The 237,570-nt window shown below is 44.1% G+C and overlaps 5 protein-coding genes and 2 long non-coding RNA genes across 18 annotated transcripts; 3 read left to right on the top strand and 4 right to left on the bottom strand.

Moving 5' to 3' along the window:
• The first annotated feature begins 4,249 nt into the window (after window positions 1-4,249).
• WIPI1 (WD repeat domain, phosphoinositide interacting 1) lies at window positions 4,250-50,672 on the top strand. Of its 3 annotated transcripts, none has more exons than XR_014153314.1 (13): window positions 4,250-4,526; window positions 14,609-14,691; window positions 18,725-18,894; window positions 22,923-23,019; window positions 34,926-35,023; window positions 36,772-36,864; window positions 38,038-38,108; window positions 38,906-39,013; window positions 41,005-41,169; window positions 42,033-42,140; window positions 44,637-44,758; window positions 45,851-47,215; window positions 50,130-50,672. XR_014153314.1 is itself a non-coding variant. In XM_081849821.1 (13 exons), exons 1-13 carry the CDS (start codon window positions 4,459-4,461, stop codon window positions 50,169-50,171), a joined length of 1,326 nt encoding a protein of 441 aa, XP_081705947.1. In that variant the 5' UTR covers window positions 4,250-4,458; the 3' UTR covers window positions 50,172-50,672. The 3 variants fall into 3 exon arrangements, 2 of the variants coding, with proteins under 2 accessions (XP_081705947.1, XP_081705948.1); XM_081849821.1 differs by having other exon boundaries at window positions 45,851-45,951; XM_081849822.1 differs by lacking the exon at window positions 14,609-14,691 and having other exon boundaries at window positions 45,851-45,951.
• ARSG (arylsulfatase G) lies at window positions 45,232-170,729 on the bottom strand. Of its 8 annotated transcripts, XR_014153303.1 has the most exons (16): window positions 170,191-170,722; window positions 138,173-138,328; window positions 131,110-131,218; window positions 129,462-129,826; window positions 126,818-127,005; window positions 124,872-124,919; window positions 123,630-123,741; window positions 120,683-120,820; window positions 101,274-101,470; window positions 95,699-95,779; window positions 86,184-86,292; window positions 74,106-74,226; window positions 57,984-58,074; window positions 52,834-53,166; window positions 50,638-50,895; window positions 45,232-46,760 (listed from the first exon to the last, which is right to left on the bottom strand). XR_014153303.1 is itself a non-coding variant. In XM_081849744.1 (15 exons), the coding sequence occupies exons 4-14, from the start codon at window positions 129,689-129,691 to the stop codon at window positions 52,868-52,870; spliced, it is 1,614 nt and encodes a 537-aa protein (XP_081705870.1). In that variant the 5' UTR covers window positions 129,692-129,826; window positions 131,110-131,218; window positions 138,173-138,328; window positions 170,191-170,726; the 3' UTR covers window positions 45,232-46,760; window positions 52,834-52,867. The 8 variants fall into 8 exon arrangements, 7 of the variants coding, with proteins under 7 accessions (XP_081705870.1, XP_081705866.1, XP_081705867.1 ...); XM_081849744.1 differs by lacking the exon at window positions 50,638-50,895 and having other exon boundaries at window positions 170,191-170,726; XM_081849740.1 differs by lacking the exon at window positions 45,232-46,760 and having other exon boundaries at window positions 48,401-50,895.
• SLC16A6 (solute carrier family 16 member 6) lies at window positions 150,589-164,728 on the top strand. The gene is made up of 6 exons (XM_081849760.1): window positions 150,589-151,061; window positions 154,340-154,581; window positions 155,975-156,118; window positions 156,847-156,975; window positions 158,472-159,299; window positions 161,094-164,728. Exons 2-6 carry the CDS (start codon window positions 154,347-154,349, stop codon window positions 161,330-161,332), a joined length of 1,575 nt encoding a protein of 524 aa, XP_081705886.1. The 5' UTR covers window positions 150,589-151,061; window positions 154,340-154,346; the 3' UTR covers window positions 161,333-164,728.
• A 2,184-nt stretch (window positions 170,730-172,913) lies between the features above and the next one.
• AMZ2 (archaelysin family metallopeptidase 2) lies at window positions 172,914-197,025 on the bottom strand. Of its 3 annotated transcripts, none has more exons than XM_081849878.1 (7): window positions 196,587-197,025; window positions 191,418-191,700; window positions 184,438-184,611; window positions 180,620-180,748; window positions 175,213-175,376; window positions 173,840-174,016; window positions 172,914-173,068 (listed from the first exon to the last, which is right to left on the bottom strand). In XM_081849878.1, the coding sequence occupies exons 2-7, from the start codon at window positions 191,698-191,700 to the stop codon at window positions 172,922-172,924; spliced, it is 1,074 nt and encodes a 357-aa protein (XP_081706004.1). In that variant the 5' UTR covers window positions 196,587-197,025; the 3' UTR covers window positions 172,914-172,921. The 3 variants fall into 3 exon arrangements, with proteins under 3 accessions (XP_081706004.1, XP_081706003.1, XP_081706005.1); XM_081849877.1 differs by lacking the exon at window positions 196,587-197,025 and adding an exon at window positions 195,932-196,100; XM_081849879.1 differs by lacking the exons at window positions 180,620-180,748; window positions 196,587-197,025 and adding an exon at window positions 195,932-196,102.
• Window positions 197,026-202,097: 5,072 nt separating this feature from the next.
• GNA13 (G protein subunit alpha 13) lies at window positions 202,098-233,404 on the bottom strand. The gene is made up of 4 exons (XM_081849988.1): window positions 233,056-233,404; window positions 226,673-226,899; window positions 208,609-208,659; window positions 202,098-206,406 (listed from the first exon to the last, which is right to left on the bottom strand). Exons 1-4 carry the CDS (start codon window positions 233,336-233,338, stop codon window positions 205,831-205,833), a joined length of 1,137 nt encoding a protein of 378 aa, XP_081706114.1. The 5' UTR covers window positions 233,339-233,404; the 3' UTR covers window positions 202,098-205,830.
• On the top strand, window positions 207,155-208,572 carry LOC309335164. The gene is made up of 2 exons (XR_014153413.1): window positions 207,155-207,707; window positions 208,344-208,572. It is a non-coding gene; the product is annotated as an uncharacterized lncRNA (long non-coding RNA).
• LOC309335159 lies at window positions 221,564-224,843 on the bottom strand. Its single transcript, XR_014153408.1, has 3 exons — window positions 224,036-224,843; window positions 223,197-223,870; window positions 221,564-222,766 (listed from the first exon to the last, which is right to left on the bottom strand). It is a non-coding gene; the product is annotated as an uncharacterized lncRNA (long non-coding RNA).
• Window positions 233,405-237,570: the final 4,166 nt, after the last annotated feature.

Below are 237,570 nucleotides of genomic sequence, written 5' to 3'. Positions count from 1 at the left end.
AATGGGGCCTCCCGCTGCCGCCGCCGCACGATTTCTGTTCTCATCCTGAAGTAAAGTTCTTAACCCAAGGTACTACTTTCGGGTTAGCGGAGTCTGTACCCCAAGGTGTTTGTACCCCATAGTGTTTGTAACCCGAAGTGTTTGTAACCCGAAGTACCACTGTATATGGGGAGGAAAGCCACAATTGCCCATGGGGTGAGCACAAGACGATCTCCTCTATGTCACTGCTTGCCAGCTCAGAGATGGCAAATGAACAATTTTCAACCGCAAGGTGGAGGAGCAGAGCCCAGAGCCCAGTGCGGGGTAAGCAGGTTGGCCTTAGCAGGTACCCAAGGATGCTATGCACTGGCACTGACCTTGAAACTGCACATCACATGTAGCATGGCCCCAGAGGTTGGCACAAACTACACTACTGTGTAGAAGATGGGATTTCTGCAGGTTCAGTTTGCATGGCTCCTTTGCAACCCTTTGCCTCCTGAATCTAACACCAAGTTATCACAGGCAGCAGAGAAGTGATGAAACCTGTCGTTTGTGCCACTCTAGTCTACAAATGAGGACATAGGAAGTTGCCTTATATGGAGCCAGGTACCGGTTCATTGAGTTATAGGATATGAAAAAAAGATTCCTACACACATTGAAAATTAGCACGTCGGGAAGAAGGCTGGGCAACAACCCTTCTCCTCGATACTAGTTTTCTGTGTGCAGGGATATTTTTTTTTAATGGAATAACATATGAATAGCTGCTTGTCGCCTGAGATGGTAAAGTCCAGGCACAAATTTACCATCTCATCGGCTGCTTTTCAGAACTTGGCCCCCATCTACCCTTGGTCTTTGCCAAGTTTATGGCCAAAGAACAATTAGGAAATGGATTTCAAATTTTCCTTCCTCTTCTGCTTCCCCAAACCTTCACTCTGCAGATTTTTGTAGTTAAGGCATAGTAAACACATTAAATATTATGCCGGTTTGCAGAATTTATTCAGAATTATTTAAACAGCAGAGTTTGGTAGTTCACATTTCTTTGTCTTTACATGCTTCTACCTCTGATGTGGCCTGATTATGATAGCTAGATAGCTAGATGGATCTGTAGTCCTCCAGTTGTTGTTGAAGTCCATCTTCCTTCAGCCCCAGACAGGATTCACTGTGAATCACTTAACTCATAAACATAAATCATGGGGGGTGGGAAATCCCTGTTGCCAAAGCCAGCCTTTCAACTTCTGCTTTAATTCTCATTTACTATGTTTAGGTAGTGTGCAGTCTAAATTGATGCATGCTGGCTTAGAAGTAAGTTCCGCCAAGTTCAGTTGCTCCTAGATAAAAAGGTAAAGGTACCCCTGCCCATACGGGCCAGTCATGTCCGACTCTAGGGTTGTGCGCTCATCTCACTTAAGAGGCCGGGGGCCAGCGCTTCACTTCCGGGTCATGTGGCCAGCGTGACGAAGCTGCTCTGGCGAGCCAGCACCAGTGCAGCACACGGAAATGCCGTTTACCTTCCCGCTATAAAGCGGTACCTATTTATCTACTTGCACTTAGGGGTGCTTTCTAACTGCTAGGTGGGCAGGAGCTGGGGCCGAAAGACGGGAGCTCACCCCGCCGCAGGGATTTGAACCGCCGACCATACGATCGGCAAGTCCTAGGTGTTGGTTTGCAAGCCCCCTCCATAGAGGCTGGCCCCTCTCACTGTCCTCGGAGCTTGCTTACCGGTAACCTCCTCTGGCTGATATCTCGGACAGACCAGGGAGATTTTGATAGGCGACATTTTCCCAAGCGTGGGTAAAATGCACAACCCCCTCCCTCCTGCTTCCGCAGGGGAAAGAAAATAAGTCAGAAATCTATTTACATGATGTTTATTTCTGACATTACAGCACTAGAGAAAAACACGTCCTTTCAGTTCAGTGCTTCCAGCAAGTCTAACAAACTTCCTGAGCATGCGCACACAGAAGGTTTCAAGTTACACTCTTCACAAAGACTTATCCAGCCTGTGAACGTCCTGGGAAATTCTTCTTTCCCACAGATGGGCGCATCATGTGATGTCAACAAACTGGCTGTCTGCAGCGGTGATGTTTCCATATACTGACATCAGGCACTGAGGTTTTACCCACAGCGCCACCCACATCCCGTTACTCCTAGATAAATGCACACAAATTTGCAGCTGCAACCCTGTTCACATTACCTGGAAGTAATCCCATCCTATGCACATTTGCCCTATGACTGCTCATTGACTCACTTTTTGTGAAGGTTAACAATGCTGTTCCGTGTGTGTGTACTTGGAATCCATGTTCATTCCATGAGTGGGCCAGTCCACTTGAATCTCTGGTCACTGTTACTAAATAGCCGCTCTGAGCCCGGCTTCGGCTGGGGAGGGCGGGATATAAATAAAATTTTATTATTATTATTAAATTCATCAATGTGTGCTGTGAAGCAGTGTTCCCACCTATTTTGGCACCTGCTGAACAATGACTGTTGTTTCTGTAGACAGTAAAATGAATGCCCTTTTTCGTATTGCTACATAGTACATAACCTTACCCCCAGATCAAGGCTGCAGTCTTAACAATAGCTGTGCCAGTGCAGTGCAATCACTCCAGCTGGAGTAGCAAATGTGCAGGAAGGCTTGGAGGAGTCACTATATGTAAGTCTGACGTGGGTGGCATTGTGGTCTAAACCACTGAGCCTCTTAGGCTTGCTGATCAGAAGGCCAGCAGTTCGAATCCAGAGTCGAGATTCAGGAAGATTACAATTTGTGCATCTTCATATCAATGAAAGCTTATGCCGCTTTTGATGTATCTAAGGAGCCACAGGACTCTTTGCTTCACCATAACAGACCATTAATGCTAGCACCATTCTGTAATTTATCTATAGTGGTTTTATTTATGCCCACAACAGTGGTATAAGTAAGTAAAGGTAAAAGGTAAATGACCCCTGGACAGTTAAGTCCAGTCAAAGGAGACTATGAAGTGTGGCGCTCATCTTGCTTTTCAGGCCAAGGGAGCCTGCATTTGTCCACAGAAAGCCTTCCGGGTCATGTGGCCAGCATGACTAAACCGCTTCTGGCGCAACGGAACACTGTGACGAGTGCCAGAGCATACAGAAACGCCATTTACCTTTCAGTTGCAGCGGTACACCGTGCACTGGTATGCTTTTGAACTGCTAGGTTGGCAGAAGCTGGGACAAAGCAACTGGAGCTCACCCTGTCATGCAGATTCAAACTGCCAACCTTCGGATCAGCAAAAGCCCAAGAGGCTCAGGGGGTTAGACCACAGCACTACTCTATTGTAAGGAACACTGAGTTGAACTGGATGCACTCCTAGGTAAGGATGTACTGGATTATAGCCTTTAGTTGCAATGAATTGTTTTTAATTGGTTTATTGACGACAACAACAAAAGCTTTAAAAGTTCGTTGTCTCACTGTGTTTGACTTGGAATCCGCCCAGAGCGACCGGATTAACCCAGTTAGAGGGTTGGCATATAAATAATAAATTATTTTTATTAATCATAAATGTGCAAACGAAACGGAGAGGGAGGAGAAACATAGAAAACAAAACGAAGAGAGAGAAAAAAGTAGAGAACTAAAGCATAAAGCGTCGTTAGGTTGTAATGGTTAACTGGTTTATTCTACAGTACCAGTTACAGATAGGTAGCCGTGTTGGTCTGCCATAGTCAAAACAAAACAAATTCCTTCCAGTAGCACCTTAAAGACCAACTAAGTCAGTTCTTGGTATGAGCTTTCGTGTGCATGCACACTTCTTCGGATACCACTGAAGAAGTGTGCATGCACACGAAAGCTCATACCAAGAACTGACTTAGTTGGTCTTTAAGGTGCTACTGGAAGGAATTTGTTTTGTTTTTATTCTACAGTAGTCATTCCGCCCAAATTAAGGAGGTAACGGACTGCCCGTTTACAAAAACCCAGAGCCGTAATTAGAAATAATCCGTTTAAAGCAGAAACAAAAGAACGCAGCGTGGAAAGCTGAAGCGGGCCCCGGGAAAAGGGCGGCGCCCCGGGGAGCCTGCAGCTGCAGCTGCCGCCAGCTCATCGCTCGGCGGCTCACCTGCCGCCCACTTCTGACACCCTTCCAGGCTGATGCAACCACCACAACACAACCACGTGGCTACCGTCAGCTGTTTCCACCTCGCCGGCCAATCGCTGCCGGCCCTGTTGGCGTCATGGGCGGGGCCTGAGAGCTCCTGAGCCCCGGCTTGCGACCCGTCCGACGCGGGGGGGCGGAGGTAAAGGCGGCCCTTCCGAACCTTCGCCGCCCAATAGGAAAGCTCGACCGGGAAGATGGCGCCGCCCTCAGGCCGGCGGTCACTGCGAGGCTTGTTGTTGCTGCTGTCGCTTCTGCCGTGGAGCTGTGACTGCGGAGTGGGGGGCGGGAAGACTTAAGTCCGGCGGGGGAGATAGACGCCGAACCCCGGCGAGGGGCAGAAATCGAGGCCGGGGCTTCGGCGCGACCTCCGTCCATGGAGGCCGCCGGCGGAGAAGGGGAGCCGGAGGCGCTCAGCTGCTTCTCCTACAACCAGGACTGCACGTACGTGAGGGGGGAGAGGGCAGAGCGGGTCAGGCTCCCCTTCCCTGCCCGTTCCCTCGCTTCCACCCCGGGGAAAGAGGGAGCCCAGCCAAGGGAGCGAAGCCATCCTCTCCTCCAGGCTGCCTAAGGCAGGGAAGGGACGGCGGCCTTTGGGGAATGCGGGGACGCGGATAATAATAATAACAACAACAACAGCAACAGAAGAAAGGAAGGGAAGAAGGGGCGGGGTCGTGGAAACGGTGCCTACAGAATTAATGGATACCCGGTTTAGTTTGGAGATCTTGTTAACAGCATCTTTGGATTATTCCCGTGCGCTAAAATTAGGGTATCGTGGGCAAAAAGTTAAGTCTGGTGTGTGATGGATAAGCTTTTCCCTATCGCCACACTTCCCCACGAGCTGTGTGGATCCCGACCGTTTCTAAAAGTCCCAACAAGTCGAAATTTACTGCGCATAGTGACCAGTTGATTTATTACTGCGTAAATTTTGGACTTTAGGTCTTCAGCACCCATCATACATGTATGAAAATGATGGGTGCTGAAGACCTAAAGTCCAACCATGACTTGAGGCATCAAGCAAATATTAATGTGGAATTTGTGTGTGAGAGAGATACACAGACACACACATACACACATAATACATACATATATATATGTGTGTGTGTGTGTGTATTTAAAAATATATACATATATATATATATATATGTATATATATCCCACATTATCTATTATTTACAAAGTTATTAAGGTTGTTTTTTTTTAAATGGAAATGTAAGAACACCAATCATCTGATTGCAGGATATTGCTTCATAAGCTATTGCAAATTATTCTAAGAACATAGGGTTACACAAGCAGTGTTTAGATATAATCAACTGTGAATTGCTTGAATCGTTTTGTTCATGTTATAGTATATCAATATAGAGTATCAGTGGGATGGCTGAGCTTGCAGGTCATTGTGGAGTTTGATGGCTGTCAAATATGGTCTCAGGTCACTATTGATCTGATACTGCGGTATTTCATCTTCATAGGCAATATTGCTGAAAAGCCTGTCTCGCAAAATTATGTACCATCAAATGACATCAGCACTTGTATTGCTTCACCAGCAAGCTCAGGATACTTGGTAATAACAGAGTATTTTTGGTAGCATGAATCCAAAAATCCTCACTTCCACATATTTTTCTTTTGAGGTTCCTATTGCATGATCATTCAATGACGACTTTGTGATATCAGCTGCAAATGGGTTCCACACCCACTCAAATTTTTGTGTTTCTTCAGCAGAAAAGTAGTGGAAAAAGTTTAATTAAGCAAACTTAGTTATCCTTGGCTAAAAGATTAAGTCTCATGACGGATTCAGTGACAGCTCTCCACAAGTGCCTGTGCATCAGAACTGAGCTGTAACACTCAGAATAACTCCCTATATAAGCATCTCTTGGCAAACTGTCACTGAATTTGCTACCAGAGAGTGGTTGCCAAGTTCTAAAATGTATGGATTGAGCCTTTCTGACATTCGGTTACAAATGTAAACACAGCATTATAATACGCCAACAAAAGAAAAAGTTGTAATAGGTATCATCATACCAGTTTACAGGATTAAAAGCAATAATTATATTGAGTTTAGGTTTAAATCCACTTGCACAAGCTTTGTGACCCGCTTGCAGATCACAGTCTACAGGTTAGGAAACACTGCTCTGGGGTATGAAGTTGAATATGGTTAGACTTTGGGTTGCTCAGCCTTATGCTTTTATATGTTATTTTCTCTTTTAAGGTTTTATTTCCATAATGCCTAATAAAGGTTTGATAAAGTAAGCTCAGCCTTATGATTCTATATAAGCGAGCTTTCCACCAGCTCAAGAATAGGTTAGAAATTCCAAAAGAACTGAAGCCAAGCCCCAAAGCCTGGCTTTCCCCTTTTATCACTCTCCAGCTCTTTGTGCAGTGGCTGTGATGATGCCTTTTCATTTTCTCCTCTTCTGTCCTGTACTTGCCTTTTGTAGCTTATCCCGTGAACCAAATGAAAAGGAAAGGCAATCTTGTTTAGCAGGAAGGGCAACAGGAAATGCCACAATGGTGTGTTCACAGTTTAAATCCCAAGGATGGTTTCAGTTGTCCCACTTCTTAAAAATCTAACTGAAACGATGTGCACTGATGACAGACAGTAATGGACTCCTCCTTGATGAAGGATGCTTTAAACTGGAGATGGGGAAGCTGTGGCCCTCCTATAACTTCCTGAACTGCAGCTACCATTGTACTTGACCATTGATGATACCGGCTGGGGCTGTTCGGCCCAATCGCCATCTAAATCCAGCCCACCTTAGGTCCGGGAATCAGCGTGTTTTTACATGAGTAGGATGTGCCCTTTTATTTAAAACTCATCTCTGGGTTATTTGTGGGGCACAGGAATTCGTTCATCCCCCCCCAAAAAAATATAGTCTGGCCCCCCACAAGGTCTGAGGGACAGTGGACTGGCCCCCAGCTGAAAAAGTTTGCTGACCCCTGATATAGAGAGCCGCAGGTCCCCTCCCCCCGGTTTTAAAGGAAAACTATTACAGTGGTACCTCGGGTTAAGTACTTAACAGGTCCGTACTTAACCTGAAACTGTTCTTAACCTGAAGCACCACTTCAGCTAATGGGGCCTCCTGCTGCTGCCGCGCCGCCGGAGCACTATTTCTGTTCTCATCCTGAAGCAAAGTTCTTAACCTGAAGCACTATTTCTGGGTTAGCGGAGTCTGAAACCTGAAGCGTATGTAACCTGAGGTACCACTGTATCCTTTTGGCAGGGCTTAAACTCTTGTGCCTGTTTCTATTGGGGTATATAATCCTGTAGGACCACATATTGCAATGCATTAAACGTTTAGCATATCTTTCTTTTTACTCTAGAATGTGTGAGGCACTTGTCCATCTTTTTACTGCTTGTATGCTTTGGAAACAAGATGTAGGGAGCCATGGTTGGCCCAGATTTCTGAAGTGTGAATGCAGTGTAAAAGAAATGTAGCTACATTTGTACGTTTTCAGGATAGAAAGTGATACACGCCGAAGTACTAAGATATGCTTGCATCTACTGTAATATATGAAGCAGTTCTTGGTGTTGTTGAAACGGGAATTGGCACAGATTGGTGTTTGTTTTTATACATTCCTCTGATGCAGGGTGGCATGGTACTTGCAGTAGCATAGCTAGCTACTCGGGCACCCAGGGCTATGTGCCCGGGACAGCTGCCCATGGGGGTGGGGCAAGCCACCCATTGGGCGAGGCGAGCTGAGGCAGGTGCCAGCCACCTCGCATCTGCTGGAGGGTGGCTGCGGCCGGGAGAGAGGTGGCAACTGGAGCGCCCCTGCAAGCCGTGCACCACACATATCTCATTCCGCTGGAGGATGCCCCGCAGCCCTAGTGCTGCCCATGGACCTCCTCCGCTACTGGGTATTCCCCTTGTGGCCCCCACAACCCCTGTGGTTCTATGAAAACAAGTTTCTTGTTTTCCTCATGTTTGCAGAGAGAAGTTTGATTCTTGGATGTCAAATAGTGCTCAAGAATGCAAACGAATGAGAACAAAACATCCTCTTTCTCATTCCCCCACCCAATCCCATCCATCCATCTATCTTATCTTTATATTAAAAAAATTTCTCTCTCTCCAGGGTCTTTCAAGGGTTGTAGCAGTTTCCAACTATGGAAGTTGTTGAACAGGCTCCAGCAACTGCCGTCTTGCATTAAACAAGTTACAATGTGATTTTTCCAGTCACATTAATCATGTGCAATTAAGGTGCAGGATGAGTCTCCTGTCTTCACTGTGCTTCCATTGTGGTTGTTAGTGCGGTGCAATAAATCCTGAGGAACTGGTCATTGCCTTAAACAGGATGTGGAGAAAGGTGAACTTGAGGTCTGACATGTTATCATTTTATAATTGGGGGGGGGGGGAGCAACCTCTGAGCCAGAAATATATTACTGTGAACAGGAAATATCTTTGCTCTGAGCCAAAATGCAAGAAACAAAGGACATTGAAGGAAGTCATCAGGGAGCATGTTTCAAACAAACAAAAGGCAGAAGGCTTTCATACTGGTTGCTGCCTAATTGGTCTATGAAACACTTTGCCATAGGGCACAGGGAATGAAAGTCAAATTAGTTTAACACATGATGTGACACATTCTAGGTTCAGATGTTAGGTGGATTGGGGGTGTTTCCTGCTGTTTTGGGGATCTGCAAGTGAACACCAGTGGAGGGATCGTTCCATACAATGCTAGAGATGGATTGACTATTAGTGTGAGCTGCTGTTGCAGTAATTTTGTTTTGATATTAAAACCATACTGAAAAGAATATAAACTGTGGGCAAATTAAAGGGAGCACAGATGGATTAGATTCTTAAGATGAGGAAGGAAACTCTAAGAAAAGGCATTGCCTTGTTGGATCAGATTAAAGGTCCGTTAATTCAGCAGTCTGTCTCCAATACTGTCTAGATCAGTGTCTCTGGAAGTTCAAACTATGTCATAGAAAAGCTAGCTAACCCCTGTTTGTCTCCAAGCATTTGGTAATTAGAAGTTTATTTCCTGTGGTCACGGAGGGTCAGAAAAGCCAGTCATGTGACATGGTATGTAAACCCTTTCTACAAACAAATCGTAGGTTAAATAATTTTCGGGCAAAATGTGTAAAATCTTAGTGGAAGCACTGTCTTCTGAATGGGAAAGACTCCTTCTCTTTGGCATAGGGGCACCACAAATTAAAAGTCTCTTGTATTTGCCCATCTGGCTTCCAGATGCGCCTGCTTCAGGACAAATTAAGGTTTCCAAGGTGAATTAGAGCCCAATAAACTAGGCTGGGCTTCTGCATGAGTACGCTCATCATTGGAATATCCCTGTGCGACATCTGCCACATTCGGACATCATGCTAAGCTTTCAGTCCTTCATGAGTTGGAATATGTGCAAGTGGCTTTCACCTGCATGCAGCCCCTTTTTGCCACTTTACTCTTCCCCTTTGTGCGAGTAGCAAAAATACCCCCACCGGGATTCCGAACATAATAATAGGTTATTGTTCAGTCTAAACCTGGAACTTATGATTAATAGCTTCCAAATGAGCCAATTTCAAAGCCCTAGTTTAAATCTTGCTTTTAATCCTGGCTTGTAGGGAAGCGCTCAACCATAGCTCCCAGTCTGGACAAATCAACTAACTATGGGTAAGAGTCGAATCCTGACATGTTTTGCAAAGCAGCAAGAGAGGGGCTGCATGCAGGTTTACACTGTGCATATCCTGAGCTATGATTGAAAGCTTAGTGTGATATCCAGGCATGACCAACCTTTATCTTCCTTTTGATTCAGTTTTCTGGGCTCACTATTAGAAGAGACAGCCTTAGTCCTTCATCATAGATGTGGGAATTTGTGTGCATGTGTGTAGTATAAATCCCATCTTGATTTCCATAGTGCTTGCTGTCTCAGCAGTAATATAACCTGGTTCACTTTCATTCCCATTTTACAGATGAAGAACTGACTCTGACTTGACCAAAACCACCCAGTAAAGCCATAGCAAATGGGAGACTTAGAACCTAGACATAACACACTCCAAAGCTATGCCACAGCATCAATGTTACTACTGCTATTTCACTCTTACTTTGCATCTGCTGAGTGCTAGGTGCTGTATAGTAGTCGTCATCGTCTTCTTTGGCGATTGCTCCTAGCCGAGTAAGATTATCTTCCATAAACACGGTTTTAACAGTGAGTCCGTAAGTGATTGTGGAGACCAATTCTGGATCCACACGCCCTTCCACAAAGGGGACATAGGTTTCCGGGCGGGAGTTGATCATAGCGAGGGTTTGCCAAATGTGCCTTCCTCTTAGCACGTTTCTCCCTTTCGTCCTGGGTTCGAGTGTCTTCAAAGCCCATGGCACTTTTGGTAAAGTCTGTTCTCCAATTGGAGCACTCGCAGGCCAGTGTTTCCCAGTTGTCGGTGTTTATACTACATTTTTTAAGATTTGCCTTGAGAGAGTCTTTAAACCGCTTTTGTTGACCACCGGCATAACGCTTTTCATTTTTAAGTTCAGAATAGAATACAGTGGTACCCCAGGCTACATACGCTTCAGGTTACAGACGCTTCAGGTTAAAGACTCTGCTAGCCCAGAAATAGTGCTTCAGGTTAAGAACTTTGCTTCAGGATGAGAACAGAAATCGGGCTCCAGCGGCGCGGCAGCAGCAGGAGGCCCCATTAGCTAAAGTGGTGCTTCAGGTTAAGAACGGTTTCAGGTTAAGTACGGACCTCCAGAACAAATTAAGTACTTAACCTGAGGTACCACTGTAGTTGCTTTGGAAGACGATAATCAGGCATCCGTATAGTATTGGGGCAGGGGAGCAACACAACCAACCCCTAACCAAAAGCTTTAGAGTCTACATTGGATGGAGAAGATAAAAGTATAGGAAGAAGAGGTCAGGACAGTTTACATTTTAGATGTGGGTGGGAAAGGAGAATCTGGTAACTGAAAAAGTGCATGTGAGGTAAGCCTAGAAGCAAGTCAAAAAAAGGCTTTGCTGAAGAAATGGATTGTGAGGAGGAAGTTAAAAGAAAAGAAGCAAGTGCTTCAAAAAATGTGAAGAAATTGTTCCAGGCATGAAATACCAGGGCAGAAGGTAAGAAGTTGGCAAATGAGACAGGGAGTGTCATCAGCAGCAGATGAATTTTGCTCTTGTCTAAACGTTGATGGTCCTGCTCCCATATTTGGAGTGTCAGTAAATGAACGTGAGACATTTCCTTTTTAAAGCTAAGGATCCTTCTGTTACTGATTGCATTCTGTGCAGTACCTAAGATCTACAGCTTCTAATAATAGAAGTAAAGCTACCTCTGCAGCCCTTCATGTGAGCCGACGTTTCAGAGGAAATTTGCATGAGATAGGAATAAGCATCCTGGGCTGTGCCATTTTAGACTGCAAGACAAAGGCTGTATGTTTGAATGGTCCCTAACATAAAATTTCCTGCACTTAAGGGCAGTAGTATTTTGAGGGGGTAGTTTTGGGGTCAGAAGGTTTTCCCCTGGCAGCTGGGTTTCCATGTGTAGCTTTTCTTGGATATTGGGGAAACAAACAGAAAAACAGCCCTCTCTACCTGCATGGTGGAATGGTTGTATGAAATTAGGTTTTTAATAGGTTGGGTCTAATCTTAGTACTCTTTGCCCTAACAAATGCTAAATAACAGAATGGGGCTGATAAAGACCTGAACTCAGAATATGCTCTGCCTTTCTGGGAAACAGAATGGTGGAGCAACACCCCTTCCCTTCCTGCTCAGATAATTCTGAGTGACAGCTTTCACAATATACCCAATGTCATCAGAATCTGGCAGCCTCCCTTGTTTATGCCATTCTAGAACTGTGTTTCTCTAGAACTACTTAAAAGGCCATTGCAGCGTTTTAATTCTCTCTTGTGTCACATTTCCTGCTTTACAGGTTTGCTTCTCTTATTTATATCTGATTCATGCCTGCCAGATTGCAAATTGCTATATAATGATGCCATTCAGATCCCAATGGAATTGTTTGTCCGAGGTTTGGGTTGCTGGTGTGCTAAAGATCCAGTGCACATTTATTCTGAGAAGCGAAGTTGCATTTATTTTTGTGCCTACCTTTCACCCTATTGTGAGTGTAAAAAGGCTGAGGACTAGCATAGGTCAGTGGCAAGTCTCTATGGCCAAGTGGGGAAATGAGGATTATGGAAAAGATCAGCAGTACCTGCGTGTCACTTTATATGCACACACACAAAATCTCTGTGTTTAGAAATGTAAAGCCTGGTAGATGAAGAAGTATCAGATAAATTATATTGGAAGTTAAATGTGGATTATTTGGAAAGAGACAGGAAGATGTCTCTTAACTAATATATAAATGTAATGCCTGTGTCTTATAGTTTGGGGTAGGGGAAGTAACAAGGAAGCGAGCTGCCTAACATTAGAGGACAGCATTTTGCCTATTTTGCTTTCATTACTTACCTGGTTGGGTTGACTCTGAAGCCCAAATGTCGCCTTATTCCAGTAAGTATCTCTATCAGTTAAGGGAGCAATCTGACTCACACTGGCTAGCCAGCTGAAGGGCCTCAGGAAGCTAAGTCCTGCTCTGCCAGCAGAGATGGAAGTAGGCTAGCAGGTCAACATCCCACTAGATGTCCTCTGGCCCACATGTGGAAAGCTCTGCTGGAATAGGAGTTCCCATTGGTGGAGCAGGGAGAAACAGTATGCATCTGTGGTGGGAAAAGAGATGTCACATCCTAAGCCTCCTTGTTCCCTTGATATACCTCTGGAACTAAGGTGCTAGGGTAGTTAATTCCCTGCCCACAGTGAGGTGGCTGGGAGAGGATGTGGCTGTTACTCTGCCAGCAGATCTTCTCCTTTCACCTTAGTCGATGTAAGGTAGGATTTCTCTGTTCATTGGATCCCATTGCTATCACTACTGTGTATGACATCTTCAGCCCAGGGATGGGGAAAATCTTGTTCGGATTGTAACCATGTCTACTTTAAAGTAGGTCCTACTGAGTTCAGTGGGGCTTACTCCTAGTTAGGCGTGCTTAGGATTGCAGTCATAAACTCTCTGTTGACAGATTAACAGTTTAGTTGGAAGTAAATCCGACTGTATTCATTTGGGTTTAGGATTGCACCTTCTTATGCATTTTATTATACCTTTCTTCTTCAGTCTCCTAATTGCCTACTCATTCACAACTTCAACTACTAGTCAGGAAAGGTAGAAAGATTAGCTTGCGTATGTCAATATGTCTGACAGGTGTGGGAGGCAAAGTAGAAAGCGTGTTAGTTAGCAAGTATGTGTATATGTGTGAAAATTTGCTTGTTGAGCATTTGAACAAAGAGCGTTGGAAGAAAACTGATAGGGACGCTTGTATGTTATATGCAAATGTGTCGTCTTCATTTTAGGATATTTTAAGGTAATCACAAATGAAACATTGACAGGTACAACTGCTTAGATCAAGCAAGTCAGCATGACAGCAGTTAAATGTAATGCTTTGTACCTGCTGTGTGTACATTTGGCAGGGCAAGCCAACTGTTGCAGAACTGTCATCTGATAGTTTCACTGGTCACGTAAATACATAACATGCAGGCACAGGGTTATTATGGTCTGATAGCACACAATTCTGCAAATTTTCTGCCACTGCCTTTTCAATTTCTGGATGGGATGCTGCCTATGAACTTAATATACTTGAGAGCTCTGTGTACACTGCCTTGAGCTCTGTGGAAGAAAGGTAGGATATAAATGTAATAAATACGTATATGTTGAGCAAACTAGCCTTCTTTTCTCGGTGTAGAACGGGCACAGGGGCTCACCACCTGTGGTCCTCCAGTTGATGCTGCACTACATTACTGATGATTGGCCATGCTGTCTGGAACTTACGGGACCTATAACCCTACAGGTGCCACAGCTGTGCTTCAGGTTTTCAATCTACAGCTGAAGCAAAGTCTTAAGTACCGTTTGCTGCATCTGGTTACATTCAGTCTCGTTATCATTGTCTCTTCCAGCTACCCACCTGCAGTTTTAATTTAGATTGTATGCTCCTTGGAGCAGGGACTTGTCACTCCACTCTTTTACTGCTCTTTAAATTATGTATAAATGACTTACAAATCTATACAAATAATAATGGCTGTGATGTGTGTAATATTTGCACATCTGCTTGCTACCCTGTATCATCTTAAGTACAAATGTGCTGCTGCTTCCTCTCCCTAATACAAGGCCTTATTATCCCAGGTAAACTTCTAAAGTTTCTTAATTTTCACCCTTCCAGTTGGTTCTGCATGCTCATGGGTTAGTCTCTCATCATAGTACCCCCCCTCCCTGTTCTCAGTACTTCCACATCTGCGTCCCTGTTGGCTTCTTAGGGCTTGGGCAGTGTTGTTCCTTTCTCTAAGTCCTCTTTGGTTTTTGTGAGTAGCTTGTAACTTTTTAGCTGAGAGGTAAGATTTTTAGACTTGTAACCGTAGGCACCTTTCTGAATGAGTTCCTTAACTCATAGGTCTCTTCCCTAATCTTGCCGTCAAACCCATCAGATCCAATTTTCCTATTGCCAAACAATCCTTCTGGTTCAGAATGTGCCAAGCTTTGACGTAATCAGTGCTTATATTATCTTTTGCAGTTCCCTGGCTATTGGAACCAGAACTGGGTACAGGCTTTTTTCCTTGAGTTCTGTGGAGCAGCTGGATCAGGTCCATGAAAGCAGTAAGTCCATTCTGTTTTGATACAACAAAATATTGGCTGATGACAGGCATTATCCTGCATTACGGCACTTTAATCTGCCTCAATGGATCAATTCCATTTTATCATTCCTGCTAGAAAACAGATGGCATATCTTGGCTGCAGCCTTGCTTATGTTCAAACTGCACTAGATGCAGCTGCGTTAAAGGGACAGTTGCCCACAAAGACAGCATAAAACAGTGGTGGAGATTCTTCCTTGTTTTGGACACCAATATGAATCTAAAGCAGTCTTGAGCCTATTTGCATTAGTAGTTCAGTCCCAATCATTCCGCTGTGAGTTGGAGCAAATTAAATGCACAGCTGTGCAATCTTCACTGACTTGTGGGGATCGAGCCAACGTTTTCAAATATCCAGAGCTGTATCTCCAAAGTAAATAGGCGTGATCACTACTGGGAAAACGCAGTTGTGCGTTGCAGTAGAGAGTCTGAGAATTTAGGGGGGGAGCTTCGATGTGAAACAATGACCTTTTTATTCGTAAAGGCAGCCCAGCTGGCCTGCAGTAACCTATGTGAAGTCCGGATAGCTAAGTTGGTTAGACCATGGTGCTGATAATGCCAAGGTTGTGAGTTTGGTCACCATATGGGACAGCTGCATATTCTTGCTATTGCAGGGGGTTAGAACAGATGACCCCCAGGGTCCCTTCCAACTCTACAATTCTATTATTCTATGTTACATGCAGATCCAGAATGTGATCTTAGTGGGTCCCTTGAAATGCTTCCATAGCCATGTGGGAGCTCTTCCATAAGTGATGCTGTTGAGCTGCTTTTTTAAAAATGTGTGATTTGAACTAATATTTCAATGACCCGATCAAAAAGCACAGGGATCAATCACTGGGATATCCCACATGGAATCTCCCCTGCTGCCACCCTCCAAGTAGAGTGCCATTGTCAGGATATTCAGGATTGACCTGCCCCTTCACCCGTTTGGCTCATCATAGGCGACAGCAGAGAACTGGCTGCAAAACATGCCATTGAAGCTCAAGACCAGCCTTTTGTCAAGCATCCTCTTCTTGAAAGCCTTCAAATAAGAGACTCTTGTTGTCACCTCAACTCTGCCTCCTCCCACCCAATGTTGAGTGATATAGATGGGACAGTTTCCTTCTTTTTAACCCAAGCGTATCATTCTGTAGTTCAGACCCATTGCCTTTTCTGCTTTCCTTTGGTGTATTGCTGGTTCCCCTATTGCTGATGGTAGGCATGATCAAGTGGCTTTATCACTTTAATATTAATGGAAATTATTATATAAGTGCTGAAATGAATGACTTAAAAATGTTTACCCTTGGCTGGGTCAGGTGTTTTCCTCCATATATTTCAAAATTGCCCACACATTTTTGCTTAATCTCGCTGCCACACCCCCCCGCCCCCCCCCCCGCAACCTTCAAGCCTCCTTTGCTCATGGTTCAGTATTTCCATGAGGTCATCGTAGAAAGCTGTGTTTTCAGGCACTTGGAATATTATGTTTCCCTTAACAGCCTAAAGTGGCCTTTGCTTTGTATGCCACAGAACCACATTCTTTTTGAAGAGCTCGTAGTCACGGGCACGGTTCGGGTTGCAAACGCGGTGGGGAAATGATTTTATAAAGCGTACTTAGAAGTGCTTAAACAAGATTGGAAATTCGAAACAAAGGGACAAAGATCAGCTTTCCATTTAAATGAAATACACATCCTGCGCTGTGGTTGCTGTCATTAGCGTTTCACTTTAAATACCTCTTTTAAAAAAGGCTTCCATTTGGCTGCATGATCTAATGCAACTTAGCAACACAAAGATATACATTTGTCAGCCAAGGTCTGCCCAGTTATTACAGGTCAGTTTAAAACTATGCTGAACTGTGTCCTTGGGTAGCGCTCTGTGACCAGATTGTGACAATGTACTTCAGGGCAACCTGACCTGCTAGTTTTTTGTGTGTTTTTTTGAGCCACAAGTAAATCATTCAGCTGCTCCTTCTACAACACTGCTGAAATCCCACCTCTCCTGTCCTTTCCTGCAGTCACAAATACGGTTGATGGTAATTTTTCTCTTCAGCTGTTTTTTTAAAAAAACTTTGCATATAGGAAGATCCATATTTCTACCACTTTCAGTTATAGCCTGACCCTTTGCATACTTAAAGGTAAAGGGACCCCTGACCATTAGGTCCAGTCGTGGACGACTCTGGGGTTGCGGCGCTCATCTCGCTCTATAGGCCGAGGGAGCTGGTGTTTGTCCGCAGACAGCTTCCGGGTCATGTCGCCAGCATGACTAAGTTGCTTCTGGCGAATTAGAGCAGCGCACGGAAACGCCGTTTATCTTCCCGCCAGAGCGGTACCTATTTATCTACTTGCACTTTGACGTGCTTTCGAACTGCTTGGTGGGCAGGAGCTGGGACCGAATAACAGGAGCTCACTCTGTCACGGGGATTTGAACCGCCGACCTTCTGATTGGCAAGGCCTAGACTCTGTGGTTTAACCCACAGCGCCACCCGCACCCTTATGCATACTTACACAGATGTAAATCTCACTGTGTTCAGTGGATCCTACTCTCAATTACATTATTTAGATAATTAAATGGGTATAGATTGCATGCATATATTATATGTCTCCATAATAGCTGCCATTGGATGCCAAAGTAAACCATGGTTTAATGTTTTGAGAAAAAGCCTGTGTGACTCTTGGGCTCATGTACAAACACCCTCCCCTTCTCTGTTGTGACTGTAAAGAGGAGATGGGAAACTCCCATTTTAGATTTACTTCAGTGAAATGTGTTGTCTGTGATTAGACTGGTTAAACTTAATTACTGCTAGCGGAATCAAGCCAGCTTCATAAACTATGGTTTGAAGTTGACTTGTTTCCATTAATAATAGTTAAGGTTAATGTGTTCATGTGTAGGTTTGGACCACGTAGCAAGCTGCAGTTAATCTAAAACGGAAGCAAAAGGGTTGTGGCCTTGGTGGAGAAGGAGAAGGAAGCGCATGCACCTGAGGCTCACTGCAATTCATTTTTGTAATGCTAAACCATGGTTTAGCACTATGTCCAAAGCAGCCTATTGTTATTCCAGTTGAAGGGTAGGCAGGGAGATCTACAGAAATATCTAAATCTCCTTTTAAGGCCACCCAGGCCTTAATACAATACAAAAAAATAAAGTAAAAAGAAGATTGTAAAAGGACAACATAAATTCCACACAAATAGAGCAGCAGCAATAAAAATCCAATTCAGAGTACCTCCCCCTTCCCCCAAAGCCTGAACAAAGAGGCTACAAGTTGTGTGAAGATGTACTTTTTGCATTCTGAAATTCTTTTATGGTGTCCCGCAACATTTCTGTTGCATTAGCTGGGAAGCAGACATTTGAACACACAGTCTGTGTAAGATTGTAAAAAAAACCCCTGCTTGTTTGGCTCATGCGACTAAGCAGCTGTTAGCAAAGATAGCTTGGGTGCAGGTTGACTTTGGGACTGGGGCCAGGAAGAGAACTTTATAATCTAATACTGTGTCCACTGGCCTAGAAATTTCCCCCTTTTCTCTAGTTTCAGCCTTCAGGAAGGACGGGTCATCCCTTCCAACTGTGGCTGTCAAATAAGTAAGGGATGAGATTATGTACATCTTGTCCCTTCCACCTGGAAACCCATTTTGTTTCCTCCCACTCGACAGAGCCTTCTATCTCCAGGGAGGTTGTCTTATTTTATCAGCTTGCCTTGGGCAATTCACCTTTCCCCTTTTTGTTGGGGTGCATGTCCCCTAAGCTAGGAGGAAGGAAAAAAAAGTATTATAAGAGCTTATTATACCACACACCCCTCTCATAGTAGGAGAACTGGCTTCTCAAGTTAGCATACTGTAAAAGAAGCTGATTGTAAATTCCTTCTGGAGATGAGCCATTTGCCTCTGACTCCCCTATTCCCTATGCGAAGTTCCGAGAGCGAAGGCTAATCTTTGGAAAACAGTTGATGGCTCAGCATTTTGCCCTTTTGCATATATGATTCTCCTCCCCTTAGCAAGAGCTTTTCCATCTCTTTTCATTTCACCCCACAGATGAAATCCCGGATGTTTACATCGTAGAGCGCCTCTTCTCTAGCAGCCTGGTGGTGGTGGTGAGTCGCACAAAGCCTCGGCAGATGAACGTCTACCATTTCAAGAAAGGGACCGAAATCTGTAACTACAGTTACTCTAGCAATATCCTCTCTGTCCGGCTCAATCGGCAGGTAAGAGGGCAGGGACTTTGCTCACTCTCAAGTCATAAAGATGTGTGATCTGAATTTTCTTCTTCATACTGTTTGTGGCTTAGTCTTGCTACAACCATTTCAGAAGAACTACAGTGGTGCCTCGCAAGACGAAAAGAATCCGTTCCGCGAGTCTCTTCGTCTAGCGGTTTTTTCGTCTTGCGAAGCAAGCCCATTGACAGCTTAGCGGATTAGCGGTTTAGCGGCTTTTAGCGGCTTATCAGTTTAGCGGCTTAGCGGCTTAGAAAAAGGGGGGGAAAGGGGAAAAAACCCACAGGAACTCGCAAGACATTTTCGTCTTGCGAAGCAAGCCCATAGGAAATTCGTTTTGCGAAGCACCTCCAAAACGGAAAACTCTTTCGTCTAGCGAGTTTTCCGTCTTGCAAGGCAGTCGTCTTGTGGAGCACCACTGTATTCCCCTTGGATTGCAAGTAGTTATCCATCTCTGCCCCCGCCCCCAAGTACTCCTTTTAGCTCAGGGTCGGGGAACATTGCTGGACTCCAAGCCTCACCATCCCTTGCCATTTGTAGTCTACCCATCTTCTGTACATTGCAGCATCATTTCATGATTTAGGAAGCAGGAACTGCCTTAGCCCAGCCTGGCTCTGGTTCTTACTTTACAAAAACCTTCATAAGAGCAAAGTTTGTTTCTCTGTGCGTGTGCTGTTATTTTTCTTGATTGGACTCCTTAGTGGAAAACCTTAGTTTTGAAAATGGAAGAATCGTTTTCAATGGAGCTGCTGGGTTCCAGCACAGTTATTAGTTGCACATGTTGGCAAAACTATGCTTTGGTTTCCAAGTGGTGAGAGGTTTCAACTGGTGGGAAGAACTAACCACTCCCCACCCCTGAAATGTGAATATATCAGATTCCTTTGGAGCAGAGGTTCTGCTACTAATCCTTGTTGGGTTTCATCTTGGCCACTGGTTGTCAGCAGTGTAGCTCCTGGCTTTTGACAAAGTGTCTCTGAGGCTTCTCTATTGCCCTGGCTAGAAGTGCAGAGTGATTCAGCTTATACCCGTATGTGCTGACATTGCATTCAGTGGTGGTTGTGCTGTAGAACATCAAGGAACTGTCTTGCTGTTAGGGACTGAAGGCCTACTTAAAACCAGTGTTTCAAACAGTGGATAACCAGAAGCCTCTAGGAAGTTCGCAAGCAGGGCATAAAGATGGTGGTCTTTCACTGTTTGTCCTGAACATCTGGTAACCTCAGGTATACTTTGAACATGGAAGTTCCATTTATCAATCATGCTATTGATGGATCCAGCTTCAATGAGCTTTATCCTTTCCAAATCTAGCTTGTAGCCATCACCAAATCGGTTAATAATATGTTGCATGTACTTCCTTCTGTCTGAATCTCCTGCCAAAGATGCGCACTCTGTGACTGTAAGAGGAAAATGTCTTTATTCACTCCCTCCATGCTACATTGAATTTTATGAATATTATGCCTTGCTCCCTTGGTTGTCTTCTTACCCACCCTGTCGGCCCTAAATTGAAAAGCCTCAAATTTATTAGCATTCCCTAACGGGAAAGGTACTCCACTCCGTTGATTCCTATTGTCCAAAACAAACATCCTTACTTAAACATGCATATGTATGTGCAGGTCACAGTTCTGAAGTAATGGCTGGTTTCTTGTGAATTTGAATCAGAGCCTTTCTTGAACCTGTTAATTAGCTTGCAGGTGTAAGAGCACCGGGGATCAGGGCCTCCTTCCACATCAGTGGTGTTGTGTCACCAGTAAAATAGATCCTGGGCTGGGTGTCAACACAGGAGATTTGTTTTGAACTCTTTGTGCTGTTCACAGCCCTCCGGTGGTCACTGCACACTCTGTGCTATGTACACTTGTGTGTACATATTTGCTCAGCCCCCGCCCCCTTTAAAGATAGGTACACTGCAATTGCAACAGGTGTGTGAAGGGTTCGTGGCGGAGACAAAAAGAAAGGTTAAAGTGCTCATCCTGAAGAGGAAATGAATGTAAGATAAAGATTTGTTTTTAGGAGTTAACAGCAGGCTTTAAAAGACAAAACGGGTAGTTGAGGACTTTGCTTTTATAGGCAGTTGTGAAAGCTATGTAATTATAATTCTAAGTTAGAAAATTCAAAGCTGGCAGCTATCATTAAAGATGTCACGTTGGACTGCAGAAGAGGAAACTTTCCAAAAATGAAGGAGTTGGTGCAGAGGAAGCTGAAAGGGAAAGCCAGGAGTCAAATTTCTTCAAAACACTTAGGAGTGGTTTAAAAACTCAGTGCTAGAAGCTCGGCTACCATGTATGCCACAGTTCATGAAAGTCGCCACCAGGTTTTCAGTTTCCATGGTCAGTAACAGAATGCGCCTCTAAATAGCAGTTGTGCTCAGCTTCCGTTTGCGAGCTTTCCATGAGTATTTGGTTGGTCACTGTGAGAACAGAGTGCTGGACCAGATGGGCTTGAGCCTGCAGGGCTCATCTTACGGTTGCCAGGGAATATCTTCAACTATAGGCATGATGCAAACTTTTCGGTTTTCCTAGCATTAAGTATGAGGTGCATGGAAATGCCAGGGATTTCCTTTCTGGAAGGCATTACCAAAATGACTCAGTGTGACCACTTGGCAATGCTACGCTTGGGATTCTGTAGCTAGAAAGAGCAGAGCAGATTCTATATTCTCAAAAATCAGAGAAGCCTTGGCTTCAAGTAGCAAAGGCTATTCCTCAAGTTAAAAAAAGAAAGAAATCAAGTTAAGTTTTTAATTCTAAAATCCTAGTTTCAGATAAATGATCAGGACCTGTGATTAAGTTCTTATTAGAAAGATCACTCTTTCAGGGCCTGAGGCCTCGGAGCTTCTGGTCATACACTGGCATTATTTTGGGTGCTCAATTTCCCTGTTTTTAAAATACCTGCTACATAAATAACCCCTTCAGAGCACAGGCACAGTTTTCATTGGCAAAAGCTGATTGGCCAACAACAGTCTAGACTCCATCTTTAAACTTGGTTGATGCCAGATACAGGAGCAACTTGTCAGAGATGAGGTCTTGCTGCTGTTTCCAAGGTCCAAGGCTGTTTCCTCAAAGAAACAAGACCTTTTTGTTTGCACTTTGGGAATATGTTATCATTGGCTTCTTCTCTCCTGTTCAGTGGCTGTGCGCTGCAATCTTATGCATGGCCCATCAGATGTAGCTGCCATTGAATCCCCAAGTAAGTGTAGGATTTCAAACTTAGTGTTGGTGGTCACCGCTGCAAGAGGTGTGGATGGGAGCATAACTTTCCAGCCAGTCAGATGCAGTCAGATGGGAGCATAACTTTCCAGCCAGTTAATGCTGTGCACATTGTCTTGACACCTGGAAGAGTATGACAGTTAAAGCACTTTGTGTCTCTACAGAAGAAAGCCCCATTGACTTACTCTCCGGTAAGTGAGCATAGGATTGCAGCCTGAATCATCATCATCATCATGGATAAATGCTAGGTGCTGGATCTGGGTTATCTCAAGCTCATGTTTTGAAATACCAAATGCTATCTTTCAGCTTGTAGGACACACACTAACAATGTAACGTTTAAATAAACTCTGGTACCCTTACTGAAGTTTTTTCTAATTCCACCTTTTTGAGTGGATATGCTTTTAGGGGAATGGTATTTATTCCAGGTAGAGGGCTATTCAGGCAGATGTAATAGAGAGTTGTACCTTAACTTCTGGAATACGCTACTGTTTTAGTGCTGGAAGATTTGAAAAAAAGAGGTGAAATGTAATCTGTTTTAAGCTGACAGATCTCCCTCTACCACTTCACTTCTATATCTTCCTATAGTGCAAACAGTAGTTTATCTTAGTGATTAAGATAATTTTTCTTGACCAAACCAAGTTCAGCAGAGATCATATCTCTTTCTGTTTGTTGTGAACACCTGATGCCTTTTCTCCCAAGTAGATAGTCTGAGCCAGTCTGTGAACCTTCCCAGTGCAACTGGCATGTGCTGATGGAATGTTTTGAGGCCTATCTTATTCCTAAGCAACAACTTGTGCTTTTTTTTTTTTTTTGTATTTGCAGAGACTAATTGTTTGCTTGGAGGAATCTATTTATATCCATAACATTAAGGACATGAAGCTTCTGAAAACGATCTTGGACACCCCTCCAAACACAACAGGTAAGGGAGTAAGCCTGGCTTTCTGTGTAAGAAATGGGGGTGGACTTAGCGCAGAGAGCCTGGAAGCTCATTGCGAGTATCCCTATGCCACTGCTATGCTGTGTCAAAAAGCCCCATGGGGTGCATTCATTCATTGGAAAGGCTTTCTCTCACCTTTCTAACACCCTGAGGAAAGTGCTTTTGTGGCTCTCTGCTTCTTGGGGGTAGCTTTGTTGCTTCATTCAGCAGTAGTAACTGATAACCAGTTTAAATTGGGGCAAAAGGACCTGTGGTTTTCCTTGTGCTGTGATGGTTGCAGGGTTAATAAAAAAACCAAGTACACATTTCTGGGCAATCGTGAAATTATCCTTCCAAATGAATATGCCCTTCTTCAAGCAGCCAAATGGAGAGTGGCACTTCCTTCACTCCTCAGGGATTATGTCGGAAGGTTGTAAGTGAATGCTCAGTTGGACTAAAACAGCCCTGGGTCCAGACTGGTGCCTGCCAGTTGATTTAGACTGCAGTTCCCGTCGGTGCTGGAGTAGTAGTCCAGACCTGGGCTGTGATTTTGTTGCAGCATCTGAAGGAGACTCTTGTTTACAGAGTTGCTGTGCATCAGGCAGCTTGGTTGACCTTGGGAAAGGAATATCTTGACAGTGTTCGGTTCTCAGTTGGAGGCATTAGTTAGATTTACATTGATCTAAAAACATCAGGAAAGGGAGCTGGAATGGGTTTAAGCAAACAAAATGTTTAGTTTGGTTTAGTCCACGCAATGGTAAGAAGAGTGAAGTATCTCTGGTGGATGAGGTTAATGGGATTTTTCCTACCCATCTACTTGGGCGTCTTGTTATAGAGGCATGTGACTGTTAAAAAGAAGTGGCAGAGGTTGTACATACACTGTGCCAAAAAATAAAATCCAATCCCCCCCCCCATATGTTAATTTTCTGTGAAGAAAATCCAGCTACTGCAATTGGAATAAATGAAAAACAATTTGCATGGCATGCCTTTGCTTACCTTGGAGTATCTTGTTCCACTTTCAATATGAAACTTTTCAAAGAACTTGAATTGTGTGTTTAGCAAGGGGGGAGCTATGGAGAAGACCTGCGAAAACAGAGGACTGTTGGAGCAAGGGAAAAGTAACCAGAGGTAGAGAAGAAATTGCCTGATACCAGGTCAGGCTAATTGTCCCACAAGATCAGTATTGTCTACTCTGACTGGCAGCCCTGTGGTCTCGGGCAGATGTCTTTCCCATCATCTGATAAGTGTGGAAGCAAAGAGCTCTTGGGGACATTGAAACTAACTTCTAACCAGTGGAAGTCTTGCTGTTGGTTCCTCTTAATGCCACCAATTCCTGTGTAGTTGCTGAGATTTCATTATGCATTCCTTACTCGGCGTGTTTCCCCATACCCTTTCCTCACTCTCTTTGCACTGGGTAACAGAGCAAGAAACTTTGAATACTTAATTTGGAGGACATAATGCTGGTTCACACACTTGCCTAGCCATAGACTATGTGAGACTCCATTCAGAAAAGCCCCCTCCCCTGAGGCAATGTGTAATGCCTGCACAGTGCATATACAGTGGTACCTCAGGTTAAGAACTTAGTTTGTTCTTGAGGTCCGTTCTTAACCTGAAGCTGTTCTTAACCTGAGGTACCACTTTAGCTAATGAGGCCTCCCGCTGCTGCTGCACTGCTGGAGCACGATTTCTGTTCTCATCCTGAAGCAAAGTTCTTAACCTGAAGCACTTTTTCTGGTTTAGCGGAGTCTGTAACCTGAAGCATCTGTAACCTGAAGCGTCTGTAACCCGAGGTACCACTGTACAGCCATATGGTACATTCCTAATTTGTGCTGTTTCACTTCACCGTTTGTGAAATCCTGTATGAATTGGACACTGTGTGTAGTGCCACACTGCGTATTGTCTCACACCTATGGTGGTTGGGTGGGTGATGTTTACCTGCTTTTCCAGCATGTACACTGTATTTTCAGCTACCTGGCTGTGTGTGTGAACCAGACCACGGGAAGCTGAGTTTTGCAGGAGATCGCGGCAGTATAACTGACGGCTATCACAATCACTGCTGGCCATTCTGTATTCTGTTGCGATGGTTGTAGTCATCAACAAGCTCCTGGGCCTTCCAAGGCTTTGCAGCCCTCAAATTGCTGCAAAGCCTTAGAGTTAGGAAATCTGCCCTTTTGCTTCATCGCTTTAAGCAGCAGCCTTAGCCGGAACATTTCTGGAGAGGACTGACCACAATTTGAGCTGCAGCTGACTTTGACAAAAAGTCGCAAGGGAGAGGAAATGGCAACAGCACCGTCTCCTCCCCTCGACCTGCCACTGTGCCTTTTTGTTCCTGCTCATCTGCTTTGCTTTTGGCAGGAAGCATCTCTCGGGCAAGTTTGGCACTTGATCCCAGCGAATGACAATCTGTTTGACACCTTCCATGTACACAGCACACTTAAAGAACAAAAGAAGACTCTCATGGGAACTAGAATAGAAGATGGGTTATGCCCCTGCATCAAGTGCCAGTAAACTATTTTTTTTGTATCTTTCCTCTCCCCGCCCCAAAGAAATTCCATGGAGAATAGGTGGTTCTCTTCTGCCCCCCTCAGAATGAAGTTAAAAAGTAAGAACAGCCCTGCTAGATCAAACCAAACCCGGAGACCCCTTTCCTAGGCTGTCCCTGCCAACTCTTACCCCATCAGTGTGCAGGTGAGGTTGGGATTTTGTATCCCAGAATAGATCCATTTGCATTTGCTTCCTATGAACCCCATCTTCCATTTTAATGTCCATTTCCCCAGCTTGGAGGAATCCTTTTTGAGCTCTTTGCTGTTCCTTTTTTTGTTTGTTTGTTTTGTTTTTGCTCCCCTAAATGTGTCATCAGCAAAGTTGACCAACTCACTGCTCACCCCTAAACTCCACATCATTTATGAACAAGTTATAAAGCACTAAAGTTGATTAGGCTGAGGTATAGAGATGGGTCCAAGGTCACTCAGGGGAACATCATGGCTGAAAGGGGATTTGAAGTCCTACTGAAGAAAAACGTGAGGAGGGAGTGTGCTTCCCCATTGGGCAACATTAGTAGAGGAAGATCACGTTCTGGGTAACCCAGCATGAAGATGGTGTGTTTTTTAGGGCCCTGCAAGGACAGCCAGACAAGGTCATTTTGTTGGGCATCTGAGACGAGCTAGATAAAGTGGTGCCTTCCCCAATGCTTCCAGCCTTGACTCAGTGGGTTTCCCCACTATTTTAGGGTGGGATTCAGTTGCAAACTGGCAAATTCAGGTTGCATAATGAATTTTGATTTGGTGCTCTTGCACAGCAAGCCTGTGTCTCCAGACAGATTGGACTTCTGGAGATGATGGGGAATTGTGGGATAACAGTTTCTTGATGGAGTGTCGTATAACTTCCCTGCAATCAAAGGGGAATGAATGTTCAGGGAATAACTGATGTTGCTGTGAACAGGTCCTTAGGAAGCAACCAATGATGCAGTTCCAATGTAGCCAATAAATGCCTGGTTGGTTCCTTGGGAAGTCACTCTTGGACTCCAGATTGACCTCATTCTGGCTCTTAACAGATGGCCTCTCATGGAGATTAAACCCATTGAAAGCTTTGGATGTGATTATATTTTTAAAATCCTCCGCTACAGCTCCCAAAGGCATAAACATCCACTGGCCTGGGGCTTTGAAACAAGACAGCAGTTCATTTAAGGTTCAAAATTATTGAAAGAAGTTAATTATGCTTTGCCAAAGAGGCTCCAGCATGATCATGTTTGTTTTCATTGCTTTTTTTTTTTACTGAAGTCTCTAACTAAAATCTATAGGCCTTACTCCCAAATGCCTCTGTATTAGTTGCTGCTGAAAGGCTCTGCAGACAGGGAGACAACTCTATTCCTTTTATCACTGATAGCGTTGTGACATTAAACCCATGGGCTGGCATTGTGGTGGGTTTTTTTTAAGCGTTATATAGATATGGAAGAGTGGTGAAGTTAATTCACATGGGTGGAATAATCGAAAGAGCAAAAGCGTGGGCTCCCAGAGACGAGATCATGGCTGCTTTGCTACACCCTGGTGTTCTGTTGCTGCACTAACCTAAGCTGTGGTTTGCTTTAGGATCTCTTCCAAACCTAGCCTTGTGGTTAAATAATTTTAACAATAATTTAATAATAATTTTATTATTTATATATTTTATTACTTGACTCCCTCTAGGCAAATCACAAGCTGTAAACCGTAGGACAAACCTTGGTTCTAGTTTATGGTTTGTTTGGAGAAAGCTAAACCACAAGCCTGGGTTTTGATTACACACTAAGCATAACCGCACTTTTGCTCAGCATAGCACAGCATCAAAAGGATTGGGGCATAAATAGCAAAGTGGCTGCGGTTTCTCCAGGAGCCCACACGTTGGCTTGTTCATGCCAGTCCTTGGTTTGACTTTGTGTTTCTTGCAAACCAGACCTCTATATGAGTTTTAGAAACACAATGAGGAAATTTGTTTACAGGACCTCTAACTTGTTTTTTTGAGAGCCAAACTGGAGGTTTTGAGATATGTGGAGGTTCACATTTGTTGTCTTTGCTCTGGAGCAAAAAAAATGATAAATTCTAAGTTTTCCATCTCTTCCTGTGAGTAACTTTAATGGTGGTAAAGTTGAGTGTTTGATTCTGTTCTGCTTGTGCCCTGTTGACACACTAGCAAGCCAACTCTGCTCTTGCAAAGAAGGCTCTTCCAGTGGGTCTGTTTTTTGGAGTACGGATGACCTGCTTAATGAGCATTCAGCCTGATTTGTTTGCAGAGAGATTAGCCAAGGTTGCGTCAAGCAAGTGTTACCCCAGTCTTATCAGTGCATTTTCTCATCACTTCCCTTTTCAGAAAAAGTCCGATATTTTGGGGGAAGCGTGTTTGTTTTTGCCAGAGCTCTAAATCAGCTTACATGGTGCAGCCTGAATCTGTGGAGATGTGATTGAATTCCACCCCTAAATAATGACCACCTGGAAGAATCGCCATGCCTTGTTGTTAGGACTTCTTTAGTTTCCTCTAACTGCGCACCTTATAAGAGCACCCTCTGGTGGTGTAGCTACTCTTTCTTGTTCTGTACAAGGCTCCGTATGACAAATAATTTGCTTTCAAGCCTCCCACTAATGCCCTTTTCCAGTTTGCTGCTCCTAGGCCAACTGGGTTCAGTCCTGAAGCCTGTATCTCCCAGACTTTGGGGGCAGAATTGCAATCAGTATCTTCTGATATCCTGCTTACATGTTTGGCTGCTGCTTATAGAGGGGAGAACATTCTGTATTTGTCCAAGTACATCCTTACCACTCACACATGGGGACAGGACCACTGTGACATTTATAAACATTGGCGAGGGTAGGTTTGCCAATAGACCTGAAGCTCTGTTCCAGGAAGGTAAAGAATTGTGTTCTCTTTTTTTTTAGTGGAGAAATTGTGCGGTGCTGGACTAAACAGATCCATTTGGAAAGCCCCCCAGAGTAGTTTTAAGACAGTGTCTTTAGTGAGGAAGGACCATGGTTCAGCGGTAGTATATCTGCTTTGCATGCAGGAAGTTCCGGGTTCAATCCTCAGCATCTCCAGATAGGACTGGGGAAAAGTTCCTGTCTGAAACCCCGGAAAGCTTCTGCCAGTCCGTATAGACAATACTGTGTGACATGGTACAAGGCAGTTTCCTATGTTCCTGTGTTCTATTAATCCCCCTGCTTTTGTCTACACAAAGTACAGCCCCTCCTCTGAGATCTCATGTACAGCAGGTCCTTTGTCTTAAACTGGGCTTGTTTTGCCTGGTGCAAAATCCCGCCACCCCCCATTAGCGGCTAGTGTGCAGAGATGACACCAGAATAGGCAGAGGGAGGCAACTGACTATGACCCTCAAACTTTCAAGTTAATTTAGGTTAGGGATGCACAAATACAGAATTCATGTTTGGGGTTTGTTGGCCTTTCAGGTGCTCATGGCCTGGCCAGGTGGAGGAGATGGGCAGGTTGGGGGGGCATTCTTTCTTTAGCGTTTGGGGTGCAAGCTCATGGCCTCTTTAGGGCTGCACATGCAGTTGATGCTCCCTCTCTAGAACAGAACATCTGGCTTAGCCCTGGTTTGGGAGAAGGATGCTCAAATGAACTCGTCTCTCCTGTACTTATTCTGCACCTTTGAAATATTTTGCAAGGAAAGTCTGAAGTATTTTGTTTGTGCCTCTTGTGGAAACTAGTTCTTAGGACATCCTAGGAATAATAAAGAGGGCAGCCATTCAGCTTTCTTTTTTGCAGCCTTAGTGCCTTCACGAAGTCAGCTCTGTAGACCTAAGCACTTTCCCAGGCCCTTCACAGCTTGTTTTCCTGCTCGGCTGTCCCGAACAAAACCTCTAGCTGGGCCTGCTGACTCACAGTGCTGCTGACTGAGTTTGTTTAACTTCGGAATTCTCTCGATCCTCAGTCATCTCCAAAGGGCTTCAGGAAATAGGCTCTGCTGAATGTTCTTTCTACAGACCACAAGCCCAGAGACTTCCTTTTCAAGATTTTTCCTGGCAGTTGTCTGGCTTGCATGCTACATAAGCCAGCTTCTTTGTGATGTGGCGCATCCAGCTCCCTTTAAATGCAGGCCTTGCAAATGTGGCACTTATCTCAGATGTTCCTTGTTTGGTGTTGGAATTGTTCTTCGTGATCTTAGTCATATATCCCGATCGATGCATCCATGACTCCTTAAGCTGCTGCAGTAGTATAGCTGGAGAGGGATAGCGTACCTAGTGTTATCTACTCCCTGGAAACCTCTGGATTGGATTACTGCAGTGTGTTATATGTGGGGCTGCCCTTGAAAACTTGTTTGGAAAATGCAACCCATGCAGAATTCCCACACTACACTGTTGCATACAGCACCAATTTCGGCACAGCTGCACTGGCTACCAGTTAGTTTCTGGGATACAGTCATACCTCATGTTACGTTTGCTTCATGTTACGTTTTTTCAGGTTGCTTCCCGCGGCGACCCGGAAGTACCGGAAAGGGTTACTTCTGGGTTTCGCTTCTTGCGCATGCGCAGTAGCGCTAAATTGCACTTCGCGCATGCGCAGTAACACCAAATCACGCAGCACACGTGCGCAGATATGGTGCTTCAGGTTGCGGGCTTTTCAGGTTGCGAACGGGCCTCCAGAATGGATCCCGTTCGCAACCAGAGGTACCACTGTAAATTTAAAGTGCTGGTTTGGAACCTAGGAAGCCTATCATGGCTCAGGACCCCAATACCTGTCTCTTTCTACGTGAACCAACCCAGACCCTGCATTTGTCATTGGAGGCTCTTCTCCATGTGCCCCTGCAAGGGAGGAGTGGAGGGTGGCGGTTTGAGACCAGGCCTTTTGCATGGTGGCTGCCCACTTGCAAAACACTGTCCCCCAGGAGACACACCTGGCATTGTCTGCTTTTAAGTGCCAGACAAAAACTTCTTTGGGAGAGTAATTAGGTGAGTTTTGAGCTTTTTCGTGTGTGCTCCCCGTTTTAGTGTGTGGGGGGGGTGGATTTGTATTTTTTCATCCATATTTATGGACAAGTGTTTCAGGTTCTTCTTTTACAGTGGTATCTCGGGTTACAGACGCTTCAGGTTACAGACTCTTCAGGTTACAGACTCCGCTAACCCAGAAATAGTATGTCGGGTTAAGAACTTTGCTTCAGGATGAGAACAGAAATCATGCTCCGGTGGTGTGGCAGCAGCGGGAGGCTCCATTAGCTAAAGTGGTACCTCGGGTTAAGAACAGTTTCAGGTTAAGAACGGACCTCCGGAACGAATTAAGTACTTAACCCGAGGTACCACTGTACTCTTGTTCCTCTGTTTGGTTTTAATGTTTCTCATTTCTCTTCTTGCATTTAATGCTGCATGGAGATAACTTGGTGTAAAACGCTGCAGGTAAACAGGGTGAAATTCAGCGTTGTGTTCTTCCAGTTGTTTAATCCGCACACGTATTCTAGCTTACCAGACGTAAGGAGAATGCCTCTCCTTCTCTGTGTACTGTTCTGGGGCTTCGTCTGAGCCAGTTTCAGCGGGAAGAGATTGGGGGTGGGGGTGAGAGAAAGCTCCATTATACAAGTGGAAGTCCTCGCGCAGGCCTCCCTCTGACAGGGCTGGTTAGATGAATCCCACCCATAATAAATCATAAATATATGTCTGATTCAGCTGTTACCCTTCTGCTAGCTATTTCTCTGGGGAAAACATGGCAACTCTGAGTCATTATAAACATCAGGTAGCAGCTCGGCTGCTCAATGATGTCTCCATTCCCCACTCCGACGAAACTCAAAATCAGGGCGGGTTAACCTTTGGCCGTCCAGATGTTTTCGGACCACAGCTTCCATCATGCCTGATCATTGGCCATGCAGCCTGGGACATGATGGGAGTTGGAATCTGAAAGGCCCCGGGTTCCCAGTCCCTCTTCAAGACAGTTGGAATTTGTGATTTCCTCCTTCGCCATTTCTTTTCTGCCTTGCATTCTTTTTCTTTCTATTTTTGCAGCAGAAGAGAATCAGGTGGCTGGTGGATGATAAGGGCCAGATAAATATCGCTGTTAGGAGATGCTGCCAGAGCTGTCGGTCATGATGTCAGACAATAGCTGTGCCGAGCAGAGGCTTTGCTGCTCTTGGGGTCTTGCCAAGGAAGCATAGCCTGGCACCAGTGTTTGTCTGAAAAACACACATGGTCCTATTTCCTGGCCAAGAGTTGTACACACCATCTCTTTGGGATGCCTTCAGCCTTTTTAATAACTCTGAAAAGGCCATCAAAGGAGATTCCTGGCCTTTCTTGTATGTACCTGTTTACAGATCGTCTCTTCTTGTTGCTGTGATATGTCAACAGTGGCTGCAGCAGGCTTAATAAGGGGCTTCTTGGACCCAGTGATTCTCAGGGTTTTCGTTACCACATAGAATCCTATTTTGGCATTGAGCTGTTTTGAATTAATAGACTTCACATAAAATTCATTTTAAAAAAGGAGTATTGTTCTTTGAAATGAAGAGCTGGTGGTAAGCGTACTCATGTCTCCTGATCTTTCCTTTGTTATTCCCAAAGTTTTTAGAGCACTTCGAAATCTCTGTGATGGAACAAGCAGTACATAATGTCATTTGGGCCTTGTTCTCACTGAGGTGTTAAATTGCACGTGGCCTGTACCATTGACTGCAAGATGAACTGTTTAATAACAATAATAATGACAACAACCATTTTATTTATAGGCCACCCATCTGACTGGGTTGCCCCAGCCACTCTGGGAGGCTCTCAGCAAAATATTAAAAACACAAGAAAGCATCAACCTTTAGAAACTTCCCTGAACAGGGCTGCTTTCAGATGTCTTCTGAAAGTCAAATGGTTGTTTATCCGCTCTCTGTGGGGAGGAAAAGAGACTCCTAAGAATAGCCAGCCTGAAGCACTACTCCCAGACACCCCAGTTGGTTAGATCTGTCTGCTGGGAAATTATTTTCTGTGATAGATCTTTCTATCCTGTGACACACACACACACACACACACACACACACACATAATACAGTTTGAAGTGGGACATTCATTCCAGATGTGGGCTTATTCACTTGAATGAGAGCCCGGCCTTTTGTCACTTGCCCTTTCCGAGGGGCTGCCCTTTCCGAATATCGTGACATGGTGCCTGCCAAGGGGAGGAAGCGGGCTGTGCCACAAGAAAGAAGGCCAGTATTCCAAGGGGTCGCTTTCCTGACTTCCAGCTTTACATGTTGAGTTCACTCGAAGACTCCGGGAAGCAGTGTCTGTGGGCTTTTTCTCTCATCATTGTAGAGGAAATGCTTTATGCTGCGTATGCTTCTTTCTGCCCTTCTCTGAACCCATGCTTTCCCAAAGTGGAATCCCTGGCACCGCCATGGTGTGTGTGTGTGTGTGTGTGTGTGTGTGTGTCTGGTTTGGGATCCCTTCCCATTCCTTACAGGCATTTAAGACTGCAACTGTGCTGTTGGTTTTCCTCTACCAGCATAAAGTGGTTTGGATGAAAGAAAATCAGGGTCGCCAGTGCACATGCATGTGTCTGCAGAGGATGCATTTCCTGGTACCCACAGTCACCTCCCCCTACTAAAAGAAGCATTCTATTGCAATCTGTTGAATAGGTGTGCGTGTGTGATGGCCGCAACAGTTGATCAACCAATTTATGAAGGCACATTTGTCAGCCACTGAAGTATAATGTCTCCAGCTGGCCATTAGTAGTCAGTTTGTCTCCCCCTCTGGTTTTTCAGGGAGGGAAACCCCCGGGGGAACTTTGGAAAAGGGAGTTGCATTGTGTCATCCCTAATCTGAACCCATTTTGGGCAGAAGAGAGCCAGTTTGTTTGTTTGTTTGCAACCTTTTCCAAAAATAAAAATGACTAGGCAGATTAAAAAATGTAGTGAAGATGCAATGATGATAGGGAAAGACATTTTCTCTTCTTCTTTACAAGAAAATGGCAGCCCCTTGGAAAAGCTTGCTGTGGTACCTCGGGTTAAGAACTTAATTCATTCTGGAGGTCCGTTCTTAATCTGAAACTGTTCTTAACCTGAAGCACTACTTTAGCTAATGGGGCATCCCACTGCCGCCACACCACCGGCGCACGATTTCTGTTCTCATCCTGAAGCAAAGTTCTTAACCTGAGGTACTATTTCTGGGTTAGTGGAGTCTGTAACCTGAAGCATCTGTAACCTGAAGCGTCTGTAACCCGAGGTACCACTGTATAGAGAAGTGTCTGCCTGTCATCTCTAATGATGGGGGAGGTTTAGCATTGCTAGCCTCCATTCAGAAATCTGTGGAGGCAGGGGCAATAATGGCAAGGCTGTTCTCACTGTGTTAGTGGCAAGTTCTCCATGTCATTCCAGGTGCATGCAAGATGCTTAGAAGCGGCTGCCTTAGGGGTCTTGGTTATCTGTTTCCACCTGCAACAGTCAAAGGAAAACCACTTGCGTCTTCCCTGCACAGCAACAAATGCCCTCCCTGTCCTCCACATCCAAAGGAACTCATCGTTTTCCCATTTTGCACACCACACCATGAAAATCGCCCTTGCCAACAGCTTTCTGAAGGATCCCAAGGCTATCTCTCTGGTGATCTCCAAAACAGAAAGGCTGCGCCGTTTTTAAGGGCATAATATGAAGCAAGGGGCTGGTTTGTGTAAAAAAAAAAAAAAAAGAGACAGGGAGCGATTGAGAATGGGGTGTTTTATTGACAAAATAGTCTTTTTGTATTGTGCATGGAGCTGTGCCCTCCCTTGCCTGTAGGTGTCGCCAGAGTCAGAGAGATTTCCTGTTGCAGGTGAGGAGTCACCTCAGCCTGCATCTAGAACAGGGCTCAGCAACCTTTTTCAGCAGGGGGCCGGTCCACTGCCCCTCAGACCTTGTGGGGGGCCAGACTATATATTGAAAAAAAATATATGAACGAATTCCTATGCCCCACAAATAACCCAGAGATGCATTTTAAATAAAAGCACACATTTTACTCATCTAAAAACACGCTGATTCCCAGACCGTTTGCGGGCCAGATCCGGCCCTCGGGCCTTAGTTTGCCTACCCATGTTCTAGGCCATGGGTAGGCAAACTAAGGCCCGGGGGCCGGATGTGGCCCAATTGCCTTCTCAATCCGGCCTACGGACGGTCCGGTAATCAGCATGTTTTTACATGAGTAGAATGTGTCCTTTTATTTAAAATGCATCTCTGGGTTATTTGTGGGGCATAGGAATTTGTTCATTTTTTTCTTCTTCAAAATATAATCCCCCCCCCCCCCGCCAAGGTCTGAGGGACAGTAGACAGGCCCCCTGCTGAAAAAGTTTGCTGACCCCTGATCTAGAAGTGCCAGCAATGGGACCAGTTGCATTTTTCCCAGCAGGAAGCTCTCTCCTTCTGCCGCTGTCCATAAAACACCCTGCCCATACCGTGAGCTCAGCATCTCTGCCTGACAATGCAATTTGTTTCCCTCCACCTCTAGGTTTGTGTGCACTTTCTATTAACCATTCCAATTCCTACTTGGCATACCCCGGCAGCACGACCGTCGGCGAGATTGTGCTGTATGACGGAAATAATTTGGTAGGTAGAAAGGAATCATGCAATCTGAGCTCTGGGGGCCCATGTTCTCTGGAACTGTTTCACTTCAACAGGCCCTAAATATTCTTTTAAATCAGGCTCCTGGAGCATGGGAAACCTACCAGACCAAGGGTTTGTGTAGCTCAGGCTTGTCTGCAATAGCTGGCAGTGTCTTCCCTTTTTTTGCCATTTTTTCCCCTTTTCAGTTTAAATTAAATCAAATTAATTCAGATTTAAAAGTTGACTTCCTGTCCCACCCATATTTGCCGCTCAATGTTACAAGTATTTCCAAATTGCATTTTAAAAAACCGTATGTTTTTATTTTGAAATTCATTTGTAATTTTCACTTTTGCAAGTTTTTCAAATTCACCAAAAAAACTGCATTAATCATTGACTTCCCCTCCCCCTTTTCATGGTTTGTTCTAGTTATCCTCTGCTGCTGCGTATTCTAGTTACTCTGTATTATTTCTTTCCCATTTTATCTCAGCTTAATTTATACTGCTAGATTTACTCTAATCCTGCTAAAGTTTTAATTTGTTTACAGTGATTCTTCAAATATTCTACAAACAATTTCCAGTCTTCCTTAAATTCCCTTTCCTCCTGATCTCTTCTTCTGCTGGTTAGGCTTGCCGTTTCTACATATTCCATCAATTTTGTGTGCCATTCCTTCTTCTTTGGTATCCTTCCCTCCCTCCATTTCAAAAATCTAACATATTGTAGCATTTACCCCCTCCTCTTCATTTCCCCATGGCTGCTCTTTTTCACTTCCTGCTAGACCTTTACTTAACTACAGCATACTCCCAAATACCAAGAAGAGTTACTCTTCACTTTGCCAGCCCTCATAAATCTTTAGTTATCAATCAATAATTGCCCACTGTTTTTCATGTACAAACGTCTGACTGGTTCCAAGGCAGTGCCTTCGTAGCATTTCAGATGGGGCCCTTGGCCAGCTTTTCTTGGTGATTCTAGTGGTCAAACAATGCCCATGGTTGAACCTGCAACCTTCTGCATGCAGAGTAGATGTTCTGGTACTGAGCTCATCAGAGCTGCATGTATGTGCATAATTGAAGTAGAAATAAAACAAGGGAGACTGACGTCTCGGAGGGCGCTGCCAGACTGATGCTATTCTCAGGTGGGGTTGAGTCTCATCCCAGCAAATCCAGGTCACACAGCTGTAGTCGACTGGGAGTTCTTGCGCAACGAACCCACTTCCGCCAAAGTCTGGACTTTTTGCAGTAAGGGAAGTGATGGGGAGATAGGGGTGACGCTTGCTTTGATGCAACGCCATCGGACCTCCATGCAAACACATACGGATGAAAGCTCAACAAGCAGCTTGTCAGGGAGCACCCTGATTCTCTGTGCCTTGACTATTCAAGTGCTATCATTGGGGGCATTCTGCGCCCTTAGCCGATGAAGCCTTAATTTTGCCATAGCTAAGGAAGGAGCATGGAGCTGATGCTCATTGGGTAACCTTCCGTCAATCACCGGCTCTTAGGCTAGCCTACCTCACAGGGCTGTTGTAGGGATGAATTGAGGAGGGGGAGAACCAAATATGCAACACTGAGCTCCTTGGGAGGGAAGATGGGGATATAAATGCAATAAATTATGCAATTAATGCAGTTAATAAAATACTTTTGCTTACAACAATCTGTCTACACATTTTTGAAGAAAAACTGGGAATCCTACCCTTCTCCCAGGCCTTTTTTTTTTTTTTTGGCTCACACTTAAACTGTTTACCTTCCCATTAACAGAGAGACGTCTGTTCAATTTCTGCCCACGATGGGCCCCTCGCTGCTCTGGCCTTCAACTCCACAGGGTCAAAACTAGCAAGTGCTTCTGAAAAGGTAAGTGAGCAAAATGTCTACCACTGGAGTGAATTACAATTGGCACTTGTGTTTTCCCTGAGGAGCAAAAACGAGTGTTGTGTTTACCATTTGAATCCTTTGGCAAATTAGTTACTCACCCTAGGCAAAAGTTTCTGGTATTTCACTTAGGGCTTTTTTTCCTCTTCCATTTTAAGCTCATGCCCGCTTGCCTTGTCGTCAGCACAGAGAAATGTATTCAAAAGTTTGCATGTTTTATAAGTCTGTTTTGAGGAGGAGCCATTGGTGTTAACATACTAATTTAAAGAGAAAGCTGGCAAAGGAGTAACCATCTTGCATGTGGCTACATGTACCAGAAGAACTGGCATTGAGTACTGTTCGTAGAAACTGCTGCAGACTAAGCCTGCTGGCTTTCAAGTAAGCTCCACTGAAATCAGTGGGGCTTGCTTCTAGGTCATAATTGAGGTGTAAGCCCCCAAATTTAAGCAAACTTGTAAATTAATCCAAAGTATGTTTACTCAGATGTAAATCCTGCTGAGGTCAGTGGCGCTTGCTGCCAAGTCATTTGTGCTTAGAACTTCAGCCTTAGTTGTAAGTTCCAATGAAAGCAGTGGCTTCTATGTAGTCTTTCTTAGGATCATAGTACCTATCCTAATACTGTTTGGGAGTGCTAGGTAAAGGTAAAGGGACCCCTGACCATAAGGTCCAGTCGTGACCGACTCTGGGGTTGCGGCGCTCATCTCGCTTTATTGGCCGAGGGAGCCGGCGTACAGCTTCCGGGTCATGTGGCCAGCATGACTAAGCCGCTTCTGGCAAACCAGAGCAGTGCACGGAAATGCCGTTTACCTTCCCGCCAGAGCGGTACCTATTTATCTACTTGCACTTTGACGTGCTTTCGAACTGCTAGGTTGGCAGGAGCAGGGACCGAGCAACAGGAGCTCACCCCGTTGTGGGGATTCAAACCGCCGATCTTCTGATCGGCAAGCCCTAGGCTCTGTAGTTTAACCCACAGCGCCACCCGCGTCCCTCGTTTGTGAGTGCCTGGAAATACTTAATTGATTCTCGTGTGTTTGTGTGTGTGTACATGTACTGAATGTCCATGCCGGAATAATTGTAGCATCTCTTCTGTGAAGGCAGCTGGTCCTTGCAACCTGATGGCTTTGTGACTTTCATGCCTTACCTGTTTTCCTTCAGGGGACCGTCATTCGGGTGTTTTCCATCCCTGAGGGGCAAAAGGTCTATGAATTCAGAAGAGGAATGAAGAGGTCAGTGCTACACTCATCAGTGGCTCTTTTTCTACTTCTTTTTTGACCCCATATGAAATGCACGCCCTGCTACCTAGGAGGGTCCTTACCTAGGAAATGTTTCGGGATCACTCTCCAAAACACATGGGAGGGCCTGCTGCCTTTCCTTGCTTTCACAGCCATTGAACGTAACACATTTGAGAAACAGTATGATTGGTGTGGGAGTTTCTGGTATCACGCCTGGCTGGTCCAGTACCATTGAGGTTTTCACTGGTACAACTGGTACACAGTGAGTGCCTTCATTGGGCGTAACTGTGGGAAAATCGCTGCTTAGGGACGCAAGTCCAGGAGAGGTATAAAATAGGGTGAAGTACTTTAGGGATCTTTTTTCCCCACTGTGCTTTTTAAAACACCGGTCCATTCTTGCAAGGTGTGCCGATGGTCAGAGGCTATTTGAAAACCTAGTACGGGAGCCAGAATAATATGCAGTATTATCCCCATGTAACAGGTTTGCAGGGGCTGAGGCATTGTGGCTTACAGTAAATGAATTAATGGCTGAGCTGAGATTTTGAAATGAGGGCTACAGCCCATTCTCTTTTCCAGTGCTACACCACATTCACTCATTGTTGGATCCCTACCTGTAGGACACATAGACCAGCAGCAGGATATGATTTGATCATATCACGTTCATTTCCACCACTGCCTCCACCCTGCAGATCTCTCAGATCTGCTTATTTTGGCCACGGCCTAGCACGGCCTGACCTCCTTTTTGTTTTTGTGTCAGCTGCAGCAATCCTCTTTCCTTCCCTTGGGCTTAGGTACGTGAACATCAGCTCCCTGGTGTTCAGTATGGACTCGCAATTCTTGTGTGCGTCAAGCAACACCGAGACCGTTCACATCTTTAAGCTGGAACATCTCACAGACAGGTGGGTATCCAAACAGTGCCGCGTGGGCTGTGGGGAGTCTTAGCTGCAGTGAGATTCAGCCCTGGTCCAGCAAAGCTATGGGAAGAATGGGAAAATGTGGCTCATGCATATCTAAGCCATCACTATCAGTTGGCCCCAGGGTATGCGATTTCAGCACATACTTGTCATTTCCATCAAGTTACTGGTTGTTGTCTTTCTTTTTTTAAATGGGCCCATGTTGTTTAGACAAAGTTGTGATGCCACACAGTGGGATGAACCTGCGGCTGAGAAATGGGATTGTTAGGACAGGAGACAGGAATCAAGAGCATGCCTTGATTGTTGTGGCAGCACTCCAGGAGCCAGGAAGAGCAGAACTGAAGGAGCTTGGGACCAGAATTGAGGGTGAAGGTGGATCTGGGGTGTGCTAGACCCAGGAAACTGCTCAAGCATCCAGCCCAAGGTCCAGCTTCCAGGCCACAATATTTATTCCAGATATTTGTTGGAGAGAGGCAATGCCGTTGCAGCTCTGTGACCAGCACAAGTCTGCAAAGAGTTTGCGCCTGTTTCTGCCTCCAGTTGTTTCTGGGCAAAGTGTCTGTTTGCAAAACCAGTAACTTCAGTTCAAGAATTGCTGTTTGTAGCAGGGGCAGCTATCTTTGGCTGTACAGTGGTGCCCCGCAAGACGAACGCCTCGCAAGACGGAAAACCCGCTAGATGAAAGGGTTTTCCGTTTTGGAGGCGCTTCGCTAAACGAATTTCTCTATGGGGTTGCTTCACAAGACGAAAAAATCTTGCGAGTTCCTGCGGGGTTTTTTCACTTTTTTCGCCCTTTTTCTAAGCCTCTTATCAGCTGATCGCTAAAAGCCGCTAGACCGCTAATAGCGCTAATCCGCTAAGCTGTCAATGGGCTTGCCTCGCAAGATGAAAAAACCGCTATACGAAGAGAATCGCGGAACGGATTCTTTTCGTCTTGCGAGGCACCACTGTATATGGACATTGTGCATCACCCAATGGTAGCCTGGGTGCAGTTTTGGTATCTGTGAAAAAGATAGCTGCCATCTTTGTCTCTGGATAACTTCAAGTCTGTTTTGAAGCAATGACTATTAGAGTAGCCATCCACAGCGCTGGTGTCCTCCACACATTTTGAACTACAGCTCCCATAATTCCTGACCATTGGCCATGCTGACTGAGGCTGATGGGAATGGAGTGCAAGGTCATCAGAGGGCGCTAGGTTGGGGGAGGCTAGGCCAAAGATTACTAGGGAGGAAAACTGGAATTGGCTTGGGTGGAACTGAGCCTCTAACATAATGAACATTATCCAGGATAAATGTTGAAAATAGATAATGTATGCAGAAGCCCTGAGAAATGATCGGCTGTCACTGATAACTGCTTCCCGTGGTAGATTTAAAGTTGGAACACAACCCTTTGCTTAGTACAGACTTGTTTTTAGCTATTCATTAGTGTTTGGGTAAGAAGGTACATTCATAATGGCTTTCTGTGAAATGGGGTTTAATTGTACAGGCTGTATCTTAACAGATCACTGCATTCACTTCCCAGCATAGGAGTGTTTTGCCCAGTTATCATTGGGATACAGTGGCTTATAGCATTGTTGCCTAAATATACTCATTCTTGTTGGAGCAGACAAGTTAGCTCAAGCAAGCACAGCTGTGCCGGCATTATATATGGCGAAACTTCACACAAAGTTGGACAGCTAATACAATTTTAACTTGCATGTAGATTTCAGGTTTGACTTTATTGGCAATTATATCGTGCCACGTTGCACTTTAATAAGTTGTAGATTTGTGTATGCCCCGAGGTTCTTATACTCTTAAAATGCTGACACTGAGGGAAACTCCCAAGGGGGAAAAGAAGAATTAGCAAAGGATGAATAGGAGCCAGGGAAGTTGCATGTATGTAGCCTTGAGGGGTTTAGGACCACACTATTGCATTGATGCTGCCTGGTCTAGATACTAGACTAAGAATCTCAGTGCCTGCTGCTTTGTTTCTCTTAGCCGGCCGGAAGAACCCCCGTCCTGGAGCGGCTACATGGGCAAGATGTTCATGGCCGCCACCAACTACCTCCCTTCTCAAGTGTCAGGCATGATGAGCCAGGACCGGGCCTTTGCCACCGTGCGCTTGAACTTCTCTGGACAAAGAAACATCTGTGTGCTCTCCACGTACGTAAGCTGTGGCTATAGCAACCGAGCAGCAGCTCCTTCTGTGTATATATACATAGGCATCTCTCAGAGCAGCATATATATATGCGCGCGCGCACACACACACACACACCCTGAGTTGAGGCAAGCTGGAAGTTTGTTAGAAATGTATTGACTGCGTGGCAAGATGTGACATGTGGAAATGTTCTGTATCTTGCTTCTTCTGCACTGGACCACTGCCATCTGCATCTGCTCCAGGGAAGCTGCTGGGTGCACAATACAGGCAGTTCAGAATTTTAATCTGTTTTGTGCCCCAGGTCTGAAAGGGAGTAGATTGCAATGGTCTCTTTAGGGGCTTTCTGCCTACCAGAAGATAGGCTGAGGATGTCTTTGGCCCAGGAGTAGTAAATGTGATGTTCTATGGACTACAACTCCCATTAGTCCTGACTGTTGGCCATGCTGGCTGGGGCTGATTGGACTTGTAGAGCATCACTACCTCTGCTTGGCAGGAATCGGGTTGATGGAAGGAATTATTATTTTTTGCCCTTTTCCAAGTTGTGAAGGCTCACAGTAGTGGTGGTGGTGGTGCTCATAGTGACTGAATTTGGGAAGGTCTTGTGTAGGAGAAGGTATCTCCACTGATGTGTTAAGCAGAACAATGCATCTATACATTTGTACCATCAAGGTGTGGTGTATGTATCCATTTTTCCTCTGCTTAATGAGAAAATAGAGTAATTGCACAAGAGGAGAACTTACTCATCCAGGAACAGGTAAAATTCACAGCTAAATACCACCTGATGTCCTGGCCAGCCTAGGGCAGGCAAATGGATGGAGAGACCTTTTGTGAGTTCCTTTCAACTCTCCTCTTGCACATTTCTTGTTAGAATCCAGAAGTTGCCTCGGCTCTTGGTTACGACGTCTGACGGACACCTTTACCTCTACAACCTGGACCCTCAAGATGGAGGAGAGTGTGTTCTAATCAAGAAACACAGGTAAATGATACAGCTGAGCTGTTTGAGCACTGCAAGGGGAAATGTCTGGAGGTGGTTTAGCGTATACAAAGGGAAGCCACAGGCTATAATAAAATCATGCCCTGTAGTGCTTTAATTTGTTGGTGGTTAAAATTATATGCATGACTTCCTGAACTATGTGAGGTATTCCAAAGCTGCCCCACCTTCTAGCAGAAATCACAAGTGTCTCCTGATTGATGAATCAGGGCAGGCACCCGCACTCTGGCTGTATATACTAGTTTTCTGTAGGTAGGCGTCTTCTCCCCCCACCCCCGCCACCAAGGGGAGCATCTCACAAAATTACACCAGATGGACAAGGACCTCTTGGGTGAAAACCATCAGACGGTTTGGCCTGAAGCACAAAATCTGAAGGCCATTTTATCTCAGAAAGACAGAATTGTCTGCACACAAAAGCCCCAACCAGATTGTGGAACTCAACAAGGATGCACGTCACATGTGGAATTGATGTAGCAAAACAGATATGTGAGAAGAACTAAGCTCCCTTGTTGGAAGGGAAGAGTCCTAATGCAACACTTCAAAGGTTCTTGGAGGCAAGCAGACACATAACTGGAGGGAGGTTTGCTCTGTGGCAAAGAGATGGAAGTCCTTATGGCAGTGGTAGCCAACCTGGTGCCCTCCGGATGCTGTTGGACTTCAGCTCCCATCAGCCCCACCAGCCTGCTTGGATAATGGGAGTTGTAGTCCAACAGCATTTGAGGATGAACGCATTGGCTGCCTCTGCCATATGGTTTTCCCAAAAGGATGAGGTGATGCATGAGCAGCCTCTGATTGCTTTTTAGAGAACTGTTTCAGGTGTTGTGGGTTGTTTTTGTACATTACTGTGGTACTTGATGTTATGCAGTTTATAGATATTCCAGAAAGATAAGATTTGGAGGGCAAATAACACAGCCCGAGTCACTGAGCCACAAGGGAAACATGTAGGTTTTATTCCTAGTTTGAGGTGCTTATATTTGCACTGGAAATAGCTAAAGATGGCAGTGAAGGTGTTTCCCTCGTCAGGGTGTAGATAATGCCAGGCCTTTGTAGTTGGATCTAAACACCCACCTAGGTATTAATTTGGCTGTCAGCTTTTGAAGTGCTATTCAGCTCACACACCAGCATGCTTCAGATGCAGAGGCTGTGACTAAAAGGCCCGCTACCCTGGGCCGCCCATCTCATTCAGGCATCGCCAGCACTCTTGTGTCTTGGCTTGGAGCCTGTGTGTGTTCTGGTCACCCATAAAACTTAGGTCACCTCAAGTGAGGGTTTTTTTCTTTGGTGTTGCCTGTGGCTCAGAATCATGGCTGTGTCCTCCTCCTCATCTGGACAGCTGCAGTGGAATTTCTCTAGCCCGTCCTTGCTGTCTAGCATAACAAGCAGAATAACTGCCCGTCTCTTTGCAAAGAGAGAAGTGAGCACTTGTATGTAGCCTGGTGGAGTGTAACGTCTGTGCGTGCTACTGCCCAGCCCTTTGGGCTGGCAAGGGCAAGAGGACTGGGTGGCACCAGGGACTTGCAGGAGGTGCCCACAAGCAGCTGGTGGTGGGGTGGGGGGCTTGCTTGCATCTGGTCTATTCTGTGAATGAAAATCTGCAATGAGCGGGTGAACCCAGTAGCAGAGGGCCGCCATGAACGTCTGTGGTGAAGTACGATTACTGCCATAAGGGATACGCTTTAATATGATAGTTGTTGTTGTTTAAATAGGGGTATCGCTTAATGTCTAAAGAACTGTCAGAGATACTATACTTCTGAATGCCAGTTGCTGGAAATTGCGCTCAGATCCTGCTTGTTGGCCACTGTGAGAGCAGGCTACTGGACTAGGTGGGCTGCTTATGTTAAATGAGAGCCCTGCCATCTTCTCTGTAAGGAAGAAGTGTGGGACGACACTGTGGTTGCTCGGTGGTGATGGAAAGGCAACTGGGCTTGCTTTGAGGTCCTGCATAACATTGTGTTGCATGCATATGGGTATGCATATGTATGTCTACAAATTTGGATAAGTAGCTTGAGCAAAGAAGGGGAAAAGGAGACCGATAGTTGAAAGGGCGGTGGTGCAAGATTAGAATAACAGTGCACGGGAGACTATTTCCCTTACCTGCTGCGCTACTGAAGAAAAGGGGTCTGAAGGATCTGCTGTGGTCCGAGGTCCCTTTCCCCACCTCCACAGCAACATTACACCTGCGTCCCAGCACTCTCCTCCCTTTCTTCCAAATGCCAACGTAGTCCTTTTTGGAGAGGTTGTGCTGTCTACATCTGCATAGAGAGGTTTTGCCGTTGTGCATTTGTGTTGGGAAACCAATGCAACATATGGGTCAGAGATGGATGAGACCACGGCACAAGACCCACATGCACCAGCCGTCCAGCTTATACTTTGCTACCCATCACAGTGAAATATGGACATGCATTGTTGATGTTACTGGGTAGCTTGGGACGTAGTAACTAATTTTATTCTCTTTTTTTCCCTACCTCAACATACAATCAGCTTGCTTGACCTGGGAAAGGCAGAAGAGAACAAAGAAAACGATCTCCGCCCCCCAGTACCTCAGACTTATGCTGCAACGGTAGCCCGGCAGAGTTCGGTGCCTTCACCTTCGATGGTGCCAGGTGAGTGTCAGGTTGTCATTCAAGATCTTCAGGCTCTTGGTTTAGCCAGACCAGAACTGTTCATGGCTAAGTATCCCCAGATAATGACGTATCTATACATCCCCCTTGATGTTCTTATGGAAACAAGGTTCTTTTTCTTATCTGTCACCTCTTCAGATGCCCTGTACCTGGGAGAAGGGGTCTGGCCATAGGCAGAAGGCCAGGTGTTTCCTCACGCTTTTAATTTCACATTGCCTCAGAACCAAACAAAAGAAACTGAAGCAGCTCAGCACCCTTTGCTCTTTGTCACAACATAAATCTACATGGCCAGCGTTGCCAGGCCAAGCCACACGTGTTGTATGATATAAAACCATCAAGGCTGGGTGCATTATGTAGAAGTTTAGAATAAGAATAAAGTCTGATAATGCGCACAGAATTCAACTTCCCAAGAATCTCAGCAACCATAAAGCAAAAAAAAGAATAGATCACCCTGATGCAAATCTTTACCTCTTTATTTTTGTAATGCAGAGAAACAGCAACAAATGTCTTCTGGACATCTTGTTTTGCTCTGTGTTGCTTATAACTGCAAAGTAAATGTAATTATAGGAAACATACCCATTGTGCTGTCTAATAGACAACGCAGACTCCCTTGCTTGCATGTTGGTGATGCACTTTGCTCATGTCATCCCAAGCAAAGCCACTAGAAATCTGAACCGACTCACTTGACTACTATCCTCTCCCCTAAGTAAGACTCTTTCCTCTATCCTGTCTGTGCAAACAAGTTAGAATGTGTTTCTGTCCGTCCTTTATGAAAAGCCTTGGGCGCCACTAATGCTTATTGAAGATCCCACATGAATCAAAGCTCTGCATGTCTGATTCACAGTGGAAAGCCTGAGGCTTTCATTAGAATGGAAACTTCTCCCCACCACAGTCTGGCAATTGCAGTATTGGTGCAGCTCTCACAAGTTCCTTCACTTCTCTGTGTTTTGCCAAACCTTGCAGAAGGAGGGGGGAAAGCACTCAGTAAAAAGTCACCAAATGCCACCCCTGTCTGCCCAGCCTTTGGGCTTTTCAGCTGTACTTATTTCCAGTATTTTGTTCCTTCTTAAATAGGTTACTCAGAAGATGGAGGAGCCCTTCGAGGAGAGGTTATACCGGAGCACGAATTCGCCACTGGGCCAGTGTGTCTGGATGATGAAAATGAGTTTCCACCTGTGAGCATTAGGAGTACTTAAGAGAGCACTATGGGCCTCATGCTGCGAAGAAAGCGTTTAACCTCTACTTCCAGAAGGGCTGTCCCTTCCTCTCCTTTCTGTAGCCCGCGGCAACTAAATCAGTTATGCTCTTATAAATGGGTAGATAAACTCCCACTGTGCTGGGAGAGGGGCTTGGGAACAAAAATCTTATTTATAATCCTGATATCCTACTGTTGCATTGGTGTCCCAGGCCCAGGGAACTGACTGAGCAGGTCCATTCCTGTGGAGGTTCAGCAGTGCTACAGCTGCAGATGCTTCCAGACCATTTAATTGATTCCCAAGAGGAGGGCACACTCAGAGTTCAAGTCTGGATTTCTGCAGAAAGCATCTGAGATGGAAATGGTGGGAGGAATCCTTCAAATGTCAGAAAGAGGCATGTTTAAGGGCACCTGTTTGGTCCTTTGAATGTGTGTTTGGATTAAGTGACCAAAACAATGATAAAACTGACTGGTGGCTCGTTGGCTTTGGCTTTTTGTGGGTTTTGGGCAATTACAGCCCATGCCCCCATTCCTTCCCAACCCAATCCTATTGCTGGTAGCTTTACCATACCAGCAAGATGCTCAGCCCACCAGCTTTGCTATTTGCATGTGGGGCTGGGGGGAGGAAAAGACCTGCAGGGCAGGCATCAGTATAAAATGGTGGTGCAGGTAGAAGCATTACCTAAGGGGAAATGGGCAGGTGCAGTAAGCAAGTGCTGGCTGGGCAGCAGTCGTGCTAGTAGTGATGGAGCTGCTCTTCCATCGCTGGGCTCTCGAGGTAGGACCAGCCTGTGGCGGGAGAGAAAAAAGAGAGAGCGATCAGCAGCCCAAGCCTACTTACTGCTGCATACACAGACCAAACCTGTCTTTAGCAAGGAAGGTTGGAAACTGGAAAACTTAAGGACATTTATTTGTGTTCCCACTATCTTTCTCCCCTCTCTCTAATAGAAGTCTGCTACCTCCCAGTGTCTCTTTAATCAATGCTATTTATTTTCTAAGAAGTAACAAGCGATGTATTATGTTCCTTCCCAAGGGTCCCATCCCTCTTGCATGGTCTTGTATTGAAGTCATGGGGAAGTGACTTCCATGCTGTGTCTTAACAGCATCAAGTGATCCAAGCATTATTGCAGAGCTAAGCATCTACCTGCCCAACCGCTTGTCTGCCTTGCTCCTGTTGCTGCTTCTCACGCCTTCTGCTTCCCCTTACCTGCCACTGCCAAAACTCTTGCCCCGGGCTGTTAAAGGTGAGAGGAACCGTCCCAGATAGCCTTAGGCTGTTGTTTAGAAGCTGGAAGAGGACTAACGTGGTCTAGGGCTAGGGAAGCCTTCCAGATGTTGTGGAACTACAACTCCCACAATCCCCAACTTCTGACCATGTTGCCTGGGGCGATGGGAGTCCAGCAACACTGGAAGAGTCACACATCAGCCACCTGTTATGTATGGCACCTGCAAGCTCGCTCTCCCCTAACCTTCAAGGCTGCCTCATCTTCTCTTGGTGTCTGAGGGGGGAGGAATGCCATGGTGGGTGTGAGAGACAGGATGGAGCTGGGGGTATTACTTGCCATAGACAGCCAGGCAAGTGGCACATTGCACCTCTGATGTAACGGGCTTAGTTTTGGCATTTGCTACTAGTTGTGTGGGCTGGTGAAAAAGCCAAGGCTGAGCAATCACAATGTTCCCTGCTTGCTAGGCCACCGTAGGAGCTTTTGGGTTTGTTTGTTTTTGCGATAATTAAACTGTTCCCTCCGCATATGGCCATGAACACTTAGGCAGTATCCAACCCACAAAGACTAGTGTTCCATTTTAAAAGTGTAAAATGTTGGCAATTTGGATTAATGGTTGTGTTAGTCGTGCATGCATATGTACGATTATTGACCTTCTGGGGTTTGGTCACAACTCCGCTGTGCTCAGCATCCTGTTTGAGAAGCTACTGCACTTAAGAGTTGTTTCTTTTTACCTTTGGCTGCCTTAATAGAGGAGGGTGGATGGCGATCTCTTCGTATTTCGTCATCTCTCTAGGACCAGAAACTTGGGATTATTTTTCTCTCCTTTGTATCAACCTCCCAGGTTGTTATGGGGGTTTCCACTTGCCATATTACTTTAGGAATCCTCCTCAGTGCTCTGTGAAACTCTTGGTGTGATGATGTGCCTTATTCATAGGGAAATTGCCTCTCCATGGATATTGTAGCAAGCATTTGGTTTCTTAACAGTGCAGGCGGGGATGGGGGCAGTTTGACTGCTGGGCTCAAACTGGCAGGGCAGAATGTTATTTTTCCAGGGGGTCTGTGTGTAATGGACATACATATCCATCTGTTTTATCACCCCATTAGAAACAATGGATGGGGAGGTAGAGATTTAGTGATCTCTGTTTCAGGAGCTTGACTGAATAATTCTCTAGTATGGGGGATGTCCAAGCCACTTCCCAGCATGCCCTTCTGACAGTACTTTTAAGGTCAGTTGGACCGGCCCTTTTTGGAGCTAGCAGAGGTGGGAAGGGAAGCTCCAACACTGGACCTCTTTCTGATTTTGAAGCTCTATGTCTGACATAGAGGGTAGGTCCATTCTAGTCCATGGCTTGTAAGGGTGGCCCTCCTTGGCAAGGACGGTACCTTGAATTGCTAATATACTGGCATAAAAAGAGGTTTTTCAAAGGGTATGTCTACACTGTCTTCTGCACAGGAGGAAGTATCTACACACATCAGAAACTGCTAAATTAGCCCCGTTCCAATTTGGACAAAGTGGACTAGCCACACCAGACCCAAGTGCTTGAAGTTTTTTCCGATGTCTGGGTCGTATTGCAACCTTCACATCGCTAAACTGGGCATTCCACTACCATTCCTCCATATTACTTGCAGGAGGTAGAGGGGAGAGTTAGGAGGGGAGAGCTAGGATATCTAATTTACAGCACCAAGACTACAAGCTCTCTTGTCCAGGCAAGCGTAAAAATGTAACTGCCCCAATGTGAAATGAGCGTTCTGCATGCGTTGCAGGTGACGATGGTGTGCATACTTTCTCCTACTTTAAGATGCTCTTCATGTGGAAAGCATCATTGTATGTGAAGCTGTGGATGGGTATGCCTGTGGAATCCAAGCAGCTTGGGATCAAGTGCCACTAAAAACATGATTGCCGTGCGCCAGTGCATCACTTATGCTCTTGGAAGAGCAATTTCCATACAGGAGCACAAGGAACTCCAGCTATTGTTAGGGTTGGGCGATACATTGCAGTGTTGAAAACCAGGTATCAGCAGCTAAATATCAGCATATGCTGATATATCACAATGGCTGAAATGTATATCAGCTGCTGCTTTCTCCCCTAAGTGGGGAGGAAGAAGCAGTAGAGATACATCGCCCAACCGCATACTGCTGTGGCTTCTGCAAGCAAGAGCAGTAGGAGGGTTTGATCAGCTATGGGGTGGGCGGCTTCCCACCCACCCCGCAGCCGATCAAACCCTTCCCTTCCAGCTCACATGAGCAAGCTCAAAGGCGCCAGCCTGCTTTGCCCGAGTGGGCAAGCTGCGTCTTTCTTCTTGGGGTGGTTGGTCGCTCTGGGATGAAAGACACAGCCCACCTTCCTGGGCGAAGGCAGGCAGGCAGCAACCAAGCATACAGAGCCTGAGAAGCATGTTCAGGTTCTGTGAATCTGTCTGCCTTTGCTTTCATCCAGTAGGGCAGCCTGACTCTTTCCTCCTGGAGCGACCAAGGACCCCACGAGGAAAGACGCAGCCCGCCCAGACGCCTTTGCCTTTTGCAGACAATTTGAGCTGCTGATTCACTGTGGCTCCCTGGTTGCCGCTTGCACAGGGGAGACAGGAGATGCGCTGTGCTGGTGGTGGCTGGGGAACCACGATGTATCAGGTGACCCAGCACATGCTGTGTTTACAACCAAGACAAGGGTTTGTTGTTTAAAGCAGAAAACACAATTCTCAGTCTTCAGTTCCTCCTAAGATGGGCATTGGGGTTGCCCAGGTGATCCTTTTGAATTAAGGACACGCAAAAAAACTAAGTGACCCACAGATTTTGCGGAAAAGCAAAACAGCTGCATGGCAAGCTGCCTCCCTGCTGCTTCCTCTGCATGTTCGCAAAGTCCGGCTACAGCACACTCCCTGTTCAATGGCACGCTGCTGGGAAAAGTAAGGCCCTTCTGTTTTGATTTTGGTAGATAAACTTGTGCCGTGGAAGCCAGACGAACAAGAGGTCATGAGGAGTGGCAAACAGCAGAGCACGGAGCGACGGATGGGAGGTAGTTTGGAGAAACAAAAAATGGGAAAGTGGAAGATCCCACAAGTGAGGGGGGAAGCCAGAGGTGCTCCAGTGCTTTTAACACAGTATGTTTCTTCTTAGCCCAACCCTTTCTGGCCCTTTGTGTGTATTCTCTTAAAAGTGCTGCGTGGGTTTGGTATCAATGTACTGTATATGCACATTGCTCTATACTCGAGTGTAAATGTAACCCCCCCACAAAAGAACCTGAATTTTATACACATGCCTGCCCTTTTCTAATTTATGTTGTGTATAAATGTACTTAACAGAAGTCTATTGATCTATGTCCTTTGTACAGTATATATACATAATATTTTACCCAGGCAGAATATTTTTGCAGTGACCTATTAGGGAGACAGGAAAAAAAAAAGAGAACTCCAACTTACTGTGTTGGCACTCTGTTTAAATACCTGTTAATAAAGTCACCATCGTGTCAGCAGCAGCAGCTGTCGCCTTGCGTTCTGTCTTGTTGTTTTGAACGGAGCCCTAAAGATGTCAGCCTTGATTAAGTTTTACCAGTGGAACTGCTGCATCTGCTTGCAAATAGAATCCCTTTTTCTTTCTACTGTACACCATGCCTCAGTTGCTATTTTCAGAGAATCGTGTCAGAAGATCCACAATGAGAATTGCCTCCCTTATTTTCCTTCGTATGTTGTGGACCATCCTGCCTGCAAAGAAAGAGATACTGTATTTTTCTGTGTATAAGACAATATTTTCCCCCAAATTTTTAAAGTTTAAAATTGAGGGTAGTCTTATACACAGAATGTTGGAATTATTTAATTTTGGGCTCAAAAAATAGAGGTTGACTTATACATGGGGGCGTCCTACACACACAAAAATACGGTAATTATGTCTATAGCATAGTAAGGACCCGAGTCACTATTATTATTTAAATAATAATTCTTTAAATTTTCAGATCCTTGTAATTGGCTCTACCCGATCTTGCAGTGACTCCATATGCCTAAGACCTACTTTAAAGACCCCCTCAAATGTCTTGGGCCATGGCGCCTACTTAAAATAAAAATGGCAACCGTCTGTCTGGTTCTCGTGTCCCTGTTTGTAACACCTTACGCAATTAACTCGTCTCATCCTGATGTCAAGATGCAGCAAGCCCTGCCAGTCCGTGATGCAGAGATGGAGACAGGGAAATGCATAATCAGGTCACAGGTAAGTGATGCCAGACATGATGGAGGGGGGCAAACCAGACATGTTGCCATTTTGGGTGGCCGTCACTCGTGTGACTGCTTCCAGCACTGGACTGAGGTGACTTTTGCAGAGAGCAATAATTGCTTAAGGAGTTAAATGCCACCGATGCTGAGATGAAATGTCCCCATTTACAAAAAAAAAGAAAAAAAGCGGTAAGTCTACAGTCTTATAGGTGGAACAGGATAGCATGTGCATCCTCAGAGGAGCTCCAAGTACACCTGCAGAAAGCTTTTTTTTTGCAGGGAGAGACGCATGTTGGGCTGGGCCTTGGATCCAGAAGCCCCTTTTTTCTCCAAAGCACTAAGAACTACACCAGTCTTTAGGGTGGCATATAGTTCATTTTCCCTCAAGTAGTAAAGGTAAAGGGACCCCTGACCATTAGGTCCAGTTGTGGCCGACTCTGGGGTTGCGGCGCTCATCTCGCTTTATTGGCCGAGGGAGCCGGCGTACATGTGGTCATGTGGCCAGCATGACTAAGCCGCTTCTGGCAAACCAGAGCAGTGCATTGAAATGCCATTTACCTTCCTGCCGGAGCGCTACCTATTTTATCTACTTGCACTTTGACGTGTTTTCAAACTGCTAGGTTGGCAGGAGCTGGGACCGAGCAACAGACGCTCACCCCGTTGCAGGGATTTGAACCGCCAACCTTCTGATCAGCAAGCCCTAGTCTCTGGTTCAACCCACAGCGCCACCCGCGTCCCTCAAGTATTATGCATTAAATCAGCAGGGCTGAGGATGTGGCAATAGTTCTCTACCATGAATGCTTCTGTGTCCCACCTACTCCACCAACAATAGGAGTGCTCTGGTTTAAACAAAATACAGTTATTTACTTGATCGTTTCCTTACAATAATAAGAACAAATTCTCACAGTCAAAGTCGAAAGTAAAAAAACAAGAACAACATACATACATACATACAAACGTGCAACAGAACAAAGCAAAAGTATAAACAAGGGCTAACAATACAGTGGGTGCTCGGGTTGCGAACGTGATCCGTGTGGCACGTTCGCAACCCGCAGCATTCGCAACCCACAGCGCTGCATCTGAGCATACACAGGTTGCAATTTGGCGCTTCTGCGCAAAGCATGATTTAGTGCTTCTGCACATGTGCGAGCACCAAAACCTGGAAGTAACCCATTCGGGTAACGCGCAACCCGAAGTGTCTGTAACCCGAGGTATGACTGTAGTGCCAAAGTTGTAAAAAGCAGATCCAAAATTAGGGAGCCTGGCTTGTGTGCATAAAGACTTAGAGCCATGTTAGAAATCTAGTCTGATTATAAAAGAAACAGCAGATGGAAGCTGCCCCAAATGGCACTGATTCAAAATCTTTACATACCACCTTTCAACCCAAAATTATCAGAATGGTTTAGGATGTAACAAAGTTCCCCCTGCTATTCTAACCTTGAGTCTTGTAGGCTTCGCTTTCCGTATCAGCTCAGCATCTCTGGGATGAGTTGGAATAAGCCAGCTGGCACCGGCAGACCAAATGCTGTGGGTTGCAGCAGGGTGTCACAGCTGGGTCATGAGAGTAGTCCGCTGTAGAGACATTGTCTGTTGCAATATTCCACAGAATGTCCAGGAGAGCCTTGTTAGCCACTGGCAGGACAGCACGGTACTCTGCAGTCTCAATGTCCAGTGGTGCTGCCTCCTGGATGTCATGCTGTAAGTTAAAAATGAGAGGTGGCTGATGGCGCCGTTCCTTCCCAATGCTCCCATCACAGGCCTTGGCACCACCTGGAAACAAGGAGGCATGCAAGATGTTAGGGCTGCTATCTTTTAACAGGTATTCCTGTTGCAGAAGTCATGCAGTTAAAAGGAAAAACACCCAGAGCTCATTAGTGTAGCTTAAGCATGATACAATCTAGCCAACGGTAAACACTTTTACCCATTGATTTTGTGGAGGGGAACTAAGCACAGGCCCATTACAAGAATGGACTGGTTGCAGGAGCAATGGGTGGTCCAATGTCTGAAATAGGTATCTGTAAAATGTTTGCAGTTGGTTGCTTCTCTGTTTATTGTTTAAATACAAAACTTGGAAGTATGGAAGACATTCCTTGGAAATAATGCAAGATAGGTTCAAGAGGACCTGATAACAGCATCGCATGACGGCGACATTGGTTTCCCACTTTAAAAGTTTGTGAAATGCCATGAGAAAAATGGAATTCTGCTGTTGCACAAAATACTACAGCCATCAATGAAAAACAGGAGCATCAAACAGAGGAATAGCCAAGGCGGGCAAGAGTGGGCTCCTATGTTTAACCCTTTGACAAGGACTTGTTTACTTCACTGGCTGTCTCACAACCAACAGATCACACAAGGAAAGCCTTGCTGGACCAAAGAAAATGCCCATCTATTCCACATCATCTATCTCACAGTGGCCAGCTGGATGCGTACAGGAATTCCACACGCAGAACCTGAGAGCCACTGCAGACTCCTTGCAACTGGTATTTTAAAGGGATAAAGGTCTCTTAACAATGGAGGTAGAACACCATCATTGTGGTAATCCTACATCTGTGCTGTACCACTTGTTCTCCAGCTCCCTGCTCTGCCTAGCACTGGAGGCAATGCCTGTTATTTATATATTTGGGTGTCACCAGTGCCAGATCCTCGAGCCCCCAAAATCAAAAGACAATTTAAAAATACCTAGGTACAAGGACACCTCATCTGAAACGTCCTCATTAACCACAGCTATACAGACCAAAACTTCCCCATACAAAAATGCAGATGGCAACACCAATAAAGCCATCGAGGAGGAGGAGATGGTTGGCGCAACCCTTAAGAAGGTGCCCCTGTTGAAAACAATTAACTCCTTGGCTGCTTTCGCTTCACCGTGTGAGGGGTTGGGCTCCTGCCCACACCACAGAGGAAGCAAACCTTCAGGTACACGGACTGTCCTTATTAACAGGAGGCAAACCTGACCTTGCTACCCAGGAGGAGCAGGAGCACAAAATGTTCTGCCCACACAAGCATGCACTTCTATTTGCCTGGTAATAATTAGCCCTGGCGACAGAGCAAAAGCATCCTCCTAATGATCCAGCAAACTAATTTAACAGTTGTTTACATCCCTTAAGGACAGGTTCCCTGCACCACGATTCTGCACTCTGCTGTTTTGCACTTGGCACTCAAGGCCAAGTATAGCCTGGACTTGGACCAGATCACAACCCTTTTCCTTTGCTCCCTCAAACTGCCCCGTCCATCCTATGGCGGGAAACTTGTAGCATCATATACCTCCGATGGTTCAGCATGCCCGCCTATTGTTTCAGGAACCCCTTCCTCCTCCAAAGGGACGCGGGTGGCGCTGTGGTCTAAACCACTGAGCCTTGGGCTTGCCAGTTAGAAAGTTGGCTGTTCAAATCCCCACGACAGGGTGAGCTCCCATTGCTCGGTCCCAGCTCCTGCCCACCTAGCAGTTTGAAAGCACGTCAAAGTGCAAGTAGATAAATAGGTACCGATCTCGTGGGAAGGTAAACGATGTTTCTGTGCACTGCTCTGGTTTCGCGGCTTAGTCATGCTGGCCACATAACCCGGAAAAAACTGTCTGCGGAGAAACGTCGGCTCCCTCGGCCAGTAAAGCCGCAAGAGTTGTTTGCGACTGAACTTAACTGCCAGGGATCCTTTACTTTTACCTTTCCTCCTCTAGCCTCAGCCTCAACATCCCTCACCTTTCGTTCTGAGGTAACCTCTTCCCTCAGGAAACCCACTTTTGGGAGTGTGTTCAAGATCTGTTACTTGGAAAGGACGTTGTGAGTGCAACCTAGTAGTGACTAGCTCAGTGAGGCAGCATGTGCCTTGAGGATGGCTCTAGCTCAGGGGAAGAGCACACACTTTGCATGCACACTTCCAGGTGACTTGAGGTAGGGCAAGATGTGAGGTGGAGAGATCAGCAGTACTGAGCTAGGTGGACACGTTGGTCTGACCAAGTATAAAAGCAGCTTCCTAAGTGATTCAAACCATGCATTATAGATCTTGATTACATTGTTTTAATGGAGGGTAGGGCTGGGCGATAATCTGGTTTTCAACATCACGATAAATCAACAGCTAAACTTCATGATATACCGATATATCACGATGTCTGAAATAAGGATGGCGCTATGTAGAGGCATTGGCTGGCTTCAGTTTTCCCCGCCTCATGATTTTTGCATAGCGCACCCCCAAATATCATGACATGCAATATATTGCTAGGTCACAAAATTATGAAATCGGTATCACGACATGAACTTCAAATGTGTTTTGGAGAATATATCGCCCAGCCCTAACACACATCACAATTTGCGATATAATTGCCAGGTCAAAAAGAATGAAATGATGTAACAATATATTGCTCAGCCCTATTTGGGGGATGAGGATAAAATGTACCCAGATTTTAACTGGAAGGCAGGGTGGAGAAAGAAGGGAATAACTAACTACTGATCTGATAAAAGGGCTCTTCCAGTTCTTCACAGCTGCAAGTGCTGTATATGAGCAGTCGCATCAGTGGAAGCTAAGATTGTGTGTGTGTATAAAAACTTGCAGGAGGACTAAATCAGGCAAGGAATCTCTGGGGAGAACGACAACGGAGGAAGGGAAGAGAGGGACACACATTACGTGCAGTGACAGCCCATGCTGCTTAGCAGAAAGCAGCCCTTTGGTAATTATAGCTCAAGAAGCCTGAGTCGCAGCTGCCTCTGCAGGTTTCTGTAGGTCTGGCCCATGCTTGACCCCATTCCAGAATGCCGGCTTGAAGGCCCAGGATGGGTGAGCAAGCCATCACCTGTGTCTATTTTCATTTTGCTAGAAAAAGAACGCGCAGATATAAAAATAGCTGCAAGGTCGCACGGTGTGGCATGAAAGCTGAAAAGGTAGATCTTGAAGAGGAATGCTAACAGGTGCCAGCATCTTGAGGGCAGTGCTCCCCTCTTTCTGCTGCTGACAGGCACACTTTTCTAATTAGGAAAGGGAGAAAGAAGTGCCTTAACGCTGGGCCTTTCTCTCCACTACTTGTAGGGAGAAAGAATGGAAGTGAGAAGGCTTTTGAAAGCAGCAAGAATGGTCTGTAAACTACTAAAGTCAAGGCTGGGGAGGGGGGGGGGAAGAAGTGTGGGGAATGGGTACCCCACAAAACTGCCCAGTGGCTTCATCCACACTGCAGACAGAAGTGCATTCTGGTACAGTGGTACCTCAGGTTAAGAACTTAATTTGTTCTGGAGGTCTGTTCTTAACCTGAAACTGTTCTTAACCTGAGGTACCACTTTAGCAAATGGGGCCTCCCAGTGCCCTCCCACGCGATTTCTGTTCTTATCCTGAAGCAAAGTTCTTAACCCGAGGTACTACTTCTGGGTTAGCAGAGTCTGTGACCTGAAGCGTCTGTAACCCGAGGTACCACTGTATAGCAGAATGCAGGTGGGCTAAGATTTGGTCTCTAGCTGTGTTTCCTTTCCTTTTTTAAAAAAAGTTCTCCCTCTTAGCCATATCTGCGCAAATGTATTTTGGCAAAGTGGGAAACTGAGGCAACTGCCTCAGGCGGTGGATGCAAGATGGTGGCCTCCCCTGTGCCTACTGCTTCCTTCCACTGGTCCTGCTGCTACTACCACAATCTGCTCTCTGCCTCCTCCTTTTCCTTCCTCCCTAATTTCACATCCTTCGAAGGGCCGAGAAATGATGGGCAGGGTGTGTGGCTGCTGCCGCTAAATAATTTTTAAGTTTGGGCAGCATTTTTAGTCGCTGCCGCAAACTACAGGCATGTGCCCAGCACACCCAAAAAGCTTTGCTCTGCTAGTCAGATGCAAAGAAGCACCAGCCTGGAAAAATAAACAGAGTCTGGGGACTCAGCCAACTGCAGGGGTTCTTAACCCCCTTCAAAATCTGCTTGGATCTCCTGGTGTTCCTCTAAACAAACCTAGGGGATACAACAGCCACTCAAGAAGATCTGAGTGGATTTTGGGTGGGTGGCTGTTCTGTTCTCCCAGCCAGATTCTATTCAAGTGTCACGCAGTACCACAGCAGACCACGAAACACACATCTGCCAAGACATCTCTGCTCATTTGGCAGAGGATTGTTCCACCTGCGGGCCTAAATTCTCATTCTCTGTGGGGGTGTCTGTCTTACAAAACTAGAGCTGCCATATGTCTGGATTTTCCCAGACATGCCCAGGAATCGGGCAGCATTCTGGCGTCCAGGCGGATTTTCCCCAAATCAGCAAAATGTCCAGGAAAACCTAGACGTATGGCACGGGGGGTAATTTTATTTTTTTAAATCCCCCTCAAAATGAAGAAAAAGCCCCATAACTGATTTTTGGGGGGGATATCTTCCTCCCAAAAGCTGAACAGACTTTCAGATTTGGGAACCCTAACAAAACAGAATGATTAAAAATTAAAAACAATATTCTGCTTGGGGTGGGTTTTGTTTTTGGTGAAGGGGGATGGATAACTGTCTTAGAGATACAGCTAAATACTGGATTTGGTTCTGGGGGAAGATGACTGGTTTTATTCAGAAATGTGTCAGAAGGGGAGAGGGAACATCCCACAGGGTTGTTTTTTTTAAAAGCACCTAACAAGTCCAAGTAAGCAACATACCTGTGAGATAAAAGGCCTTGTACTGGTCCACCCGAAGAGCTTGTATCTCTCCATATTCTCCAGCTGCCCCACTGTTGGGATGGAACAACGTCTAGGGGAAAGAAAGCGCCAGAAGCTTAGAAAGTCAGCCCTTTTTAATGGAATACTGAATGGTTTGGTTTACAGTGGTACCTCGGGTTACATATGCTTCAGGTTACAGACTCCGCTAACCCAGAAATAGTACCTCAGGTTAAGAACTTTGCTTCAGGATGAGAAGAGAAATTGGGCGGCGGCAGCAGCACAGCGGCGGCGGCGGCAGCAGGAGGCCCCAGTAGCTAAAGTGGTATCTCAGGTTAAGAACAGTTTCAGGTTAAGAACAGACCTCCGGAACGAATTAAGTACGTAACCAGAGTTACCACTGTATATAAAATATGCAGGGATTTATGCTATGCAAAATGAACCATGGAAAGAGAAGAGGGGAAGTCATTGATATTTTAAGGTTGCATAAATGAGCATTCTAACTTGTAAAACAGAAAATTTAATAAAAATTATAAAAAAGGAGAAAAGAAAAAGAAAGTCAGCCCTTTTCACTTGGTAAAGCTTAGGGAGGAAATGCATGAATTCAAGAGCATGAAAAATAGACGCATTTGTTGCTCAAAATAGCAGCTATGCATAGAGCACCCTTCTGTATCCCCTCATAACGAAACTAGATGTGCTGTTTAAATGCGTATTTGCATTTAACTTTTTTTAAAAGTGTGAATAGCATCTGCTGAGCAGGTGGGCATAACTGAAAAGGTGCTTTGAAAGAGGGATAGTTGCTTTTCATCTACACTCTGGTAATCAGGTTTCGTAGGCAAGTGCATTGTGTTTAAATAAAACCTGCCAAACCTTGTTTCGCCAGAGCAGTAGTGAGACGATGGGAAGCCATGCATCTGTCAAATATATCCAGCTCTCTTAAGTTGTTTTCCTGTACTCGTCTATCAGAGAAGGTGCACGCACCACACAGGAATTAGTTCTGGGTGGCTGTGTCTAAGGATCATGCTGTTAAGTATTACTGTTGGTCTCAGTGTCAGCAAACCTTGAAGTGCCACTTACAGAAATCAGGCAGATTTACTCCTCCGGTTCTTAGCATCTATCTTATTTGAGCGACAGCTTTGTAATGCCCACATGCATGTGTCAATGCAAGACAGCCATGAATCTCTCTCTGCAGAATACAAATCCTTGATGCTCAATGACCTAATGAACAACAACAGCAAAAAGGGTCTCCTTTTCCCTTTCGCAGAGGGGTGACCCAAGTCATTCATACATTTCTCCTCCCATGCGAAAACCGGTTTGGTGACTACGCTTAACGCAAATTTCTCTTTTAACTTTTAATCCCTCCTGGGCACTTAATCCCTCTGGGTCTCAATTTCCCACATGTACAATGACCGTAACAGCATTCCTAGTGCTCCACAAGTCTTTAGTATGGAAAATAAATACATTCACATGGCCGTTTCATACACGAATGAATGGGAGCCATGTGCTACATTCAAAGCGCGGGGGGGGGGGGGGATCTTGGGCAATAAGTAAGAACTGTAGGAACAAATTGATATGGTTCTCCTTACCCAACACAGGTTGGGAATAAGTTTGCAATTATGTATTATTATTTTTTGTCATGTTGTAAGCCACCTTTAGCATGGTTTGAACAATGGAAAGACAGCATACATTAAAAGTATGTATGTATGTATGTATTGTTACATGACACCCCTGTCTCCAGGCGGCGTGAGATTCCCAAGGCATGCTTTGTAACCTTGTGTTTCACTTTGGACAATTCGGCATGGCAGAGACTGTGGTGTTTTTATGATCTATGGTTTCCACATCCTGAAGCCTCCTATGGAGGAAGTTCAGCACATCAATATTCCAAGCTGCTTGCAGTAAGAGACATCAGCATCTCTCTCTAGCACAGTTGTTTTGTCCCAGCCAGCCTACTTCCCATGGTCATCCTAAAACTCTGGACTGCAGCCCACATTGCTCCTTAACACCTAAGTGCTATTCTAAACTCTGCCCTCAAAGCATTGGCATTGCCAGACGAAGGAGGGAGGAAACCCACCCCTTTGCAAATGAGAGTTGCCCTTTTCATCCCTTTGTTGTTGCCTAAATGGCTCATCCTAATGCCTCTCAAGGAAATTATTTGATTCATCAGCTTTTACACTTGTCTTAATTAGAGGATAAACAAAGTCTGGCAGAGGCTTAAACAAACACTGACACTGGCTTGAATACACATGTGAGTCTAGCTCAGGGCGTTTCAACACACAGCCTGGGGGTCACAGGTGCTTGAAGCCCCCCACAACAGCCCTTGCGAGCTAGGCAAGTGAGGTGATGGGCTTTGGGAAAGGGGCGTGAGGGCTGGGAGCCATCAAATTGTAGCCTCAAGCTCTCTGCCCCCCATGCAACAGGGCAGTGTGTGGCCCACGGGTTCTGTGTTGAAGTACCCTTGTGGCACAGTTATGATAAGTTGGACCACCCTGATTTCCCGGTTCCAACACCCAAGCCTTATTTAAATTCTGGCACTAACTTGATCCAGAATTTAGGGTTTCTTGCACCCCCAGATTCATAACACTATATACATAGATATACAATATGTATATTGTCACAGAAAACACAGAGGTTGGAGGGGGGGTTGTTGGGGGAAGGTGCCTTCAAAATAATAATAATACCCTGTTGTTTCTTTCTCCTGGATTTTGTTTGTCTTCTCATTTCATAAGGCTGGGAGAGCTGCATATATTTATATGGAGACTAAACCCAAACACGACAGAGGAAAACTGCAAACCAGGAAGACAGGTGTAATACCCCTGAAATTCATTTACAGTTGTACCTCGGGTTACAGACGCTTCAGGTTACAGACTCCACTAACCCAGAAATATTACATCAGATTAAGAACTTTGCTTCAGGATGAGAACAGAAATCGTGCTCTGGCAGTGTGGCAGCAGTAGGAAGCCCCATTAGCTAAAGTGGTGCTTCAGGTTAAGAACGGACCTCCAGAACGAATTAAGTTCTTAACCCAAGGTACCACTGTACAGCGAGTCTTATACACTCAGCCTCACACCATTGATATATCACTAAGGATGCAATCGTGTGTCTCCTGAGTGTTATCGCAGCAAACACAGGATAGAGCAGAGCTCCAAATCAGAAAGGAAGATCTGATGTCAGATGCCCCATTCCTCACCCCACCACAGCAATTTCTGCAGCCCTGGCCCAACCAGTGTCAAAATCCAGAAAGGGGGTGCAGGAGCCAGGGGGGCTGGGAAACTGTTGTAAACAAAATATAACAGAAACAACTTGGATCTGAAGCATCCCAAACCATCCTGGTGCCCCAACATGCCTCTAAATCAGGGACAGATTTATGCTGGCATGCTGGATAGCTCAGTTGGTTGGAGTGTGGTGCTGACAAGGCCAAGGTCGCCAGTTTGATCCCTGTATGGGACAGCTACATTGCAAGGGGTTGGACTAGATGATCCTCAGGGTCCCTTTCAACTCTACAATTCCATGATTCTATGATCCTGCATCTTTCCCTCCCAAGGTTTCAGATGGGAGGGAAACAGTTTAAAAAATAGTAAAATGGCCAGAGGAGGGCAAGATTGGTGTTCCAACCTCAGCCTTAGGATTGTACCCTAAATGATATGTGACTATAATCCAACAGCATGAATGCACAGGGCTTTTTTTTCCAGTTGGAACTCACCGGAACTCATTTCCGGCCCCTCTCAGGTGGTCGCCATGGCCATTATGAAAGAACAAGAGAGGCACTTACCCCCCAGAAAAGCAGCACTGCTGATGCATATGATGTAGAAGCTCTGCTCACATCTGTGAACAGGGGGAACAGGGGGAAGAGTGCCATTTTAAATGAGGGATGTGGTTAACGCTTTACACTGCACTCCCTAATTTGTCCCGTCTGTGTCCTGCGGTACCACAAGGATGACAACAAGACAAGCTGTCCCCTCCTGCCGCAACGCCGCTCTGTCTAGAGGCGCCAACATCAGAGAGCCTAGGCTGGGTCAGCTGCCGAAGCAGAGGGGCTTGCACAATGGCTGTGCCTGTGAAGCATAAACTGGCTTTCTGCTCTGTTTCCCGGAACAGCAGCGCAGCTCTCCTCTGCTGACTCAGTGTGGCACATTCAGCTTCCTCTCTGGAGCTGGGATTCCCATATTCCCAAATTACAGCAACAAGGGATGGGAGAGCAGAGAGTCGGCAGCTCAAGTAGTAAGAAGTCCAAGCTTCTCAGTTTCCTGGCTACACACAAGAGATGCTTCTCTCCAGGTAAAAAGAAAATATAAAGGCTCATTGTCACGTACAGTGGTACCTCGGGTTATAGGCGCTTCAGGTTACAGACACTTCAGGTTACAGATTCCGCTAACCCAGAAATAGTACCTCGGGTTAAAAACTCTGCTTCAGGATGAGAACAGAAATTGCATGGCGGCGGCAGCGGGAGGCCCCATTAGCTAAAGTGGTACCTCAGGTTAAGAACAGTTTCAGGTTAAGAACGGACCTCCAGAACAATTAAGTTCTTAACAAGAGGTACCACTGTATCCATTTGGAACAGCAATCTCACCACAGGGGTAAGGTAAAAAGGAAATTTACCGTGAGTTCTGGTTATCCAGGCTTCTCAGAAGGTACTGTGATTTATTCATCTCTGAGATGCATCAGAGCACTGCCGCCTCCTGGCATGGGTGTCCAAATGGGTGCCCAACATCCTCAAGCCCCCCCCCCGATACCTACCTTGTGCTACTTTTGCGCCAGGACTGTCCGGTGTGCTGGGGCAGCGTTGTGGAGCCACTCTCCTGGCCCTGCCTACCAAGGGAGGGGTGGGGCAGGGTAGGAGCAAGCTTGGGGTGCGTGGGCAGCCACAGCCCAAGTGTGCCCGCACAGCCCCACCCTCACCACTGCCCTATCCTCGTAAGTGGCAGTGATGTCAGAGTCCTAGGAGAGCAGCAAAGCCCCACCATGTCAGCTGCTTCTGCCAGACGCAGCACCTGAGGAGGAGCGCCTGTCAGCCGAACAATCCCTGGTGCACAAATGTGGCAGAAACCTGTGTGGTTTGAGCTCAGCAAACCACTTCCGAAAGAGACTGGCTCCACAGTGCTGCTGAAACACCGGGGGGCGGCACAGAAGTCACGCCAGGTGTAGCAAGGCTGCTCCTGCCAGCTGATCAGCAATATGACAACTTTGCAGGTATCCCAGCAGCCACTGACAGCCGAACAAGAAGTAGCTGGTCATACCTTTAACCTCCAAAAGGCTGTTGTCTGTTTAAAGTGGTGCCAAGGTATTTTCTACCAACTGATTCTCCAGTTCTCCATAAAGAGTAATGTGGAAACTTTGGAAATACCAGTTCAAACAGGAAGCAGAGGCATAGGGTGGGGGTGCGGTGGAACAGATGACCCCTCTCCCCCTTCTCAGGTGCACTGATGGGAGGAATTCAACACATTGCAGATCACACCACCTTTGCAAGCACCTCTGCTTCCTGATGGAACAGGCCGCTCTCCCCTGTGCTATTCCAGGTGTTTTGCTGACCTTACCCCTCAGAGTCAATTGTGGGGGGAGGCATGCCCCATTGCAACGGCAGAAGTCCTTGTACAGGCTTCCGCAGGCAGCGCTCTATTAGGTGTAAAGGTAAAGGGACCCCTGACCATTAGGTCCAGTCGTGGCCGACTCTGGGGTTGTGGTGCTCAGCTCGCTTTATTGGCCGAGGGAGCCGGCGTACAGCTTCCAGGTCATGTGGCCAGCATGACTAAGCAGCTTCTGGCGAACCAGAGCAGCGCACGGAAACGCTGTTTACCTTCCCGCCAGAGCGGTACCTATTTATCTACTTGCACTTTGACGTGCTTTCGAACTGCTAGGTTGGCAGGAGCAGGGACCGAGCAACGGGAGCTCACCTCGTCGTGGGGATTCGAACCGCCAACTTTCTGATTGGCAAGTCCTAGGCTCTGTGGTTTAACCCACAGCGCCACCCGCGTCCCTTCTATTAGGTGAGTCCCACCCAATTTCTCTACTTTTTGTGAAATATAAATATAAGCATAATGAAGGTGTTGAAAACACACAACACACACTCCTGCTTAAATCTGCATCCAGTAGGCTCTCAGCACTGGTCTGCGAAGCGGTGTGTACATGTTGGCCACAATCCATACTTTTCCTATCCTGATGTTTCTTACAAAATACCATGTTTTCTCCCAAACCAACTATTCTCCAAATAGAGAAAAGGGATGACTGAGCTGTGTTTCAATTCGGCAATGTGTACACAGCCTTACTGGAACTGCTGTGTGTTGTGCTGTATTTCCTTTGTTTCATCATGCCTGCTACCCGCTCAGAGCAGCTTTTCACAATGTAAATGAGTTTGTTGCCCAACAGCTGTCATTATTCATTCCTTACCCAGCTTTAATTGGCCACGGAACTGGAGGCAGGAAATTGTTACCAAGGTATGTTGGTTTAGGGTTTAGAGAAATGAGCTGGGACTTCTGGCTTTCCCTTTTTGTGCTCATCCAGCATCAGACATGCTTAGGGCTAAAGACACAGTGGCTTAGCTAGTGTTGCAGCACCAAGTCAGAAGCAGCCTAGAAGTTTGGGGATAGGCTCCACCTCGGATTCTTTGAAATGGCCTCTGATCCAAACAGGTAAGCAAGTCTCGCACGCTGCTCGGGGCCGTCAACCAAGCTGAGCGATAAAGAAAGGCAGCCGCCTACATCACGGCACATTTTGCTATTCTAAAATGTTATTTATCATAGAGAAGAAGTACACTTAACAAGAGTTCTTTCTAAGAACATTGTTTTGCATGCATGCTTTTAAGAAGCCTGCCTTGGCTGCTGGCAACTGACTTTCCCCGAAAGGGTTCTGTGCCTGGATAAGCAAATAGACAGGCTGAACTTAAGAACACTCCTTCCCCCAAGCTGGTCTTTCTTTGGGGCATCCAGAGTTCTGCAATTCTCTGTGGGTAGCAGTTTTGAAGGAAGCACCCTTCCGACATGACAGGAGGCTCTTAGGCTATATTTAACACCTGAAACATGTCAAGGAAAAGGGCAACAAGAAACAAAACTAGATTTGGTTTTGTGAAATACTGGTCTGCATCTAATACAGTGGTACCTTGGGTTACAGATGCTTCAGGTTACAGACTCCGCTAACCCAGAAATAGTACCTTGGGTTAAGAACTTTGCTTCGGGATGAGAACAGAAATCGCGTGGCAGTGGCACAGCAGCCCCATTAGCTAAAGTGGTACCTCAGGTTAAGAACAGTTTCAGGTTAAGAACGGACCTCCAGAACAAATTAAGTTCTTACCCAGAGGTACCATTGTACTGTACGGAAGGGGGGGAATCACAATTATTTTCCTCCCGCCCAGCCATGTAGAGGTACAGCTAAACTCAAATCATCCATCAGTGGGAGACTCCCTTGCGAGAAACTGTCAGCTCTCCTAAATTGTTCCGGAATTAACCAATATTTTATTGGTCTTTGGTTTTGAAGGTTTGGTGTTTCATAGCAGTCCTCAACAGCTTCAGAGAACTGCTTGTTTTCAGGTCTGCTGTGAAACTGCTGCTCCAAATCCCCAGTTGGCACATGTAGCTAAAAAACAAATGCCTCCTTGTAACTGTGGGAAGTTAGGGAAAGTGCCCTGGAATTTGGAGACACCAAAGCCAACAAGCAGGTTTTTCTGCCCAGCACAGAATCTAAGTGGAAAGCTTCCTTCGTTTCATCAGGTCATCCATTGGCTTCTCTCTTCTTAGCCAGAGACCTGATGGGTACAAGATGCTGAATATTTCTTACTGGGTGTGGGGACTGCACATCTGTTACTCTCAATGATCATCAAGGGATATCGAACATCATGACCATCTTCAACAACAATGCAAACAGCTGTCTTTCTGTAGTCTCCTCGCATAGCAACAAAAAGCTACTGAAGCACTAGATAGGAAGAGGAACGGATATTCGACCCCTGCCTGAGCAGCCCCAGGGCAACAGCATAAAAGGAAGATGAAGAATACCATCTTCCCCCAGTTGCTCAAAAGGCTTCATATTCATGTTGTTAAGGAGGATACATACTGTCCTTTTCCGTGTATAAGACTAGGTTTCTTATTAGAAAATAATGTTTAAAATTGGGGGTCATCTTATACACAGTTATAGCCTCCCCCCATTTTCTTAACTTGGAGTCCCCCAAAATAGGGGGCGTCTTATACACAGGGGCATCTTATACACGGGAAAATACGGTACGTGCAACAACAAAAGAGAAGTCATTGTGAGTTTTTCCCAGAGGTCCAGTTCAGATGTAGCAGGAAACCACTGAGTTTGATATACCACTATAATAATGGATGGTTGCATCATTTTTGCCATTGAAGTGTTCACTCTTGAACCTCTGCCATCTCATTCTATCCCTGGGTAGCTACTGGAGGCAGGAATATCTGAATTGTTGGGTTAAAAGAAAAGCAGACCAATGCTTTCAGGTTCTGGTCTCTCAAGTGGTCACTGACTGCCCAAATGTGAAACTATTGTAATGAATAATGTCCCCAAACTGGACATATTGCACTTGGGATAATTATCCAGAATTTATGCCTAGCTGAAAATATCCTTGGGGGGCAAACAATGATATTATAATCCAAGTGAAAGTACTGTATTTTTTGCCCTATAGGACGCACTTTTTCCCCTCCAAAAATGAAGGGGAAATGTGTGTGTGCGTCCTATGGGGCGAATGCAGGTTTCAGGCAGCTCTGCGCAACCCTTGGGAGACCAGTGCGAAGCCGCGCCGGGCTCCCGAAGGTTGCGCAGAGCTGCCTGCATTCCGAAGCCTGGTGTGCGCTGAAGAGCGTGCCCGGGCTTCACGCAGCTCTCCGCAAGCCTGGGGAGACCGGCACGGCTCCCTAGGCTTGCGGATAGCAGGCTGTTCTGGGGGCTGGGGTCGGGGGAAGCTCGGGCTTCCCCCGTGCCTGGGGGGGGAAATATTTTTTTCCCTTTATTTCCTCTCCCCGCCCCCCAAAAATTAGGTGCGTCCTATGGGGCGGAAAATACGGTAAATCTGAAAAGCTCCAATGAACAGCTTAGTATGATCATGACAATGCAGTGAAGGGATGGTCTGCCATTTTGATGTAAGGCAATAACAATAATAATCTGAAAATAAAAGCAAGCATTTCCTCTCAGATATTCATATTGTCCAAGCAGCCTCAAGATCCAGTGTTTACATGGCCTATTTACTTCCTTCTCCTGCTCTGGCTGATGCCATTGTGGTCTCCAGCCTGGGAAGGAACCCTCCAGAAATCTTTTCAAGTAGAAATACTTGGAACAAATTCTGACAGATGCTTACATTCATAGGGGCCTGGAACCGGGCTCCCTCCACTTGTGCTAATCACCCCCTGGGAATGTTGTTGCCAAGAGCATTTTAGGATTCAGATCTTGGAATGCAAATTTGTCCTGGGCCTTTTAACAGGCCACAACTTGTCTGGAAAATAAGAGTTCTGGGGAAGGGAAGGGATAGGAGGGCAAAGGTGGAATTTAAAATAAAATCAATGCAGCTTTTAACAGTGTCTGGCTTTAAAAAAATATATATGTATATTTTATCCTGCAATGAAAAAGTAATGAATAATCTAATTTCCAAAAAAGGCTCCAAGTCAGATGCTGTTCCTCAAGGAAAGGAGGTTCACTGAAATAAACATCTTGTTTTCCATCTAAGTTGTCTTGTTTTCCTAAAAACCTGTAATCCTCTTCTGTACTCCCACCACCTCTGCCGCTGTGGGGAGGTACGGCAGGACCCTCTGCCACCGCAGGGAGGCCTGACAAGGCCCTCTGTCACTGTATATATATATATAGTGATATATCGTGATATTTAGCTGGTGATAATATTGAAAAAATCTGATATCGCCCAGCCGTAGTGGCAACAAGTCTCTGTGTTCTGTGGGGCTTGTTCCCTAGCAAATGTGTTCAGGAAAGCAGCCTTAGAAGAGGAGAATCACTTGTGTTTCACACAGTATCCTGCATCATCAGGTGGAGAGTTGCCATCGCCAGCTCTCAAATGCAATACAGAAAGGGAGCGCCAGGCCCACTTCACTAAGTGACCAGCCTGATGGAACACCATAGCATGCCACCATCTCTACGGAACGGGTGCATCAAGAGAGCGCTACCGAAAAGAACGAGACGGATTGGAACAGAATACATTGGTGGTAAGAGGTGTAGCTCCAAATCTGGAATGCACTGCGCTGCTGCTGCTGCACATTATGCCACCTCCATGTGCAACAATCTGCTGGCACTAGTGCAACACGAGTCTCCATCCTGCCCATTCTCTCACTTGTTTAGTTAAGACAGGCTTCCTCAACCTCAGCCCTCCAGATGTTTTGAGACTACAATTCCCATCATCCCTGACCACTGGTCCTGCTAGCTAGGGATCATGGGAGTTGCAGGCCAAAAACATCTGGAGGGCCAAGGTGGAGGAAGCCTGAGTTAAAATAACAGATGTTTTGCTTGTGTTGGGGGACTGGATTATAGAGGACCTTCAACTCTAATCATTGCATGGAATGGCAGCTTCAGTTGCATATGGAGGAATTCAGTGTTGCGCTCTTCCAATTGTTCCGTCAGCTTGCCCGAGGGAATGCACCTCTTTCTGTGCAAGGTTCTGGGGGGTTCACCAGACCTCCCAGAGCCGATTTGGTGGGGGATTTGGGGGCATGAGAAAGCGGGGGCGTGCCATTGGAAATCTCAATGGGACTTAATAAATCACTTACTTTTGAGGACCCATGCAGAGGAATGTACTACAATAGGACTGGTTTCAATAAACAGGTCACATTTTCAAATAATCATAGCATCTATGGTGAACAAAAGAGATCACTGATCGTGCAACGGACCAGGTAAAGGTAAAAGTAAAGGGACCCCTGACCATTAGGTTCAGTCGCAGACGACTCTGGGGTTGCGGTGCTCATCTCGCTTTAGTGGCCGTGGGAGCCGGCATACAGCTTCCGGGTCATGAGGCCAGCATGACTAAGCCGCTTCTGGCGAACCAGAGCAGCGCACGGAAACGCCGTTTACCTTCCTGCTGGACCTATTTATCTACTTGCACTTCGTGCTTTCGAACTGCTACGTTGGCAGGAGCAGGGACCAAGCAACGGGAACTCACCCCGTCTTGGGGATTCGAACCGCCAACCTTCTGATTGGCAAGTCCTAAGCTCTGTGGGGTTTAACCCACAGTGCCACCTGTTAGGGCAACCAAAATGTTCTACCCGCTGCGTTAAAACTAGAAAAACAATCGTTTCTACTGCAAATGAACAAGAAGGTTTTCCCTGTCTTATCTGTGACAGATATGGAAAGGAGAAACTGACAAAGGCACTGACGTTAAGCATCAAGAGAAAATGAAATTTCAACAGTGGAGACTGTCGACTTAGCAAAAATGGCACCCTTCAGATGTTCTTGGACTCTTTCCCCAGCCAATATGGCCAATGCTGAGGGATGATGGGAGTTGTAGTTAGGCAATATGTGGAAGATACACCTTTGGTTACCCCTGGAGTAGAGGGACACAAAAGTTCACATTAAACTGTAATCACAAGTGAATTACAGCACAATCCTATGTATGTTTTCTCAGAAGTAAGTCCCATTGAATTCAACTCTAATTGCCACTATCATTTGCACCAATATACACAGTGTGGCCATTGGAGGTGTGGCTGGCATTGGGCATCAGGTTATGCTAATAAAAGGTTATAATTGCTAAATATGTTTTTAAAAATGCTTTTAAAAAATTACTCAAGCATAATGTTATAATGGTTATGCTGTTAGTCTGCTCTAGTTTTATTAAACTGGTCCAAACCTGATTATTTTTTTACAATGTGATTGTATTTCATATTGATACAATTGGTTTAGTCGTGCCCACTGGTATCCATAGGGATGAGGGGTGGTTTAAAATTATTTCAGTTAATAAAATGCAAATAATGATCCCAAATGCCTTAAAAATTCCTGCTGTAATGCTGACTCCAAACTAAGCCTACTTTCAAAAAGAAAAAGGAAAATAAAGAAACACAGTGATAGTTCATTAGGTGGTGTTGCCTTTGTTCAATTTGTGCCATATTTACAGAACCTAAATAGGGGAAAGATTACAATAATGCACCTGTTTTCAAGTTGGCTCGCCTTGGCAAAATCTGTGCAGCTGACTGCGTCAGGGTCACAATGAGCAATCAAACTCTATGCATCTCAAAGGGAAACTAGCTGTGGCCATTCCTCACCTCAAGGCCTAATCTCAAGGACAGCGTGTGCTCTCGATGTTCAAAAACAACACTGCGCAAGTCTTCAAGAAAGATTGTTAACAGAACTTTGGCACTGATGCACTTCATCTTGTTGACGCTGCTACAATAATGAGTCATGACATGCTGTTTATGAAGAATTATATTTCTAAGTGAATTAAACTACAACCCGCCCTATGAACCGATGCTTGTTCCATATTCCCCTTTCAGCCACTGGACGTACAATTTTGCAAAAAAACCCAACACCATGTGCCATAAGAACATGATGTCCCTTGCCATTCAACACGGAGCGTTTCATAACTTATTTTATGCAACAGCTTGAATAACAGAAAAAGCACAGAGACACATAGCAACCAAAGGATGTTCATCATAGCAGAGGTGGAAAGACACTAGTGGCAATAAAGCTAACCATAAAAACAAACTTCACAAGTAGAATTATGAATTGACTGACTCAATGTATCATCTTGATCTCTTGTACTATGTTATGACCACGTGCTAATCCATCACCACGTTGGCAGATCTCACTAAAACGCCTCTTCTTTACATTACCAACACACAAGGTGAAGTTCTTTACAAAAAGGGATTTTGACAACCACATTTAATTAAATTTATCATTTAATTTATTCATTTCTACCCAAAATATTGACTAAAAATTAGACCCAGGGTGACATTACAATGGCTTTAACCCAAGTTAAGCAGCAGAACAGATAAACAAACCACTGGTGAAAAACTTCAGTGGCAGCTAGAATGGTGACTGGGAGTGGCTGCCAAGACCATATAACACCGGTCCCGAAAGACCCACATTGGCTCCCAGTACGTTTCCGGGCACAATTCAAAGTGTTCATACTGACCTTTAAAGCCCTAAATGGCCTCAGCCCAGTATACATGAAGGAGCGCCTCCAACCCATCATTCAGCCCGGATGGACACTGAGGTCCAGCTCTGAGGGTATTCTGGCGGTTCCCTCCCTGCAGGAAGTTAGGTTGCAGGGAAACAGGCAGAGGGCCTTCTTGGTAGTGGCGCCCGCCCTGTGGAACGCCCTCCCATCAGATGCCAAGGAAATAAACACCTGACTTTTAGAAGACATCTGAAGGCAGCCCTGTTTAGGGAATTTTTTTAATGTTTGATGTTTTGTTCTGTTTTTGATATTCTGTTGGGGGCCGCCCAGGGTGGCTGGGGAAACCCAGATAGACCGATGGGGTATAAATAAATAAATTATTATTATTATTATTATTATTACTACTACTACTATTCAGCAGCGAGCATATAACAGCGGACCCAGCAGTATCAACAGGGAAAACCCGCTGTATACTGCTGAACTGGAGGACCCTATCATTTGTAGGACTTTGCAAGCAAGTGAACTAAAGACTTGGCTGCGGACTTAAACACAGCAAGCCCTTTGAAGCAAAGGACCCTCTCAGGGCTCAAAGAGAGAGAAGACTAATTGTAACCTCTGTAAATAGTGTGTGCATGCACAGCGGTATTTGTTGTTGCTGGTCTAGTAAAGACAACTCTCCTAAATGGCTGTTTTCCGTGGTTGAACTTCGGAGGCGCTACACCCAACAACACCCCAACAGTGATTAGGAGACAAAATCAGAAAATGTGGATGCATCTGAGCCAATTACTGCCAAAGACACCCCAACTTTCCATCAGGGCTCAGCACTCCTGTTGGGAGAACCAAGGCCTTGCACACGCCCTCATCAAGGCAATTTTTTACCTTCTCTTTGAACTTGTCTCAAAACATTCATTCAATGCCATGAAGATGTCTCTTAAAATGGTTCGTCTGAGTCTTGCTGCCTACATACGGCACAACCTTTGCCAATCCAATCATTTCACCATGAACCCTTCATGTCATGCCCTGTCTTTACCATCATAATTGGACCATTGCAAAAGAGAACATTCTGTCTTATGGGGACGCTTCTCCTTCTTAACTGCTTGCCCCCAGGGTTAAGCTACAGCACCCACAATTTTTTTACTAAATTGAATACACAAAAACCACAGTGAAATCTGAAATGCCCAGTGGGAGCTAGTGTGCAGGAGCTTGCAGTAGGAGCAGGCTTTCAAAACAACATACAGGATTTCATCTTTAGGTTTCCAGTTTGTGGCTGGGAGAGGCAAGCAAGAGGGAAGCGTTTAGAAAATGTGCCCTCTGATAACTGCCCTGCAAACTGCTGTTCTCATGCTTACGCTTGCAGCTCTCGCATTATCATGTGAACAGAAAATGGCAGAGTGTAGACGGGTTGGGGGTGGGGGTTTGCCCCAATTACAAATTGATAATGGACACAGTTGCCGGAGCCAGGACTCCAGGCTGAATGAGAACTTAATGATGTCCCTGTTTGTTCAGGCAAAGACTAGCACCAAGCACCCTGGGACCCATTTTTGTTGTTTCTCTTGTTTGGTTTCAGAATCCAAAGCAATTAAGAAAAGAAATCTGTTGTGATGTGAGGGAACAAAACCCGGTTTTGCCTTGAAAAGCAAAGGAAATGGGAGTCACCTGGCCATCAACGAGAGAGAAAGAAAATGACAGGAGGCAAGCAAAGCTAAAGTGGGGAAAAGAGATTGCCTCAGCCTACCGGCTCCAGCAAGACTTGACGCAAAGACCTCCTATGCACACCAATTTTAGTACAGTCGTACCTTGGAAGCCGAATGCCTTGGGAGTCAAACGTTTTGGCTCCTGAACGCCGCAAACCCGGAAGTGAATATTCCAGCTTGCAAACATTCTTTGGAACCCGAACATCTGACGCGGCTTCCAATTGGCTGCAGGAGCTTCCTGCAGCCGATCGGAAGCCATGCCTTGGTTTCTGAATGTTTGGGAAGTTGAATGGACTTCCGGAACAGATCCCACTCGACTTCCGAGGCACCACTGTAATAATATTATTGGTCCATTACATATTTTGGATGCACATATGCTCCACACTCTGTGGGTGTGTTATTTCACTAGTAGTGAAAGAATAGCACCATACATAGCTCCAAATATTTCTGGAATTATACAACCCTTTCTACTAAATCTTTGAAGAAGAATATATTAAGTCAGTGCTGCAACCAATAATAATAATAATAATAATAATAATAATAATAATAATAATAATAATAATAATAATAATAATAATATCATGAATTAGATGGCATTCTAATTTCTCTAATTTACAGCTCTGGCTGTATACAGTAAAGAATTCCCTACATGCATAGGAGAGCCTGAATTCCCTGAATGCTCTCCCACTCCTCACTAGGTCTTATGCAGTTGTCGTCGCAAGTGGCTAATATTACATATGGCTTCTCAAAATTTAACATGCACGTAGAGCAAGTTCTAAATCTTGGAAATACTAAGAACATAAATTGTAAAATTTACTTGGTGCATGTGATAAGTTCTGAGAAGCCAAACATGATGTCAAACTGATGCCTTGCTCAGGTTTTGGAGATTTCCCTCAGCAAAACAGCATCTTGTTCATGAAAAAAGGAAGTGTTTTTCAATACTCCTTTGAGTTTGAGGCTAGTTGCAATCTCCAAGGGCCAAATTAGGAAAACTTCAGAGTTCACCACGAGAGTTCAGAAGTCCTCACTTCTTCCTCAACACAGTCTCGTGAAATTATATAACCAAGGACTGTGCCCCTCCCGCTCAGGAAACCCAAGGTAAGCAAGCAAGCAAAAAATTATGTGCCCCGCCCACCACACCCTCAGTTAAAGGAACGCTTTAAATAATAACACCATGGAGAGTGCTGCTCAGATTTTTCACTTCAGGCAACGAAAAATCTCAGGCTTTTCCATCTGGAATGTTGATAAACTAGGATGCAAAAAGCTGATTTGGACTATGGGCTGCATCCTGTTGTTGCCACCGAGGGCAAAAAGAAACACACCGTACCACTGTAACAAAGGCACACTATTTCCACACAAAAGTTCAGCTAAATATTAAGGTTAATTCCATACCTGGTGTCCTTTATTTGACCGCCCGAAGAGGACCTCAGACACATCCATACCATCAAACTGTCTGTTGGGAGGGAGGCTTGCGTTTGCCAGAGACACCAAGGTAGGGAATATATCTAAAGTGCTGGAGGAGAGAAGAGACTGTGATCAGAAGAACACAGGACAGGAACAGTGTTCAAGAAGCAAGAGCTACTTCACCATGAAGGAGAGCTTTGGAGCAAATAAAATTAACACACACCCCCACCCCGGTCATAACACATTCTACACCAAAAGTACAGAATTCAGATGAGTACCTCACTTACGCAAAAAAGCAACAACCCTATATCGACCAGACTGGGCCTCCTCTTTTTCAGGTTGGTACGCGTGTGTTTTAAGAAACAAAGAAATTCAATTCCCAAACACAAATCCAACTACAAAATATAGCATTTGCACATACAGCAATGACTATTTTACCTTAAGGGTTGGATTCATTGTCAGGACATTTCCTCAAGGATTAGATTTGGGGAAGGATGTAGGGGTGGGGAAAGGTCACAAAAATGGTGGAGAGAAAATAGATATATTGATTTGAGATTGAGGGCAGCAATTGTACAGAAAAAGGATCTTTGTACAGGACACTCAAACTTCTCAAATGCTAATCTGCCAAGTAATATGCTCCGAGGAACTTGAGCCAAAGCCTCGCATTAGACTGAAATTATTTACATCCATATTAATTAGCACATTTTAATGAGTGAGCACCCCCTTTTACAAATGTTAATTTGCTAGGAGGAAGCTGGCTATATCGCTGAGTCACCCAATAGAAGGGTGGTCCAGTGCCTGCAGTTCTTGATGGAAAATTAATGAATGCCTAGTGGACACAAATGCCATGTGGAAAATTTCTAATGCCTCAAGTGCAGAATGGGTTCCCAAATTATGGAGCAGCATTATGTTGTCATTTCCACTTATCATCTCCAGCTCTTGATCATGAAGACAGTGGCCTCACTGAGGTTTGTTCTGAGGTAAATATGATGGGAGGGATGCTAGCATATAATGAACGAGACTTCCTTATGCTGCGTCAGACAGATGCCCAGCGGGGTTGTATCTGGGGAAGAACTGGGCCCAGGTGTTTGATGATGAGTGGCATCCTTGTTCTGCTGGCTCCACTCCTCTCTTTCCAAGGCCAGGTGCCCAGAAAAAGTAGACACGTCCCTTATATATGCACCTGCTTCCCCCTTACCACTGGGCCTTCCTTTCCTGCTGTCCCTATGCCATTAGAGTGCCAGAGGGCAGCTCAGTAAGGCCAGAGGGAGTTAGCAACTCCTTCAGAAAACACAGAAAGGTGGGCTCAGTTGTGATGGCGCATAGTCTCTGAACCACTTGATGCACATGAGTTCCAGAAGAGACCCAAGCAACAACCCAGACATGTATGGAACCATACAAAGGACCCACAGAAATACCAAGATTTGAGCTCCAAGTTCCATCAAACCTCAAGGCCACATAGCTTCCTGTCAAGACTTGCATACTGGTGGGGAGCCAGGGTGGGTCAATATAAACTTCTATTGTGCGCTGCCGGGTCCAGCTGCACAGAAACACTACAATGATGCAGTCCTTGGCGATAAAACCACAGTGGCAGGATTAAATAAGCAAGGTAAATACATCAGAATTATGCCATGCTGAGCACATCAATTCACTTTCTAGGAAAGTATGGTTTCACTTATGTACAGCACAGCAGCTTCCATACGAAGCCAGGATGGAAAATGAGAGTGGCATTGGGTTCTGCAGTTGCCACCATCAACTCTATCAACATTTCCACTGTAGTCTTCTTATTTCAGGGACTTAAACCTGAGCCACAAAGCACATGATTCCATAATCATATACTTGATAACACAGCACATGGAGTGTGGTACTGTAATAATACACACACACACACAGCTGGGTAATCTGACATCCAGCAACCAGCACAATATGGGAAATGGATCACTGAAGCAGCTCAACAGAAGATGGTCAAGCTTGTAATTGATCCTAATCACCTGGAGACTGAACCAATTCAGCTGGTTTCTTCAAATTAGTATGCAAGTAGGTGAAATGCCTGATGCTTCTTGTATATCACAGACACAAGGGATGTCTTCAAGCAAGGGATTTCCCCTGGATTCCTGGGAGAGGAAGAGCTAACACACCTCACATCTTCCACATCAGTCATGGTTTTATTAATATCATTTTATTTTTTTATTGTTGTCTTTTTAAATAAGCCAGGCAGTATTAGGGATGCTCGAGGAATTCATTCTTTGACCATTTTAATAAAAAGGGACAGGATTAATGTTTAGATGATAAATAAAACCTTCAGAGCAAATAAATAAATAAAATCTTCAGAGCAGTTTGTGTTCTTGTGCTGCAACGTAATGCATTTTTAAAATATCTGAAAGTTAGTTAACATTGTTTTGACGGAACACAATTTGGGAGAGTTCCTCTAAAAGGCAGCTAATGTCCATTATTAGGAATCATAGTCTAATTTGCAGAGTGAATATGGAATCTTGAGGTTCCAGGCACTTCCGCTTTGCTGCCTGTGCTGCGCAAACTAGCAGACCCATTTTCAAAAGCAATTTTCAGGCTTGGAAAACTTGGCACAACACACCTAACTTCTCGGATATTGTCACTCCATTTCCTTCCTGGAACACCCAGATTTTGCTGTGGGAAGCATGAATGTGCAGGTTATAAGAGGCCTTTTTGAGAATGTCAAGCCAATTAGCAGAGAAAACATTGTCGCAATGATGCAGAGGTACAGAAAAAAATGGTTGCATGGGGTCCAAATACAAAGCTTTTCTAGCACACTGGAGAAAATGCCAAGAATTCACAAAAGTTTGAAAGTGTAAGTATGTGCCTCCAGCAAGCTTACCAGGAAAAAAGAGAACAGTTTCACTAATTAATAACCTATTTGTGGAGGGGTTTTTGTTTGTTTTGGTTTTTTTTCAAACTATGGGATTAGAAATGGTGTGGGAGACAGACCAGGGTCTGTTATTTGAGATTCAGCTTGGGAGGTTGTATAGAGAGGAACAGCACCCTTCAAAACAGCTTCAACGTTAGCAAGGAAGTTCTTAATTAAACTGATGCATCGGTGCATAGCTGTCAACCGTCCCTTATTTGGCGGGAAAGTCCCTTATCCCAGCGCATGTCCCGCTGCTGTCCCTTAAATTTCCCGGGTTTCAAAGGAAGCAGCTCCTCTCCCTGCGGGCCAGGGAGGAGGGAGGCTCCAACTGTGTTGCTCACCCAAAAAGGAGTCCAAGAACAACTGGGGGGGGGGTGGAGCTTGCATGCCTTGTGCCGATCAAATCGGCCGCGTTGCCTGGGGACTCGCCTTTGCTCAGAGCTTTCCAGCGGAATGGTGACGGTGGTTTTCCTTGCTGCATCAGCTTTGCTGGGTTGCTGCGCTGTGGGAACCAAAGCTTGAGACTTTGTTTGGCTGCTGGTTGGGCTTTCTGCCTTTGGCTCGGAGGGGCTCAGAAGTTGAACATACCTGTGCTCGCAAAATCCCTTATTTTGGCTGCTGATCCCTTATTTTCGAGGCTGCTGGTCCCTTATTTTCAAATCTGTAAGTTGACAGCTATGCATCGGTGACACCTTACCTTAGTTAAATTAATGCATTTTTTGCACAATCAACCAAGTGAAAGGACATGTGAAAGCAAGTATCTTTCATGATGCCATGATAGTGAAAGCCTGCTTTTTGTTTCCCTTCTAGCTACATAACCTGATGATGCACCTTCCCAAAAAGTCACATGCAGCGAACCAGAACTCTTAGATAACGGCACCTACACACACAACAAACAGTCACCGCTCAATCTATAGAGCTCTGCCAAAGCACTTTGCTGCAAAGCGATGGCACAATTTCTTCCTTATTCATTTGGGCGACCTACTTTACTGACCTACTTTTTAATGAGCAGGAAAATCAAAGTCATTGCGGGCACTCGTCATCAAATGCAGTTAAGCGAAGCAGTTTGGCACGACAGATTTTGGTGGAAAGGCACCAGCTCCACCCCTTGAGGCATGGGAAATTGATAAGCATTTTCCACTCAATGGAAGAGAAAATGAGTGCCTGCTCCCTAGCTAGAGGTCTAGGAAAAAGAGTTGGCTCTGAACAGGTTGAGAACCCAGGTGTGTAAATGCAGAGGAACCACAGACAGAAAAAGGACGAGTTTTAAGATTTGCAGTGACACAGAGAAGGAAAAGCATAGCAGCGAATGCTGCTTTCTCTATGACTCTGCACTTGTAGAGACAAACAGAAAGAAAACACCAGTTAGGAAATCGAAAATGCCTTAGAAAATACAAGAGTCAACAAATGGACAGCTAAAAGCACCAGGTAAGCCTCCTTGGGTAGGGAAGGGATTCCAAAGGAACAGTCCGCTGCAACTTAACCCTCAATACGTGATCCTGAAAGCGGCTTTGAACCCTCAGTTGTGGGGGCAACCTTTGTTCACAGAGCAGCTTCTCAGCTAACTCCATATATCCTGATTTCCGCCTGTTCATTACTCACCACTTCTAGTGGGTCCCATATTCTCAAAGGCCGTGCATGCAAAACCTCTGACGTCAACTATTCATGCACGGCAGTTCATCCTTTATCAATATGCTTCCTTCCTTCCTTTCTCAGACATCCAGGTGCACTGAAGGAGGCTCCCGCCCACAAGCGTTTGTGCCACAATGATTTTGCTAGCCGCTGGGGAGCCAAAGGATTCACCTCTCCTTCCTGTCCACCCTACCCAACCCTGCAGTTAGTTGTTGCTGGTCTTTAAAAGCACCAATTGCCCACGATTCCAAAGAAATAATTGGTCTCGTAGTGTTAAATATGCACAGTTGAGATAAAGTCTTTCCCAACAGATGCTTAGCGACTGTTCCATGAAAATGCTGGAGCCCAGCCAGCAATGCCACCCTTTTCACAATACAGCCAGCTGGGTTCTCCTCCTTTCCCCCAGGGCAATTAGCTTCATGTGGGAGGTACATGCTGTCAGCCGAGATGATGGGAGCAAAAGATAGAAAGAATCTCTCCCACCCACCACCCCCATAAATCCTCCTATATCTTCACACTGGGATAATCATAAATGTAACCAAGAGCTGCTACACACAGTACTGAAAATTAGCATCACCTCAGTGCAGTGAAGAAATATTCATCTTGCATGGAATATGGATCAAGAAAACCATTGGGTTTAGTGGGAGGGAGGAAGTTGCTGCTAACCTAAGTTTAATGTACCTAATAATAATAATAATAATAATTATATATCCTGTCCATCTGGCTGGGTTTCCCCAACCACTCTGGGTGGCTCACAACAGAGGACTTGGAGGTGAGTCTCTGCCTGTTTGTTTAAGTTTTAATTAATAAACAACAGGAAAAAGGGGAGATAAATTAATAAAAATTAATAAAAATAGCAATAAAGCAAAATTAATTCAAAAACAAACAAAACCCATTACCCGCAGTAAGATTATTCCATCAATCCTACTTAAACATATAAATTAATATATGCAGTCCAAACAGGTATCTAAATGAAACTGATTATTCTATGCTGTGTGTTCAAATGTAGAATTGGCAAAGAGAACTTCAAACTACTCAAGTTTGAAGTAGCGGTTTGGCCGTCCAACCAAGGGTCACCTTGTACAACCCTCTGTAATGCAGGAATCTCAACACGTTTGAAACCATTCCGGACCCTGCTTAGCTCTGCAAATGTGCTAGCAGTTTTATTACTGTGCCACTTTCTTTTAGACTCTTAGCCACCGTAAACAATCACAGAAAACCTACTTTTGTTGTCCATCCATTAGTCCCTCAAACTACAGGAGTGCTCCAAAATCCACAAATAACAAGTATTTTTCAGAAACAAAGTAGATATAAATAAACATTTCTGAGCAGAAAGAAAATACCACAGGACTTGCCCCTACATTAGATGCAAACGTCACATGTAACTTGGTCCCAAGTTTCTAACACACTCTATGTACTAGGATTTCAGCAACCCCAATTCGACACAGACAATCTCCGAGTTTCACAGTAAGACTTAAAAGGCATCCTAGAATTGCACCAAACGCTTAGAGAGGAAGGCATTTCATTTCTGGGGAAAGGCACCCAATTCCACTAGATAGTTCACTGGAACAATCCATTCTCAGAGCAGCATGCTCTTGTCTGCATACTTGTTGATGCAAAAAATACTCAAGAATGTTTTGTTCCAGTGAGCTTTTGACACACAAATACTTTGGTTGCCATTTTACATTTTTGCTCTACCTCTCTCTCTCTCTCTCTATATATATATTTATTAATTTCCACATAAAAAATACATAACACATCACATTTCAACTTTAACAGATTTTTCACTTTTGGACTTCCTTCAGCCTCTCTGATAATCATCCAAATTTAATTTTTAAATACACATTTCTTAAGTTCACTATTGCCTTGATGCCTGTTTTTCTTTTTTGCAATATTTCTTCGACTTTTACAGAGCTTCTTTAAATGCCACTAACATTATTTCTCTATCACTTATACCTTCCCAATAGTCCACCAACTTTCCCCAGTCCTCAATGAACTTTTGGTCTCGTAGATATCTGATCTTTCCTGTCAATTTGTCCAGTTCTGCATAGTCCATCAGTTTCATTCTCCACTCCTCTAGTGTTGGTACTTGTTCTTGTTTCCAGTTCTGGGCCACATTTTTTTGCTCTACCTCTCAATAGCTATCTTCCCAGCTATCAAAGACCTGTTACGATCACTAGATCATAACATGTCACTCATTATCATGTGTTTTATTGAGGCTCCGATTCTGTAATTATGGCTGGCTGATTGTACTACTGCCAATCTTTCCGTTGAATAATAACTCCAAAATATATAGCTTACAAGCACCATACAGTATCCGTGACACACCAGCACTGATGCACCTTTTCTAAACCTCAGCATAAGGAGGCAGCGGAGAATGAAAGCGTTTAGCCTCAAGGCTTCGCATAAGTGGTCAGATTGTGACAGCGTTCTGGGCTAACTCCTTAGAAACAGCCTGCAGAAGACTGAAATGTCACAGCAATTAATGGCATTAGTAATAACTTTTGTGGTTCACGGAAAGACATTTCCGTGGCCAAAGGGGCTTACATAATGCCAATTAATAAGGAAATCACACCCAAGGAACTCATTTACAACTACTAATAAAAGCCCAATTATCACTGCTATTATTCCAGTGGATTTACCCTTGCAATCCCAAAGAGATTTATGTCCACTGTTGAAAGCAACAACAAGAAGGATCTAGTGGTCCTTATTTACTCTAAGTATTGTTATTATTTGGGGACTTGGGGTCCAAAAAGCTGGGATCAGGGATGTTGTCGTTTAGTCGTGTCCGACTCTTCGAGACCCCATGGACCAGAGCACACCAGGCACTCCTGTCTCCCACTGCCTCCCGCAGTTTGGTCATGTTCGTAGCTTCGAGAACACTGTCCAACCATTTTGTCCTCTGTCGTCCCCTTCTCCTTGTACCCTCCATCTTTCCCAACATCAGGGTATTTTCCAGGAAGTCTTCTCTTCTCATGAGGTGGCCAAAGTATTGGAGCCTCAGCTTCACGATCTGTCCTTCCAGTGAGCACTCAGGGCTGATTTCCTTAAGAATGGACACGTTTGATCTTCTTGCAGTCCATGGGACTCTCAAGAGTCTCCTCCAGCACCATAATTCAAAGGCATCAATTCTTTGGCGATCAGCCTTCTTTATGGTCCAGCTCTCACTTCCATACATCACTACTGGGGAAACCATAGTTTTAACTATACGGACATTTGTCAGCAGGGATCAGAGATAGAAAGTCCTAAAATCAGAAAAGCCCACTCCCAATGGCAATAGCCAAAGGCACCGTCAAGAGCATCAAGAGCATCATCTAAGCCAGGTACACAGTGGATGGTAAGCAAAGGTGATGTGCAGACAGGAGCCAAGAGCAGGGAAGTAGATAAGATGCATGCAACATAAAGAGGTCAGCAGCAGCTTGCTCCTGCCCGGATGACTTAATATCCAGAGCAGAAGGTGGTGAAATCGTATTGGTTCCCTAGGCTCCTGGGTTCAAATCCCTACACAGCCAGGAAATACACAACAGTTGGCCTTGGGCAAATAATGGTCTCAGTTCACAGAGTTGTTTTGAGGATTCTGTCCTGAGCCCGCGAGATAAGCCAGGGAAAGAGCATAAATAACAAGAATTGATGTGAGCATGTTTCTACCAGCAGGTCGAGGCCAGATTACAATCCCAAAGCAAATATCCTGGGGTTATATAATAATAAAATTTATTTATACCCCACCCTCCCCAGCCAAGACAGGGCTCAGGGCAGCTAACACCAGGTATAAAACAACTGATTAAAATACAGCTTAAAAACAAGATTAAATTGCAGTCTCATTTCAGTAGAAACTCAAATCAAAAACTTTTTGGGGATGAAAACGTCAAATCTTCACCAAGGCCAACTATCCAGACTGGTCCTACGTGGGCCAGAAAAAAAGCCAAGGAAGTCTCCAAATAGGAGTTCCATCACAGGAGGAGAAAGGAAAAAGGAAAGAAGGGGAGGGGATCAAGTTGATTCCAAGCCAAAGGCCAGGCAGAACAACTCTGTCTTACAGGCCCTGCGGCAAGAAATCAGATCCTGCAGGGCCCTGGTCTCATGAGACAGAGCGTTCCACCAGGCCGGAGCCACTGTTGAAAAGGCCCTGACACAATACACCTCTTTTTGCCCTTGCATGCCTGATTTTTTTCAAAAGAAATCACTGGTGCTGTCGGAGAAGGCAACGTTGGGGCAAGGCAATCCCTGACTGTCACCTGCTGGAACCTGTGACACAAGCAGAACGGTTTTTAAACACTCACACCTACTTCAGGCTGTGCTTTATCTTTTGGTTCTCAAGCAAGTGTTAGCTGTGCCGTAGCTTCCCGAGATTTTGTCTCCCAGGAGTGGTGCCAAGGAGATGACACCCCAGGGAGCATCTTACACTGTTGCTATCTGGCCTTGGAAGCACCTGGTTCCCAAGCATAGACAGTGACAGCCTTGATTGCTCCCTGTGTTGCTTTCCCCTCCTTATGGGAGATGCAGAACTATGTGCTCCTGGCTACTGGTGACTTGGAGGAGAGCAACCACCAGGGGCTGTTTAGGGGAAGGGATGGTGGCCACGATCCCTTTCGAACACCTCACAAGATGCACCTGCGCTAGGGTTGCCCCCCATCCCTTTGAAAAACAGGGTCGCCCCGTTTTGAACAGCAGCGTCCCCTGTGCTGTTTGGGATGCCTTTTGCCCCATTTTCAGTCATGGAAAATATAAAATGGGCATTAAAAGTTTCCTCCTTTGTGCACTCACCCCAACATGCTTGTCTTGTGCAGCCTAGCTTGCTAGGCACCTCAGAAGTTAAGCCAGATGATTGATACTCCAGGTTAGCCAATAGAGCTCAGCAGCCTGCAGCTGGCTCTTATGGATTGGGCCGAGCTCTTGCCGATGGCTCTAAGAGGGAAGAGCAAAACGTTCCCCGGAGCAGCAGCCTCAGCCCCTTCAAAGCTAAGAATTTGTCGTTATCTCTTCCCCTCGTTCCTCTTTTGGCTGGGTTTCTACGTTTCTCATCTTTCTGGCAGGCAGAAATCCAGCAGGTGGGAAAGATTTCCTTTCCATATTGTTCTTGGGTGGCTTGCAGTGACTGACAGATTCATTTGGTCATTGCAGTGGATTGCTTTGAACTCATTTCTGCACCAGGTAAAAGTAAATTTTACACCCACAAATTCCCCTCTTTTTTGCCTGACCTGTCCCGTATTTTGCCCAAACAAAAGTGGCAACCCGGACCTGTACCCTCCCCTCCTTTGCTGCCAAGCGCAATGCCCCATTTGCCCCATCTCCTATTCCTCTCTCTTGAAGGCACTTTGCAAAGCATCGCCACCAACAGCAGGAAGCAAAATAGATCCCACAGCTCCTGTCGCCATTTGTGACTGCTCAGATGTTTGCCTATGAATGCAAAGCTCTGTACCACTTTAGGAAAACAAGAGGGCATGCCTGCACTCTCCACATCTACACTTAAGACCCAGTAACCACAGTTTTCAGTGCTGAGGACCACATGCCAGCCTGTGGGTTGGAGGCAAAAGGAGGAGGAGCAATAGATTGCATTTCTACCTCTGTACAGTGAGATAGTTTTACACTCACACACAGCCTTCTGGGGCGTTATCAGACTATTCCAGCCAGGCAAACACACTCAGTGATGGTCTAAATAACAACAACAGCAACAACAACATCGATGATGATGATGATGATGATGATGATGATGATAATAATAATAATAATAATAATAATGTATTTTGTGTTTTTATATTGTTATTTTATCTTGTGAGACCTGCGAGTATAGGGTGGTATATAAATTTCAACACAACAACAATATTAATTAATAACAACAACAACAATAACAATAGCAACAATAATAATGTTGTTGTTGAAATTTATATACTACCATATACCTGCAGGTCTCCAGACAAAATCACAATATAAAAACACAAAATACAAAAACAAAAGCAAAAGCAACTCAATCACCCCCTCCCAACACATTTTAAAGACATTGGATTATTTCATGTATTTTTAATTTTTTGTTGGAAGCCGCCCAGAGTGGTTGGGGAAACCCAGACAGATGGGCAGGGTATAAATAATAAAGTGTTGTTGTTGTTGTTAGATGTTAATCAGTCAAAGGCCTGGATAAAGAGGAACGTTTTTGCCCGGCGCCTAAAGATGTCTAATGAAGTCGCCAGGCAAAATTCCTTGGGGAGAGCATTCCACAGAAGGGGAGCCACTGCAGAGAAGGCCCTTTCTCGTGTTGCCACCCTCCGCACCTCTCATAGAGGGAGTGGGGCACACGAAGAAGGGCCTCAGAAGAGATGATCTCAGGGTGTGGGTACTATCTTCCAGGACCATCTCAGCAGTCCTGACAACAGTACTGTAAGACAGACCCCACATTAAGAATCCTATCTTATGTATGGGGGAAGCTGAGGATGAGAGGCAGCAGTTTGCCAAAAGCAAAGTTAATGACAGAGGTGAGATCTGAACAGTCAGCTTCCCACTGACCGTTTTGGCCAAGAAAACAAAAAGCTCATCCACAAAATACCATGCAGAGTAACAATACAGAAGCAAGTATCCTTGACTCCTTAACAGCAGTGTCCCCAGCAGGCCATCTGGATTAATGTGGGCACTCTCTATAGGTTTTTGTCTGTGTGTGGTAAGCAGTTTTTGATTCATGATACCAATGCAGTTACCAATCACAACAATAAGCATTGCATCACCTTACAGCAGCCGTTCTCTGCCTTGAGTCCCTAGATGTTGTTGGACTACAATTCCCATCATTCCTAGCCAGCATGGCCAGTGGACAAGGATGATAGGAGTTGTAGTTCAGTAGCATCTGAGGACCCAAGTTTGAGAAAGGCTGCCTTAGGGACAAACACATTTATTATGGCACAAGCTTTCAGGAACCAGTCAAATTGATCAGAAGCATGAAGTACTAGAGAGTTGGAAGCAGTGAGGTCAGAAGAAAGTGAAGTTACATAAGGTTATTAGTGGGGAATAATTTTTACTCCCGTTCTCATGAGACGGGGATTTTGAAATCTTTATCTGAGTAAACATCTCAAAAGTTAACTTTTGGCCACTTTCAAACCCAGCGTTCTCCAGGAGGAAAACAACCCCCTTGGAAGAACTCAGCTGTTGACTCAGTGGCCAGCATCTCTGAACCCCTTCACCCTGAACAGCCACATGTTTTTTTTGTCCCCTCCCCCCCAAAAAGCCTTCTTCTTAATCCTTATTTGCTGACACTGCCACACAGGTCTGAGAAAGGAGCTAAAGGGTGCAGAGGGTTGCATAAATCTGTGGGGGCTTAACAGAGTTTATTACTGGTTAACTCAGGACAACACCTCCATTTTCGTTGTTCTGTTTATCCCTCTGGAAATGGCAGGTTCCTCCACTTCCCAGGAATGTATGTTCTCAGCATTTCCGGTTCATGCCAGAGCAGTTCAGCTGTTTCCCACATGAAACCTGTGCCAGTTTTGGGTTTGGCCATCAACGCCCCTCTCCAGGCGGATCTTGAAAATGATCCCAGAAGAACAGCAGGCACTGTTACGTTCTCTTACCTCAACATCACAGGACTCGTGGCATTTGCCGGGATCTTCCCTGCCCAGTAGGCAAGCGTGGGAACCCGGTGACCCCCTTCCCAGGTCGTTTGCTTTGCTGAGCTCCCGCCTGCAAAATTTAAAGAGAGAAAATGTATTTGCGGAGGCCTGTCTGCCAGGAGAGTTCCCAAAGAGCCAAGATCGCAAAACAAAAGCTAAATAGTTAAGAGACAGGGGGACAAGTTCTCTCCTTTTAAAAAATGAGACAAACAATCCAATAACGGGGATGTGAAATTGTGCTAGCCCAAAACAGTGCATAACATAAATGATACAGCAATTCTAATGATCTCATCAATTCCTTCCTCTACGATGCTTCAGTTTATTCAGCACTGGCAACAGCAGAATGCAAGGCCTATTCAAGGTTGAATCTGGGATATTTTTAGCTTTTTCAACATGCACAGGGTGGGGACGGGGGAGACACTCCTGAAGATTATAAATGTTTACAAAGTACTGGTGCAGCACATAGCATGCTAAGCTTGAGCTCCATCCCAGCTGGATTGGCCGAATTTGGGTTAAGTCATCATGGTCTCGCAGCCACATTAACCTTCCTTCAGGACTAGCTGTGAATGCGCACAAGGCAAAGACTTGGCATGGACAAAAAGTGCAATGTCGAAACAGAATCTGTTCCGGAAGTCCATTCTGACTTCTAAAACGTTCAGAACCCAAAGAGCAGCTTCTGATTGGCTGCAGGAAGCTCCTGCAGCCAATCAGAAGCTGTGGAAGCCCTGTCGGATGTTCGGCTTCCAAAAATAGTTCGCAAACTGGAACACTCACTTCCGGGTTAGTGGCGTTCAGGAACCAAAACGTTTGAGAACTAAGCTGTTCAAAAACCAAGGAACGACTGATAGATGGGGGGTAGGGAATCAAGTGCAAATCCTGCTGTGGAGTCTGGAGTCACTGCCAGGATGAGGGGCATAGCAGGGAGGGAATGACAGCTGTGGCTGAGAGGAGGAAGCGAGGACAGGCTTGTTGGGGAGTGGGCTTGGACCGCTCTGCCTTAACACAAAGGAACACAGGAAGCTGCCTTAGACCAAGTCAAAAGTTCATCTGGTTTTGCATTGTCCACCTTGGCATTTCAGTGGCTTCCCCAAGATTTCAGAGAGAAGTTTCTCCCAGTCCTACTTGGAGACGATGGGGGCTGCATCTGGGACTTTCTGCATGCAAGGAAGATGCACTAACACTGAGCTATGGCCTCTAACGTGTACACTTGCAGCAGCAGCAGCAGCAGCGAAAACATGGCTTCAGAGACAGTGCACCTGACAAAGGGTCAGGATGAAGAGAGGTGGGTGGAAAGGCTGACCTCTGATCCAGGAGATGCAAAGGTTCTCCGCTGACAACAAAAAGAACTCATGAGAGCAGGTGCCCCGCTTTAAAAACTTTTTATTCCACTTTCAAGATTTAGGAAGAACACCTTCGCCTTCCATTGTACTTTTTATAAATAGTTTCAAAAGTCGCACAGCTGTTTTCAACCACTGGAACATCCACATTTTTTCTCATTGCCTAAGTCAGATAGGAGGCATACAGGAAACACTTTAATTGATTCCGATTCAGTTCTGCTTGTACATCTAGTCCTCAGGGGCTAGACAGAGATGGGCTTGTCTGTGCTTTGTTTCCCCAACAAGATTTGGAAATGTTTGGTACGTAGAGCTGTTACATCCAGACTGCATAAACATTTATATAACCATGTCAGACCGTGCTGCTTTGTTTAAAAATGATCTCTCCTCCTCCTCCTCCTCCTGCTGCTGATGGCAAATTGTTTTTATTTAACGAAATATATAAGTTGCTTGATTGCAGCAAAAATCTCTGAAACGGTTTACAATAAGTTTCAAAATTACCTGTACAGTTTTAAATATTGAAAAACAATTATTTTAGGACACATTAGCCCCTACACATTTGCACAAAAATGTTCTAAGCAGGCCATGAAAACAGTACAGGGAAGGGGTCTGTCTCATGTCAACAGGCAGGTGCTGCCATACTAAAAGACTGATTTCTTAAAATTGTAAGCAACATCTGAAAGCAGCCCTGTTTAGGGAAGTTTTCAATGTTTGATCTTTTACTGTATTTTAAATATTCTGCTGGGAGCCGCCCAGAGTGGATGGGGAAACCCAGCCAGATGGGAGGAATATAATAAAATTTATTATGATGATTAATTGCGGAAGAGGAATTATGCGGTCCCTGTAACGGTGCCAGTTCCGCAGATCAGAATAGTGGAATGGGCACAAAAGGGCTTCAGGTACCAACTGTGACACCTTGAATTTGGCCTGGTAACAAGCGGGTAACCGGTGCCATTCTCGAAGCAGAGGTATTACATGCAAACAATCACTCACTCCTGTCAGCAACCGTGCTGCAGCATTCTGAATTAACTGCGGCTTCTGCATCACAGACCTCTGACTTTGTTTGGGTTATGTAGGCTGCTTGAGCAATGAAGGCTCTCCTTACTCCGATGTGGAACCCTGATTGTCACATGATAGGCTCCACTCTACAGATGTGCCACTCAATGCATGAATGGTGGGAGTATAGTATGGGTACCAGTCATATTAGAAAAACTAACCAATAAACTGAAACTGACAGGGGGACAAAAGCAAGATGACACCTCCACCCCGTTATGGCTCCCCTTTATCACATACACAGCCCAACAAGGCAATAACAAGTATCCACCAACAGCATACGAATCAATGTGGCTAACCTGATTCAAAAAACACTCACCCACCCCACTCACACATGAAAACGAAGTTCACCACAGCCAACCCCAAACAAACAGCCACACCCTAGGCCAGGCTTCCTCAACCTTGGCCCTCCAGATGTTTTGAGACTACAGTTCCCATCACCTCTGACCACTAGTCCTGCTAGCCAGGGATCATGGGAGTTGTAGGCCAAAAACATCTGGAGGGCCGAGGTTGAAGAGGCCTGCCCTAGGCCAACCCCTTTCTCGCTCACCACCAAAGGAACACAAGCGAATAGTAAAGAGAACCTGCACAAGCAATGCTGGCACAAAACCCCACACATACATTAAGTAAAATAGAAATATTGCCACTGGACCCCACACCCACTCACCATGGCCCCCTCCACCTCTTTCCCTCTTTTCTTTCTGAGGTAACACTAATGTCTCAACAAATGAAACTGATCTGTAGAAAATGCAACTTGAAAAAAGAGATATTGCCCATACTTCTGTAAACCAAGAAATCGTTAATAAAAAATACATGGGGGTGGGAATGAATGGTGGAAGTAGGTAGAGCTGCCCCAAATGCAATCATGGTTGAGGCCCTGATCTCCACCTCACAAAACTGATAAGCTCTGGGGAAGGGAGGGAGTAGGTCAAATAGGATTAGAGCACTTTGAACTCAATTTTCCCCCTGGCCCCACCATCTAAACACAGTGTTTTCCAAGCTTGGGTCTCCAGTTGTTGAACTACAACTCCCATCATCCCTGGCTAGCAGGACCAGTGGTGAGGGATCATGGGAATTGTCGTCCAGAAACAGCAGGAGACTCAAATTTGGGAAAGACTGGCAACACCCAGCCTCTTTGTACAAGCTGGAAAACTACACCTTCCCATATGATAGGAATTTTATGGCCTTAGATATATGGTAATGTTCATAAGTGTACCAACCAAGCACATACATAGATCAGCACAGGAAGACCGACCTGAAGCCATTTTGATTCCTAAACTGAGCAAATGTTTTCTCTGCAAGGTCAAAGTGGAAAAGCCTCCCCATTGTCTTTTTCTTCACAAATCCTGTCTTAAGGGTATGTCTGTGTTTGAATAGGGTGTGAGCCTGTGACCTGGCCCAGGAACTAAGTATTTATCACTACAAAAGAATGGCCAAGCTCCGCAGGCAATCCAGTCTAGTAACCTGCCAGGCAGGAGATAAACAAGGACAGGAGAAAAACAACATTCAAATTTCTGTTTAGACCGCCTTTTCTGTGATATAGGTATGATATATCTGAGGGGTGGTCTTAGGTTACACACCTTCTGTGATGTATGTATGATGTTTCTGGGGGTGGTCTTGATCTACAGGGTGGCAATTTCAAAAGCCTTTATAAGGCCTTGCACACTATTTTTTGGGGTCCTGCGTGTGAGGGGAGCACCCTGTTGCAACAGATCAATAAAGATCAAGCTTACTAGCTGCTTTGCTTCTCAATATTCTCTGGTTGGCCTCTGTTATTTTCTCCTACCAATAGGGAACCTATGTAAGGACTCTATATGGGCTCTTGGATGGGCATTTTTTTGTTTACAACACCGGCCTAGGTTTGGATACGGCTGCCTAAAACCCTGGGAACACTCCTCACATTCAAGCTGAAGAAAGATAAAAGAGATGTTTGCTGCTTTCTGTTGTAGCTGCATTGGCTAATTGTTGTTTTTCTAATGGAAAGGCTCTGCTTTGCAAATAGGCTAAATGAAACAAACTCAATTCAAGTGACTTCCTCCCCCGCCCTTTCGAAAATCAAAAACGATGAGTGCTTGTTGACAAGCTCATTCACCTCCCTTCTTCCCCAAAGCACAGTGTCCGTAAACACAAAGGGTACAAATCGCACCAGCCCTAATAAGGTGCTTTTTCTGGACCAACTCTGTGCTGAAGTGCCCATCCACGCAAAATAACACAGGCCTGTGGCATTTATTTCAATAATCAAATGTTATGCAAGCATCCTGTTGCATTAAATTACAAAGGCCAAGGCTTCTGGGGGAAATCTGACGGAGGAGAGAAAACAGAATGTTTCCTTGTAAGGGAGAGGGGGTGGGGATGGACAAACCCAAATACACCCCCTGGAAAGGCCCAAAATGGAAAATTACCAGGGCATGGGATGTCACTTGATTTATTGCACGCATAACTTTTTGCCAGGAAACATATTGAGATGCTTTCTGGAGGACTTTAGGGCTTGTCTATAGCTCATGCAAACATTGTAAGACTCACCCCCAAAGCTCAAGTTCAGTCCTGCTGTTGGAAAGTTTGCCGTTTTAGAGGGGTGGTTTTCAACCAATTCCGAACAGGGCTGCACTACTTCTGAAGAATGAGGTTCACAGGCTAGGGAAGGGGCCCTGGTGGTTTGGAGCAGAGCTTAGTGCACCTGCTGTGGCCACTTATGGATAGAGATCACCTGGCTATGTCTCTTATATTTTGGTAGCCTTCAGATTAGACCACTGCCACATGCAGTACATGCTTCCTTTCAAGTCTGTGGTTAGTTCAAAATGCAGGTGGTGACACAGGTGCAGAAGACCAGGCATTGGGATTATATTTATACTGCTGGTGTTGAAAACACTGTCTCCCACTGTCACCACTTCGGCACCAGAGTACTAGCTGACCATCTTCGCCCTTAGCTAATCACCATGGCTGTCCTCAGATATTTTCTCCTCTGCTTCCGAAGGAAAGGCAGGTGATTATAACTCCCACCATCCCTGGCCATTTGCCACACTGGCTGGGGCTAATGGGATTTGCAGCCCAAAACACCTTTCCTCCACTCTCCAGAATTTCAGCTTTTCCCAATTTTACCTGGAGGTGTTAGGGATTGAACCTTGAGCATGCCAAGCAAGTGTTCTACCACTCAGCTATAGTCCTTCCCATGGTTCTGGGAAGCAGGACAGGAAGACTACAGACATCTCGTTGTTGGTTCGAGACTTCCAACATCAGGCTTTCAGTAGTATGCTTCCTTTGAATCTTGAGCTTCCATCTAGCCATTATGACTAACAACCATTAAAAGCATAATCCGCTGTAAATTTAATCTACTTCAAAGGCCTCTGAGCTCTTGGCCGTCACATCCTGTGGCAGCACATGCCTAATTTGAAGATGTGATTTGTTTTATGCTGTGTAAATAAGGAATAACTAATGTTGCCAGACTACAACTCCCATCATTCCTTGGCCACTGTACAGCATGGGGTGGGGCTGATGGGACCTGGGATCCAATAACATGCAGAGGACCATAGGTTCTTTACCCTTGTGATATAGTGAGATGCTGGGTTGAAATATGGCACTTAGAGATGCGAACTGGTTAACTAATTTCCAGAAATAAATGAGAAGTTAAGTCGTATGGCCAGAGAGGAAGTTTTAGAAGCGGGGAAGGGATTTTAAATGAAGACAGCAAAGCCCCGGGACTGTAAGTTCTGCGGCAGCTTTTTATTATAAATGTCAGACCATTCCTTTCTATATTTGGAAACGGACAGGAAACATATGTGGAAATAGCTGCTGCTTCTGCTCTCAAAGAGCAACTGGGGAAATATGACTTTACACAAACACACACAGAGAGAGAGAGAGAGAGAGAGGGAGAGAGAGAGAGAGAGAGAGAGAGAGAGTGTGTACTAGAAGCAGGAATCAAATACTTCACAGTGTGGCCTCTTGCCTACCTCAACATAAATAATCCCACTAATGCAAAAGAGACACACAGATGCAGATCTGATCAGAGTTATCTTTACAATGAGAGAGATGTTTTCAAAGGCATGAAAAACAAAGGGAGCCTCTTGGGTAACTTGGCACCTCTTAGAAAAAAACTAACGTTTCAGTGAAACCAAATACCGATAAATGGAACTAACAAGCAGAATTATGCTAAAGTGAACACCTTGGGGTCTCTGTATTCTATCAGAGAGCATAAATTCCACCACTCGGACTCGGTCAGCACTGCAGCTGCTAGTTTGTTTTGGGGCATTTTTGATGAGCTTTCAGCACAGTTGCAATGATCCCAGTAAAAATCCCGGTTTCCCAAAGCTGCTGTTGGAGGGAAATCACTACTGTTACTAATCAGAGATTAGCAACTTCTTAAGAGAGATTTTTGGCCTATTAAGCAACACATAAAAAAGCTTTTAAACAAATAAAGAAGGGCCAGATTCAACCAAGTTGTTGCACTTGCGAGAGCCAGCACAATAAGACCTGCTAGGACAGCAAGGCTTTCATCCTCCTCTCACCCCCCATGCCTGTGCACTCTGCATCCCTCTCTAATTGTTTTGGGAAGGGCGGGAGAAACACCAGAACAGTATATGGGGAAAGGAGAGGGGACATCACTCCAGTAAAGGTAAAGGGACCTCTGACCATTAGGTCCAGTCGTGGACGACTCTGGGGTTGCGGCGCTCATCTCGCTTTACTGGCTGAGGGAGCCGGCGTACAGTTTCCGGGTCATGTGGCCAGCATGACTAAGCCGCTTCTGGCGAACCAGAGCAGCGCACGGAAACGCTGTTTACCTTCCCACCGGAGCGGTGCCTATTTATCTACTTGCACTTTGACATGCTTTCGAACTGCTAGGTTGGCAGGAGCAGGGACCGAGCAACGGGAGCTCACCCCATCGCGGGGATTCAAACTGCCGACTTTCTGATTGGCAAGCCCTAGGCTCTGTGGTTTAACCCACAGCGTCACCCGCATCCCATCACTCCAGTAGACAAGCAGAAATGCTTATGCTGACGGAGTGATCCGCTCAGCGCGACACTGAATTCCAATTTGTAGGAATCCAATTTGTGTGTGCTCTCCTCTTCCAACCGGTCTCATAATTTCCAGAATAGGAACAAGATGCCTACACTGATTCCCAGATGTTTCCAATATGGGTGACACAGTATAGAGGTATCTTGTATGTGCCTCATTCAGCACTGACTCATTGAAATCTCCTCCTCGGCAGAAAAGGCCATGGCACTGCATCGCTGTCATTTCAGGGCAAAGCAAGACTTGGATCCTATTCTCCTGATGAAATCAAAATGATGGCAGGAGATCGCTTTTCATCAGCGTTTCTTACATATAACAAGGAGGTCCCAATATCTGCTCACTACACAGCATCAAAGGGGTAAGGAAAGAAGGAAGGAAACCAAGCTCCACAATGCATTAACAAACTTTGAGCCCATGAGAAAAATCAGGCCACTTCAAAATAATCCAGATCACAACTCCAGCGCTTTGCGGGGAATGAGAGACAGTCTGTCAGTATCTCTCCTAGTGAATTACAAACTGATAATAAACATCTTTGGGTATTATCTCTCTGTAAACATGTGGTGCTATTTTTAAGATAATCCCCGCTAAGAGGGCACTGCCCATCAAAATTTGAACTTTGGCTAGTACATCAAAGTTAAAACTGGGAACACTGAAATTATTATCGAGTCCAAGGACTCCCTCTCAAGTGGGAACCATCCCCAGTAACCACAGCGACAGTGAGAATACAAGAAAATTTCCTCTTCTATGAATCCACTGGCAAGCACTTCAAAAACTGTGTTCAATGTTGTATGAGCAAATCTGAAAGTCCAAGACAGCTAAAACACGCATATAAGTATAAGACACTTTCTGATGTTCCAGTTGGTTGTTTAGGGTAGAGGAGCTCTTCGTTTTGTTTGGCTTTGGGTGTGTACATTTTGCTATTTGAGCATCATCCAAGTGTCCCTATTTTCCAGAGACAGTCCTGAATTTACAGATGCCATCCCAGTTTCTGATTTGATCCCACAATGTCCCGCTTTTCCTTAGGACATCTCTATTTTCATCGGGGAAATGTTGGAGGGTATGGAGTTATGCAACCCTAGAGCCAAGGAGGCAAACTAAGGCCCAGGGGCCAGATCCGGCCCAATCACCTTCTAAATCCGGCCTGCGGGTGGTCCAGGAATCAGAGTGTTTTTACATGAGGAGAATGTGTCCTTTTATTTAAAAGGCATCTCTGGATTATTTGTGGGGCATAGGAATTCATTCATTATTATTTTTTTCAAAATATAGTCCAGCCCTCCACAAGGTTTGAGGGACCGGCCCATGGCTGAAAAACTTTGCTGACCCCTGGTCAAGGAGATAAATAATTATACACCCTTTAGAAGACATCTGAAGGCAGTCCTGTAAAGGGAAGTTTATAAATGTATAATGTTTTATTATGTTTTCATATATGTCGGAAGCCTCCCAGAGTGGATCATCATCACTACTCCCATCATCATCACTACTACTGCTACTAGTGAGTAAGGTAAAGGTAATGGGGCCCCTGACCATTAGGTCCAGTCAGGACCGACTCGGGGGTTGCGGTGGTCATCTCTCTTTATTGGCTGAGGGAGCTGGCGTACAGCTTCCGGGTCATGTCGCCAGCATGACTAAGCCGCTTTTGGCGAACGAGAGCAGCACACGGAAACGGCGTTTACTTTCCCATCGGAGCGGTACCGATTTATCTACTTGCACTTTGGCGAGCTTTCGAACTGCTAGGTTGGCAGGTAGGACGTCTGTATTTTCATCAGATAAATGTCGGAGGGCATGCACCAGTTTGTATTCTGTGAAATGGGTACTTTATTTTTCCAACCCAAAAATGCCCCAACCCCAAAATGCTGGGCCTCCCTGATCTAAGTCTTCCATGGCAAGGGTGCTACAACCAGTGAAGGAGGAAGAGGTCAGTGCTATTGGACTGAAACAGAGGATACATCCTAACTTCCCTTCCAGCTTTTTGCCTGAATTTTGATAAGGGAGCTTATAGAAAACAAGATCCTGATTTCTGCACACGTGCTGCGAAAGAGCCGAACAAGCCTTAGAAACGAATGAGTGCCAGCAGTTAGTTACCTCTTCTTGTTTGCCATCTCCCCGTGTAGGGACCGACACTGCCCGCAAAGTCACACTTCTCAGCCCAAGGCCCGTTATCTCCTAGGAGGGAAAGAAAACTCCTTGTTGAAAACAGAACGGGAAAGTCCTTTTAATCCAAAACAAGGAGAACTAGCAAGAAAGTTAATAGAGCATGCTTCTGTTCCCCATCAAACCCCTTCAAATGAACCTTAATACGTTAAGAAAGCTACAGTGGTACCTCAGGTTACATACGCTTCAGGTTACATACACTTCATGTTACATACGCTTCAGGTTACAGACTCCGCTAACCCAGATATAGTGCTTCAGGTTAAGAACTTTGCTTCAGGATGAGAACAGAAATTGTGCTCTGGCGGCGCAGCAGCAGCAGGAGGCCCCATTAGCTAAAGTGGTGCTTCAGGTTAAGAACAGTTTCAGGTTAAGAAGGGACCTCCGGAACGAATTAAGTACTTAACCTGAGGTACCACTGTACTTCCAAAGAATGATTATGGGCAGTACAAAAAGCTTCCTTTTAATATTGTTACCAATATAATGGCTTATACCGAGCTAAAAAATAATTTAAAAAGCAAGAGTCACAAGAACATTCAGGAAACACCAGAGTTCAAGGGAGGCTTTATTTGCAGGCAAATGGCTTGTTTGTTTGCTTCTAAATGGGCTGGTACCCTGTCCTTTTTTTCAGCCAGAGCGCTTTACGGCACCTCTCAGGCGGGTACCATTGTGGGCCGGTGTCGTCCCCCGCACTCCATGCCTTTACATACTTCCAAGAAGTCCAAAACAAACATTTAAGTCAAAACAGAAGCTGGCCTGCTTGTACGAGTCTACATTTTTTTGAGATCAATGACTCCACCTAGCTCCTAGCTGTTCCTAGCTGCCACTGGTCAAGCTACAAGGTGGGACCAATTTTGTATTTTCTTTTCTTTAATCCATCTCCGTGTAGCGGCAGTGGGCCTCTGGATTCTTTATTAAAAGGTTACAAAGGATGCAGAACAATCAGCAAAATTGATAGTAAATAACTTATCAACTGAGAATTGTAAGATAACTAAAGGCACTAGACAAGGTTGTACGCTGTCACCTTTATATTAGTTTTAGAAGTTTTGGCACAAAGAATAAGAATAAGAATAAATTAAAGGAATAAGGGTGGGAAAGAGACAATACAAATTAAAATCATTTGCATATGGTGCGGTGATATCGGTAGAAGAACCAACAGAGTTAATTCCGAAAGCATTAGAAGAGATCAATTTTTCTGGAGAAATAGCAAGTTTTAAAATTAATAAAGATAATACCAAGCTCCTGGTAAAGAACATGAATGATGATAGTAAAAATAAATTACAAAATATATCAGGGCTACAGATTGAAAAGAAGGTTAGGTATTTATTGTGTATGGTTAACAGCAAAGAATATAAATCTATATAAATATAAATCTATATAAAGATAATTATTTGAAAGACAACAGACTTTTTAGAAAGGAATGGAAGTGGTTTATTGAGTATTTACAAACTGTAAACAAATCAAGACATTGGCAGGATCACTGTAAAAACTTGCAGTTTTAAAAAAATATATGAGAATAGACGATTAAAAGAATAAGTTAAGGCAATTTAGAGTATGCAGGAAACGACGAAAATAAATGCAAGGAACCGCAGAAAGAGGGGGAAGGGAGTCAAAAATGTTAAAACTTTGTTAAATAATTGTTGTAATGTATATAAATGAAAATTATATAAATATTTTTTAAAAATTAAGGGATACAAAGGATGACAATTTTGAACAAAAGGGTTAGTGTGGAAGAAACCCAGGAAAGATGGTTGCCAGAATGGATGGGTGCTATTGAAGTTAACAAGCAGGTGATAAATATGCTACCTAGAATAACTAATTATAGGTTGTTGTTGTTTTAATAAATTCAATGACACAAATGCCACCCTATCAGTTAAGCTGCCTTGCGGCCTGAGAGAAACTGAGTAGAAGGTAGTGGTCAAGTCCTGTGATGGATGGTCCAGGAACCAGATGCCTGGTTGTAGGACAGGGACCAAGTGCTCCTTCAGTCATGTCAAGCTTTTCAAAAGAGCCAGGTCTGAGCATCAGTGAGGTCACTCAAAGGCATCTATCACACCCCAACCAGACACATAAAGCACATTTATACCATTTTGGCAGTCATAGCTTCCCCAAAACAATGCTGGGAACTGTAGTTTACGACCCACAGAGCTACAATCCCCATCACCTTTAGCATACTACAGTTCCCAGCATTCGGGGGGGGGTTGGTGGGGGGGGCCATGATTGCTAAAGTACAGTGGTACTTAATTCGTTCCAGAGGTCCGTTCTTAACCTGAAACTGTCCTTAACCTGAAGCACTACTTTAGCTAATGGGGCCTCCTGCTGCTGCTGCGCTGCCGGAGCACGATTTCTGTTCTCATCCTGAAGCAAAGTTCTTAACCCGAGGTACTATTTCTGGATTAGCGGAGTCTGTAACCTGAAGCGTATGTAACCTGAGGTACCACTGTAGTTAAGAGTGTTTTAAATGTATGCTGTGGATCCAACCTGAGTCACTACTCTCTCCAGGAACCAGAAGAAACTCAAGACAAGAGTACCATATATATATTTATTGAGGAAGAAAACCAACCTTCCAGTCTATGGGTTGCAAACATAAGGAAAGGAAACGATTCAGGCTTGGATCTTAATGAGCCAAATGTGATCTCATTAAAAATGGATTTAGGGACTGGAAATTCCGTTTCAATTAAGTAGGGATTTGTGCTTTAATTTTTAGACGTGGATGACAAGGTTCATCCTTTTGACTGAAATGACACAGTCAAATGAAGATAACCCAACAATAATGGACATGTTCCCAAGTTTCACAGTCTGGGAATGTGAAATAGAAAGAGTCCTGAATGAAGCACTGAGAGATGGAATGAGTCTTAGCTCGGAGGCTAAGCATATCGAGTCATACCCTCCAACGTTTCTCTGATGAAAACAGGGACGTCCCATTCCATAATGATATTTTTTACTATTTATACCCCACACATATCTTACTGGGTTGCCCCAGGCACTCTGGGCAGTTTCCAACATGTATAAAAACATAATAAACCATTACACGTTTTTTTAAAAAAACTTCCCTATACAAGATTGCCTTCAGATGGCTTGGGGGGGGGGTCAGATAACTCCATACCCTTCAATATTTCTTCAGTGAAAATAGGAATATCCTAAGGAAAAGCTGAGGCTCCAATACTTTGGCCACCTCATGAGAAGAGAAGACTCCCTAGAAAAGACCCTGATATTGGGAAAGATGGAGGGCACAAGGAGAAGGGGACGACAGAGGACGAGATGGTTGGACACTGTTCTTGAAGCTACCAGCATGAGTTTGACCAAACTGCGGGAGGCAGTGGAAGACAGGAGTGCCTGGCGTGCTCTGGTCCATGGGGTCACAAAGAGTCGGAGATGACTAAACAACTAAACAACAACAACAACAACAAAGGAAAAGCGGGACATTCTGGGATCAAATCAGAAACCAGGACAGCTTCTCTAAATCAGGGACATCCCTGGAAAATAGGGACACTTGGAGGGGCTGTCGAGTTAACTCTGCTATTGCACAAGTTCAAGAAAACAGGGGCTTGGGTGACAGGCTTTCAGCTGCCTCAGAGAAGAGCAGATTTCAGTGCACTAAGCCCTCAGCTGCATGAATCTATAGATCACCTTGAGGCACACATCCCATTATGGGTCAAACAAATAGATTTGGGTTCAGTCCAGCTTGAGGGCAAGCGGAAGCTCCCTCAAAAGACTGTCATGTGCAGGGTGCAGTAGAGTGTGTGCAGAGCTACGTGTTCCTCCAGCGTTACTGAAGCTAAGCAGCTGCAGACCTGGCCAGATCCTTGGATGGGAGAGCATGGGTAGCTTCACACAAGAACGAGACACAGCACATGAAGAAATATTTTCAAGAACAGAATGTAATATGCAGAGGTAGGATATTCCGACCAATTAATCAAACTGAAAGTCACTGACAGTCCCTTCTCTGCAACCTGAGGCTAGCTGGGGCTGACTGGAGTTGTGGGTCAAAACATCTAGAGGGTACCAGGTTGGTCAAGTCTGATGTGAGCTGGAAGGGTCTCCAAGGGTCAGGTAGTCCAAAGCCCTGCAATACAGGAAAAGTGGGCCTTCCCTATTGCCTGAAAGGTCCCCTCCTTACCCCACCGATGAAATTAGGCTTGAAAGAAGCATTCCATTACAGGCAACAGATTATAGGGTTCAATCTGGTTTACAAATAGGCTTATGGGCCCCAAAAAATTGGCAGCCCATGATGGCGTGTTATACAATTTCTAAAGACCATACAAGAGAACACTGTTTATTCAAGTTTTTCAAAGCTCCCCTCAGATCAACTTGGAAATTACCCAGGTTCTTAGCGGGGGATAGGGAGAGAGATTTGAAGATGTCAGGTAGTTATTTATTTTTAAACCAACTGAAGGATCCTTTTTCTTCCCCTACAGAAATGAATGGCAGCCATTGGCGGATGGATGGGTGGGGGGGGGGCAAGGGGACAAAGGGTCCTCCTGAAAGAACAGATTTTTCCATCAGCCTCCAGTTTTGCCCCCACACCTCTTGAAACCAGGCCTATGCAACACAGCGGTGTGTGACGTAGCTTCTTTACGTTGCTCTGGGCCAATTTTAAAGAAGCTTGTGGGGGGGTTTGGCAACAGAAACAATATTGTCTGCAGCTGCCAAAAAAACCCTTCAAAATCCCTGGCTGACAAAGTCTTTACTCAGGGTAATGCCAAGCCTTTGCCAGTCAGGGAAGACAGCAAATCTTCATCCACTCCGATTTCAATTTGGGCAGAAGCTCTGTGCAGTAGAACTTGTCACAGGGTGGAGGGGGCGAATACAATGGTACCTCGGGTTACATATGCTTCAGGTTACATACACTTCAGGTTAGAGACTCCGCTAACCCAGAAATAGTGCTTCAGGTTAAGAACTTTGCTTCAGGTTGAGAACAGAAATCGTGCGGCGGCAATGCAGCAGCAGCAGCAGCAGGAGGCCCCATTAGCTAAAGTGGTGCTTCAGGTTAAGAACAGTTTCAGGTTAAGTACGGACCTCCGGAACGAATTAAGTACTTAACCTGAGGTACTACTGTATTTAAAAGTTCGCCCCTCTTTTTACGAGACCCTGAAGTTCTTTTCCTGGGTTGCGAGAACTGCCATGGCACCCTTACTGAAATCTGCCCTATCCAAATGTTCCTTTTCTTCTTTTTTATTTTTATTTTTTGGTCAGATTCTTTCCCCTCCCCCTAGTTTTCCGTAAGACTACTGTGTGAGGTAAATAAGGCTCAGGGATAATAACTAGCTCAAGGTCCCCTTTGAGCTTAATGGCTGAGGCAGGATTTGAATCCAAGGCCAACACGCCACAACTAAGCCATTTGACATTCTGCTGGAACAAGGCACTGTGTTGTACATTCATATTTATTAAGTTATTCAGGCTGCTTTGTGTTAGCGCAGCTGAAGCCAAAGAAAGCCTCATAACATTCCCCCTAAAACCAGCCGCCTAAGCTATCTTCGTTACAGTGACTGGGGTTATATTGCTTCACCTGTGAACCAGAGGAGCGTGTTTTCCTTCGCGGTGCTGTCAACTTTGTCTTTTATTCGTCCCACCAGGGCATCCATCTCCCTCAGGTTTGCTCCGTATGGATCTTGTCCAGGCAGGTCCCATGTTGGCTGAGCCAACGTCAAAGGCACATGCATATGAGCCAGGGCGATATATAGGAAGAATGGGTGTCCACTCCGGCTAGAGAGAAAACACAGAAAGGCACACTGGTTAATTAAATGGAGGAAGGCATGATTTGGTCAGAATGGAGGCCGCACGGCTGCCCAACAGTCTATTACTACGGCCATGATAATATAACTTCTTTCCACTCAGCTGGCCTGAAATTGTAAGAGATTCTTTCTCCAAAATTGCAGTGGTTCTGCTTATTTAAGTCTGTGTTTTTCAAACCAAACAGGGGACCTCATCATGTCCACCATAGATGTCCCCAGACTGCTTGTTGCAGAGGAAGCTAAGCCACGTTCTAAGAACCACTGTCAGTTCATGCAGAACATTAGCTGGGCCTGTTGAGCCTCACCATTGTCCCCAAGTAAACTAAGCGTGCTGTTCAGAATGTAACCAATCCTTATCTGTAACTGTGCATTGCAAGGGAAGTGCTGGTCAGGAAAACTTGTCAGCCACTACTGATATTCTCACCGAGGCATACTTCTGAGGAACCCAAACCACAAGTTTGAAAATCACCAATTTAGGCCACGCCTGCACTGTTGTCGGGCAATAGAAGGGGAGGAGTGGGCAGTGTATCCCTTGATTCAGGAATCGCAAAACACCAGAGATTCATGCAACAACGCGGCTTCAGTAACAACACAAACATTGATTCAGGTGGTGTCAGTACAGTGATACCTTGGTTTTCGAACTTAATCCGTTCCAGAAGTCCTTTCTTAAACCAAAATGTTCTTAAACCAAGGTGTGCTTTCCCATAGCAGCGAGGGACTCAAATTACAAATGGAACACATTCAACAGGAAGCGGAACATGTTCTGTTTCCAAGGCAAAGTTCACAAACCAAAACACCTACTTCCGGGTTTGCAGTGTTCTTAATCCAAGTTGTTCATAAACTAAGCTGTTCTTAAACCAAGGTACTACTGTATAATGAAGACGACTGCAACCTATATAGTGTGAATTCTTGGATGTACATTCAGTATACAGCTGCAAATCTGGAAACGAAAAGTATTCCTTCCTTCCTATTTCCCATATGGAGATTATTATTTTTTATTTTTTTATTGCTAAATCAGATTTAACAGGAAGATGCCCCAAGGACAGGTCTGACATCAACACATGGCGCTCTCAGGCAAATCATGCAGGCATCCTTTTCATTAAAAGAAGAAGAATTACAGGCCTGGCACCATGTGGACACAGGCACTGGGTTGGATAACTTATACTCTCAGTGGGTAGGATGCAGTGAAAGAAGCATTGGGTGGATTGAACCTCCAGTGCCTGCAAAGTCCCTGGGAAGGGGTTCTTCCAGAGACTGGGGCTCCCTTAAACTGGCATAGGTTGGTGAGGCCAAAAAGCCTGGCCACTGAAGAACACTACCCACCCCCTCCCCTTTAAATTAAAACAGGACGCACAATTCACTCTCTAACAACAACAACAACACCTTTATTGTCATTATACAACCTGTGTACAATGAAATTAAAGCTCTGGAAGTAGGCACACTCAGAGCAGGGACTCAGGCAGGGATGCAATGGGCGACCTCCTTTAAGGACAGGTCATTTTGGCATCACGTACGATGCCGTCAATCACTCCCAGTGCCAAGGAACAGAACTGCCTAGCAGCAGAGGTTAAATGAAAGGAGGCACTCCCAGAGCCTCTTGGGATCCTTTGTTCTATTAGGTAATTCTGCATGACACTGGTGATTCTCTCTCTCCCTCTCCCACCCACCCACACCCTGGCAAGTGTACTCAGTTTGGGAATGACAGTTGCAGATGGCTCCATGGTTGAGAATAACAATGTCTGTTTTCACCCACAGAAACAGTTGCTGACTGCCCCTTTATCAAGCACAGCACGGCATATATCCTTAGCAAGGGAAGAAGGGATAGTAGTTATTCCTAGCAAGAAGTACAGGAGGAAGGAGATTAAGGTGAAAGGAGGAGAAATTACATCAGGAACTGGAGTCTGCTATCTTCCACCACCGGAAATAAACTGATGGACCTGGGAGTGGGGGAGATGAAGAGAAGACACACCCCGCAACCAGGAAATTAGCCTGGAAGCATCATTGTGCAAGGGGTAAACCTGGAGCAGAAGAATAGTAATTCCATAAGAGGACAAATCACGTTGTATTAAGACTTGACTTCGTGCGACTTTGGTTTAAATGCTTACTTTTGTGGGTGAAAGGACAACATGGGAAAGTGATTCTTTGCAGACCAACCCAGGTCCAACCCTCATGCTGCAAAGAAACCAAACTGCACTGAACAGTCATAGATACTACAGGCAAAAGAGGTTCCCCTGTGTTTCACAGATGCAACCAAGGCTCATGCCTAGGGCTGGATGATATATCAATATATCGTCCAAAACCGGTTTGAAGTTCATATCATGATACAATCTTGGTTTCATAGCTTCTGACCTGGTAATATACTGCAAATCATGATGTGTGTGTACTATGCAAAAATCACAATGTGGGAACAAAAGTGAAGCCAGCCGATGACTCTACATAGCTTATTTAATAAATAATAATAAATAATAAATTTTATTTATACCCCGCCTTCCCCAGCCAAGATCAGGCTCAGGGTGGCTAATAACCGATATAAAAACAAATTGATTGAACTACAACTTAAAAAACAAGATTTAAATACAACATTAAAACATTAAAATGAAGCCTCATTTCAATGGAAACTCAAATCAAAAAATTTTGGGGGGATGAAAACATCAAGTCTTCACCAAGGCTAACTATCCAGACTGGTCCTACATGGGCCAGGAAAAAGCCAGGGAAGTCCCCAAATAGGAGTTCCATCACAGGAGAGGAAAGGAAAAATAAAGAGGGGGGTGGGAATCAAATTGATTCCAAGCCAAAGGCCAGGTGGAACAACTCTGTCTTACAGGCCCTGTGGAAAGAAATCAGATCCTGCAGGGCCCTGGTCTCAGGAGACAGCGTTCCAGCAGGCCGGAGCCAGTGTTGAAAAAGCCCTGGCTCTGGTTAAGACTAATCTGACCTCCTTAGGGCCTGGGACCTCTAGGGTGTTGCTATTTATGTACCTTAAGATCCTCCGTGGGGCATACTGGGAGAAGCGGTCCTGTAGGTATGAGGGTCCTAGGCCGTGAATTTCAGACATTGTGATATATTGTGATGTTTAGCTGGTGATATATCACAATGTTGAAAACCAGATAGCGCCTAGCCCTACTCATGCGAGGTAGCAACTTCTGTCTGTAGCTACCTTGAGTAGTGTATTAGTGCAGTCCACGAGGCAGGTGCACCCTGGATGTGAACTTGAGTATACTTCTGTGTAGAAAGGTAAGAGGTGTATCACAGGTTAAACAGGCAAACAAAAATTTGAGTTGCATGACATACAAGCCCTCTCCAGGTGTTCTGCAAGCATGCTATAAAATACATCACACTTATCGCCCTCGGCAAGTTGGAGGGTGACCATCAGAAGTAGGGAGCCTCCCTGCACATTTTAGAACCTTGACAAAAGCTCTAGAACCCTGATAAGGTTCTAGCTCCACAGCCTTCATCGTTCTCCAGGAGCTCAGAAGGCTCCCCATTTCAGAAAGTCGCCCTCCAACTTAACAGAGGGTGATGAGAACAAGGAGCAGATCATGGATGTTTAGTTAACACACTTACGGAACATCTGAAGAGGGTTACATATCCTTGGCTTCTCCCTTTCCCTCTGGTCCAGGAGCCATTCTTTAAGGCACGTTTCATATATCACAGGAGATGTTTGATCCCTTAGTTCAACAGACTCATAAACACGCCGAGGGCAGCTAATCAAGCAAGTTTAAACATCAATAAAGATGCAAGTCGGTTGAAATTATGTGATAAGGATAAGGTGGAATGGGTTCAAAGAGAGGGTTCAAAGAGTCCAAATCATGACTCAGTGAGCAGTAGATGCGTCCAAAGGAGCAAAAATCTAAGTGCGCCAGCTCTCAGCTCCTAAGAAAAGGTACTTAACAGCAAGGTAATCTCTGGAAGAATCGCTGTACCTGCCTCAAGTACTGACCTTTGGAGCTATCTGTAGAAGCAAAGCTGTCTTTCGCTTTAGTACCTTAAGAATGGTTCTGTGGCGTATTAGTGCAGTCCACGAGGCAGGTGCACCCTGGATGTGAACCAGGAAAACAACTGGCCTGCACATTCTGTGCTGCAAACCATTTTTGCAACGCATCAATTTAGGATAGAAAAATATAAAATGATCATTAGCCCTTCTTACTGCTGGAACCAAAAGGCCGTCAGTGTAGCAGTCCTTTCAGAACCATGCTCTTATTAGTGCAGGCGACACCCTGCGAGGAAGTCTTAATGGTTTAAAATGGCCTGTATTTGGGTAATGGAGATGGCGGAGAGAGGGCGGTAAAATGTCTCGATCTAAGCCAGTCACATGAGCAAAAAAAATTTGAACTCAGTGACTCCCAAGAACCACATCAATGTGACTAACTCCCACCCCAATTTCTCACCTAATTGTCCATTCTCAAAACCTCCAGTTTCTTTAAGCAGCAGCCTCACCCACCATTTCAGTATGAATTTCTGAAGAGCACAACAAATGTATTGTTGGCTTCTGCATTTGCAGACTAAGATATGGGATGCAAAGCAGCCAGTGAATTTACTCAAAAGGTGGCTCTGACCAGCCCAACCACTGCATTTCGATTCTAGAATCTGCAGAAAATTGGGGTAGGGGGAAGAACCCCAGGCTTTGGCAGTGGCGTTGCACTTTCCTGTTATGAGCAGATAATCAAATTTTCTGTTGACACGTCCTAGGTTTCTTCTGTTTACTTTTTTCTCCCCTGTTGCTAAGTGCCTCTTTGGAGATTTGAGGCCTATGTGCACAGCACAAGGCTCTGCCCTGAATGACTGGCTCAAAAAAAGCTGACAGCAGTCATTTCCTCTCCCACAACCTAGTTCCTAATTGTATTAGCTTTTTATTTCCCTGAAGTGATATGCAGACAACGGCTTCTCTCGACACCGCCAACTGTTTTGTTGCAACAGGATGAAGCAGAGCTTGGGCGCTATCCGCCTTCCGTTGCAATTTCCTTCTCAAAACGGCCTTGACCCCAACGCTGCATTGCTAATGAACTTCTTCGCACATTACTTCTCAACAAACCTGTTCATGCCATTTAAAATATAGTTGATATTTTTAAACCCATACATGCATCTTTGCAGGTGCAAATCTGTCTCTTTTTCCAAAGTGTTATGTTGGCTCTTCCAAACAATTGAAGTCTGTTAAGTGTGGGGGTTTTTTTTGGGGGGGGGGCAATTATTGTGTAGGTGTAAACAATAGATGAGTTCAAACTTATGTCATGTCGTACGGCTTTTTTTTTTCTCCTAAGTAAGATGTATGGAGTCAATCTTGTCTGGAAACAGGGTGGATAAAAATCAATTAAAAAAAAAAAACAGATTTGTGTGCTAAAACTCAGTCTAAGGGTTTTTTTTTAAGTTTAACCACATCAGTTAACAAACATGGATACATATGCTATAATGTTATTGCTTTAGTTAAATAAAATGTTTAAATTGTTATTAAGGAAATGATTATTTTTCTACTTCCAATACAGAACAGCAGAAAAGTTGTCCAAATATAAACAGTATTTGGACAACTTTTCTGCTGTACTTTATTGGAAGGAGAAAAATAAGTAAACTTATTAAACCTCACAATAATTTCATAATTATCTGTCTATGTATTTCTAATAGTACAACCAAATCAGTAATTTTTGATATAACTGTAAAAACTAATCTGAAAATTTATTATTCCAAAATTATTCCTCTGGTTGTAAGTATTAAGATAATACCAGCAAGAATGAGTCTTTCTGTTAAAAAAAAAATTTAAATCAAGTCTTACTGACTGGTCATTCAAATCAAGTCTTACTGACTAGTGATTTAAATTGTGATTTAAATAGATTTGATTTAAATCAAATCCACCCTGCCTGGAAATCACAATTGGGCCCTCTTACATGGAAGCTCCTTCCCTGTCCATTGCTGTGGGTTGTTTGTTTGTTTATAAAGAGGAGATAATGGCACTCTGCACACGTGTAATAGCACACTTTCCTAAGCAAGTGCTTCGTAAGTTCAGTTGTGATGAAAACAGCAAGGTTAAAAACTGAAGCCCTGCCAAGACAAAATGTTAACACCTGTTGCTGGCTAGATCGAGCTGAGTTAGTAGAGCATGAGACTCTTAACCTCAGGGTTCCTGCCCCACATTAGGCAGAAGATCCCTGCATTGCAGGGGGTTGGACTAGATTATTTTTGTGGTCCTTTCCAACTCTATAATTCTATGATCTCTTCTGTACACAAGTTAGCCTGGCTGCAGAGGGGCAAGAACCCACATTCTACCAAGGGAGAGACCATAGGCTATCAAACTCGGTGCTACCTCACTCAAACAGACAGCAGCTTACAGGACTTTCCCAGGTCTGCTACCTGAGACTGGACCAGGGATCTTGGACATGTGAAGCCTGAGATCTGAAATCCCACCTGCATTTGCATTTGACCATTGATGGAGACAACTGCACGACCATCTGCAGAGCAGCCTTAATACTTGTCGTTGCCAGAGTGCAGCCCAAATAGCTGTTATTCACTCCGAAAGGAAATGGCACGGACTTGAATGCAATCCTACGTGTCTGTTCAAAAGCAAGTCCCGCTTACTGGGCTCAATCCCAGGGTACCATTGCACAAATAGAACAGGCTTATGCTTACATAATGGGACTTTGCTTTCTAACCGCACCATCCAAGCTCCCTCAAAATCCGCTTCGGTGAGGGTATCTTCCCCAAAACTATGAAAAATATATTCCTTTACGCAACAGCAGCTGCCAGGATCTTGACTGCGAAAAAACTGGAAAGGGGAACAAGCCCCAACAATAAGGGACTGGCAGAGCAAATTTTGTGAATTTATAAATATGGCAAAATTGACCGCAATTATAAGAGGAAAATCAAACCAAACAATAAAGAAATAATGGAGCTGAGTAAAGGAATATATGGAAAAACATTGTTTTGGTATTGAAATATTGATATGAAGTCTAAGATATCGCAAGGACAGAGGGACAAGCGACAGAGTAATGACAGGCATGACAGAAACAGTGGTATAAGATGGTACAGTAGTACCTCATTTTGAGTACGCCCTGTTTAGTGCCCATTTCATGGAACTTCCACAACAAACCCGGAAGTACCAGAATGGGTTACTTCTGGGTTTGCCGCTTGCACACAAGCAAAAGCACTAAATCACACTTGGCGCATGTGCAGTAGCGCAAAACAGTTCACGCACATGCACAAAGCAGCATTTTTTCAAGCGTCCGGGGCTCCGGAATGTATCCCGGACTCAAAATAAAATACCACTGTATAAGAACACAACGAGAGAAGTAAAATTTAAAAGGAAAAGTCACATAGGGGTGGAGAGAAGTCGTTTTTACTCTTTTTATGTCATCTTAATTTGTATTGATTATTCTATCTGATGCCTGTTGTCTTTGTCCATGGAGTTTTCTTGGCAGAGTGACTTGCCCATTCCTGCTCCAGGTGGCTCACGTTTGGTCAAAACTCTCCACTATGACCTGTCCATCTTGGGTGGCCCTGCACGGCATAGCTCATAGCTTCTCTGAGTTATTCAAGCCCCTTCGTCACGGCAAGGCAGTGATCCATGAAGGATCTGCTCACTGCTCATTGGAAGGACAGATCGTGAAGCTGAGGCTCCAATACTTTGGCCACCTCATGAGAAGAGAAGACTCCCTGGAAAAGACCCTGATGTTGGGAAAGATGGAGGGCACAAGGAGAAGGGGACGACAGAGGACGAGATGGTTGGACAGTGTTCTTGAAGCTACCAGCAGGAGTTTGACCAAGCTGCGGGAGGCAGTGGAAGACTGGAGTGCCTGGCGTGCTCTGGTCCATGGGGTCACGAAGAGTTGGACACGACTAAACGACTAAACAACATCAACAAATTCTATCTGATATGTTGATATTTGAAACTTGTTTTTGCAAAAAAACAACAACCCAAAAACCCCGCTTTGGTGAGCTGTGGGGGGGACGACGACGCACTGGAGCCGATTCTGGGTATGCATGGATGCTGGATCCACGGCGTTACATGCCATGCACTTCCAGGCAAGTGTGTATAGGATTGCAGCTTTAACTACATAAAAGGAAATCGCTTTGCAAATGCCAGGTGGCTTCAATATTCCCACACAGAATTTGGGGGAAGCCTAGGCAATTATAACCTAGGCTAGGTTATTTTTAAATTGCCAGAGAACATGTCCTGTTTTCTTGTTTACAGCTATATTTGTCTCTTCTAACAAGGCCTGCTCTTCCTCAGGACCCTCTGAAGGGAAAAGGGCGGGATGACAAATGGTGAAGAGGAAGAAGATTACAGCAAGTGCGTGTGCATTTGCGTATTTGTGCGTGTATAAACTCTTGGATGTTGGGAACAAACAAACTCACAGTTCCCAAACGGACTCGCGGTGCCCTGCATGAAATATATCTTTACAACAACAATATTTATTACGGCCATAGGCCCATACAGGTAAAAACAACACATAAATAACAGCTTGTGCACATGGGGGAAAAAAAACAGCCGCTAAAACACCACTATAACAGTAAAATACTATAAAATAGAATGGCATACTACGCCTTAGTTAGATTGTAGTGCTCCTTGGCGTCGCTTTTGGGTAAGGACAGCGACCAGGAACCTAGCCACATTCAGGGTCGTATGAGTATCCTTATCCTGCAAGATTTGAGCAAGGTGGAATTTTGGTGGGGTACCCTCTAGTTTCTGTATGATTGATCCCAACAAATTTGCCCGTGGCACATTGAACAGGGGGCAAGTGAACATGATGTGCTGGAGCGACTCTGGCGTCTCCTTATCACATTCGCACGTGGCGGGGGCTTGGCCCTTTGAGAATCTATGTCTCAAGACGTTGGAGGGAAAAACGTTGAACCTCGCTTTGGTGAAGGCCAGTCTATGGGCAACAGTCGAAAGGGAGGAGAGGTATGATGGAACGCAGTAAGTTAAAGTGATACCAATGTTCTGGGGCGAACAAACACCTCCCCCCAGTATATAATTTCGCTGTAGATCGATGTCATCCAGTCTTTGGCGGATCAGTCTTTGAGCAGTAATTTGGTCTAGTTTTAGGGAATCTGAAGGAGAGATTCCGTAACTCAGGAGTTTGGCATGAATTCTACTAGTCCAAAGGCTAGAGAATTCATCTCGCCATAAGCATTGGACAAGGTAGTGGTTTGGTAATCTATGCCACAATGATAACCAATAATTGAAGACTTGCTTCCACAGGCAAGTTTCTAAGGATGAGATCTTCAGTTCTAGTCGCATGGCTGCGTTGCTTACGCACAGGGGGAGCATTAGGAGCCGACGCAGGAATTGATTTTGCAGTGTCTCAAGAGGAGCAAGATCTGTCATCACGGCCCAAAGCGGGGCAGCATAAGCAAGCACGGCAACCACTTTTGCCTTGAACACCTTTAGGGCCGAGGGAACATGCAAAGCTCCATCCGAAAAAAAGAATCGGAGGAGTGCATATGACAGAGTTTTGGCCTTGTTAAGTAGGTGTTGAATTTGAGCTTTCCACCCCAAATTGTGTTGAAAAATAACTCCTAGGTATTGAAATTTTAGGACTTGCTCTATTTTTGCTCCACCAAGCTTCCATTCGTATAATCTCCGGCTTCTGGAGAAAATCAGAATCTTGGATTTAGCATGGTTGATGGTTAATTGGTTGAGTTGACAATACGTGGCAAAGATCTTCAAAGCTCTGGTTAGTCCAACACGTGTATAAGATAGAATTACCGCGTCGTCCGCATATAAAAGGAGTGGGCAGCGGTAATCCGCAAGTCTAGGCGCGTGTGTACTTGGAGATGAGTTAACTAGGGGTGCTCGCATGTCGCTGATGAATAGGTTGAATAGACAGGGAGCCAATATACATCCTTGGCGCACTCCCTTGTTTATTGATATCGAATTTGTGAGGTCGCCCGCAGGAGTAAGTCTCACTCTAGCAAGGGTACCTTCGTGGAGCTGACTTATAAGCCATAGGAGTCTTCTATCAATGCCCTGTTTCGCAAGTTTCTCCCATAGAATATTTCTAGGAACGCTGTCAAAGGCTGCCTTTAGGTCTAAGAAGGCAGCACAGAGGTAGCCCCGGGGAGGAGAGGAGTACTTTCGTGCCAGATGGTAAAGAACTATCGCATGATCGGTTGTAGAGCGTTTAATTCTGAACCCTGCTTGTTCGTGGCCAATCTGATTAGTCTCATCTACCCATCGCAATAGTTTAGTCAGCAAAAAGCTGGCATAAATTTTCCCTATGATCGAAAGGAGGCTGATGTTACGGTAGTTTTCCGGCTCCATTGGAGAACCTTTTTTATGAATTGGTACTATAATGGCCTCCTTCCATATTTTGCGTATTTGTGCGTGTATAAACTGTGTATTTTGCATTTGCGTATTTGTGCGTGTATAAACTCTTGGATGTTGGGAACAAACAAACTCACAGTTCCCAAACGGACTCGCGGTGCCCTGCATGAAATATATCTTTACCATCATTTTCCATCTTGAATTGTATCAAGTCTTCCACCGCATATATGACAAATACATGCCATGAATATTTACAAGTCACGACACAGATTACAATTAAAAATTAAATAAATTGGCCATTTCCAAGCAGAGTCGTTTACTGAATTTCCTTCCATTTCCTATACACAAATTCAAAACTTAGTTGTTCCTAGCACTACCTACATTATTTCCCTGATTTCATGAACAAGGGAGACAAGCTGCCAGCCGTGAGAGATCCACAGACTTCGCTTTGTTGCCATATTCCCCCAATGTGTAACTTAAAAAGAAACACTAATATTACCCCTGAAAAGTCAACGTTCATAAACAGCCTATCACCCCTTCCTTAAAAAATAATTTATTTCTCATTCAAAGGGACCCCACTTTAAAAAGAACAATAAATAAACAAACTGCAAGTTCCTCACAATGACCTGAAAAATGAAGGGGAAAGACTATTTATGTATGCGAGCACGGCTGCGCGGATGTTACAGGCCCAGAGATGGAAAGAAGATAAAGTCCCTACAAGAGAAGAATGGCAGATTAAGTTGATGGATTATGCCGAATTGGGTACAATGACCAGAAGAATCAGAAATCAGGAATACCAGAATTTTAATAAGGAATGGGGGAAATTTATAATTTACCTTAAAAACGATTGTTAACAGTTAAAACTGTTAGTAGGACTGGAATAAAACAAATTTTTAAAAAGAAAAGAAAGAAAAAGGAAAGGGGAAAGAAAGCTGGACTATTTTACTATATGAGTTCCCAAACTTTGGGGCGATACAGACACATTTTCAAACTACGGAAACTGTTGTGGTTACCACACACTAACTCTAACTCATTCTACTGCTACAACAGATTGCTTCTTTCCTGCCTAATTACAACAGAGAGGGAGAAAGGGATCCTTTGCAATACTTCGAACAAAATAGGCAAAGGTAAAGGTACCCCAACCGTTAGGTTCAGTTGCGGATAACTCTGGGGTTGCGGCGCTCATCTCGCTCTATAAGCCGAAGGAGCCGGCGTTTGTCCGCAGACAGCTTCTGGGTCATGTGGCCAGCATGACTAAACCACTTCTGGTGAACCAGAGCAGCGCACAGAAACACCGTTTACCTTCCCACCGGAGCGGTACCTATTTATCTACTTGCACTGGGACCAAACTACAGGAGCTCACCCCATTGTGGGGATCTGAACCGCCAACCTTCTGATGGGCAAGCCCTAGGTTTAGACCACAGCGCCAATGATCACAAAAACCAAGGTTGGCTCTCCTATACAAACAGACTAAGCAGCTGCCTGGTGTGGCATACAAATCAACAGCCTCACCTGTTGTTAGGAACTGCAGAAACTGGTCCCTGCCCGTATTGCTGGACCATTTATAGCCTGGATTTTTTTAACAATCAATCCCTCTTCAAGGGGAATTCTGGGAATTTAGAGCTCTGTGAGGCCTCCCAATAGCTCTCAGCACCTTTTAACAAACTACAGCTCCCAGAATTCCTTAGGGAAAGCCATGACAGTTTGAAGTGGCATCATAGCACTTTAAGTGTACATCAGCTGCTCACAGAACAATGTCTCTGACACAGCCAAGGTCGCTTTCCCCAAACAGTTGTGCTCCTGATGTTATTGGACTCCACCTCCCATCAGCCCAAGCAAGACCGGTGCTCAAGGCCAATGGGAGCTATAATCCAAAAACATCTGGAAGGCCAATAGGTTGGGAGGAGACTTCACTGGGGCAACAATTACAGAGCCCTGCACAATGAGGCCTGTGATCATATTGGCTCACCGCAAGAAGAGAAACTGAACTATGGAGTAGCTATGGGCAGGTCTTCAGCATTTAGACATCAGGAGACTCGTGTCTTCTCTTTTCACTGGGCTGGGCTCAGAATCTACTCACGGGAATAAGCTAACTTGGATCAGAAAACCAGTTACTGTACTATAATCATCAAGTTCATGCACAAACATGGGCAAGATTAGCAGCCCGGTGACTGCCAGGTATCCCGAGGGCTGTATCCAACGCTAGTCCTACTCAAAGTACACCCACTGAAATTAAAGACCAGGGTCAACTAAAGACTATTAATTTAAATGGCTCTATACTGAGCAGGGCTAGCACCCTGAGGTTCCCGAGACATTCAAGAACCAGCGAGCAGTTTTAGACATATCAATTCGGTTTAAATTTTCTTCAGAGTGTAAGAACTTAAGAAGAGCTTGCTGAATCAGGCCAGTGGTCCATCTACTGCAGCATTTTTTTCCTCACAATGGCCAACCAGATGCCTGTTGGAAACCCTCAAGCAGAACATTAGAGCAAGCGAACAGCAGCTTTGTTTGGAATATTTGTGGAAGGACAGTCATTAGGGTTTGGCCCATTTATTTACCATGCAGTAAGGACAAAGTTTCTCCTAGGTGGAGTGAAACCCTGACAGGATTTGTTTCAGTTCCGTCCAGCCCTGAGCCCTCCCGATTCCTTGAAGGAACAGCACACAGGGAAAAAGGAGGCAGGCAATTCCATTAATTTTGAAGATTTAGTAAATAATTCCAGCGTGGGGCACTCATGATAGCCGGCTTCACCTTCTTGCTGTCTCCGTCCCAGAACTGTCCGTTCTCCTGAAGATTAGACTTGCTATTTATCATGAGGTAGTCATCAACTTATTTAATTATAAAGCACACGGGGTCAATTAACCCAGTTTTTACTTGGGAGTCTGAAGAACAAAACCAGATCAGGCAAGCTGAAAATTAATATTTAATAATATTAATTATTATTAACTGCTCAAGACAGCAAAAGGCCCAAGAGAACTGTTTCCTGGATCAGCTTCACTGACTTATGTAAGAGATTAACCAGATCAATCCAGTTCTTGATACCCAATTAAAGAGAATCCCTGCAATTAGTTAAAAAGCTTTTTCATTAACCCAACACCCAGTAGCCTGTACCTTGATCTAACTTGGGTACAAGTAGTTCTGAAATAGTAACAGTAAAATCAGCTATATCACTTCAGGTCACAAACATTTATCCCAGTGCTCAAAACCATGTAGCAATGTTATGATAAAAAAAAAAAACTAGTTAGATCCAGTTCAAGCATAGGTTTGTTTGTGTGGCTTGGCTTTTGCTTCTTGTGACAATCCAGATGCAGAACTTTGTCAATCACATCAACAACCCCGCCCCCAGGCAGGTAAGAGTTTTACAAGGCTACTTTGAAATATCTGTGTGCCTACTCAGAAGTAAACCAAAATGAACTCAGTGGGACTTGTACCCAGGTAAGCTAAGTCTTAAGCATATTCACAGCCCAGAATTTCACATTCCAAAAATCAAAATATCTGATTCCATAGAATGAGGGGAGGAACGTCTAAAGAAGACAACAGAGTGCACCAAGTATACATTATTTTTAAAAATCTAATTAAAACGTTTATCAAGCTTAGGACAAAATCAAAGCAATTGCTTCCCCTTCAGAAGTCACTGTGAATCTTTTACAGCTTGCAAAAATAAAACTTGCAGCTGATTCAGTTACATAAGGTTACAGCTAAATCTTATAATTTTGCTTGCCCCAGTATCACACGCCTTCATTTCTACAAAGTAACAGTGTAAAGTCAATGGCAAAATCTGCTGATTTGAAATTGATGGCATGGATATAGGAAGGCTCAATGCCACCAACACTGGTTCAGCCTTCATTGGTTCTGTTTACATAGTACATCCAGGGAACTGGAAGAGACCTCACTTTGTTCATGCTACTCTTTCCACAAACGCAAAATCATAAAGGATTACATTAGAATGTGGGTGAGCTATGCTTGCATCTGAAGAAGGTGATATACAAGACACTATTAAGAGATAAGGACTGGGCTATTTGCCCAAAGTGATAATTAACAGAAGTCAATCAGAGATGCTTAATTCTACGGAATTAAAGGAATAGTGAAAAAATAAGCAGAAACTAGCATTTAACATGCACATTAAGGCAATTATATCAGTCCTCCTTTACTGTCCCAGCTGATTATTCAACTGGCGAATTATCGGTTAGCGCTTACAGAGGGACAAAGGTCAGTGGTTCGAATCCCCACAACAGGGTGAGTTCCCGTTGCTCTGTCCCAGCTCCTGCCAACCTAGCAGTTCGAAAGCATGCCAGTGAGAGCAGATAAATAGGTACCACTGCGGTGGGAAGGTAAACAGCGTTTCTGTGTGCTCTGGCTTCCATCAAAGTGTTCCATTGCACCAGAAGCGGTTTAGTTATGCTGGCCACATAACCCGGAAAACTATCTGTGGCCAAACGCCGGCTCCCTTGGCCTGAAAGCAAGATGAGCCCCGCAACCCCATAGTCGTCTTTTACTGCAGTGTTTCCCAACCTTTTTTGGGCAAAGGCACACTTGTTTCATGAAAAAAATCTTGAGGCACACCACCATTAGAAAATGTTTAAAAAATTAACTCTGTGCCTATATTGACTATATATAAAGTAACTCTCTTTAATAGGAATCAAATAAACACAAAGAAAGTATTTTATAATTACTTTATTATGAAATAGTAAGTAAACAGAAATATGAAAAATTATAAAATACTTTATTCAGTGCGCCTTTTGTCCCTCTCCTCGAAATGCTCCAACTCAATGTTCCTCCGCGGGCTGGCCATTGGAGAGCCGTGTCGCCCACACCGCAGCCCAATACAATATGAACCCTCCCCTCGCAAGCGGCAACCCCTCCACACTCCCCACCTTAAGCCTCCACACGTGCCCTGCCCAAAGAGATGCCCGCCCGCGCGCGAGGGGATCCTTTACCTCAGCATCTCGCCAAAAAAAAAAAAAAAAGAGGGCGGGAGACTGCGGTCCCTCAGAGGCTGGGCGTTAGGAAGAAGCAGCCGCCTTCATCCAAGCAGGAGCAGCAGCAGCTGTAGCTGTAGTAGCGCCAAGCTGTGCCGGGGACTCCGTGCCCATGAGGGGAGGGAGGGGAGAGAGAGGAGAGGCAGCAGGTCGCCCTCTTAAGTCACGCGCGCGCAGGCACCACCACGCATCCCTCGCGCCCTCTCGCAGAGCCCCTGCTCAGCACCTCCCGCCTCGGGGACGCCCGTCATGAGCCGCTGAGAGGCCGCCAAGCCTCCAGGCTGCTCCCATTCAGCCTTAGGCGCGCGCCCGCCTCGGGAAAAGCGGTGCTGGGAGGCGGAGAGAGAGAGAGAGAGAGAGAGAGAGGACGCCGCTGGCCGCGTCCCACCCTCAGTCAGTCGGCTGGGAGCTACTGAGGAGAGGGAGGTGGGGACGACGGCGCGCGCGTCTGTTCCGCTCAGGGCCAGCGCGCCCCCGCCCCCCTCCCAGAATCCCCAACTAAATACGATGCGCTAAGGGAGGGGGGAGAACCCACCCACAAAGAGGACGCCTTTCTGCAGGGCGCCTAAGGCCTCTCGCCGCCCGACTCGCCCGCCTCCCTCCCACGGCACACCAGGCAACATCTCGCGGCACACTAGTGTGCCGCGGAACACCGGTTGGGAAACACTGTTTTACTGGACTTAACGTCCAGGGGTCCTTTCCCTTTCCCTAGTACTTATAGATCATTGTGTAATGCTTGGCCATACTTTGTGAATACAAGGGCTTTGTTCTATTGTTCTTGTCAACAATGAACTTTAAAAAGCCCATCTATTAGTGTCTAATATATATACCCTATATTGTTCTTGACTTATCTCACATTATCATACTGTAATTAATTGTGGAACATATCCTGTAATGCTGGATGCTAATCTGTACTTCTTGCATGGTTTATTTCTATGGATGATGGCATCACTGCGGCTGCCGTAAGGTTAATATAAAATATTATGAATTATCTGTGACCTGGTACAAGCTCCTATCTCAGATGTGATCTGGTAGGAATAATTAACATCCTGATCCTAATTGTTGCAGGAAAAAATAAGCAAACCCTTGTGCTTCTCAGTAAAACTTAATTATCACCCTCCTGTAAGCAGGACCCAGACTTCACAGACTGCTGAATCTCTTTTAAGGTAAATTTATTATTCAGGAACTAAAGATAGAAAGATACAGTGTTCCCAAAATTAAGATCCTGTCCACTTCAAAACACAACAGTAAACGAGGAGGAACAAACACTTCCAGACTTTTACTGCTTTGCGGGAAGGATTCAATTATCTACTGGCAAATTCAGGTTCGACAATTAAAGTAGATTTGGCACTCTTGTGCAACCAACCCGCTGGTGGTGGAGTGGGGCAGGACCAGTATTTTTGTAGTAAGAAAAGTATCCAGAAAAAGCATTAGATATTGTGGGACAGTAACACAACATTACATAACCTCCTTGCAAACAAATAATAATGCATGATCAATTACACAAACTTTGTGAAATCATGATGAATGCCCAATACAGAGATCTGGAAGAGCCCACAGACTTCTAGGCTCTTCTTATATCCCATCATTCTAACTTTCTCTTCCCATGAGGATTTGCGATTTACTAAGCTACTTTGATTTATAAAATTATTCAGGTCCATGTTGTATCCTGCACACTACTACATAGATACAGCTTCCTGGGTGTTTCTGGGCACCTTAAGTATTAGGTTTTTTTTAAAAAAAATGTTTGTTTGTTTTTTAAAAAAGTCATTGAACTGCCCACAGGACTTGAGTGAGGGGAAGAATAGAAATGTCATAAATAAAACAGCTGTGCTGGTTTCCTTAAAAACCAACAAAAAACCCCAACAAAACGCTGAAGCTCCCTTTTCTTGAGAAACACAGCTAAATAACTTAATTGAAATAATACCACAAAATCACAGAACCACAACAGAACCATTAGCTTCTCCCTGCCCCCCAACCACCCACCCACCCACCCACACATTTTCAGACTCTGATTAATTCAAAGACTCGTTTCATTTCAATTAACATCCTTTCCCTTTGGTGCAGGAAGGCTTTTCTTTCCTGCTATGCCTTTTGTTTCCTGTTACGCTACGGTGTACCTGCACTCAAAATGCTATGAACAGTTTGAGCCACCTTGCCGCAAAAAGGATACTGTAGAGATGAAGAACCATCAGAAAAGTAGAACTCTCTTTACACAACACTTGGGGCTTTTTGGTTTAGAAATAAACAAGAGAGGAAGATGGAAATGATTTCTCATATATATTATTATTTCTTTATATCCCGCCCTCCCCAGCCAAAGCCGGGCTCAGAACGGCTAACAACAGTAAAATGATAAAACATTCTAAAATCAGAGAAGGAAGCTGTATCTAATGAAGGTGAATGTTCAGGACAGACAAAAAGGATGTCCTCCTTCACAAAGTGCAGAATTAAACTATAGAATTTGTTCCCACAGGGCGTAGTGAGGGTCACCAGTTTGGATGGCTTAAGAATGGGATTTTTAAGGAGGAGAAGGCTGCCAATAACTATTATCCATGATGGCGATTTTATATGGTTTCAGAGGTAGTATCCTTCCGAACACCAGTTGCTGGGGAATCACAAATAAGGAGAAACCTGTTATATTCAGGTTCCACTTACAGGCTTTCCAGAGGCATCTGGTCAGCCATGGGAAGAACAGGACGATGTTTTTATGTCCTCTAGCTGCCTCGTTTTAATACACCTCACCTGAAAAGTCTCCAGCTGCTCAGTCAGCTTGTGAACAAAGAAAGTCATCTATTTATTGAATTTCTATACTGCCCTATACTCGCAGGTCTCAGTTCAGAGAGATTTTTAAAGTACAGTGGTACCTCAGGTTAAGAACTTAATTCATTCTGGAGGTCCGTTCTTAACCTGAAAGTGTTCTTAATCTGAGGTAGCACTTTCGCTAATGGGGCCTCCCGCTGCCACCACACGATTTCTATTCTCCTCCTGAGGTAAAGTTCTTAACCCGAGGTACTATTTCTGGGTTAGCAGAGTCTGTAACCTGAAGCATCTGTAACCTAAAGTGTCTGTAACCTGAGGTACCACTGTACAAGATGACAACGCTGAGCTGTTGAGATGTTCAACTCTGAGCAATGTTACTTAGAACAAACCTGGCTGTACTACCAAAGCAGTGGTGGACCATGGCACCTCAAATTTCAGTAGCGCCCTGTGTTGGTGTATTGCCAACATAAACTTGGAACAAGTCTTGAAGCACATCCTTGAGGCATGCCTAAAACATCTGCTTAGCAATGAGAATTTCCCCCAGCAACAGGTGTCCTTTTCAGGGCATGGCTGGAGAGATGCAACTTCTTCAGGTCAGCTGATTAGCCTTTTCAAAAAAAGAGCAATGTGTTATTCTAAGGTTGGAGCTGATTTATTTAGTGGAGCATTGAATTGCTTTTCGGGCAGACCAGAAGAAGATTCACAAAACAGAGACTGAAATCCGTGTACCTTGTTGTCAGAGCTCTGTTGGGATTGCACCAGCACAAGTACACAAATAGAAAGTTGTTCTCATGGATGTATTTCAGGAATATTTGGGCTGTTTGGCTTTGAGTTGCACATGTCATTATTATTTTCGCATTGTATATATTAATTAAAATTTCATGAATTAGAAATTGTTGAAATGTCATACATTACTGTTAATGATTTTTTTTTTGTAAACTACAGAGTTGTTAAGTGAGTGAAATTAGACAGCATTAACCGTGGCTGGAAGGCTTGTTTCAGTCAGTCATAATGAGGCATAATGCAAAACTGCAGATAGCAAAAGCTCCCAATCTCCTCCTCACTGCTGTACTGCACGAGGAGAAGAAAGTGTGCAAGCCTTAGGGTTAGGCAGGCCCGTTCATCTAATGCAGCTAAGTCATAGTTTAGTGTTACATACAAATAAGATAATTGACTACTGAGATGTCCTCACCTTGCGTAGTGAATGAACTGAATCGCCTTCTCTCTGTACTTTGCAGCCAGGCTGGTTAGGTCCACGGGCTGTTGGACAATTGTGAGGTTTTCAAAAAGAGGTAGTGCTATTTCAGGATAACAGTCTTTCTGATGTTTCCTGGGTGGGGAAAGATTTTTTATTATTATTATTTTTGGAAAGGTGTGGCTAAGCAACGATAGGCTACAAGAGAATCTATTTTTAAAATCTAGTTAGTTTTTCTTTCATTGATATCTATTATGAAACAGAAGTTTATAAAATTATGAACAGTGGGGGAAGAGTAAATAAAGAGAATTCTCTCTCTCACCCACCCACAGATACTACTAGAACTCAGGGTCATTCAACAAAGCTTAATGGCAGAAAATTCAGGGCAGGAAAATAGAAGTACTTGTTCACTCAGCAAATATATGAAAATCACTGTCACATGATGTGGTGAAGGTTGCTGCCTTAGACGGTACTCTGCAAACGTTGTTGGACTACAACTCCCATCAGCCCCACCCATCATGGCAAATGGACAGGGTTGATGGGAGTTGTAGACTATCAAAACACGTGGAGGTCACCAGCTTGGGGAAAGCTGCTTATATATCCGGCAGCAAACTCATTCTTCTAATGTGGGTTCTTACATGTCAGTTTGCATTTCTTAGTACTTAGATCTGATGTCTAGAGATATTTCCTATTCTAATTAAATCAAGAAGGTTGTGGAAGCTTCTCTGTGTGAAAGAAACAAGCAGAAGGTTCCTGATGTTTGGGTTATTCCTTCAGAGAAGCTGAGTACAGCTGGTTTTAAACTGGTTCTGTTATCTCTTTCTGTCAAGGTCATGCTGCCTATAATAATAGTTACAACATGACATTCCGGGGAACTTTCCTTAAACATTCGAGGACTGTGTAACACAAGAATGTATTAAGAAGGAAAAAATATATCTGCATTGGATTTAATTAAATAAGTTATATGCCTTAAGGATCGTATATGGTGTACATCCTAGACTTGATTCGCATGTTAGGATGTAACCAGTAAAGAAATTTGTTTCAAACATTACCATTCAGCCTGTTGCGCTCTATACATTGTAACTATTGCATCTGCGTAACAAGGTATTGTATATGTTTTGAGTCTATAATAATAGTCCAGAAGGAGCCTGGTTTTCACTTTCTTTTTCTATCTCTTTGTTTTGGTGTGGTGTTCTGCATGCTTAGTGTTAAAGTTTAGTATTATAAGTTATTGTACGTTTAAGTTACCGTATTTTTCGCCCTATAGGACGCACTTTTCCCCCTCCAAAAATGAAGGGGAAATGTTGTGTGCGTCCTATGGGGCGAATACAGGCTTTCGCTGAAGCCTGGAGAGCGAGAGGGGTCGGTGAGTACCGACCCCTCTCGCTCTCCAGGCTTCAGGAAGCTATCTGCAAGCCTTGCAAGCCCGGCGGGAGGTCCCGTGGGCTCGCAAGGCTTGCGGGCAGCAGCCTGCAGCCCAAAAGCTCAGGGGACAGTGGGGAGGCGGAGCGCCGCCACCCCGCTATTCCCCGACCTGATCTGGAGGCTGGCGGGGGGGAGAAGCAAGCTTGCTTCTCCCCCCCCCTCCGCCAGCCCCACAAGCTCGGGGGATAGCGGGGAGGCAGAGCGCCGCCACCCCGCTATTCCCCGACCTGATCTGGAGGCTGGCGGGGGGGAGAAGCAAGCTTGCTTCTCCCCCCCTGCCAGCCCCACAAGCTCGGGGGATAGCGGGGAGGCGAAGCGCTGCCACCCCGCTATTTCCCGACCTGATCTGGAGGCTGGCGAGGGGGAGAAGCAAGCTTGCTTCTCCCCCCCCCCTCCGCCAGCCCCACAAGCTCGGGGGATAGCGGGGAGGCGAAGCGCTGCCACCCCGCTATTCCCCAACCTGATCTGGAGGCTGGCGGGGGGGGGGAGAAGCAAGCTTGCTTCTCTCCCCCCCCGGCCAGCCCCACAAGCTCGGGGGATAGCGGGGAGGCAGAGCGCCGCCACCCCGCTATTCCCCGACCTGATCTGGAGGCTGGCGGGGGGGAGAAGCAAGCTTGCTTCTCCCCCCCCGCCAGCCCCACAAGCTCGGGGGATAGCAGGGAGGCAGAGCGCCACCATCCCGCTATTCCCGGACCTGGTCTGGAGGCTGGCGGGGGGGAGAAGCAAGCTTGCTTCTCCCCATCGCCAGCCCTCAAGCTTGGGGGACAGCGGGCAAGCCGCTGCCCCACGGAGGCTAGAGAGGCTGTCCCTGAAGGCAGAAGAGGGAGACGGAGCGCTCTGTCTCCCTCTTCTAGCTTGGGGATGGCTGCGCAAACCTGGGGGGGGAAATAAAAAAAATTTCCTTGATTACCCCCCCAACTAGGTGCGTCCTATGGGCCGGTGCGTCCTATAGGGCAAAAAATACGGTAAGTCTGCTGCAACTGGATTTCTTATGGCCGGAGCGAATCCTGAATGCATTGGATTTGTGACCATTATGCTCATTTTGCTTCAGCTGCATTAAAGCTCTGCTGGATGAAATACAATTGCCTCTGGGAATCCCGCAACGTGTATAAGTTTTTACTCTGCTAACTATACATTGGCGTTCTGCTCCAGATCAATATTGAGTAGAATTTCATGACATGATTTGGCCAAAATGACCCTGTCCGAACACAAAAGGCAGATTTACAAGAGCCTTTGGAAGAGCAGGAGGAATGCTGAGTGTCTGCTGAAGGAGAACAGAAAATTGGGGTGGGGGGATGGAATGGAGTATCCTAAAAGGAAGCATGCCTGGCCAGCTGTAACCATGAACAAGAACGCTACACACTGCAACATTTTGTTGCAGGCACCTCTGATTACCTAACATGGGGGACAAACAAGAGGGGATGGCTCTCTCTATCATGCCCCGGTTGTGAATTTTCCAGCAGAATCTGGCTCCTACTGAGCTCCGGAAGCCTGTCTGCAAGGACACCAGGAATCATACCTCATTGCTGCAGAGTGCCGGGGGCAAGCTGGGCAAGGAGGGAGGTTATAGCCCGGTGTGTCAGTGCAGCCCATATCATGGCTATAGGGTATCCCCAGGTAGTAATCAAAACCTGGAATTAAAACCACAGTATTAGAATATGCAAGGCCACTTGTTGTGCCCAGAAAACAATTTTGGGTTGTTTCTAAGGAAACAGGTTTATACTGTTGGTTGTATAAAGTCCACCTGCAACAACTGCAGACACAAGAAGCGTTGCTACCAGGCAGAACAGCTGCCCCAAGTTCCACTGCTGACAATTCAATCCATGCAGGCAAATATCTGAACTTTCCCTGCAAAAGTCCACTCTTTAAAGCCGAATCGGAACAAATATCAATTCAAGTTTTCTGTGGATTGGCGTTTGCTCCAAATGAGCTTTAAAGAGCAGGTTTTCACAGGGAAAGCTCTGGAGCAAAAAGAAAAAGGAATTTAAAAAGAAGGAAGGGACCTATTAAGCCTTAACTGCAGATAGCATCAGTACAGAGAAGGGAGTTTGCTCCAGGAAGGGATCATGCAACCTAGTCTTGATGTCTTCACTGTGATTGGGAGATTAGACTCCAAGGGTTTGTTCTTACTGAGGCAGTAAATCTGAGTAACGATTTAAGGGCAGGGGCTGACCTAATCAAATGCTTCTCTATACAAAACCTCGCCCTAGCCATAGAAAACTAGCATTTCAAGAAGAGAGTTTTCATCTTGACACGTTATATAATAATAAGAATAGTTTATTATTTATACCCCACCCATCTGGCTGGGTTTCCCCAGCCACTCTGGGCGGCTTCCAACCGAATATTAAAAACAATACAGTGTCAGACATTAAAAACTTCCCTAAACAGGGCTGCCTTCAGATGTCTTCTAAACGTCAGAGAGTTGTCTATTTCTTTTACATCTGATCGGAGGGCGTTCCACAGGGCAGGCGCCACTACCGAGAAGGCCCTCTGCCTGGTTCCCTGTAACCTCACTTCTCGCAGCGAGGAAACCACCAGAAGGCCCTCGGCGCTGGACCTCAGTGTCTGGGCTGGATGAAATTTAATAATAATTTAGGAGGGCTTGACACTGAGGGCATGCACTGGTACAAAGAAACACCCAAGCATGTGAGCTCACATCTAAAGTTTCAAGTCTTGAGCAAGAACCAGGCCTAAATCTGCAGTGGACGTTCAGATTTCAAGATGGGGTGGGGTGGTGGGGAATATAGCATGGTATCCTTACCACGAAAGTTGGGATGATAAGGGCCGTTGTGTCCCAAGTGCCATTTTCCTGCAAGGAAGCAATTGCCGAAGAGCAATATTAGCAAATCATATGTACCAGTCACTGGGGAGAGTACTTAATGCTTTCTATCTGAGGTGTGGTGAACAGGGCTGTGCAAAGAGGTGACCAGTGGGATTAGGCCATCAAACTCGAGAAGCCTTCAGGTAGCAGCTTCTATGAACACCAATATCTTAAAAGATGCAAAACAACCCATCCTTAGCGGACACAGTGAGCTCTTAAAAGTTAAGTTATTTCTTTCTGGCCAAGTGATAGCATCCCTCAAGGGAGTGGACAGAAGGATCTAGTCAGGAAATTTCCGGCCATCATTCTTGCATGCCAAAGAGGTAGAGGGGAATTTCCTGCACATTCAGTTGCCAGTGTATGACCCAGATCTGTGATTATTATGCCTCCCTTTCACGGCAGCGTGGAAAGCAAAATGTATGTTTCTCTTCCACCAGTGATGCATGATTAATATGATAGCAGCAGCATCCCAGATGCTCCCCCCCAGTCTCACGCAAGGGGTGCCTGAAATTCACATGCCATTATTCGTTCGTGGAGTTTATATTTCACCTTCTCTTGCAAAGGCCCTCAGCGCAGCTTACCATAATCATCAAAACAAATGCAACGTAATAGAAGTACAGTGGTGCCCCGCAAGACGAACGCCTCGCAAGGCGGAAAACCCACTAGACGAAAGGGTTTTCCGTTTTGGAGGCGCTTCGCAAAACGAATTTCCCTATGGGCTTGCTTCGCAAGACGAAATGTCTTGCGAGTTCCTGCGGGTTCCCCCCCCCTTTCCCTAAGCCGCTAAGCCGCTTATCAGCTGATCGCTAAAAGCCGCTAAACCGCTAATAGCGCTAATCCGCTAAGCTGTCAATGGGCTTGCTTCACAAGACGAAAAAACCGCTATACGAAGAGCCTCACGGAACGGATTAATTTCGTCTTGCGAGGCACCACTGTAAAAAAACAACAACCCTCAAACCAGCAATAAAACACAAAGATTAAAAGCAGAAAAAAACAGCACTGTGTGGTATTCAACTAAATAAATGTGCGAGCCAAATGTCTTGCACATGGGCAACAGGACTTTCCCATGTCTTTCCCCCCATGTGTGCCGACCCCCAAAATCTGCTCTGAAGGATTGGGGGGGGGGGATGGCCCAGATTTAGGGCGTGGGGGGAGTCCCACTGTGCAAGTCGAAGTTGTTCCACCCACACAATAAACTACTTTGTGCTACTTTAAATAAAACCCATTATGTGGCTTTTAAAATACCCATTAAAATAGAGAACAGATGGGGTTTGGCTGACACGCCCAAAAGGCAATAGAGATTTAACAGGCAAACATTTTAAACAAGCAAACGTTTTTAGATAGTTCCATAGGTTGGGTGTCCCCGCAGAAAAGGCCCTCTTTCTGGCAAAAGGTGGGGGAACCCAAAGAACAGTCTCTGAAGATCACAATTTCGCCCATGGTGAACCCTAACAATGTAACCAGAAATGCTGCTTTTATTGACAATGCAAGATACTACGCCAATGGTGTTTAGTATCAGCCTAATGTGGAATTAATGTGGCCAACAGACTGTGAGCAAGGAAATCCCTGGTTCACATCTCACCGCTGCCATGAACTTCAGAGGTAGCTTTGGACAACTCTCTCTCTCTCTCTCTCTCTGCCTGAGTCTCACATCTACATTATGGATGTACTTCTGCTAATCTCTTTACAGGATTTTTGTACAGAGATGATTTGTGGGAAGAACTTTGAACACTCAAAAAGCATGGGGAAATATGCAGAGTTGTGCTATTTATAATATAATTTAGCAGAAATATAGGTATAGATACACAGATGTGTAGATACGTATAAAAACAACAACCCTTTATACAAAACCAGGTTAATTTTCTATTGGAGGTCGGTTAAATTACCTATCGCAGCAGTGAGGTAGCCAGCTTCCTTCAGAACATCTCCCAAGGTTGTCTCGTTCAACGGGAGGCCGGCCACTGAGGTGACAGCAAAATTGTGGGTCACTCCATTGCGGAGGCCAAGGCGGCCTGTAAGCAGAGAGGCTCGTGATGGGGAACAGGTGGATGCCGCTGAATGGAAATCAATAAATCTAGAGGAGGCAAAAAAAGAAGAGAGGTTCTAACTATTATTTACCATTTATTGTGCTTCCTTTTTCTTGAAAGAATTCACTCTGATCGAGTCAAGTTTAATGCAGGTTTTCTTAATGGTGGCCTCAACGACATTGCAATCCTAATCTCTGGGCGTCCCCCACCCCCTTCTTGGTCCGCTTTCCTCTTTATAAAACACTTTGAACTCTCAGATCCATTTGTGACACAACAAATGGTGACACAGCAAATTCTAGTAAAAGTGTTCTTTCTGGTGGAAAGCAATGCCTCTCTCCCTGGCTACTCTGGTTAGAGGTTCAGGTCTCTGCGCCTCCAAGTCCATTGCTAAGAAGTCTGGTCTTTATCCCCACATCCTTTGCCATGGTTACATTGTGGGGGAAATAAAGCCATTTCTGACTGCCTAAAAGCAACAAGCTCAGCTCCGAACCCCATCCTGGGTGTCCTCTATAGGTGGGTAAGGAAAAGGTCCAGCAGTTGTTACACACGCATGAAAGTATTTGTGCCCACAGAATTAGCAAAACTACTAACTTGGCAGGGAGGACACTAGAATTTGTTGATGATACGAATGCTGATGCTATCACAAAAGGAGAGATCTATAAAATTGTCCCAACGCTCTGACATCTCCAGCCAGGCTGGAGTTATCTAACCTCTCCCAGGAACATCATTCCCTAAGCAGGCTGGATCAAAATGTAGTTGCTTTTCTTTTGGAGCATCATGCTCTTAACTATGGACTGAGATGCGTACTGTCCAAAAATCAGCATACATGTCATGGGGGTTTAAGATTGGAGATGTGGCTTTTAATCCAGCTAAGGCAGGGGTCAGCAACCTTTTTCAGCCGTGGGCCGGTTCACCGGCCCTCAGACCATGTGGGGGGCAAAATGAACGAATTCCTAAGCCCCACAAAAAACCCAGAGATGCATTTTAAATAAAAGGACACATTCTACTTATGTAAAAACACGCTGATTCCTGGACCGTCCGCGGGACAGATTGAGAAGGCGATTGGGCCACATCCGGCTCACAGGCCTTAGGTTGCCTACCCCTGAGCTAAGGGGTAATTGATACCAGCTTTTGAAGAATTTACAGTGTTAGAGGCCTAAGGAGTCTAAAAGGATCAAAACATAGACCTGATGTTCCTGGAGGCTAGAATCAACTCATGGGCAGGCAAGTCTTTGGCAACACCTGAAGATTTTGTGTTGTGTTCACGTTCAGCTCTGAGGCAAGAATTTATCAGCTGGTGTGGCGTTTTAAAAACCCAAACAGAACAAGAGTGGTATGAAGCAATCACCTCCAAGATGGACGCCTTGGTATAAAAACGGAACAGCAAACAGAGGTTCTAATCACTTTTGTTATCTTAGCTCCCTGGACTGACAATTTGCCTGGGCAGGTTTTATAAGTCAGTGCTGACGTCTGTTGAGGAAGTTTTTATGAACTTTGCCCATCTGGAAGAAGACGCAACCTTTCATTATCAGGGAGAATCTTTGAACTAATCTTTGTTTTACATGCCCTGAGGTTACAGAGGCACATTTTGAAAATGTGACAGGGAAAGGTAGAAATGAAAAGTGGGTTCTCTGGGTTTTGGAAAGCTTTCTGCGATTAGCGTTAATATCACAAGGACATTCCTCCAAGGAGCTCAAGGTGGTATACATGGTTCTTCCCCCTTGTCATTTAATCCCCACAACAACCCTGTGAGGTAGGTTAGGCTGAGAGGCAGTGACTGGGCCCAAAGTCACTGGCTGAGCTTCATGGCTGAGTGGGGATTTGAACTCTGGTCTCCCAAATCCTAGTCTGACACTCAAACCACGATGCCATATAGACTGCGAGTTTACACAGACAACAGCGTTGATAACGGAGGGTTCTGGGGGGCTGGGGAAGCTAATACAATGTTGAAAGTCATCCACCGTACAGATGGACTGGAAAATGATGGTGATTATGTTGGCTGGCCTCACAGAAATAAACAGAAATGTTAATAGTGAATAGTGAATAGCACAACCTGTCCCAACAAAACTGGTTGCTCCGTTCTACTTTATGTACCGTATATTTCCACAGTGTTTTTTGGAAAAGTCGAAAATTGGGGGTCATCTTATAGACAGATGGTGAATGCACAGGGGTTGGGGCTCTGGTGTGGGCAGCCCAGGCTCGGGTTTGGGTTCTGGCCGGATTTCTTAATGTTGGGTTAAAAAAAAAATAGGGGTTGTCTTATACATGAAAAATATGGTAATTTGATTGTGTTGATATCTGAATTGGCTTGTTGTCCTCTTCCCTCACCATCCCTTTTCCATCACATTTTTTAAAGTGCACATTTTTAAAAGGACAGGGTCTGCGTGACTTTTTTATTTTATTTTATTTTATTTTTTTAATCTTTGTGCAGTGCCTGGGGTAGCTTCCACCCTTTTTACGAACAGCAACAATAGTGGATGCTAAGTGTTGGTTTGAAGCTTACCTCATGCCTTCCGTTGCTATCTTATCCAAGTGAGGCGTGTCTTTTCTCAGGTTCCAGTTGGCCCCAAGATCTCCCCATCCAATATCATCTGCCAAAATTACTATGAAATTGGGTTTTTTGTAGCCTGATATTTTCCCACTCACAGAGACAAGTGGGTGTTGATAGTATAAGAGCCCTATGAAGCAGCTGGCCAGCACCAAGAGTAGTCCCTTCAGAAGCAAAATCTCCATTGTATCAGAAATGTTCCACTAGGAAACATCTCATGGATGCTAACAAGTTAGCTAAAAATATGCTCTTATAACTCCTTTCGTGCTTTCTTCACAGGCAATGTAAGAATTTCACATCATCAGAAACATATGCACCATCTGCAAAAAAATAGGAAATTATAAATAAAGATGAGAGGGAGGAAAACCCAGAGGCAATAGCAGCACACATAATATTTATATGGAGTGTGCCTCGGCCTATACCAAGCCTCTAGGTGATGGCCTGACTTGATGACGTGGAAACCTCTGACAACATGGAGGGGAAGTTGCTGGAACCCACCAGAATTTTGCTAAAGCTTCCAGGAAAGTCCAGCTCCACATCTATGGGAAGCAGAATCCCAAATTCATTAACAGACTCCAGTTTTCAGACAATTCTACAGCAAGCCTGCTTCAACCGTCTTTGCAAGGTAGAGAGAAGTGTCTTTGGACACTGAAGTCCAACCCCAGAAAAAAGTTAGGACATGCTGTATTTTTCCATGTATAAAACTATACTTTCCCCCAAGGGGAAAAGTATAAGGGGGTCGTCTTATACACGGAATGTTTAAAATATTTATTTCTTAATTTGGGGCTCAAAAATAGGGGTTGTCTTATATATGGGGGCGTCTTATACACGGAAAAATACAGTACTTAAGCCATATTGAAATCAACGGGTAGGTTGCTCACACAACTAACAAGTTCACTTCTTCTATGAATGCTTCCTTGAAGAAAGGTCTCTGTGTTCAAGGGGCATGTTCAGAAGCAAGTGTTCAGGATAGCACTCTGAAGGTCCCTAGATTCCACACAACTGAAGTACAACTGTCTCTAGAGCAGACCCATCTGCCAAAACATTATTCACCTACTTATTCCCCCCCCCCCAATAGTCTCAATAGATGAGGGTTTGGGTGAGGCGAGGGGCATCATTGGCACTCTTGACAACTTCATGCAGAGTTCAGGCCTCCACCACAAGAGCAGATCTCAAATTTTGCTTCAGGCATAATCATCCTCACACTGAGCCTTAACCAGAAGTTGTACCTCCATCTGAGTAGCTAGCTCGGCTTTCCTTGAGCTAAGCCTCCTTGTTTAAAAGGAGCCCAGCTTGCTATATCAGTCGTCAATTCTGAAGGAGGTGGTGGTGGGGAGACACTGGCACAATGGGGTCCTTCAGCCCAGGTACTTCTGGTTTAGTATAAATACCCTGATGGTTATTCTTTCTGTCACTCCAAACCTCCAGTGATATCCCTTTAAATCAGGCATAGGCAAACTCTGCCCTCCAGATGTTTTGAGACTACAATTCCCATCATCCCTGACCACTGGTCCTGTTAGCTAGGGATGATGGGAGTTGTAGTCCCAAAACATCTGGAGGGCCGAGTTTGCCTATGCCTGCTTTAAATCCACAAAATTCTCACCTTGGCATCTTAAGTTGATGTCTGTTTTTCTTCTGTGTATCTCAACCCGCATTAGATGACTTCTGAATTTGATCTGGAGAAGAGAGAACTTCTGACATACCTAGTTTGCCTATACCAGAAGACAAAAATAAATAAAAACAAAAATTTCATTGGAGCGGGGGTGTGGTGTGGAGGACCCATTTTTGCTTTGGCAGAAATCAGAATTGCCATTTTCAAATGCACAGCTGAGTTAAATTTATGAGTGTTTTCACACATATGTAAGGCAAGGTTAAAAGAAGACAACACTATGCTTGCACACAGAAACAAAAACACAAGAAGAGCAGCATCTGTTCTTCCTAACCACCACCATGCATAGATCTTTTGAAAATAAAAATAGTTTTATTAATTTCCAATATACAGACACCCCCCATTTATGCATTCAGTATGTACGCAACTGTGTATATATGCATTGTGCCAAACCTGGAAGTGAATTAAGAATTGCTAAAACAGCCCCAGAAGAGGTGTGAAGCTGTCAGAAAAGGCGCAAAAACAGAACTTTGCAATCCCACAGGCCTTCACAATTGCAATCCCAAGAGCCCTTGCACCAACCATTGAGACCTGTGGAGAGTTGAAGGAGGAGTTTGAGAGAGAGGAATCGTGCTGGAGTTTGGAGGTGTTTTTTGAGTCGTTCTTTGAGATGGCACCTAAATGCACAGCCTCTTTAACTTCCTCAGGTGATGACAAACCCAACAGGCAGCGAGCGGTACCCACGCTGGAGGAGGAATTGGAAGTGCTAGACTGCTGACAGTATGGCTTGAGCATGTGTGCTGTGGCACACGTTTGGTAGGAATTGTTAGTACAGTGGTATCTCGGGTTAAGTACTTAATTCATTCCAGAGGTCCGTTCTTAACTTGAAACTGTTCTTAACCTGAAGCACCACTTTAGCTAATGGGGCCTCCTGCTGCCGCTGCCGTGTGATTTCTGTTCTCATCCTGAAGCAAAGTTCTTAACCCGAGGTACTATTTCTGGATTAGCGGAGTCTGTAACCTGAAGCGTATGTAACCTGAAGCGTATGTAACCCGAGGTACCACTGTATATCAGTCCTCCATTGCTGGGTGTGTGATGGTTACATCACACGTCCATATTTACTTTCTAGGTTTGGAAAAGCCTGAGAACGGAAGGTAGCCTTATCTCTTCCGCTCTGTTGTGTTTTTGTACTTTTTACTTTCTATTCTCTCTCGGAGTTGAAGGGAGAGGACGCCATGATCGTTTGTCCTGTAAATATTGCTAAATAAAAGCTTAGTACGAGCACACAATTCTCCAATTCGTTTCTGCTGATCTCTACTAAGTGTGTGTGCGCATAGGCATCTGCTATGTGACGCTGGAGCGTCCCGGGACTGTTGATTTATGGATGCCCCGGAGCTGTGCAACACCAAGAAGACGCCCAGAGAGGTTTCGTCTCATCTTGGGGGCTGCAAGGCCCCCCCTCCCGGTGTATCCTGACAGGAATGAGTCCAGCATACATGCCGTTAAGGTACAAGAAAATCCGGGCATTGGAGGCAGCGAGTGCCTGTACACCCACAACTGGCAAGGTCCCCAGCCACGTGCAGGATGAGGCCCTGTTGAAGGCACGTGAGGCACTGAACCAATGGCTAGAAGACATGAACCGCCAGCCTATCCCCATTGATGGCAGCACCTTGCGCAAGAAGACTCTCAGACTGTATGTGCACTTCAGGCAGCCTGAGAAGGAGTTCTGAGCCAGTTCTGGCTTGCTGACCCGCTTCAAACAATGCTTCGATTTGAAGAACATTGGCACCTGTGTTGAAACTGCATCCATGGACCATGAGGCTGCCCAAAAATGTCCTGACCAACTGAGACAGAAGCGCCAGCTGCCCATCATCATGTTCCTCCTCAAGACACCATCAGCTCCACCAAGTGAGTCTCACCCAACAGCCAAGCACTTTGGGGGTACCAGTCCACCCTGCTTGTCATTGTTTGCAAATCGTCCTTCAGCAATGAGGAAGACTGAGTGCCTCCATTGCCACCATTCTTACCCGTATGGTAGGGCTGCTGGTTTGTAAAAGGGTCTTTTTTCTGGGGTTCCCAGAGGTTTTAGTCTGCAGGCTTTTTCAATGGGTGCTTCAATTAAACACAATTTCACCTATGCGCACAGTGCCTCGGAACGTAACCCCCACATATATAGGGGGGGTGCTGTAGAAGAGAAAAAGATACAAAAACAAAATGCTAATTTGCCACCCACACGTATAAATCCTTACTGTAAAAACACATTCATGCCTGAACTCTCACTTATACTTACGAGGTTTTGAAGGTTACCAGAAAAGCAATTTTCTCTAGATCTGCAATATGATCAAGATAGGACATGCAAAGGACAGGTCATAAAGGAGTCAGGGTTCTCTGTGCAGACAAGTGCAGAAGGCAGCAAGCGCAAGGATTTAAGAGTATTAAATGTACAAGGACATATTAAGGGTCTTTGCTGCAAAGAGTAGCTTGCTCTGCTCGATTTGGGCAGGCTCTGAAGTGAGCTGCAGTATATTACTGGTGCCATAAGGTATGGTAGCTGGCCTTTGCAGAGAAGGTCAACTACAAAAGAAAGGCACACAAGCGCATTCAAAAAAGATTACTTTATCGGGGAGCAGTATGATTTTACTGTATGTGTTAATAAACAAAAACCTAACCTATCCTCTCCTTCCCACCATGTAAGACTTTCTATTTCATGCTAATTCTATGCTGGTGTGCATTGTTCGGGCTACTTTCTTCTAATTTTGCTAACTTGAACAAAAAATATGATACTTTTTTTGTCATGATCTTCTTTTCTCTTGTCCTGTCATAGCTCAGCAAATGATGTTCAGCTTTCGTTTGTCACATAAATGTACTGTGAAACTCGGGGAATGTTGTTTGGATATGGACAGTCTTTTTTTTTCTCCTCTGTGCCTTATTTGTTGTAATGTCTGTTTCATATGTATATGTATTTGTGTTTGTGTACTGCAGTGAAAAAAAGAGTGTTAGAAATCGGGACAGAAGTGCTTCGATTGTAACCTGTAAAACTCGTTTAATAAACCGAGCATCTGAATGCAGCTTCTGTGCAGTATGAGCTGAAAAAGAGCTTGCAGATTGTTTTAAGAATTTTAAGGTCTCAGGTGTAGAATAAATATTCATAAATGCACAAACATCTAAATATATGAACCACATGTCTGAAATAGTACGGGAGAGCAATCCTGAAGCCATTTTGACTCTCCCAATGAACTCAAATATTCCTCTGCAGTAAGGGAGGCAAACGGGGAAAGCCTTCCCATTGTCCTTTTTGCTTGCAAAAACTGTCTTAAGGGCGTATTTGTGTATGAATAGGGCAAGCCCATGACCTGGATTCAGGAACTAAAGTATTAACCATTACAAAAGAATGGCCAAACTGTCCAGTTAATGCAATCAGTGACCACTGGCAGGTATCCTGGCAGGCAGGATTTCTGCTGTAGACTGCCTTCTTCTGTGATATGTATGTATGTATGTATGTTTTGAGGTGGTGGTCTTTGGCTACAGGGTGGGCAATTTCAAAAGTCTATAAAAGGGCTTGCACACCATCGTTTAGGGTTCTCCCTCCTGAGTATGGTGAGTGGGGACCCTGTTGCAACAGTTCCTTTAATAAAGATAAGGCTTACAAGCCGCTTTGCTTCTCAATTTACAGTCATACCTCGGGTTAAATGTGCTTCAGGTTGAGCATTTTCAGGTTACGCTCCGCAGCGACCCAGAAGTAACAGAGCACGTTACTTCCAGGTTTCGCCGCTCGCGCAGATGCTCAAAATGACGTCACACACATGCGTGGAAGCGGTAAATCGCAACCCACGCAGACGCAGGTTGAGTTTGCTTCAGGATGCAAACAGGGCTCTGGAACGGATCCCGTTCATTTCCAGAGGTATCACTGTACTCTGGTTGGCCTCTGTTATTTTCTCCTACTGATAGGACTCTATACAGGCTCTGGAATACCCCATAAGGGAAAAGGAGCAGTTTTTCTTATAACACAGATCAAAAACAGTACCCACAGTTAGAACTGCCAAGAAGTATAAACAAAACAAAATAAAAATGAAGTGTGCATACACACAAAAGCTCATACCAATAACAAACTTAGTTGGTCTCTAAGGTGCTACTGGAAGGAATTTGTTTGTTTGTTTGTTTGTTTGTTTGTTTGTTTGTTTGTTTCAACTATGGCAGACCAACACAGCTACCTACCTGCGCCAAAAAGTATGTTACTTGCACCCCTGGACATTTTGGCTTTTGTCACAAAAGGGTTCTGCCACCCTATCAAAACCATGGAACAGTAAATTGTATCCCCGGGGTGCAATCATAGACTCATAGAAATGTAGAGCTGGAAGGGTCCTCAAAGGTCATCCAGTCCAACCCTCTGTAATGTGGGAAATTATATTGGGACCGGCAGATCAGCCAGTTTTATAACTAATGAGCATACACACGGGCATGAAAAAGCTGACGACTACAAAGTCAGAGCTGACATTTTACAAGATGCCAACCTTCTGAGAAACTGGACAAAACTGACTCAGTTTGCAGGGCTGAAAGCTAGTTGTTTGCAGTCATCAGCACCAGCCTAATCTGAAATGGCAGAATGAATGTTATCAGGGGAGGGCAGTTGAAAAGTAGAAAGAACCAGCTTGAATAGCAAGGAGTACGAGACATTGTCAGTATAAGCAGTCACTAGAGGTGGGTGGAATGGGCTGGTTAAGTCCTGCTAAGACCAGTATTATGACAGATGTTTCCAGTTGTGTATCAATGACCTTGGGGAAAGAATGTGCAGCTGAAGATACAAAATTGGTAGGTCATTCCATGCGACCAAGGGGTGGGGGGGCAGAAAAAGAGTGACCTAGTTAAATGAGGGGCATGAGTAAATACTTGAATAAACAAAACAAAACAAAGCCCTGTGATAGCAAGAGGGGGAAAGGAAGAAAACCCAAGAAGCACCCTCTGCATGCCAAGAATTCAGAGGCGGACTGTTCTCAAACCTCCCAGAGTCAAGTTCACTGTCAAAGGCCAAACTTAATGAATGAATGAATGAATGTGTGTGTAACGATTGGAGATAACAACTGTGGTTAAATGAAAGACAGAAAGGGCATCTGTACATGAGATCCCACCTGTCATTCAAGTGTCATTTTAGTAAAACACAATAACTGGTTATTCAATGTAATAATGGTTAATATATTAAACATATCTCCAAGCAGTGTATGGAAAACTGAAGCAACAACTGACAACTTAAACAAAATATTACAAAAATACACAGTTGCATATAAAAACGCTACATTAATACCAAGTTACACACACATATATAGATATATCAAGCAATGTCAGTTCATTTTCCTTCTGACACATCCTCAGCGTTATCAAAAGGCCCCCAAAACAGATTGCTTGGTAGGCTCTCTTCACTTTGACTGATGAGCCTAAGTCAGTCTGAACTTCTGGCAAAGGGCTCTGTTTACTCTTAGAAAGCAAGCATTTCTCATGTGGCTTGCAAAACTGCAAACACTTCTCTCTCTTTTTGAAGGGGACACTGTGCTCTACCTATTTTAAAGGGCAAGAGAGATGCCTGGCCTGAACTTCTGGTTTAATGTTTGAGAAAACTAAAACAAAGGTTGTGACGTCTTTGGAAGTACCTTGGAACAGGTAGCCTGAGAGCCCTATCTGCGTCAGAAATGATTACTTTAAAGCAGGGGTTGGCAAACTTTTTCAGCAGGGGGCCGGTCCACTGTCCCTCAGACCTTGTGGGGGGCTGGACTATATTTTGAAAAAAAGAAGAAGAATGAATTCCTAGGCCCCACAAATAACCCAGAGATGCGTTTTAAATAAAATGACACATTCTACTCAGGTAAAAACACCAGGCAGGCCCCACAATTAACCCAGAGGTGCATTTTAAAAAAAAGGACACATTCTACTCATGTAAAAACACGCTGATTCCCGGACCGAAGTTAGAAGGCAATTGGGCCGAATCCAGCCACCGGGCCTTAGTTTGCCTACCCATGCTTTAAAAGTCTTCCTCTCCTCCCATCCTGTCCAGGAATCATTGAATTGTGGAGTTAGAAGGGACCGATCTAGTCCAACTCCCTGCAATGAAAATTTCAGCTAAAGCACCCATGACAGATGGCCACCCAACCTTTGCTTAAACATTTCCAATGAAGGAGAGACCACTACCTTCCAATGGAGTACATTCCCCTGTCAACTGAACAGCTTGACCCCCTTTTCACCAATCCTTTCTCTTCTCCTATTTTCCTTCATGTCTTTGGCTTAAAAAACAAAACAAAACAAAAACCACGCTGTGTCTTACCAATTTACAAATTCTAGTTGGAAAAAAATCCAGTGTCCGGCTACAATTGTATCCCAATCATTGCTGCCCTAGACAGCATCTTAAAAAGAAGCAGAGACATCACATTGCCAACAAAGGTCCGTATAGTTAAAGCCATGGTTTTCCCAGTAGTGATGTATGGAAGTGAGAGCTGGACCATAAAGAAGGCTGATTGCCGAAGAATTGATGCTTTTCAATTATGGTGCTGGAAGAGACTCTTGAGAGTCCCATGGACTGCAAGAAGATCAAACCTAGCCATTCTTAAGGAAATCAGCCCTGAGTGCTCACTGGAAGGACAGATCCTAAAGCTGAGGCTCCAATACTTTGGCCACCTCATGAGAAGACTCCCTGGAAAAGACCCTGATGTTGGGAAAGATTGAGGGCACAAGGAGAAGGGGTGACAGAGGAAGAGATGGTTGGACAGTGTTCTCGAAGCTACCAGCATGAGTTTGACCAAACTGTGGGAGGCAGTGGAAGACAGGAGTGCCTGGCGTGCTCTGGTCCATGGTGTCACGAAGAGTCAGACACGACTAAACAACATTGCTGCCCCTAGTGGGCTATATGGCATCCTAAATCAACCTCTTCAATACCGACAGCAATACCTGGTTATAACCAGGATTAGACTTGGTATACTTATTTGTACAACATTACTCTTGTTTATAAAACCCAATAAAAAATAAAAAGGATTAGAATACTGCTGTGTTAAGAGAAGTATGCTTACGGCATTACCTTCAAAGGAAGACTGGCTGATGGAAATCATGGAAGACGCAGAGATGGCAAAACTGGCGGCACTGATAAGAGACACAAGTTTAGAATCTTTCAAGGAGGACTGGAAAACTCTTCTGGTAACTTTCCATAGGCTAAGTTCACAGCAGGGCTTGAAGTCTAAGAAGAAAAATAGCAGAACATAGTAAGAAATCTGTTAAAAAGAATGAAACCGGATAGGATGGAATTCTTAAAATACAACTACGATTATAAACGTTGAGTGTGGGTGAGTCATTAGTATTGTAGAATAGGATTATAACCGCTGAGTGGCATGGTGTAACTTTGAATATTGAAATAAAATAAAGTAATAAAAGGGAATGGAATGCGGGTGGCGCTGTGGGTTAAACCAGAGCCTAGGACTTGCCGATCAGAAGGTCGGCGGTTCAAATCCCCAAGACGGGGTGAGCTCCTGTTGCTCGGTCCCTGCTCCTGCCAACCTAGCAGTTCGAATGCATGTCAAAGTGCAAGTAGATAAATAGGCACCGCTCCGGTGGGAAGGTATTCCACTATTCCACAGAATTCCACTATTCGGGGTGATTTCTTTTGTGTAGGAGTTTGCTTTCCAGCCTTGACGCAGTATATATGGTCCTGTCCACAGCACTGGCAAGTGTCTCTCTTAAGAGTGTATGAATGGGTGAGTTGATTCATTAAGAAGTTGTGAATCAGTTGCCCGAGGAAAATAAACAGTAAAGAATGGAAATTAGCTTTTCCATGAGCTTCCGTGGGTGAAAGCTACTTTCATGACTCATGAAGGGGGCAGATACTCTCTCTTTTCCAAACTAGTTCCCAGGCATGGATGCAAACCTTAACTTGCTGAGTAAGCGCTGAGTCATCATGTAATCCAATTTGCTTGGTATAGCTACGTGTATGAGTCACCGACCAGCCAAAACTGGGATTTCTTGGAATCGCAACACTAAAACACACATGTAACACTGCTACGTTATCTTCTGATACACTTGATTTGTGCCTCTTACAGACACTCACACCCTCCCTCTGAAGGGCTTAGGAACAATGTGCCTCAGGTCATCTTTGGAGGAGGGTCTAGAGACAGACCTGCCAACTGCCAGACTTGTTCTCTGCAATTCACGGAGAACTCACAAGGACTTGCACATAAACTTTTTTTTTTTTTTTAATAATTTTTTAATAATTTTCCAATTTTACAACAAAATAACATACAAACATCGACAAACAAAAACATACAAACAAGTATAATTTCATATCCTCATTTTCATAAACCTTCTTCCTCAGACTTCCCCATACCTCACCCTCACTGCATCCTTGTTTTACGGTTTTTCAGCAACCCTTTAATCCAATTAAATTATAACTTATTCTTTCTCAATTTCATCTTAATTCATCAAACAGTTTCAGCTGTAATTCTGCATCTTCCTTTCCCTTGACATTTTAGCACTCAATTTTATAACAGTTCTTAAGATAAGCTTTAAATTTCTTCCAATCTTCCTCCACCGTCTCCTTCTCTTGGTCACGGATTCTGCCGGTCATTTCTGCCAATCCCATAAAGTCAATCACTTTCGTCTGCCATTCCTCCAGTGTAGGTAGTTCTTGTGTCTTCCAGTACTTTGCTAGAAGAATCCTTGCTGCTGTGGTAGCATACATAAAAAAAGTCTTGTCCTTTCTTGACACCAGTTGGCCGAGCATACCCAAAAGAAATGCCTCTGGTTTCTTATGAAAAGTACATTTAAGTACCTTCTTAATTTCATTATAAATCATTTCCCAAAAGGCTTTAATCTTTGGGCAGGTCCACCACAGGTGAAAAAAGGTACCTTCAGTCTCATTACATTTCCAGCATTTATTATTGGGCAAATGATAAATCTTCGCAAGCTTAACTGGGGTCATGTACCATCTGTAAATCATTTTCATGATATTTTCTCTTAAGGCATTACATGCCGTAAATTTAATGTCGGTGGTCCATAACTGTTCCCAGTCAGCAAACATAATGTCATGACCAATGTCCTGTGCCCATTTAATCATAGCTGATTTAACTGTCTCATCTATTGTATTCCACTTCAGCAACAAATTATACATTCTGGATAGATTCTTAGTATTGGGTTCTAACAATTCTGTTTCTAATTTCGATTTCTCCACCTGGAAACCAATTTTCCTGTCTTGTTTAAAAGTCTCCATTATTTGGTAATAATGGAGCCAGTCTCGTACCTTGGACTTTATTTTCTCGAAACTCTGTAATTTAAATTTACCACTTTCTTGCTCTAAGATTTCAAAATATTTTGGCCATTTAGATTCCTTGTTAAGTTTCTTCACCTCCTTGGCCTCCATTGGTGATAACCACCTAGGAGTTTTATTTTCCAACAAGTCCTTATATTGAATCCAGACATTATATAATGCTTTCCTAACAATATGGTTTTTAAAACCTTTATGAACTTTAACCTTGTCATACCATATATATGCATGCCAACCAAATCTATTGTCAAATCCTTCCAAGTCCAAAATATCCGTGTTTTTGAGAAGTAGCCAGTCTTTCAACCAGCAGAAAGCTGCCGATTCATAGTACAACCTTAGGTCCGGCAGGGCAAACCCCCCTCTATCTTTTGTATCAGTTAATATCTTAAATTTTATTCTGGGCTTTTTGCCCTGCCAGACAAATCTAGATATATCTTTCTGCCACTTCTTGAAACAGTCTAGTTTATCCACAATTTGTAATGTCTGGAACAGAAATAACATTCTAGGCAATACATTCATTTTAATAACAGCAATTCGACCTAACAAGGAAAGCTTCAAATTCGACCATATTTCTAGATCCTTCTTTACCTCTGTCCAACATTTGTCATAGTTGTCTTTAAATAAGTTCACATTTTTAGATGTCATATTAATCCCCAAATATTTCACTTTCTTTGCCACCATTAACCCAGTTTCACTTTGGAACCTCTCTCTTTCAACATTTGTTATTTTTTTTTTTCCAAAACTTTAGTTTTTTGTTTATTCAGCTTAAATCCTGCTACCTGGACTTGCACATAAACTTTAATTCCTAGCCAACTGTATCAATGGCCAGTCTTACACGGTGCCACTTCTTAGGAAATTCTAGCACAGAAGACTGGAAATTCTATTGTAAATCAACTACGTACAATCATACCTCGGGTTACAGACACTTCAGGTTGCGCTTTTTCGGGTTATGGACCCGCCAAAAGCCGGAAGTACTGGAACAGGTTACTTCCAGTTTCAGGGGTTGCGCATGCGCAGTAGTGCTAAATCGCGCTTTGTGCATGCGCAGAAGCACTGAATCTCAACCTGCACGTGCGCAGACGTGCCACTGCGGATTGCCAACGTGGATCCCGCATGGATCACGTTCGCAACTCGAGCGTCCACTGTACAGTGGTACCTCGGATTAAGAACTTAATTTGTTCCCGAGGTCCGATCTTAACCTGAAACTGTTCTTAACCTGAGATACCACTTTAGCTAATGGGGCCTCCCGCTGCTGTCGTGGCACTATTTCTGTTCTCATCATGAGGTAAAGTTCTTAACCCAAGGTACTATTTCTGGGTTAGCAGAGTCTGTAACCTGAAGCATCTGTAACCCGAGGTACCACTGTATTGGAAATGTTGCAACATCACGCACGCTGTCGCTTTCTGCAGAACTGAACTGCAAGGAGATAATGTTGGAACTGCCCTGTTGTCTGGAAGAAAGTGGTGATATATGGACTTGCTGAACATTAACCAGCAGGGAACATCTTTAGTTAAACAAAACAAAAGACTAAAATTCAATTTCCTAACCTTTAATCCATTACAAGGGCAAACTGAACACTAGAAAACAGACACGAAGGGCAATAAAATGGCTTTTTATAGAATTGTGCTTTTTTAACATTATTATTTATAGGGGAGGATAACAGCCTTGTGAAAGTTGACAGCCAGCTGCAGAGATACCATATTTCTCTGCGTATAACACGTCCCCATGTATGACGCCTACTTTTGGGAGCCCAAAATTTAGAAATTGTTATTGTTGTTGAGCTTCATGGTGGCAATCCCCTGCTCGATTCCCCACGCACAGCCTTGCCTCGCCAGCCATCTCCCGGCCCTGACTGCCTTGCCAACTCACCCAATACTTACCATATAAATCTGTGTATAAGACAACCTCCAATCTTTGACTAAAAAATTGGGGGGGAATTCATTGTCTTGTACACAGAAAGAATACGGTATTTAAAATCTTTGATGCTCTTATAAATATCCAAGACAGCACTAGAACCGAATTCAACTGAACATAAAATTGGGAGAAGCCTCAATTACAGTGACTTGGTTGAGGACTTTACTTCCAGGAAGAAAGTTTATTTCATTGAATAGGATGGACTCTTGACTGTAATGTTATTCATCAGTAAACTGACTGTCACCAATTTACCATATGTCATACAATATGCTTTTTAAGGAGGGTTTCTTCTTTTCTGTTTCTATTTACATATGAAGACAATGCCTTTTTTCCTTCTGCTATGATCTGTATTCATGTATTTACAATGTGGCGTTGATAATGTGTATTAAGTAATATTCTCTGCTCCAGTTGTAATAAACACTGACAGCAATGATGCATTTATTCACACATTCATTGCAGCTTTACGTACAGAATTAAGTGAAATTGTATGTGCTTCCATACATTTAAGGGGCCCCAAATGACTCTTTTGCCCAAGAGACCCCAAACCCAACCCCCAACCCCCCCAAAAAACCTCTGCCTGGGCTATAAAGCAGGTCTATGTCTGGATCCTCCTTTTCTGGATGCAGATATAAAGATAATAGCCAAGAGAAAAATTATAATTATATGGATAAGACTACATTTTTTTAAAAAAAACCTTTCAAATATAAATAGTTAATGGCCTAATTACAAGAACAGCAAAGGAAATGTGCCTAACAGCTTTTCTTGTTTTAAAATTACTTCCTAATTATTTGCCCCCTGTGTATCATCAGAAAGAAGGCACGCTATGCTTAAGCAGTACTTTTCATCCCGTACAATTATTGTATTTTACACTACATTTTTATTCCATGGGATCAAGATTGAGAAAGATTTGCCACCCAATGAAAACCGAAATTTTCTGCTGCCCCCAGTTTCTCACCCTGCCCTGAACTATACAACAAAGGCACATTAAACGTTCACAATTGCCTGGAATACTTCCTTCCGCCTGCTGGTTCTGATATTATTTTCATCCTGGACTTTGCAACTATGCCTATGCCCTGGGTGGGCAGCCAATGAGAGACCAAGGGCCCCACATTATATCCCCAGGAATGCAAGGGGTATCACCCAATGAACCACCAAGCTGCTTCTGGGCTTCCCCTCCAAGAATTTGGGCAGCAGCTGTTCCACCAAGACATTTTTACATAGCTTGAAGGAAGCAGCCCGGATCTTTTTGGAAACCAGAGCGTTTCCCTACTTAGCCTCAATGGCCGGTGAAATCTAAGGTTATATACTGCAGCTTGGTAAAGTTAGTTATTAGCTTATGCTGGAAAAATATAAGACAGCACCTTAGCAGGGGGGATGAGCAACTTCTCCAAAGTTATTCCTCTGGAGGAGGAGTTTAAGCCCTTATAAATATCCAAGCTTATTTGCTTAAAAAGAGTTGGGTATAGAGGCATCTTCCTTGTTCTCCCCTCATCACCTCCTTGAAACTGTGGAGCCGAAGAGCTATCCACTGTCATTGTAGAGGCATTTAGCTGGTCCTCCAGCCCTGAGGACAGCGGTTTCTACAACACTGGCAACGGGGTAAGTCTACTCTCATTTTGCTTTTCATTTTAAAGCCAAGGGAGAAATCTGGTTTGTACAGAGTATTTCAAGGAGGACGTGTCTCCCAGAGTGAAGTTCTGCATGATGCTCCTTGGATTCTGGTTGGATCTGTTTTAAAACAAGAGACCCAAGAAGCTCAGCTTCCATTAGAAGAACAACAGCAGGTACCTATCTGTGCACAGAGAAATATATGGAGATAAGGTGGCAATTTTAGGATTCGTATCTACAAAAGGGAGTTATAGCACTGGGAGAATTCAACTGCTGTTCCAGTTCTTCTTTGGGGACATTTAAGTGGCAAACAATGCACTTTTGGTCTCGCCAGAGTGGTGCATGCTCTAGTTATCTCCCGCTTGGATTACTGCAATGCGCTCTAGGTGGGGCTACCTTTGAAGGTGACCCAGAAACTACAACTAATCCAAAATGTGGCAGCTAGACTGGTGACTGGGAGCAGCCGCCAAGACCATATAACACCAGTCCTAAAGGATCTTCACTGGCTCCCAGTACATTTCCGAACACATTTCAAAGTGTTGGTACTGACCTTTAAAGCCCTCCATATATGGTTCAACTTCAACTCTGACCGCTGGCCATGTTGTCTGGGGGCTGATGGGAGTTGGGATTGTGATAACGTTTGGTGGGTCAAGATTCTGAGATAACTGAGCAAGATAGGAATGGCTTTATTCTATCTTCCTGCTCCTTTCTCCACTTTGGTGCTGGGAACCCCTGCGAGCAGCTGGATCAGATAACAGAACTTAGCTGAGTTGGAAGGGATTGAGGACCGATTAACACTCCAAGCTCCCTACACCAGCCTTCCTGTTGAGAGTTGAAATAAATAGTGAAGTGCTATCCTTCCCAACAGACTGCTGTGCCAATATTTGAACGGTAGAGGCCAAAGACAAAGGAAATAAGACCAAAATACAGCTTCAAAATGAACTAGGAAGTCTCACCTACATTGCTACGAGAAGGGATTACCGTACTTGGGCCATTTTGGAGTACTCCCTGATGCCCATGTAACTCTTAAAGTTCTCTATAGCTGGGATGGGGAACCTCAGACCCTTGGGTCAGGCTACCAACCAAAGTCAAATGGAGTTTCTTGCAAGGTGAAATTAGTAGTAGGCTTATCGCGTGTCCTGTGAAATCATAATTCCTACACCTTAGTAGGGCTTCAGGGACAGATCTTAAAGTACAGACAGATTAGTAAGGATGCAGGCAGTTCTTCAAGTAACATAGCAGAATCATAGACTAGTAGAGTTAGAAGAGACCAAGAGGATCATCTAGTCCACAGTATTGCTTGTGTGATATTTGCACAATTTATTCTGCTCTTAGCAAACTTGGTGAGAATGAAATTTTCTGGGCTGCAGAAGTTTCCTCGTCAAAGGCGTCCTTACAAAAAAATTTTTTTTAAAGTTCTCCCTTGATTAAGCAAAGCAAAAATTTGCTTTGCAATGTGTTTGATCAGCATGGCAGCGTGTCAAGTTTCCACCAAGTTTCCACCAATAGGGTTTAATTTTACCATTCAAGGATGAATGAAGTTATTATCCCTTACTACAGGAGGGCACAAAGTCAAGAGTTCAAATACAAAAAAGCAGCAATGATAAAAACTACAGGGCTCAGAAATCCAGTGCTTTAAATGGCAATGGGATTATGTTCACGCATATGAGCATGTACATTTGCGTGTGTTTGTGTAAGGGGAGAGCAGAAACTGGTAAAATAAAAACAAGCCTGACCAGAGCTTGCTCTTCAAGCAGCCCAGCTGCACATGTTTCAGAGAAGGACGTTAAGAAATTCAGTGAATGCAGGAACAAAAAAACACATACAGCGTCATCCTTTTTGTTTGAAATGTAAATAACTTATCAGGCCAAAAGGTGTTCTCTTCCAGAGGCTGAATAAACATCAGAAATCAGCCTTTGAATTTTTTTTTTTTTTATGTAGCCCTGAGAGAGCCAGGAGTTGAGGAAATGAAATCAATTTTCTGTACAGCCAGAGTCTCCATTGTGACAGGTCACAGCCTTTCAAAACCTGGCATCTTGCAGACACAGATTAGTCACAACACTATTTCTCAGTGAGGCTGCAGACAAGGTAGGCAAGCACCAATATCAGCATCTCTCAGGAGCCAGGTCAAAACATTTTTCCCCACCAGGATTTTTAATTAGGAGTGCAATTTAACTGATTAATTGTGCACTAGTGGGACTTGTGTTGGCTCCCGCTAGTGCAACGATTTAGTTGACTCAAGGTCTAAGTTCATCGTCTTCAGAGGTCCCTACTCTATATTGTCCTCTACATCTGAGTAGTAGACAGGCAAGCAGTGACCAAAGAAAGCCTTTTTAATAATTGTGGCACACCCACTAAAAAAACACAAAAAAACACACCTCCCACACCCATGGAGGCTTGCCTGAAGCCAAGTTTGTGGGCATTTTATAACTTTTAATCACTTTGTTTTTATGGTAACTGCTGCTGCCCTGATGTGTTTTTACTGTATATTATACTGATAGTTGTATTCTTTTGGCATATTTATAAGCAACTCTGGAAGGGCAATGCCTATTTATTGTTAAGTTTGTTTTGCTTTGGTATTGGTAAGGTTTTCAGCTGTGCGAGAACAGAGCAGAGATATTCTGGTTGACCACCTTGCTTTTTTAAGCTAAGGATGGTCCAGAATGGTATTAGTTCCTTTCAATTACTGAATAGTTAAAAGGCATTTGTAACAATTGGAAATATAGTTTTAACACCGAAAACAAGCTAATCCTCCAGAGCTGTAGACCCTTACTCACATCCTATTGCAAGCCCCACTGAGTTACTCCAGTCTGGAAATATAACTGCAGCCTTATGTTTTGCTACAGCAGGAATTGCAATGAAAATACTGGTTTGCTGTTTAACATCCCAATAGGTAGAGTGTAAATATTGATTTCAATGGAATATTTCACAGACCTTTAGCCTTATGTGTTTCACTACAAGTAAGCCCCTTTGATATAAGAAGGATTTGCTTCCAAAGGTCCTTTGAACAAACGTATCAGAGCTCATTTCATAGAACTATGCTACATTTGTTTTTTAACATGCAGCTAACAGAAAGTCATTATGAATATTGCTTTGTTTTCTGTATGGGATTTTACACACTGGGGTAAAAAAGTTAATTCAGTATAAACCAAACTAGGGTGGGGTGGGGTGGGGGAAACCCTTAACAAAAATCACTCCAGCAATCACCTTTTTAAAATCCACTGAAAAAATGTCACTTTTAAAAAATAGAGCTGAGATCTATGGGCCATTGAAAAAAACCACACTAATCATTTGAATGTTTCTTGCTCTATAATAATAATAATAATAATTTATTATTTGTACCCCGCCCATCTGGCTGGGTTTCCCCAGCCACTCTGGGCGGCTTCCATAAAAACCAGAAATACACTAAAATATCACAGATTAAAAACTTCCCTGAACAGGGCTGCCTTAAGATGTCTTCTGAATGTCAGGTAGTTATTTATCGCTTTGACATCTGATGGGAGGGCGTTCCACAAGGCGGGTGCCACTACCGAGAAGGCCCTCTGCCTGGTTCCCTGTAGCTTTGCTTCTCGTAATGAGGGAACCGCCAGAAGGCCCTCGGCGCTGGACCTCAGCGTCCGGGCAGAACGATGGGGGTGGAGACGCTCCTTCAGGTATACTGGGCCGAGGCCGTTTAGGGCTTTAAAGGTCAACACCAGCACTTTGAATTGTGCTCGGAAACGTACTGGGAGCCAATGTAGGTCTTTCAAGACCGGTGTTATGTGGTCTCGGCGGCTGCCCCCAGTCACCAGTCTAGCTGCCGCATTCTGGATTAGTTGTAGTTTCCGAGTCACCTTCAAAGGTAGCCCCACGTAGAGCGCATTGCAGTAGTCCAAGCGGGAGATAACTAGAGCATGCACCACTCTGGCGAGACAGTCCGCGGGCAGGTAGGGTCTCAGCCTGCGTACCAGGTGGAGTTGGTAGACAGCTGCCCTGGATACAGAATTGACCTGCGCCTCCATGGACAGCTGTGAGTCCAAAATGACTCCCAGGCTGCGCACCTGGTCCTTCAGGGGCACAGTTACCCCATTCAGGACCAGGGAGTCCTCCACACCAGCCCGCCCCCTGTCCCCCAAAAACAGTACTTCTGTCTTGTCAGGATTCAACCTCAATCCATTAGCCGCCATCCATCCTCCAACCGCCTCCAGGCACTCACACAGGACCTTCACCGCCTTCACTGGTTCTGATTTGAAAGAGAGGTAGAGCTGGGTATCATCTGCATATTGATGGACACCCAGTCCAAACCCCCTGATGATCTCTCCCAGCGGCTTCATATAGAAGAAGCCCCTGAAATTATTTTAAACAAAGGCAGGTTTACCTGCACACTGCTTTTTAAAAAGGGGCTAATTTTCAACTGTATTTAACATAACGCTAAAGAAAAGTTAACCCTCTCCTGCTGCAGTTCTACATCCAAAACTAAGAAAAAAATACATTACATTACAAAAATAAGAAAAATCAATACTGTGATTAATCTGGGCCTTTAGTCTAGTTTTGACTTACATCTTAACCCCTTCCACAGTAAAGACAAGTTAGGAGCTTGTATTAGGAATTTAACTTCATTAAAAAAACCCCACAAAAACCTCACAGGGGTCATTCATGAGCAGAGATAGCAAACATTTCTGAAAACCCTGCTAAAGCTTTATTTGTTCCAGAGCCATAAAAGAAAATGAATTAAAAACAAAACAAAAACCTTCCTACATTCAAAAGACTTTGCTGGCAGACCCGAAGGTTCAAAGTGAAGACTGTAAACTGCTGACTCCAAGGGGGTAGGCGCACACACGCAAAGGACACTGTGCCAGGAAGGATGCCCCCCGGCATTGCCCAGAGCGCTTTGCAAAGCACTGCCAGCCAGCCCAACTGAGTCACCAGCATTCCCCCAATGCAACAAGGAGAGCTCAGCTTCCGGGAGATTACGAGTCTCTAGTGTGTGCACACACAGCAACAGCCAGACACACACCCAAACTGGCAGAAACCTGTTCTGCCCGGATCAGCTAGAGCAGCAGCAGCTGCAGCGGCACGAGCTCGAACCTGGGAAAGTGGAACGCGCTCGCGCCGCCGCCGCCAAGCAGGGCGCCCGCGCTCGTGCCCGACAGAGCGCCGCCGGGCAATGCAGCCGCTAGGAGGCGCTCGCCGGGTCCCGCGCGTAATTGATGGGGGCAGATTTTTTTTTAAAAAAACCCAAAAAAAATTGCTGTGAGAAAGAGGGTCGCGCGCACACACAAAAAGTTCATTATGCACTACATAAGTCCTGTAGCCCCTTAGGGTAGCAATCTAGCACTTGGTTTCCTTTGAAGCCCCACCCCAAGGAAGCTGTGGGTTTGCAGCTCCTTTACACAGGACTTGCACGGCACTGGGGTCGGAAACGTCTTGCGGAGCTGCCCACTATGAAAATCTCCCGATAGATTTGAAACTGCGGGGGATCAGAACTGCGTTTTGTTGTCACTTAAGCAGCGAGCGACTCCGCATTAATTCCTTAGGGAAGCGCTCACGTCGGGGCTCCGGCACGGGCAGCATCCGTCGAGGATGCTTGGCGGATCTAACTCTCCTCCAGGGCTTGCTCTCAATAGGGAAGCATAGGGATGAACATGAAGCCCATCCTTGCTCTCCCTCGTGCCGATAAGGAGCGCACGGAGCGGCTCCCAAGTCCCGACCCCCCAGATACAAGATGTACACGCGCGCACATTCTTAGGGAAATGCAGAACACAAGGTGGGGGGGGGGAGAGCAAGAAATCCGTGCAGATAACGGGGAAGAAGACGATTCCGGGCGGCTTGCAGCAAGCAGAAAGCTGCTCGCCTTACGTGCCTGCGGCGCAGTTCACCTTAAGGGACCTTACAGCGCAGACTTGGCCAACCCGGCGCGCTCCTCTTGGCTGAAGGAGTGGCTCTCCTTCCTGCCTTAAGCACACCGATCCCTGCAATACTCGAACTGGACACCTCACTCCAGAGACCCAGCAGGGCGAAGTTAGGGAGCGGATTCCCCTCTTTCCCCCTCAAAGGCTCCAAGAAAGGAGGAAAAACCAACGTTAACAGGAAAGCATCCTTTACAGGGCACAGCAAAGGGGGCGAATGTTAGTTCGACTTATGAGCGAGAGAGGAGGTGACACATGATGTCCATTCCCCACAGGGGGGCAGGGATGCCCAGTCTCACTTCGAGAAAGGACATAAAGGTGGCTCTAGTGAGGGACTCTGGCTAGGCGAGCTCTCCAACCGTTGCCCCAAACTCGGCTGAAGAGGCGGTCGACTATCAGGTCCCCGCTTTTGGGGGAAGGGGAAATAGAGGCAGCGGCATTGCCTCGTGGAGAGGGGCTACTTGGAACAGGCGCCTCAAACGCCGGCGGCGCAAATTAAAAATAAGATTATTCGGCAAGGTCTGAGGGAAAGCGGCGCGACATAAAAGCGGACGTGGCAGAGGCCCGCGCGCTCTCTGAAGCGCCTCTTGCCCTCACCCCATGCCGCAGCCCGGCGCGCGCCCCTGCCTCTGCGCCGCCCCGCCTTCCCCTCAGAGCACGCGGGAGCAGCAGCCCGCCCCTCCTCCGCTGCAATTGCAAAGCCGGGCCCGGCGCGCACATGGCGCTGCTGAGCTGCTGCTGCTGCTGCTGCTGCCGCGCGCGCCGGGTCCGCCGGCGGAGACCGGCTCGAGCCGGTATAAAAAGCTTGAGCTCGAGCGCCGCGGCAGCACTGCCGCAGTTGCGAGAGGGACCGGGCGGAGGAGAGTCAGGTGGGGGTGCGAAGAGGGAGCCCGCCTGGCTAGCTGGCAGGCAGGCAGGCGAGGAGCGGCGCCCCACGGTGCACCCCGCTGGGCATGGGGCAGCCTTGGCACCGGCGGAGAGAGCCTTGCGTCGGGTAACGGGGGGGTGGGGGAGCAGCGACCTGCTCCTCTCTTCCCCGCCGAAGCGAAGGGGGTCTGTCTGAGGCACAGGCTCCACCCTCTCCAAAAGGGGTCTCGAAGCTGAGGCGTCTTCCCAGGCCACCTCAGCATGTTACTGACCGGGCCATAGGCCAAAGCTGCACTTCTCTGCAGCTCGGGGAGGAATCTTTTTTTTTCCCTTCCTCCGTTTCCTCTGCCCAAGTTGCAGCTGCAGCATCTACCGACTCGGTAAGTGGCTTTTCTTCTGGACACTGAAGTTTGGTTGTCTTGCTGCTGTAGCTATTTTTTTAAAAAAACGTTATTTGCTGCCACATACTCTTTTTTTTTTTTAAGGGGGGGGACTATGTGGCACCTTCTGAAGGAGCCGGCTAAATTGTGATGTGCAAAGTGATGCATATGGAGGGCATCAAAAGGAAAGTAGATGTCTCTTTTCTCATCCATATCCCTTCAGGTTGGAGGGGGCTGGGGTTTTTCCCCCCTTCAGAAGAAGGTATTTTCCCCACTCCCAGAGGAACCTCTTTGCACACAATAGTATGGTCTCTCGTCATTGACCACCTCTCCTTAAAGAAACTTAGCTTGGGGTTGTTTATGTGACGCTATAGACCTGGACACCTCTGCATTCCAACAAGGTATCAAGGCGCTTTGAACCGGATTAAGGATAACCGCATGGCGCAACGTGGGCGCCAAAAGTGTCTCCCTCGCTTCTCTCTCTGACTGCAAATTCTGCAGGCATCATCCTATCCTGATTCAGCCTGGCATGCTGCTTAAGTTCTGTTACCCAGGCTGTAGTCGGGTCTTTGCTTGAGCAGCAGCCTGGAATGCCCTCAATGGGACTCACAATATGGTACTCATCAGAAGCGGATCAAACTGGTATCTAAGCCTGTCCTGCACGGCAGAGATGAGAGAGTGTATTTTCTCAAAACCAGACCTGCCTTGCAGATGCACCGGAGTGTATTGCCTTTAACTTCTGTATAGCCAAGCACGTTACACAGTCACAGCGAAAATTCAGTCCATGAATGTATTTTTCCTTCTGCCCCACATGATGAAAAATTCATCTGCAAGTCAGTATTTCAGAGGATTTGTTGCAATGCTAACATGACTTGATATGGTTTATCGGACTGATATTTTTAGCCAGTTTGCATCAAGACTGCAATTTGAAAAGAGTTCTTGCTCTTATTTTACACAGAGTGGTTGAAAAAATAGGCTTCAGATTCCTTCAAACACGAGATCTTTGGGGAATAGACTGTCCTGTCCTGTGATTTCATAAGCACCTGCGCACTGCAGGCATTACTAGAGATAGCAACTGCTGTTCCTAGCTAGTTAATTCTTTGCATATTACTAAGCATTCTATACCTTTATTGGCCTTGCATCTAATGATGTACTACAGGGTGGCACTGAAATATATTAGATTTGATGAATGGATAAAAGATAATCTTCCTTTAATTTGGTTCTTGCAAACTCAAGTTCAAAAACTGCCTCCAATCTACAGCCCAGTTATAGTCTCCAGGTGAAAAGTACAATGCCAATGGGATTCTTTTAAAGGCTAATATTATTCATTCTTAAGTTATTAGAAAATAACCTTTCAGATAGTTGCTGATCATGTTTTAATGCAATTACAATTCTCTCCATAAGCAATTCTGAAAAACCTACTAGATATTTCAGTACTACCACTAAAAGAATCATAAGAGCCCAATTCTAGGCAAATGAAGGTATGTCTAACTAAACCCACTGAAGATACTCTCAATGGTTTAGACACACCGTACTCTGCATACATTACAATTAGATGAACTAGAAGATAAAATATATATTATATATAAACAAATACATATTATATACAGTTAAACTTGAAACAGTTATAATTGTGTAGCAGAACTTGCCACACAATGGGAGCATTTGGATATTGTTTTCAAAACTCATGTACAGACTTTTCTAAGTAATTAAAATGAGTAAAACTGATAAGAACAAAAATGCTAGCTGTTGAGGTGAGGCAAGATGAAGGTTTGCTGAAGGACATCTTCCACCCTCCTCCCCAATATTTCATAACACAAACCAGTCCTTACCTCTAGGAAACTGTAGCTTAAGGACATTCAGAGGAAAGGTAAATTACTGAAGAATCCCAAAACAGTGAACCAGTCCCCCCCCCCTTTCAATAATGACTACCTGGTCAGATGCAGAAAGTTAATTGTAGGGTTGTTTGTTCTATGGCGAGTGTCTCTGCAGAGCATTCTGAAAATATATTTACTACCCTGAAAACAAATTTGGTTGCATTGTATCCTGGGAGCAAGATGATCACGAAACTGGCCCAGAATCACCCACTGAGCTTCATGACTGAGTGGGGATTTGAAAACTGATCTCCCAGGTCCTAGTCGGACGCTCTAACCACTATAGCACACTGGCTTCCTAGAGTACTTCTGCTATGGTGAGCTATATAAATTAAGAAGGTAAATAAATATGGGGGAAAGCAAAGTGCCACTTAAGATTCTTCTCTTAACTGCTTTGAGATTATTTCTTTAAAATATAAAGTCATATAGAACTGAAATTATTATTAATAATTAAGAACACCACTGGAGGAAAATGGAGCCTAGATATTCTGTTGTGGCGACCGCAACCTAGGTTTAAGGTGCCCTTTGGAGATTTACTCATATATCTGAGTTTCTAACATGAACTAAGGAGATTTGCCAAGTGTGTCTGAATTCCCTAGCTTGTGGATGCATGTGATGCACAATAGTGGCATAGTTATTTTTGGTTTTTTTAAAAAAGTTACCTCAAAAGTTTTAGCAGTATGTAGAAAACCTAGATGGCTATGAGGAAGTCCCTAGCTGGATCCAAATAAACCCGGGTTATATAAAGCAGCTGCACAAGAAACAAATTGGCTTGATTTTGTTGTCTTGGAGTCAACACCAAGCAGCTCAATGTAGGTCCTTTATCAACATCACCCAGAAACCTTAGCATGTGCAACTGCTGACTAGAATCATAGATAGGCTTGGGCTGTGACAGAACTCAAGTCTGGAAGGAAGGATGGAAGGCAGAGTCCCTTCTAGGGGATGCCATCTGTCTGCTTATGCAATGCAAAACTGCAAGTTTGGGAGAACCCTTTCACAGCATTTGTGAAATTTCACAGGGCCTTTGGGTCTGTCATGGGTTTTTCACTAAATTACCTCCTTTCCACTGTATTTAAGTCAGATGACTGCTTCTTAATTGCTTGTTCTTAAATGGAACCAGCTGGTCCTTACGATGAAACATATTTTTCTGATTCTTGATTCAACTAGTTCGATCTTATCCTAAAAGGGAAATGCTTCCATTAGGATACGGTCCCGAAGCAGCAGAAAATCTGTGTGAGATGGAAAAGACAAGTTACCTTTTGTAACAAGGTCTGTGATCCCAAGCCTGCTTAGGAGGAAGTAAGCCCCACTGAACTGAGTAAGCCTACTTCCAAGCAGACATATGAGATGTTCTTAGAAAATGTGCTGATCTCGCTCTGTTTCTGTCTCTCCCTGTCATTCCAGGTTAAAAATGACTGTCAAAGCAACAAGAATGTCATGCCTTGCTCCCAATGTTTATACTAAAGTGCCTGATGGAGGATGGGGCTGGATTGTGGCTTTTGCTTTCTTCTTTGTGGAAGCCCTGACATACGGCATTATCAAGTCTTTTGGAGTCTTCTTTATAGACCTAATGGAAAGTTTTGATGAAAGCAACAGTAGGATATCATGGATTATCTCAATATGTGTTTTTGTACTAACATTTACAGGTGAGTGAGCATGCAGCACATCTTGTGTTTAAACTGAGAGCCTGGTCCCTATGCAAAGAGAAGCATGCCTACCTATTATTTCATAGAAGCACAGAATTGTAGAGCAAAAGGGACCATGAGGGTTATCTAGTCCAACCCCCTGCAATGCAGGAATCTTTCACCCAACCTGGGGCTCACAACCCTGAGATTAAGAATCTCATGCTCTACCGACTGAGCTATCCCTTTTCACTCTGTAGAAGTCTGGGCTCTTAGGATCGTGTGGTTGTAGGGCTGTAATTTTGCACATATATCACAGTCCTACATAAGTACCAAGAAACTGTATGTATGGTATCCACATACTATGTTAATTGTTGGCAAACACTGACAAGCAAAATGCACACAGAGGTTCACTGGACACCCTGTTTACACACACAGATTGAGAGTACTTTTAAAAGCCTCCGTTTCTCAGACTCCCCTCATTTATAGGGCCGGCTTAACAACTAGAGCTGATGCATAAGAACACAACTTTGCTTAATTTTCAAGGTCAGTTGTGACACTTCCAAGGATTTAGAAGTGCTTCTGTAAGAACAGAAAAGGAAAGAAATGTTAAAGGAGTGAAGGGACCAAGAGGGCAAGATAATCTGAGAGAAGATGTAGAAAGTAGTGTTAAGAGTTGGGCACAATATACTTTTGCTCCACCTCCACCATTGTAATGCATGGAGAGTTAAAGCGAAGGACAAAGCTGGTTTCAGTGTGGCTAGAACAGAGGAATCTCCTCCCAGCAGACACTGCTCCTTAGTGTTTACCCCAAGAAGGCAACTCAATCAAACCAGTTCTTTGGTTAGGGGAAGATAAGTCTGAAAAAAGGGACCAGAACAATGAAGGCTTGTTTCTGAGATTAACAGTTGTTTTTTTGAGTTAATTAAATCACATTAGTTAACCTTCTGGGAAACAGTCTCCCTTCCATTTATGTGTGTTAGCATCTGCTCTGTATGGTAGTTTAATTCAAGTTTACTGACAGAAGGCACATTTCACTTGAGACCCTTGTCTACTGGTCCTCTGGAAAAGCAAAAAAAAAAAAGCAAATATGGAACTGAAATTGAATCACTGGAACATTGACCTACATGGTGTCAGCTATTTCATACTTAATACAAAGGTCTGCCGGAGGGTTAATTGGGGCTCTGCCAACCTGGAATTTGCCTAAAACTAAAGCATTTTTTTTTACAAAGGAAATAGCAGCTAGGCCCTTTGTTTTTAAATTAACACCAACCCATGGTTTATGCAAGATAAATACTACAGTGCCACTTGTAATATAATAAAAAGCCAGCAAAGCTTATTATTGCATATGATGAGAGTCGCTATTGTAATTTGAAAGAGGTACATGTTGGAAAAAAATCGTTTCCCTCTTTTGCAGCTCCTCTTTCTACAGTACTGACTAATCGTTTTGGTCATCGCCTGGTGGTGGTGATTGGAGGTTTACTGATCAGTACTGGGATGGTCACAGGCTCCTTTGCACGCACAGTTGTTGACATGTACATCTCCATTGGCATAGTCTCAGGTAAGTTAACATGGTCCATCGTCTAGTGAAACTGCCAGTTATCTCTCCCCCCCCCCCCGCCCCAAGATAAATGTTTTATATTCTCCAGGTTCATAATGGCCAAGAAATCTTGCAAAAACAACCACCTCCTAATACTAATTCTTGGTGGGTCTTGGGTTTGTGGAGTTATTGGGCTTTATGGAAACTTCCCTGGGTTGTTATTAACAGTATCATAGATGGGTAGAACTAAACAGATAACCTCACTCAGAAGCCTGGTATGATGCATTCAAATAGCTTGAAAAATTACGCTTGCTGTTAATAAGAAATGGCCAACTTTGCAAATATTTAGCAAGCAACATCACTAATTGTGGGTGGTATGTCTAGAGCAGGGGTTGGCAAGGTTTACCTCGCCTGGGCCGGTTCACTCCAGCGGAGATACCTCCATGGGCCAGATCACGTGTGCGCAGATGTGATTTCTGGGGTCTGCGTCTGCGCAGACGCGATTTTTGGTGTCTGCACATTCACAGACAGTATTTCTGGCTCTGCGGAAGCGAGTCCCTGCACGGTTTAGCACAGCGCAGGGACTCACTGACCAGGCAGCTTGGTTCAGGGTGGCTCGTGGGCCGGTTAACCCCTGGTCTAGAGTGAGTGGTTTTAAAAAACCACACACTAATGAAATGGTTTCATCCAATGTCTACAATTCCGCTATTGTCATGCACTAATAGCATTTGTTTGGCTTTTATTTATAGGCTTAGGATACTGCCTTGCATTTCTGCCTACAGTCACCATTCTGTCACAGTACTTTGACAAGAAGCGTTCATTAGTCACAGCGGTAGCTTCCACAGGAGAATGCTTTGCTGTCTTCTCTTTTGCACCAGGTACTGAAATACCCTTCTGAGATTTTCCCATGATCACAATGTTAACTTGAATCTTAAATACATGTTAAAACAGCTCAGTTGGCTTAATGGTGTGACCTTATTCCCACCAAATGTTTGATTAAGGGCCATCTAATCCAGGGATTGGGCATGGTGGTGTAGAGGAAATTGGACCCCTTCAGCTAGTTCCAGCACACAAATTCTGAGCTGGTTGTGGAGGCTCCCCAAAGTTCAGATTATAATGGTTCAGTGGGTCATTTTGCTCCTTGCCAGGAATCCAGAGAACTCTTATCTGAAGCCAAAATGCCTTCTGCAATCAGTCTCAGAATATCAAGTCACCAAAGCACAGATCATTAATATCCTTGTACCTTGTACCTCCATTAAAGAACTGTTACATCTTTGGGAGGAAATCGGTCAAGAGAAGATATATGTCAGGCATGGTCCTTTGCTAGAGCCAAATCATCTTTCCACTCTTATGTGGACTCCCAGGAACAGTCAGTTGGAAAGTCACAGGTGTGGAGGTGCAAAAATACATTGTTGGGAACAGAGAATGGGGGATAAATATAACCACAGTACCTTTATATCTTGAAAGCACGCAGAAGAGAAAATGCAAAGTTCCCATCTTTGTAATTATGTTCTATCCTGCTGGTTGTTAGATTTGAATTCAGACTATTCCCCCCACCACCACTGGCAAACCCATGCCCCCACTCTCAGCCTAGCACTATTTTTACAAACTCTAAAGGGCATAGCAACCCGATGACATACAATCTGGTGGGTTCCCAGTACAGTTTTTTCCAAGCTAAAATTAGCGCTAAGCGCTAACCCCAGCTACCTTGGAATAACGCAGAGCCTATATGAAAAGTTATTTGATATGGAAACCAGAGGATTTCTCACTTGAGAAATCCCAAACCTGAGATCTCAAAAAGCTGGATTACATCAAGCCTTCTCAAACGTGCTAAGATAAGTTGTGCTTTCTCCTAGTCCTTTTGCCATTTTAAAAACTCCCTTTTGCCTTTAAACTGCGTCATCTCCAGCTGTGTTGTAAAATAAGGGAGAGCCTGCCTTCTATTTTGATGCGGTTGAGAAAGATACCTTCCCTATCTCTTTCTCCAGAGGGTGTAGGTTAACATACCTGGGAAAGTAAGACCTCTGCACTAGATTACCCCCTAACAAGCAGACAGTGTCTGTGCCTAGTTTGAGCTGATATGTACTGTCGCCATCCCTGCTTTCCTGCATAGCATATGTGAGAAATGGCTTGTTATATGGAGGCCAGGCGGTGCATGAAACCTCGTTCCTTGTTAACATCTTCTTATATCTTAGATCCTGCTTCATATACTGCCAAAGCTGGTCCCAAATGTTTGAGTCAAGTGTGTAGGAGACACTATGAACAAGATTGGGCATAACTTGACCCTAAAAACTTGAGCCTCAGTGTTACCTTTGTAAATCAGAGCTTCCTGTTCCATCAGTGAAAGATGTGTTTTACTTTTTCTTATTTGTAGCTATCACTGCTTTGAAGGAGCACATTGGCTGGAGGCATAGCCTCCTGTTTGTTGGCCTACTGCAGCTTGGAATTGTGGCCTGTGGATTCTTGCTGCGGCCCATCATAATCAAAGTGCAGGAAGAAGTGAGTGTGTCGGCAGCAGAAGAGCAGAGTCAGACAAAATACATGCTTGAAAATGAACAGACACGCACCTCCATAGATTCCATTGACTCAGGAGTAGAAGTAACTACCTCACTTCGCAACACGCCTGGAGATGCCAAATCAGAACTGAAAAGCGAGGGACCACCAAAGGAAATCACAGAGGTGCTCATAGAAGCTAGTAGCATCCCTGCCAAGGAACCAAAACCTCAACTCCTAGACTTCTCTGTGATGAAAGACCATGGCTTTATTTGTTATGCACTTTTTGGTTTATTTGCTACTCTGGGATTCTTTGCTCCTTCCCTATACATCATTCCACTTAGCAGGAGCCTTGGAATAAACAAGGACCACTCCGCATACATACTCTCAGCGATGGCAATTGCCGAGGTCTTTGGCAGAATCAGCGCCGGCTGGGTCCTCAACAAAAAGCCTATCCGGAAAATTTACATTGAACTCATCTGTGTCATTCTGCTGGATATTGCCCTCTTTGCCTTCCCTTTTGCATACAATTTTTGGGGACTAATGATATGTAGCATTTACTTCGGGTTCATGCTTGGGACAGTGGCAGGCACACACATCCCTATGTTGGCTGAAGATGACGTCGTCGGCATAGAGAAGATGTCCTCTGCTGCGGGAGTTTACGTATTTATTCAAAGTTTATCAGGGTTGGCTGGACCACCCCTTGCAGGTAAAAATGAGATGCACCCAACTGTTCTTAACTTCTGTTCTAGCTAGGTAACAACTGGGAAAGGGAACAAATGCTTTCAAACAACTAGAGGTGAGCTAAGGGTGAGATCAATAGAAAGATGTGGGAGCATTCATGGAAAACAGTGACTAGCAGGTTAGCAATTGGAAATGGCTGCATCTTGGAAGAAGACACTACACAACAGCACATGCACATTTTCCAGAAAACCAAGTTACCATCAGCACCCTTAAATAAATTAGCCTGATTACTGCCATCCAGGTTACTTTTCGCTGGAGACTAAGTAGCTCACACCTAAGCGAAAAGAAAACCCTTCCCCGCAACACATTTCAGCTATCTCCAAGGATAGACAAAAAGACAACTTGACTGCTGGCACTGTTGTTAGTAAAGTGGTACCTCTGGTTGCGAATGGGATCCGTTCCGGAGGCCCGTTCGCAACATGAAAGGAACACAACCTGCGCACGCGTGCGTCGCAATTCACCACTTCTGTGTATGCGCAGGACGTCATTTTGCGCGTCTGCGCATGCAGCAAAACCCAGAAGTAACCCTTTCTGGTACTTCTGGGTTGCCATGGGACACAACATGAAAACACGTAACCTGAAGCAAATGTAACAAGAGGTATGATTGTATAGTACTTTTAATTTACAACGTGCTTCAGAATCTCCTCAGAAGAATTATGGTGGGAATTGACAATCAGGTGAGAAGGTGACTGCCCAAGGCCATTCTTGTTTTCAATTCAAGTGCAAGTAAGCAAAGAACAAAGAGGGGATAGGTCATGGGGGGCCCTTCAATCTCCTTGAAGGGGAAAGGTCTAAATGATGCACAAGGCTTATGAGAAGGGCATCAGCTAACACATTTGATTGAAAGACACAGATGCTATAAACAACACAAAAACAGTAGATTTCCAACAGTAAATGTCCAAGTAGACATTAAATAAGGGGGGGAGGGTTTCCTCTTCCTTTAGTAGTTTCTTCTTCCTTAAGAAAACTTGTCTATCCTAGACAGCCGTGATTCTATGTGGTTGTTAATAGCTACCACAACATGCATGGAAAGCCTTGCACTGGGGGGTAATACTCTTTTTAAGAATGACTTTTAATTACCTCGCTTGAGAACTGCAGTTCAGGAACTGCAACAACATTCCGAAAACTGTTTACAAGCATGAGGTCATAGGAAATCATGGGCAGAAATCCAGAGTACACTTACTGGGAAGTACTTTAGTCAAAAGGGTCATTCTTTCCAATGATTTTTGCAAGCCCATCTTCTAAGTAATTTGGGGAAGGTAGTGGCTGCAATAAACATATTTTGTAGCTTCAGAAATTACTCCCACAGAACCGCCCCCCAGCAACTCTAACCCTGCAAATGAAGGGATATGGCATGAGGGAAGTGTAAAGTTTTAAGATGCTTTTGGATATGTTGGATGCTGTCCAGAGTCAGATGGGCGGGGTACATTTATTTATTATTATTATCATTATTGTTAATGCTATGTGGAAGGGGGGAGGGAGATGTTTATGCACAAGTGGCACTTCTCCCTCAGTGTTTTCCTCTAGTATCTTCCTTTAAATTATCTAGTATAGTAAATAATAATATCTAGTATCTTCCTTTAAATTGCTCTTGCATAAAATCCTCAAACATCATTTGAGCATTCCATAGCTACAGCTCTGGACTACTTTGCAAAAAAAAATAAATGAACTTGTACAAAGAGATTTTTATAGGCTTGTACAAAACGCAGCTTTTGACATGACGTTGCAATATATATATTTTCCCCTCTCACCCTTATAGGTATGTTAGTGGATACCACAAAGAACTATAGCTCTGCATTCTATTCTTGTGCTGCTGGGATGCTGCTGGCTGCCGTGTTCCTTTCTTTGGTGAGGCCTTGCAAGAAGGTACGTCAAAGGAAGAAGGACCCAGTAGAAGAGAATGTGTCAAAGCCTTTGCAGGATGTACCAGAAGACTTTATAGAGCCTGATCTTGGAAGAAACGAGGATTCTTCAAGAAGCAGTGATAGCGTGGCCTGAATATTTTTTTTTACACACACACACACACACACACACACACACACACACAGAGTTTAGATTGGGGGGGCAAAGCACATCAGCCCTGATCCACCTTCTCAAATCTACACTTTAAAGGGAATGCAAAATCATAAATGTGAACAGATGCTATCAACCCTTTCAGAAAGATTTATTGTTAGATAGGTTTTTTTGTATAAACGCCACAAATTCTGATGCCCCCCACCATTGACCTCCATTAAGCGCACTCCTATCTAGCATGAAGTTGTGGCTCAAGCTATCGTATTCCCAGTTCCAAAATCACGGGGAAGAAACCAACTATTGCATTAGACAAAGAGCAAGGATGTGTCTTGTAACAAAACAAGTTATTTTGAACCTTTTAGTTGTTTTAATTAGTAGATACTAATTTCAGAGAGGGTAAAGGGGGTTGAGCTAAATGATATATCGAAGAGAATTAACAGGGTTTTGTTTTTAAAACTTGTTTGAACTTCATGTAGGTTGGGAAGTTGGAGGTTACTATTCTATTTTTATGGCCAGTTATTGTGGATATTTCATGGGACCATTATCTTTCCAGATTTAACGCTGATACAGTCCAACCCTATGTATGTTTATTCAGAACTTTTCAGTGCTTTCAATAGGGCATATTTAAAAGTGGGCATACAAACTGCAACCTTAGGGCTGGAATCCTGTGCTCATTTATAGTTTGGACAGGGTCCCTATGGGGTAGAACTGGGCCAGACATGGATCTAATGGATTCTAAATTGGCCTGTTTTGCAGAGAGGGACTTGAGCTAGACCCCTCTGGAGTTTGCATACCCCATGGTCCTCTTCTTCTACCCCCAAACTGGCAGGGCAAAAGACTACTGCTCCAGCCCTTCCTGGTCCCTCATTAAGATTTCCCATCTCATTGAAATTTAGTGGGGATTCCCTCTGAGCACTGCTGAAGTCATGTTCTCTTTTGGTAGTTAGATAAACCAACTTGATTGCATTTTTTAAAATATAAAATAAAATTACCTATTTATTTTAAGACTATTAGACAATGTCTGTATGGGCAAGTGTGGGGAGGTAGGGGGTTAACACTTTTCACAGGTATTTTAAATGCATTGATATTTTGTAAAACTTTATTGATATGGGTTTTTTTAAGGTGTAGGTAGCAGTGTTATCTGTTCTTTTCGAGACAAACTATTTTAAAACACAAGGCACGCAAACATGCTGTTCTTGAATTCAGTCCTGAACAGGAATCATAGTTCCAGCTGTTGAGTAAAACTGAACCCAGTGGTTAAACAATTTGCTGAATCTAGTGAGAGAATTTTCAAGACAATACCTTCTTTTTACTGTATGTTGGTTGTTTTTCCTTTCCTTTTCTTTTGTATGTTGTGAAGCAGGCCTTCAGCTCTCACAGTGAGTCTCCCTACACCTGTAGGCTTGAGCCAGGCTTGCACCAAAGTATATAGGTTTCACATTCTCAGGTGGTGCAAGACATGCTCAAGCCTACAGACACTGCCTTGTATGGGGCCTTGAACTGCATGGAAGCACTGACTGTGTGTGTGTGTGTTATACAGGCCAAAGTGCTGCCATTTGCGAGACTGAAAGCTGTCCCTGTATTGAGCAGTCATGACCACACACATGGCAATCATCAACTCCATGCAACTCACACTGGGCTATGAGCCCCTAAGCAGGCAAACCGGGGATCACGTGGAGCCAAACGTTATGAGCTGGGCCTTGGCGTCTCATGTGTTTGTGAATGTTCACAACAGCTAAATTCTGCACACGGATCGCTAGAGAGAACCTAAAGCAAAGAGAAACTTGCAGTGTAATTCTTATTTTAAATTTAACAAGTGTACTCAACAGCTGCCACAGGCATCAAATAACTGGTCCTAAAAATGATTATGCCACCACCCTGGATGCTCAATTGGCTGCAGAGTTGGGTTTGCTTCCCATTAACAGTCAATTATGTGTAAAGAAAGGGAATGATTAAACAAGGCAACATGTCAGCTATTCACTTACACTCAATAGATAACTATCAGTGGTAACACAAGCTTGCTTGTCCCACTTTTACGCAATTTTTTTTGTCAATGAGACAACTCAGGGGGACAAAATGAGAAAATAAAAATGTTTCTTTTGGTCCTGGATACACACAGTACAGATTCAAATGCGTTTCAGTATTTCAGTAGAAGTGGCATTGTATGCTGACTGCTCTGCTAAGATGCTTATGCATTGTCAGCCATAGAAATGAGGGACAATCCGATTTTAAAAGAGAGCAACCACTGGCACCCAAATACATTTTTTGAGGTCCTTGCACTTTCAATGTGTTTAAGGTTCAAACCCATTTACGAAGATGCTGGTTGATCTTTAGAGTGGAACATACTTGCAAGCTAAGTGTCCTTAACATTGAAATACAGTCGTACCTCCCTTTACGTAACCGTCTGGTTACGTAAACTTCGGGATGCACATGCGGCAAACCCGGAAGTATTTTACCAGGTTTCGCCGCATGCGCAGAAGGGGTCCTCAGGTTGTGGAAACCTTGGGATCCGACCGGACCTCCAGAACAGATCCCATCTGCAACCGGATGTACCACCGTACCAGTCTGAAACCTAAGCATACTTATTTGGAAGTATGTTCCACTCGAGTCATTTCAATTCAGGATGTTAAGCTGCCCCCCCCCAAAAAAAAAAACACGGGGAAGGGTGCTCTATCATTAGGAGTGGCTTTTGCAATCCACCCTCCTCCCTCACTGCATGAAAACTGCATGAAAACAACTGCAGTTTAGTGTGCTTTGAATAACTTCAGCACTTTATAATGTACAGCAGAACCTTGATAAATTGCAGCCACAAGTGGGAGACATGCACCATCCCCAATGGGGAGGTGGGTCACTTTTCTGGAACTAGCAAGTAAATGAAACATGAAACTTATGTTTGCAAAAATGTGTTATTTATTTATTTATTTAGCAAGCTTACCTTATGAATTATTTGTCACTATACCTCTAGAAAAGTTAACATACTGTACTAAATTAATTGGCTGAATTAATGACATCTCCGTAATAAAAGACCTCAGTACAGTACTTTTTGCTGTTACAACTTTGCCGAAGATAAAACGGTTACGGAGCACATTCTGTGTTTGTGGGGAAAACCTAGCTGGTCCTGCAGTTTAACAAGGTTCTACTGTATCTTCTTCTTTATACAAGGATTTCCATTACTAAATAATATGTGTATAACAGACCACATCGTAAGTTATTGTTCCAAGTACATACTATATTAGCATGACTAAGAGCATATTTGTGTGCACAAAAGATCCAAAATCAGGATATAACATGGATTGCTGGTTTGTTCTGTACTGTAATTAGTGAACTCTGGAAGTGCTACCAAACACTGAATTTTGCAATAAACTTTTTTAAAAAAAGAAATCAACCTTCATGTTTCGGTTTAATAATTCCTCTTTACTCCTCCATCTTCCCATGTGCCTTTCAGCCAAGCAAGTTTTATTCATTAAAAACCTACGGCAATCTCACAAACACTAAAACACACAAATGGCCCGAGCTCTGGTAGCTCTGGAAATCTGATCTGCCGTGAACACAACATAGTATCTAAACTGAGGGAGACCAAGATGATAAATGGTGGAAACCAAGATTTACAAGGCATGGCTGTTGGGTATGTTTAGCCTGGATAAGAGGGGCCTGAGGGGAGATATGATAGCCATCTTCAAATATCACAAAGGCTGTCACATGGAGGATGGAGCAATCTTGCTTTCTCCTCCAGAGGCTGGGACCCAAACGAATGGATTCAAGTTACAAGAGATTGCATCTAAACACCAGGAAGAACTTTCTGACAGTAAGAACTGTTCAACAGTGGAACAGACTCCCATGAAAGTTGGTGGACTCTTCTTCCTTGGAGGTTTTTAAGCAAAGGTTAGATGGCCATCTGTCATGCATCATCCGGTCAAAAAGTATTGTACTGGAAGAAATAGATACGCATGCAGAGCATCTCTACATGAGGCAGGTTACGGATTGGTTCGGGATCCTTCCTCACATGGAAAAGGATCCATGTACACTGTAACGCATGCCTCTGACACACTATGAACATGTAGGCAGTGTGGTTCTTAGACTTGACTCCAAAAGGGTGTGTAGCTGGAGAAACCCCCCACAAAAACATTCTTTCAACATGTGTATGTTGGCAGGGGAAGCTGCCTAAAACCGCCTCATCTAACAAAACAAAACAAATTCCTTCCAGTAGCACCTTAAAGACCAACTAAGTCAGTTCTTGGTATGAGCTTTCGTGTGCATGCACACTTCTTCAGATACCGTATCTGAAGAAGTGTGCATGCACACGAAAGCTCATACCAAGAACTGACTTAGTTGGTCTTTAAGGTGCTACTGGAAGGAATTTGTTTTGTTTTGACTATGGCAGACCAACACGGCTACCTATCTGTAACTCATCTAACAAAGTTAAGCTGAAGTTTCTACCACAATGAGACGACTTCTATTCTCACCATCCCACACCTTGGTCTCCGCCAAGTATCAACCAGCTATCGGGCGCAGCCGTCACAACCACCTGTCACAGGAAGGGTCACTCCAAGCAGGGGAACAGCTTGGCTACTTTTTCTGGCGAAAAGTGAATCCAATGGCCCCGCCAGAGTACAGAACTTCTAGCAGACGCACACCCCTCTCCCACCCACAAAGACACTCACATTCACTTCACTTAAGTGGACAACTCTGCACAGGCAGAGTTTAAGTGAATGGGGAAATCCACTTGTGCATGAGTGCTGCATGCCCGTTAACAACATGAAACTCTAGATTGGTTGTACAAGCATCAAACTTCTTTCCCCCATACTATAAAGCTGTAACACTAATAACGGCATTACAAAGTAGAAGCACTTTCTGGTTGGAGTAAAATAGGTGTACAGCATATGCATGGGACTGCCAAATGTTTGGCCATTAAACAAAATGCTTCTCCCCCAACCCTCAATATCCTTTGGGGGAAAAGATTTGTTTTCCAAGCATCCTTTTGTTGATCACCTATTGCTAGCCACTTGATTGAAGCACCCGCTTTTGATGGCCTTGCTAGCTCATCTTCAGCAAGTCACAAGCTGCCACCTTCAGTTTCTTATCTTTATAGTAAGAATGATTGCTATCTTCATTATTGGTAATATTTCTATCCTTCCCTTCCTTCCAAAGGACCTGCTTCACCGAATTGTGATGATGAAGAGGATTACTGCCCCATGGCTTCTATGTTAGAAGCACTACATAATCAAGTGTGATGGTCTTTATTAATACAGAGAAGTCCTTATTAAACTGTCTGCATTCTTATTAGTTACAGCAGACCAATTCACAGTCCCCATATGCTCAATGGTATCGTGGAGATGTGGAGGTCTGAAAATAAGGAGCAGCATTTTTCCAGGCTTTGAGGGGCTTTCACATACACACAGATTGGAGGATGTTCTCATTCATTCAAAAAGGAGGGAACAAATCTATATTATGGGGGAGGGGAACAGATGTGCAAACTTGGTTGATGGGTAGCTTTATCTGTCTAGTGGCGCTCCCATCCCAAGACCTAATTGCTGTATTTACATAACTGTAAGGAACGTTCAATGCTTATTCACATCTCTAAAACAAGAAAAATGTATCCTGTCCAATTCTTTGATTCCATAAAAGGTTGTTCCTTTAAAGCCTTAACAAAATATTCATTTCACTTGAAGCATTCTTTTTAAAACTTTAAATGTGCGGCAGATTTTAGTATGCAGGTGTGAATTTTAGGAAGGAAGGGGAAAAGAACATTAATTACAAAATGATCTTCAAACGTATTTGCTTTGCAGAAATTCTCATTAAATACACATAGGGTGTAAGGCTAGAGAGAGCAGGCTTTGCTGTAAAGAGGCTAGAGAGTTCCCTCTAGTGTGCTGTTCTAGAAAATATTTACTTATATTAATACATGTTGCGGGCACCACAAAGAATATTCTTTAGGCTGTAAGAAGTTACATACACACCCTTGGTGGAATTTAACTAACTTTTACTCAGAGTTTGATCCATTAATTTAAACAGGTCTACTCGGAGTAAAACTTGGTTGACTATCACATCTAAGTTCATCTATCCCATCAAGCTTTTAGAGTTTTTCTTGGGGGACTGGCTGCCAATTCACTCCAAACTAAGCAGGATTTTACTGACTTCACTGGTCCGTCCAGAGATCCCTCCCCACATCTAGCAGATCAAGACCGGTAGACCCATGAGCTATGGCTGGCCTCTAAAAGCCACACTCCACAACCAGAGGGTTCAATAACACATCTTCACATTTCATGCTGCCTTGTAGCAGACCAGGCTATTTGCCCCATTAGGCCAGGAGTGGCAAACGTTCGGCTCTCAAATTTCAGCAGCGACGCTAAAATTTTGTAACCCCCCCCCCACTCCATTCTACTGCATTGTTGTGGCACCCCTGCAGTGCGGCAATCAAGCTGTACCAGTCACGTTACCCTAAAACCAGCTCTGAGCCCAGACCGCCAGGGGCTCTGGCAAGGGTATTTTTATATCATCTACTACCTGGTCCTTTTAAACTAGAGATGCCACTGATCTACATGCAACGTACGTGCTCTGCTACTGAGATACAGAATCTCCCCCCAATGCCAAGCAAGCCCACCAAGACAGAAGTGAAGCCCAAACCCTGCTGGATTACTTTAAAACCTGTTTTTTTTGTTAGTTTCGTGGGGTTTCCCAGGATCTGGCCATATTGGCAAGTCTCAATAAAATCCAATGTTGCTTTTGTTTTTCCTTTGTGGCAAGCAATACTTCGTTTTAACATTTTCCTCTTGAATTCACCTTTTCTTCAGGAACAAGCCTGGCAAGCATTTGCAGCTGAATAAAAACAGAGCTATGTTTTTTGGGGGAAACACTTCATCCAATTCAGCAACACGTTAGTCCATACTGTAGGCTATAATGACAATACAATACATTGTGGAAGGCCATAACGAGCAGTGCATACTAGCTCATGCCAGGAATTAGGCAGGAAAAGCCTAAATTTCACGGGTCCCTCAAACGAAACAGCCCTGGGCTGAGTTAAATATACAGATGAATGCTTTCTTTGTACAAACCAATTAAAGTGGCCCTGTCAGCTGTCACTTTTCACTTCCTGGTTGCAATGTAGAAAAAAAGTTACCAAATATTGATCTCAGACAGAGATCAGTTACACCATAGTTCTTTACCATTTTAGTATGTTCATGTGTATATATATATATCCTAGCGCAGAACCTGAATATTAGGGAGTGAGGTTTCAGGTGGGAGGACACCAGCAGCATCTCCTGTTGTTGAGGAGGCGGCAGCGGCAGATCTGTCTTCCAAGGTGTGCCCCACAGCTGCAGAAGCAGGTCATGTGTTCCTTGGAGGCCGGGTCTGCTGCCCTTGTAGATCTCGCCATCCAAGGTGGTCCTTTCACCTTGCATCGTGGGTGGGCCGGCCCTGTCCCTAGGAGCAGATTTAGGGGAATGCAACCGGTTCGGTCGCACCGGGCGTGTATCCTTGTGGGGCGCTGCGCCACAGCTATGGTGCAGAATGGAAGGCGAGTGGCACTAGATTGTGGCTTCCACACGACTAAAACTTTGACTTGCTGCTCGCAAAGCAGTTGCTCTGTAACTGACCCACGGCCCTACCATATCTATCTACAGTGGTACCTCAGGTTAAAGATGCTTCAGGTTGCAGACGCTTCAGGTTAGACTTCGCTAACCCAGAAATAGTTTCTCAGGTTAAGAACTTTGCTTCAGGATGAGAACAGAAATCGTGCAGCAGGCCCCATTAGCTAAAGTGGTACCTCAGGTTAAGAACAGTTTCAGGTTAAGAACGGACCTCCAAAACGAATTAAGTTCTTAACCCGAGGTACCACTGTATCCAGATCTATGTATGTGAAAAGAAAGAAAACCAGCTATGTGCATCAGTTGGCAGAGAGTATATTTGGGGCTGACTCTGCTGCAACCTGAGCACGACAACAGGAAGAGGGGCTTCAACGCGACGTTTTCTGATTTTCCTTGTCAGAGGCGGACGGGAGAGGAAACACCCCCTAAAACCACGCGGGGAAAGTAGGGGGCGGTAAGGGAACCCTCCTATTGCGCCAGCGCGCTACGTACCACGAGCTGCGCCCCGCCCTCCACGCGCCGGGCATCGGGGCCAGCTGGGCGGGCAGAGAGAAGCATGGCTTCCCAGGCAGGCTGCGCAGCGGCGGAAATTTCCAGTGCGCCGCCCTGCACCGGAAGCGCCGCATTCCGCCTTCCATTGGCTCCCATCCCCAGCGACGATTTTGAAGCGATTGCGGACACGAAACCTCCACGCCCCCCAGTTGGAGTTGGCGAAGCTTGCTTAAGAGTAAGCAGGAGATCTGGCTACACACTGCCACCCCAATCCTATTGAACCCCCCACCCCCACCCCTCCCCAGAACATCACGATCCCCTGGATTGCCACAAAAACCCACAAGAGCTTTGTTTGGGGGTAGATATCTCGATGCATCCCTTCCTCAGGCTGGCCCCATACTAAAGAGGCCAGGGCACCGACTCCTTCCACAGCTGCGTGCAGAAGAGGGAATAGGAGCAGGTGTAGCCTGCAGCACACGGCAACGCTAGCTGAAATTCCCTTCCCCTGCACCCAAGCAAAGGTGCGGGAGCCCCCGGCCTCTTTTGCATCCGGTGACCGGACCCTTCCTTCTGCATCCCTCCCCGATTGTTTACGAGACACTTCCAAAACCGCCCTCTCCCTCGGAAAAGGCTGGCGGCTGCTAAATTGCTCCTGCCACTCAGGATCGGTCCCACCCATCACCCGGCTTGTCCCCTGCAAAATCTGCAAATCCCCGCTCGCACCCCCAGCAAAGACAGCCTGCCCCAAAGGGGCAATTCACTCACAGGTCTGCGTCGCTGAGTTACCCCACCGCTGCTGCTGCTGCTGCTGCTGCAGGCGCCGCTCGCTCCCACGTTGCACGGTTCGCGGCCCGTGTGAGCGCGGGCTTTGCGCCGCCCCTTTCCCCGATTCTGGACCAATGGGGACCTTCCCTCTAAACTCCCGAGCTCGGCGAATCCGCATCGCTCCGCGTAACGCAACGCCTTTGGGCAAGGCGAGTTGCAAGTGGTTGTTGTCTCCCTGCGCAGGCAAGATTTTGCGAGGCCGGCGATGCAGCGAGCAGCAGGGACGCCCGTGGGCGCTTTGCAGGAGAGATCTCCTAAAGCCGTGGCCTGCGCAACGCCGCTGCCCTTATGCTCCAGGATCTTGCTTCCAGCACGAAAGCTGAGCAGGGGTACTTCGACCGGCTGTCCGCGTACCTATTTGCTGCGCCAGGCTGCAGCCGGGGCGAGATCCGAGTGCCTCAGCGCACGTGCAGCGGGCACTTCCTGGATCAGCCACTTGCGGCGCAGTGCAGAGAAGGCAGCCACGCCCACCCGCACTTTAATACGCACCACCTGCTTCCAGCGCGCCTCTTGTTTGTTTTGCAAACTGTGGCACGATCCTGTGCACGTTTACCCAGGAGTAAGTCATTGACAGGAGTTTACATCCGTACAAGCATGCATACGATTGGGCTGTACACTGTTACTAAATAACCAGTGCGTCCTAGGATAGCCTAAGTGCAACATCCTCTATTGATCATTGATCAAAGTAGTGCAGCCAGAGACACTTCGATCTGTTATAAAGGTAAAGGGACCCCTGACCATTAGGTCCAGTCGTGGCCGACTCTGGGGTTGTAGCGCTCATCTCGCTTTATCGGCCGAGGGAGCCGGCGTACAGCTTCCGGGTCATGTGGCCAGCATGACTAAGCCGCTTCTGGCGAACCAGAGCAGTGTACGGAAACGCCATTTACCTTCCCGCCGGAGTGGTACCTATTTGTCTACTTGCACTTTGACGTGCTTTCGAACTGCTAGGTTGGCAGGAGCTGGGACCGAAAAATGGGAGCTCACCCCGTCGCGGGGATTCGAACCGCCAACCTTCTGATTGGCAAGTCCTAGGCTCTGTGGTTTAACCCACAGCATCACCCGCGTCCCTTTTTTGATCTGTTATAGCTGAACCCTATCTTGCCCATACAGTGGTACCCCGGGTTACAGACGCTTCAGGTTACAGACTCCGCTAACCCAGAAATAGTACCTTGGGTTAAGAACTTTGCTTCAGGATGAGAACAGAAATCGCGCAGCAGCAGCAGGAGACCCCATTAGCTAAAGTGGTACCCCAGGTTAAGAACAGTTTCAGGTTAAGAACGGACCTCCGGAATGAATTAAGTTCTTAACCCGAGGTACCACTGTATATCCCTGCTGGGTGCTGCTCAGATAAGCCACTGCCGAGAGCACCACATGCCCCAGAAGTGTGCTACTTTGTACTAGAAATAGGGCTGTTAGTGTTGCTGCTCCAGCCCTTTGGAATTGGTTACCAGCTGAGATCAGACAGATGCAGTGTCTTGATACTTATGCAGCTGTTGAGGATCTTTTTGTTCAAGAAGGCTTTCCCTGAATTGTGACCCAATCTAATTATGGAATACTATTTGTAAAATTAATAGAAATGGTTTAATGCTTTTTTAAAAAGAATTTTTATAGAGTTTGTATTATAGAGCACAAATCAAACAGGGAACCAGGCAGAGGGACTTCTCTGTAGTGGCACCCGCCCTGTGGAACGCCCTCTGATCAGACGTCAAAGAAATAGACAACTCTCTGACGTTTAGAAGACATCTGAAGGCAGCCCTGTTTAGGGAAGTTTTTAATGACTGATGTTTTAATGTATTTTTAATCTTTTGTTGGAAGCCACCCAGAGTAGCTGTGGAAACCCAGCCAGATGGGCGGGGTAAAACAAACAAACAAACAAACAAATAATATTAACAATGAAGGGTGGACTATGAATCTTTCATATAAGTAAAAATAATCCTTAACTCTCTGAACAACTTCAACTATTAGAGAATTTAAATTGATTGCATAGCTAAAAACTATGTACCTGTATGTTTTAGTTTAATGGATTCAAGACAGGCAGTGTTGTCTGTTCAGTCTACTCATCTTAAGGAAAATTCCCACTACCTTCAGATAATGGACACATCAATCCTCATAAACATTCATTTGAAACTAAATGCTGATTTCAATGGATATTGCTGCTGAAACCTCACTGTTCCTGACTTTTAGCTTTATAATAGGTAACTCACAGAATTGAGGCAATTAAAAGCTAAGGTTTATTTGATCCATCTATATTGTATGAATGTTCTCTGATTAAAAAAAAGAGCCATTGCTTGTTTTAGAATTCCAGGTTTTCAAGGTATGTAAATGTTACACAACTGTCCTGCAGGTAGATATTGGTAAGACTGCCAATCAAAAGGGGGACAAGTATGAATCTCTGGTGTTAGTTCTTTGGATTTCAACGTAGCTGAAGTATTTTTGAAATGTTTTATAGAGTTTTCTCTGATAGCTCAGAACAAAGAATTAAAGTAAGTAGCAAGGGGAAACCTTGCTCACAAAATAAACTCACTAAACTTTTAAGGACAAGTTGTTTAGTTTCTAACGAAAGAACTAAACAAATCATTCATTCGTTCATCATCATCTCCTCACATTTTAGCAGCTGCCCACCACTGAAATAAGAGTGTTCACTTTAACATTACCTACACCCCAAAGGATTTTACTTCTGTAGAACTTCTAGGCATTTGGAAATCCAGTCATAGCTTTCTTTAAATGCTTCCAAAGGTTTCTCCAAACTTGGCCTTGCTTCACTGCTAAGCCCTTCTTCTGTTCCAGTAGCTTCTTCCTCCATCCACTTCTGCAGTGCCTAGGAGAAATCCAAACACTAACTAAAAGTCTTATATAAAATGGTCGTGTCAAATAAAATAAACAGTTAAGATAAACCAATTGGTTTGGCATGGAACCATGATTAGTACCAACAATGACTTCTTTTGTGCATTTTTTTAGACCACAGCTTTCTCCGGGGCCTTTCAGTTTATTTGTGCCTTTATTTGTTGAAGATAAGGAGACAAAGAGAAGCAAAGAAACAAACTGTAGCAGAAGAAACACAAATAAATATTTCTTCAGGCTGTGTCTGGCAGATCTGTGGATTTATCTCCTCATAAAGAAAATAGTGTGTTAAAATATAACCAGTTCTTAAGCAGTTCAGTGGCTTATTGACATTCACCTCTCAAAATCTAGGGTGGATCTGGGCTGAGGACTAAGAATCCTCAACAATCTAATCTCACAATGTGTACACGGTTGTTTGTACAAGGAGGCAATGTGGGATGGGGGTCACAGAGGAGAAAGTGATAACTTGTCTCTTAAGTTATTTCATTTTCAACATTGTTATGCTGTCCCATAACAAAGTTCTCTGTGTGGCGTACAATAAATAAGCAAAAAATACTCTTATCTGTTAAATACAAAATGAGACGTAAAATCAAAAGCTACATTAATGCACTCCCCTAAAAAACCCACAAGTTGAAAGCAGCCTGCAGTAGTTCCTACACTGCTGGGGTAACACTTGTCCATGTTTAGTTTTAGAGTAAGAGGCAAAAAGGATGGATGCCTCCAACCTGAATGGCAATCTTTTTTGTACCTTGTATCTTTCCAGAATGTTGAAGCCAAGGGCGGACTGTAGCTTGCGCAGACAAATGGGGCAAAGATCCAATGGGCGTCGGTCCGATTCCTCCAAATGGTTGGAGCCCTGCATGACGCATTCTAACCACTGGCAGTGATGCAGCCCAAAGATGTGCCCAATCTCGTGAGTCAGGGTCTGAAACGCAGGACCAAATGAAACAAGGAACAATTGGAGCATGTGTTCTAAGGACCTGACATTCCCCATGGCACTACATATAGGGAAGCTTTTTAATGTATCATGTTTCTATATATATATTGGAAGCTGCCCAGAGTGGCTGGGGCGACCCAGTCAGGTGGGAGAGGCACAATCAATCAATCAATAATAAGTACTGTATTGTTAGCTCTTTTCCAAGACAAGGTATACACTTAACGGTGATAAAATTCTTGCTCTTTCAGGGAACTTGAACTTGCTGTTACGCAGAGCATTACGCAATAAACCCTCCCAAAACAAAACTTGATATTTTCACTTCCCCAACAAAAACTAACTGTTTATGTATTCTGCGTACAGTGGCTTCCACAGGAAAGGCTTGCTTATGCAGAGCTCCAGCCACATCTGCTTCCCAGTTAAACCAAAACGGTTAACTGTGAGCTGACTACAGGTTCGTCCGTGCTTCCGCTTATCCCACAATTTCTAGGCATGGGTCCGAGCAGTTCTTCATTTGCCCTACCGCTTTCCCCGAGAAAACCCACAGTTTACTGCTGAATCGGAACAAACACCAATCTGCAGGGGGGAAGTCCAATTGACATTTGTTCCAATTCAGTGGTAAACAATGGGTTTTCCTGAGGGAAAGCAGGGTGGATGAGCCTCATTGCCTTAAGAGGGAGGTGAATTGAGCGGCCTATTCTGAGAGGTTTCGTGTAGCCAAAGAAAAGCAGCACATCCAAGCAACATGAGCCTCCCAAACACCACACACAAGACAAAAATGTTGAACTCCTAATAAGACTAAATAAATAAATCATGTATTTTTCTGGAGCTCTGCTAAACATCCAGTTTGTTATTCTAGATCCAAATACTCCCTTGCTAGGGCTAGGCCATCAAGCCACAGTGACGTGACAAAACTGGGATTACTGTATATCATCATTTTGGTTTACTGCCAGCAACAAAGTATTGTGTTTTTTGTGGTTGTATGCCTTTTACAGATATATATATATATATTAAAAAGTATAGAAATGGCCTTAAAGAAGTAAAATAAATAAACAGTGTTAAGTCCACTTACTTTAACGGAATTAAAGTATTAAAGGAAATTAATTAAAGAATTAAAGGAAATGTGACTAAAACACAATTTCATTTAGATGTGGAAATGTAGTGCTAGGAATCTAAAGCACACCCACTTTGCAGGACCTCAGAAGCAGCTTGCTTGTGATCTCAGGGGTATAGTAGCCATCAAACACAGAATAGTCAGATGGAGGAAGCTTCTTTGTAGTCTTCAGTGTGCCTTTGTAGTTTGCACTGTAAAAGTCGCTGTCATACCTGGCAAAGCTGAAGATCCCCATTCCTTAGCAATGCAAAGAGGAAATCAAATTAAGGTTCCCACAAAGGGCAGACGGCTGTGGTGACAGGATAATAGCACCAAAATGCTGAATATACTACTAGAAAAGCAAGTACAATACTTCTAGAAAGTCAGAAATGAGGCTTCCTCCCCTCTACCACCTAGAAGTGACATGGGGGAAACTTACCCATAAGCCCCTGTTGAGATCAGTCCAGCTACAAAAATGTTCTTGCTCAGATACATGAGCTTCATAAGGTCCCAAGGTCTCCCTAGAACTCCTGGGGCCAGCTGTGGCTTCACAGCAGTCATCTCTAAAAAGAATTCCAAGTTTGCTGTGGAAATGGAACATGTACGACTAATGTTAGGCTGAGAAAGCATGGGTGGGGCTGGAAGTAACCACAGAACTGCAGCCCCACTACAGCACCCACCTTTAGCTGCAACTTGCTTCAAGCAAGTTGATGGATAGCATTTTTATTTTATTTTTACATTTGAATCCTAAAGGTAAAGGTAAAGGTACCCCTGCCCGTTTGGGCCAGTCTTGCCAGACTCTAGGGTTGTGCGTTCATCTCACTCTATAGGCCGGGAGCCAGCGCTGTCTGAAGACAATTCCGGGTCACGTGGCCAGCGTGACAAGCTGCATCTGGCGAGCCAGCGCAGCACACGGAATGCCGTTTACCTTCCCGCTGGTAAGCGGTCCCTATTTATCTACTTGCACCCGGGGGTGCTTTCGAACTGCTAGGTTGGCAGGCGCTGGGACCGAACGATGGGAGTGCACCCCGCCGTGGGGATTCGAACCGCCGACCATGCGATCAGCAAGTCCTAGGCGCTGAGGCTTTTACCCACAGCGCCACCCATGTCCCATTTGAATCCTACCCTTACCCTTCCTCTAAGGAGCTCATTACTGTCCTGTAAGAGTTAAGGGAGTCAGGTGAAGGGAGGACAGGCCTCCTGCACTTTTAATAGTTTGTGCAGAGATGGGAGTTTTAGCAAGTGTACTTGCATTACTGAATTTCCTACTGAAATGGTCTCTCGTGTGTGACTAATAAAGTTGCAGGAGTCCAGCCCTCTTCCAAATCTGGCCACTCTCCTCTTACCTTAGGGAAATGACTTGCTCAAAACTCAAACCACTTCATCGCTGAAATATACTCAGAGTCGCAAAGTGATTTCATGCTCTTTATTCAGCTCATAGTGGTGAGGAGGAATGAATGAATGTCCCCTCAAAGTATCTGCTTTATATACATTATTTACACAATGGGCTGCACATGATTGGCTAATTCCAGGATTCTACTGTAGGCCAATCAGGTTGTGGATTCACTTCTATCTGGAGCATGATTGGGTGGTTCCTGCTAACCAATCATACTGCTGCATTGTTCTAGGACCAATCAGACTGCTGCATTCTGAATCCTATTGTTCTAGGACCAATCAGACTGCTGCCTTTTGGAGCCTATTGTTCTAGGACCAATCAGACTGCTGCAGTTTGGATCCTATTCAACTCAGTACATAACACCCCTCCCCTCTAAGTTCCAGTCCTGCCCGGAAGGTCGCATTCATAGTCCTCAAGGTACGCCGGTGGCCTACGTGTGCGTTGCGGCCTGGGGTGTTCCCTGGTCCGGGGTTCAGGTTCTGGCTCGTGTTCCAAGGATGGGGCTGTTTGGTCTGGCGCAACCGGCTCGCTCAGTCGTGGTTCTGGTTCCGGTGTCCTTTCGGCCTCGCGGGTCCTCTCTGTATTTACTGATTCTGCCTCTCCTGCTTGCCCCTGCTGCTCTATGGGCCTCACTGCCCCACTGTTCCCTTGGGACTCCTCTGACCTGTCCTCCTCCTCCTGGTTTTCTCCCGGGAATCGTCGCCGTATCTGGTCGCAGTGGCGGCGCCAGCATTGCCCCCCATCTGTTAGCACCTCGTACGACACGGGGCCCGTGACCCTGGTGACTGTGGCAGGTACCCATGCAGGGCCTGCCCCAAAATTCTTTGTGTACACTGGGTCCTGGGCCTCGAAGGTCCGGGGGTTCCTGCCTTCCCCCACCACTACCTCATCCTGAGCTCTATCGGGGTGAAGGCGGTCCAATCTGATTGCAAGGCGCCGACCCATTAGTAGTTCAGCGGCGCCGACCCATTAGTAGTCCCCATTGTGGGGACCTTACGTTTCTGGAAGTCCCGGAGGGTGAATGGGGCCGGCCTGAGTTTGGGACCCCCAGTAGGACACAGTTTCCTTAAGGTCCTTGCCGAGATTATGGATAGAGTTGAACCCGTGTCAAGCTCCATGCGGCATGGGGCCCCCTCTATCTGTACCTCTACATAAATTTTCTCTACGTTGGGGTGGGGCAACTGGTATACCTGGAAGTCTGTGAGCTCCGTCGAGTTGCCTTGGTGCGTTGGGCCCCGGGACCTGGGGCTCTTGGATTAGTCATCTGATGCCTGGCTTCGGGTGGGCCGAGCCCGACACACCCGGGCGATGTGTCCCAATTTTCTGCACTGCCTGCACTCTGCGTTGCGGAAACGGCAGGTCCTCCTCTCGTGACTTTCTCCACAGCTTGCGCAGTTCCCTCCTTCTCGTCGAGGCAGCTGTGGTATGTGGGCTGCTTGAGTGCGCTGCTGTACTCGGTGCACCTCCTCCCTGTCGGATCCCGAGTCGTTGGTGAGGTCTTCGTGGTGTACCCTCGGTTGGGACGGCTGGCTCAGCCGTGCCTCTTGCGTCGACCTCTCAGCAGCTTCCGTTGCCAGGGCCTCCTCCAGAGCGACCTGGAACGTTAGGTTCTTCTTAGCGTAGAGGCGTCGTTGCAGCTTCTCATCCTTCAGGCCACCGACGAGGCGGTCACGAAGCATGTTCTCCAGCTCTGAGAAGTTGCAGAACCGGGCAGCTTGGCGGAGAGAGGTCACAAACCCAGTTATGGTTTCCCCAGGGGCTTGCCGCTTTGCGTAGAAGGCATTTCGACGAGCCACCACTGAGGGCTGTGGCGAAAAGTGCCCCTTCAGCTGTTCCATTATTGTTTTGTATGGAACAGTAGCGACGTCTTCAGGCGCAAGGAGAGCCCGGGCGATTTCAAATGTCTCCTCTCCGCAGACGCTGAAGAATATTGCCCTCTTCTTGGCGTCTTCTTCATCGGTGACCCCTTTGGCTTCTAGGAGGAAGGTGAAACGGGAGGCGTACGCTTCCCAGTCTCCAGATGCTGGGTTGAATGGCGAGAAGCTGCTGTCAGTTGCCATTCTGAGTTCCTTGTGTCCCGGAGCTGAAGCCTGGATACACGGTGCGAGGCAGCGGTGCGGCAGGTGGCGGTGCTGCGGTGCTGTGTGTGGCAGTCAGCTCAGCGGTATCCCACCTTCGTCGCCAGTGAAATATACTCAGAGTCGCAAAGTGATTTCATGCTCTTTATTCAGCTCATAGTGGTGAGGAGGAATGAATGAATGTCCCCTCAAAGTATCTGCTTTATATACATTATTTACACAATGGGCTGCACATGATTGGCTAATTCCAGGATTCTACTGTAGGCCAATCAGGTTGTGGATTCACTTCTATCTGGAGCATGATTGGGTGGTTCCTGCTAACCAATCATACTGCTGCATTGTTCTAGGACCAATCAGACTGCTGCATTCTGAATCCTATTGTTCTAGGACCAATCAGACTGCTGCCTTTTGGAGCCTATTGTTCTAGGACCAATCAGACTGCTGCAGTTTGGATCCTATTCAACTCAGTACATAACAATCGCACTCAGAGGAAATTTGTATTTTGCATAGATTTGTATGGCCCTCCTCTGAACTTGGTAAGCGCTGTGGTTCGTTAGCACACCTCAAGGTGGTGTGTTGCAAAGGTCAGAGTTTCAGGAAGGGGGTGGTAGGTTTTATCATGAAAATGATACAGGAGGAAATGGATATCCCTGACATCTATACCTATATCTGAGTGTTGTTGTCCCCCGAGTTGCTTTTTGCAAAAATGAGAAGAGACCGAATCTCGCCTAGTTTTATCCTCATGGTCCAGAATGCCCTACTGTCCTAGACAGCACAGGAGACTTCATTATAAAACTGTTTTGGATGTGCTATTGCCACCCCTCTGTGGTCAAGAGATGTACTGCAACCCTCTTGCAAATCCTCCCTCCCTCTGCACTGTTTATTGGACCTTTATTGAATCGAAAGAACCCAGCAGAACCTTTTCAAAAGAATAATTCATTTTCACAACACCAAGCTGGAAATTCTGCAGAAACATCTATCATCTCCGGTTTGAAATCCACTGTCCGATTCATACTAGCATGGGGCCTTAAAAGTTTCTGTTCAGCTTACTTATAGTTACTGCCAGTGCCTTAAATGTGAAGAGGCTGGCTCCACCATTCAAAAGCTGTGAAGGTAGGGAACGATGTACACCAGGAGTGGAGAAACTCAACCCCCAACAGCCCCAGCCAAGAAGGCCAATGGTCAGGGATGATGGCTGGAGAGCCACAGGTTTCTGACCCCTCACCTACATAGTCAGAGCCATGCTGGATCTGCACAAAGGCTTCTAGGATCCTGTGTGAGTAAATAATGCCATTAATCTATTCCAGAAGGCTCTGTGCTGTGTGGAGGACATCCTTCATTCTCACAAGCTGAGCTCTGCTATCATGGCCATGCAGTCATGCATCACACCCTGTCCTCAAGTGGGATGCCTGCAGCTTCAGAGTTGGACTTCAGCTTGCCAGAAGGAAAGATGCCAATCTGAATTCCATCTGTGGCAAAGTTTAACACTGACTACACAGGGTTGGCAGCGGAACAGGATGTGCAGCACAGCTCCCTCAGAAGCAGCCTCAATTTTCAAAGCTTTCTTCCTTCCGCATCATGTGCACTGATAAATAAGAAATGCTTTCTCCTCAATGTGTGTTGTATTTTAATATATAAATACATATACCAAAATAAAAAGTGCACTTCTGGAGCAGCCCCACTGCTCAAAAAATAGTTGGCTTGTATTCAGTCTTACAGTGGTACCTCTGGTTACAAACTTAATTAGTTCCGGAAGTCTGTTCTTAACATGAAACCGTTCTTAATCTGAGGTACCACTTTAGCTAATGGGGCCTCCTGCTGCCGCGGCACAATTTCTGTTCTCATCCTGAGGTAAAGTTTTTAACCCAAGGTACTACTTCTGGGTTAGCGGAGTCTGTAACCCGAGGTGTTTGTAACCCGAGGTACCACTGTACTGATGTTTTGTGCAAAGATAGAAGAAGCTCATTATCAAATTAAAGTCATATATAGTCTTGATGACTTAATATAACAATAAACAATGTATATACCTTCAGTCAAGGAGGCTTGGCCAAAGACGAAATTCCAGGAGTCCTTTGGGTAAAGATCTATCATGGTTACTCCCACAATACAAAAAGCATCCTTTGGCTTTTTTTTCTTTAGGTAACTCAAGAGGTGACCTGTATGAACAACAGACGTAGGTCTCTCTCAGCATAAGCAAAAGGACAGGAGATTGTAAATGCCCTAACACAGTGATAGCATAACCCAGACGGCTTTTGGAGCTATCAATTTCTATTAAAATTAATGTGACATTTGCAATGATAATAAGTAGAGATGACATCACCTTGCCAACAAAGGTCCGTATAGTTAAAGCTATGGTTTTCCCAGTAGTGATGTATGGAAGTGAGAGCTGGACCATAAAGAAGGCTGATCGCCAAAGAATTGATGCTTTTGAATTATGGTGCTGGAGGAGACTCTTGAGAGTCCCATGGACTGCAAGAAGATCAAACCTCTCCATTCTGTTTTTTTATTATTATTATTATTATTAATTTTTTAGAAAAGTTTTTCTTTTACAAATTTAAATAACACATACTTTCCAATATAATACATAAATTCTTTTAGACTTCCCCCAGCTCCCTCCACAATCCTCATGATTTTAAAATTTAATTCACATTTCCTTTATAATTGTATTGCTAGTTAGTGAATCTTTACAGCTCTTTCCCCTCTTACAACACCCTTTCTCCTCACAAAGCCTCTTTAAAACCGACTAGCGTTGTCTGTTCATCACATATATTTTCCAGATAAATCGTAAACTTTCTCCAGTCCTGTATGAACTTGTGATCCTTTTGGTATCTGATTTTTCCTGTCAGTTTATCTAATTCAGCAAAGTCCATCAATTTCCGTCTCCATTCTTCCAATGTTGGTAAATCTTCTTGTTTCCATTTTTGAGCCATTAAAATTCTTGCCGCAGTCACTGCATATTGAAAAAGTTTATAATCACTTCTATTGATCTCACTTCCTGTAATTCCTAACAAAAAAAAACAAAAAAAAAAACAAACAAACCTCTCCATTCTGAAGGAAATCAGCCCTGAGTGCTCACTGGAAGGACAGATCGTGAAGCTGAGGCTCCAATATTTTGGCCACCTCATGAGAAGAGAAGACTCCCTGGAAAAGACCCTGATGTTGGAAAAGATGGAGGGCACAAGGAGAAGGGGATGAAAGAGGACAAGATGGTTGGACAGTGTTCTCGAAGCTACCAGCATGAGTTTGACCAAACTGCGGGAGGCAGTGGAAGACAGGAGTGCCTGGCATGCTCTGGTCCATGGAGTCATGAAGAGTCGGACACGACTAAATGACTAAACAACAACAACAACAACAACATACAGGGGGGAAACTATGAGATAGAGCAGGGCAAAGAGATTTCCTTTATTGTGCCCTCCAGTATGTCTCCTCGCTTTTGGAATTTTTTTTTTGGCTTGATGGAAGACGACCCAGGATCTGAAAGCTCTCAAGTCCCTGTGATGGCTTACAATCATAGGGCTGTAGAGTTGGAAGGGACCCTTAGGATCATCTAGTCCAACCCCCCTGCAATGCAGGAATAGGCAGCTGTCCCATATGGGGATGGAGCCTGCGACCCTGGTGTTATCAACACCATGCTCTAACCACTGAGCCTACCGCATTTAGAATGCTTCTGACCCAGGGGAGGCAAATTCTGCTCATCCCTTTGGAAGTGCTGAAGTCATCATGCAAATTTGTCTTGGGTTCCAGCCCAGACTCCATGAAACGTTCAGGACTGAAGGGCAACAGGATGAGCCTGCCTCCTCCTTGGGCTTGGGCTTGGGCTGGGCTGGAGGGAAGCAAGAAGTGAGTGTCATGGTTTCCTTTCAGCCGCCCACTTCAAGCACCAGCCAGCTGAGAGCTTATGCCTACACACTTGCTTTCCACTACAAAAGGCCTGTGCCTACACATTGCCCTGTACACACATTGCCCAGAGACTGCTTTTGGCGGAGGGGAGGGGTGTTCCCAAACCCACTATTTTCCAGCAGCTTTAGAGGGTCTTAATGCTAAGCCATGCTATACAAAAGGAATATCAGATACCTATCTCCTTTACCTACCACCGAGTTAAGCATTCTCCACAGAGAAAAGCAGCAAAACCAACGAGTCTACTACTCGGTTTACCACTAAGCAAATGAAACTGCAGTTTTGTACTCTCCCATTTTGTTTCCGCACAGGCCTCTATCTATAGCGTCAGGGGAAGGACACAGCCAGAATTTCCCTCCAGATATAAATAATTTTCAGTTGAAAAGGAATCTAGCCGTCATAACTCTTGCCTACTATCAAGAGTCTACACAACAGATTTTAAGACAGTTATAGTTAATGTGAATAAGATCCAGCCAAATACAGTCCCTGTAACAATAAGTAATGGTTTGTTGTTATGTGAATAAGCCAGGGAGAGTCACAGAACTGTGCACCCTTCTTCATTTCATCTCCTTATGTGGCATGGAGAATATTGGGAAGTTTTTGCTTCTGCTTGTAACGAAGTAGAGTTTACTATTATGTCAGAACTGAGGCAAACTGTGGTTTGCCTTAGCTATGGTTAACTGAAACAAGCATTCTGTTGACCAAGCTGGAAGAGGTGCTGAGGGGCCTGTCATCTTATCTTCCACGCTTTATTTTTCAAGTTGAAAGCAGCTACAGCAAGATGGAGTGGCTCTTGGGGAGAGGGTATTTAACCCTCTCAACCTCCAGTGTTGTTTTCCTGCTTTAAGGCAGCAAACCTATAAAGTCAGTTAACTCAGTATGGCTTATTCTTGAGTATGCATGTACAGTGGTACCTCGGGTTACATATGCTTCAGGTTACATACACTTCAGGTTACACACTCCGCTAACCCAGAAATATTGCTTCAGGTTAAGAACTTTGCTTCAGGATGAGAACAGAAATCATGCTCCAGCGGTGCAGCGGCAGCGGGAGGCACCATTAGCTAAAGTGGTGCTTCAGGTTAAGAACAGTTTCAGGTTAAGAACGGACCTCCAGAACGAATTAAGTACTTAACCTGAGGTATCACTGTACTGAAAGGGACTGTAAATCACAAACACAACCTCCCAAAGCTGTTGTTTGTCCCACAGGTGACAAAGCCATACAAAAACTGAACAAGAGCACTAGTACTGGGAGGAGCCATAACTCAGCTGAAAAGCATATGCAGAAGGTCCCTGGTTCAATCCCAGGCAACCTCAGTTAAAAGGGCATCACATAGCAAGACCCTGAAGAGCAGCTGTCAGTCAGAGTAGGTAGTAATGGGCTGGACAGAGAAATATTCTCAAATCTGAAGACGCTTCCTAGGTTTTGTATTTCTAAGTGTTGCTCTTTGCAACTGGTGTGAACCATCAGTCACCCGTCTTGCCTTCATGGTTAAGAACCGCACAGAAGAATGCTAGGCTCACACGGAAGAATCCCAAAGGCTCAATGCATGAAGCTGACATAAAATCCACGAGAGTTTGAAGACTTTTTGCAGTACCTTCTCATTTGCTTTCTGATTACAGCCAGTCATTCAGGAGTAAGAATTCTCAGGGTTCTTACTTGCTAAAAAGAGTGCCATAATGCTATTTCAACACAGCTGAGATTTATAAGCTAGCCCACAGAACTGGCAAAATTGATTTAACGCCATGAGAAAGTCCCAATCCAAAAGTGTTCCATCTGTTCCTCATACCCATTCCTTTTTACCTGGGGGGCAGGGACGCAGGGGTACGCATACCCCTAAACATTTTGTGAATCTAAGTTTGGCCTCATTGAGGGTCAGTATTTCAATATTAGTAGGAATATGAGAGTACCCCTTAACAGTTTTTTAAAGAAAAAAAGCACTGCTCATACCTGCATGAATCTGTAGATTGTGTGTGTTTTCATTGATCCGAAAAGGGCAACTTGTGTGTGAAACTGGTACTGGTCCTAGGATTCTTACAATCAAGCCGTAGTAAAAGGCTTCACAGTAATCCTTCAGCCATTTCATGTAGACATCTGTGCTAACTCTGGAATCTCCAAAAGAACCTACCAAAAAACAGTGAAGAAAAGCAGCATGTTTTAGCTTCAGTTGTATAGCTCTGCCCCCCTCCCACCTCAAACTACATGAAGGGCTATTGTATACATAGTACTGTTTTAAAATATGAGATATGGGTTTGCATTCAATATAGTGCTAAAGAAATCATTCCATCAGTACAAACATTTCGGCTTGCAAAAGAATAATCTTCCCTCTCCTCCCTCCCCGATGTGCTGTCTTGGAAGTTATTGCAATGCTTCTGAGCAGATTTGGGGAGGGCACAGGGGGAGGGGGGAGTCATGTTGTGCTAGCGAGAATCATTGTGCTGGCTTCAGTTACTACATTAATTTAGTTGAATACATCCCATGATTTGTAGTATTTATCTTGTCTGGCTTTAGAATAAGACTCTGAGATGTGCACCATTAGTCTTGTTTTAAAAATGAGGAACAAAGGCAGAGAGATAATGATTTGCCAAAGACCATCTAATGCAGGAATGGCCAACATGGTGCCCTCTAGATTTTGTTGGACTACAACTCCCATAAGCCCAAGTAAGCACGGCAAAAGGCCAGAGATAATGGAAGTTGTAGTCTAACATTTGGATGACACCATGTTAGCTATCTCTCATTTAATAAGTCATAGGGCAGAAGGTTCACAATGCAGAGAAATGTACACTTACTTATTGGGCAGCAAGCCCCACTGAATTTAATTACTTACTTCTGAGTAAACATGTACACAGTTTGGCTTTACTTTATCTGTCTGTTTATATCCCACTGGGCACGATATTTATCTCCTGCATATTTTGGTAGGGAGAGCCACATTGTCTTGGCTGCCATTCCAAATAGTAAGCCGGGGTGGGGGGGCTGAGATAAAAGTGAAAAGGGGTGTGTTGGCAAAACTATCCAGCACAGTCACAACTGGCTATCAAAGCCAGGAAACATTATCTGAGGGTCAAATTTAGATTTTCCCTTTTTAATGCCATACAAAAAGCAAAAACTCTACAAAGGCAAGCACTCAAAAAGTAGCGAAGGTTAAAATTATGGTTGTATATATGATGCAAGAACACAGCAGACATGCTTAAATTCAATTTATTGCAATGGGATATACCTGTACACTTAAGTCTGTTGATATCAGTGGAACTTTTAAAGAAAGTAAACAAAAGTTTGAACTACACTTATATAACTAGGACACCCTTTTTAAAGTTCTTTTGCTCAGCAGTAGAGTGCATACTCCTCCCTGAAATCTTGGAGAACTGCTACCACTCAGTGCAAACTAGAGGTCGGAAGACTTTAGGCTTGTGGCCCACCTTGTTTTTTACTAGAACATCAAGAGCCAAAGCCATGTGCAAAATACATACATTAGTTTGAATAAATGAGGGTGACTATAAGCAAACTCTGAGCTTAGGAATTTGTTTTCAATTCTAGAACTCAATTTTGCTCACAGTCCTTTCACACAAATGACCACTCCTGTTTAAAAAGGTAAAGGACCCCTGACAGTTACGTCCAGTCGCGAACAACTCAGGGGTTGCAGCGCTCATCTCGCTTTACTGGCCAAGGGAGCCGACGTTTGTCTGCAGACAGTTTTTCCAGGTCATGTGGACAGTATGACTAAGCCGCTTCTGGTGAAACCAGAGCAGCACACGGAAACGCCATTTACCTTCCCGCCACAGCGGTACCTATTTATCTAGTTGCACTTTGACGTGCTTTCGAACTGCTAGGTTGGCAGGTGCTGGGACCAAGCAACGGGAGCTCACCCCGTCGCGGGGATTTGAACCGCCAACCTTCCAATCGGCAAACCCCAGGCTCAGTGGTTTAGACCATAGTGCCACCCACCCGCATCACAAATGCCCACTCCTGTTTAGCTTTCTTTATTTCAGCAGTCTAATTTAGGTATAAGAAACCGCTATGTTGTTGCTACTGCTAGACAACTGAAAGTCAGACTCCCCAGCTAGGCATAACTTGCAAACCACCCAGAGATCTACCAGCAGATCCTGATCTACTTTCTGCCCACTTCTGAGCAAGACGTTCCCCAGGACTCTATGTAAAGCAGGTTTCTATGCTTCTCTTTAATATATATATATTAATATATTAATATATATATATATATTATATATTATATATATATATTATATATAATATATATATATATATATTATATATATTTAATAATATATATATATTTGCTTTCGTAGATTTTCACGGGTACAGGAATGCAGGTTTTGGTGTCCTTGGGTGTCTTCCCGTGTAAAAGTTGGGGTGTCTAGGCGACGTTTCGACGAGGTCTCACTCGTCATCTTCAGGCTGGTGCTTTCGGCTTCTTGTTACTGGAACAGAGCAGGATCTCAGTGTTTGAGTTCCTATAAATACTGTAGAGGGGGTGTGGTGTATAGCCTCCAATGTTCTGGGCAGAGAGGAAGTTCCCAGGCTAGTGTGCCTTTTCTTCTTTTGTTCCTTAATTACTTGAGAGATATCTTGAGTGATTTCTTGAGTGATATCCTGAGTACCACTTAGGTGGGTCATTAGGTGTGGATTAGTTGCTAAAGTCTTTGTGTCTTGACCTCTTGAACTTTGTGAAGAGTTTTCATGAGAAGATGGCTGTACTGTACTTAGTTGTGCTCTGGCTTGGCTTCGTGTATAGGGGCGAGCTGTGGTTTTGTGGCTTGTGTCAGCCAGATCTGTGTAGGGATTGCAGGGGGGTGCAGCATCCGGAGGTGCCACCATGGATTGGCTACTGGATGGTGTCTGTAATTCATCTGTGGAGAGGGTCTGGGTTTGGGTCTGGTGTGGTTGATTGGTGTTGGCGTTCTGTGTGCCTCTGGATCTGGTGTCAGTTTTTGTGGGGAGGGCTAATTTCCAGATGTCTGGCAAGCGGGATGTGTCGTCACGCTTGTTCATGTTGTGAGGGTGTTTCTCTATCTCGATGGCTTCCATGATTATTCTCTTGTGGTGATGTTCCGTGTTAAAGAGCAATTTGGAATCTGCAAAATTAATTTCGTGTCCTGTTTCTTTCATGTGTTGGAAAAGAGAGGAAGTTTTTTCTTCTTTTTTGACGGCATTCTTGTGTTCTGCGATACGTGCATTTATTCGTCTGTTTGTTTGTCCAATGTACGTGGCTGGGCAGACTTTGCGGAGTCGAAGCTAGCCTAACCAAAATCAACCCAGATGAAGCCAATAAAATCAGACTTGAAGTCACCAACATCCTCTGCTCCAGCAAACCACCCAGAAGCAATTTACACAAAGAAGAACAGAAAGCACTCACCAACCTGAGGAAAGACAACAACATAATCATTCTCCCAGCAGACAAAGGTAATGCCACAGTGGTGATGAACACATCGGACTACCAAGCAAAACTATCAAATCTACTCCAAGATCCTGCCTACAAACCTATAAAAACAGATCCCACCACCTACCTGGAAAAAACCACCAAATCCAAAATAAAAGCCTCTCCTATCAGTGAAGAAATCCAGCTAAGAATCATCCCCAGAGAAAAATCATCCAGATGCCCCAAACTCTACGGCCTCCCCAAGATACACAAAGAAGGAACACCACTCAGACCAATAGTCAGCTCCATAGGCTCACCTCTACAAAATCTCGCTAAATTTCTCGCCAAGCAACTTCAGCCCTATGCAGAATCCATCTCTTCACACGTACCAAACTCCTTCCAGTTCATAGAAACAATAAAGAAGCAAAACCTACATCCTAATGACCTACTTGTGAGCTTCGATGTTGTATCTCTCTTCACACAAGTGCCCATTAATGAAGCCTTGACAGCTATTCAAAACAAATACAATCCCCCCGAATACATCTTGGACCTGACCAACCACTGCCTAACCAACACGTACTTCATCCACAATGGACAAAGATACAAACAGATAGAAGGAGCACCTATGGGATCACCCCTCTCACCGGTCATCGCAAACCTGTACATGGAACACTTTGAAACCAATGCTTTAGACAAGTCAGAACACAAACCCAAACTTTGGCTCAGATATGTTGACGACACCTTTGTAATTTGGCCACACGGGAAGGAAAAACTGGATAGCTTCCTCACACATCTCAACAACTTACACCCCAAAATACAATTCACTATGGAAATAGAAGCCAACAACCAACTTCCCTTCCTTGACGTCCTAATCTACAAAAAACCTGATGGCTCCCTAGGACACACTATCTACCGGAAAAAAACACACACCAACCGCTACTTACATGCACAATCACACCACCACCCTGCACAAATAAACTCCGTAGCCAAGACTCTCATCTCCAGAACCAAACGCCTGGCTGACAAAGACCACTTGACAACTGAGTTACAGAATCTCTCAAACGTGTTAATTGCCAATGGATACCAGCAAAACAGGATTACGAAGCTAATCCAAAAGGAAACACCCCCCAAAAACCAAGACACAGAAGAAAACAATGGCATGGCCCTCCTTCCTTATATCAAGGGCACTACAGATAAAATTAGCAAAATCCTCCATAAACACAATATCAAAACAGCCTTTTGCACCAACCAAAAAATAGCCAATATCCTCAGAAACCCCAAGGATAAAATCCAGTTGGAAAACCAAGGGATCTATGAAATACCCTGCAAAGTCTGCCCAGCCACGTACATTGGACAAACAAACAGACGAATAAATGCACGTATCGCAGAACACAAGAATGCCGTCAAAAAAGAAGAAAAAACTTCCTCTCTTTTCCAACACATGAAAGAAACAGGACACGAAATTAATTTTGCAGATTCCAAATTGCTCTTTAACACGGAACATCACCACAAGAGAATAATCATGGAAGCCATCGAGATAGAGAAACACCCTCACAACATGAACAAGCGTGACGACACATCCCGCTTGCCAGACATCTGGAAATTAGCCCTCCCCACAAAAACTGACACCAGATCCAGAGGCACACAGAACGCCAACACCAATCAACCACACCAGACCCAAACCCAGGCCCTCTCCACAGATGAATTACAGACACCATCCAGTAGCCAATCCATGGTGGCACCTCCGGATGCTGCACCCCCCTGCAATCCCTACACAGATCTGGCTGACACAAGCCACAAAACCACAGCTCGCCCCTATACACGAAGCCAAGCCAGAGCACAACTAAGTACAGTACAGCCATCTTCTCATGAAAACTCTTCACAAAGTTCAAGAGGTCAAGACACAAAGACTTTAGCAACTAATCCACACCTAATGACCCACCTAAGTGGTACTCAGGATATCACTCAAGAAATCACTCAAGATATCTCTCAAGTAATTAAGGAACAAAAGAAGAAAAGGCACACTAGCCTGGGAACTTCCTCTCTGCCCAGAACATTGGAGGCTATACACCACACCCCCTCTACAGTATTTATAGGAACTCAAACACTGAGATCCTGCTCTGTTCCAGTAACAAGAAGCCGAAAGCACCAGCCTGAAGATGACGAGTGAGACCTCGTCGAAACGTCGCCTAGACACCCCAACTTTTACACGGGAAGACACCCGAGGACACCAAAACCTGCATTCCTGTACCCGTGAAAATCTACGAAAGCAAATATATATATATATATATATATATATAATTTTCCAGCATACATTTATAGTATCCAATCTAAATTTATCACATATTTTCTCTTTTAGACTTCCTTCAACCTCTCTGACAATCATCCATTATTCAAATTTTTAAATACGCATTTCCTAATTTATTTATTTTTTAAATTCAAATAGAAATAATAAACAATGAAAATAAAATTTTGTCCAAGATGTATAAAATCTTGCTAGAATGGTATACAAAATATGAGGAAGTTAAATCGGTTATGATACACTGGGCCAGAGATTTGGGTTATAATATACAGTTTAATGATTGGATAAAACTGTGGAATGAAAATATAAAATTTACGGCATGTACTGTGTTAAAGGAAAATGTTATGAAAATGATTTATAGATGGTACATCACACCTGTGAAACTGGCAAAAATGTATAAAACATGTAATAAGTGTTGGAAATGTAAAGAAAAAGAAGGAACATTTTATCATATGTGGTGGGATTGTAAGAAGGTGAAGGGCTTCTGGGAAATGATATATAATGAGATGAAAAAGATGTTGAAATATACGTTTGTTAAGAAACCAGAGGCTTTTCTTTTAGGAATAGTAGGAAATGAAATAAATAGAATGGACTGTAAACTTTTCCAATATGCAGTAACAGCAGCGAGAATATTATTGGCCCAAAGATGGAAACAGGAACAACTGCCGACGCTCGAAGAATGGAGAATGAAATTGATGGAGTATGCTGAACTGGACAAACTAACAGGAAAGATCAGATATATACAAGATCAAAAGTTCATTGAAGACTGGGGAAAATTTTCAGACTATCTGAAATGTGTATGTGATGAGCAAATAACGCTAGTGGGATTTCAAGAAGTTCTGTAAATGATAGAGGACTATTGTATTGATGAAAACTAAGTGTGTGAAGGTTTATAAAATGCAATATAAAATTAGGTTTCTATGCTTCTCATGTACCTCATCCCGATCTACCAATTCCTATGTGTCATGAAACACTTTCTAGACTTCAAAGGACTGGATATACAATAAGGCACATGGTGAGGGTTCACGGGTGTCCTTTGCCAACCAAGTGCACGCCAAAATATGAGTGATATCTGCTGCAATGTCCAAGGGCTCTGTGGTAGATGGGCACAGACTGTTCAAAGCGAAAAGGCTTCCCTGAAGGTGAAAAGCTTGAAAACCCCCAGCTTAATTAGTTCCTATTTAATGACTCATTAAAGAACCTGCCTAGCTTGGTTAGCATGCTTTATTGGCCATAAGGTTCTGTAGGCAGCATTACCAATGGGCTGAACATAAATCCGATTTTTCTGGGGAGTTGGTGTCTTTCTGCAAGGGTCATGATAAAACTGTGCAAAATCCTGGGTGGGTTCTGGGTGTGAGGAGATCCAATCCGACTCAGAATGCAGCGTGATGGGCTTGAAAAGAACACTGCCTGGCCGAAATGCTTCATTTAGGAAACACTTCTCCTTAGGGTTAAGCTTCTCATAAAGTTTTGCAAGCTGTGTGTCCTTGGAAACCAGGGCTGCCTTCAGCACCTCCTCAGAATGTTTAATAACCTTCATCTAATGAAAGAGAAAGACGAAAAGTGTTACAACATCTGCATTTCACATGCACACATTTTTTTATTTTAAACTGTTCCCTTTCTTCCATCACTCCTCACAAGCTCCTATTATTCCTTTCACGATTAGTAACTAGCCACCCACCAGCCATATTTTGCAGCTTGCTGCTTACTCAGCAACCATCAAGTCCTACATATGCAACATTCAGCTTCCTCATTCCTGTCCTATTTCCATACCCAACCATCATTTCACAATCAGCTTCTGCTTTTGGACAAGACGAGCATGTGAAAGGCTTGCTACAAACTCAGTCATCAGCCTAGTTCCATACAATGTTCACTGGGTCACTACATCCCAACTTTCACACACAAAAAATCCAGCCACATTTACATCAGTCTGAAACCCACATTGTAACAAGATCTAGGTGGTTCTTAAATCCAGTTACAATTCATGACGTCTGTCCTAATGAAATCGAAGCAGTGGTTTATTAAACTTGTCACTCTGTCTTCAACCACAGCCCATTCTGAACATCTGAGAAACATTAAACAGCACAGGAAACCCATTCTATCATGAATGGCCTTTTAAAATCACATATTAATGATCAGCAGTGCCATCAGTACAGGATGTTGTGGTATGTTCTTATCTTCCTCTTCTGACATGCGTGTGTTTGGGGCAGGAGGAGGGGAGAGGTGGAGTTAGAGAAGAAGTCCCAGACCCTGAATCTTCCCTAATGAGAACAGCAAGACACACATGGCTTTGAGAACTATCTGTATGATTTACCGATTTGCTCATTTAGGTAGGCATTTCTGGCTCTGCGTTTTCAGACTATGCCCTCAGAATATTTAGAGGGATGCTATAGGAAAATCCCAGTAGAAAAGCGGCTTTGTATATGTGGCAGTTGAAGATCTATACCATTATGTACTATATTGTCCTTTGTATTCTGAACTGAGAACTAAGTATATTCTTGAATTGTTATGTAAGATGACTGAAGCAGACTACTGAGTGAAGATCACTTATTTGTTGTCTGACTTGATAAGTTTGTGACAAACAACATGGCAAGATTTGCAGTTGCTACCCAAAAACTAAGAAGAATGTTCATCAAGGATAATATGGTGGACTGCAAAGATCTGATCATCAATGAAATATGGAATCGTGTGCTTTGGTTTGGATTTTAAGATATACAGGTATATGTATCAATTGGCTAATACTGACTTTTAATGGTGTATCTAGGCACATACCGTATAGCATGGATAGGATGTATACAGTGGTAAAAAAGGTAAAGGTACCCCTGACTGTTAGGTCCAGTCGCGGATGACTCTGGGGTTGCGGCGCTCATCTCGCTCTATAGGCCGAGGGAGCAGGCGTTTGTCTGCAGACAGCTTCTGGGTCATGTGGCCAGCATGACTAAGCTGCTTCTGGCGAACTAGAGCAGCGCACGGAAACGCCGTTTACCTTCCCGCCAGAGTGGTACCTATTTATCTACTTGCACTTTGACCTGCTTTCAAACTGCTGGGTTGGCAGGAGCAGGGACCGAGCAATGGGAGCTCACCCCGTCATGGAGATTCAAACCGCCGACCTTCTGATCAGCAAGCCCTAGGCTCTGTGGTTTAAACCACAGCGCCACCCACATCCCATGTACACAGGTTTGGTTTAAGAACAGCTTAGTTTATGAACCACTTGGATTAAGAATGCTGCAAACCTGGAAGTAGGTGTTTTGGATTGTGAACTTTGCCTTGGAAGCAGAACATGTTTCGCTTCCTGTTGAGTGTGTTCTATTTGTAAATTGAGTCCCTCGCTGCTGTGGGAAAGCACGCCTTGGTTTAAGAATGCTTTGGTTTAAGAACAGACTTCCGGAACTGATTAAGTTCGTAAACCAAGGTACCACTGTATTTATTTGTAGTGATGGTTTGACCATGATGATCCCAAATGACCAGGATGGCCACAACAACAAATAAATTCTATTCTGATTTGTATTTTACGTGAGTCTGTTGTAGGTGCCATTAAAAACTCCAGGAAACACCAAAAGATTGCTTTAGGTCTGTTCAAGAGCTTGGGCCTGCCCAGTGGAAGTTTAAAGAAAAAAAAGAAGGAAAAAACCATTGACATCTTAACATATCCCAAACTTCTTTCAAACGTTCTCTCAGTTTCAAAAACAAATTGCTACATGACTTGGGTGGGGAAGAAAAGCTGCTATTTTACACACATATTCCAAAAGCCACCTTGCATGCATGAAGCTAAGGGTTCCAGACTGGGTGTCATGGGAGCACTTCTTAAGGCACACTAGCTTCAACTAATTTTTCAGAGCTTGTTTCCTGAAACAATTTTCTAGAATTTATTGTTTGTTTGCTTATTTAATACATGTTTCCCTTGCCCTTCCTGCCATCAGAGCTCAGGACACCTTGGCAATTAAAAGCCATAGAAGACATCATATGAACATAACCTTAAAAACAGTAGCTACTCATCATGCTCAATACAGTAGAAAGAAATAATAGGCTGTCATTCCCAATCACTCTTCCCCAAAGGCTTAGCCAAGTATTTATTTATTTTTACTGTTAGCAAAAAGAAGACAATTATATAGACCAGCCACAGTTCTGTGAAGAAGGTTCTGACAGAACAATGAAGCTGCTTAGCAAACCTCTTCATCATCTATCCTATAAAATATAATTTTGTGCCTATATGAATTTGACAGTGTGCAGTTACCCAGACCCCTTGCTAGTTTATTCTGAGCAAATCAGCTGTTATTGCTATACACTTACAAACACATGACAGGACCAGCTTCAGGGGCTACTTGGGCAAGATGCACCAAATGGGTCCCTTTTCAGAGTGGATTTACCTCCTCCTTCCTTCACCCCTCTGCTGACTTCTCACTCTTGTTCCCCCAGAGCAGCCTTTCTCAACCTGTGGGTCCCCAGATGTTATTGGACTACAACTCCCATCACCCCTAGCTAGCAAGGCCAGAGCTCAGGGATGATGGGAGTTGTAGTCCAACAACATCTGGGGACCAACAGGTTGAGAACTGCTGCCCCAGACGGAAGGCACAAGGCAGGTGAAGGAAGCTGCTCTGTCTTCTCTCTTGTATGCTCAATGGGGACAGGTGAGCAGGATGTGACAGTGAGGAGGAATAGGGCCAGGAGGCGGGGGCAGATGTCTTAGCAGTGGACCGACCGCAGAGATGGGGCCCTCAACAATGCTGCTTTTTGTTGAGATTCCTGCATTGCACAAGAGGACTAGAGGAAATTTAAGGACTATTTGAATAAATATTGCAATATAAAAAATTAGAAATTACTTGAAAGAAACAAATAGGCCTAGGGTTAAACTAAGTTATAATTAAATAAATGGGATTTAGAATGTTAACCAAGTCAACCAAGATGTTTAAAAGGTTAGATTTGTGAAGAATTAAGTTTGTTGTTATTGTTTATCTGTTTATTGTTCCTTCCCCCCTCCCCCACCATTTTTGTGTATCATTTTGCTTTGTGGTTTGTGTTATCATTGTGGAAAAATCTAATAAAAAAATTATTTAAAAAAAGAAAAAAAAAGTTTCCTGCATTGCAGGGGGTTGGAATAGATGACCCTCGGGGTCCCTTCCAACTCAACAATTCTGTGATTCTCTAACTTTTCAAGAGACTGCATTTAATATTTCAGTTTCCGGCTAAGTGCGTGTGCTTTATATTTGACTTGGTTTTGTAATGTTTGGCTTGTTTTATTTGATGTTTTAATATAGGTTATAAACTGCTTTGAGATTCCGCCCCCCCCTTAAAAATATAGAGAGAATATCTCTCTCTCTCTCTCTCTCTCTCTCTCTCTCTGTGTGTGTGTGTGTGTGTGTCTGTCTGTCTGTCTGTCTGTCTGTCTGTCCGTCCCTGGGAAATAGGGACTCTTGGGAGGGCCTGAGCAGTTGGCACCCCTGACCCAGTACAATACACCCCCCCCCCCTGCCCTGACTGTGACACTTCCATCCTTACCGGAACTCATGGGTGTAGCCAAGGAGGCAGCTGCCCCCCAAATCAATCAAAATCAATACATGAGGTTCTGCCCCCCCCCCGTAACAAAAGCCTGTCCCCTCCTTAACAAAAATCCTGGCTATGCCCATGCTAAAAGGCCCCCTCCGTCCCTCCCTCAAGCGTCGTCCTCGGGGCCCTCTGCTTTGACACCCACCCCCAAGCACCTCTCCCCTCACAGCAACCCCCCAAAAGCAACGCGCCGCTTCCGCGGGCCGCCAAGCCCAGGCGAGGCCTACCTCCTCAGGCACGCCCCTCTCTCATAGCCGCGGCCCACACGGCCCGGCTCGGCCTGCTCCGCCCTTCCGCGTCGGCCGCGAAGCCCGGCTCCGTTCTAGCCGTTGCCAGGCGGACCCAGAGGGCGGAGGCCGGGCGGGGAGGAGGGCTGGCTCGGGCCTTCTCCAGACGCGAGGGCTCTGCTCCCGGATTCGTAGCCCGGCCGGTCTGCCTTCCTGCCTCAGAATATGCAGGGCCTGGTCGACGAGAGAGATGCTGCCACCCCCGCTTTGGAATATATATATATATATACGCCTACACTAAGGCACAGGCATAGGAACTAACTCCTAGGGGGTCGAGGTCCCTTCGCCGCCACCCCCCCGCTACAAAAAAATAAAATATTTGAGGGGGGTCTGCCCCCTCCCCTAAAAAGGTTTGATGGGCATTGCGGCCCAAAGTGGCTGGGGAAACTCAGCCGGATGGGCGGGGTATAAATATATTATTATTAATATAAATATATTATTAATATAAATATATTATTAATATAAATATATTATTATATATTATTATATTATTATATATTATTATATATTAATATATTATTATTAATATAAATATATTATTATTATTAAAATGTTGTGGGTGCCCCCCATCATGTGATCGATTATGCAGGCTTACCTGGGCCTCCCCCCGCCCCCAGAATATATTATTCAAGTTGGCACCCCTGGGCACAATGCAGTCGCACGCAGGTAGTGAGTGTCTCTAAGCATGTGCCGAGTGCATTTCTCTCAACGCTGTTTTAAGGGGGCTGCCGCCATGGGCGTATCCAGGGATTTATGTTGGGACATCCACCTGTCCTCCTCCTCTGTCTGGCTCTGTCTAGCAAGATTTGGAATGAAATGTCTCCACAACAGTTCTTTTCAATTACTTTCTTTTGACCCCAAGCGCTCAGGAAAATCTGTCCAAATCTTCAGTCGTTTGCAAACTAGGAAGTTAAAGAAAAAAAAATGCATCAGGGAGAACCTTTCGTGAGGTTAACGAGTGTATTTTGCAAAATTACAAAGAACATGCCTTTTTCCATTTTATTTTTAAATCTATAAACTAAAACAAGCTTTCTTGGATTTGCTGAAAACCTTTTGAGCACTTCTCAAATTCCTCCTTTCCCCGCCATAGTTTTTCTGTGCACGCTCAGTAAGCATAGCCGATTGAGATGCTCCAGTCATCTTCAACAGTAGCCAGGTCTTTACTCTCTGCAAGAATGACTGCTCTGTGGTACAAGTGACCACAATGAGCATTTTCATTTCAAATATTATTTCAATTTTTATTTATTTTTATCTATTTGATTTAGGGGCAGCTTTACCCTCCAGCTACTCCCATGGCTCTTGCTGCCAACCTGGTCATAGGGCAACCAGGCAGGTTACCGTGCAGGATCTCTTGAAAATAAGCACTGGAATATACAGTAGGGCAAAGTAATATGTATATTATGCGATGAGTCCAGCCCAGAACATAACGTGAGGAGACGTGATGCCTTTAGTGTAAAACTAAGGTTTCGGACTGGTTTTCATTTTGAACAGGAGCCTTTTCTAACTTGATGTGAGTTTTAGGAGATTAGTATATCAAGTATAGATTTTCCCTCTGCACATGCAGAAATTTAGTTTTTAGATTTCTCTATTATGTTACTTTTATTGCAGAACCAAACAATGACAAGTATCCTGATTTCATTAGTGCAGAATATGAACAATAGGGCAATGCTGGGGAAGGGTGTGTACTAAATGAAAAATAGCTATTTCCTGTTGTCCCAGCTGCAAGATTGTACAGAAGTTAATAAGAGTGTGTGAATGAATTGATGCTCTGGGATGGGTCTTACCTTATTCAGGAAGAAAGAAGCTACACTTTATCATCGGTAAACCTTTCAATGTCATTTCCACTTTATTATATATATTCTTGTTGCATCCCAGCTTTGTTCTCCACTGTATAGATACACATTGCAGCATGTGCAGTTCCCACATATATGAACCAATCCATCAAATTTGGGCTTTAGCTTTTCTTCTATTAAAAAAATAGAATTTCAGCAACATATCCTAAATATTTATGATGGTACACTGAAAAACTACAGATGGGATATTGAGAAACAATTGTCAAATAGGTAGATTCTGAGATAGCAAAGCCAAGTTTAGCTTCTACAAAAAAAATTAGTTTGGTGTTAGCATAATGTTCTGAATTAAGCAATTTTTTAAAAAAGGTTTGTGTAATGAATGAAAGAGAAACAACTGCAGAGACACACTTCTGTCCAGTCCAATTGTGCAAAGGGTTTTACTGAGGAGGTACAAGCTTTTGTACAAATGAACGCCACTTCCTTATCTGATTTCCTGTAGCAGAAGATACAAAATCCTCTTGCTTAGACACACCCCAACAGCAATACTGTGTCTGTTTCACCATAAGAGTGTGCAGCTTACACTATAGTCTAAATAGCATATTGTATTTCTAGGTGTGCCAGTGTCAGTTTATTGGGCTAAGTAATTAGATTACACTGGATCTATAGGATATTTTGTGTCAACCCCATTTTCAAACATTGCAAGACAAAAGAGTACGCAAGAGTACTCCATTTTTCTTTTTTACAGAATTCTCTAAAACTTTATAGTAAACTCAAATTTAATGTAAATTAAGTAGCCATATTTTTTGAGAATATTTTTAAATTTTAAGTTCTGCTATTAGGAAATCAGGACAACAATGTTTATTTCTAACAGCAGTACCGCATGCAAAAAATTTTTTTAATGCAATACTGTGATGATACAATTGAATCAAATATTTGATGTGCTCAGAAACATGTTCTGTGTGTATTATAGAGAAGCCTTTCTTTTTTTAAAAAAATATTTCCTGTGACACATACTCAGAGAGGGGAAGATTTTATCACAGTAACATTTCACTTTAAAGTAAATAAATAAAATGAAGAAATGTGCTTTTGCCTTTTGCACATTTTAGATACATTTACTTTCTGTAATTCCTGGAGATAAAAGAATGAACTGTACCAGCAAAGTCTTGAATGCATACATCAGAGGAAATAGTGAAGTAGAATGTGTTCAGGGAACAAGGAAACAGAAAATAGGGGTAATAATGTTCTTTTTTTTAGTAGAGGGGAGAATCAAAATTAAATATCAAACCTTGTTTTTAAAGTTTAAAAAGTGAGCAGACGTGCTTGATACTGGCATATAGATAGAAAAGCAAGCAACACCATCTGAAAATCGCCACCTAAGACCCTTACTAGTTTTGTAAAGTTTATATTTACTGGTGTTCCTTCTGCCTCTTAACTAGGTTGGAGCTGTGTTTGGACGAATAGCTAAAAGGCTTCCAAATCTGTCCCTGTGCTCCAGTAGATAGAACAAAGGCAACAGGTTTTTACAAATCAATTTAGCTCAGTATTTTCTTTTTTTTTTTTTTAAATAATTTTTATTCAATTTTCAATTTTAAAGACAAAAACAAACTTACATAAAAAAAAATCAAAACAAAGGTAAAACAAACACAAAACAAAACAAAACACAACCAAATTTTCATCTCCTTCTTTCAATGACTTCCCCGCACTCCCCTGCCCACCTTCCATTTTCACTACATAGCTCAGCAAATTATTTATTAGATCTCTTAAAAATTATTCAATTCTTTCCTTCCAATTTATCTTTTCCCCCTTTTTAACTTATCATAATTTTACATGTTCCCTTTCCCATATTGGATCTATTCTCCAAGGTCGGCCTAGTTTCTCTCCCACAAACTCATCTTTTTTTTTTTTTTAAATATTAAATCTAAAATCATAATATTTCAGTTCCAAATCCCAGGTTTTTACCACCCCAAATTCCCCTCCCCCCTTAGCTCAGTATTTTCTAATGATATGCAGCACCTCTCCAGGATTTCAGACAGGTCTTTCCCAGCCCCACCTGGAGATGTCAGGAATAGGTGCTCTGCAACTGAACCACAGCCCTACCGTGATGTCAGACACCCCTCAAGGTGTTTTATGGCCCTGAAAGACAATATAAATATCCAGTTAAGTTTTGCATCACCAGAACAGGGATCAATGTGGTTTTAAATGATTTTGCCATCTTTACAAATCTGCCCAACCCTTCAGAGCAGCATGACACATGATATAGGAATATCACCTCAATACCTATTCCACTGACAAGGCGCTGCTGCATCAAAGAGCCTTAATATCAGTGGAGGCACACTCATTGGGTGCAGCCAAAATGTCTCAATTGCTTTAGCCTAGGGTAGCTGGAAAACTAAAGTGCACTTCTGTAATTCCTAATGAGGTTATGTCTGGGTAAAAAGGACTCCTGTGGTTGGAGGCTGTATTCTTCTAAATGCCAGTTGCTGGAAACTACACGCAGGGAGAGTGCTCTTGCACTCAGTTCCTGCTTGCAGGTTTCTCATAGACATTTGGTTGGCCATTGTGAGAACAAGATGCTGGACCAGATGGGCCACTGGCCTGATCCAGCGGGCTTTTCTTGCGACTGCACACAAGGAAAAATGGACACTTCTTTCCTTCCTTTTGCCTCTGCCACCCATATTTGAATTCGGAATGATTTGGCTGGTTGTGTTAATTCCACACTATTGCATGTCCAAAACACTACACAGATCATTTATTTTCTAGATTTACGAATGTTTAAATGTCATCTACCCCTTCATGGATCACTGCCTCGCCGTGGCGAAGGGGCTTGAATAACTCTGAGAAGCTATGAACTATGCCGTGCAGGGCACCCAAGATGGACAGGTCGTAGTGGAGAGTTTTGACCAAACGTGATCCACCTGGAGCAGGAACCGGCAAACTACTCCAGTATCCCTGCCAAGAAAACTCCATGGGCCTGAAGACAACAGGCCTGAAGCTGAGACTCCAATACTTTGGCCTCCTCATGAGAAGAGAAGACTCCCTGGAAAAGACCCTGATGTTGGGAAAGATGGAGGGCACAAGGAGAAGGGGACGATGGAGGACGAGATGGTTGGATAGTGTTCTCGAAGCTACCAGCATGATTTTGACCAAACTGCGGGAGGCAGTGGGAGACAGGAGTGCCTGGCGCGCTCTGGTCCATGGGGTCACGAAGAGTTGGACACAACTAAACGACTAAACAACAACAAATGCCATCTTGGACTGTGTATAGAAGAGGTATGAATTAAAAGAAGCACACACACACGTTGAAACTTCATTTCAGCTCTGATAATCCTGACCGGAATTAGGAATGCACTACCACAATGAGGCCACTCAGTGAGTGTTTAGCAAAACGTCACAAAAGGAGTGCTCTTCCACTTTTTTCTGCTCATTGTGCAACCTTAAAACTACTTTCAGAGGAAGGGAGGCTTGAGAAATTTCACTCAACACGTAGAGGGCTTCTTGGGGAAAAGAACGAACTTCAAATCAAGTCACATGGATGTATCCCGTAAATGGAGACCATAAAGCTCTTTCCTAACACTGACCTATTGGTTTCTAAGTAGCTCTATTACTCTGCTAAGTCAACATGCTAATACTATTGTGCCGACTGCCATCTGAAAGTTTTCCTTTTATAGGCAAGGATCAAGCTCTGCTTCTAAATACTTGTTTGTTTTGGGCAACGTGACACCAGCACATGTCTGAGAATAACTACTACATGCTTCAATCCTATGTAGAATAAAACTTAAATAGGAATTACTTGCAAGTTATCAAGGTTAGGACTGTACTGCTAGTGACATAATGTGAAAAGTGAAATAATGGAGTTAGTAGTCAAAATGCCTTGGACTGCAGAATATAAAACTTAGGACTAATACAATCAGAATTCTTTTCAACATTCCAGCCTTGGCAAGCCCACACTTTACTCTCTATGCTTCTACTCTTCCCACTATTTTCCTCCTCTTCCAAATAAATTCCAAATTACACCAAAATTCTGTATTTCAACACGGGATGAGATTCAATGTTTAGTAAACTTTTCGCTTAACTTTTGGACACTTGGGTGTGTCAAAACTCTAAAATGGCACTTATTTTTCCAATGGCAAAAATGCACAGAATTGCTTACTTTGCAGCTAGAGAAGACAACGCAAACCCACAAAATACAATTAAGTTCCACATACGTTAGAATTTTAAATGTTTCAAAGACAGGCAGTTGTCAAAATCTGGCTGCATTGCCAGCAAGTTATAAAACCTCAATCTAATATACACAAAGATACAAACTCCATATGCACAGTGAGGATGTATATTGTTTATTTACCGTCAGTAATTTACATAAGGCAAATATTAATAGTTGGAACACCTGCAATGTATGTACAGAGAGCAACATAAATCTCAAAGAGGCTTTCGTCTATTAGTAACCAAACCATTTTAAAATTATGCCTTTAAGACCTTTAGAAATAATTTATTGCTGATGCTGAACTAAGGCAAGAGGGATTTTTTTTTTACAAAGTAGCAGATTCTCTTAGTCCCTGGAAAGTTACAAAAGTTACAAATATAAAAAAAATGTAAAGCCACAAAACACCCCACATTTATACAAAGCTAATACAAATCCTGGTTTCATTAGATAAATATTATGTGAGGTTGTTACCAAATATATTTTTAGAGAAAAGGTTTCTAGAATGTAAGCTCTCAATGTTCTTGAAGAATGAGAAAGCAGTTTTAAGTAAGTGGCAATTTGCTTTCAAGTACAAGATAAAAGAAAACTGCAAATGGCAGTATTACAATGCTGTGTCATCTTTACAAGTCTGGTCTTAGGGATGTCTTTGTTGTGGTACCAGAAAAGGCCTATTAAAAAAACCTGGTCTTTGTGCAGTTGACTCTAGCACAAAGAAAATCTAATCAGGGGCTCAAGCAAGAATTTGCTGCCAATGAATTGGATGTGGACTTAGTCATGCTTAGAACAGATCCACTGAAATCATTATGGGAAGAGTCCCATAATTTTCCAAATATGACCAAGTCTGGATTCAACCTAGGCTGCTTCTTAAGATAAGTTTCCAAATAATCTTACAAGAAAATCACATTTGGTTTAAGTGAAAAGCATCTTGAGAGTGTGCAACCATCACCTTGTCTTCAAAGGCTGTTTTCAAAGTCTCCCTCTATAGTTTTTGGGTTCTTCAAACTGCTCTCCCACACTGCAGTGAACTTTTCAAGAAGCCTGAGAGTGGGGCAGCAGTAGTCCCATCTTGTACTTCACTGAGAAAAGAGGGTTCTTTAAGCTTTGAAAAGTGGCAGTTTATACAGTGCTACTCCAAAATAAGGCATGAGGCTAAAGTTAAGACTGTTTTTTTGTTGTTTAAAAAGATCAGTTGCCTTAATTTTTCTACTGAATTTTAAAAAGAATTTTGACATTCAATGTTTTATTTCAGATTTTTGTTGCAGTCTAAAATATTATATGCAAGATCACTCCATGTTTATTCCACGGAGGTTAGAATGAAAATTCTACTCTCTAATTTTACTTAAATACAAATCCCGGAATTTGCAAAAGCAATTTGGAAGCATTTTGTTAAGCGACACTTGAGAAAAAGTGTTCTTACAAACCAGCCCTGTATTTGAAGGTGACATCTGAAAATGTAAGGTTCTACCAAACTAGACATGACACACAGTTGTGTGTATCTTTCCCATTACTTTTTTTGAAGTTGCCATGAAAGGTTAAGCGGATGAGTAGCCAGGGGCTGCTTCACTCTTTTCCCTCTAGCCGATTTTCCTATCAAAATGACACCCCCACCACCAAGCTGTGGAGGAAAAGCAGCTGTGTATGTGTGAGACTGAGTGGGAAAGCTGCCAGCGGGGAAAGGACCACCCCTCTCCTCCCTAGTTCCCTTAATTAAATTTGCAGCCCCACCCCCAAATGTCTCCTTTTGGTTAAAAAATCCAAATACTCCAAATCTCTCCACTTCTAGCAATTCTTCTGGAGTACAATGGAAAATTTGTGCACCACACACTTTGAAAACTATACCCATTAGCAATATTATAAAACTGAACCAATGAAACCATTTTGTTTCTTCCTATTTGCTTGTATTTCCACACAAATCATGATTTGTTAACACATTTAAAAACAAATACTGCCCTTAACTATCTATATATTACTTAGAAGACTAGCAAAAAGCGCTTAGCATACTGATTTTGATTGACTCCTGAAAGAATACAGGAGTGGGAGAAATATTATCCTCAGAACACCTACACCTATACTGTTACACTTCAGAATATCTGAGTGGGTGGTTTCATTTTTATTTTTAGTATTTTCTAGCAAATATGCAACATCTCTGTGCTGTAGCTAAGTTTAACCTGGTAATGGAGTCCCCACCCCACAGAAGGCTACAATCTGAAACATTGGCATTTGTGTTAAGGCCACCGCAAGGTAAAGCAATTAAGAGGCACTTTAGGTTAAAGGATTCTGCATCAATTAACAGTGTTTTCTGATGCTGTAATAGGCTCACTATTCCACACTGAGCCTGTTCTATTAAAGCACTTAATTGGCACGAGCTCTCAAGTTACCTGGATCTAGACAGCAAAACTAAATTGGTTTCAAACCTATGGATTTCACTGACTGACTTTCTTCCACAAAGATTTTGGAATTACAATAGCAATGCATCAAATTTGGCCTGTGTAACAAAAAAAGGGGGAACTGTGCTGCTAATCTCTGATCATGTTAACCATTAAAACATTTATGAGAGTAAAGCGTTAGAACAGGCATAAGTATCCATTGCTTTTGTAGATGTTCCCTTTAAAGCATAGCATAAAGTTACGTTTACAGTTAACTTGGAAATCCAGAGTAACTAGTAGCATATGGGCTTTTAAACCAAGACCTGAGAAATCAAAAATGTCACTAGCCTCCTCAGAATTGAGATGAAAAAAGGCAGTTAGTTCCACAAAACGGTTGTGTTTTCAGTGAATGAGGTGCTTACAAGGCTGAGTTATTGAGGTGTGCAGCAACTGAGGTGGAAAGTGGAGGCCTTTTAAAATTTCACTGTCTTGCAATATGGCATTTCAAGGTTATCATTCAGTTCCCTTATAATTTTTGATAATCACTTTCTGCCTTTTTGGCCAGCAATATAATATTCAGTCCTGTATGTTAATACAGTTATGTGCATTCTCAGTATTGTCAACACTATAGATGCACCTGACATCTATAAACACTGCTGCTGCTTAACAGAAACAAATCTCTCGCTTGGTTTCCTCCATCATCCAAACCATAATGTATGAGCTAACTGAACAACAACAACAATCCTCAAGGAACATTCTTAAAACAGTTAATTCACAGCAACTGGCAGACATCTAAAGCTGCAAACAGCTGTGCGATTTAAGCTAGTTAGTTCCAAACTTAAAGCATAGATTTTTTTGTCAAACCACATGATCTAACAATGACCAATTAAGATCAGAAGTCCCTTTGCGTGATTCTTTTTGATTAAAAAATTCCCGGTTAGCGGACCTCCTTTCTGGTACCATTTGGCGAACATCCTATATTGGCATGGAAGCAAAAATGCATTTGTAAACTTCAAAGACAGCTTAATTATTTGACAGGGTGGAGCTATTTGCCACAAAGAACTGACGGTGGTGGTTGGCCAAGCTTGGAGAGCAGTCCAGAGTTATACAAATCTCTTCTATAGCCCTTTCACATGCCAAAACTGCTTTTTAAACTTAATGAAGTTTCCGAAGTAAATTCTTTAAACTGCATGTCTACAAGTTACTTGTTATTGGAGTACAGGCTTTGTCAGGCTGAAGAGGGAAGAGGTTAAAACTTGTGAGTTAGCTTTAAAAAAGTTGAGGTCTGTTAAGAAATGAAAACTCTTTCAAGACACGAGATATAGCGGAAAAGATTTAAGCCTGAATTTTGAGAGAAGTTGGCAACTAACTGGAACAGCAGCAGCTTTACCCCACACATCGTGAGGTCGGACAAAACCTTTTTCCAACTCCTGCTGTAAACTATTAACACAAATCAAAGTTTTTTGTTGTTGCTGCGCATCACTGTAGCATGAGCTGCTTGAGGTTGTCATGAAGGATGGTATCCTTTACATCACGGAATACCAGGCGGATATTTTCTGTATTAATAGCAGTGGTGAAGTGGTTGTACAAGGGCTTCTGCTGCTGCTGGTCCCGGCGTTTCGTGCGAAAACAATCCACCAGGAATTTTTGGACGTCTGTTAAGTTGTGGGGATCCCCTTCAAACTCTGGGAAATAGTCTTTGATGCTCACTTTTTGCACTTTTTCCTCAAGTAAGTCTGTCTTGTTTAGGAAGAGGATTATGGAGACATTGCTGAAAACCCGGTTGTTGACTATAGTTTCAAAAATGTTCAGAGATTCTGTAAGGCGATTTGTTAGTCGATCCTCCATAAGTACCTGGTCGAATTCACTCGATGAAACCAGGAACAATATAGAAGTGACGCTGTCAAAGCATTCAAACCAACGTTTTCGCTCTGACCTTTGGCCACCTACATCAACCATCTTGAAGGGAACATTTTTAATCTCAAAATCATACTCATGAATCCCTTTTGTAGGTCTTCGTGCCAGTAGAATATCTTGCTGGGAGGGAAGATAGTCCTAAGAAACAAACAAACAAACAAACAGCCAAAGTTAATTAAGGTGCTGTGAATGGTACTGAACATTAAAATGAACTGCCCTGGAATGTTTGAAACAAAAGATTTTATCATCCTTTGTTATCTAAATGTTTTTTTTTTTAAATAACTCAGTAGTTGTGTGTACGATACAGTGCCAAAAGTATAATGAGAATGATACCATTCTAAGTTTATCTCATTTAATTGATTAAAAAGTTTTCAGTGACAAATATATGGTTTCAGAAAGAGAAATTATTGGGGGCAGGGAGAGAAGAGAAGGGAACCATTTTCTATGATTGTGTTTCATTCAGGAAAGCACTTACCTAATTTCTAACATTCTACAAAGTTAGCTATATTATTAAGTAACTAATAGTGTGTCTGAACATTAAATAAAGCCCCTCATAAACTTAAATTCATAGAATTTAAAGTTGGAAGGGACCCTCAGGGTCATCTACGTCAACCCCCTGCAATGCACTTGAGAGAAAAAATATAATTCTTTTTTTTTTTTATAAATATTTATTAAAGTTTTTAAATATAAATGCACAAATAATAAACAGTCTTACTTCTATCACAGACATAATTTCATCACTTCTTTGGACTTCCTCACGTCTCCCGCTCCCATTTACATCGTTAAAAGTTTTTTCCAAACAAATTATCAACTTGTTTACAATCTCATGTCCACTCATTCAAATATAATCTAGCACTTCTTCCAAAAAATTTTATGAAAAAATATAATTCTTCCCTGTGGAGATTGATCAAATTATACCTTGTCATCTTGAAGATTTCTAACAGGAGCATTTTTTGCAAAGCAGAATTAAAATGCTAACATATCCTAGCTGATTTGTTCTAATCAAGAAAAGAAATACAGAATACAGAATACAGAATAGCTTTATGGACAGAAAAGGACACAGCTTGCTACTTTTCAATCTTTTTGGCTATGCAGATTTGTAATGCTATTTCTTCTCTGCATAATATCGTTCAAGTTTAGGATCTTTATCTTTCAGAAGCAGACACCTAAGCCCAGAATAATGCTGCTTAACAAGCAGAAGAATGTGGAAGACAAACACGGGAGCTGAAGAAAGGCGTGTGCTGCTTGATGTGAAGGCAAGATAGATTGAGAAATGCTGGGAGCTTTCCCTCCTTCCCAAGACGCTTGTCACGACTTCGCTGCTGCTGGGGCCTAAAACCCAATTCAACAGGCTCACTCCCGCTACACAAGATTAACCAACTCAACTAAAACAGAACTGTCTAGCTGAAAAGTGATTATGGCTCAATTTGCACTTCATGGTAAGCAGTAAGTCAGGGGTCAGCAATCTTTTTCAGCCGTGCACTGTCGCTCAGACCATGTGGTGGGCCGGACTATATTTTGGAAAAAAATTAAAATGAACGAATTCCTATGCCCCACAAATAACCCAGAGATGCATTTTAAATAAAAGGACACATTCTACTCATGTAAAAACAAGCTGATTCCCGGACTTTCCGCAGGCCGGATTCAGAAGGCGACTGGGCCGCATCCGGCCCCCGGGCCTTAGGTTGCCTACCCCTGCAGTAAGCCATGGCTTGCCGTGAATAAGCAATGTGCTCAAGCACACTGCTCAAATTGCTCCTGCTTCATCGTTCCATCCAGTCTAGAGATGTGAGAAACAACCATGAAACCTAGGCTTAGTGTTAACATGCAAACCTGCATTGGTAGTTTGTTTCTCTCCAAACAAATCATAAACAGAAGTCAGGCTTTGTTCCTTACTTACCCATTAATGTTTAGAGATAAAACAAACCATGAGCACTGCTTTGCTCATAACACTAAGCCAAGGCCTGTGTTAGCTTCCACCTTTTTTGTATGCCTTTGGAGCTTATAAACAATTCTATAATCCTGATGGAAACTGTGGCCCTGAAGACGCTGTTATTCGCTTTACTGTGTTTTAGAGCTGCCCAAGAACTGGGCAACATGCAATTTGAGCAGACGAAAAACACTATTAGCATCAACCATAGCACTCTGAGTTAATGGAGGAAGCTTAGTAGAGGACGCCAATGACTACTGAACACAAACACTACATAAGCAGTTTGTTGGCATGTTTTCTCACTTTTAATTTGCAATATAAATTAACTTTCAACTGTTACAAGCTGTTAAATAAATAAAAACATTCAAAACATACCAGACTGCTTTAAAAATCAATGAAGTTACACTTACTTGTTCCCCAAGTTTATCCAAGTTATCCAGAAAATATTTCACAGATTCCCCCTAAAATGAAGGAATTGTACAGTTAATTGCTTTTCATAGGTAATATATGAATACAACTATCTAATGCAAATTAGATAAAGCAGGTATATTGCACCCCATTCCTAAACACACTTGCTTGAAAACAAATGCCACCAAGATCTGTGGGACTTGCATCAAATCAATGGCCACAATCTATCATAGGGCAAGCACCTTGATTCCAGGGAATTTAAGCATTCTGAACACTCCTGGATTGGTACCAATGTACATGGGATCAGGGTGTGCAAGGTAACTGTTTAGAAATTCTGCTTACAAGGAGGTAAAGGTGGGGAAATGACTCCAAGTGTGACAATGATTTCTGAACTTCTGCATAATTTGCCTGCACAAATTTGCTGCTCATCTGTTTAAAGGGGGAAGACTGATACATTGACATTCATATGAGTTACATGCACATAAGATTCTATTTCAATAAATACAACTGGCTGTAGCAAGCAGCAACCCAAATTTCAAGGAAGTGCCAAGTCACTAATAACAGAGAACGTTGGAATATAGCTCCCGCCATGTTCACCATAAACTAGTACATCTTTTTAAGAAAGTGTTTTGAAAAACACACATTTCAAATTACCTTTCCATGCATACAGAAAGTTAATATAGCTGGCACAAGCCAGAGATGGCTCATCATCGGGGGGCGGGGGGGGGCCTATCATTTGACTCAGTATCCTTCAAACAAAATATTCTTTAAGTAGTGAAATGCTTTGTTATGTATGGCAGGTTCGAGAAAGATTACAAGTGCCCTATAGTACTGGGGCTAGCACAGTGTGATTCCTAGAAAACACAATTGCTATTAGAATAAGTCAGCATGCCCTGCAACAAAATGCTGCAGTGTACCCCACTTCTCTTAAAATATGTGCTCTTATCCACGATTTCATGCAGCCATTCTCTCCAAGCAGAGCATTGCACTCTGTATCCTCCACACTCCAGTATTTGCAGTTCTCATTGGATGTTTGGCTTTTTTGTTCCCTTATTTTTTCTTTTTTCAAAGTTTACTTTTTCCCTGCAAATCTCAGAAAACGCTCAAGCATGCTCTTTTTAAATCTAAAAACATTTATTCCATATTTCCCCCCCAAAAAGAACCCAGAGCAGTTTAAAGCAATAAAACAAATATGCCCAGATAATTTATTAAAACACCATCACAATAAAGCAGAACACAAGAATAGTACTCCAGTCCATAAGATTGAACTCAAGATAAAAGATAAAAAGAAAATCATCAACATAACACTCTTGTTTCTCACAGCCCCCTTTATGGTGCACAAAATGCACACAGCATATCTTCAGGCTTTAGATTTTAATTTGGTCAAATCAGGTTTTCATAATAAGAAACAAATCTGCATTTAGTGCAACTGCAGGGCCTGGGGCTGATGCATGTAATAACCACTGTGAACAGTGACAAATTCTGGAAGGATAACCGTGTCATTCTCCTGACGTAAAAAAAGAATCTTGAGGAACTGTAAGCATGAAGATTTACTGTGGTGTAAACATGCACTCTATTAGATGTATAAATGTTTATCCTCAATTGGAAGATTTTCAAAGATCCTCTTTCCCTCTTTTAGCCACTCCCTTTTCTCTGTTCCCTTTCTCCCACACTGTCGCCCCTCTCACTTTCTCTCCTTTTCCATCTTATGTGTACAGTTATCATCGCCATCGATCACTGCCAATGTGAATGGCCTCTTGCATATATCTCACATTTCACGACGATTTGGCCTCACTAATGAATTTTATCTTTCCTGTAACCAGTCTCCTGACTCAGGATCACATTTCTTGCACCTAATGAAGTGGGATTTAGCTTGAGAAATCTTGTGTCACAACAATCGTGCTAATGTAAATTTCCTACCAGACTTGTGTTGCACGAAGCACTCCTGTTTGCCAATGTGAAAAGTATGCAATGGTTACTCATAGAATCTCATAGAAAACGAAGTTCCAGCCAAGGACATGTTTTCACTTTGCATAAACTACATACAGGGTAGATATGGGACAAACCTGAGGCTCACATGCATCTTTGACCCAGAGAATATGTGGAATAAATCTTGGCTTCCAAACTGTTGGGGAAAGTCATGCAGAGGTATGAGGTTGAAGTGTCATCACTGCACTGATGACACTCAGCTTTACTTCTACGTTGTTCTGCACAGCACTGTATAATTGCAATTGCGTCATATAACACTTAGCAGTGGGGAGGGAGAAGAAATCATAAATACAACTAGTATGGTGCAGCAAGGCAGCACTCAGCACATCTCCTGGAATCTTCTCAGTGTCCATTCACGAATTGCATGAACTTCCGTCGTTCTTCACCATCTTTCAATCTGAGAGTTATTTTAATCAGGGGTACATGCTGTAATCTCACATCCTGTTTTATTAGGCTTTAAATCTATATTAATGTGTACTGGCCACTTTACCAGGATACCTGATGTATCCAGTGGAAGCAAACTGTTGCCACAATAAAACATTTAGGATTATAGATGTTACAGTACTCATTCAGAATCATTTATTGAGAAATACAGTGTGCTTGCTTGCTTGCATTTCACTTTCTCAAATCTGTGCTTATTCTAAGGGGTTATCCACTGTGCAGGTAACATATGATGAATTCATTCCCAGATCCCCAGTAGTGATATATGGAAGTGAGAGCTGGACCATAAAGAAGGCTGATTGCCAAAGAATTGATGCTTTTGAATTATGGTGCTGGAGGAGACTCTTGAGAGTCCCATGGACTGCAAGAAGATCAGACCTCTCCATTCTGAAGGAAATCAGCCCTGAGTGCTCACTGGTAGGACAGATCCTAAAGCTGAGGCTCCAATACTCTGGCCACCTCATGAGAAGAGAAGACTCTCTGGAAAAGACCCTGATGTTGGGAAAGAATGAGGGCACAAGGAGAAGGGGATGACAGAGGACGAGATGGTTGGACTGTGTTCTCAAAGCTACGAACATGAGTTTGACCAAACTGCGGGAGGCAGTGGAAGACAGGAGTGCCTGCCGTGCTCTGGTCCATGGGGTTACGAAGAGTCAGACACGACTAAACAACAACTGATCCACTGTCCAGAAATTTCCATGACATATATTGTGGCATTCAGGATCAGAGTAAGTTTACAGTTCACCATTCATGTCTATGTCTATCCCTTCATTTTACAGAGGTTAACCCTCTTCTGTTGTTATTCTGAACACACTTACCTGGTAGCAAATCCCAATGAACTCAGTGGAACTTACTTTTTAGTAGATATGTGCACGGCTATGTTTTTAATCATTCCTAGACTATGCTTTTAATGATTCCTAAATTATAGATTGCGCTATAATTTCATCTGCACCTTTAAAGAGGAAGAGATCAATCACTCGGTAATTTGCTTGAGGTCAAAAAGAACTCTGTGGTGAAAGAGGAAACTGCACTGAGGTTTCTTATAACCAAGGATAGCATTAAATGATGAATTTTTCAACCACATAGCAAACCATGTTGTACCAGCAAAAAATACAGAACAATTTAGACAAACTTGCAAGCCTATAGTATTGTCTGACAAGGTTTTGCTAACTTAGGGAAAACTTTTACAGTACTCACCAAATAAGTAATGTTATTGTTTGTAGGCTGAGACAAGCTAGTTCTGAAGGTTGTATTTTATGTACTTTGGGGTGCCAAATGTGAATTTTGCTTTCCCCTAAGCAAATGAATAAATAGTATTTTACCTGAAATTTAAGATGACAGCCATTTGTTCTAGATGTCGATAAAATCCAGACTACTTGCCCAAACTATGAAATAGAGCACCTAAGTGCTGAATGCCGTACTCATATGAAATCTCAAACATTTCTGTTAAGAAGTCGCCAAGATACAGCAAGTATCTTTCCTTGTTTCGTTTCTGTCATCCCCATTTACAACTCCCGCTCCACAGTGTATCTTTGTTTCCCCCTTTTCTTTCACCTAGAGATGCATCAAAATTTCAGGAGAATGCCAAAGCACTTGCTCTTCCAGGTTTTTGTGCAAATCCACTGTGTATTTTATTGAATATCAGACTTAACTATTGCAATGCACTCTACGTAGGGCTGCTCGTGAAGAGTATTTGGAGGCTGCAGCTTGTGCAGAATGCACAACGAAGCTGCTAACGGCCAGCTCTGACCAGACATGTATTACACTAGTCCAGAAATCTGCATTGGTTGTGAATTTGCTTTTGAGCCCAATTTAAGGTGTTAATATCGGCATATGATGCCCAAAATATATGAAGGAGAGGCTACACTCAAATTGGGCATAGAGCACTAGAATATCCCATTTAAAACCATCACAGAACATGTCAAGATGAAAAGTATAAAAATATGAGAAAATCACAAGCAATTTCAAACACACATGCATGCCATTCATTTCCTTATACAGTCAGAAGCTATCAGTAACCAAGTGTTAACTCTCTAAATCTAACAGACTTGTGACCACCGATATTTGAGCTTGGATGTTTCCACAGGGTTACAAATAGAGATCCTCCAACCCTACCCTGTAACTGAACATTGTATGGATTTCTGTACACTAGGATGGCAAAGAAGCTTAACAACATCACTGGTGTACAAAGTTAAAAAAGGCCTTCTGTCATTTTGCTGGCCTTCAGCCAGTGTCTCTGAATGCTCATGGAACATCTACTCTCTTGTTGAATTCATCAGCATTATCCAGGGCCAAACTCAGCTACAAAGCCTGGTCTTTTTTTCCAACTGAAAGATCTGAGTAATCTACAGATGCTCACTGTTAAATACACTGATTCATAAACAGCAAGTATTCCGTTTTCAGAGGGGCTGTATTTAGATAGCATGTGGTTCTCCTCGTAGTCTTGTGATCAACTGAAGAAAGTTTAAGCAAACATTTTAGTACAGTTAGACAAGTGCTGGTTTATGATGAACTGTGAGAAAGGAAATACTTAACCTAGAACTTGATGACACATCCAAAGCAAAATCAGTATTTTCTCCTTAAATATTGTATTCATTTACAGAAGCCTAGCCTATTTCCATCTGAGTCAGACATCTGGCAAATTAGTCATAGAATCCAGTTTCAGTTTGCAAACAGGCAACAGCAGTAACTATCTATGCACTATAAACCAATGTGCAGGCGAGGCAATCAGAATTATTCACAAATGGGAGAGCTGAATATCCAAAAAGGCTTCTGAGAAAAGATCCCTTGCAACTTAAGTGCACAATTAAGTTGCCCAATGCAACATGTGTTACTTGTCACACCCGACCTTGGTCTCCTAGTACCACCACTTCTCCAAGTCAAGCTGTTCCATCCTCTTCAAATGCAAAGAGTACTTAAGATGCCTACCTGAGAGACCTGAGCAATTGGCTCTGGACCCCATTGTTCAGCAAGTCAGAGGTCACCCCCTCAAAAGACAGGGGAAAGAGCCTGTAAAAAAGCTGAGCTGCCCTGCAGTTATGCTCTTCCCACCACCAGAGATACAGACCAGACTATCCTTGCCCACTACTTGTCAGTAAACCAGAACAACTATAGTACGCTAGGACTGGTGCAGTTTTAGAGCCACATTATTCTGAATTCTGTTCTACTTTGTCCTTCACCCTGAATGAGGAGGAAGAGGAAGAAGAGCTGGAGTGGGAGGACCTGGCCCCCCAAGAAGAAAGCGGGGGAAACTCAGATGTGGACACCAGCTTCCTGCCTGACGGTGACAGGAGGAAGAAAACCGACGGTGAGGTTCTTCACCTATGAGAAGAACTTTGCCAAGAGTGGGAAGCCAAACAGGAGAAAATCAAGAGTGAAAAAACCCCTATACCAGAATGACATTCGAACAAGGTTATATGACTCTTTGCTAGTTACTCTGTGCTGTCCAATGAGGGATTAAAGTTTGCAAGTAATAAAAGTAAAAATGGAAAAGGGTATGACTACAAATTTCATTATGTGATCTGGCACTGGGGTTGGGCATTTGACTAGTCAACAAAGATTTAGCTGATTGATTGGTAAAACATTTGTCAGTGTTTTTTTTGTTAAAACAAAGTAATACTTTAATCCAGTCTTCCCCAACTTAGTGCCATGCAAATATCTGGAGGACACTAAGTTGGGGAAGACTGGATTAAAGTATTGCTTTGTTTTAACAGTGCTTCAAAAAAACACTGACAAATGTTTTACCAATCAATCAGCTAAACTGGCCAGAAGAATACCATGGTCAATGGTACTGAAAGCCACTGAAGAACCAACAGGGTCACATCCCCTCTGCCCCACCCAATCTACTCCCTAATGTAAGCCGTCCACATGAGACAGAGACTGTTCTTACCCAAACTAAGGTCTTCAAGGTGCTACTGGAAGGAATTTTTTTTGTTTTGACTAAGGTATGAAGACTGATTGAAACAGATCCAAATAATCAGCATCAGCATGTCAAGTTGGGAAGCTATCATATGTTCTAATACCGTGACTAATAATGAAATATTAGCGATCGGAGGCTAGTTCAAGGTTTGTGGATTCAATAAGGATTTACTGTATTTAATGAATTTAACCACCACCTCCAGAACGATAGGAACCACACCCTTTTTTCTGTGAAATGTTCACTACCTTCATCTCCAGCCCAGTTCTATTGCTGATTTCAACAGCCACAATTGTCAAGGATCCAGAGTATACATGTTGGGATTCAATTATCTAAGAAGCTTATCCACATCCTCCTGACAAAGTAGCCTAAGCATGGACATTAAAGTCCTCAACCCCATTGCCTTGGAGTCTTCAATAACACCCTCAAGAGCACCTGTATCAGTTCAAATAGGGTGATGTGGGCAGAAAAACAATAGGTACAGAACTGGCCAACTGCTGAATAGGGCATCTGATGAGGCAGATGCTGTCCAGAGTCCAAAGCCATACATCCTGCCCCTCAAATTATGCTTGGTGCTACATCCAATAGCTTCGGCATCTGGGAGAGGTTCATACCTCCCTCAATATCCAGCAATGTCTCAGTAACACAGCCAGACAGCTCACTGATCACAAATCAACATTTATAGTGTTTTCCTCCACGGCTTACCAAAACATTCACAATTACAGTGGTACCTCGGGTTAAGTACTTAATTCGTTCCGGAGGTCCGTACTTAACCTGAAACTGTTCTTAACCTGAAGCACCACTTTAGCTAATGGGGCCTCCTGCTGCTGCTGCGCCGCCGCACAATTTCTGTTCTCATCCTGAAGCAAAGTTCTTAACCTGAAGCACTATTTCTGGGTTAGCAGCGTCTGTAACCTGAAGCGTAAGTTACCTGAAGCGTATGTAACCTGAGGTACCACTGTAAAATGCACAATACTAAAAGCCTTTGTAGTATGTGCTAATGACTAAGTAAAATTCAGCACCCACCTGATGCCCACTAATTTCTAGCTCTCATCCCCCCCCCCCCCATTACTAGGGTCAGAATGTTGTAGACAAAGGTGAAACCATGACTGCAATCCACCACTTTCAGGGTCTACAACCCTATAGCCCTTGGTTTCATGGGCCGCATATTGCCCCCCCCACCTGTCTATTTCCATAGTCCCTAGTTTAGTTTTGCCTCTCACAGCTTTCTTCTTGGTTCCTCAGTTCTGTGCTTTCACCACTGTTTCTTCATGCCCTCCTTGTCAGTCCACAGCCTGGTTTGTCCCCCTTCCTTCAGCCACCTTGTCTTTTGACTCATCTTCCTTCCTGCCCCACCCCACAACCTTTACTGATCTTCAGGGTTTTCTTCGGATTCTCCTTTTGCTGCAGTTTCTTATTTCCTTCATCCTTTTCCTGAAGCCTCGTTCTCCAGTTAGCCTTCCAGTCCATTTCCAGTGCTGATTTCAACATCTATATAAAATTCTGGAGAAAACTAAAAGGAAAAGTAGGCCAATAAATAAAGCATTTGAGTAGTATAAGCTACTCATATGAAAGGCCTGCTGCATTTAGCAAACTGTTTTTCATGTCTTTCCACCACTAGATGCTTTCTCTCTGAAAGCCTGACAACATTTGTCTTTGTTGGCCTGCATTTCCTGCTTGGGCTGGAAAACACAGTGTAGCAACTTCTTCATGTCCTAATTTAAATCTACTTCTATGAGATCAGAGGAGAGAGTACTGCAAAAGTTTAATCCAGAACTATTCCAACAGGCGAAATGCAGCCTCTTAATAAGGGTGAAAGCTAACTCCTAGTGATGAACAGCGGATCAAGTATTGAACTTGGGACGGGGGAAATCAGTGTTCATGTCCCCATTCAGCCACGTAGGTTCACAGGGGAACACAGAGAATGGAAGCTGAACCCTTCTTGCATGTCCATTGCTAATCTCTTTACAAGTCATCCTTCACGAGTTCTTTTCTTATCTCCAGGTTCAGCATCCTTACAGGAGAAAAGGAATTATGGAAATCGAACACCCCAAGCTTTGTACCTCAATAGGTCAGAAGGATATTTAAACAAACGGGTCTGTTTGGCGTCATCACATAAAACTTGAGCATTGAAGACATACAAAAACAAAAAGTTCATTGAAATATAGCTACACAGCCATGAGCATTTCTGAGGCTGGCTCTCTTGTTGTTTCTACGCTGGTTCCCAACCGATTAGATCAACCCTATACATAGCTATTCAAAGACAGGCCGGTAAGCTCTCATGCCAGTTGTTTACATGCACAACCCTTTCCCCCTCTCCAGCTTCATCTTTTCTAGTGCTAAAAGCAATTCAGGCCTTACTTTTATGGTATTTTCCTTAGTGCCACTGAGATAGTGACCTAGCTACACACAACCTAACCTAGTATGATTCTTTAAGCAAGGTGGTAACACTTTAACATTAGATGCACAGCACCAGTAATTCAGCCTTTATTGCAGAGTATTCATTCCATGTTTTTTGTCCTCCTTATCTTTTGCCATTAAAGGACTATAAATTCTTTAATGCTCCGATAGCAAGACTGACACAACATACTGTAACTCTGGGCTAGAAGTTGAACATATTTATCACTACAGCAGGGGCCGTTTCCCAATCAAGTCTTCACCTAGGGATAGGCAAGTGACAAATCACAGGGCTGCAATTGCTTACGTGGATAATGAACATTTCTCTCCACTGCTTTTCATGCTAAAAAGAGAAACAAACTGTAGAGATTCTAACCAAACACACCTTTTCCTGTCATTGACAATCTGATCAAAGGCTTGCAAGCATTGTCACAGACGTAAACAGGATTCTGAAGAAAGACACTGTTCTAATTCTTCCTGGAATGGTCTTGCACTAGTTTTAATGACAATTCTCTTTCAAAGTTGCTAATAGACCAAGGGGCCATTTCTACATCCTATTTCAGTTAAATGACAGAAATGAGCATCCAAAGATCTGAATACTGTATGAACATGTTAAGAGAATATTCAAATTATTTAGAGAGATGCTAAATCTACATAGAAGCCACAACATTATTCAAACGCAAACTATGCCTCACTGGATTTAAACAAATATATTTCAGTGTAAAACTATGCAGAAGCAAATTAATTCAATTTAGATTTATCCAAATTGTTCTAACTCCAAATTTAAAATTAAAATGCAACTGGCTTATATAGTTGTATTTACAGTTAGACACTATTTGCAAGGTTTTTCTATTCCACTAAATATTCCTTTAGCTAATAATCTTGTACAGAAATAGTTGATTTTGTTTAAGAAATAAGATGCCACCACTCTAAGACATCTCTTCCTTCCTCTTACATGCTAGCCCTTCAAAAACTTCTAAAGTGAAGATCAGCATCAGATTAAAAACAGTCACCTGATTATGCCATTGCCATCACAAAAAGCTATTAATTCATACCTGTATCACTTGCCCCATGAATCTATACAATTTAATCTCAAATACACTAGTACCTACCACCAGACAATACATTTGTTCCAGTCACACAATACTATTTTTGTTTCAAATGTTTGATAGGTGCTTCAAGCTAAAATATCAAATGATGATTTACTGAACATTTCATAATACAATCTGTCTGCCTCCAGTTCCATACACATTTGTGTGTGTATCTGAGAGCTGATGTCTTCTGAATGTCAGGTAGTTGTTTATCGCTTTGACATCTGATGGGAGGGCGTTCCAAAGGGGGGGCGCCACTACCGAGAAGGCCCTCTGCCTGGTTCTCTGTAGCTTTGCTTCTCGCAATGAGGGAACAGCCAGAAGGCCCTCGGCGCTGGACCTCAGCGTCCGGGCAGCACGATGGGGGTGGAGACGCTCCTTCAGGTATACTGGGCTGAGGCCATTTAGGGCTTTAAAGGTCAACACCAGCACTTTGAATTGTGCTCGGAAACGTACTGGGAGCCAATGTAGGTCTTTCAACTACTCTCAGTCCAATCTACAATGTGAGGATAAAAATGGACAACAATGCAAGCTACCCTACGAGACCCCTAACCTGCAGGGGAGGTCTAATACCTCTACGCAACATTGCTCAGTTGTTGTAAACCAGAGGTGGGGACCATTTTCTACCCTGAGGACCGGATCCAGAACTTGTCCACCCCTGAATGCCATTTTTGTTTTTCTTTGTTATTATGTTATGCACCTTTGTGTTTTCATATTGTAAACTGTCCTGTGATCCTTGGATGAAAGGCAGCATAGAAATTTAATAATTAATAATGATGATACCTACTTGTCAATTGCCTGACATCAGGCAATTCAAATTTCAAGCCAGAAGCAGGCACAGGCTTATCTCCAGTCTTAAGTGATGTATGGTTAGACTCTGCTTTGATGGTTAAAAGGCAGCAGTTAAGAGCACACTTATCACTGATCTTAGCTCTGTCCCTGTCCAGAAACATCTGTAGCTGGTGAACCACATCAAGCTGGTAAAAGGTAGTCATGGCCACAAAGGACACTTGGGCCTCTAGCGGCAAAGATGTATCTAGGAGTGCCCACATCTGCTCCTTCAGAGGGAGTGCAACCCCATCCAGAATGGGTAATTTGCCTATCTTCCAGGTATGGAGCCACCCACCTAAGGAATGTTTATCTGTGGGTGCTTCTGGAAGGAGAATTATGCCTGTACAGTGGAACCTCGGTTGTCAAACATAATCCGTTCCGGAAGACCGTTTGACTTCTGAAACATTCAACAACCAAGGCGCAATTGCCAGTCAGCAAAATCCATTAAAAAAAATGGAGAAACGCGCCTTGGAAGCCATTCGACTTCCGAGGCATGTTCGAAAATGGAAGCATTCACTTCCGGGTTGTTGTTCGAAAGCCGAAACGTTCAACTTCCAAAGCGTTCGACAACTGAGGTTCCACTGTACACTGATTTGCAATTAAGCAGCCTCTAATAAAAATATTAATCTGTTCTTTATTGTTGTTGTTTATATTGTGCTTATTTTAATTGTTCCTGGCCATGGGGTTGTTTTGTAAAACTATGTTAAATAATATAAATAAAATTTATGAAAAGGGGCTGTTTTCAGAGATTTCAAAATGAACCAGAAAGTCTCATCATTCCTGATAATTTCTATCAGATTCTGTGTATGAAGTGGCTGCCATATACGAAGTTGGGTGCTTTGGGGGGTGGGGTGGCGGCTTCTGAGCACCACCAGTTCTTTTTACGTGAAATGGAAATTTAGTGGTGCTCATATCAGTTTCTTATATGTCCAAATGTGCCCCAAGGGCTTAAAGAGGTTGTGAACCCCAGTATTAATGGCCAGATCACTGTATCAAATCCAGTAAACTTCAATCTTTCTAGACAGTAAGTCGCAAGCTCTGATCACCTGACTCTGAGGCAAATATTTTCCCTACTTCTTATTGGGGAAAAATAAGAGAGCGATCTCACCAGGTAAGTTCTCCTAGAGAGGAGCAACATCTACAGTGGTACCTCCGGTTACAAACTTAATTCGTTCCGGAGGTCTGTTCTTAAGCCAAAACTGTTCTTAACATGAGGCGTGCTTTCACTAATGGCGCCTCCCGCCGCTGCAGCGCGACTTCCACTTGCATCCCAGGGCAAAGTTTGCAACTGGGAGCATCTACTTCTGGGTTAGTGGAGCTGGTAACCCGAAGTATTCGTAAGGAGGACGGTACGTAACATGAGGTTCTACGGTAATGTCAATTCATTCTAAAGCACAGGTGCTGTGTGGGAACTGCTCTGCATGACATGAAGTAATTTCATGTGAGGCTCAAAATGATTCAGAAATACTGCATTTTTCCACACTGTAGCAGAAATCACCCAAATCTTGCAATGTACTTTATTTAGTACTCAAACATGTTAAGCAGTGAATAAAAGGCTAGCACACAGACCCTACTAAGCACAACAAATGGAAAACAGTAAAACTGAAAACAAGAAGACTGTCCGCTACAAACAATAAAGGTAAAGGGAACCCTGACCATTAAGGTCCAGTCGTGACCGACTCTGGAGTTGCGGCGCTCATCTCGCTCTATAGGCCGAGGGAGCCAGCGTTTGTCCACAGACAGCGTCCGGGTCACGTGGCCAGCATGACTAAGCCGCTTCTGGAGAACCAGAGCAGCACACGGAAATGCTGTTTACTTTCCCGCCGGAGCGGTCCCTATTTATCTACTTGCACATGACGTGCTTTTGAAGTCACTACCTAAACAGTACTACGCATGTTTGTTTCAGGCCAAAATGTACTCATGGCAGATCTTTTATTTAATGCATAGATTGTTTAATTTATGGTTTACATCTATTCAGTGGATTTGTATTATCTACTCTGAGAGTCATCTGAAACCTTTGGTCGACTCTAAATATCTATTTGTATAACCTATTTAATGTTATGACATGTTTACACAATAGTCCCTTATAACTTGAAGAAACATGATCTATGATTCATATCTCAAAATAGTTCATATTGCCTCGTGAATTAGACAACTACACAAAAAATATTAGCATTGTATAGCAAACCTGGAAGTTAATTAAATAGAGCATGACTTTGATCTATGCATACTATGTGATTATATTGAAAGAGGTAGCAATGTCGCTTTAAAAAAATTGTAGCATTTAAAGTCTCTAGGCTAGGAGTATATTCCACACAGTATGTGGGATCTCAAATATAACAATAGTGTTCCCTTTAGAACCAAGATTTACTGTTGCAAAATGAATAGCTTATGCTAGCAGGGGTGGACAACTGGATCCCATCCATCAGCCTGCTCCTGACAGTTCCCCAATCCCAGCGATGGGTGGGCATTTAAGTTCAGTGTGCAATGCAAGCCTTGATTGTAGCAGGGATCTTCTCAGTTCAGGAGCCTTCCAAATAGAGCCCAACTCAGCAAGCAGCCAAATTTAAAATGAATCTGAAGCACACTTTTATCTCCCCCACATCTGACATCATATGATATTGAGAGTAGAGAACGTAGGACCGGCTGTGAGAAAATGGCCTTGCAAGTCAAATTAGGATCCCAGCCTGCCCAGCATTGTGGGCAGAGGTTTCCCAAGCATGCATTACAAGTACCTAGCAGAGACATTCAGTTTGCAGTCTTCATCTTGGAAGACAGTTTAGAAGCTGAGCATATGGCACCCAGCTTAATTCTTTTACTTTTTTGCTCTTTATTCTTCCTCATCCTCCCCCACACCCTTCTGCTTTAACTTCTTGTCTGGTGAAGAGTTCTGGAGAAGCTGACAGCTTGCCAATATTTTGTAACATTTTGGTTGGCCCTAATAAAGGTATTGCCTACCTTTTTTGATTTTGGAGGGGGGTTTTCTCAGCTGCCTTTACTCTTAACATGCCTTTTATTACACTTTCTTACACTTCTGCAACATTTACTGGGAGACATTTGTGACTTTGTTGGAATAAAGATTGAACTGAACTCCCATGTTCAGACCAGAACTGCAGTTAGTTAACTTTTATGTTCCAAAAAAACAAACACAAGAGTTGTATTAAAACTTGGTGTTAGAAGTACAGCTGACTTCACATATTTTCACATGTCCAGATCTTCTGCATTAGCAAGAAGCCACAACTAAGCGAAGCAGACAGTGGAAAGTATTGCAATAACAAAGTTCTCACTGTACAACTCCATGGGCAAAGCAACAGAAAAATAGTCAAATTTGATTTTAAAAGGTGAAGAGTAGCTAGCAATTTTGCAAGCCTAAGTTAAGAGTTACTCTGTATAATCATCTACTTTTGTGAAGGTATATTCTACAGTATATTCTACAGTATACCAGGCACCTCACCGTGATACTCAGGCAATAAAAGCAAACAGTTTTATATGCAACTAGACTATGTGAGTTGCAGTCTAGTTGCAGTTTTATATGCAACGCAACCATCTGACCCCTACAACTAGACTATGTGACGGGTGGCGCTGTGGGTAAAACCTCAGCGCCTAGGACTTGCCGATCGCATGGTCGGCGGTTCGAATCCCCGCGGCGGGGTGCGCTCCCGTCGTTCGGTCCCAGCGCCTGCCAACCTAGCAGTTCGAAAGCACCCCCGGGTGCAAGTAGATAAATAGGGGCCGCTTACCAGCGGGAAGGTAAACGGCGTTCCGTGTGCTGCGCTGGCTCGCCAGATGCAGCTTGTCACACTGGCCACGTGACCCGGAAGTGTCTGCGGACAGCGCTGGCTCCCGGCCTCTAGAGTGAGATGAGCGCACAACCCTAGAGTATGTCAAGACTGGCCCATACGGGCAGGGGTACCTTTACCTTTACCTTAGACTATGCAAACTTTGTAAAGAACAAGCTATTGCCAAATTCTAAAGTGTTAATGTTCACATTTCTATTTGGGGAAGTGGAAGGGAGAGGGAGAGGGGGAAGGGGAGAGAGAGAGAGAGAAGGAAATGACAGCTGTGTGCTGTTCAAACATTCATCAAGCCAGGAAACTTTAGAGTATGCATCGAAAGTGAAACTGACTAATGTTTCCTTCCCTTCTCTCCCATATACCCCAAAGCCACGATGCAATTATTACTTAAAACAGTACATAAATCAAATTAGTTAAAAACACAAACAAAAAAGTTGTCACTTGCAACAAAGCATCTCACAAATTAAATGAGGTTTCTGAGATTTGAAGTAGTTTGCTTTAATGATTTAAGGCATTCAAAGGAACACCTAAATTATGTCACGAGAACTGGATAAATACAAAAGTTTGTAACTAGAGGCTGGATTCAGTTAACTAGCTCCACTAGTGGTAGGAAGTGCAATGGCTCATGCTGGCATGACAGGCTTCCCCCATATTGGCTTGGGTGGGGTGGGAGAAACCCCAGATGGGTGTGCAGGGGGAGAGGGGAAGTCTGGGCAAGCAGAAATGCTTGAGCTAAAATAACATCTGTATTAGCACAACGTTGAATTCCTCTCTTTGTTTCCACATTTGCCAAAGGACTGACAACCTGAATGAAAACAAAATAAAAAAATTCCTTCCAGTAGCACCTTAAAGACCAACTAAGTTAGTTCTAGAACTAACTTAGTTGGTCTTTAAGGTGCTACTGGAAGGAATTTTTTTATTTTGTTTTGACTATGGCAGACCAACACGGCTACCTATCTGTAACTGGAACCTGAATGAAAACGTTCTGAAGAAACTCTGCATATACATGCCCATTTATTTTTCTTAAAATATAAATGCTAAGAGTTTTATGTCTTATTTCTCTTGTTGTTGTCATTGGCTTGGATCCAATATTGCCAACCAAAAAGGAACTTAAATTAGCAGAAAGTCATCCCCGTCCCTCTTTATTGATTCTGCAGCTCCCCACAACACATTCCATCCCATTCCATTCTGGAGGGTCCTTTGACCCTTAGGAGCAGCTTTTCAAGGGCTGTAATGTGGAAGATGGGGCAGGAAAGCCCCATTGTGTAAGCAGGGTTCTACACTTGCTTCTTGGAATCCAAGCCGTTATTGCATATATGCTATTCTGGAAGTAGAGGTAAATTTTTGTCACAGTTCTTCATTTCATAATATGGAGATTGAGAAGTATGGGCAACAACAGCATGGTTTCACATATAGTGACACAAACCATAGGGTGACTCTACATGCGCAAGTCTTGGGCTCACACACTTCCACTTTCCCCCATTTCTCTTGCACAGTAAGATGATCTTACTTACCGTTTCTACAAACCATAGTTTCCCGTTATGTCTGAACCAGAAAATTATAGTTTGATTTAGACATAGTTTCAAAGTAAATGAACAAGCCTGGAATGACCCTTAGGCTTGCATATTCACTCTCTCTCATATGCTACAATGCCTCATTTTCTTGATCTGTAGCAAAACAAAATTGGCCAACATCCAAACCAACAAGATGTACCAGAATTGTAAACCAGTGTGATCTTGATTTTCAGAAGCACATAGACAGACAATTTAATGCAAACAGTGGTTTATATAATAGGATGTCGCTACTTGAATACTGGGGACACGGGTGGCACTGTGGGTTAAACCACAGAGCCTAGGATCTGCCGATCGAAAGGTCGGCAGTTCGAATCCCCGCGGTGGGGTGAGCTCCCGTCGTTCGGTCCCAGCTCCTGCCTACCTAGCAGTTCGAAAGCACCCCTAAGTGCAAGTAGATAAATAGGGACCACTTTCTAGCGGGAAGGTAAACGGCATTTCTGTGTGCGGCGCTGGTGCTGGCTCGCCAGATGCAGCTTAGTCACGCTGGCCACGTGACCCAGAAGTGTCTTCGGACAGCACCGGCTCCCGGCCTCTTGAGTGAGATAAGCGCGCCACCCTAGAGTCGGTCACGACTGGCCCTGATGGGCAGGGGTACCTTTACCTTTACTTGAATATTAGTGCATGAGGTGAGAAGGATAAACTGTGGTTTTGAGAACTGGGAACACAACTGGGAAGTGCAACGAAATGTAGACATATGGAAGCCTTCCCTAAGTAACATCTTGCTTTCCCCCATATTTATTTACCTACTTAATTTATATAGTTGCCCCATATCAGAAATACTCTAGAAGCCAGTTTGCTGTAGTTGTTACAGTGTCTGACTAGGACCTGGGAGACCAGTGTTCAAATCCCCACTCAGTAGTGAAGCTCACTGGGTGACCTTGGGCCAGGCACAGCCTCTATAGCAGCCTTTCTCAACCTGTGGGTCCCCAGATGTTGTTGGACTACAACTCCCATCACCCCTAGCTAGCAAGGCCAGAGCTCAGGGATGATGGGAGTTGTAGTCCAACAACATCTGGGGACCCCCAGGTTGAGAACCGCTGCTCTATAGGGTCTTTGTAGGGATTAACTGAGGAGAGGGAGTGAACCATGTACTCAGAGAAGGTGGGATATAAATGCAGTAAATAAGCTCTTCTGTGTACCTCCTCAAGAAAGCTGGAGAGGCAAGCCAGATGGAGATGTCAGGTGCCAACCTGGCATCCAGAAATCTCCATGTGGTCGTAATTGGACCCGTGCCAATAGCAAAATGTGCCTGGTACCCGGTTAATTTCTAACACTGGCAGTTCATATGTACGTGTTTAGCATCCTAGGACTCTTTTGAGCAAAGGTAACATTACCAAGAGTTAAGTGACTGGGAATAAGAGGAGCGATAGCTCAGTGGTAGAGCAACTGTTCTGTATGCGGAATGTTTGATACCTTGCATCTCCAGGTACGTAAGGAAAAGAATCCTGTCTGAAATCCCAAACAGCTGCTGCCAGTTAGTGTAGATAACACTTAGCTATACAGACCAATGCTCTGGCACTAAGGCAGTTTCCTATTTCCCATGTAAAATAACACCATGCTGTAGTTATTTGTGCCTTGCTCCTCTAGAAACCAAATATTCCCACATCATTACCCCTGACTGTGTTTATCATCATCCCTAAACTTCTTTCAAAACCTACACCTGATTTTAACCAGACATATGTGGTGCACAAGTAGCTTGTAATACCTCCCCCCCCCCTTTTTGTATCTTTAGTTTATCTGAAGTACATTAAGAGAAGGAAATCATTCTTATATGATCTCAAGGCCAGGTTCAAATTTCAGGCTCTGCTACAATTATGGTGGGCCTTGTGGATATTAAGTTCTGTGTAATGATTCTTAATAATCAATCTGTAATATGAAAATCATATCAGACTAGGCTATACATCTTCGGAGTATTTTTATCATGGCTAATGATAACTTTTACAATGGCTCAGAAAGGAACCATTATTTCACCTGAAAACATTTTACAATATGCGATCCCAACAGGAACAACAAGTATCAAATGTGCTTCTTACCAGTTGAAATTCTCTGCGTCTGTCGTAGGCATGCTGGATACCACTATCTGCCCACAAGCTTCTTATTGCTGGAAGGAACTGCAAAAAAACTTGGGTCTCCACCATTCCGTGCGCCACCACTCCTGAGCGGGTATCAAAGGCCATCAGCATGTCACCATTTCTTTGGTTAGAAGGATTTCCCCAAGGAATATGGAGTTTCTCTCGAGCATCCACAAGGACTCTTACACCTTCAACAAAATTGAAAGCACTTTGTTATTTTCCTAGTGGTATTTATTTTAGGCCCAATAAACAGCTTCTCTCAAAAAGCCATGAGTGACACACATAGAGAGACCCGATCTAATGACAAGTACTGTAATGGATAGAAAAATGTCTGTAGTAGCCCCGACTGTTTTCTGCATAACCAGATCCTGTGCACTTTTGGGTCTGGAGAATAGCTGTTTCATATATGCCTAAGACAGCTGCTGGAATAGGACACTTAACAGAGTCCAAAGTGGTAATCAGAAATAGGGAGGATATCAGCTTTGACAAAGCATGTCTTCAAATTTTCTTTTCAAATAATGAACTATAGACATGGTAATAACTTGGGATGCAATTGCAAAACTGGCCTAACACTTTAATTCTAGCAGATCGTGAAATAGGGTTGAGTGAGACCTGGTTTTCAATCTTGTGATATATCGCCAGCTAAACATCATGATATACCAATATATCATGTCAGAAATAAGGATGGAGCTATGCAGAGGCACTGGCTAGCTTCACAGTTTTGCCCACATTGTGATTTTTGCAAAGCGCGCACACACACCATGATTTGCAATATATTGCCAGGTCAAAAATTATGAAACTGGTATCACAATATGGACTTTGAACCGTTTGGGACAATTTATCACCCAGCCCTATTGGGAAATAAGTCCTACAGACTTCAGTGCAGTCCAGCTCATCTTGAAAATGTGAAGAAAATACTATCCTTAAAATATAAGGTAAAAAATAGAATGTGTACAAGCTGTTACATTTTACTGATAAAATGAAAATACTGGTGTAATGGAGGGGCTAAGGGATTCAGTCATGAACAACTTGTGGGTTTAAAATTTACCTGCCATGAAGTTCCTACGTAACTGTAGGTAGGCACTCTTTTTCAGCCTCAAGACACTTAACACTAACATATATTACAGGTGTGCTGCAAACATAATATCTGAAGCAAGGCATTTTTAACACTCTACTGTGCTATATGAATACTAAGTACTGTTATTTGATGAAAAGTGGAAATACATGTATAAGACCAGAACAACCTACTTTGGTGTCAAAGTTAAAAATATATTTGTAGTTTCAAAAACACTATTAAGTATTTTCATTAAGATATTGATTATCTAGTATCAGTTATCATGATCCTGGGAAATAGTTGGTGAAATATATTCAGTCTCTCTTTCAGACTCTCTTACTTTCAAAGTAAGAAGAATGGGAGAATTTTAGTTTTAAATGCCAAAACAGTTAGAATTGTGGCTATTAGTTGAGATCTTTTCGTTTGGGTTTGTTGATGCCTATAAAGAAAAAAAGAGGGACCATTTTACTGCAGATAGTCATGACGATAGAACAATATAATCTCTCTTTTGTAAACATAGGCTTGTATCCAACTGTATCCTTTGGCTCAACAGAAGGCTCTTTCATCCATCAGAGGCTTCCATGAAACAGGGAAAGGCAATTTTCATCAGTTTCCCTTTCCTTCTGGAGCCCTCAAACACCTCCCCCTACCCCTTTGGAACAGCGTGGGAGGTGCTGCAGAATGGGGGCTCTAGGGAAAAGGGAGCCAAAAAAACCCCCTCATTCCCCTTTTCACTCACAAAAGTCTCCACTAAGTGAAGAGCCTTCAATTAATGGAATGGCAATCTATAGCTGTGTAATACATCTGCATAATTTTCTCAAAGTGCCACCACTGTTTGATTCCCAAGAAGCCCAGCCATGTAAAATTCCTTCAGTCTTAGGCGATCTAGTGTAACAACTGGGTGGAAAAAGCCTGAGGCAGCTAACATTTAGATCAGGTAGGAGAGACAGGCACATCCTGATGACACATGTGAAGAAGACATATATTAACCTGTGTAGGAATTTAAGAGAGCATGACAGCCCAGAAGGCATATTTTCTTGGCACAGAAAGTCTCAGCATGACAAGATTATGCTTACATTACAGATAACTCCCCATTCTTGTGCTCGTGTATAAATTAAGCACCACCATAGACAAGGCTCAGAAGCCAAGAGCCCCATCTTATGATTTTTGAACAGATTCTAGACACTTCAAAAACTGGAGAATCAGAGAACAACTTTTCCCTACATACAGATCAAGGATATAAGCAGCTCCTGCATACGTGAAGCTTGTAAGCTGTCTTATGGTACAACCTCCTGTACGCATCTTTCCAGAGAGCTATCTTCAAATATTTGAATGTATGCAATTTTTGGTAGATACTTGAGATGGGATGCACTTTCAGCTTTAACGCCTTATTTTTGCAAACATATGTTCTGTATGGAGATGTGAGGGCCCGTGGGGGAAATGGAAAAATTGAAGGGGATAGAGATGGTCCCCTGAAAAATATGTTTCTCCCCCGCAAAAAAGAAAAGAGAAAAAAAAAAAGGATTATGAAATATTTTCATTTAGAATGACAAAGAAAGTATTTAGGACAAAGTGTTCATATATTTTCCCCACCCTGCCAAATGATTTCTAAAACTATGCAACAGGAAGATTTTTATGTGAGACTATGTATGTACAGTATCAAATCATTACAATTCCTGCACAGTGAGAACAAGTCCTGAGCTGTCAACTGAGAGTACAATGCTCACATGCAAGAGCAAGATGCATTTCGGACCCTTGGAGGGCATTGTCACCGTCACATGAGAAGGAAGAAGCATTCGATGCCATCTTTGCTTGTGGTCTTCCTCTTACTGGCATATTTGTTGATCCTGTTTCTGTCCTCTCATCTAGGCCTCAAAGGACTGAGAGTGGGAGCTAGCACATAGCAACATTATTTGTTGTCATCTAATCACATTGCAGTTGGATCCAAGATCAAAGTCATAAATGATGATAGTACTACTTCTGAATATGATCAAATTACAAAACAAAGAGCACACTTAAGGTTTGTTGTTGGAAAGGTGCTTTCAAATGCTGCAGGCTTCAGAACATCTTCACACATTTGGTCAAGGAATACAGTGTGTGGTTGTGCCAAACATATCTCGCCTGCAGAATGATGGCAAGGTCTCTGCACAACAAAGTCTCTGACTCCTCTTGCTTCTTACATACTTCAGATTCCTCCATCTGCTCCAACATGTGAAAGAAACTGGTCTATGTTTGAAACACCAAATCAAGAAATAAACTGATTATGTGAAAGGACAGGAGTTTATTTCAATCTGGGGAAACCTTCAGCTTTTAGAAGTCCATGATAATATGAAGAAACAGAAAGTGATACCACAGAAAAAGAGACTGTTCAAATTTCATGTACTGTAGTGTTCCCTGAGTTTAGTTCCTCCTCCCATCTTTCTCTTGGCTCTTTTTATGTCTGTTTTATACTGTGGAGAACTGAAGAAGATGACATCATAATTTTCTGAAGAATCATTTGTTTTACTATAATGTTGATGGTCTCTAGTTATTGTTTTTGGGTGCTCATTTACTGGCAAAACCAAATAAATGCTAGGTTCCTTACAATTTGTAGCTTGTAGTTCCATTTTTAAACGAAAACTTTAAATTCCATTTGCCTGAACAAATGTTATTTTAAATATACTAGACATGATAATTCTGTGGTAAATCAAGTTAGACATAATGCATCTAATGATCCTAAAGTAATAACATGCCTTTTAATATGTAAAGAGTATGTAATGTACAAGTATTGTATTTAAAAATAAATAAATCCAAAAATTTCCAGGGAAGGGCATTCACGGGAAACACTGGGGAAAAACCTTCCTCCCCTCAATGACTTCAAAATTCCCAGAAATCTTACATCTTTAATTCTGTGCTTTTTTACTCTATTGAGATTTGTACAAATCAACTCTCATTGTGCATAAAAAGAGAAACTGTTAGGAAGTTGAAAACGAGACTGGACAGGTTAAAGCTGGAATCTTAAGACTGTACCATATTGTCACCAGTTGTAGCTTGAGCCAATCCCAAATATTTTGTAAGCCAGGAGGGGGCAGGGAGAGAAAGCACACAAGCCAACTGACATGCAAAAATAATTTGTTCCTATACTACTCACTTCCATGTCACAAGACAGCATTAGAATGACACTAAGCAACGGTACAGATATATCCATTCTTGGACAAGTTTTGGACATATTTCCATAACTGTTCATCACTTTGTGAAAACTAAAAAATCCCTCGTCCCATGCCTACCCTTCTCTCCTCACTATGTAACCACCAAGAACTCTCCTCGCTTACCCTTCACGTCCCCAATTTCACATGCAATAAATTACAAATGCAAAAAACTACAGACACAACTGAACTGTCAGGTGTCATAAGCAAGGCATGATAACAAGCTTATATGAACTCCTGTTTGATAAATCTCAAGAATAGTCTTTAAAAATAAACTCCCCAGGCAGGATTTGTACGCCATTCCACATTGTTCCGTTATGGACCATTCACCTCCTGCAGCAGACATTGAAACATTTGGCTGTCTAACCTTGAGTGACTATAAACACACACACGACTACTCACACTTATAATCCATTTTCACCATATGCAAGCCTTACGTTTTTAGGTCCACAATTCTTCTTTACACTCAGGTAACTGACTTCTGGAAACTTTTCTCTGAAGCCCCTCATTAACCTTGCAATTCCAATTCCTATGCCTATAGTGCTATGCCTAGTTTCGTCTCTCTACATACACAGAGCCACAGCTTCATATCACAATATACCCATAACATAATATATATTTGCTACAACTACTGGCACACTACAACAGGTATCTTCAACCTTTTCAGACTCAGGACTCACTTTTAACCCTAACATGCATCTGGGGACCCATTCTTAATCTTTCTTCACCTATATGCATGGCGGTAGTACTTCTGCTACACCCCACTTTGGATCAGGTTGTGAAGTGGGTTCCAACCCGCCAACTGATGGCCAACGAGTGCACTACAGAATCTGGCACAAGGCCATCCTGACCACCACACTATTAATTCCATATACAGTACATGCCAGGACCCCAACATAAAAGAGCACTCGCATCTTTAAACCAACGTACTGAGCAATGACAAACCTAGACAGCATCCTAAAAAGCAGAGACATCACCTTGCCAACAAAGGTCTGTATAGTTAAAGCTATGGTTTTCCCAGTAGTGATGTATGGAAGTGAGAGCTGGATCATAAAGAAGGCTGATCGCCGAAGAATTGATGCTTTTGAATTATGGTGCTGGAGGAGACTCTTGAGAGTCCCATGGACTGCAAGAAGATCAAACCGATCCATTCTGAAGGAAATCAGCCCTGAGTGCTCACTGGAAGGACAAATCCTGAAGCTGAGGCTCCAATACTTTGGCCACCTCATGAGAAGAGAAGACTCCCTGGAAAAGACCCTGATGTTGGGAAAGATGGAGGGCACAAGGAGAAGGGGACGACAGAGAGGTGGATGGTTGGACAGTGTTCTTGAAGCTACCAGCATGAGTTTGACCAAACTGCGGGAGGCAGTGGAAGACAGGAGTGCCTGGCGTGCTCTGGTCCATGGGGTCATGAAGAGTCGGACACGACAAAACAACAACTGACCAGGTTCTCAGTGCCGTAGAAAGCCATCCGTTCTCACATGGCACAAGGCAGCTGTCAGGTTCTTTATAAAGGCCCCGTTCGAAAATCCCCAACTCGTCACAGCACAGCCGAGTCGGGCGACACACGCGCGGGGGGGACCTTCCCATACCCAAGCACCCTCCAAAACCGATGACACGTGTACTGAAAAAGTGAAAACAGGTAAGCTGCGGCGAGGGCGGCTGGGGATCCCAAGGGCCAAAAAAACACACGGGGCAATAAGTGAGACGTTCGTTCTGGCCCGTCTCCCTCAAGACACCCTCTCCAGCCGCAGCCCTCACACGCGTGTTTTCTTTTCCCCACGTACACCCTCAAGGCTCCAGCGACTTCGCCTCCGCAGACCTTTCCCACCCTCTCTTTTTTCCTTCTCTCTCTGGGCTTCCGTCTTTCACTAGCAGCAGCAGCTGAAGGATTTCTCCCTGCAAACGTTGCGGTTCTTTTTTCTCTCTCCCCCCACCCACCGCTTTTTTGTTGTTTTGCTGGCTTCCCCCTCCCCCACCTCAACGGATATCGGGGGGCGCGCGCCTCCTCTGTTCCCCCCTCCCTCTTTCCGGTGGCCCCAAAGTTTGGGGAGGGGGACGGACGGGGGCGCGCGCGAGGGAGGACCCCCCCCTTCCACCCTCACCCTTGATGACGTTGCTGTAGATGGTGGCGCGGAACTCCTCTCGAGCGGCCCGGTCCCAGTCTTGCCCGTGGATGATGCGCATCTGCTTCAGGAAGGTGCTCTTGCCGCTCTCGCCCGCGCCCAGCAGCAGGATCTTGACGAGCCGCTTGACGTAGGTCTTCTCGCGGTACAGGCACTTGTCGATCTCTTTGGACTTTCGCTGCTGCTCCGCCTCGCTGCTGTTGAGCAGGCAGCCCGGGAAGCAGCCCGACAGCGGGGACCGCGATGGCAGGAAATCCGCCATCTTAGCGAGCACTGCCAGCCAGGGAGCGGCCGCCGCGGCCCTGCGCCGCTCTGCGCCTGCGTAGCTCCCGGGGACGGGCAGGCCAGCCCCCTCCCCCCCAGCCCACTCCCACGTGACGCGAGGCGCCGCTCCGAGGGCGTCACGTGGCGTGCTCCCCAATCAGGAGCCTCCCTGTCGTCACGCGGCTGACTTCTTCTCGCTTTCCGTCCGTCGACGCTCCCGCCGTCCTCCGTCACGTGGCCGTGTGGCGTACTCCCTACAAAACTCCCCCGCGCGCTTTTTTGTCACGTGATTTCTCTTCTGCGAGGCAGAATCCCCCTCGTATCGGTTTCCTTTCACGGTAGCCGAGGCGCCTAAAGTACAGTATAGTGAGAAAAGTGCTCAGAGCATGTGCAGAGTGCGTTTCTCGCCAGGGGCGGGCGGGGAGGAGCTGCACTCCCTCCGCCAAAAATCAAGTAATTAAATAAAAATACTTCACTAAAAGTAGAAATTGTAGAATGATTTTGACAATTCCCCTTCCCCAGCACGAGTTAAAAGGAAAAATTGAAACGACTGCTGTTGAGACGTTGCATTCCAAATCTGCTAAGCAAAGCCGGAGAGGCATGGGCGTAGCCAGGATTTAATTTAGGGGCGCAGGCTTTATGTTGCGGGGGGGGGGGCAGAACCGAGTTATCTGTGACGCAGGTGGTCAGTTAGTTATTTAAGCATTTTTATTTACTTGATTTAGGGGTGCAGCTGCCTCCCTGCACCCACTGACTACGCCCATGGACAGTGGATGATGACAGGTGGGTGTCCTGCCCACTCCTCTAACATAAATCCTGGCTATGCCCATGTTTCCCTCTGCCCTCAAATACATAACCGAATCTGATCACTGGAGGGTGAAGAAGAAGAGGAGGAGTTTGGATTTGATATCCCGCTTTATCACTACCCAAAGGAGTCTCAAAGCGGCTAACATTCTCCTTTCCCTTCCTCCCCCACAACAAACACTCTGTGAGGTGAGGGGCTGAGAGACTTCAGAGAAGTGTGACTAGCCCAAGGTCACCCATCAGCTGCATGTGGAGGAGCGGAGACACGAACCTGGTTCCCCAGATTACGAATCTACCGCTCTTAACTACTATACCACACTGGTTTTCTGGTTCTCGAATGTTGCTTCGAAGCAGGGTAGGGGCATCTTCACCTGTCCTGTTAGAAATTAAGCATTCCAGCACAGATGAAAGGAGATCTTCCCATCAGGTTGAGCCTACTCTGATTGCGCTTGGCTGCAATTTTTCAGTAGGAAACACATGAGACCATTGTTTTCTCCTCAAAGATACAGTTCCCATTAGCCTTAAACTACAGTTCCGAGGATAAAGTAATGTTCTTTATATGCGCATTGCTTGTATGGTGGGGATCTGCCCCACTTGTAAGCACTGCTTATCCCAAGGTCTCTAATGTGATTTTATGAAGCAGCCACATCTGGATGCCATAAGGGAAGCACATTTCTTTATATATATACAATAATAATAATAAAAAATAAGACACAATCAGCAAACACAATTTAAAACATAAACTGTGAGGTAGGGAGGAAAGGAAAAACAGAAAAGCTCAGGCTGTGATAATTACATTATTAACAGTGGCCATTCACAGTTTCATTGAAGACACAGATATAACACTTGCTTATCTCCCATTCTTCAAAGCCTCTCCTCTACCTGAGATACATCTATTGATTGTCATCTTTATAATCCGGACTCACTGACTGGGGATATCTGAACTATTCCACCACGACTCCAGTAATTTCTACCTCACCATCAGTGTGATCCTAGACCAGTCTGCATAAGAGGTTCACATGCCGCTGTGCAAGTTCATATTAGAGCATCTCCTTATATAGGAGACTCACTGGTAGCTGCACATACTAACATGCTTTCTGTTTTCACCCCAACACACTATTGTCTACAGCTAATCCCTATGATGTAACCACATCTGCTCAGATTATAACAACAACAACAACAACAACAACAACAACAACAACAACAACAACAACAACAACCGGAGTTTCCTCTTAGTACAATGTTCCCCTAACAAAGTGAAAAAACAACAGACCAACAAGAACAGATTAAAACTTGGGAAGTATTATCTATTATCCAAAAGCAGAGGCAAAACTAGGCTTTATTTCACCCAGGTCAAAGACCCAGTTTGGCACACACCCCATGTGCATTTGCATACAGGTTGGGAGCCTCAATGGTGCCCCTCTGGAGGCTTTAACCGGAGCAAACTACAGCACTGCCTAGAAGAGAAAATGACAGGCCACATTTTTTTGTCACCTCAGTTCCCAGTTAAAATCCCTTGAGATCAATGATATACAGTCTATCCTGGACAATAGTGCAGGCCTTGGGTGAAATCCTACACCTGATCACAGGCAATTCCACAAGCTAAAATACTGTAGCTACTAACTAGTAACAACAAGACATGTAGCAGAAATGAACACAGGTCAGGTCTCGTAGCCAACTCTGACCCTATGTCAACTATAACAAGACCTAGTAAATGTCATCCTCAACACTGGAGGTTCATTCACCTGCACATCTTCCAGTGTGATATATGGCAATACTTGCCAGCAGCGCCCTACTTAAGGCACAAATGTTGAAAAACCAGGGGAAAACATTCAAACTGCCAGGATACCCTACCAGTGACCTAAAGGTGGCCATCCTTGAACCGAAGGAACTTCAAAGAGAGGTTGCAAAGTGAAACCGCTCAGATCACAAGACTTCAAGAGACTTCAAGAGGCTCAGTGCTATCATTTGTGTACTGAATGAGCACAATGGATTTTCATCACGCTACATGTGTTAATTGGCTTGCTAATGTCAATGTTATTCACACAACTGTTTGCTTATGTGCTAATAGCTGCTGTTAATAATGTAATGTATCCCTGCACCTTTCTGCATTTCATTTCATTTTCTGACCTCACTGTTTACAACTCCCCCCCACCCATCACCATGTGTGTATATACCTGCAACTCAGGATAAAAGGGCATGTATCTTATGAAGTATGGACAGTAACTGCAATACCCCCGATATGTCAATTGTTGCTATATAAAAAAATGCTCTTGATAATTTTTCCAAAATGCATTCAATAAATGCTATCTTGTAATACCATAGTTTCTTCTGTTCCTCTCCTGTGTGTGTTTATGGGAGGTGATTAATGGTGTTACCCTACTTTTGCGATTGGTTTCCTGCAATGTTACACATGAGTACTCAAAAACAAGCGCACTGAGTTCAATTAGGCTTTTCCCCAGATATACGTGTAGAGAACTGAAACCTCAAGTGCTTGGGGCCACTCTGCCATATTCTCTTGAAATCAAATTCTAATTTATTCTTTTCCATTTACAAATTGTGGCCTATGAAACAACTCAAAGCAAAATGGCAGTTGCGTTTAACACTCATATGCTGGCTAGGATTCTTAAAGAGCAGCTTTCAGTATGCCCCAGGACTGGGGAATTTCCAGGGATATATGATGATGATGATGATGATGACGACGACGATGAACAGAAGACCTAATTGCCATATTACAATCTGCCTTTGAAAGGTCCCCTCAGTTCAAAAAACGAATTGCCATACGTTGTGTGGAGAGCTGTTGTTTTAGAAACACAAACCCAAAGTTAAATTAGGTCTGTAGAACTAGTTGTGGTTGTTTGGAAGCCAGCCAACATCGATGGTGTGAAGGAAAAATGTACATTTCCAATAGGAACAAACAGTAGGCTCACGATGACGGCACATCTGAAAACTCAGGTTTTGACACTCTCTGTTCATTGGAGCACTGATCAAATACTGGTTATTGAGGGGTAAGAACAGCAGGTGGTCATGGGCTGAAGTTTTGACTCCATGCACCCTCTTGTGTTTAATATGGCAAGGCGGCACGCAAAGGCATTTTCAGTAGCTTCTGCTATCTGGGTTTTCCTCTGCATGGGAGATATGTCCAAGCCTTAGCATCTTTCTGAAGTTTACAACAGCCAAACAGGGAGCATCATCAGGTGAGGTCATGAGCTATGGAGATCCCCTCAGTCCGGATTTTGAATATTTGTGGCCTGGATCTGGACTACAGCCCAGAGAAGCCCCACATCAGTGGAATGTGGAAAATATGCATCCTGTATTTTTCTCAGTGCAACCGGCTGCTTTACAGCTTTATAATGTTACCTGCGGGTGGGGAGCTAAATAAATCCAGCGTTTCCAGTTAAACAGCGTTTGAGATTGAAACAAGTC

The sequence above is a fragment of the Podarcis erhardii genome (genome assembly GCF_964252035.2).
Source record: "Podarcis erhardii genome assembly, chromosome: 2".
Classification (NCBI taxonomy): domain Eukaryota; kingdom Metazoa; phylum Chordata; class Lepidosauria; order Squamata; family Lacertidae; genus Podarcis; species Podarcis erhardii.
Note: the sequence above shows the minus strand (reverse complement) of the source record. Positions and strands in the feature narration are given on the sequence as shown.

Bases quoted from the DNA above. Each gene is read 5' to 3' on its own strand.
- WIPI1 (XM_081849821.1), top strand. From the start codon at position 4,459: ATGGAGGCCGCCGGCGGAGAAGGGGAGCCGGAGGCGCTCAGCTGCTTC. The intron at 4,527-14,608 runs GTACGTGAGGGG...TATCTTTTGCAG, and splicing joins TCCTACAACCAGGACTGCAC to TTCCCTGGCTATTGGAACCA. The intron at 39,014-41,004 runs GTGGGTATCCAA...TGTTTCTCTTAG, and splicing joins CTGGAACATCTCACAGACAG to CCGGCCGGAAGAACCCCCGT.
- SLC16A6 (XM_081849760.1), top strand. From the start codon at position 154,347: ATGACTGTCAAAGCAACAAGAATGTCATGCCTTGCTCCCAATGTTTAT. The intron at 154,582-155,974 runs GTGAGTGAGCAT...CCTCTTTTGCAG, and splicing joins TTTTGTACTAACATTTACAG to CTCCTCTTTCTACAGTACTG. The intron at 156,976-158,471 runs GTACTGAAATAC...TCTTATTTGTAG, and splicing joins TGTCTTCTCTTTTGCACCAG to CTATCACTGCTTTGAAGGAG.
- GNA13 (XM_081849988.1), bottom strand. From the start codon at position 233,338: ATGGCGGATTTCCTGCCATCGCGGTCCCCGCTGTCGGGCTGCTTCCCG. The intron at 208,660-226,672 runs GTAAGAAGCACA...CCTTCATTTTAG, and splicing joins GACGCAGAGAATTTCAACTG to GGGGAATCTGTGAAATATTT. The intron at 206,407-208,608 runs GTAAGTGTAACT...TTTGTTTCTTAG, and splicing joins TGGATAAACTTGGGGAACAA to GACTATCTTCCCTCCCAGCA.
- ARSG (XM_081849744.1), bottom strand. From the start codon at position 129,691: ATGGAGATTTTGCTTCTGAAGGGACTACTCTTGGTGCTGGCCAGCTGC. The intron at 86,293-95,698 runs GTAACTAACTGC...TAAATTTTGCAG, and splicing joins GAGATGGCAAACAAGAAGAG to GCGGGAGCTCAGCAAAGCAA. The intron at 58,075-74,105 runs GTATGGAATTAA...TCTTTCCCCTAG, and splicing joins GGTCAAATAAAGGACACCAG to ACGTTGTTCCATCCCAACAG.
- AMZ2 (XM_081849878.1), bottom strand. From the start codon at position 191,700: ATGAAGGTTATTAAACATTCTGAGGAGGTGCTGAAGGCAGCCCTGGTT. The intron at 175,377-180,619 runs GTATATACATTG...TGCATTGCTAAG, and splicing joins CCAAGCCTCCTTGACTGAAG to GAATGGGGATCTTCAGCTTT. The intron at 173,069-173,839 runs GTACAAAAAAGA...GATTTCTCCTAG, and splicing joins ACATTCTGGAAAGATACAAG to GCACTGCAGAAGTGGATGGA.